Source organism: Acomys minous (genome assembly GCF_964271855.1).
Source record: "Acomys minous genome assembly, chromosome: 18".
In the NCBI taxonomy this organism is placed as follows: Eukaryota; Metazoa; Chordata; class Mammalia; order Rodentia; family Muridae; genus Acomys; species Acomys minous.
The window spans coordinates 43302146-43590503 of NC_140501.1; the positions used below are offsets into that span (position 1 = coordinate 43302146).

The window sequence follows — 288358 nt, forward strand, 5'->3', positions numbered from 1 at the left end:
GCCTCTGGTGCTTTTAAGGGGTTGTGCAGCTTGTAATTAAGAAGTAGGGCCTGGTTGAAGGAAGTTAGGTCACTGGGATTTGGGACATCAGCCTCCTCTCCATTCCTGCTTCCTGGCCACCATGAGAGGAAGCCTGCTGTCCTTGCTCTGGCCACGTGCTGCCTCGCCACAGGCTCTAAAGCTACAGGAACAACAGACCTTGGGCTGAAACCTCCAAAAGCGCAAATCAGAATTAACTTCCCTTTTTGTAAGCTGGTTTGTCTCAGGCATTGTCACAGCCACGAAAAGCTGACCAATGCAGTGACCGAGCTAAGAACCTACAGGTAGCTCAAAGAAGAGCTCAGAAAACGTATCAATGAAGAGGCAGATGGGTGGTCTTACAAATAGAAGCAAAGTCAACAGAGAAATAATCAATTCAATCCCATCATTTGAATAACAAGCATTATTTACATGGTATATATATTTTTTTGTAGGGGAATTTTAATTTGGAACATGGCTACTCTGGCAAGAGATCACAGACAAAGACCTTCTAGGTTTCTGCGCTCCAGATGAAATACAAACACATCTTTAATCCAGGAGACAGAGGCAAGCAGATCAAGGCCAGCCTGGTATAGAGCAAGTTTCAGGCAAAGAAAAGCTTAGGTCCAGGCATGGTGGTACATGCCTTCAATCCCAAATGAAGGTAAAGTTAGTTTGTAGAGGGAAGCACCCATGTTTGAAAGTGATGTCTAACTGGTGGCAGAAAAAAAATGACAAATCAGAGAAGATTTGATGGAAAAGGGTCTGCCCAGCTCTCAGGAGGAGAGAGGAAAGGGAAACTTCTTCCCTGGGCAATACAGAGAACGAGGATGGAGGAAGCCGTTTTCCAGGGACAGCTTTACAGAGGTTGAATGAGAGAACAAGCGAGACACAGGTGAAGACAGAACGAGCCAGAGAATGAGGAGGAGCCAGAAGATTAGAGCAGATTGCTGGAGTTAGTTTGAGGCCAAGCAGAGCAACGCAGAGGCCCAGAGAGAAGCCAGGCTAAATAAGTCAGCTGGGAGAGGAGTCTGAGCCAGAACAGCTGAGTTGAACCAGCCAGCAGACAAAGCTCAGTAAGGACAAGAAGGGTGAGCTTATTAAATAGCAAGTCTCAGAGGCTGGAAACACTCTAGGCCTAGGTTAGATTGTATGGAGGCTAGCCGCTTCCAGGACTAGGCCTAGGTTAGATTGTATGGAGGCTAGCCGCTTCCAGGACTAGGCCTACGTTAGCAGACAGGCAGTAAGTCTCCAAGACAGCAATTACCCCAGGAGAATAAAAGTTCCTTTTACAGTTTTTAATATACAGCTTTTCTACATATTATAGTACATATATAATTCTACACCTTATAGTATTAAAACAAAACAAAACAACAACAACAACAACAAAATAAAAAACGAGCTCAATGTGGTGGCACACACCTTTCCCAGCATTAGGGAGGCAGAGGCCGGTGGATGGATCTCTGTGATTTCAAGGGCAGCTTGATCTACAAAGCAAATTCCAGGAATACCAGGGCTATTATATATAGAGAAACCCTGTCTGAGGTTGCGGAACAGCTCAAAGACAAGGAAAAAACACAAATAACCTAGAAATTTTCAGTAGACAAGACACAAAATCGTTGTTTTGTCTATCTCAATATCTTTCATTATTTGTTCTAGAAAAGATGTTTACTTTTATTATATTTCACTTTGCAGAGAATACGTTTATGTACAGAAAAATAGTTATTCACGTAGAGTACGGATTGTCTTTCAACTTTTTAAAGTAACATTTGTAGCATAGTTACAGGTAAAATGTGAACAATATAGAACAGCTTCCCACAGTTCAATATGCATAAGAATCAATTGGAAAACCTTGATTAAATTCAGGTCTAGGGTAGTGCCGTAGTTAGGGTTCCCATTGCTGTGAGGAGACACCATGACCAAAGCAACTCTTATAGAGGAAAACATTTAACTGGAGCTGGCTTACAGTTTCAGAGGTTTAGTTCATTATCATCATGGTGGGAAGCGTGGCAGCGTGCCGGCTGACATGGTGGAGGAACTGAGAATTATACAACTTGATGGGTAGGCAGCAAGGAGGAGACTGGATGCATTTCACACTGGGAGTAGCTTAAGCATTTAAGACCTCAAAGCCTCACCTCCACAGTGATACACTTCCTCCAACAAGGTCACACCTCCTCCTCCAAGGCCACACCTCCTCCAACAAGGCCACACCTCCTCCAACAAGGCCACACCTCCTCCAACAAGGCCACACCTCCTCCAACAAGGCCACACCTCCTCCAACAAGGCCACACCTCCTCCAACAAGGCCACACCTCCTCCAACAAGGCCACACCTCCTAATGGTGTCACTTCCTATGGCCAAGCATTCCAATGCATGAATCTATGATCAAACCACCACAGATAGCGTGTGGGGGGAGTGGGGTGTGCTGCTTCCCTGGTAATCCCAGGCGATGCTCCTGAAGGTGGCCTACAGATCACACTTTAGCAAGAATATAGCCAGCACTAGAGCAGGCAAACAAACAAACAAACAAACAAAAAACAACCTTGTTGTGGTGAAAGCTTGGGGAAGCTGACACCTATCGGATCAGGTGAATTGAAATGTTGAAAGAACGTAGTGACAGAATCAGGATCATTTTCCAGCTCATAGCAAGCTACTTCGTCCTCTGGAGCTGAGGGGATGGGGCAGGAGCTGCAGTCTCTCTCTCCCAGACTGTTGATGATAGATTACTGTTGTCATTGTTGTTGTTCCACAAGAGTTTCCATGTTACAATCTCCCTAGAGCACCTCGGCTCTGCCTTCCTGTTGGATGAGTTGTTTCTATAGCATTTGCCCTGAATCATTGAGACAAAGAGCAGGCTTCTTGTGACAATCAATTCTGTGAATACAAATGAAAAAAAAAACCTAAAATCCTAGGCAAGCTAGGCATGGTGGCACACAACTTTATTCCCAGAGGAAGGCAGAAGGAACTTCATGAGTTCAAAGCCAACCTGGTCTATGAAGATCTAAACCAGCCACAGCTGCTTAATAAGATTGTCTCAAACAAACAAATTAGAGCAAAGCACCTGTCTTTGAAATTTGAGCCTAGTGGCACTCTTTTGCGTTATGTATATATGAACATTTAGGAGTTTATTGCCCTTCTCCTCCACTTATCCAAACGTGAACAATAAAGAATTTTTTTGTTTGTTTTTGTTGTTGTTGTTGTTGTTTTGGTTTTTTGAGACAGGGTCTCTCTGTGTTAGTCTTGGCTGTCCTGAACTCGATTTGTAGACCAGGCTAGCCTTGAACTCACAGCAATCTGCCTGCCTCCTAAGTGCTGGGATTAAAGGCATGTACCACCATGCCCAGCTCAAGAAACCATCTTTTTTTTTTTTCCTTAAAGAAACCAACTTTTATGGAACTCTAGAATAGCTCCATACAATGCTTTCTTTTAGTAGTGCAAAACATCCCTAAGGTCAACAGCAGGAAGACACAAACAAGCAGGCCAATGGACTTCACAAGTAGGTCTCTACAGGAAATTGCCAACTTTTAGAAAACCCTGACATATTAGGCACTGGAGGAAAGTGGTACCGGACAGAACAAGAGTCTGATTATATGAACACATATTTTATAAAGAGTTTAGGGAGGTATAATTTGAACACCATAAAACATACGTATCTTGTGTACGCTTGGATGGATCTCAGTAAACTTGCAGAGCTGGAGAGTCACAGCCTCAGTCCTGACTAAGCCAGTGTTCTAACATCTGTTGCTTCTCAGTCTCCCACTTGGCCTCAAGCTCCCATTTTGCCTTTTCAGGAACCTCCTGTAGGCTTTTGTTCGGTTTTCTCTGTTTTGTGCTTCAGAGGCTCTTTGATGTTGATGTGTTTTTCTAATCCATCCTTGTTATTGCTGAGTACAATGAGGCAGCATGACTGCATCACTTTCTCCGCCCACTCACCCGTTGATTGACATTTGGAGCATTGATGACTAACACTGGTATGGGCATTCATGCACAATTCTTTGCTTGATATGTATTATCTTTTCTCTTGACTTTCTATATAAAAGGAGAATTAGTGGACTCTAAATGTATGCCTAGTTTTCTTTTCTTTTCTTTTGTTTTTGAGATAGTATCTCGCTATGTAGCCTTTGGTGATCTAAAACTTACTATGTAGACCAGGCTGGTCGCAAACTCACAGAGATCAGCCTGTTTCTGCCTCTGCCTCCCAAGGCTGGCATTAAAGATGTGTACTTCATGACCTAGTTTTAAAAATTTTAGTAGCTTTCCAAAGAGACTGATCCAATTTTAAATTCACATCAGCTGCTTGTGTCGTATTCTCTCCAACACTTGGTGGCATTTGTTGTTGTTGTTGTTGTTGTTGTTGTTGTTTCTTCTTCTTTTACAAATTGGCGTGTACTGTTATCTCAATGTGCTTTTATGCACATTTCCCCAACTAATGAGATAAACATCTTCTCCCAACTTTGTTTTCACTTTGCTTTCACGAATCTGCTGGTGATTTATCTACTTCAATGCACTTCATTTATGTTCTTAATGACATATTTAAGGAGCTACTGTCTAACTCGAGTTCACCAAGGTTTTCCTCCGGTGAGGAAGGAAAATCTATGCTAGACGCCTCTGTCCTGGTTTGATTTCTGTTGTTATATTAAAATACCATGATCAAAAGAAAGCTGGGTAAGGAAGGGGTTTCTTCGGCGTGTCCTTCCACATCACAGTCCATCCTTAAGGGAGTCAAGACAGGAACTCAAGGCAGAAACCCGGAAGCCAGAACTGAAGTAGAGACCATGGAGGGGTAACGCTTACTGCCTTGATTCCAGCAACTTTTCATTGGACAATCCCGAACCACCTGTGCAGGAGTTACACCGCCCACAGTAGGCTGGGCCGTCCTCCATCAGTTAGCACTCACAGATGTGCCTACAGACTAATCTGAAGGAGGCGAGTCCTCAAATGAGGCTGTGTTTTCCCAGGTGTGTCTACTTTGTGTCACATTGACTGAAACGTATGCTAGATCTCATGTGTAGATCTGTGATACATTGTGGGTTCATATGTGTGTATAGTACTCATGGTAAATCTAAGAGAATGAAAAGAAAGAAAGAAGAAAGAAACAAAGAAAGAAAGAAAGAAAGAATGAAAGAAAGAAAGAAATATAAAAGGAAAACACGACCGCTCCTAATTCTGGTGAAGGAGGAGGTTTATTGTAGCTATTAGGGAGAGCACAGCCAGAGGCAGAGACATCTGGGAGAGTCCAGAGTGAACATGACCCTGAGCCATGTGAGAAGAGAAGGCGGGGAAGAGCCAGGGTACCAGGCGAGTACAAAGTAGACAGAAACAGCCAGTGACCAAAATGGTTGGATTACATAGAGAAGGGCAATGGGGGAGGGGGGGGAGGGAAGCGGCCCAGGCCCTGGGATGAAGAAGTTTAGGGTAGAGGGTGGGGCATGCCAGCCATACCCTGTAACAGGTAGAGACTGAGGGATGCTGGAGAACCTGGAGGTGGGTAGGTCTGCTTTGATACGTTAAATAGGCTGTCGGTTAGAAGTTTGTCCCTCGTATGAGATCTATCATCAAGTATGTTGTTCTTGTTATTACTATAAAAGTAGATGTCCATTTTTTTTTCCCAGAATATTTTCCTCCATGGTACCCATTTCAAAATTAACTGACCGCAAATACAGCAGTTATTTCTAGACGCTAGTCTTCACCATTGATTTACACACCAACCCTTTTGCCCAAACCACAGGCATTTGATTATTATAAAGCTTTGAAGTTGAGTGGTATACATCCTCTAACTTTATTATTCTTTTTTGAAAGTATTTTGGCAATTTTAACTACTTCAGCTTTTCATAGTAGGATGAAAATAGGAAAAGCATGTTCATTTTTTTTTCCTCCCCACTGTAGCCTTTATCTTATGGAAACAATTTGGTGTTTCTTCTATGTCATTATTTTTTTTAGTTCTGAATTTTCAGAATTCAGAATTTAATTTTATTTGCAGGGTTGTCCACAGTCTCAAGTATATACAATTGGCCTTAGGGTACAATAGTCTCTAAAAGGGGTACGTTTTCCTTCCTACTAGAGCTTAGACTTCAGAGCAGCAGGGATGCAAATCCTGCAAGGATCACTAACCAGGTAAATCATTAACCTCGCTGAGCTTCGCTTCTGTCCTGTACAGAAGGAGCCCACATCTGCCTCACAGCGTTGTCGCAACTATCAAATGTGACGTGCCGGGGCCATTAACAGGTTTCTCCTAACAACTTATGAATGAGCAAATCAATGCAGGAAAGAGTTAGTGCTTATTCAAACTAAGTCAGAGAATGAACTAGTGACACTCTGAGGCTGTGTGAGAGCAAAGAGCTCGCCTCCAACTTCCCATAGGCCATGTGGGATGTGAAAGCCATCTTTAGACTCAGCTGACCTCCCGCAAAAGATAGAAAGGGTGTTCATTACCCAGCTCTCAGGAGGCCTGGATAAGACTCTAGAATTTAGGGGTTAGCTTTTCTCCTTCTGGGGTTCTATTTAATGCCCTTGCAGCTTAGTACTTTATTTAGTCTTCTGATAAAGAAGTCACTTAGCCAACAAAATTACCGAATGCGCAATTAATTTGAATTTTCAGTAAACAAAGAACAGTTTTTAGTATAATAATGTCCTATGCAGCTGGGCACGGTGGCGCATACCTATAATCCCAGCCCTCAGGGAGGCAGAGGCAGGTGGGTTGGTGTGAGTTCAAGGCCAGCCTGGTCTACAGAGTGAGCCCAGGACAGCCAAGGCTACATAGAAAAACCCTGTCTTGAAAAAGAAAAAGAAAAAAGAATATCCTGAATATCCCGTGCAATATTTGGGACATACTTATATTTTAAAATTATACCAAATATTACATGGAATATAGCTATACTGAATATCAATCATTAAAATGTAATTGCCTGAACTGTATTTTACTCACATTTGTGTAAAGAACCCTGCATATTATAAACATAAGTAAAGCAAATAATAAATGTAGCAAAAAAAAAAAAGCCATCAATACTCTGGCAATATATTTCCAGTCTTTTATACTGTTACTAATTATATTGTATATGATATATAGTATAAAACCTTACCCATAATAGCATAATTATTGACTGAGCTGAAACAAGGCAAGACAAATGAATGTGTAAGAAGCACACAATATTCAGGCATTATTTGCTTCTCTATTATGATCTAACCATTTCCAGCAGGGAAGTGGTAAGAGGGAGAAGGAAGGTAAGGGCTGTCGTGGGTGCCTGCACTGGATCCAAGGACCCATGACTCTCACGGCCCTGCTGAAGCAGGAACACCAAGGTGGTGAGTGAAGAGGGTACCACACATGTGCAGGTGCCCACAGAGATCAGAAGAGGGGGCCAGGTCCCCTGGAACTGGAGTTATGGGCAGTGGGAGTGAGAACAGAGCCGGCTGAGTCCTCGGGTGCCCAGCGAAGAAAGTCACTGGCCTGTGATCTTCCCAGGGATAGAGTTAGGGGCATACAGTGGCAGGTTATATTGTAAACAAGAGCCAGGGGGCCCTACTGTGACTAGCTGAGACTGAACCTAAGGCCCTGCCAAGAAATACAATTAAAACTAGGCTGAAAACTGTCCGGGGGGGGGGGGGGGAGGAATCACTAAAGTTAGCACTGTCCAGAAGAGCAGACAAAGGTTTGCTTTACTTAACTGGCCTCTGCATTACCAGAGGACAGCAAATCCACCAAGAGACCATCAATTGTCTGCTCCTGCCCTGCCGGAGTATTTGGCAATACCCTTCCTTCCGGGTGCCCTTTGCCTTTAATCTGCAGGAAGCTAGGCGCCTCGCCCTGCAGCCAGGGTTCTCCTAGCCCCGCCCCTCCTCTACCCTACAGTCCTTCCTTCCCAGCTTCCTCTGCGGAGCCCTACCCATCCCCACTGTCCATCTAACGCTTCAGCTTCAGTTACTTGCAAAGGGCTGGCAGGTGCTCCTGGGCCGTTGGGTATGTGCGTTATGATCCTTCTGTCCCCGCCCCTCCCATCCCCTTCTTGCTTCTAATTGGACAACACAAATCTTCAAGACCCAGTGTAGATCATCAAGAAAGTACAGAGCACTGAGTGCTAGTAAAAAATGTAGCAAGAGTCTCCTTATAGACCACAGACTATGGAAATCACTATGGAGATTGCTCAGAAAACTAAATTGTATATAACCTAGCTATTCTAATCATATGCATATACCTGCGGGAATCTAATCAACATTATGCAGAGAAAATTGCATATCCATGTTCTCTGCAGCATGAGTCACAATAGCCAAGAGTCCAGCCAATAGATAAATGGATAAAGAAAATGTGGTAAATATATGCAAATGAATTTTTTATTATAAAAAGGATAAAATTGTGTTTTAGATCAGATCTTATCACAGAATGAAATTATTAGCAGAAAATATATATATAGATAGGACTAGAGGTCATGGTGCTAAGCAAAATAAGCCAGACTCAGAAAGACAAATAACACATTTTCAGTCAATGGTGATGGTGGTGAGAGAGAAAATAAAGAAAAATTCATTACAGTACCACTTCAGGACTCATGGACAATTTCACTTTTTGTTTCTAGTATCTGTCATTGTGCCTTTCCGAGGCTTGGCGCTCAGAAATGTGTGTCTGAATTGGACATAATCTCATTCGATTTTTTCCCAGCACCAATCAGAAATCATTGTATTGTTTCACTTACATAACTAAAAACAAAGTCTCAAAGAAGTTTCTAGGCCCAGGCTATTCTAACTACTAAAGTGGTATAAAGGGCTTTCTACTATATTGTGAGTATTAAATTAAATGGCTTTTTACTAATGAGGTTTCTCTAGCTGTGAGTTCTGTTTGAAGCAATTAAGCACTGGCCATACCCTTCAGAGTATACCTCAGCCAGTGACAACTGTTTCCGAACCTTCCCTTTGCATAAAGTTGAGTGGGTGTCATTAGTTGGGAAATAATTATATAGTGCATAACACTCAGCCCACAGGAGTCTCTGCTTTGTTTTGATTCTTTAATCAACCCTTTTACAGGAAGTTAGTTTTCACCCAGGTAACTGTTGCAAAATATTTATCCAGGTAAGAAAAACATTAGTCAGCCAATCAGAAGTCTTTCTGTGGTGAGACTTCATCTACCTCATTACCATTTACTGCCCTGGCCAGCTAAATTACCCTCTGGATGGAACACATCCTGTTTCCACTTGCTCAAACTCTCTGACTTGCCCTCGGCTTTCCAGAGCTGGCTGTGGTCTCTCCTAGGGCAACAGGTAACCAGGAGGCCTTTCTTTGCACACTGCCAGGAGGTTGGTCCTGCCCCTCACTTGGAGACATGTTTGGTCATTCGGAAAATAAACACTAGGGTGAGCAAGAACCTGGTCACCATGAAAGGAGGTGACGCCCACCTTGGTATACTAGCCAGTGTCCTGAGGCTCACACCTGTACACCCTCGCCTCCGCACACTCCTCTCCAGGAGAACTGCAGGCCAACCACAAACAGCAGACCACTTACGCCATCAGAATCTCTGATAAGCTAATTTTCTATCCATTGACACAACATAATGAGGCAAAGATGGGCTTGGTGTTCTAAATGGCTGTTTTTTAAGTACCTGCTCTGACTCTTTGTAGCTGTTCGACCTTGGGCAAGTTACTCAAGGAGCTTGTGTTGTTTGTAACGAAAGGATAATAATACTGTGTAGCTGAAACAAGACAGCGACGTGTTACCGCGTAGAGCACAGCTGTCTAGTACAGAACCAAACCCTAGTTTTTTCCCTCTTTTCTTCCTGTTCCTGAACACGCTAGATCAGTGGTCCTCAACCTGTGGGTTGTGACCCCTTTGGCGAACCTCTATTGCCAAAAATATTTACCTTACAATTCATAACAGTAGCAAAATTACAGTTATGAAGTAGCAACAAAAACAATTTTATGGTGGAGGCCACCACCACAGCATGAGGCACTGTATCAAAGGGTCACAGCATTGGGAAGGCTGAGAATTGCTGCTCTGGCTACAGACTCTATAAATCTACCCAGAGAAAGACAGCTAAACCACTGTGAAGGAGGCACCAGTACAAGCTGCAAATCCAGATTCTACCAAGGTCTAAGATGAGAATATATTTTATTTTTATTTTTATTATTTTCAGTGTGTGAGTGTACGTTTTTGAAAGGGTTTCATATTAGCCTCAGCTGGCACTGAGTAGACTATGTTGCAAAGAAATGACCTTGAACTCCTGAGTCTCCCGCCTCCGCCTCCCAAGTGCTAGAACTACACATGTGCCCACTGACTCAAATGACTATTAGGCATGCTCAGAGTATACACAAGAGACCATGCTCTAGGGAGGGGCCTCTGAGGATTAGTGTCAATACATGAGCCCCTAGTCCAGTGTTACTTGGTCCTAAAGTGTTCTTTTGTTTGCTTGTTTGTTTGTTTGTTTGTTTGAAATTCAGGAAATCAAGGCTCTCATTCGAAAGTTCCCAGCATTAAATGCGGTGTTAAATTAAAATTTGAAATACTTTACAAGTAAAACAACAACAACAACAACAAAACAAAACACATTTCAAGCTTATGAGATGGCTCTGTGGATAAAGGCTCTTGCTGCCAAGTCTGATGAAGCACGTTTGTTTTCTGAACCTACTTGGTTGAAAAAGAAGAGGGCCTATAACTCCTACAGGTTGCTCACCCACGTGTGCCCTGCCATGAGCTCAGCCAAATGCATGTGTGAGAGAACATGTAAGTAAATAAATGTAATTTTAAGAAAATCTATATTCAATTTGTAATCTCCGTACAAGGTAAAAAAATCAAATAGTGCCATGCATGGTGACGTAGTAGGCTACGCTTGAGCATGAGTGTAAATCCTGTGACTTCTGCGTTCTTTCCCATGCCCTGCAAGTCCACATGCAAGCCAGCTAGTGATGACCAGCTAGCTGACACTTAAGGAGCTCTGGTGAGCGGCTGCATTAGTCCCCTCACGCCCAGGCTCCTGCAGCACAAGTGCTTTGGTGATTCCTATCTCACAGATGACAGCGCTGTCCCAAGATCATCTCTTTGTTACCAGGTAGAGCTGACATCAGCTATCTGTGGTCCCTTGGTACCAGGCAACACCTAGCTGGGAAAATGAAGGGAGGGCAGCCCAAAGAGGAACTTGTCAACTTGAATGACACAGGGGTAGGGGTGAGGGGCAGGGGCGCAGTCCTTGTAGTTTAAGCTAGCTTTGAATTTTCTGTGTAGCTGAGAGTGACTTCGAACTCCTGATCCTCCTGCCTCCACCTCCCAAGTGCTGGAACTTTAGGCATGCCCATCTGACTCAGAGAATGTAGTGTGTGTGTGTGTGTGTGTGTGTGTGTGTGTGTGTGTGTGTGTGTGTAGGGCTATGAACCAAGAGACTATGTTCCATAAAGAGGGACCTCTGAGAGTATTACCAAAACATAGACATCTGGCCCGATGTTACTGAAGTTGAAGTTCTTTTAAGAAACAAGAAAGTGGACTGGAGAGTTTCGGAGGTTGAGAGCACTGGCTGCTCTTCCAACAGTCCTGAGTTCAATTCCCAGCAACCACATGGTGGCTCACAACCATCTATTATGAGATCTGGTACCTTCTTCTGACATACAGGCAGACATGGAGGCAGAACATTGTATACATAATAAATAAGTCTTTAAAAAAGAAAAAAAAAAGAAACAAGAAATTAAGGCTTTCATTCAAGAGTTTTATCTACATGAGTGCTTGGCATGGATTTCTAGGCATAAAGTATTGTGTCTGTCTGAAGTGGATCATTTCCTACTGACCATCTTTAGCTGCAGGCATTTTGGGCTGGGCAAGCTCTCAAGATGAGTGGCTTCCAATCTGCTCAGCCAATAAACAGAAGCCTACACTTAGGAAAATTGGGGTCAATATTTGTTATGGTCATATAGTCCTGCAGACTAACAGGATGTGGCCACAGGGGTAGTCACCAGAGTGTGACACACCTCCCACATGCATTGGGGGGCCACACCCTGGCCTGCCCACCCCCACTGTCTTGCCTGGAACACTTAGGTGAGGACAGAGAGTGGGTGGCAGCTGTGACTCCCACAAGGCTGAGGCTTGCAGTACTGTAGGCAGAGCCTACATCCTGATGAGGCTAGCATATACACTGGCAATAAACCATCAACAGTGTATTAAAACAACTAACACCATCCTGAACAGTTGTCTGCCCTAACGCCCACGTGTGCTGAGAGGTCTTGGCAGGGCTCTGCCTGAGCAAACTGGTCCAGTGTAATTATGGGGCCAGTTATACTGTGAAAGTCAAGTGTAACTCATGATTGAAAATTGAGAGAGAAAAAAGGGAAAAGGAAATGGAGGGAAGCCTAGTTGGATGTAAGGCTTATCATCCCAACATTTTAACTTTGCTGAAAGCAAGATTTTAGCTTTTCACAGGCCGACATGAAATAAAATACACTATGGCATAGTAATCTTTGGGCTTAGACAAATCTAGACTTCAATTCTAGAGTTTTTAAATATATTTTTGTATCCCACGTGCCTTATCCATCAAATATGGAAAAGAGTCTGCTTTCGGGGCTAAGTGAATGAACTGGGTCCTTTTTCATTTCTAAGCTACAAGAAACACTGATAAATATCCTATATTTAAAATATTTCAAATCAGGACTAACTCACAGCAAGTTACTGTAAAATTCTAAGTTGTGGGGTTTTTTTTTTCATATTTTCTACAGTGAACAACATAAGCCCATGTCTTATACTTGAAGGAATTTGACCTTTATGTTTCAAATAATAGTTATACATAAGCAGATAATTCAACAATGTTATTAGTACCCTAATTCATATTGTCAGCCTAAGAAAAGTGCTCATGAGAATCAACTTCATTATGACAGTTTATTTCACTCTGTCAGTGGGTCTCAATCTTCCTTATGCTAATACAATTCCTCCTGCTGTGATGACCCCCAACTATAAAACTATTTTGTGCTACTTTATAACTAATTTTCTTACTGTTATGAATCACAGTGTAAACACCTGATATGCAGGATATCTGACATACAACCCCGGCGAAAGGGATGTTCAACCCTCAAAGGGGTGGTGACTCACATGCTGGGAATGGCCGCTGCTCTAGGGGAGGAAGGGGGCCGCGTGTGATGCAGGCCCTGATGGTCTGAGTTTGATCCCTGGGACCAACATAGGGGAAGGAGACAAACAAGCCCTGTGAGCTTCACGTGTGCTACCATGGCACACACGCGTGTGCACACACACACACAGATGAGGAGGAGGGGAGAAGGGGTAGAGTAAATCAAAGGAAACATCTATAATAAGAACACACCTGCTTTGTATTTCCCAAAGATCACTCATCTGCTTTATTCAATTCCATCACCAGTTTGTGAATCAAGAAAACACTCATTTTACACACCCAACAAACAGAAATATAAAATGGCTGACTCGTTAAGATCGCACTGGCAGCCGGGTGTGGTGGCACATGCCTTTAATCCCAGCACTCGGGAGGCAGTGACGGGCGATCTCTGTCAGTTCGAGGCCAGCCTGGTGTACAAAGAGAGTCCTGGGACAGCCAGGGCTTTTACGCAGAAAAACCCTGTCTTGAAAAAGAAAAAAAAAAAGATTCACAATAGCTAAGTAAAAATCATAATGATATAGATGTTTAAATTCTTATCTTAAGTTCTTTCCCCCTCTACTCTGAAAGTAACCAAGATGGAAGCCTACTTACAACTTTGTTCTGAGGTCTGTAGATTTGCCCACCCAACATGTTATTAGGCATCTGGCTTTCTGAACAACTTGTTTCATAACCAACAACAGCCTTGAATTCTTCTTTTTCTTCCAATTTATGAGGCCATAACACCATTTCTTAAGGAAAATAAACTTGATAATCCATTGTGACAGCAAAAGCCAATGTATTCACGTTCATTGTATCCCAGCCTGGCAATTTGCCTGCGTCTTCTGGCATATTCCAATGAAATTACTATTCAACTTACAGTATCTGTCCTCACAGGCCCGAGTAAATTCCCCCGGCCCATTAATCTGTATTTTCATCTAGCCAAGATGTCAACTTGAAATCTTATTTTCCATTCTGCCTAAACTCACTAGTAACACAATCTGTGAAACAACACATCGAAAGGGAAATTGCTTCTAAGACATGTAGTCATAAACATGTGTCAAGTGGATCATGTGGCAGCTTTGTAAAAATGCAGTTCAGATAGAATTAGGAGATTTAACACCAAAGATCGATCTGTGTTTTTATTTTCAAACCAAGAAAATAAGATTCCCAGAACTCTGAATTTAAAGGGGATGGTTTTGAGATTTAACCAGATTCTTTTTCTGGCCCTTTCGGGTCACACATCCATTATATTCACATGCAGGGAACGACAGGGGATTAATCTGTATCCTGTGGAGCCTTCAGCCAAAGCACTTGATTAATCATAATTACTGGTTTTCATTGGATGCCTATTGTGTACCAAGAGTTTTGCACACTACTCAAGGAAACCTGAAACTACTGAACTGGTTTCATAGGTGCCTAAAATTGAGGTTTGGGGAACTTAATAAACTTACTTAGACCACACAGTAAGTAGAAACTCAGGATTTGAACTAAAAATGCATGCCCTTGACTGCCCAGATAGGAGTTTAATTTGGCCAGAACGTTCATCTTTTAAAATGGAGTTTAAAAGATTTAGGACTATAAACTGCATAGGATGTTGAGTAGCTCTTGGAATGATTCTATTTTTTGTGTGTTCAGTTCACTGATACTGTCTTCTCTCATTCTACCTAGCCCTGGATGACCTGGTGACCAACAGCAAACACAGTGCCCACTCTCATGGAGCTCACAGCTCAGAGGAGACACCAGTGCCCACTAAACAGTCACACAAGCAAAAGTGAAACCCAAGGATGCATACTTAATGCTAAGATGAAGACATATGATATTCAGAGGTCCCAATTTTTATATTTAATAATTAAAGCAATGATAGAAGGTACCAGGCAGCAGATATTGTTCTATGGAGTTTATTAAATGAGCAGAGAGGGGTAGAGAAAGCAAGCCACGTGGAGGTTTGTCCTTTTATACAGCCCTGGGCAGGGCCACACCCCCATGGCAGGTAAGCCATGACATCACAAGTAGGCAGACGGAAGCAGAATGCTAACACCAATAGTTACGATAAAGAAGTCACAGCAGAGAAAGTATGAGAGTCATAGCCTATGAGACACTCACTTTTGAACTTTAGTGTATAAGTTTGTTTTTTTGTTACTGTGATAAACACCACAACAAAAAGCAATTTGGTAAGGAAAGGAATTAATTACTGGGCTGGCACATCCCAATTACAGGCAATCTTGAAAGTGGTCCAGGCAAGAACTCAAGTAGGACAAAGGCAGAAAGAATGGAGTGTTGTCACTGTTTTGCTCAGCTTGTTTTCTTTTTTCTTTTTTTTTTTCTTTTCTTTCTTTCTTTCTTCTTGTGTTGTTGATGTTGTTTTTCGATACAGGGTTTCTCTTTGTAGCCTTGGCTGTCCTGGATTCAATTTATAGACCAGGCTGGCCTGGAACTGCCTTTGCCTCCCAAGTTCTGGGATTGAAGGCATGTGCTACCACCTCCGGCTTCAGCTGGTTTTCTTATACGACAAAGGACTACTTGCCCAGGAGTGACACTGCCCACATTGGGTGTGGCCACACACACACACACACACACACACACACACACACACACACACACACAGACTTGCCCAGAAGCCAAGCCCATGTAAGGCAATCCATCAGTTCAGGGTTCCCGCTTTCCCAGGTGACTCTAGTTTGTGTCAAGTTGAGAAAAAAAAAACAACAACAAAACAAAAAAAAAAACAAAACAAAACCTACCACCAAGGAAATAGCAAAGACAATAAGTAGGCGTCTCTAACCGAGTCTGGTGGTCAGTGGCTTCCAATGGTAACTAGTGCGCTCCCTGCCAACTTGACTTCATCACGATTCTCCTATAGCAAAAGACACCATCTCCATCCAAACCCAAGCATGTTTGAAGAGCATATCTGTTGACGGCTGGAATGAGGAAGATGACAGGCGAAATAGCATCGAGGATGACAAAGAGAATATTCACTGGAGGGGTAGGAACTGCCATGGTCATTTACAGTAGCAGTAGAGTGGAAGAGCTGTGTAGAGTTGTGTTCTAATAGCACCTCCCATTTTAGACCTAGAAACATAAGTGATGCTAAAAATGCCTAAGTGAAAATATACATATATACATACATATATGTGGAATTTGTCTGCCTTCTGTAATAATAGTAATTTTTTATTAAATCATTGTGACCACCATTTCTCTTGGTGCCCACTCTGTGTCCCCACACTTCGTAGCTGTTGAATAAGCCTGTAAGGTGGGCACCGTCAGCATCTCCGTTGCACCCGATGAGTGTCTCAGCGGCACGGTCAACATAATAATGCTGAGCCAGAATTCAAAACCATTCTATGTACAGCGGTGGGTTCCAGCTCAGGTGAGCATCTTCTACACTTCACTGCTCAAGGCCACCCTTTAGAAGAAGCACTGCTAATGTTCCATAGACGGGAATGCAAAGCCCTCGCTAAGACACAGAGCTCTAGAACAGGAACTCGTACCTTCGGTCTCTACTCTCCTCAAGCTGCCCCCCCCTCAAAACTCAAGAGCTCTGCTTTGAGAAGCCTGGAGGGAAAACAGAAAATTCCCACAGGTGCTGAGAAGAAAGGAAGGAGCCAAGACAAGAAAAAGAAAATGGGGGTGGGGCAGACAACGGTAACTAGATACACTACTTCCTGCTCAGAAGCCCCTGGAAGTATTGCTGATAGCCTGCTATGGTTGCCAGGTTTGGGGTCTGATGGGCAAAAGCTGAGCTGACGGTCCTTGTCCTTAAATGAGCACATTAGGGAGAAAGCCATGCCTCACAGAGCTGCACATCTGTCGCATGATCAGCTCAGAAAAAGAGTGGCAAATTTCCAGAGAGGCCAAAAAGGACTTGAGTTATGAGAAAGGACTTCATAAGTTGGGCGGTTGGTGGTAGCACACGCCTTTAATCCTAGCACTCAGGAGGCACAGGCAGGCTGATCTCTGTGCGTTTGAGGCCAGCCTGGTCTACAAATCAAGTTCCAGGGCAGCCAAGGCTACACAGAGAGACCCTGTCTCAAAAAAATAAATAAATAAATAAACAAAAAATAAAAACAAATAAACAAAGCCAACTTCATGACTCCTGGAAGGAAAACGGATAGGAGCGGGTATTGTACCCAGAATCCTTGTCTGTTCTGACTCTTCCACTTTTAAATACATTTGCTTATTTATCTTACTCCCTTCTGAACCAAGATGGGAGATATATTCATTTTTCTTACCTAAGAAAAATGAAGATAAAGACAAATTCTCTGACTACGATGTGGAGATAGATGGCCATCTGAACATCTGAATGACTCCTTGCAAAGCTCTGGTGAGAGCCCAGAGCTGAGGTCTGAACTGCAGTCAGGCAGCACCCCCACTCCCCCAGAACTCACCTCCTGGTGCTAGGGAGTAGCAGTATTCAAGAAATAGTAGTTTTTGGCTCTTAGTATTGACACGTTTAGTGAAGTGGCTTCCTTAACTAATGTAAAGAAATCACAAAAGGCGGGCTCTTTAGCAAGGAACCCTCTGGGCTGTACATCTCTGTGAACATATCCAGCACGTCAAAACAGACGTGTGAAACGAAATGTTTTACATATCTTCTCCCCTGGGGTATAGCACCCCATATGGCTGTGGGGTGGGGGAAGGACTTACCTGATAGGCTCAGGGGTTCCACTAGTGATGGGTGTGCATGATGGTGTGTGTTACCCCAATGCCATCAGACCATATCCTTAAACCTGGCTAAAGTGATCAATTTTGTGAGTATTTTATCTTTAAAACTTAAGAGTAAAGAGAATCTATGCTAAAATCCAACTAGCCAAGTGTGATTGTGTACACCTATGCAACCCCAGCACTGGAGATGCTGTGAAGCAAGTTCCACCCTGGCCTGCCCAGGCCAACCTTGTCTCAAACGTTTAAAACAAACCAAACAAAACTAACTAGAATCAGAGTCATGAGTAGGGCAACTGCTACCTTCCTCAGGGACGACCAGTTTTTAGTAAACTTTGGAAAGCATGGCAAATGGCCGAAAGAAGAAGAAGAAGATCTTCTAGAAGGCTCAACGTGAAGATGACGCAAGCTGTTTGCTGGAAGCCGAGTAACTCGGGTGAACCATGGCTGTTTCCTGACTGTTAAGGACCAGTTCTGCCATCCACGGGCTTATCCAGCGTCTCAGAGCAGTTGCAAGGCTCTTCCAGGCAATCGTGTTGAGTTAACAAGACTCAGCTTCTGTACCGTCTCAAACCCTAGAACACCCGGCTTCACAAAGAAAAATACAGCAGAAGCTACTGGGAGAGAGAGAAGGTTGTTTGTTGTTTGTTTTTGTTTTGTTTCTTTTTAATACATTGAGTTTTCATTGGAACAAGAAAATTCTAGAAAGAGGGTTGATTGTTAACTGATGGTGAGTGGGGTTTTTTTTTAGTGTACAACTGGGTCTTGTTTCATATGAATATACTTAACGTCAAATTGTACATTTGGGAATATTTAAACTATATGTTACCAGGACACAAAATAAAGATTGTTTAAAAATCTTAAAAGAAAAGACTATTAAAGAACTTGTGACCACTGAGGGAGGGGCTATATTTCATAAAACAGGTTGCTCTGGATACAAGGTCCATTTAGATCATAGCTCTGCAGACATGCGGCCTGGGTCTTTGGCTAGCAAGGCTCTGTCAGGCAGAAGTTTCTAAGAGACTCTTGACTCTTGGATCTTCCTTCCCACTCCATCTCCCCCTTAACTATTCAGAGCCCTAACTGGACATTTTCTTATTTTATATCGGCATACACCCATGAAAAACAAACAAAGCCCGCAGGACAGAGGGGGATTGTGAGGTCAAGGCCCATTTCGGAATGAAAACAAACAGCCAGGGAAGCATAAGAGACTAGGGTTGATTCGGACCAGCCCAGCTGTGGAAGTAAGCTTCAGACGCGCCAATTGTTTCCAGATCTCAACAGGCCAGGGGTGGAGAGAGCAACCGGTGCCCTTTATCAGAGCGAGTTCACACAGGGTGGAGTCGAAGTTAAGGGAATAGATGGGAAAAACACGAAGGCCTCTTTGCATTAAGCTGTCACTGAGAAAATCGAGTGTCATAAAACTGTTGGACGCTGATTAGACTGCGGTTCGGTTCAGAGCAGGGAAAGAAACGGATTCCCCGGACAGCGGCAGGGGAGCCTGGAAAGGATGACTTTAGTATGGTGCTGACAACCACACCTCCACCTCCCAACGGAGCTGAGCAGAAGGGCTGGGACAAAGGCATCACAGAGGTCACACACTTACCGAGTGGGTCATAGGCTGGCTCACGTATGGGATGGTCAGAAGGACCAGGGGAAACAGTTGAGAAGGTTCCTAGAGAGCCAAGCAGACGTGTAGAAGTGTGACTGCTTGCCACACTAATCCAGTGCTGATGCTGCCCACAATTCATGTTAGAAAAGCATCTTTTGCACTCCTCCAAAGGATGGGGGGCAGGGGAGGGGGGAAGAAACCTTATTTGTATCAGTCCTATTTTCTTCCTTTTATACTTCATTCCTTTAGCTGCCAAATTCTCTTTGTGACTTTTACAAGAGGATTATGATTAGCTGTGCTAAATAAAATTTAACTATACACCCTACATACTATCAAAAACGAGAGAGCAGCGGAAAGTGAACCCCACCCTACAAACAGGGTCTCAAATTCACTGAGCCTTGTTTTTACACCTGAAAACCATCTCTCATTAGCACGCACCCCACCCCACCCCACCCCACCCCACCCTCCATGATCTGTTTTTCTACAGTCTGACGGTTGTTTGCACCCCCTTTATTGGGAGGGTTGAGCTGGACGCCCTCCAAGTCCTCTTCAAGCCCCAGTTCCCTTGAGTCTGTGAGGGACTGTGGGATCAGAAGTTGTACAGGGTGTTCTGACAAGGAGCATGGGGCCAGGCAGGCTGAACTTTCACCCAGTGCTGGCCTTGGTGACTGAGAACAGCTGCCTCCTCCCTGTGACATCACCGGTACTGTGGGACACGGAGGGTATCAGGAAGGGGAGAGGGAACAGAGTGTTTGAGGTTTCATCTTTTATAAAAAAACAAAACAAAACAAAACAAAACAAACCAGTGTGCAAACACAACTTCAAGATGTTCCTGCCACTTACCCCTCCCTTCCCACTTCTGACATTGTCCCCTCAGGCCGTCCCACATAGAAACTGTAAGGATCGCCATCTCCCTGCTAGGGTGCAGATCTCCCAGTGGTGACAGTGTGAGGGTCGAGCAATTAAGCCCTGAAAAAAAAAATTGCTCTGAAGATCGCACAAAAGGATAGCTCACCTGCCAGAAAGGATTCACACTGCTCCCGGAGGCCTGGCCCCAAGGTGCGGGCTGCAGCACCTGTCACCCTAGGCTGGCATTTTGTCACACTAGGACAAAGGACTCTGGAGTCAAAGGGCAACTCTTATAAGCCACATGTCCAATATGAGGCTGAGGGGAATTCTTGGGAATTGTCGCTGCTGAGGATTGCCAACTGGCCTGCATCACGTCCCTTTTCCCCAACTTGGCTCCCTGATGAAGCATGCATCTGTTGAGGAAGGACCCACCATTGTCTTGTTCCTCTGCCTCAGAGCCCAGTTGATGTGAGCTTTTTAAAGCTAGTTTGATTTTTTCAGTTTGGGGTTTGGGGTTTGTTTTTGTTTGGGTTGGTTTTCAGAAACCGGGTCTTCTTATATACCCCAGGCTGGCCTTGAACACACAGTCCCCTTGGCTCTCCTGAGTGCTGGGATCACAGGTGAGCCTCTGTGCTGGCAAACATGAGGGCTCTAATGCTTCTTTCTACCATAAACTAGATAGCAACTTCTCAAGCTTCCTTTTTCTATCCTCTGCCTAATTCCAACCCTGCCTGAGGCTTCCTTGCAATACTGAGTGACTTTCAGGCCACTCTTGCCCAAGAGGCAGCTCCACCCACATGAAGGTGGGGAAACCACTGGCCTGGAGGTGTTGTGTGGTTCCAGAGCCACCTTTATCTCACTGAAAACCAGCTGTCCTTGCACCTGGGTTTTCTACAGATAGGTCAGTAAGCCACATACAGCATTGCCCATATGCTCTTCATAAAATCTTTTGAAAGCATGTTAGATGTGACAGGTTTTAGGAACCATTAGAGGCTGGGATCCCGGGTTTAGCATGCTGGCATTTGGAAGGCAGAAACACTGCTGAGGATCTGGCAGCTTCCTTCAATGACTTGTGATGAAGTTGTTGAAAGAACTTGAAACTTGATTGATAGAAATAAAAACAATAACTCTGAGAAATACATTAATTGGATCTATAAAGCCTGAATGTTAATGGTAATTTTTTTCCATTTATATGACGAGTAAATACACAAGCCATTCAAGAACGGCCTACATCTGTGCTTGATGCCTGATATATGAATTTGTGTTGTGTTTCTAGCACAAGTTGACTCTGAATAAATGAAATACAAACGACATAGGCTGCTGAATAGACAGTGCAAGTAACTAATTTATGACACAAATCTTTTCAAATCTCGTCCCATCATGCTTTTAGTCTCTAACACACCTTGGCTCTATCTCGGCAGCCTGCTGCCTGCGTATTTGCTTTTTCCTGTGCCTTTCTGTGATTCACAAACTGTACAAAGGCACACCTTTGGTTAAGGAGAAGTCAAAGGTAATTTGGCTTGTCAACAAATGTGGCCTTGATCTCATAAATACAGCACTCAATCTAAGTGGTACACTTTATAAAGGAAGAGAAGAATCATTAACACTTAACCAAGGTTGCTTATGCAATACCACCTAAGTGTGAGAAAAGGAGTCTGATCTCATACACGTTATATTGGGTTACGAATTAATGGCGCCCCTCAGAAGGACAACTGGACAAAGGCCCTTTACACTGAGATGGGCATAACCTATGAATTACTCTTCCAGAAAATTACCAATTAGGTACATGCATGTATGCCTACAAAACACTGAACAAGCAGCTGTTGGTTTGTGGTAGAAGAACAAAGAAAAGAAAGAACCAACCTAAGTAGTCACCAGGAGAGGATTGGCTTAATCAGCTGTGACATCTAAATATGAAGCAATGCTTTGCCACCATTTTTAAAGATGTCTATTTAGTGAATGTGTGTGAGGACAACTTATGGGAGTCGGTTCTCTTTTCCGTCACCGTATCAGCAGGGATCACACTCTGGTCATGAGGCTTGGCGGCAAGCACCTTTATCCACCAAGCAATTTTGCCAGTCCCCCATGCGGCCATTTTAAAAAAATGACGGCTACCTAGATGAAATTATACAGCTGTATATTAACTATTAAGTGAAAATGAAATAAAATACAAATTAGATGCAAATTATATTAAGTAATATGATAGTATTTGGTATTTTGGGAATGTATGATTTTTTTTATCAATTATATCTCAATAACGCTAAAGGGAACACCAAGTCTGTTTTATTAAAGGTGGATATACATGTTATAGGAAAAAAGTATTAAAAGATACCTTTGCTTAAATAACAAAATACCTACTTTTATAATGTTTTGTTTTGGTTTTTGGTTTTTTGGTTTTGTTTTGAGACTGGGTTTCTCTGTGTAGCCTTTGCTGTCCTGGACCAGGCTGGCCTTGAACTCACAGAGATCTGCCTGCCTCTGCCTCCCCAAGTGCTGGGATTATAAGTGTGAGTCACCATGCTCAGCTGCTAGAAGTTTTCTATTGTTTACATATACTCCATTTATAATTGTGAACAGTGCTGTGACAAATATCGACATACAAGTATCTCTGTGATATGTTCATCTGAAATACTTTGGGTAAATACCCAGGAGTTATATATTACTAGATCATATGGTAGATCTATTTTTAATATTTTTGAGAAAGCATATTGATTTCCACAGTGGCTGGACTGGTTTACATTCCCAGGAACAAGGAGTTCCATTTGTCTATATCTTCACCAGCATTTGTTGTTATTTGTTTTCTAAGTGATTGCCTTTCTGGCTAGGGTGACATGGAATCTCTGTGCAGCTTCGGCTTACATTTCTCTGATGACTAGTGAGGGCCATCCCTTTTTCTTACGTTTACTGGTCTCTTGTGTTTCCTTTCTTGAGAACTTGTTCGTTGTCCTTTTATTGAGTTGTCCTTGAGTCCACACAGGGATTAAACAGATTTCACAAGTTTATTCTGATACTAGAAAAATAAGCAAAACAGGTTTAAGTATATATCATGCACACATGAGAAGTGGGGAAAAAAATGGAGGTTGGTTTGAATGCAGAACTTAAGGAGTGTGCTATACTCTTTTTTTTTTTTTTTTGTATATGTTTTGCCATGATAACAGCTGAATTTCTTAATAAAAAATTTTAAGTAATTAAGAAAAATATAGGTATTTGGGAGGACAGTCCCCCAATTGGGAGGACAATCTCCCATGTGCATGGTCCCTTTTTACTATCTGCACTTCCAACAGCTAATAAACAGCGTGGGTCTGAGGACCCTAAGTGAGCTGCTGACTGTGTGAGTGCAGGGACTATGGCTCACTTACTGTTTTTCTTGGGTTGGGTTAGGTCAGCTTAGTGTTTTGAAATCAAGGTTCCTCATGTAACCCAGGCTGACCTTGAGAGCTCACTACTTAATCCTTGATGACAAATTCAAAGCACCTCTCCTGCCTCAGCTTTCCTAGTGCTGGGATGACAGATGTGCCCACCCCATCCCACCCCACGGCTCATTTGTTTTGAAGTTCCCTGGGGAGTGACTTAGGTTTTTGTCAAATTGTCTCTTCAGTGGTAAAGGTGAGGTGCTGTCCACAGTCTTAGTGGACATTCCTTAGGTGATGCTCCTGGGTCCAGACTCTTACTTGTTACTCTCAGCGTGGATTATCTCACCCTGTCTCCAAGGAAACCTAAGGAATATCAAGAGTATCGCTGTAATCACACCCATTTAACAGATGGAAAGGCTTACGTTACAAAGGCAGAGGAACCAGAGCTGTTTTCAGGATCCTTGGACTTAGGGGGCTGTGACAGAAGCAAGAAAGAGCAGATGAAAAGACAGGTTTGGTCCTTTTAGGAAATGCTTTAGCTGTGGTGACTAATGTCATCTCTTTCCCTCTAGGAAACTCTCCTAAGTGAATCACAAGCATTTACCTGGTTGAATGGAAACAAGGTAAGATGACTAATAGAATTTTAGCAGAGGCCTGGCCACACTTGAGGTGGGACATGTGGCAGCACCTCTCATATCCCCTGTGCCGGAAGTCACCAGGGAAAGGCTTTCAGTGGGGGTGCATTTTCTTTTCCTTCGGGATACAATGGCTTTATTGTTATTAGTAACAGACGTGGCCAGGCAATTACAGACTTAGCTGGGTAATCATGCCTCCATTTTAAGGCTTAATCGGATCTTCTCCACAGCCAAGGCCTCACACAGGCATTGTGGCAGTTCAGTTCTGTCTCTTGGCTTTTGATGACTGACATTCCTCTACAGTGGGACTTATCTTTGTTTGTGCACATATGTGTGCTCACATGTGTGTCATTTACTCTCCTGCGCATGTGTAGTGGGTTGCTCCAAAGCTCAGCCTCTGAAGAGGTCGAACTACCCTGCCTCCCACTTGTTTACCCGTTAACTACTCTGTTGGCCTAGAGTGGAGGCGGGGTCAAGAGGCTCAGGTCCTGCTTTAGGCTTGCTACAGCTTCCTCTGCAATGCCAAGGCTCCTGCTCACCTGTGAAAGTGGGGCAATCTCACAATACACGCTTAGCTGTCCCTTCGCCAACTGAGAGCTCCCTAAAGCAAAAATCCTATTAGCATAGCTGGGCATGGTGGCGCATGCCTTTAATCCCAGCACTTGAGAGGCAGAGGTAGGCAGATCGTTGTGAGTTCGAGGCCAGAAACGGGTCCACAGAACCTTCATCTAAGAACCAAATGGACTCCAGGTAGCATTAGCTGTCAGCTTGCATCCTGGCTACCTTTTTCTCTACCCACCATTGACGCGTCAGCACAAACATTTCCCTGGGGGGTTAATAGAACTTTATAGGGGCATGGCTTCGGACTTCCCTGATTTTCTTCTCACGGGATGAGGAAGCTGAATGTGACTGAAATCACAGTGCTGTGCTGGCTTCACCTTGGCAGAATGTGCCTGTCAACCACCCCCACCCATACTGAGAAACTGCCCGCTAACTGCACTGTCTCCATAGCCTCTTTCCTCAGTTCCCTTCTGAGGGGCTAGCTGAAAGAAATGCCATTTGTTATCAATGCTTGTGCTTTCCAGTCTTCCCAGGTGTGGAACAGGACATTCCAACATTCTGGGTGGGTGGGTTTGTTTTAACACGCATTAGAGCTCTCATGTACTTACACCTCTGGATATGTCTGTGAAAGAGTGTCTAGATTAGGTTAACAGAGGTGGTAAAAATCCCCTCTGCATGTGGCCAGCACTATTCCATGGGCTACATAAAGAGGAAAAGCCCCCACTGAACAATAGCACCATCCATTGCTACTTCCCCGGATGTTGTGACCAGCTGCCTCAAGTTCCTGCGGCCACAACAGCCCTGCCGTGATGAATTACCCTGAGGCTGTGAGCCTAAGTAAACCTTTCTTCCGGAAGTTGCTTTTGTCCAGTGTTTTGTCGTAGCCGTGAGAAGAGTAACTAACACAAGCAGTTTTGCTCCGATGGTTCAGAGAGCTCAGGAAGCGCTGAGTGTTTATTAAAAAGGCTTCGCAGAGCTGCAGGTGAAAGGCCAGATGGAAGAGGGCCGCACATCAGGGTAAGGGGAGCAGCCCACAGCTCCCACACCCCTCCGAGGCCCTCCCTGTGCTCTGCCATCCAGTGGCTCACTCAATGAAGTCCTTCAGGGATTCTAGAAAGGCTTTATTATAGTGATGCTGCGGTTGACGGCATCACTGGCTATTAGTAATCAACCCGACTTCTGGCCCTTCTTCCGTCCCTGGAGGTTGGGAACAGGGCCAAAAGTCCCCGTTCTCATCAGGCTTCGGTCTCTCTACTGACTGTTCTCCAACTACGAGCTACCGGGGACCCCTCCAACCCCAGGGTACTTGTTAGCAAACAGAAGGCGCTCTGATCACTATAGAGCTTCCAAGGTTGGAGAAGCTTGCCAAGATACGCTCTGCAATATCACACAGTTATACCTAGAAAAGCGCATAAAAAAGACACACACACAAAAGATGCTTTATTGAGTGTTGCTCAACCAATACACATATTATTGTTCAATGAAGGGTGTTGGCAATCACCGACCAATGGCATCGTTCAATATAGTGCTATATGTTCATATTCAGGGGCAAGTATAAAAACAGGTAGTGTATAGAGTTACAACAGTGCTTTTGATATGTTAAGTGTGGAGACAGTGAGGCAACAGAAGAGCATCACTCCATTTGTCATGGCGATTTTGTGTTTGTCTTTTTAAAAGTAGGGTCCTCATATGGGGGGGGGCTTAAACTGGAGACTCCCCTGTCAGCCTCCTGAATGTGGGAATAGATATTCTCCACCATACTCAGCTTCTGTTTGGACTTTTGAAGGGAACTTACAAATAGGCAGGTCGATGACAGATGGGTAGGTGGGCAGATAGAGAGATACAGATAAATATTGGAATACTAAGAGTGCAACTTAGAAAATGTGGGAACGGAGGAGTTACTTTTCACTGGACTTTTTACTGTGAGCAGGTCCTCTGTTTATAATTAAAACTAATCTTAAATGCCATAAATTAAAAATGAAAGGAGTAAAATTGTTCCCTAACGGGCAGAAAACAAAGAACAAGAAATAATAAATCTTCCTCAATAAGGTCATCTCTGTGGAGCTAAGAACACTGGGCTTGAAGTCCCAAAGTGGAAACTGCCTATCTGACCTCACGACTCTACCTAGTCACTGAAATAACAGAGTCAGGCAGAAGCCCCTTTGGGTCTCTTACAATAGCCACGTTCAGCGGGTGGCCCGGCAGAGGTAGAGGTGCCTACCTCCCCTCCAGAAAAGCCAGTGGTCCTTAAAAGCAGGGACTAGAATGGAGCAGACTTGAGTGATCCTGTGATGACAGTGGCTGTTCATAATGATTTATGAAGCCAGTCGTTGCTCATTCAAGTGAAAAGGTTTTTTATTTATTTATTTTTTTAATTTTATGTATTACATATACAGTGTCCTGCCTGCACGTATGCCTGCACAGATCTCATTATAGATGGTTGTGAGCCATCATGTGGTTGCTGGGAATTGAACTCTGGACCTCAGAGAGAGCAGATAGTACTCTCAACTGCTGAGCCATCTCTCCATCTCTCCAGCCCGTGGAGAGGTTTCTAACCAGCTGACAGAAGAGTGTGCTGGCTGGTTTTGCGTCAACTTGACCAAAGCTGGAGTCTTCAGAGAGGAAGGAGCCTCTGATCAGTTGAGATCAAACTGTAAGGCATTTCGTTAATTAGTGATCGATAGGGGAGGGCCCAGCCCCATTGTGTGTGGAGCTACCCCTGGGCTGATGGTCCCAAGTGCAATAAGAATGCAGACTAAGCAAGCCAGGAGAAGCAAGCAGTAAGCAGCACCCCTCCACAGCCTCTGCATCAGCTCCTGCTTTCAGGATCCTGCCGTTTGAGTTCCTGTCTTGACTTCTTCCTTCAGTAATGAATAACAACATAAAAGTGTAAGACAAACCATTTTCTCCCCAACTTGCTTTTCGGTCTTGGTGTTTCATCGCAGCAGCAATAGAAAGCCTAAGACAAAGGGTATCAACAAAAGAGCTCTTCCTAACTTCCCACCCACATAGGAAATTCTGCCCATACCAGAGCCTATTGAAACTCAGCTTGCAGCGCCTGCAAGACAGGACCAGAGTTGCATCAGCCAAATTGCTGTCCTTCCTCACTCTGAGGTGCTACTGCACATTGCCCTAACCTCTGGACCACCACTTCTTCCCCAACTCTTCCTTCGTTTCTCCCTTTCCTCCTCCTGAGCTCCAAGGAGCTAACTCCGCCATGCTGGGTGCAGTTAAGATAAGCAGTAAAGGCCTCATCCTCAATCTATGTCTCAGTATCCCCATTCGGAGATTCAAACATTGATTTTTTTTGTCCTTTCACTGCAGGGAAACTCCCAGTGCTGTCTGGGAGTCCACACCCAGCAGCCCCTGGAATAAGGGTGCTGGAGATGGTCCAAGATGCCCCCAAGGCAGTGCTGGTGGGGAGTTCAAGCCCTGGTCAGCGCTTTGGCTATGGGTAATGACCACCCAAATCTTCGGGTGTTGTAAGACTCACGACCTCTTCCATCCTCTGTGTTCCACTCAGCTGTTCCGATGGCAATCTTCCAGTGTTATGCCCACCACTACCAAGGCAAGAAGGCCTGGTCCAACTCCATCCTCAAGACCTCTGGTTTGTTAGGGATTGAAAGAGGCTTCCAGATTCCCTCTTATGTCACAAAGGGTCTCTTCGCACAGCCCTATAGAAGGCCTCAAGTGAGATTTCATCAGACACCTAAAGAGCAGGTTCCTTTGGGCTATCCCCCAACGGTGCTACCCAAAACTGCTCAGGTTCAGCTTGCCTTTTGAGGACCAGGGCTCGGTACCTAGACTAGGGTCTAACCTTCAGCCTTCAGCACAGGTGCCCCAATCCTTGCCTGGCCTGAGGTGGTCAGGAAACACAGTCAGGGGTCGCCAGGCCAGGTGGGGCTGCGTCCCCAGCCCCCAAGCATGCACAAACGCGGTGTCGCCCGAACCCTGTGCCCCGCAGCGTTCGATCTCAGGACCGAGACACCCTGGGCCAAGGTCCCCCTTGGCTCGGCGGCGGCGCGCGGCGCTGTAGCAGCGCCCGCCTCCCGCTTCCCTCCTCCTGCCTCGGTGGCCGCACAGGGTAGGTAGCTGGGGGAACCGGAAGGATGGCGAGGAAGTTGGAGAGGGTTTCCTGAGATGAGAGATTACTTCCGTCCGCGCGCTGGCCTCTCTCCGGAGCCGGCTGGCTGGGGCTCGGGGAGCGGGGTGCGCGGGGCTCTGCCGCGCCTTGCCACCTGCAGCGCCGGAGCAGGCCCCGGGGCCTTGCGGCAGCGGCTCACCAGGGCCATCCTTGCAGGTGGGAGTAGACAGCATCTTTCCAAGCGCCCAAGCCATGGTGGCCAAACAGCGGATCCGGATGGCTAACGAGAAGCACAGCAAAAATATCACCCAGAGGGGAAACGTAGCCAAAACCCTGGTAAGGCGGGGGCGGTGCCGGCCGGGCGGAGGTGGCAGGACCCGCGGGGCGGAGCGGGTGGAGCGGGCGGGCCAAGGGCTCAGTGCCAGGTCTCCCTGGCCCCTCCTCCGGGGTCCCGCAGACTAGGGGACACTGCGGGGCTCTGGGGGCGCAGACTGCTTTCTCGTGGGCGGAGAGGGCTCTGGTTGGTGGAGCCTCCCCACGAGAGAATGAGCCACTGTCCTTGAAATGGGTTAAAAGCTGCAGGGGCCAGTGAAGCCAGCTGGGCTGGGAGCCTAGTAGGTGAATGTGATGAATGAATGAATGCATGGATGGTTGAACGAATGACAGAACGCCACTTATCTTCAGCTTCCAGACTCCGCCCCAGGACTCTTCCCCACCCCTATACTAAGGTTTTCTTTCCACTTTTTGTGATGATCTGTCTGGCCTCCCTGTATGTATCGAACAGGCTTAAAAGTAGGGCGTAATTCCGACCCACATTTCTCTCCACCTCCTCTCTCTCCTGCAAAATGAGGCCTCCAGCCGTTACTGGGCTTAAGTTTACTGCCTATATCGGTACCCTATGGATTTAGGCTTATTATGATGCTGCAACTGTAGAAACCAGCTTATTGCCTGGGGTTCTTTGCTCCCAGAACTGCGGATTAAAGCTTTACCCCTGGAATCTTAAGTAAACTGTATACCTTAGATCCAGAGGTTTCCTTCAGTAAACCAAGTTGTCTGATACAGAAAATGTCAGGCCTGTGACTTTGAACCATCCCGAGCCTTGAGTGGGTTGTGTCCTTTCGAAGAGCTGGTTTGCAAAGGCGCCTGGAATCTATTATCCCATAAGATTAAGGGGAAGTCCAGCCGAAGCTTGGGGTTTGTCTGGAAACACAGACTTGATGAGGCAATGCCTTTTAGCCAAAGAAATTATGTTGGTTTGATTAACTGAGGGAAAAGCTGGGTGTGTAGTCATCACACCGGAATTCTTGCTAAACGAAGCAGTATTGTGGAAGAGAAGCTTCAGACTCAGAGCTTTATACACGGCCCCAGACTTAAGTAACCCTTAAAATTCATTCTTTTGGGGATTAGGCCATTTAGCTGTGATTAGAGGGTACAAAATGCCAGCCAGGGCACCATAGAATAAGAACGATATTTTTATGGAGATCTGTTTCCCCTATATGTTTTTACTGGGCAGGGGCAGGGAGCCACTGCCCAAGTGGACTTTAGAAGCAATTATGTTCCTAGGAGACAAGTTCTTCCTTTTCAAGGTGTCAGTCCTACTTGCTGACTGTAGTGGAAATATGTAGATGTGGTTCTTTCTAAGGAACTAAGGAATCAGAGTTCAGACTTTAAATGATCTCAGTTGACGGCTTCCACAAGGGCAAAGGGAACAACACAAGGACTCAGCCTCGTTAGACTTGAGAAAATGTTGGGAACCTAAAACAAAACTGTTGTCTTTAAAATAAGGGGGGAGGGGAGGGAAACAGAGCCTGGAGTGGTGGCACACGCCTTTCATCTCAGCACTCGGGAGGCAGAGGCAGGCAGCTCTCTGTGAGTTCGAGGCCAGCCTGGTCTACAAAGGGAGTCCAGACAGCCAGGCTATATACAGAGAAACCCTATCATGAGAAACAATAGATAAATAAATAATAGAAGAAATAAAAAGGAAATGGGAAAACACTATACAGTGGGTGTAACTAGTCGACTGCAGTTCAGCTCAACTTTCCCAGCTACGTTTACATTATATGTAATGTGTAGCATAAGTGCATTTAACCGGTTCTGCTGTTACCATGGATGGCCTTCCGCAGCAGTGCCTGGCGCCTGTGAAGACCTGGAATTGGCCAGACTAAATTTATAATGAGAGGTTTCTAAACCAAGCCCCAGTAAACGTTTATTTTCAGTTGTTTTGAAGGGTCTTTTGGTATTGTAAGTGGATCAGCATCAAAAAAAATTTTTTTTTCTCTCTGTAAACCCCAAGCCTTGTTTTCCTGATTACAAGTCAAGCACGGTTATACTTTGATAGAATTCACTTCGAAACGATGCCTAGTTCTGAGTAGACTTAAGTAAGTGGGAACAGATTTGCAAGTTCCAATTGAGAATTCAAGTTCCGAAGTCCAACCTCCGTCAGTCACTGTGTGCAGATGCTCCCATCCTTCATGATTAGCTAATGGCTTCTGGGTAAGCCAGTGTTCTCCTCCCAGATAGCAGATTGCTACAAGAAACAGAAATGGAAAGACTGCTTGGGGTGTTGGACAGTAGGAATCCCTCCCCAGTGAAAGGGGGATTTAAGTGGCAGAGTTCTGAGCTGCCCTGCAAGGATTTTATCAGAAAATAAAGACAGCCCCTCCCATGTTGGGGTCTCATGTTGAAGGTGAGCCTTGGTCTTTACGGACTCGCTGTCTTTTGTAGCAGTAGAATGGGGCTTATGTGAAATGTCCCAGTGGGGTTGTATTGGCACTCTTTAAAAAACAAGCAAACAAGCAAACAAAAACAAACAAGCAAAACAAACCCTCTCCGAAGGACTGTGCTGGCATTGTGATCAGCCATGTGCTCCAGAGCTCTGGCAGTCCACAGGTAACCTCCATTCCCTGGGGAATGCCTTCCAAACGAGCTCTGTGTTATATATGCCAGGCTATGCGATGGTGCTTTGTGTTTAACTGTACGCATAAAATACAGGACTCCATTTGGCATCCTTAGGAGCTCAGTGGTTCATATAGAGACTCCTGGATTCACTTATTGGCTTTTGCTGGGAATGGAGCTGGGATGAATCTCTTTCTAATGTGCCCCAAGTTGCAATAGTGCACACTTGACTTCTGAGGGAAACTAAAACCTAGTTTTGGGTGCTAAGGAGTGACACAGTACAGTTCTATTATGCAATTCTTTTGTTGTTGTTGTTTTGTTTTTTGTTTTTGTTTTTTAGGGTTTGTTGTTTGGGTTTGTTGTTTTGTTTTTTGTTTTTGTTTTTTAGGGTTGGTTGTTGTTGTTTGGGTTTTTTGTTGTTGTTTTGGTTTTTGTTTTGGTTTTTTAGGGTTGGTTGTTGTTGTTTGGGTTTTTGTTGTTGTTGTTGTTGTTGTTGTTGTTGTTGTTTTGTTCTTTTGTCTTTTGAGACAGGGTTTCTCTGTATATCCTTGGCTGTCTTGGACTCGATTTATAGACCAGGCTGGCCTCGAATTCACAGAGATCTGCCTGCCTCTGCCTCCCGAGTGCTGGGATTACAGGGGTGCATCACCATGTCCGGTCTTCTGTGCAATTCTTAAGGACTTACTTAGTTCTTTTCTGGTGAAAAGTAACAACCTGTGACTCCCTAGCACACATGTGGGTCAGAGCCAAAGAGTGAGCAGCTGTAATCTTGACTTAAAATTGACCTGATGTTGACACACTTATCTCTACTTCAGTATCTAGTAAGTGAAATATAGGGATGACCCACCCATTACTACCAATTATAAAGTATTACTAAAAGGACGGCTGAGCATGTAGCTCAGTTGGCAGACTGTTGGCCTAGCATGCAGACAGCCCTGGGTTTGATATCCTAGCACCACATAAAACAGGGAGTTGGGGTACGTACTGATATTCTCAACATTTGGGAGGTGTAAGGCAAGAAAGAAGTCAGATTATCATTGTCTTCATAAATTGAGAAGGTCATATCATCCTTAGCTACATGTCAAGTTCAAGGCCAGCCTGGGCTAGAAGAAAGCCTGCATCAGTCATCATCATCATCGTCGTCATCATCATCGTCATCATCGTCATTATCATCATCATCATCTTTGTAGACTCACATTTTACCTGACTTATAAAATAATATTTAATTAGACATGCATGCTCATTCATTCTTTAAGGAATATTTATTATCTTCCTTAAGTCTATGCCATACAGACTTATGCTATACAAATAAGTTGCTATATTTTGGTGTCTCAAAGAAACTCATTGCCAGCCCTTGTGGGGCCTGCAGTATAGTGGAAAGATTGACATTAAACATGCTCCCTGGGGAACCAATAATTCTAAACTATAAAAAAAAAAATGTCAAGAAAACACAAATGGCCATACAGATGACAAATGAGCCTGAGTAAGGTAGAGAAGGAAGGCTAAGAATGTAATAGGTGAGTTGAGACCTAACAAGTTATAGCCTACATCTATTTTTAAAAATGAGAAATTCCTAACTTTCTTTTTTTCAGCACTGGGGACTAAGGCCAGGCCTTTGTACACACTACCAAGTGCTCTACTGCTGAGCTATGTAACAAAATAGGGTTGTCCTATGTGGCCCATGCCAGCCTTAAATTTACTATGTAATCTCAAGCATACAAACTCCTTAGCCGTTTAATTGCTGAGATTCTAGGAATGTGCCATCATGCCCGGCAAATGGAGAATATGAATAAATATGGAATGGCAGTTATTAATAAATACATGTTTTGTAGTTTTAATACAGTGAACTTTTCGGGAAAGCAAATCGAAGAAAGATTGTACTGTTTTATTCAAAAGTTTACTAAAACTTGCACAACGTGCCAGGAAATTTCATCCTCAATGACAGACCCATTCGATTTCCTTTGAAGCATTAATGTGATGAACCTCCTAAATGTGTCACCGTCGGGTCAGCCCATACTTTACCGTGTTAAGTATATATTCAAATGTTCACAGCTTTTCATTGAAACCCACAGCTCGAGTTTGTGATCTGCTCTGATAGCAAACATTTGCAAACTGTCTTTTCTACCAGGGCACTTCCCTGCGTGCTCTTTAGCTTAAACTGAATGCAGCCTATCTTTTGCTCAAGTTATTGAGGAAGCAACCTTGCTTTTGTGCCCCGCCCCCACTCTTGGTTTGTCTTGAGAAATCACTGCTTTTTCTGGTGTCTTCCCTAAAGCCTAGTGTGTTCCATGCACTTATTTGGTTTTAAAGAGAATCTGCATTCAGGCCTCAAGGTGCTGTGAAGGGATATTCTTATTAAGCCCTTGATCTTGCTTTGAGAAAGCTCCAGGCATACCAGACTCTTCCTGCAGAGCCCGCTGTCCTGCTGGCCGGTGTGTGGAAGCTTTCTCTGAGTGCAAGCATCAGGAAGGCTTACCAGCTCTTTTAGAAAGTGTTGCTCCCCTCTCATCCACTCTCCAGAATGCTTCTCTAGCTACAAGGCTTTCCACTGTATGAACTCCCTCCATTTCCAATATTTTGATGGTTTGGGGGAAAGGTCTGTGCTTTCTGGTCCTTCTAGGAACTCACAGACACAAGAGTTCCTAGGGTCATGAAAGATTCTCAATCCCATCTCCTACTCAAAAGCAAACTTTGAACCTCAGGTTCTCAGTTAACAAAATAGGAATAATAATAGTCCTTGCACTGAGCGAGCCATTTGGGCTGGAGATAAGACACATGGACCACCTGGACTATGCTTTCAACAGATGGACACAGTTATTAATATCATTAGTTTAAAATCACTGGGCATGATGGCACATGCCTTTAATCCCAGCACTTGGGAGGCAGAGGCAGACGAATCTCCGTGAGTTCGAGGCCAGCCTGGTCTACAAAGAGAGTCCAGGACAGCCAGAGCTGTTACACAGAGAAACCTTGTCTTGAAAACACACACACACACACACACACACACACACACACACACACACACACACACACACAAGGCGCTGTGCATGTTTATATATTTAGACACCATTCACCCCAACAGTATTTCAGAACCACCAAATTCACTAATATTAATAAAGTACTAAGTGCCTTCTTTTACAGAGTTGAGGCCAGCCTTTTGTAATTGGCTTTGCTCAGCCACGTACCTACACACTAAGGGCTGCAACCGAGCATGTCATTCGGACACAGTAGGATTCTCAGCACACCAGTGCCCGGCAGCACCTGTCAATGTGTACTGATTCAGTGAACCTGACCTTAAACTTTTTATTCCCTTACAGAGGCCACAAGAAGAGAAATATCCTGTTGGGCCATGGCTGTTGGCACTGTTTGTTTTTGTTGTCTGTGGCTCAGGTATGGTATTTCCTTGAATTATAGCCCATGTTCTCTACTGCCCTTGAAAAACTGTGTTTCTGTCCATGACCTAAATACGCAGAGAAGTATTGATTTGGGGTTCAGGTTCATCGCTGCTTTAACCCTTAATCTTAATGGGTTTTTATTTCTCTTCTATTCCAAGTATGACCAGACAGAGTTGATACACTATCAAATCGTAGTCATAAAATGATTACAAGAAATTAAATGCTGTGAATAGAGCCTAAATAGGGCATTTGGAACAGAAAGTATAATAGCTGTCTGTTCAAGATAAACTCACATTCCAAAGACAGGGAAGGGCCGTACCACCCGAGAACATTCTACAGAAAACACAAACAGGAACAGGACCTTTGACCTAAGCTGTAGATATGGGTCTCTTGAGACCTCGGGGTGGCAAGTACAGAGAGCTGTGCTTAAACACTTGCAGATTCATATACACGTCTGTGCAAGGGACACAAGCCCAGGAAAAAAGCATGTAGTTCTCCTCGGATGCTGTTCCTGGAGCCTTGCCTGGGCTCCTGGTCCCCAGGTACTAAGTTTCTGCAATAGTGGTAGAGTTGTTTTCCCTTAGCCAGGTAGTGGTGGCGGCACACACCTTTAATCCCAGCACTTGGGAAGCAGAGGCAGGGAAGCTGTGAGTTCAAGGCCAGCCTGGTCTACAAGTGAGTCCAAGATAGCCAAGACTACACAGAGAAACCCTGTCTCGAAAACAAAACAAAACAAACAAACAACAAAAAAAAGAGTTGTTTTCCCAAGGGAACAGAAGCTCTTGGGGGGTGGGATGTTGGGGGTGGGATGTTGGGGGGTGGGATGTTGGGGGTGGGATGTTGGGGGGGTGGGATGTTGGGGGTGGGATGTTGGGGGTGGGATGTTGGGGGGGTGGGATGTTGGGGGGGTGGGATATTGGGGGTGGGATGTTGGGGGTGGGATGTTGGGGGTGGGATGTTGGGGGTAGGATGTTGGGGGTGGGATGTTGGGGGTAGGATGTTGGGGGTGGGATGTTGGGGGTAGGATGTTGGGGGGTGGGATGTTGGGGGGGTGGGATGTTGGGGGTGGGATGTTGGGGGTAGGATGTTGGGGGTAGGATGTTGGGGGGTGGGATGTTGGGGGGTGGGATGTTGGGGGGGTGGGATGTTGGGGGTGGGATGTTGGGGGTAGGATGTTGGGGGGTGGGATGTTGGGGGGTGGGATGTTGGGGGGGTGGGATGTTGGGGGTGGGATGTTGGGGGTGGGATGTTGGGGGGTGGGATGTTGGGGGTAGGATGTTGGGGGTAGGATGTTGGGGGGTGGGATGTTGGGGGTGGGATGTTGGGGGTGGGATGTTGGGGGTAGGATGTTGGGGGGTGGGATGTTGGGGGTGGGATGTTGGGGGTGGGATGTTGGGGGGTGGGATGTTGGGGGTGGGATGTTGGGGGTGGGATGTTGGGGGTAGGATGTTGGGGGGTGGGATGTTGGGGGTGGGATGTTGGGGGTGGGATGTTGGGGGTAGGATGTTGGGGGGTGGGATGTTGGGGGTGGGATGTTGGGGGGGTGGGATGTTGGGGGTGGGATGTTGGGGGTGGGATGTTGGGGGGGTGGGATGTTGGGGGGGTGGGATGTTGGGGGGGTGGGATGTTGGGGGTGGGATGTTGGGGGTGGGATGTTGGGGGTGGGATGTTGGGGGGGTGGGATGTTGGGGGTGGGATGTTGGGGGTGGGATGTTGGGGGTGGGATGTTGGGGGTGGGATGTTGGGGGTGGGGTGTTGGGGGTGGGATGTTGGGGGGGTGGGATGTTGGGGGGTGGGATATTGGGGGTGGGATGTTGGGGGTGGGATGTTGGGGGTGGGATGTTGGGGGGGTGGGATGTTGGGGGTGGGATGTTGGGGGTGGGATGTTGGGGGTGGGATGTTGGGGGGTGGGATGTTGGGGGTGGGATGGAGGAGTGTCTGAAGCACTTGTGGATATCGCTGCTTATGTTTGAAGCATTTTAAAGGGGACTCAATGTTTCAAAAAGAGAAAATTACCCACTTGAAATATAAAAATTCTAAGCCTTGTCAGAGTTTCTCTGGAGAGAGCTACCCAGTCTGTGAGTGCCCCCAGCACTGGTCAGAATGTATTCACCCAGCCCCTGACTGTTTCCAAGAATGGGATGCCTACCTCCCAAAGAAACAAAAACCCTGTTCCTGGCCAGCTGCCATGCAGTGCCAGTCCTTGCGTAGCTAAGGCAAGGAGGGTCGTCACTTTGAGGCCAGCTCTGGGCTACACAAAACGTCCTAGGCCAACCTTAGCTGCAGAGAGGAGAGACACTGCCTCAAAACCAAGAGCAACAATAACTCTATCCCCGCTCTCCACTGAGCCTGCGTGCCTGGTAGAACCTTCTCCAGACCAACCTCCCCTGGCTGATTCAACCCGGCCTCAAAAGACATGCATTCTAGGCTCTTCCAGCGGCTCCTAATGACTTTCTTCCAGCACAGCATTAGCAACTTTCAGAAGACAACCTAGAAGAGCCGCGACCAACAGGGGCAGTAGGGTGGCCACCACCCTTGGTTGTGTGACTCTGCCTCTGTTGCCTTGACCAGAGATTTCAGTTTAACCCTCATGCTTTTCAGTGGGGGCTCTGTCAGCCATCAGGCCCCATCCAATCTTTCTCCATATGTATCTCCTGCTGGCCTCAAAGTGCATCGGTGCACCTCTTTGGCGCCCCCAAAGAATTCGCTGTCCCCCAACACATGTTTCATTTTTACTCTGGTCCTCATCATGTTAGACTACCTCATCTCCTCCCGTACTGCCTGTTTCCTCCCACAAGAATGCTCAAAGGAGGCTGTGATGCTCTTCCACTGAGTCTGGAGAGCCTGCACAGTACTCAACACAGAGCAAGTGGTGCAGTGGGTGAGTGGGTGGTGCATGCGCGGATGGATGGCCAGGCACTGCCCACACTATAGGTAGATAACAGTCTACTTTTCCACTATAGGTAGATACCGGTTTAATTTTCGAGACCTAATATAAAGAAAGCCGCATGGTCTTAAAACTTTTTCTATTGGTGGTGCTCAGTTGTCTTTCCACAGCCACCAAGTTTACGGACAAACATAAGAGGTTTCTGACGTTACGATCTATTAACGCAATATAACCAGTGGCATTGCGTGATATAATCAACAGGTATCAATGGAAACGTTGCTCACAATTGCAAGAGATTGATCTGTTAATGCAGTACCTCCCTCTGCGTGTATATATTCATCTGGAATTCACAACCTTTGAAGTTCTGCCTAATTTTTCACCTAAAAATGAAGCAAAACAAACCGTTGTTTTAAGCGTGCCAGCCTACATTAAAGAGTTATCTGTGCTCTGATGCCAGCCTACATTAAAGAGTTGTTATCTGTGCTCTGGAGCTTTATGACAAGTATACACAGATGGATTTTGAACTTTGAGACTTTAATAATATAATTATCTGCTCCCAGCTTCACAGTCTCTGAACATATGTTATAGCTCCAAGTCACTGGTGAAAGGTCTCAGACTTGGAGAAAGCCATGGAACACAGTGAGACAGCCTCCTTCACCTTGACTGGGAAACCCCTGCACCTTGCAGCTTGGCTCTATGCTGGGTTTTGCAACGCAAACTCCTTAGGAGCTTGTGGGCACTTGGGGAGCCCTGGCAAGGAGGGGTCCTGGAGACAGCACCCCAGATTGACCACTTTGAGCTCAGCAGTTGTGGGCTGAAGAGGGGCCTTCCTGGAGTTCAGCTGAGCTTGGAAGTAAGAATTCAGACAGATGGGTTGCAGAAGGTGACCCTACAAGAAGGAAGAGGATGTGCCATAGGCACAGAGACATCCTACAAGCCCAGTCACACGACCTGTGACCTTGTTGCCCAGGTCCTAAGTGGATACATAGCTTTTTTTGGTTAGTTGGTTGGTTTGGGTTTTTGGGTTTTTTTGGTTTGGTTTTGGTTTTTCCAGACAGGGTTTCTCTGTGTAGCTTTGGCTGTCCTGGACTCACTTTGTAGACCAGGCTGGCCTCAAACTCACAGCAATCGACCTGCCTCGGCCTCGTGAGTGCTGGGATTAAAGGTGTGCGCAACCACCACCCAGCTTGTGAATACATAGCTAATGCATGTTTCTTTTTCTAGCATCAAAGTTTATAGTAAAGACATTGTAGCTCTCCAACATAGCTCATCTGGGTACAAGCCAGTAAAGAATTGTGGTCTGCCTTCTTTTTCTCAAGTCCATGTCTCTTACATCACATTCCTATGAGTCTCCTAGAGTCCAGTCTCAGGGACCAGAACTGTTGCCTAGGCGGGCTTTGCTGCCTTTTTCCAGGTCTGTCAGGTGCCTGGGATGTGGCATTGCATGATATATTCAACAGATATCAATGGAAACATCAATAGGGATGTGGCCCTATGCGGAAGGTCCTGGAGCTTTGGACCAAAATAGCTCAGACCACTTTTATACTCATCTATCTCCTCCCATCCTCTTATGTCTTTCTTTTTCCTTTTCTTTTTTAAATTTATTCTTTTGTTTTGTTTTGTTTTTTGAGACAGGGTTTCTCTGTGTAGCTTTGGCTGTCCTAGACTCACTTTGTAAACCAGGCTGGCCTCAAACTCACAGCGATCTGCCTGCCTCTGCCTCCCGAGTACTGGGATTAAAGGCATGCGCTGCCACGCCTGCCTCTTTAAAATAATAATAATAATAATAATTTGTTTAATTTTATTTTCTGTGCATTGGTATGGGGGCAAGGGTGTCAGATCCCTTGGAACTGGAATTACAGACAGTTGTGAGCTGCCATGTGGGTGCTGGGAATTGAACCCAGGTCCTTTGGAAGAGTGTTCTTAAACCACTGAGCCATCTCTCCAGCTTCGACCCTCTTGTTTCTTTGCATGGGTGGGGGGTGGGGGTGGGTATTGAAGATAAAAACCAAAGGCCTCCTTTGTGGTAGACATTTCCCTTCTGTGCTGCATAGCCAGCTCCTCCACTGTTCGATTGGCACCTCATTCGGTCTTTCTAGCTAGACCATTTTATTTCTCCTGTCAAGTAAGCTATGGGAGCCAAGGTGCAATACTTTGTCTGTTCCCTCTTAACGTGCTGCCATTTCCCCCAAAGCAGTGGGCTTCATCTCTTTTCAAGTCACAGCTAAAAATAGTACGCACATCACCTCCTCCCACCCCGCCACTTCTCCTTTTAACAGCTGTAGTATTGTTTTTATACTCTTCGGCCCAGGCTGCCCACTGTTCTCAACCCCAATTGTCACTCCTCCCAATTTGTCCTTGGTGCACTACCCTCCCATCTTTGGACTCGTCCCTTTCTCAACAGAACACGTCATGAAAAACACAATTGTTCCTTCAGATCTGTCCCCGTTGCTAGCTCTTCAGGATCGGTCATTTCATCTTGCAGAACCTTTCCAACTCTTGACTCCCCACCCCCACCCCCACCCCCTTAAGGGTCGCAGACTACCAGCCCCTCCCCCTCTCTTCTCTCCATTTGAAAGGATGTGATTTTTGCCAACTCTAGCCCTGTGTATTGCTCCTCTAACTTAGTGGGGAGCCTTCCTACAGGCCCTAGGATGCTAGAAACTCTCCTCCCTGGAGGGTCTGGCTAAAGTTCCAGTTCTAAAGTCCAGCACAGAAAAGACCTTCTCATCCCAAGGCTCTTACCTGCCATGCTCGTACAGTGTACACTGACACTTGCTGCGGGAGTCCCACACCTCTGCACAGTCACTCTGTCCTGTCCTCCTCCGTCTTCTGCCTCTTCTTTGAGCATCATAGACCCCCCCCCCAACCCTCCCACCCCCGGTGTAGGCAAAAGTTTTGTCCCACCAAGTTCCCAAGAGAGCTGTTTGCCATCTGTGAGCTTGTGTAGTGAGCTTCTCTTATTTTGTGTAACTTCGTGGAGACACTGAGGACAAGGTAACATCTCCTGTGAACAAAGATATTGTTCATCTATGCTAATGTCTTGAAAGTGTCGTTCTCTTATTTTATTAACCTACTTTCCTAGATGACGATTGGTTGAGTGAAGTGCCCTTTTTAGAAACAGTGTCAGGGTACTGATGGCAAATAAATATTTAGGTCAGGCTAGTAGTAAGAAACACACATTTTCTTTCTTTCTTTCTTTCTTTCTTTTTTTCCCCCCTCTCACTGTAGTCTCAGAGAGAATTAGAGCTGGCAGGAAGCTAGCATTTATACATGCTCACTTGCTGGTCCCACTTGCTCCATTATGTGGAAAAGCTGGTGAGCAAACCTATGGAAGTCCTGTACAGCTTTTCAGCATCCCTCCTGTGGTCTTCCTCATCCGGGGTATTAGCCCTTTCCGGAGGAGTCCTCTGCATCCAGAGGCTTAAACCCACATCCAGGAAATGCCATCCCCGCATTGAGAAGTCAGATGAAGCCATAGACCTCCTGTGGCTGCCTGAAGCCGCCAACATCTGAGGCCTGCCAAACCTGCTCTTGCCACACCCTCTAATAATTACCCGGAAGAGAGGCGAGTTCGGAGGTCACTTAAGTGCACCTGCCGAAGGAGCAATCTCCACTTTCTGTGACTACAAACAGGGTCTCAAGCAAGGGGCTTCACGACAACCCAGTAAGAGCCCTCAGATAGAAGGATTGTTGAGAATCTGCCAGATATGAGGGTTCAAAGCCTGGATTCTCTGGGAGTCTGATGAATGACGCTGGACAAGTTAGCTCTCTGTCTCTGTCTCTGCCTCTGCCTCTGTCTCTGTCTCTGTCTCTCTCTCTCTCTGTCTGTCTCCCTCCCTCCCTCCCTCCCTCTCTCCCTTTTCCCTCCCTCCTCTCTCTTTCTCTCTCTCTCTCTCCCCCCACCCCCACCCCACCCCGTGTTGTTTTCTTATTGAGAAAATGGACATAAGAGCTGGGCATGGAGGTGCTTGCCTATGATTCCAGAACCTAAGAGGTTGAGGCAGGAGAATCCTGAGTTTGAGGCTAGTCTGGACTAAGTAGCAAGACTCTGACTCGGGTGTGGGAGGGGGGCCAGTCTACCACTGGTGGTTCTGGGGATCTGGCCCATTACAAGCCCAAACCTGCCGCCACCCTTACAGATGCCAGCACCTCGTGGAAAGCATCAGCCCAGCTATGGAAATGCTTAGGCATACAAGTGCTCTCCTTGCCCCAGGCTGTGTATCTAATTGGCAGAGCCAGCCTCAACTTTCCATTCCTGGTTTATCAGAAAACCATCAGCTGGCATGCCTGCCTGCTTCTTGCCTCTGAGGATGAGCGAGTGGTTCTCGAGGCTAACACTGTTTCCCTATATGGTAGAACAGACGCACCATCCCTACCCAGGAGGAAGGAAGCACCACCATGTGGAGCAGCCTCAGAGAATAGTGGCTTATACTTCAAACTGAGCGTAGAAAACACAGTGTGTTTCATTTCCTTAAAGCCATGCTGATACACCCCGTTTTGGTGTAGTTTTCCTGGTGAGATTCAAAACAGTAGGAATCATGGAATCTTTTGAGACTACTGTTGCCCAACAGGGACATCTCTGGACCATTTCTTGCTTTGTTACATTGTGTTTAATTTCCTATCAAGCTTTATTTTTATTCATGTTATATACATTATATCTGAACTGTAAGACCTACTTCTCAATCAGATGCCTGCTCTTAGCCTGGGATTTGGAAGTCCTTGAACCTGCTGAACTGGCTGGATTTGTTTCTCTCTACTTAATCTCTTAGATACAGACCCATATCTGAAGCCTAAGGAATTCAAGTGCCCTGTGGGAGGTTGTGCCCCCTTTTGTCCTTTTTATCTCTGTTTCTTCAGGCAATGGGGCCTCTTTGCAGATAAGCATCTCCGAGAACAGTCGGTCTTGGGTTTCAAAATCGCCCCCTTTGGAGAATGGTTCACAGTCTTGGTTTTGGTTTTTTTTTTTTTTTTTTTATCTCAAGACTCAGAGTCAAGCATCCTCTGGAATGTCTGTGACTGTTCCCTGCAGAGATTACTGCCACACAGATACCCTGGCTGCTATCTCCTCAGGCCTCCTGAAGACGTGCAGCCTTGATCCTATTCCCCCAGACCACTGATGGATCCCACTGTGACCATTTGTGCATCAAACTGTAATCCCTAGGTTCCTCCTCTTCCCCTTCCTCCTCTTCCTCTTTGGTTGGTATTTTTATGTTGTGATGCTGAGGACTGAGCCAGGGCCTCTTCACATGCAGCGGGAAAACACTGTACCATTCGGCTGTTCTTCAAATAGCCTCAGCTAGTCTTAGTAGGTAGCAATTGACTAGAACATGTTGTGGTCACCAGAGCCAAACTCTTCTTTGTTACCTTTGGGCTCAAATGGTATTTACAGGACAACTGTGCTCAGTGCTTTCCACTTTCCCCCTTGACCAAATGCCTCCTAAACATTGTCTTAATATGCTATCTGCGCAGTTTTTTAAAATTTAGCCTCAGCATGTGCATTCTTCTGGCGGTCTCAGTGCTGTTTATCTCTCCCGAGCCCAGGCTGTGACACTGTACAGTGGCAGAGAGCAGCATCTGAGGTGTTCTCTTTGTGGCAATAGTGTATCCTGTTTCCTCCTCAGTTGGATCCTGTTCCAACTTCAGCTGGCATCAGTGGAGCCATTTAATCCCCGGCATCCTTTGCTTCCCTGCCAGAACCTCTTAAATACCAACCACACCCCGTTCCTTCCCAGGCTGTTTCTCCCTTGTGTATTCCTAATTTCATTTTATTTCTCCTCTCTGTCAAGCCTTAATATTCATTTCCTAATCAGAAATTGAGAGTTTTAAGGGTTCCCAAAGACTGCTCATTCTTCAGCTTCCCCATCAAAGGGACTTTGTAGTGGATAGGATTAACTAATGACTGTTTTTCCCCCATAATTTTCTGTATTGTATAAATTTGCCAATGAGTTTGTATTTTTATAATCAGAACGACTTCTGAGAACAAAACCCTGGATGAGTGCTTTTCAGCCCTTTTCCTTTGGGAGACTGAGGACTTCCGCTAAAGACTTAATAAAGAGCAGCTGTTTAATTGACATAGTGGTGTGGTTGTTACATGTGTTTGTGCTTTTGTACATGTATGTCAGGCAATGGGTAGGTTGCTACATATGTGTAACACATGTAACTTCTGTGTTTGTGTGTGGTATTTGTGGACCTATGTGTTTATATATGTATAGATGTATTGATGTGTAGGTTTCTATGTATTTATATTTACATACACACATATTATCTGTGTACATGTGTTTACTTGTGTATGTGTTTATTGAATGTATAGATTTACATATGTGTCTGTTTGTGTACATCTGTGGATTCCTATGTTTCCATGTGCTTGTTTCTCTCTAACTGTGCGTCCATGTGTATATTTGCTATATGGTCTTATATGTATGCTTATATATATGTTTAGGTTTCTATGTGTTTGTGAGTGAATGTAGGCATGTGTGTTTTGTGTGTGTATGTCTGTGTACATGGGTGTAAGGTGTGTGTTTGTGTGGGGGGGAGTAGGTGAGGAATGTGTCTGAGCATATGTATATGTGTTGTGTGTATGTATGTACATGTGTGTATACATATGTGTATCATTATGTCTGTGTGTATCTGTATGTATATGTGTCTGTATATGTGTGTGTGTATGTGTCTTATGTATTTATCTGTGTGTGTGTCGGCCTATTGCCCTGTATTGTTAGATATTCTGACTTTGGTACCTGTGGAAAGCAGCAACCGTCTTTGCTCATGGATCTGCCTCTAACTACAGAGCTAAAGCCTTTCAGCACAGAGCCTGCTCTGTTTATTTGGCACTATGCAGCCAGCCAGCTCCCTTGTTTCTGGGCGGGGACATTGCTTTTGTTTGTCACTTGACAGACTGTACTCTTCTCTCAGACTCTCCAGGGACTCTGCCTACAGGAGGTGGTTATGGGGACAGAGATAGCATGTCACAGGCAGGCCCTTTTTCAGGACAGCCTTTTTAGAACGGATGAGAAATGACTTTGGGATGTTCTTGGCAGGGCCTGAACTCTTCCCCTGTGCCCAGCCTCGAGGGTAAGATGGTCCACCTCTGTCCCTGAGTGGATGCCCTGGTAGACTGCATCTGCAGTAGAGCCACACCTCATCTTTTATGTTCAGAATGATATGGGGGAGGGAAGAGATTGAGTCTCTCGTGTGCCAGAAACACACGTGGAAGGACAAAGAATTTCTCCCCTTAGTGTCCTCTGCTGGACTCCCTGTGTGATGCTCATATGGGCACCAGCTTTGTGGTGACATGTCTTTTAGCCCAAGGCTCAGACACCAAAACAAGGTCCTTCTGCAAAAGCTGAGAGACCCCTCTGTGAAAGGCTGCTACTTTCCCAGAACTTTTCGGAACACAGGAGAAGGCCCGCACTTTGGAATGTGTCGGTTGCAAGGCAGCAAGTGGGCAGTTATCTCAGTTACTAAGAGTTCCAACACCAACCCAGCCTCTGCTGGAACCTGGTCCGCCACCTACTTCCCAACTGGGTGGCCTTGTCTGAGTAGCCGATGCCCTCACGGCTCCTGTCGTTCAAGAGGGTGGGGATGGTTCTGAGCTCGCTGTCCTCATTACAGCTCCTCCCGAGGACCGACACTCAACACAGAAAATGCTCAGTGGGGGCACGATGATGATTTTTTGTTTCTTCTTATTGTAATGAAGCCTCTGGCTCTTCTTCATACGGCCTCCCTCCCTCCGCCTCCCCAGTTAGGTTCTGACCACTACTGTAAATGCTTACACCTTTTTAGTAGCCCTGCTGGTACAGACAGGCTTGGTGGAAGAGAGAAACTCCGAGCTCCCAAACCACCAGCCCCATCTTGACCAGCTGCATCTAACGGGGAGATCTGGGGACAGAGGGAACCTATTCTGGAACGCATTATGACCCAACCCCCCCCCCCCACACACACACACAACACACATACGGTGTGAGAGCAGGAACTGTTGCTTATACCGCACTTGCCGTTTCCTGGGGACTCCTTGTAATGCCAAGCTCTGTGCATTTTTTTCCTCCTAACCACACAGCCCCTCCAAAAGGAGGCTATTCCGGCGCTTCTCCAGACCATAAAACTGCCACGTGTAGAGAAAGGCAGCCAGAATTTCATATCTAAAAAAATTGAGATGGCTGGTTTGGCTCTTCGAGACGCCAAACCCATGTGGTTCTGTGGTCTAAAGGTTAGTACCCTAGACTTGAGGACTTCGGACCCCATCTGCTTTCTATTGCCCCCACAGCCCCTCTCACATGATTTTCCTAAAAGCACTATAGAGCAAACGTTTGCTACCTTTAGGCCTTGCAGATGACTACATTGAAAAGAGTTCCTGTTAAAGCACCTTCTGGATTCTGCTGCCAGAGAACTGTTTTCTAAATATTCCAGATGTCTAACCATCCGCTCCCAAACAGATCTTTCCCCAGCCACAGGCTGCTCTTTCATTGGATCCTCAGCCACAGGCTGCTCTTTCATTGGTTCCCCAGCCACAGGCTGCTCTTTCATTGGTTCCCCAGCCACAGGCTGCTCTTTCATTGGTTCTCTAGTCACAGGTTGCTCTTTCATTGGATCCTCAGCCACAGGCTGCTCTTTCATTGGTTCCCCAGCCACAGGCTGCTCTTTCATTGGTTCTCTAGCCACGGGTTGCTCTTTCATTGGATCCCCAGCCGCAGGCTGCTCTTTGATTGGTTCCCCAGCCACAGGCTGCTCTTTCATCGGCTCACCAATGTTCTCACACTCCTCCCACTTTCCTGGAAGCTTGCTCCAGGATAGACTTGAATCTCTCATGTTTGCAGGTTGACAACATAAATACTGGCCTTTCCTGGAGACTGCCAGAACATTCTGGAAACTGCTTCCAGAGAATGCCACCCCAGAGACCATCATGAGGTGCATGAGAACCGGACAGCGCCAGAGGACCAAGATGGACAGTTGAAGGAGACATCTCAGCAGCCATCGGCTCTCATAAGGTGACCTGTGGCACTCTTGTCATGTGCCCCTGTGTAAGGTCTCTTTCTGGGAGGACATCCCAATCTATTTTTTGACATCTTCCTGCTCTAACCTAACTTTAGCATTTCTCTAGTCTTTCTTCTCTGGAACAGTGGAAAATGGCACCTCGCTTGTGTCTTTCTTTTTCTCTCCCTGAGAGCTTACAGGGTCAGCTTTGCTATGCCTTGTCTCTTGCTACTTCTGCTTGTCTTTCAGGGGACCCAAGCTTTTCTTTAACTGGCTTTTCCCCTCACCCATCTTTTTCTTAATAAAACATAAAGTTTGATTTCTATAGTTATCTTATCTCCCTAAATGATATTGAACTGGCCTGACTTGATCTCTTCTTAGCAACTCTCTTGATCTCTCTTACCATTAAGTATTTATCGGCATTAAAAGTGGCCTCGAGCCTCCCTATTGGAGCAGAGTCCCAGCTTCTGTCATTTTCCCATGACCCACACCCCAGAGACTCATGCTTTCTCATGGTTACAGCTACAGCTAGGCTGGGTCCATTTCTTAGCTGTTGTGAAGAGTAAAGCCATTAATATGTATGTGCCAGCACTTCTGGGGTATGTCGATTTCCATGTGCCCACCAGCAGTGGATAGATGTTTTCTTTCCCCCACGTTCTTACCAGCACTTGCGGCATTTATTATCATTGATTTTGTTTGTTTGTTTTTGTTTTTTCCTTGATGATGGCCATTCTGACTGGCGTGAGATAGACTCTCAAAGCAGTTTTGATTTGCATTGCTTTAATGGCTAATGATATTGATCACTTTTTGAAAAGCTTAAGAACTGTCTATTTGCCAGGTGTAGTGGCGCAGGCCTTTAATCCCAGTACTCGGGAAGCAGAGGCAGGCGGATTGATGTGCGTTTGAGGACACCCTGGTCTATAAAGCGAGTCCAGGACAGTCAAGGCTACACAGAGAGACCCTGCCTTGAAAAAAAAAAAAAAAAAGAAATTTCTATTCAGTTCATTGGCTGATTTATTCTTTGGGGGTAAGGTTTTTGTTGTTTTTCATTTGCTGATTGTTTTGGCCTTTGATTTTTTTTTCTAGCAGCTATGAAAGAATATTTCAACACATTCTCAGAAGATTGTCATACATTCATGTTTAGGATTGTCTGCTCCAAGGTATCAAAGACATTCTCTTTGAGTGTGTGGAGAAAGTAGGCCACATGGTAGGAGAGAACATGGATTTCAGACAGAATAGCCTGGGATAAAGCCTTGCAGCTGAGCTACAGGTTTTGGAAATCATGAGGGAGTCTCTGTGCAAGGGAAAGAATTTGCCAGGTGACTCTGGACAGGTGGGAAGGAGACAGAATCTGCAAGTCATGGCAGTCCTATTGAGAATTTAGCAAGAGTTTGTCTCTGGTTTGCTTTAAACTGGAGGTAATCCCATGCTGTCCTGCTTTTATTTAAAGCTAAAATCTGAGTGCCTTGTAGAAAAGGGATTGAAAAAGAGCCAGAGTGGAGCAGTTGGGTTGGAAGTCCTTGCAGAGTTCAGGAAAGATGATGGTGACTTGACCAGGGGAGAGGGGAGGGGTGGATGGAGAAGAATACATATCCCAAGGCTCTCACGTAAAGTTCACAGGTCATCATCAGTCAGTCATAAGGCCATGGATGATGCTAGAGTTCTGGGTTTACATGCAAGATGTAAGATGATGTCACCAATTTGATCAACAGGAAGACAGATGAGAAAGCCTGGCAGTAACTAGATGACAGACTGTCTGGGGATGGAGAGTCCCATTGTCAGCAGTCACCAGCTGAGTGGCCGTTATCACTGTGGGCCAGGACAGGTCACCTCATGAGAAAGAATAGAAACCAAGAAGAGGCAAATGACTAAGCCTGTGGAGGAATTCCAGTGCCCAAGCTCAGAGTGTGGTGGAGGAAGATAATAACCCCATAAAACTCTAGGAGAGGAAAGAGCCAAAGAGAAGAAATTAAGGGCCCAAGACATTCCAAAGGCCAAAGGAAGGAGCATTTTGGGAGGGAGAACCCAGCGGTAGGGAGGAGGGGCGTGGCCAAAGGAGGCTGAGGAACATCTTCGCACTAAGTGATGCAGGGGTCTCTTGTGATTTTAGTGGAGAGAGCAAAAGGTAGAGTGAGGGGGGCTGAGGTGGGAATCGAAGGTAAGGGCATGAGGAGAACGGCTGTGAGCAGCTCTTTAGACATGTGAGCCAGCTGCAGGGAGATAGAACATCAGACATACTGAAACTTGAGTTGGATAAGAGAGGGAAGGTGAAGACCCTTGAGCTGTGAGCATCTAAGGCAACGGTTCTCAACTTGTGTGTCGCAACCCCCTTCGGGAGTCCAGCCACCCTTTCACAGGGGTCACCTAAGACCATTGGAAAACACAGATGTTTACATTACAATACATAACAATAGCAAAATCACAGTTATGAAGTAGCAATGAAAGTAAGTTTATGGTTGGGGTCTCCACAACATGAGGAACTGCATCAAAGTGTCACAGCGTCAGGAAGGGTGAGAACCACTGCGCTAAGGTCTCTGAGGGTCAGAGTCCCAGACACCGACTGAAAGGGGCAGAGTCCACTCGCTCCAGCTGTCCTTGCTCCTGCAGACTTTCCTGAGCCTCTGTTTGCGACCCGCCCTGGACCTGGTGGCTGGCCTGGAATGCCCGCCTCCCTGCCCTTTCTTGGCATCTCTCTTCCCTCCTGTCTAGTCTGTCCTCAGCCCCTCTCCTGCAGCCCGTTCAGCTGTTTTCTCAGCTTTGTTCACCCACTGTTAAGTTATTAACTTGTCAGGGTCTAGGCTCTCTGCTTCCTTTTCCTCTTTGATCTCTCTGCTGGCTCCCTTCCTGTTTGCAGCATGGAAAGTCAGCATTTAGAGAGCCGGGGTCACTCTGCAGGGCAGTGTTGGCAGGCATGCGGAATTGCAAGCAAACTAATTGGCATAAAATGTAGAAAACTTCTTGAGGACATCAATACAACTGGAAAAGGAATAATAAACATCCCCGTCTCTCCACAGTCTTAGATGTGAACTTAAAATAGACTTCAGGCGGTCGTATCTCCAAAAGGGAGTTGCTCTGTAGACAAGTGAAAAGTCATTAACGGTATGCATGCTAACTCGGGGCTTCAGTTAGCTTCAGGTATGACTGCTTCTAAAGAGTACTTAAATAGGCACGTTGTTTTAATATGTCTTGCCCTCTGAGGCTTGTCAACTGTGTCTGCTTCCTTAGACTAACGGCTCTGAAGGAATAATTGAGTAGCTGTATCCTAGAACTTCTAAAGTCACAAAGTGACTTAGTATGAAGTGTGACCCACTAAGACACAGCACATCTCCTATTCAGTGACCCATGGCCCACCGGTCCTCAGATGAGATAAAGAGAAAGGTAACATGTTTTAGCGTTAACCACAGGCAGGTAGACCTTTACACATGCCACCGTATTTATTCCTGGGAATCCATGTCCATTATAACCAGACAAAGTAGAACTCAGAGCCGTGATTCCCTGAAGCTTACACGTTATCAGGGTACAGATCACACGTGAGTGCTACTTTCAGGGGCACGCGTGGGCAAGCAGCGGCCACTGTTCTAACAGTAATACGGGTTTAGTGTCTAATCTGAAAACTTGAAACCCCAAATGTTCCCAAATCTAAAGTTTCTGAGTTCTACCATGTTCTCATAAGTGGTAAGTTCTAATGTTTGACCTCATGTAATGAGTGGTCATGGACAAAATTAAGGTGCAGTGAAAATATTGTATAAAATGATCTTCTGGGGCCGAAGAGATGGCTCAGTGGTTAAGAACCCCTTAGCCCACTTGCCAGCACCCACATCAGGTACAGCCACCACCTGTCACTCCAGCTCCAAGGTTCAGATGGCCTCTTCTAGCCTCCAAGGGTACCAGCATACACATGGTGCACATACTGATGTGCAGGTACACACACATGTGCACACACACACACACACACACACACACACACACATGCACGCATGCACATACACACACATATGCATGCATACATGCACACACATTTTGTGTTTTTGGTTTGGGTTTCTTGTTTTTAAGGAATTATCAAGACACTTAAGTGCATACTAGGTATAAATGAAACATACATAACTTTAATGTTTAGACTTAGGTCTTATCCCTGTAGCTCATTGTGTATGTGTGAACAGCTGTAAATGAAAAACAAAAAAATCTGAAATCTGAACTGTGTCTGGTCCCGGCTGGCAGGTACGATGAAGCGCACTGTATTCTCAGTGTGTGAGGAGCCTTTACGTATGTTGTATCACTTCATCCCTTGACAGCGTTATTGTGCTGGTGCTTGCTTCTCAGAAGAAGGAACAGTCTGATGGGCACTGTTATTTGTCCACTCACAGTGGCTGTGATTCAACCCAGTTCCTTTCCTAGTCTAACCTTCTGCCTTTTGTAAAATCACTTTGCTTGACAAGACTGGGCTGACTCTCATCCCGGAACGTGACAGATGGGCATGTGGTTTTTTTTCCCTAATGTGACAGAATACCTGGCTCCCTCATGCCATTCCGACTGAGTTCAAATAGTGGCTGTTTGTTAAATCTCCACTTCCTGTCAGGCTTGCTGGGGAGGAGAGAAACACTAGGTGTTTTGTCAAGTCTCTAGGTTCTGGTAGGAAACTGTCCCATCAAGAGCCATCCAAGGACCCATTCGCCAAGAAAGCCTGTGAGCAGAGCCAGAATTAAGTATTGTAAGTTGCCGAAGTAACTCCTTCATATCCACACAATCCTAAGGTTAGTCCACGGCAGCAAAGTACCAGTGCTTGTGAGTGCAGTAATGCCAGAGATGGGACCAGAAGTAACAGCAAGGAGACAAAATGACAAGAAACTGGATCAACGTGTGCAGGTGGCCAAACGCTGCATCCACATAACAGTACCATAGCAAAGGATTATTAGCTACTGTTTTTCAATGTGATATGTACATACCCTTACTGAGTATTCGTGAAGAGATACTGTTACGTCACGATTAGTTCAGGAAATGCTGATGTATACAGTGTTTCTATAGAAAAGCTCCCCCACCCCCAGCAGAAAACCAAAAATGCACTAACAGGTTGTCTACTTTAAAATCCAGCCACCCAAGGATGATTTCTTTGGCCTTCCTCCTTGTCTCTGAGCACAGCCCCTGTACACATCACAATGCTGAGCGCCCCGACTGCAAAATCCTGAGATATGAAATTCTCTAAAATCTCAACTTTTTGATAGTGATGTGATGCCACAAGTGGAAAAAGTCAATGCCATGAAGCTTTGCTTCATGCACAAAATAAGTAAAAATGCTGCGCAATGTCCCCTTCAGGCTATCCGGTGTATATGAGATGGAAATGAACTCCACATTGAGGTTTTGCGGCCCATTCCTAAGAGATCTCACTGCATATGCAAATATTCCAAATTAAAAAAAAAAAACCACAGCAAAACAACCCTGAAATCTTCAACACTCTGGTCTGACGCATTCAGATTAGAGCTATTCAGCCTCCAGGTGCCTGGTCCCTTGAATGTGATAGCTACCCCAAATGATGGGAGCTCCGGAGAGCCCCATGTTCTGGTGGTCCCTTAGGAAGTGGAGTTTCCTGGGTATTTCCTGGGATGACTTTGTGCAGAAAAGACATGAAACTCTTGACAGTTCCATGTTTATTCTGTTTTTGTACAGTGATTAAATGACATGTTGCTTAACCGCCATCTAAAAAATAAAAAATATTAGAGTGCCTGCAATTCCTCTTCTGTTTATCATCATCTTCACCAGTGTTGAGAGCCACAGGATCACTGGGAAAGATGTGTTTTAAACACACACACACACACACACACACACACACAAAAACTTTCTTTTCCTTAGAAACAGGTTCAGTATTACTTAACCAGATACACCGAGTGCTCTAGGCTCCTACCCGGCTCCACATACCAACAGTGCAGCTAATTAAAGAGGGAACCCCACAGCTTGTTAGTTCTGCACACAATGAGAGACAGTGGGCTTCAGAGTCACAAGGAAGCTGAAAGACAGATGTGTTCAGGGTCATGGGCAGCCGAGGCCAGCCTTGAGTGTGTGCTCTGAACACCTGGCCTGCCCTCCCCCTCTGCCCCCCAGAACTGGCTGTTTCACAGGTCATGGCCATTTTGAAAAGGCAGACTCACTGACCTGCTTAATGCATGCAGTTTCTGCACGAAGGCCCACATCTCGCTCCCCAGCAGCCCCTCAACATAGACGGGCAAGGAGGCCAAGGCTATCTTCCATGCCTCAGAGATTTCTGGCTGCAGCTCCTGGTGGAATTAGCAGAAGGTATCTATTAATCTCAGAGGCATCCATCAACAGCTAGAGCTGGGCTGACTCTGAGTAGCCCTTTATTAGGAAGTATCTAATCGGCCTTGAGCCAGCCAGCGAGGGGCAGGGTCGGCGGAAGCAGGCTACCGGGGGCGATTGTGTTTCCAGCGTTAGGCTGTCTGGTTTCTGAGCTGTCTGCCTTCTTTCTTCTCCCAGCTATCTTCCAGATCATACAGAGCATAAGAATGGGCATGTGAGGGGGCAGGGATGTTGCCTGCTGCCGCCCTCCTGCTGGCTGGTAGAGGACCACGGAGGGAGGCCTTCAGCGGGTCTACAGGAAGCCACCAAGCCGCCAGCAATAGAAAGGAGGTCCCCTGTTGTGCCCTCCCACTCCGTGGTGGAGGTCAGACCAAATTGCCTTCTCACAGGACATCGCCGCGCATCTGTGTCCTCCAGCGGAAAGGACTCTGCTCTTCTGTCGGCCGACTGGAAGCCACGTGGGGGGGTCGGCAGCAGTGCTCTCTGTCTGGTTCCCCAGGTTTCACTGTGGTGTGCATGTGGCCCTCCGAGCGACCGTCCATTTCCATCCTGCCAATATTACAATCTCTTCGGTGTCAGGAATTGGTTTTACAAATAAACGTCTTCATTCAACCTTAATACCGTGTGCGCGTTGCAGAGCAAAACTGAAACAGCAGAAGGAAGGACTCGAGATTCCCGGCGGGTGAGAACTTGGTTCTGCAATAGGGAACCAGAGCTGGGCTTATTGGGTCCTCAGCAAGACTCTCCGCATCATTGCCTGAGGCGGGTTGTAGGCAACCCTGATGATCCTGCCTATGTCTCAGGCTTGACTTGTTTTTAAAAGTGTGTTCATATATATGTATATATACACGTGTATGTATGAGTTAGGATATGTATTTATCCCTTGTTTGGGTTTTTATTGTCCTTTTCTTTCTTCAGTGCAGAAAAGGTGCCCATTATGTGTGTTGACGTCTGATTAGCTGTTATCTCCCTGTAGTCTGCCTGGGAGCAGCGCAGACCCAGATGTCTCAGGCCTCTTTGGTGAAAACCACCCTACCCCGAGGCCCAGCAGCTGACTGCAGGGCCCTGGGGGGGTGGGGTGGGGGTGTAAGTGTCGACAGCACCGGGTGGGCAGCAGGCACTCCCTCCTCTGTATCCCAGCTGCCTCACAGCCTCGTACAGCTCAGGGTCACTGAAGGAAGTTACAGGAACAGCCCCTGAGATCTCAGGCAGGCAGGACTAAGAACAGATACACACAACTTTAAACACACTGTGGCTATTTAATTCCATCTTTGTATTGCTATTCTATTCTATTTTTCTTCCCCCCTCCTTTTTATTTTTAATTAATTAATTAATTTTTAGCCTGATGAGCAAGGGAAGTATCAAAAGGGAAGTATCAGGAGTGGTTAGTAAGACCTCATTAAATTAAGTGGCACATTTCAGACCAGAGCGCTTTCTCACTAGTCTCACCTGGACCTTTGGTGATGATATTCCTGAAAGCTACCCATCCTCCCACCTTCTGGGTTCCCAAAGGATCCCTCTCCCTTCCATCCTCCTTTCTCCCCCACCAAAAAGGCAACATAACTGTCTCCATATTAGCATCCCCCATGCATGGGCTATCACCCTGTGCTAGGGCCAGCAGCCTCACTGCCTACCAAGAGGTAGAAGGTGGCTTTACTTCGGATGCTGCCCTGCCCAGTCACCCTCCCCTTTGACCCCCAACTGTGAGTCTTTTTCTTTCTCTCCACTGCCTCCCCATTCCCCCTACCTAGCACACACCACAAAAGTTTGATACTAGGCCAGGGCATTGGGGCTCAGTCTTTAAGGAACTCAGTTTCCCTCTCTTTAATGCAGACTTTCCCATACTAGTCAAAGGGGATTGGATATCCTTATTTCATTGGGCAACTGAAACTTCTACAAAGGGCAGCTCCCGAGAAACCCAGCTCATCTCTGGGTGACAGAGATGGTGGCTGATCAGCTACTGTCCAGAAAACTACCCTGATTGATTTCTTCCCCAGTCTGTGCACATCGCCCACCAACTGGCAATTCAGTTCCCAGGTTGCCTCCTGGAAGTGTTTGTATGTAACAGTCACTCCGGTGACGGACTCTGTCAGTCCTCTGCAGAGAACTGCCACAAGCACTTGAAGATCACGACTGGTCCACACCACACAGCAGGGGATGTAGTCACATGACACCTAGTGAGACATAGCTGTCCAATGGGCAGTACCCCCCCCCATGAGTTTTACAAATGGTGCATACTCTCACCTTAGACAGTACACACTGATTTTTTCCCTACACTATTTAACTTCTGAAATGCCTGTTACATCTTTCACAACCGATTTTATAGTTCATAAATGGGATTAACCCACATCCTTAGACACTTTCAACTGTATGGGAAATTGGAGCCCTCGATGGGAGACAGATAAACTGGATTACACGGGTAAGAAAATTGGAACCCTACTTGGCAGCCCGATAAGCATCTAAGGGGCTGTTGCAGCCACATAAGGCCGGATGGTCAATCCAGTTATAGCAAATGTGCAAATCTTCATCTCAGGGCATTATGGTAAGCCAGATTTGAAAACGCGAGCAAGGTAGAAATAAGTAAGCAAGCATTCAGACCCAAACTGCCAGTCTTCCCCATCCCGAGAAAGAATGATGGGTATTCTTTGGGTTTCTCCCTGCTCCACCAAAGAAAGAGAATAGTACCTAAAGTTCAGGAAGTATCTACGAAACACACACACACACACACACACTGAATAGCCCGTTAGTAAGTACGGGACACTGGCAGGGCTCAAGCCACAGAATCACAGAGCTAGCCCAGGAATGGACCTTTGGGTCCTTGGTCCGTGCCCATCACTTCGTTCTCTGGGCCTCAGCGTGCTCAAGAGTGTGTTTAAAGATGCCCGGACATTCTCAGGGCTGCTGTGGGAAGCAAGCGACACAGTGTACGTCACATTGCTCTTTAAAAAACTGTAAACACTATACGAATTATATCCAGGGTTACTTACCTGTGATTACACGTTTAATCCATTGGCAATCCTATAATCATCTTGTAATAATTGCTAGGCAAGAGAGTCTTAGGGGGCCTGTACGGGGAAACTTTTGCTTTGCAGTCACTCTCCTGCCCCGTCTTAGGACAAAAGCTCTTAGCAGCCTGAGTCCCTAGAATGGGGACCGTGAAAGGCGCAACACCCTGACCCTTCAGATAGAGGAAGAGCCCACATTCGTACACACACGGCTTCATGTTTTCACGTGTTTTTGTCCGTTGTAGTACTCTATGAATGTGGAGTTTAGGCAAGTCTCAAAAATGACTCTAGGCTCAAGAAGACCAAGGCAGCTACGAGGTTACCCACTGTGCCGGCTTCTGCACAGCCTGAAGCTCCAGCTGGAGTCTTCCCTTTGTTCAGCAGCTGCCGGAAAACACGCAAGGGTCGGCCAGGAGCTGCACTGCTCCTGGGAGTCAGCTTCATTTGCAGACAGAGTCACCAGACCTGCATTTCAGAGGTCATCTCTCCATCTTTAGGTCCCAGGTTGGCCTGCATCCCTGATGGGGGACTGGGGCCTGGCTCTTGGGGACCTCAGGCCTCCACAGAAACCCACTCCTCATCTTCTAACATCATGGTTACTCCCTGTGGTTTGTTTGTGTTGGAAAAGCTCCTGCTTCTTTCCACACGGGACTCTTCCCCGGGGGCAGAGAGGGGAAAGTCGATGAGGTAATAAGCCAGCTTGAGCTTCGCTGCCAGTTTTGGCACAAGGGCACAGGAGGAAGCCAGTGCACAGCCTTCCCATGACAGCTAGGCATCTGAGAACCAGGCAGCTGAAAATAGTCTCCATATCTCCACGGCAAGGATGCTACCCTGGGCGGCATGTCCCTAGGGCCTCTTTCTGCCTGCCTCCACACCAGCATCACCACCCTGCCCATTGCGTCTCTACATCTTACAGGACTACTTATTTTTTGGCTTTCAAATGCAAACTGTGCCCAGACTTGTGGCTTTTTAATGCTGGTATCTTCTGAAGCTTCATCAAGCCTGGATCTGGCTACGGCACCTGTGAGCTGGCCAGAGCCTTCATCCCAAAGCGAAATAAATGGGTAGAGCCCCTTGAGCACAGAAGCCTGGTTTTTTTTTTTTTTTAGTTTCTGCTATGGAAACAGAGCAGTGCAGGGAGGGGCTGGTACAAATGCAGACGGTTACCTATCATGGTTATTTGTTTTGTTCACACAAGGGTGTGAGAGAAGTCCCAGTACAGCTGCCATCCACACGGATGACAGAGACAATGTCACAAAGGATAGCAGGAGTGCTGGGACATGCCACCACAGCTGTCGGCCTTGTCGGGCATAAGCCTGCTTGCTAAGCTGCACTCTTGTCAGTCTCCGTCTAGAACCCAGACAGAAAGACAGAGTTTGAAACAGTGACTTTAAAAATTCCATGGTGGCATGGATTGTAAACCAGCCCAGAGGGTGTGGACTTCAAGTTCAGGTGGGTTCGGAAGGAGAGGGCCTAAGAAATCATTGCAGGCCTTGGAGGGCCAAGGACCCTTCTCTGTCCTTTGATCTCGCATATCTGCAAAGAAGCACCTCTCCTACCTAATGGAGGGCAAGGACCAGATGACTTATGGGGACAACAAGGAGCTGAGCGGGAGGGGTGAGGCATATGGCAGTGCATATGATGTCCACGGCCCCGTGCCTGTTGCCAGGCAGATGTTCTAAGCTCAGACTTTTGTCAGATTGACCGGGCTTCAATTTCCTCTCTACCTCCTGCCCCCGCCCCGCCCCCCACTTCTTCTCTCTATGTCTCTGCTGCTTCTGTCTGTAGTCACAGGCTATGCATCAGGTGTCCCCGGGCCCTGGGCTGAGGCTGTGAACCAGTGAGGGTCCCTTCTTTCTCCTGCTCTGAGCAGCACAGAGACAAGCAGAGAGGAGCTGCGGGGGGGGGGGGGGGGGGGGGAGATGCTGTCATTTCTGGCAGCTGGCTTTCTGACAGCAGGCCTCACTTGAGACAGGGAGCCTGGACTTTATCCTGGCTGAGCCACTCCTGACCCCTGGATGTCTGACAGGCCGTTGACTGTGTGTTTCTGGTTTTCCCACGGGGAGATAGATTAGATCTATTTTTAATTTTAGGAGCAGAGGCACACACTGTGTAGAAATATGTGACCACAGGAGGGGAGGGAACCCACGCTTCCCTGCCTACTTTTTGCCCTCTCCTCTGCACCAGCCCTGCCCAAATTTGCTCATCCAATAAGCCTAGCAAGGACCCTACCTTTTGCCTTACTGCTAACATCCAGATGGGAGATGCCGTCACAGGCTCCCTGCTGACCAAGAAACACAGCAGAGAGGAAAGAGGAACCCACCAGCCAAGCAGGGCCAGTAACTGGAGATGCTATGAATAGGGATGGTGATCAGAGTGGACACGGAACAGGGACCTGAAATTGCTCTCCTGCTCCCTGGGTGTGGAGCCTAAGGAACTGACAGAGAGACCTGAGTGAGCTCCGTGGACAATTGAGTTCCTAGCAGCATTAGCCACAGCAGCCAAGCAGGGAGCTCCCAGGGGGAACAGCAGCCTCGAGGTAAACAGACAACAAAAGATTTGGCATATTCACAAGCAGAGCATTATTCAGTCTGAAATGGCCAGAAGATTCTGCAGCAAGGATAAGGCTGGAAGACGCTGTGCTATGTAAAATAAGACTATGTCAACTCTAATCTGACTCATAGAGCCAGAAGTGGGGGTGGTGGCCATTGGCTGGAGGGCGGGCTGGGAGTCCTTCGATAAAGCTGCAGTTAGGGGTGGTGAAACTGTTCAGGAAATAGATTGTGATGGCAGTTTTGTGGCAGTGTAAAGACATCGTCACAGATCTACCCACAGCAACATGGTTCAGATGGCAAACTTGGCCATGCAGATTTTTACCACAACTAAAAACAATAATTTTAAAGGCTGGGCTGTAGCTCGGTGGTAAATTTATCCAGGGTCTTCCATCAAACTTCATCTGTGAATAATGATGCAAATAATTTGTGGGATGGTACTAGGGATTGGACGTACGGTTGTGCATTGCTAAGCAATTGCTTTACTGCCGAGCCCCATCCTTTGGACTAATCATTAAAGAAGCATTGAGTAAGGACTGTAAAGAAGGTTCAGTGGTTAAGACCACTCACCGCTCTTGCAGAGGACCCAGGTTCAGTTCCCAGGACCCACACGGTGGTCCACAACCGCTTGTAACCCCAGACCTAGTATTCACTCAATGACACAGAACAGTCTTTACCTCTAGTTCTAGGGGATCTAACACCCCCTTCTGACCTCCATGGGCACCAGGCACCCACAAGGTGCACATACACACACACACAGGCAAAACACTCATGAACACAAATCTTTCAAACTGTTTCATAATAAAGCAGTCACTGAGACTATGTGCCAAATTGCCCACTGTTTGACAAGAGCTGAGGGGAGGTGACAAGGGGCTGCTAAGACTTTTGAGTCACTGACCTCTGCCTCCGGCTCTGGGCGAGAGTCAGTCACCTCGTTACCACCTTGGCCCTCTACACATGACCATCCTCTCAGGAGCATGCACACTTGCCCTGTGCACTACCCTGAACACACCTTCGTCGGCGCATGTCTTTGCAGTACCTAGCACATCTCCCGTGTTTTGATATGGACCTTGCTTATCTGACTCTTTTGTGACTCTCCTCCTAGAGCACTAACACAAGCAAAGAGTGTCTATTGTGTCCGCTGTCCTGCACGGCACCATGTCTGGCCTGTTACAGGTTGTTAAACTAACAGTGGAGGATAGACTGAGAACTAGATGGTTGATAGAGCTTGCCAAGGCTCCCCTTTACAGACAGAGACTAAATTCCCATCTGGTTATAGGTCCACCTCCCTGGGCTTGACTTCTTTTCCACTTCTCTCTCAAGAAAGATCCTTGTGTGAACATGATGTCTGGCTGAATGTAGAGTTTATAGATTTGACTCCAAATGGCAGGTAAAAAAAATATATCTGTGGCCATTTTCTGCCCTTTAGCTTAGCAATTTAGGTATCAGAAGAAGGACAGACAACTAGTGAGTCCAAAGAGGAAAAACTGAAGTTTTTAGAAAACGTATAACTCGGCCACGAACCAACAATTTGGTAGCAGTCAGGTCCAAGGGCCAGGACAGAGTTAGTAATGTTAGTGAAGGGCTCTTGAGTTGCAAACGGAGCTTAATTTAAGGCCCCAGCAATGCAAGCAAACAGGCCCATGTGCTCTGCCAGTCGAGCAAAGAACAAAATTAGTCATTGGCAATGAGGGCGTGCTTGTGCCAGCAGGACACAGTGAGTAAGGCCAGGGACCCTCAGGCAAACATCCAAGATGAGCTGCCTTCTCCAGGCTTGCTCTGGGCCCTCTCTATCTGGTCAGCAGAGAGACCGACGGTTTCCAGGCACAAACTCTGATGAACCTAACACCTAAAAACACTCATATTAGCAGCTTGCTTTGCCAGGTCTAAAATTAGACCATTCTTAAATCAGGATAAAGCATTAAACCAAAAAGGCCAGCATTGAATAAGACTGTCTATGAAACCTTGGGATAGCAATTACATCTGTGGTTGATTTTTGTTTGCTTTTTTTTGGGGGGGGGGGCAAAGATAGCAATCCTCATTAAATGCATCACTATTAGAATGCTACCACTGATTCTGGGATGGAGCTATCTCCATGATGGAATGAATATCAAAGGCCAATGCTTTCTAAGCTCTAGGCTGAACTGGCTTGTAAGCTATGAAATCAGTTTAACACTCCATAATGAGAAATTAATTCAAAACTGAAATGGAGCAAACTTAAATAGAAAACATTTCAGTATGTCTCACATAGCAAAGGTCGCACTTTTCCCTAAGCCTCTTGATCAGGTGTGTGTGTGATTTTTTTTTTTGTTTTGTTTTTTGTTTTTTTTTTTTGTGTGTGTGTGTGTGTGGTAGTGGTAGTGGGTGTTTGTGTGTGCATGCCACATTGCAGTATGAATGATGTATCTTACTATGAGTTATTTTTCTCTTTAAATAATTTATTCAGATTACATCTCAATTGCTATCCCCTCACTTGTATCTTCCTATTCCCCTTCCCTCCCTCGTTCATCCTATTCCCCTCCCCTAGGCCTGTGATAGAAGGGAACCTCCTCCCTCACCATGTGATCACAGCACATCATATATACTCACTTATAATTGGACACTAGCCCAACAGGGATGTTCTCTGAGAGTCTTCACTCAGCAAGGGATTGGGATAGATGCTGGAACTTCCTATTGGGACTCCAGGTGAGAGAGGTATGGGAGAATGGGGAAATGAAAAAACCTAGAGGGTACTGGAACCCTACAAGAAGACCATCAAGGTTGGCGGATCTGGACGGGAGTTGGGGGTCTGCTCGAACTACTGTAGTAACCAAGGATAATGCTTGCAGTAAACCTAGACCCCCCCCCCCCATTCATATCTAACCAATGAACAGCACATTCTCCACAGTTGTGTGGAGAGTGGAGACTGACTCTGACATGAACTATAGTGCCCCCTATTTGACCACTTCCCCTTGGTGGGGAGGCCTGGTGGCACTCAAAGAAAGGGGAAGCAGGCTACCAGGATGAGACCTACAACATACCCAAATATATGGGAATCATTGAAAGCAGTGCTAAGAGGAAAATTCATAGCACTAAGTGCTTTCATAAAGAAATTGGAAACAGGAGCCGGGCGTGGTGGCGCACGCCTTTAGTCCCAGCACTCGGGAGGCAGAGGCAGGTGGATCACTGTGAGTTCGAGGCCAGCCTGGTCTACAAAGTGAGTCCAGGACAGCCAAGGCTACACAGAGAGACCCTGTCTCGAAAAACCAAAAAAAAAAAAAAAGAAAAAAGAAAAAAAGAAATTGGAAACATCTCATAAAGGCAACTTAACAACATTTCTGGAAGCCCTGGGGGGGGGGGCGGGAGGAGCAGAAACACCCAAGAGGAGTAGATACCTGGAAATAATCAAACTCAGGGTAGAAATCAATAAATTACAAACAAAGAGAACAATTCAAAGAATCAACAAAACCAAGAGCTGGTTCTTTGAAAAAAAAAATCAACAAGATAGACAAACCATTGGCCAAACTAATAGGCAGAGAGACACTATCTAAATCAACAAAATCAGAAATGAAAAGGGAGACATAACAACAGACACGGAAGAAATACAAAGAATCATTAGGTCCTACTTCAAAGGCTTCTTTGCTACAAAATTTGAAAATCTAAAGGAAATGGACAATTTTCTTGATTGATTCCACTTGCCAAAGTTGAATCAAGCTCAGATAAACAAATTAAATAGTCCTATTTCTCCTACAGAAATAGAAACAGTCATTAAAAGTCTCCCAACCAAAAAAAAAAAAAAAAAGGCCAGGGCCAGCTGGTTTCAGCGCAGAATTCTACTGTACCTTCAACAAAGATACCAAGGATACTGATAATCTTCAAGCTACTTCACAAAATAGAAACAGGTGGAACATTACCAAATTCATTCTGTGAGGCCACAGTCACTTTGATACCTAGACCTCACCAAGACCCAACAAAGAAAGAGAATGTCAGACCAATTTCTCTTATGAACATTGATGCAAAAGTACTCAGTAAAATACTCACAAACCAAATCCAAGAGCACAACAAAGCTATCATTCACCATGACCAAGTAGGCTTCATCCCAGGCATGCAGGGATGGTTCAATATACAGAAATTCATCAATGTAATCATCATATGAACAAACTGAAAGGAAAAAAAAAACATATGATCATCTCCTTAGATGCCAAAAAAGCATTTGACAAAATCCAACACCTGTGAGTTATTTTAAAAAATTGGAAGTTTCTATCCTAGTCCATTTTTCATATAGTACTTAATATTCCTCGATTTTTCATATAGCATTGGTTTTTCCTCATATCCAGCCAATGCATAAGCATTCCTTAATTCTCTAATTTATGAAATGCCTGTGGTATAGAAGGTACTGAGCTGGGTCCTAGGACGATAAAACTGAATAAAAGACAGTGATCGTCCTGGGGCCTGGCAGGATCCAGGTGGTTTATTGTGACTGTTTCACGTGAGGAGAGCAGAGGACCGGGTGGGAAAGTCTAAGGAGACAGAGCCACCCCTGAAGTGTGATGAACAAGAAAAAGATGGAGAAGGCAAGTGAAGGAAGCCATGTTCGCAACCTGACCTGTGTGGACAGGCACATTGCCGAGACTGTCACCTCCAGTTCACCAGGTGTCCAGCAACCTGCAGCAAAGTGGAGAGAGAGAGAGAGAGAGAGAGAGAGAGAGAGAGAGAGAGAGAGAGAAAACCAGCTTGGTTCTCAACTCCTGCTCTTGAGTGCCTAAGCCCAATAGAAGCCAATCAACCCAGTCATGTAGTCTACATGGGCAGAGGGTGGCAGAGATGCAAATGGATGGTAGAAGGGGCCTTGTTGACAATAAAATCCCTGCCTCCCAGACACTTCTTGCATTGGCTGGAGGCACGTAATCAAACACCCACAGTAACACAACTCACACAGGAAGAAGGAAATTCCTGGAAGTCTCTGGAAGAGGGAGGGTGGACGAATTGATTTCTGGGGAAACGGGGCCAGGGAAGCTTAGAGGAGGGCTGTGAGTGTGGAGATGGACAGAGCATTCTCTCCCCAGCATCCTCTCTCCTTTGGAGAGCTGCCTCCATAGTCCTGGGAGGACCTCAGAGCGGTGCCTTGTTCTCCACTGCAGGTCGACACATGTGAGTGCACCCTATTCCCTGGCCCCAGTTTCCAGAGTCCTTCCTGGGCATCTTCTCCTCCTGAGAACTGTTTATGGCCTCTCAATACAGGGCACTGAATGGATGCTATTTATTGGCCGCTGTAGAGTAGAGGCTCTTCTGCCTGGCATTTGCTTTACATTCTGGGCTACTTTGTATTTGGATCTTGTGTTATCTTTCTGTCACAAGACCTAAGATGACCACCTTGACAAGAGACGAGGCCTCCTCGTGCATGACTCATGGTTCTGCGGTTCCTAGTGCACGATTCATTGGCCCTGCTGCTTTATGTCTGGGGGTAAGACAAGCTCATTATGATTGGAGTAGGCAGCCGAGCTAAACTATCCACTGGGTGGCCTGGAAGCCAAAACACTAGGTTCTTACAATCTTGTTCAAGAATATAGCTTCGATGACATGAACGCCTTCCAGTAGGCACCACCTCTTAAAGGCTCAACTGATAGTTTAACCAGGGGACCAAGCCTCAAATATATGGGGCTTTGGGAGACACTCAAAGTTGAAACTACAGTTGGCATTTACTGTGCCCGGTGTTAATATGGGTTTCCTTCTGAGTGAGTCTGAGTCTCTGTCCATGCAGAGGAAAGCACAGGTGCAGTATGGTGGAGATTAAAAAAAAAAAAGTGCTTGGCATACTAAGGACCTACTGGATGTGCATCCTGCCTACAGCCCAAGATACCTGGGAAAGAAGAAACATCACTAGGCTAAACAGCAACAATGGACTTGGAACAGATCATGAAAACCTTGGGCCAGGTGGTGACCGTACAGGAATGTGTTAAGAATTAGAACAGGGAGTGACACACACATATAAACCTCAGAAAGTTGGACCCGAGAGCTTTGTGAGCACAGGATGGAAGGGAGCAAACCCTGAAGGAAGGGATGGGACAGAAACTTGTGGGAAACACATGGGCACCAGAACTCAGCTGGCCATAGCAAAGGACATACAAGAGTTGCCTGGACCTAAGAGGCCCTGGATGAAGAAGGAGTCCACAATGAAAGTATCAAGGCCTGGTTTGGGGGGAGGGGTTAGGTGTGTGGGGCATGGAGAGCATCTCCCCCTTCCCAGTGATCCTCCTGTGAGAGCACTTGCAGCTCCTCCATTCCTCTAGGAAGTTATGGGCTACACAGTGAACTCCGTCCAGAGCCAGCCCAAAGGGAGGTACCACGATGAAGTTTTATGAACGTATCCCATAGGCTCTAAGGATTTCCTAAGCAAACATTTCACAGTCATGACTCATGTGCAATCTAATTATCCCTCACCTCTGTGGGGATGGGTTCCAGGAGCCCCGCTCCTGTAGGTACCAAAGCCCATAGCCGCTCAAGTCTCTTACATAAAATGGTGGTGTGTTTACACGTGATTTCTTCACATCTTCTTGCATGTGCTGAAGGACATCTAGACTGCTTATCATACCTAGCACAATGAAAATACCATTCCATTGTTATGCTTCGCTGTTTATGAGATACGGACCAAGGAAAGACTACACATGTGCAATATGAGTGCAATGCTTTCACAAAAGACATTCTATCTCTGTGTGTCTGTGGATGAGGAAGCCATAGTTGCTGAGGGCTGAAGGCACAGTTTTCTGTACTGTAAATCTCTTTTCACGTAGGCTCTGAATTACCCTTTTTTTTAAAAATTACCTTTTAATAGGCTTGTAAATATTTTCACCAATGAATAACTCTTTTGTTTAGAAGGCCTGTAATTCAGGTTTCTTCGGTCATGAAGTTTACAGTAACTCCCTAAATTGGAGACCGGTGGTCCTCTGATCCTTGGAATTTAAGAAAGTAGTCAGCCAAGGTTCTAGAACAGATACCAGGGAAGACTCAAGAAAAGAACATGGTCACACTGTTTCAAAGTACATTACAATCTGGGAGGAGGGGAGAGAGACTCACAGTTACAACCGCTGCTTGTGGAATGTTTGTGAAGATTACCATGACAACACTCTGAAAGTGCTTAGCACGAGAGTCCGCACACAAGCTTCACAGCTCAGCATCTCTGGATTGTCACCATGTAACCTCCTTGCCTGTTATCTGTCTACTCTGTGGATGACTCATGATTACTCACCAGGCCAGTAACTTGGTAATCTTTCTCCCAGAATGTGTCCCCTGGGTCCCCAGATTTGTGCCACCATCTACTTTCTCTTTTTAGGGTTCAACTTGTGTTTGCTTCCAACATTATCACTAGTTTGTTTGTTTGTTTTAATAAATGTGTCCTAATGTGAAATGGTAATAGAGAGCAGGTCCCCTTCTGCCTTTGGAGAGTTTTCAGGTTTTGAGCCTACTGCTTGTCCCATCAGCTTCTCCAGTGAGTTCTCACCTCACCTCCTACATCTCCAGAGGCTTTCTTCAGTGAGCCCTGTCTTAAAACCCACCTTTTTTGGCTGCTCTTGGGTCACTGTTTATTCAATCCAACTGGTCAGGCTGCCACTGTGTGGTGTGTCCTCTATGAAGATGCACAGGGGAAGCTAACAGATGTTCAGATAGCAAACTCACAGATCTACTCATTTTACCATGTTAATACAGGGACGTGTGTGTATGTGTGTGTGTGTGTGTGTGTGTGTGTGTGTGTGTGTGTGTGTGTGTGTGTATTTCTTCTGTGTCAAGCATTCTAGGGAGGGAGCAGAACTGGGAGCTGGAGAGATGGAGGACCCGCAGTCTCCAAGGAGGCGAACCACACACTGGGTCCTTCCACAGAGCAGTGCTGGCTGGTATACCCTGGACCACAGGGAGCTCCCTAAGGAAAAGGTTGGGTGAGTTGAGCCCAGTAAGGATTAGAAGAGCAGACAAATGTCTGGCCCAGCAGGGGAGAACGGTCCTCCAATTGCCCATGCCGCAGAGTATGAGGGTCCATGTGAGGGGTGCTGGGGAGAGAAGGAGACTGTGGGGATGAGGGGGTTTGGGTTGTATGTAAGAGCAATAGCAAGCTGTAAAGAAATTTTAAACCAGAAGGGATAGCATCAGATGGATCTTATTTTCTTCTTTCCCTGGCTATTTGGAAGCTACAGGGCTAGCAGCCATTGTGGGCCTGGGAATATATTAGGCGTCTCATGTTCCCTTCCACTGCCCCAGTGTCTTGGTTTTAATGACTTGTGCTGTGCTCTGGATGTCTTTGTGAACCCTGGTGTGTGTGTGTGTGTGTGTGTGTGTGTGTGTGTGTGTGTGTGTGTGTACTATATATATATATACATGTGTACATATATACACATATACATACACGCCACCTGGCCTGCCATATTAACACAGGACTTCTACTGATGAGTCTGAACACCTGCAGGCTGCAGGCTATGTCAGTGCTCTTAGCAGCCCCCAGGGCCTGCTGCCTGCCCTGCTGTTGGATGCCTGCAGTGATCAATTTTGGTCACAAGACCCTGTTCCCAGCCCCAGCAGTGCTATTTCACACTCTTCCTCCTGCATGGAGCTCTGCCCTCCCTCCTGCTCCTCAGTCCAGCTGGCTGCTGTGACCTTCTTGGCTCCAGACCTCTCCACTGCGTTCCACCACACTTACAGTTGTTTGCGTTCCTGTCTTCTTCCAGGCAGCAGAAACTATCTGATGATAGTCAGAGCCACGTGGACTGTACAGTAGTTACACAGAGAAGGACTCTGTGTGTGTATGTTTGTGTGTGTGTGTGTGGTGTGTAGTATGTGTGTGTGTATGTTTGTGTGTGTGTGGTGTGTAGTATGTGTGTGTATGTGTGTGTGATATGTGGTATGTGCGGTATATGTTGTGTGTGCGGTATGTGTATGTGCATGTATGTATGTGTGTGATATGTGGTATATGTGTGGTATGTGTGTGCATGTGTGGTGTGTGTGTGTGTGGTTGTGTGTAGGGGTGGAGGGTGGGGGGTGTTGTGTGTGTTGTGGGGAGGTGGTATATGTATGTAGGTGTGTTGTTTGTGGTATGTATGAAGAGAGAGCATGTGTATGTGTGTTCGTATATGTTCATGTGTGTATGTGTGTGTGTATGAAGACATATTCATATGTGTGTGGAGGCCAGAGTTCAACTTCATGTGTTGTTCCTCAGAAGCTGTCTACCTTGTTTCGTGAGAGAAAGTCTCTCCCTGGGATCTGGGGCTCACTAATTCAGTTAGGCTGGCTGATGTCGGGGCTCCCCCTCTGTCTCTACCTCCCCAGTGCTAGGGTTACAGGGGTGCATCACCACCAACGTGCCCAGATTTTTGCATGGGTGATGGGGATTGACTTCAGATCATCGGGCTTGCTTGCTTGATGCGCTCTTTCCCATGGGAGCCATCTCCTCGGCCCCCAAAAGAACTCTTTAGGGACAGCTGAGGAAGGACGGACCACATGGCGTTATGATGGTTACTTTCATGTGTCAACTTGACTGAAAGCATGTCATTCCTTGGCATGTCTCTGAGGATGTTTCTAGAAAGAGCTCAGCATCCGAACTGATAAAATAAATAACACCATCCAACTCACTGAGGGTCTGACTAGAACACAGAGGCCATGGAAGGAAACATTCGCTCTGTCCTTGAGGGGCACATCCGCCTTCCCCCACCCTTAGACACTGGTTCTTAGGGCTGGGGACTCATCAGGAATCACCTGACCAACTTTCCTTGTTCTCCAAATAGAAGACGGTGGAGAATCCTGACATTCCTAATTGTGTGGCCCATTTCCACCATAAAGCTCCTCTTAGGTATCTGTGACCCTCTATTGGGTCTGTTTCTCTGAAGTCTTAATACAGACATAAGACCCTGCTGATCTGTTCCATACACATCAGCCATGGCCCTGCTTAGACACCTGCAGTCCATGGCCCTACCTGGCCACTAGCCGTCCCCCCTACTGTCCCTACGACAGTTCCTCTGGGGCCCCCCTTCTATCTTGGCACCACCCCAGGGCAGCATCCATTGGCCCTCCCCTAGCCAAACTGAGGAAAACAGTTGGAATCTGTCGTTTGATAACAGGGACAGAAGAGGCTTAAGTCTAGGAGGGAGCCACAAACCCTTCACTGACTCTGATGAAGACACTTAGTAAATATTTGTGGAGCAAAGGCCTGAAGGTACTAAAATGTTTATACTTAAGATGCAAACAGACTCTGGAAGCAGTTTCTTGTAAGACTATAAAGCTCCAGGTCAGGAATTCCAGATGGCTGACGTTAGCTGCTTAGCCGACTCCAGAAGGCTAAGGTCTTATCACAGATAAGGCCTGTGCGCCTTGCCTGGAATTATCTGGACTCTGCCACCCTTGCCTCTCCCAGGAGCAAAGGAGGGCGTCTTAGTGCTCTGCTGCTGTGAAGAGACACCATGGCCACAACAAGTCTTATAAAAGAAAGCATTTCATTGGGAGCTGGCTGACGGTGTCAGAGGTTTACTACTCTATTGTCACAGTGGCGGGGAACATGGTGGAACACAGGGAGACTTGAGGCTGGAGGCGTAGCCGAGAGTCCTACATGCAGAGCTAGGGCAGCAGGAAGAGAAAGAAGCTGGCCTTGCTCAGGCTTTTGAAACCTCCAAGCCCACTCCCTGTGATGCACTTCCTCCAACAAGGCCACAGCGCTCCCATTCCTTCTCAGGGAGTGCCACTCCCTGATGACTAAGCATTCAAATATTTGAGCCCAGGAGAGCCATTCTTTTTGTTTTGTTTTGTTTTGTTTTGTTTTGTTTTTTTGAGACAGGGTTTCTCTGTAGCCTTGGCTGTCCTGGACTCACTTTGTAGACCAGGCCAGCCTCAAACTCACAAAAAAATTTGCCTGCCTCTGCCTCCCAGAGTGTTGGGATTACAGGCATGCATCGCCACACCCGGCTATTAACCACCACAGGGTGGAGAGGGAGATGTTTGCAGTGGGAAGGCTCCACTAAAGCTCATGTGGCTTGCAAGCCTAGAATGGGTTCTTATTCCTATGACCACCTCCCAGCCACAATGGAGCGCTCCTAGAAAACAGAGAGGGGTAGCACTCTGCATGAACCCAGCTTTAACAGTCAGACTTGCTGCTGTCAATCAAGGAAAAATCTTCAGGGAAGGGCAAGGGAGGTAGGGTGGAGGTGGAGGGGTGGGGAGTGGGGGGCTCAGGGGCTCAGGGTGGCAATCACACCCAGACTTTTCCTTTTCTTGTAGCATATTTTATATTCTCTTTTCTTTTTCATTTTTTTTTTCTTTTGGATTTTCAAGACAGGGTTTCTCTGTGTAACAGAGCCCTGGCTGTCCTGGATCCACTTTGTAGACCAGGCTGGCCTCAAACTCACATAAACCCGGAAGAAAATGCCAGTGTTATGGTGTACTCTTAGAATCCCACCACTAGAAAGGAGGACAGAGAAGATCCTGGGGATATCTGGATAGCTTGGCTTCATCAGTGAGCACCAGGTTCAAGGAGAGACCCTACCTCAAAGGTCAAGATGGACAGTTACTGGGTGTCTTAGCTTGGGTTTCATTGCTGTGAAGAGACACTATGACAAGGCAATTCTTGTAAAGAAAAACGTTTAACTGAGGCTGGCTTACAGCTTCAGAGGATTAGTCCATTATCATCATGGTGGGAAGCATGGCGGCGTGCAGGCAGACATGGTGCTGGAGAAGGAGCTGAGAGTTCTACATCTTGATCTGAAAGGCAGCAGGAGGAGACTGTGTGCCACACTGGGTGAAGCTTGAGCATAGGAGACCTCAAAGCCCCGCCCCCACAGTGACACACTTCCTCCTACAAGGCCACACCTCCTAATAGTGCTACTCACTGTGGCCAAGCATTCAAACACATGAGTCTATGGGGGCCCTACCTATTCAAACCACCACACTGAAGTTGACCTCTCCGGTTACCATAACCATGTACACACATGTATATGCATGGCACACATGCACAAACACACACACACACACACACACACACACAATTACCAATAAACACGTGGGACACTTATTTTTGGGAGGCACAGATATTTAAAATAAATACAATTATTTTCTTCAGAAAACCTTCGGCCGGTAGTTCCCCACATACAAAGCAGGCAGAGATGTAAAACTTTGGGTCTGAACTGCTGTGCTTCCCTGCAGACATACTACAGAAACGGGCAACTCTAGTTTAATTGTTCCTTTTTCTCATTTCCAATTCAATGCACAGCCTCGAAGACAGGCAGGCAAATGTCTTCAGCTAAGCTGATGGTAACTAAGGTATTCCTGAAGTTGTCTCAACCTGACTTCTTGTCAACAAAGACAAAGAAGCAAATTCAGAGCTGAGACCTGCTTAAATCTTCAAGTCAGACGGCAACACACCTGTTGCAGTTTCTGAACCTACTGATTTTTCTGGCGGCAAATCCGGCCTGGGATGAGGCAGCACGGTCAGCTGCTCTCCTTAGCTGCATAGCTCTCTTCTGCATCTGAGGGACACTGTGACACTAACTTTGCACATTGACTTGGCTTCCCAGGGACCTTCCCACCATGCTTCCTGTTGCAGGTTCAGAACAGGGCCCTGCCTCATGTGCCTCCTCCTCCTCATGACCACCTGTGACCTTCAAAATGACAGAGGCTAAGGATGCTCAAGACTGATCAGACAGAGAGGCTCATCACCAACTTTGGAACTCACTGCAGATGGGGGAAAGAAAAAAAGAAATCTTGGTTTCATTCATCTCTGCCAGTGTCTATTTCAGCAGCACACATCACCACCACATCCCAGTAGTCTCTGGAAGCAACATAGCTATTTTCAGATCTGTTACGGTTATGTCAGGTGGTTGAAAATGTCATTAAACCCATTACTTCTTCAAAATTACAGTCATTATTGAAGCCTGCTCCTAGACCTTGTTATTTAGAGTGTTAATAAACAAGCATTCCTAAAACCATAGAATTTTTTTTTTTTTTTTGGTTTTTGGTTTTTGGAGATAGGGTTTCCTTTTGTAGCCTTGGCTGTCTTGAACTCACTTTGTAGACCAGGCTGGCCTCGAACTCACAGCGATCTGCCTGCCTCTGCTTCCTGAGTACTGGGATTAAAGGCATGGGCTACCACACCCAGCGACTCTTTCTTAAAGCATTGTACTAACTGTATTTCAAAACAAAAGTTCTCTTCTGGCCCTGTGTATCATCCTTTTAACTAGAAATTTTCAAGACGGGTTCTGTGGGTATCATAGACACCAGGGGGTCACACACACACACACACACACACACACACACACACACACACACACGACTAAGAAACATGGCTAAGAAATCTAAGTAAGTCTTGGATTTTGTGCAGGAAAAATTTCTGTTTTAGATTCCCGGAATTAAAAAAGAGAGAGACTTGGTAAAGGCTCTTTGAATATTTTCTTATTTCCCTTTTCCTGCCATCCGTCCATCCGTTCATTCAACCGAAACTTAGTACCTACCTAAAAACTGACAGAGCATGGCACACCAAGGCAGCGTGCCCTAAGACAGTTGCTGACTGTCAGCAGAGAGGATGGGGCCTCAGTTCTGGAAAATTAAGGAAAACTCAAATTCAGCTAGCTGCTCGCTGCTTTGAAATGCACAGACATCCCTTCCCTAAGGTATAAATTCTATCAGAATAATTAATGGCTTCCCCCCAAGGGTTCTCATCACTTTGTGACTCCTAACCCATTCTGTCAAAATCCTCCACATCCCCCTCCTCCCTGATGTCCTCCCAGGGGAAGTCAATCCCTTCTGCCCTCCCCCACGCTCACACTCTCCCCTGCAGATTTTTGCTCTGTCACTTCTGATTTTCATTCCTCACTGGAGTCTGACTTGCCTCTGGGATCTTGAGCCTTCTGGGTTGTGTGGGGAGGAGGAACAGCCCCACTTCAACCCAGAACCTAGCTTATCCACTCAGGGCGCTGCCTCCTCAATTTCTTTAGCAAATATTTCCTCCATGGACAGGTACGCAGCTCCCGGGAGCAAAATTGTACTCTTTTCTCCAACACCTAACCCATGACTTTCCACTTATGTCTCCCACCTAATGGGAACATGATTTCAAAACCTTGCTCTCGCTCTCCCAAACTCTGCCCCCAACAGGCTGTTTCCTTCTCAGACCAGCTCTACCAAATTTCTCCTGGCTCACGTGTGCAGGCCTGTGCTCAGGGCGCCTCGCCCCATTTCCACCCTGCCACTGACGTACCCCCTTCTGCTTAGTTCCTCTGTTATCTTTCCACTCAGACCAAGTGGCCCTTCTTGCCGAAGCTTTTCTATCATTCTCAACATCTCAAACGACACCCAGGCACAAATGACCCCATCTCCCCAGGTCCCACCGTCTCACCCCAACAGTTATCTCATGTCAGCGACAAGAAGCTGTTTGAAGGCAGATGCCAAGTCATACCCATATTTGTGACCCAAGTACCTAAAAGGCTATACTGAGCTAAGAGAAGGCAGTGGAGGAATGCGCAAATGAGTGGGAGTCTCTCCTCCCCTCAATGCTTCTCTTTAATCAGTGGTAGTTTGGGGCTGGCTTGACGTGATCATGGGTAAGTGACACCATGCTTCTGAAGAGTCATCGTCCCTTTTCTGAAGGCAGAGGAAGTGGGGGAGCTCGAGGCTCCTTGGTAGCTCTCCTACTCCCAGCCATGTTATCCTGTGGTGTGACTGTGGGTGTCCTTGTGTGTGTGTTGGCCCAGAAGAGCCTTCCAAACAAATCACACTCTGTCCCAGGTACCCACTCAGCACCAGGCTCCATTTCTCTCCATGGGAACTGGGAGAGTTCCTGAATCTGTGATGCCCTGGCTCATCCAAGCTCATCCTGTCTTTTGCCCAGCCAGGTACCAACCCTAGAGCTCAGTCTCTAGGCCATTAGCTTTGGGAACAGAGTTACCTGCAGGCAGAGGCCCCAAGGGGAACCTCAAGGTATGGCTTTGGTTTAGGAACCAAAAGCCGTTGCCTTCAAATGTTTCCGTTGTGTGAATCTTGTCTCTCTTCTGCTTTCCCTAAGCGCCCTCCCAGCCTTGCCTTTCCGAGCATCCAGCAGACCCCTCCTTCTAGCTCATATAGGACAGGCATCTTAGGAGGACCACTCATCTGTGCACCTGGAAGCCTATGTGCGTTTGCACCCAGTGGCGTGGTCCTGCTGGCTCTGAGCAGTCGCTGGTTCCCCATGCGGGTTGTGGTTCCGGTGTCTTCTTGCCCCTCCCAGGAGCTACCAGTTTTTATATCTATGATGCACAAATGTGCAAAACGCCTTCTACCTTCCCATTTGCCCCACTTCCTTTCTCTGTTTTCCCACTTCTTTTAGCTGGGCCCTTAACATGCTGGTTTCTGCTCTGCCCTCTCACCACCTTTGACCCCACCACCTCATCGACCATACCCTCGTCAGTTAGGTTTCTGCTTTAATGTATCTAAACTCACCATTCCGCAAGTTACCCAGCAACCCTTGAGGACACTTCCTACTGTTCTCTCGTGTTCATTCCAATGCTAGCCACACACTCCTTTTGGACTCTTTTGGCTTGCCTCTCTAAACATGAAAATTCTTCCTTGGTCCCCTTTACTGGTTCCAGTCTTAGTCTCCCCCCCCCCCCCCGGGCTGTACTTGTTCTGAGCCCTGCATCCTCCCTAAATATTTCCTACTATCCACAACCATCCCTCAGAGAACAGAGAAAGGACCCTTGTTCACTGGGGACCCTGTAGTTTACAAGCCACAGAGAGCCTAATTGAAACCAGTTAAGAGAGAAAGCTATATGCAGGGTGGGAATGGGGCTTCAGGGCCTACTGGTGACTGAGGGACAGACTCACGGGCTCAGCCCAGCTGTCTTTCAGCTGCAGCTACTGTAGATCTACCTAATGACTCCCACAGATAGGGGAAGAAGACGAAGAGGAGGAGGAGGAGGAAGAGGAGGAGGAAGAGGAGGTGAAGGATTTTATTCGGGGGAGGGACACACAGTTACTGTGGCTGAAGTTCATTCTGATAGGAACCAAGCTGGGTCCCTCCAACCCATGCTAACCACGGACAGTTCTGTTCTCACTTGAGAGCTCCCTCAAAAGAAAGAGGGAGAACAAAAGACCCCCCTCCCCCCCTCCCCCCCCAGAGCCAGCAAGAGCAGGTATGATACTCCTTTTCTAAACAGGTATGCAGTGAGGCTTTCTCTCTGAAGCTGTGCCTCTTCCTTCCTTACACACCCACTTCTTACACAAACACACCCTACACATTTCAGTGTGCTTGTCCTTTATAGAGCCCTGTAATGATCCCCAGTGCATTTGGCCACTGGGCTGGGATGAGGTCTTTGTTTTTACCCTGTTTGGTACTCAAAAACCACCAGACTATCCCCAGTGCAGCACGGTGCAGGTGTTTAATTGGCACGTCAGGTTCATGAATGAGTCAATATGTCGTGGCATTGCCAACAGAAATGTTTAATCCTCCTGCACTGTTTTTCTGTCAAGCATCTATATGGGGTTGGAAAGCGCAGATGGTATGTTTATACCGAGGCCACATCAGACAGGGCAACGGGGAGTGATTTGACTTTGATGATCATCTGTGGGTCTTCTGATTCTTGAATTTACTCTTGTTTCTCTTTGGTGTGCCTCAGAGGATCCAGTTGCATGGGCTCCTGCTGGCCAGGTGACTTAAAAAGCCTCCTAAGAGCCTGAGGCAGGATCCTGCATATTGCTGTTTGCTGGAAAGGATGGACTTCCATGCTAGCCCCAACCTGATTCCACATGACCTCTCTTCCGGGCATCAACCAAGGGGATGGGCAGAACGGCAGCTCTGGGCCAGCTACAGACACTCCCCCCCACCCCCATAGGCTCTATTTTTCAAATATAGCTGCCTGTTTCGGAGGAGTGGCCAAAAAGTGACTAAGCACCCCAGATTTTGGCATGGGACAAATGTGATTTGCGCCATCTAAATTGTGTCTTTGTAACTCACTCGGTAGCAAATGATTTCTCTCTTCTGGTGTGAAGAATCCTATCTGGAAAATGCTTAGGACATGGTAAGAGCACACGGTGTGTAGTAAGAAATGGATCCCGCATTCCTTTTCCCCGGAGGAGCCTGTGGGTCTCAAGCTGGGCCCCGTTCAGCCATTCCAAATCTGCAACTGCTTAGACCAATGGCGCAAAACAGAATCCAGCAGTCACGGCACTAGGACCTAGGACCTATGCTTTTCTTCTTTAGGAAGCCAAATCATACGCACTGTTACATGATCTAGCCACACAATTTTAAGAGCCAGCTGTAAGGGCTGATGAGATGGTTCAGTGGGTAAAGGCCCTTGCTGCCCAGGCTGATGACCTAAGCAATAACCCCTACTCCCACAGAGGAGAAGGGAACCAACACCCACAGCTCTTCTCTGACTACCACATGTAGGAATGGCGTGCACCTCACCTCAAATGAATTTTTTTCTTTTCTTTCCTTTTTTTTTGGTTTTTGTTTTGTTTTGGTTTTTGAGACAGAATTTCTCTGGGTAGCCTTCTCTGTCCTGGACTCACTTTGTGGACCAGGCTGGCCTCAAACTCACAGCAATCCATCTGCCTCTGCCTCCCGGGTGCTGGGATTGAAGGCGTGTGCCACCACTGCCCATCAAATGAATTCTTAAACTATTTTAATAAAAAAGGAATTAGCCACTATAATCCGGCTTTAAAGACGATCTCAAGCGCCTACCTGCCCCAGGTACGGTCTGGATGAGTGGTACCTAAGTGTGGCTGATGATGGAGTCCACCACAGGGACTCAGCAAGAGTGGAGGGTTGTGGTGGCTGGACTGTCGGGCCTGGACCCAAGGTCCTAGGTTCTCATGACCTGGCAGCAGGCTGGGCACTGTCACAGGGAATTAGACTCAAGATGCCTTCGGCTTGGAACCAAGACCCTCCTATCAGGATGAATGCTACTCAGTCACCTTTTAAAAAACATGTCCGAAAACCGTATCTGGCCACTGGACTTGAGATGACCCAAGGGTCAACAGGCTTGACCTCTGATTGCAGCACGCGCCCTGTCAGTGGTGGTTCTTAGAGTGAACCACACAGTATGACTTTAGCCAGCCACTTCTCACTGCAGAATGTTTTCCTAAACTATTAGAAAAAAAAAATTCATCCCCTCCACATAGGGAGGAGGCAAGTGTTTTGATTAACTATGCCAACAATTATTCTTCCCATGGTTATTTAATAGTTTCTTCAAAGTCAAATGCAAGAGTCATTTTTTTTCAAGGGCTGGGCCATGTTAGCTCAGTTGGTAGCATGCTTACCTAGCATGCAGAAAGGCCTGGGTTTGATCCTCAACCAGGTGTGGTGGCACATGTCTATGACCTTAGCCCTCAGGAGGCAGAGGCAGAACCACCAGAAGTTCAAGGTCATCTTTATCTACTTAGTAAGTTTGAGGCCAGTCTGAGTACACGAGACCTGGTCTGTCTGTCTTTCTTGTCTGTCATGCTCTCTCATGTGTGTGCATGCTCACACATCTTTTTATGGATGGGAGGGGGGTTTCCAGGGTGGGGTTAGTAGGTAAAGTGACTATTGAGCAAGCCTGAGGTCCTGAGTTCAGATCCCAAGCACTTTTGCAGTTAGGGCTGCAGAAGAGGAAGGAGACAGACCCATCCCTGAGCTTGCTGGCCAGCCAATCTAACCAACTGGTAAGCTCCAAGTTCAGTGAGGGATCTTTTGTTACAATATGAGGTGGGGAGTGATAGGAAGAGAAAAAGGTATTGACCCCTGGCTTCCACATGTACTCACATGCACACATGTACACACCTACCAACAGGCACATGCAGATTATCTTCTAAATGTATTCATCTATTTCCAATGTCACTCTAATGTGCTCAATTTGCACGATATAATCCATTAATTCATATTTCTTTGAAACCACCTTACATGTTTATGCACTAGTTAACAGACTAAAAATATGTCTAAATTAATATCAGAAATGTGTTTTTTGCTTCTTTATGATCGGTTTAAGATGGGGCTAAGAGGACAAGGACTATGCTTCCTCAGGCACTGGGGGCCTCGGGTTCGTAAGGCTAACCATCTTTCAACTGGTTTGAGTGGAGGGGACAGACCCCCCAAGCACTGTCTATGGGAAGGGTCCTATGAACCCCCCTGGAAATGACAAGCCAACACCTCCCCTCCCCTGATATTCACAGTGGTGGCTCTGGGTACAATGTCTGCAAAGACACTCTTACTGGGAGCGAGGGAAACAATTGTGGGCCCCAGTCATCAGCAACCATGAAGTCCTGCAGGATAGGCTTTGCGAAGAGCTCTCTGCCCTGACAGCAGAGATGTGCTGTCTGATGCAGGTGATCCCAGCCTGTGGACATCGTCATGTGACAGTGCCATCTATAGAGTTCAAGCCAGAGAATGGTACAATTGAGTTTAAAAATAAAAACCACACACACACACTTTTAAGTAAATTTACAATTCACAGGGGCTCTTTGGTCCCAGGTTAAACGCGTCTGGTAGATGCCAATGCTTCCCTTTGGAAAAAGATCTCTGGCACTTTGTTCTCCAAAGTTTCAAGCTGCTACCACCAGTTTTCCTGCCCAGGGCCTCCCATAGAACAGTGTTTAGGAGACTGCGCTTCTTGGGACTTAAACAGCTATCCAGACAGACTGGAGCACACTCCTAGCTCCTGAGGCCTGAGGGCTGTTGCTTGGAGGGGGGAACTTTCCTGATCCAGGACAGCTGGGGAGGCCTTTCTACTTTGGTCACGCAGGATGGCTCGTGATTTACCTCCATGGTCACTAGGTCTTCCGTTTGCAGACAGGGAAGAAGGCCCTAGGATCACTGAAAATGATTTTCTTCTGGGCCAGCTTGGCAGAATTCAAATCCCTCAGCACTCACCTCTAATGAAACCCAAGTCTCAAATGACCCTAACTCCGAGGAAGGTGCAAGAAAGAACTAGGCAGTGGGGCCTAAGGCTACTACTGCTCTATCCAGGTTTGCCTGAGCCTTTCCAGTGTTTAGAACTGAAAGCTACTTTCTGGGAAGAGCTGAGCAAACGAGGTGGCCGGGCACTCAGAAAGCTGCCACGGCAGCAGCTGAGCACTTAGGAAGACTGTCTTCATTGAAATAAACATTGTCCCTGGAAATTCGGAGAATGTGTGACATAAGGATGTAGCACACACATCTACAACCAGTCTTGGTCCCTGGGTCAGCTACAGGAAGTGTGTGTGTGTGTGTGTGTGTGTGTGTGTGTGTGTGTATGTTGGGGAGGGATAGGGCCATCTTACCATGCATTTAACAGTACCCATTTAGCAGTAACTTTTTTTTTTAAAGGAATGTCTTGTTATATAGCATGGGATGACTTTGAACTCAAGATATTCCTGCTCCAGCTGGAACTACAGGCATACATCCCCACACCCATTAACAAAGAGTCCTTAAAGAATATCTAGCCGGCTACAGGAGCCCAGCACTGGGGGAGGCAGAGGCAGGTGGATATCTTGAGTTTGAGGCCAGCCTGGTCTACAAAGTGAGTCCAGGACAGCCAAGGCTAGACAGAGAAATCATGTTTTGGAAAACAAACAAAAAAAGATTATTATCCATCATTGGGTGGTGGTGCACCCCTCTAATGCCAGCACTCGGGAGGGAGGCAGAGGTAGGAGGATCTCTGTGAGTTTGCAGCCAGTCATGGATGGCTTTGTTTAACAGAGAAACTCTGTCTTGAAGAGCCAAAGACAAACAAACAAGCAAGCAAGCAAACAAAGGCTGAGCAAGCCAAGGGGAGTAAGTCGGTAAGCAGCACTCCTCCATGGCCTCTGCATCAGCGCCTGCCTAAAAAAATTATCTATCATCTCTCTATGGATACACACACATGCAGAAATTGCTGACAATAGTGTCCCTGGCAGGTAGAAAGTACTCATATTCTGAAACTACTACAGCGTCTAAAACCCTGGTGCCCACAGTGTCCATCAGAAAGGCCTGATTTGAGCTAAAGTTTAGGCAAGCTATGGGTCTTAAAGGAGCTCTCACCCAAGCAATCCTTTTAAAAATGGGAAAGTGAGGCTGGGCATGGTGGCACACGCCTTTAATCCCAGCACTTGGAAGGCAGAGGTAGGTGGACTGCTGTGAGTTCAAGGCCAGCCTGGTCTACAAAGAAAATTGCAGGGCAGCCAAGGATACACAGCGAAACCTGCCTCAAAAAAACCAAACCCAAGACCACAACAAAAATGGCAAAGTGGGTCTGCAGCTCCTATCCCCTCCAAAGATCAAATATCTGGTTTACACAGTGCCCAGGCAGGATCAGAGCGGGGACCCTACCACACAGTCTGCTCCCCAGCTCTGTGAGTGGGCAGTTAGCGCTCCATTTTCAGGCTATTTTACCTTAGAGGCTATTTCATTTGCTTCTCTTTCTAATCTTACTGCTGTTATGTAAAAGCAGTTCTCAGACAAGGCCCAATAGCTTCATGTGATACTTCATGCAGCCTAAGGGGCAGTAGTAGTAGTGCCTGCATTGAAATTCCTTTCTAATTATGGTTATAATTAACTTTCATACATTTCTTGAGCAAATTTAAACCTGATTCTGGCATTCTGTATTCATCACAAAATGAAAAAGTAAAATGTCGCTTTTAAAGGATGCAAAACTCAAAAAGCACAGCTCCTGAATTCTAAAACATTGTTAATTTGAAACAGAAAGCAAACACTCATTAAAATCAGGTAAAATCTGTCTCTCCTGCACCGTGCAACAGTCTGTCCTGCTGAGGGTCTGTCACGAACACCAAGCGCTCATACAACACTGCATTCCGATTTGGAATTTATTCCTGTCCCATGGAAACGTGATGTGTGATACAACCAATTATACAGTAACCTACAGGCCAAGGAGGCCTAGTGAAGTTTCGAAGCAAGTAGTAAAATGTCCTTAAAAATCACCTTTAAAAATGTTTAGATAAGCCGGGTGTGGTGGTGTACACCTTTAATCCCAGCACTTGGGAGGCAGAGGCAGGTGGATCCCTGTGAGTTTGAGGCCAGCCTGGTCTACAAAGTGAGCCCAGGACAACCGAGGCTACACAGAGAAACCCTGTCTTGAAAAAGCCAAAAAAAAAAAAAAAGTTTATAGATAGCAGCCAGTAGAGCAGAGCAGGGAGACTGTCCCAACTTTACAAAGGTGAGAGAAGGGCATGAAAACATCTTTGGGTTTTTGTGATTATTATTTCACATATAATAGTCAAGACACCACAATTTTGTGGGAGTTTCGAATTAGTAGTATTTAATGAAACAAAGCTGGAGACTTCAAATTCTGCACAATTACATTAGAAAGGCCACTGTCTGGTTTCCTTTAGAAGAGGGGTGCAGTTACTACTTAAGCACCCTTTAACGTCAGTGATGTAGCCCCGAGAATGATGGAGGCGTTCAGGTACCTGTCAGTCCCCAGATCTCTCTACGGCCAATGCCGGCAGCTTACAGTGAGCAGCCCGACGCTTTACCCTTCCAGTTGGTAAACCATTCTTCTCAGTGAGCCCTGATGTGTGTCATGTTCCCTGACTCTCTCCACCCCCTGCTCCTTTACCTTAGAGAATCCAGGACTCAGGTTAAGCCTCAGAGAATGAGTGCGACCCAATTCCTGTCGGGTTAAAGAGCTGTGGCTGAGGTCCTGGGGCTGGGGACAAAGCCCAGCCCACCCTGTTGTCTCAAGGACCCTGCTAACTCCATTTACAGGACCACTCAGAAGGGACTTAAGTACCAGGTCCTACCTATCTCAAGCCTAATAACAATTATTCAACCCCCAGAACCCTGTCTAAAAACACAGGAGCAGAGCTCTCAATGTGGAAGCCAACTTGTCACTTCTACCTTTGATCCTGACTGCAAATACACACAGGATCTAGCCCTCTCTCCCCCCAACCCCCACGGATAGCCACAGACCATTAAGCTCTACAGAAGCCCTTAGAATTTTAAGTAGGGGAACTGAGGGGTGAGGTGACTTTGTCACAACGAATGCAATGGCTCTAAGCATCCAATTTCTCTCACTTGTACAGTCAAGCCGCTGGTCCTTGATTTTACTGGCCAAGCTGCTGTTTGTCTAATGGCAGTTAGTATTAACACGGGCGCGTGGAGACACTTGTTTATCAACATTTTATATGCTTTATTGAAAGGTGACGAGTACAACAGTGAAATCCAGTGATAACTGTGTAGAGAACATGCACAGAAGCGTATGCATCCAACTATACAGCTGATACGCAGAAACCCCTATCTCCCTAGCAACTGACCGTTTCCTCCAAGTGGTCAACCAGCTCAACCGAGATCTGTTCATCAGTGAGCTGGGAGTTGACTTTGCAAGATTCAGCAGCTAGATTTCACATTACACAAAGTAACTAACTGTGCCAAATTCTTAAAATTTTCTTCAGGTGTGGTTTTTGCCATGAAGCAGTTTCTAAGTAGTTCTCTCTTTGAAGGGCAGGCCACACCTTTTCAGACAGCCAATGTAACATCTAAATCCCAATCTGTACAACCTAAACAGTAGTTACGGTCCTCTATTGTACAAATTCGTTACACTACATACACAAATATACAATAAGCAAAACAACCTTCATAATAAGATAGCCTAGGTCCCAGCTACCTGTCACCGTTTTGCCACTAATAGCTTTGTGTCTTCTGATGTTTCAGAAAAGAGGGACAGTACTACCGTGGTTTATAAACTTTGGTGACAGTTGTCGGTTTGTAAAATGACTGCATCCCCCCCGCCCCACTCACTGCAGTCTTGTTTCTGGCCTCTCAAGTTCCTTGAAGGGAAAAAAGAGGAGACCGAAAATCCTGGCACAGCCCACCTTCTGAGCCCCGAGTAGGCAAGCCCCCAGGGCTCTCAGAAGCAGGGTGGGCGGCTGGGAAGGGTTGAAAAGGCACACAGCTCCTCGGCATCAATTAAACCATTCCTCAGACATCTGCCGAGCTGCACAGGGCGCATTCCATGCTCATTCTCTGGTTAACCTTTAATTCACTCAACTAGTACATTTCTTCAAGCCAAAAGCATATGAGTGCTTAATACTGGGGGAAAAAAAGCGAGAATGGCATGTGTGTGAGTCTCACGGCTCTTTCGTAGACAGCAATGAAATGAGTGACTGTGGAGGCGGTTTCTCGCTAGCACATCTCTTCTTCGGTCTGTTCAGTTCAGACAGCAGCAGCCAGTTCTGTCGGGAGGGGCATAGCAGGCTATGCGGTTGATCCTGAGCCCTGGGACGCTGGCTGTGCAGGGGGCTGTGTGGTCCCCTGTGGCTGCGTGGTGGCAGGAGGGGAGCCAGTCTGCAGCTGGGCCTGAAACTGGGCAAGCTGCTCCGGACTGGCCAGTGTCTTCAAGAGATTATTCTCCTGCTCCAGCTGGGAGTTTTTCTCTATTAGTTCTTTGATCTGCTCCTTCAGAACCTCCACCTCCTCTCTAACTGCATACATCAAATGGCTTTTCACCAGATCCTGAAAGCAAGAGGCAAAGAAAGGTAAATTTAGCTCACTAGGTCCTGGGCTCTGGCTTTCTGAACTGTCCTTCTTAGCTCTCCCTAACCAATGGCTGTACTCCGCGCCTCCAGACAGCATTAAAGCACACTTGTGGAAATCTGCGCATAACCACAACGGTGCCATACTTAAAAGTTTAATGTGATCGAGCTTTTCAAAAGTCTCTAGACTTTCTCTGCAGACATATTAGGCAAGGACGATGCCTACAGTCCAGTTTTCCCATTCAAGATGGCAAACACGTTCAGGCCCTGTGTTCCCATCCAGCCCGAGGCCTAGTGGCTGCTTCCCCGCCCCCAGGCCCTCCCATCCTAGGGAGCGCCTCCTCCCTCCCTCCCTCCCTCCACACCGGCTGCAGCCAGTTCCTACAGAGCGTGTTGCCGCATTTTCTTCCCTCCACCTCTACTCTCCCCCCCCTCCTCCAGTGATTAAGCTGACATCACAGAAACCTGGGCAGACGTCGTAGCCAATGAGAGCCCGAGTTATTTATAGATCTGAATTAAAGGTTCAGAGTTTGCCTAGCAACAGTGGGCAGAGAATCCCGTGAGAAGAGCCACAGGCGCTGCTCCAATAACAAAGAACGACCAAGGCGGAAATAAAAAATAGGAGAAATCCAGGCGCAGGCCGAAAAAACGAAACTTTTCTCCCATTCTCCTTCTCTGCAGCCGAGGTAGAGGTTCTGATATGGTCTAGAGACCCCTTCCTCTGCTCCCTTCAGCCGGGACCCCCAACTCCCTCTCAGCTCCCCAGTAAAATCTTAGGGTTCCTAGTAAAGCCACATCACTGAAAGCGCTCCTAGGACGAGTATTGAGGAAGCCGGGCCGCTGCTGACTCCTTATCCCGACATTACGTGAAATGGGTCCAGAGGAGGACCCAGGACCTGGGGCCCATCTCCCTCGGTGGCAGGCGTTGGGGTATGTGGCTTCTCTCCACGCTGCCAGGGCACAGCGGGCAAGCGCTGGCATTTCTGACCTATGCAGCAGAGCAATCAGTACCATCTGGATTTAGCTAAGGGATGCACTAGGTCCTTCCGAGACATCTCGGGTTTTGTGCTGTGCCCACATTGAGTACAACTAATTTTTCATCAGTACATACCATAGCTTGCTCGATTTTGTTGTCGATAGCTACCACACTTGCACCAGAGCTGGAAGAGAGGATAAAAAAAAAGAGATCATCGATAAACGGAATTGATCTTTAGTATCCAGGATAAGGATAGATCTCTGAACTCAAATGACGTTACTACAAACATGTTTTGAGTATTTTTAACACTACAAAATGCCTCATATTCCAGAAAATACCAGCCATTTCTCGAATATCCAGGCATTTCCCTTTTTCAGTGAGCCACAAAGGACTAAATTACATAATGGGAGAAAGCCTGTTTTCGAGCCAGATCTCCGAAAATAAGGACCCTCTGACCATTTCAGAAAGCAACATCTATGTCACAGTAACCCTCGGCATGGACAAAGGAATTCGCATGGCTATCTTGTACCTGCATTACCACAAGTCAGTTTACTCCGAGTCCATGTAAGCCAACTATCCCAGCTGACATTTACCTATTGTCAAGTCTCACAGAAGCGTTTTCAGTTCCCAGCAAAGACGACAAGAAAGAAATTGAAAAATGTCTCAGTTGGTAAACTCCTAGATCCATCGCCACTGCTCTACACCATTGGGATTTCATGCAATTGCAGCCAAAAAAAAAAAAAAAAAGCCTCGTGGAAAAAAAGCGAGAGGGAGGGAGCTCCAGCAGCAGCTCGGTTGAAACTAGATAAAGCCTCCTAGCTGTCCGCAGCCCGGGGCGTGTGAGAACGGCAGCGCTGGCTGGTGTGACTCGGCTTCGGCGGCGGCTCGGTCCGACCTGGCTGCCGGCTCCACTCCTCTAGAGGAGGCCGCCCGGCCCCAGCGCCACATATAGGCGGGGAGGCGCCGCGCCGATTGGCCGCGCCATAGGCCCGCCCCGCGCGCTCCCGGGCTGCGGTCCCTCCCGGTGCCCGCGGCGGCGGGGAGGGGGCGGGGGCTGGGCGCCACCTCCTCCGGGCCCGCGTCAGGGTCCCCGAAAGCACCCGGTGCCCGCAAGCTTACGTCTAAGGGAGTCAGACCCCGTCTCCAGAGCAGCCAGTCCCCGCGGCGGCGCTGAACCCGGCAGGCTTGCTATTTGCAACCAGACCCGGCCGAGCTACTGGGCATGCCCAGTCCCACCAAGACTCAGTCAGGAACGCCAGCGTCTCGATTTCAATTATTGGGTTCTTACAAGAAGCAGTAACAGGAGGCTGTTTTGTGCAAGGATAATAACCCTGCTACAGGAATTCTTTTTTCATGTTAATTAATTCAAAGGGATATTACATTTGCTTTTTCGGTGGGCGATAGCTTCATATAAAGTTTATCGCTTACGTGTAGAAAACAGCATTGCATTTTCCTCTCCAGGCAAATAAAAGAGTCAAAGGAATCCACAAGATGAAATGCAAGGAACCTTCTCCAGATGCCCCTAAAGTTGTAAGCCTTAAAATCAAAGTACCCTAACTGCATCAGTAATTATGTCTTCTATTTACAGCTAGAAAAAGTCAACCTACAGGTTCAATCCCAAACAGATCTATTTTCAGCTAGTCCCTGAGGCAAAGGGTTTTTGAAGTGAGCTGGCAATTCTGCCAAGACTCAATCCCCAGTCTTCTTAAATCAGAGGTACTGGAATACTGTCAAGGACGTTTCCCAAAAAAGCACACAATTCCTTATATGTAGCCACTGCGCATTTGCAGTGTGTCCAGAACCAGTAAAAATGTCGACAGAATCTGATGGTAGCTAAAAAAAGTTCACCAGTCAAGAGACCTGCAGTCTCAGCTCTGCTACACCTTGTTGTCACAGCAAACAGCTTAAAGCCGTTGTAATAGCTTAACCCGGGGCAAAATTATCTCTAATAATTTAAATATCTGTAAAGGTACATCAACGAGGACTGCAATTTAACATAGTATAAAACTAAAGCCAGAAGTTTGATTATTACATGTTACATACAGTTTGCCTGAAGAAATTTTAACCTCTACAATACTGCCCTCTAATGGCAGAATACTATAAAAACAGGAAATCACTACTACCAAACTGCCTGTAAAAACAAAAAACAACAACAAAAAACCCTCTCTACTCCATAGGCAAATGGTATTCATCACAAATAATTCCAAAATAAAAACTGACTATGAAACATAAATACATACTCTACACTCATATGCAAAGTGAACCCTTCATCTCTCAAGATGAGGCTCCTCCCTTGAGGAACATCCTTTCCTAAACCTGCCATCAGAGCCTCTTAGACAATCTTGGAAACTGAGTCACTTAAACACCAAATATAATTAAACACAGCACAAGAAGAGTAATTCTCTTCTGTGTCAAAATGGGTGTGGCTACAAAACAATATGCTTTTTATTATGTTTCCTGTTGGGCTTTGCCTCTGAATAAAATGTTAGCGTATTGTAGTTTATGATGTGAGTTGTTTGAAGGCGCCATTTTCAGTAAAAGGGAACACAGTAAGTGAAGCCGAACAGTCAGGATAGCCCATGAAACAAGCACAGGGTCCCTACGTCCATGAGTGCTAAGCGTGGTGATGACTAGGTTCTTTGTAGCTTCTGAACTTTGAAAGTTAAAATTATAGCTCTATCAATCTGTATCTTTTAAAATATTCTACCCGATCACCAACGCCAGGGGAAAGGCTATTACACAAAGATAAGACTGTAAATGCAAAGGAGCGAAAAACAGAAAGGAAATCCTCTGAGGCCAAATAAAGAAATGAAGTTAAGATTCCCGTCTGGAATATAACAGGATCACGGGATTTTATTCATGTTGACCTTCAACATAAATGGAAGACCCACACTGGGGCCAGTGCCTATCATTTCAGCTGAAGCAAACACCAACAACCAGTCTATCTAATCCACAGCCCTACTGAGCGCCATTTGGATCTCTAGTACAGTCCACTTTAAATAATTAGCAAGAAGGCTGTGTGTGTGTGTGTGTGTGTGTGTGTGTGTGTGTGTGTGTGTGTACACACTTCTGGAAAACTGACTGGCTGGACCAAAGGCCAAAGAATACCACCCACCCACCCCCACCCCTACCAAAAAACAAAAACAAAGAAACCGCCGAGTCTTTTCAGCTCTTATGCACATGTGCTAGATTCCCTTAAAACTGGATTTTATACAAAAGGAGGAATATATAACTTGAAAACAAAGGCAAAGTAAACATAAGTTGTCTTCTTGGGCTAAACCTTTGGATCAGAAGTACCCTTAAATGTTCTTCCATTTATCAGGCAAGTATCTTGTGAGTCTACTGCCATGTCTGAGACTGTGACAGGCCTGCCAAGACAGTACAAAGGAAATGTAGCAGCTCTTCAGGAGAGACCCCCAAAGGCATCGCCGGGCCTCTAAACACAGGAAAGGTACAGACACTTGAAATTTGCTACTGTGGTCTGCAGAGTCTTTGAATGGGTTCCGCTTCCACCGCCTCTGGCTGTTGGTACCAAACGTGGGCAGGGCCTGTGAGGTCCCAGGTGACCAGCTGAGGCAGAGACCCACTCAGAACAACCTCTTTCCCCATTCAGACTCCTGGTGACGCTACAGGAACTGCCAGGGAAGCAGGCAAGGTGTGCACCTTGTAAAATTGCTCGCCTACGGACCCCCAGTCACCTCATTTCCCCAGGTTCCTAGGAACCAGAAGTAGAACAGCATATGTAAGAAAACCATAGATTACACAGCCAAAGAAGATGTGATTAAACACATACACAGAGACAGACTTGGAGAAGGGGACAGAAGCGAAGGTACCACTTGGCCATAGCAGACAACATCCTGTCACAGCACCACAGTTTAACTTAAATAGTTCAGGCAGCCAAAGACAAATGCAGCATGGTCTCACAGCTGAAGAAGGTGACATCACCGAAGTAGAGGGCCGAACAGTGGTTACCAAGGTGAGGGTGATGGACGAACAAGAGGTGAATGGAAGGATGCTAGTCAAAGGATATACAATCTCAGAGAGGAAGATAAGTCAAGACCCACTGACTAGCGTGGCAGCTTCAGTTAACGAGGATAAGGAGTTCCCTTTAAAGAAGCAAAGAGCGGGCGCTGAGAACGTGGGAAATAATGCATGCTAGCAGCCACCTGAAACTAGCCCACATTATTATGTGAATATAGAAATATATGAAAACAGTGTTAAACAGTACCGTGTGCCATCTTACCTTAAAGCAGAATATTGCAAGAAACAGAAATGCACAAGTCTGACGAGATGAGCAAATGCCTGCAACAGTAACAGAAAACAAACAAAACACCGAAACAAACCACCCAAGTTCACCATCACAAAACACATGAAGACAGGGATGGAGGAGCACAGCCAAAGGGCCAGAGAGAAAAGGCAAGTCACAGACAGAAAGGCAACATCAGCGAAAATGGTTTCGTACAGTTAGCGCAAGACCACAGAGACAAAGGTCTTTACAGTTCTGAGAGAAAAGGCCTTCAGTGACTGGAGTCCCCACGTGGCCAAATTATCTCTTTCAGCGCAAAGCTAGAATAACATTTTTAGATATTTTATACAATATGGCGGAGACTGAAATCAAGAAAAACAGTGGGCGGGAGATACCACAGCCAGAGCCAAAGGTCAGACCCCGGGAAAGGGGATTGACAGGCCAGAAGGCTGCGACCTCAAGAAAGCCGCCCTCCCTCCCTCCCCCCCTCCCCTGAGGCAGGCCCACACAGCAGCTGCTTGGTGCCTGGGTGGCCTGCTGGTGGAGGGGCAGGAGCAGAAGTAGGGCAAATACCCCAGGCTTGCAGAGTTGGGCAGCTGCGGCTCTGTAGGTACACGCTAACTCCCATGGAGCCAGCCACACACCTCCCCCAATCTCCACGGCCATTATGTTAGAGACTAAAAAACAAAAAACAAACAAACAAACATGACATTTACTGAGAAGGTGGTAGGCTATTCCTTGTGTGTGAATAGCTTAAAAGAACTAAATTGCAGCTACCTTTATCACAAATTAATCATATAATAACTCAAAATTGAAAAATCAAAAAGAGCAAAAGAAATCTCACGGAGAAATATGGAGGTAAAGAAAAGAAACATTAAAGTACCTGCACCCAAGAAACAGATGCGGGATGTTAAGGGGGAAATGGTAATTATTTTCACATTCATATTCAGCCTGGATTTAAAATGAAATCTTGTATTGAGGTAAAAGGGAAGAACACAAACACAGGGACACCGAACACAGGCGTACTGACTCCCTACCAACAAAGCATCCGTGAAAAGTACCCAAGCCTTGACCCGGCCTCGGCCAAACAACAGGACAGCAGCAGCAAGGAATCATGGCGGATCTTGACTGGTGAGGGCTACGGAAGTGAAAACATCTAAATCTGGAACAGCGAATGCTTAGAAGGACACTGGCACACCGTGGAGTGGGCGTGCACCCATGCGTGTGTGTACCTGTATGTCTCTGTGTGTATGTGAATCTATGTGCGTGCCTGTATGTCTGTGCATGTGAATGTGTGTCTGTACATGTGTGAATGTGCGTGTGTGCCTGTATGTCTGTGTGTGTGTGTGAATGTGTGTGTGCCTGTATGTCTCTGTGTGTGTGTGAATCTATGTGTGCCTGTATGCCTGTGCATGTGAATGTGTGTGTGTGTGTGTCTGTATATGTGTGAATGTGTGTGTGTGCTTGTGTGTCTCTGTGTGTGTGAATGTGTGTGTGCCTGTGTGTGCGCGCGCATATGCTCTTTGTTCCTATGGAAAGCTGTCTAAAAGCAAGCCTAACATCAGTTACTCACCATGCCCGGCATTTGATAAAAAGCAGCAGATATACAAACAGGAAGATCTGACTCACAATACAAGAAAAATCATTTAAAATACCTATGTGTGGCAAAGGTGGCAGAACCTGCAGACAGGACAGTTGAGTGAAGGGTTCTTTGTATGTTCAAAGGTAGGCAAAGGAATTAGCGTAGTAAAGACAGGTATAAAAACCCAAAGAAAACTCAGATTAAGTTAAAATGAAAACTACAATATTTGAGAAGAAAAATACACTAGATGGGGAGACAGCAGAAGTGTTAGTGCTGCATCAACAACAGACACTGTGCAAAGTGCGCCACAGAGAAAAGGCGGTTAGGATACAGAGAGAGGAGGGAGGGAAGCAGTGGCCACAGCAGGAGGAGCTCAGAGTAGGGGGGGACAATGTCACTAATGCCAAAAAGGAGAACTGTGGTAGAAAATAATGGTTCCTTTCCCCTAACTTTATTACAACAATAACCCACCCATCTGAAGAGTGCCCACATAAACCCCCAGGCAAGAAAGGGCCACAGGGAACAACCCAGTCACACAGAGGGACAGCAGCCTCCTGCTTGCCTTCTACTTGGAAACAATACCAGGCAGCACATAGTCCCAGCAGTATATTTATGTCATGAAAGAAAAAGTCAGAAATAGATCAATATATAATGGCAAATTGATTTTTCACACCAACGTAAAAATTCTGAGAAGAAATGGTAACTTTTCAATAAAGTCTCCTATGATCCTGGGCCAACTGGATGAAGTCAGAATTAAAGAGCAGAAAAAGAAAAAAAAAACCCACCTGAACAATTCCTCATACAGATGAAACATTGGCCACAAACACACCATACTGTAAATGTAAAACCCTGAACTAGAAACCTTCTATAAGAAAATCATGGAGAAATCATATACTCCTTGGGTTAGCAAATACTTCCTAGACATGACTCTAAAATCACAATCCATGAAGGAAAAAGAAAGTCAGCAACGAGGCTGCTATGGATTCAGAGTTTAGTCTCTGGAGTTAGTCCTAAAAGAATATTGGAAGCAACTTAAAAGGTTAACAGGTATCAGGAACTCAGAACTCAGCAGCCAGTAAAGAAATGGGCAAACACCAAAGACATGCATTTATATTATATAATATCATATTATATTAGCTTATACTTATTATAAACAAATGGAAAAATACTAAGCACCATCAATTACAACAAAAACTCAAACCAAAGCTGTGAGATACCATTATACAACACACCCGTATAAAAACAACATAAGGCTGGAGGCAGAGGCAGGCGGATCACTGTGAGTTTGAGGCCAGCCTGGTCTACAAAGTGAGTCCAGGACAGCCAAGGCTACCCAGAGAAACCCTGTCTCGAAAAACCAAATGAATAAATAAATAGAAATAAAAACCAAACCTCAGTCTTTGACCTGAAAGCACCGGCACCAGTCAGGCAGGCAATGGACCATTACTGACAGTGGGAATGTATAATGGCGCAACTGCCTTTGAACACACATCCCACCAAAGCCAGTGATCCCAGCTCAGATTACGAATTCAAATCCGTGCACGCTCAGAGGGGCTTTATCATAAGCACTGTAACTGTCACTCAACTGCAAGACAGATAACCACGTCCCAGCTAATCTAACGAGGTTCACTCATCAGTAAAGAGACATGAGCTACCACTAACAGCATTGAGTGAATCTCAGGACGCAGTGAGTCCAAGAGGCCAAATGGGAAAGGCTGCAAAGCACAGGGTCCTGTTTATACGCCATCCCAGGGAAGGCAAAACAGCAGGGATGGAAGACAGCTCCAAAGCTGCAGGAGCTTTGAGGGAGGGGAGCGAAGGTGGTAAGAGGACTCCATTCAAAGGACCCCCTAAAAGTTGGAGCACCCTCAAAGCCTCGAGGTAATAGTATTCAAAGGGTTAACTGCCTCCACCTTCCTTCCCCCACCCATGCTTCGTGAGAAGGATCATTCCAAAGCCAAGTTTCCTCATAAATATCTCTCTGCTAAATGGTGGCAGATTATGAAAAATCAGGAGCCACAGATGAAAATGGCACCCCAGATTTAGAAGCGAAATGACATTCCATAAGAAACATCTGAAGCGAAAAGTTGTCCTGATTACGGTTCTATTTCAAGGATTTCATGTACATCTCCTATCAAAAATGAACACTAGTTCTTCTTTGCTTTTTATGCAGCCGTGGAAATAGATGATTTGAGCTTCTCTTACACCTTAAAAATAGCCACTTCAACCTAACATTTCATGATAAATTCCTGAGGGTAACAGTGGGAAGCAGCAAAGATGAGGCAGTGGGGACCAGATCAGGCCATGTAAAGAACCTGCAGGGGCCGTGACAGTCAGTCCCGTGGTGTGGTGACCTTAAGATGGACAAATTCAACAGAACAGTTTTATTTACAAAGGTGAAGATAAACTCGAGGGTGGTACCCAGCCTCCGACTGTCACGGCAGTATGGACTCAGGTGAGTCAGTGCATCGGGAAGGTGGCACAGTGTCACCCTCGAGTGTTCAGTGAACTTTCCTGCTTTGACAAAGGACATGCGCCTGTGCGATTGCCTCTCTGGGCACTGGCTGTGGAGCTTCACCTGAGGGTTACTCTATGAGGCAGCCAAAATTTTAGAGGGAAAACCAGCTTTAGGGACCATTTGCTTTTGATAGACTTATTCTGTAGGTTTAGAAATGGAGGCTAAAGGCATTGTGTGTCCAGACTTAGCCATGCACCTGGAAGATGGGCACAGAAGCGGCTTCTCAGCATATTATGCGTTAGAAGTGTAGACCAAAAGTCCAGAGGCATGGACAGAGATCTAAAGCAATAGGCACCAGAGCTGGCGTGGCAGAGAGCGCAGAAGATGGAGGGCCACTGTCCAGCTCAGGAGAACCTCAGCAGTCACCCAGACCCATCCTCCTTACAGGAGACTGGCAACCCACCCCACAGCCCAAATGTGGCACCTAAGCCTCCAGGTGCCAGGGTGTCCAGTCTGGAGAGGTGGCTGACCCTCCCAGCCTTCCGCTTGGATGCAGGGCGTGCTGGTCACAGATTTCAGTCAGTCCCACTGGCAGCATGCTCAGCAGTCTGTGCAGGTGCTCTCCCAGCACTGGGACAAAGTCCTGGCAGCAAGCAAGCCTCACCACAGCTGCAGGCTGGCGCATTACAGTGCAGCCATGCCCAAGAAAGATGTTCAAAGGGTGATGTCATGGGTCTTCCTTTGGAGAGAACTGTGAGAAAGGTCTGGGGGAGTTCAAGAGGCCCAGAGGGAATGATACTTTGTAACTAAGGTGGGCAGGCTGTGTCGGCTCCCCGTGAGACCTGAGCACTCCTGTGGATCCTGGTGCACAGCAGAGTCTCCTCCACTCTCCTTAAGCGTCGTCTGTATGCGATCCTGACCTTGTTATCATCTCCACTGGTGACAATTTAGTAAGGGACAGGGGACAACAGCAATGGCCATGAAGAGGGAGCTCACTTTCAACGCTCACACTCCCTGTCGGTGCTGGCGGGGTGATTCAGCAGTCAGGTCGCTCACCACCACACAATGCAGGCCTGACCATGTGAGGACGAAAGGAGAGAACTCACTCTGTAAAGCTGACCTCTGATTTCCACACATGCACACACTCACTCACATATCACACTCACACACACTCTCACACACACACACACACACATACACACACACACACACAATGATTTTGAAAATAAAATGTGCTAACTTGTTTTTTTTGTTTTTTGTTTTTTTAAAGGACTAATATAATACATTTTGACTAGCAGAATACAAACTAAAATTTTTTAAAATTCTCTTTGGGCACTCTTTCATTTATTTATTCATCCTTTTTAAACAAGAACTGTAAAAGGCCAGGAAGTAAAGTTATAAAGATGAATGAGTCAGAGTCCCCACTTCAGTGACTCCAGAGGGAATGTGTTTGTGTGTGTGTGTGTGTGTGTGTGTGTGTATGTGTGAGTGCGTGTGGTCTCATAGGAATACAAATACAAGATGAGAAGCTAAGGGGCATCTCTGAGAGCGGAAGATCCCCTCTGGACCTTGAAAAACAAGGAATTTACGTAGTACAAGAGGGAGAACATCTGTAAGAGGGGAAAAATGCCTGGGTTGCAAAGCGGCCATGCCAAGCCTCTATGCCACTCAGGAGCTGAGAGGGGAGCCGCACAGTAGAAAGATGGAGGCTGTTGGGGAGGTGTAAGAGAGGTAGCAAGACAGACGGGGGGGGGGGGGGGGGAGAGGGGGGGTTGAAGCAGGCTGGGGCTAGGCAGGCTAAAGGGAGCCGGGGATTCCTGGCAGCTGTGGTGTGTATTTCAGTAAGGTCACTGATGCACAAGACTCCAGGAGAAGAAGTAGAAACGAAGAGAGACTACAAAGGGAGGGGCCATCAACGACTCTCTGATCCCAGGGTGTGGAAATATGTGGGAGGTGATGTCGTTGTTAACTGATCAGATGCTACAGCTGGTGAAAGAAGCTGGTTTTGGAAAACGATGGCGATTGGCTGGAGCCAGCAGCCACTGGGAAATAAGGCCTGCAACTCAGGAGAGAGTAGGCCTAAGAAACATGTTTGAAGCTGTCAGGTGGCAAAAATACCTCTATGGGTGAAATCACCTCAGGGCTGTACATGAGAAACAGACAGCAGAGCTGAGTCGAGTAGCATGAGGGCAGCCATTTGTCAGACACCCAAGCCTTCTGGGGGTCTGACAGAGGTGGCGAGGTATGATCCTGGCATAGGACAGTAGCCTTTTGAACAAGGAGACCAAAGTGACAGAGATGACCCGACAGTGGAGGGCAAGGAAGAAAGAGACAAGTCAAATTTACAATGCCTAGTGGCCCAAAGGTTCTTCAGGAAGCCCCCAAATGTGTCCTGTGAGAGAGCCCCTAACAAGTGAATGGCCAGTCCGTCAGGCAGGGGCAGGCAGACACACCGTCCCAATCAACACTGCAGAGAATGTTGTGGCATGGCACAGGCATGCCCCGCCCCCGCCTCCCCTGCCACCTGCATGCTAGCTGGCACTACCTGAGGAGAAGACGGAGGAAAGAGCCAAACAGGGCCCACGGGGCCCAGGATCCAGATGGTTTCGAGGGGTGCTTTGCTGTAGCCCCCTTCTAAAGAGAGGATTTTGCAACGGAAAGAACTGAGTCGTTGCTTTTTGAAAACACTAATTGACAATTAAAATGGCCAAAACCTATTGAGCAGTGATGGAAACGGTCTGACAGGCTGGTAAAGAAGCCTGCCACCACTGAGAAAGAGCCATTCAACAGGCCCAATCAGCAGGAGTTCTCAGAAGAAATCGGACCATGAATGACCTGAGACAAAGTAAACACCCCCCGGGGGTGATACAGAACTGTGCAGCAGAAACCACTGGCTGAGGGGGCCAGAAAACACATCATGGAGCTCCCTGGGGGCTCAGCCTGGCCTTGTCTACGGGACCTGTGCCCCAAGAAAACAAGTGTGACCCACTGTGATGGGACTACAAGGTCACCAAGGGCTTCCTGGAAGTGCTAGAGGACACGTCAAGAGGGACAGGGCAGACAGGTCCTCCTTGCTCTGTCCCAAACATCTGGACACAAGCACAGCCTGAGAGCTGTGTGCATCCATGATGCTAAGAAGTTTTATGCTTCTGTGAGTGTCTTAAGGGGCAAAATAGGGCTGTTAAAATAAGGAACAGAATCAGAAGCCTTACAGAAGTAAACAGACTTGAAGCGGCCTGATTCTACTGCCAAGGGGAGGGGCTCCCCAAAGACAGTGTGTGGTTATCATCAGACTATCTGCCGCACAGTCGTGCCCCCCAGATGCTGAGGCCTCTCAGTAGACTGGTTCTACACACATCACCTCATCCCCACAACTCAACAGGAACAAAAAACGGGCAGAACTCTGCTGATGGGACTCACACTGCCCCGGGGTTGAAAAGTAACCCTGACCAACAGGTACAAACGGTGGTGTGTGACTCAGCACTGGGGAGACACAGCGTGGAGCTGGGATAATCCAGATCAGAGGACAGGGTTTAGTCTTCAAGGAAGAACTCTCTCAGAGCACACAGTCTGGAAAGGAGTGAGTCTACCATAGAAGACTTTTCACACAGAACAGCTAAGGACAAAGGCTGCTCATGCTCAGGGACGCCGCAACAGAGCCATCGTGAGAATGGGCAGGAACCAATGCATGGTACACAGGCTTCCTCTTGCTCTTTGAGCTGGATAATCCAAGGACTGCCTCTTCTTCTAATAGAGGGATGTGCGGCTGGCATCACAAGCTACTTAGGGATTCCTGTGTGCTCTTAACAGCAATGGGTATTACAGACCTCCGATGCGGCACGGTCTGGTACTTTGTATCTCATCAATTGCTTGTCCCCCCTGAGATCTTTACTGTTCTCTGTGCACATGCTCACATATACCAAGTGCTGCTGTGTAGCCTTGCCTCCAAAATTATGCCAGATTGGCCAATAACATACCTATACCAGGGCTGGGCAGAAAAGAGGTAGGCAGAGGTATGGTTCGCAGGCTTGGAGGAGAGAAGATCACGGAAGAGGAGGAGGAGAGAGAGAGGCAAGAGAGGAAGGAGAAGCAGAGCTGCCATGGCCTTGAGGACTGAGAGATGGAGAGTGGCAGCCCAGATGGAGAGCATGTGCAAGCAAGTCATTAGGAGAGTTTTCGATGTAAGTAGCCCAGGTTGGAATGACTAAAGCAAACGGCATGGGGCTGGGAGCTGGGAGACAACAAGGTAGCTCAGGAGGTTTCTATCTGCCTTCCCCAGTGCTTTAAGGCGACTAAAAGTCTAAAGGGGTCTGTCTAAAGAGAGGAAAATAAGAAGGGAAAGAATACAATGTCAGATTCATACAGTGGTGAATACTCCTAGAAATGAAATGCACCTGTTTATCTGAGAAAAGTACAATGTTGTAAGGTAAAGCATAACTTTAGCTGCACTTAGAAATTTAAACATTTATATCAGAGATCTTTTAAGCAGACATGGCAGCCAACACACACCTTTAACCTCAGTACTCAGGAGGCTGAAACAGGAGGGTGGCCATTACAAGTTGAAACCAGCCTGGGCAACATAGTGAATTCAAGGCCAGCCTAAGATGCATGCCGAGGGGGTGGGGGGCGGGGCGGGGAGGGAGAGAGGGGGCAGAGGGAGGGAGAGAGGTCACTTAGCAATATTTTATTCCTCTCTCATCTAAATTAATCTGAACCCTAACTGTAAAACAAAACTAAAGTTGATCATCTGCTCCACCGTCTAAGCAGAAGAGCCGAGCTGCAGTGCTGTGCTGGCTGCACCAGGCTCTGAGTTTAACGTGGACGTGAACATCCTAAGCCTTGGAGCTGGGGCAGTGCAAAACACAATCAAATTACTGCTGAATCTTACCAAGAGGAGAATGTCCTCTTGGGATGGCATTCTGTCACAGCCACTCTGACGTGTGGCTTTTGATTAGAGGACACCAGGAATTTTACACGAACATACCCGAGGCCACATAAAAAATCTCTTCAGCATGGGGGCTGAAAGTGCCAAGAGTTTTAGAAACGCTGTCAGGGCCTTTTCTTTCCCAACACATGCCAAGGTAGTGTGCAGCACAAGTCCACCCACACTTAAAAGCAAGCTCTGCCACACGGGAGTCCCTGCCAGGGCCCACTGCCGCCTCCGCAGCCTCACCTCAGCCTGCTGGCTTGGAGCCCCACTTGCCTCTGTACAATCTCAGGACCACCTGCCGCCTCAGCCTCATTACAATACCCCTGGCATTTCATTCTCCCCTTTTGTGTGTTTTTTATACCAACCACCGGAGCCTGCAGCCATACTGAGCTGGTGCTGGCTTTTTGTTTGCCCAGTGCTCTGGTTACAAAGCTTCTCTCGAGAGTGGCTGGTCTCTACTCAGTTTTGTGCCTCTGCTGCCTTGTTTTTATAGTGTGAACAGTAACACCCAACAGACTACAGCACCAAGACAGGAACACAGGGATCATCTCCCCGAACCACATAGGTGTAAGTGAGCGTTCTCCTTACCCTAAAGCCTTTGTCATGAGCTCCCGCCTTCCCCACGCACAAGACCTTGGCAGACTTGGCAGGAAGTTCTGTTCCCTTAACTCAGAGACGCAGTCTCTTGTCTAATGAGACTCGGTGTGGAGGGCTATGGCAGGGTTACAGCCGACTTGGTGGTTCTCAACCTTGGCTGAACTGTGGAATCAAGCAGGACGCTTTTATGGAACACAGATGCTCATGCCTGCCTCTCATTTGCCAATTTCAGGGACTGGTGTGGAGTCGGTTTCCCAGGTAATTTCAATGTGGAGCCAGGCCAAACAGCCTCCAGCTGCAGCTCCAGGCTGGTAGGTAAGCCAGCTGTATATAGTGAAGGGCTCTACCCACAGGAGCCACCTGGGGCTCTGAAAATCAAAAAGGCCCTATGCACAGCACTTCTCTGAACCCCCAAGTCCCGTTGAGGCATTGGTGAGGCAGTCGCCTCTGTCCTGAGAGTCAGCAGTGGGCAGCATCTCATGTTGCTACTCTGTGATCAGAGGGCTCTGCCAGGACCCATCTTGAGAAGCAACGGTTAGCAGGACCTCCCTGGGGCCCAAGAAGAAAAGCAATCACAAGTCAGGGACCCTGAATTCAAGTCGCACAGCAGAAGTGACAGCCTGGGAGGGCAGCTGTGGCGATGGGAGGGCTTGGCACAGGCGGTGATGTCTCCAGGGAAAGGCAGCCTCACCATCCTTGTATGAGAGCAGAAAGGACCGACGGACAACAGCCCCTGGGGCTGGACAGTCCTGTGCCTGAGGGAGGCAGGCAGTTCACCCCTGAACCGCCCACCTGATGCACAGGCACAGCTGAGTGATTAGGAGCTAAGAATGCTGCTTTAACCTTCGAGACTTACAAAGGCAGGTCTGTCTGCGTGCAGATTCTGATGCCTTGCTTGTCTCCCCCATTCCCTTCACACTTGGGAGACACGTCACAGCTACAACTTGCCACAACAGGGGGTAGGAACTGGGGCGGGGGGGGGGTGTCCTGCCCTGCCCAGCCCCAATACAACAAAGCAAAGGGAGACTGGCAGAGGCCCCCCACAAGCAGAGGAGGGAAGTTTCAAAAGTGAAGGCAGTCCTGATGGGTGTTACACGCCCAGTGCAGGCTCTGCACCAGCATGACTCAGGAAAGAAAAAATCCTCGCGGTTACCTGAGCCTCTTCCACCCACTGCACGCACCTGCAAGCCTCCAATTTCCAACCCTTGTCTCCACACGAACGCTAACCCTTCTCCCCACCGCACAGGGCTCCCTTTACTGATTCTGGTACAAAAGCTTCACTGTGTTACTTTTTAGTCTAATTTTGCTTCTGCGTTTTCTCACTGTTAGGCGATCTTAGTTTTCTAGCCTGTTTGTTTTTTCCCCTTCACAGGGTCTTCTCTTCTCCCCCCTTCCCGCCTCCCTTTCTTTACTGCACTACTTTTTCACTCACGGTCATCATCGATCCGGTTACCCTGGGCAATTTCTGCCTTCGCAGGCCCGTCTATGTTGGTTTTGTGCCCTTCTGTTCTATAGCCATTGGTAATGATTCGCGGCTTGTAATCGCTCCCCAGAACACCCTATCTTGCTTGGTTTGGTGCGATGACTGCAGCCTGTTTGCTCCTCTCTGGGTGGCTCTGGGGACTCACTCTCAAGAGTAAACTGATCGTAGGAAGAGCCCCAAACAACACGGAACGTTATCCGCACCAGCAGATGTACAAACCACACAACAGGAGCTCACACGGCGCCAAGAGGCACAGAAACGCGAGTCCTCTAAGGCAGCTAACCTCCGACTCCAGAGGCGCAGAAATGGGTGAAATGCATGAGGTCGGAGATCTCTAGACTTTACTTGTAAAAATGAGGAATAAATGAGATGAATCAAGTAAAGCAATCATTCCAGTACCTAGAGAGGAAAGCCAGCAACACAGATGGCAGAACAAACGAGAAAAAAACAGCAGTGTATGGAGTTAAAAAGTCAGCAACATGAAACAATTTCAGCTAAATAACAGGCATTCTGAAGGACAGAAAAAGAAATGGTGGAATGAAAAGCTCAATGAATCCAATAAAAACCAATCGAAAAGGGTCGTCAGATCTGGAGGAGGAGTACGGGCGTCACGCATTCATCAACAACGAAGACGGACACAAGTGCAAGGTCCGAGAACCCTGATGAGGCCAGGAGGTCGCCTCCGAGACTCCATGGCACAGAGCCGCAAGCTGGGAGACAGACAAACCATAGCAGACGTCCAGACAATAAAATTAAAGGCATTTCTGAAATCTGCAAAAAGAAATGTGCATCCCAGCCGAGAGCAATTTAGAATCCTAAATAGACATGACCAAAGATGTGCCTCTCTGCCACACATTACTCAAGATGCCAAATGCACAAAATTAGGAAACAGTGTTAAAAACACTAAAGGACCCAGAAAGACAGACATGGCATATACTTACTTATAACTGGACACTACTAGTCCAACAGGAATGTCCCCTGAAAGTCACTTAGCAGGAGATTGGGATAGATGCTGGGACTTCCTATTGGGACTCCAGGTGAGAGAGGTGTAGGAGAATGGGGCAATAGAAGGATCCAGAGGGTCCTAGAAACCTACAGGAAGACCATCAAGGCTGGCGGATCTGGACCCAGGGGTGTCTGCACAAACGACTTTACCAACCAAGGACAATGCATGCAGTAACCCTAGATCCCCCTATCCAGATCTAACCAACAGACAGCACATTCTCCACGGTTGTGTGGAGAGCAGGAACTGACTATGACATGAACTCTGGTGCCCCCTATTTGACCACTTCCCCTTGGTGGGGAGGCCTTGTGGCACTCAGAGGAAGGGGAAGCAGGCTATCTGGATGAGACCGGATAGGCTGTGATCATATGGTGGGGGAGGAGGTCCCCTTCTGTCACAGACCTAGGGGAGGGGAATAGGGTGAAAGAGGTAGGGAGGGGGGAATGGGAAGATATAAGTGAGGGGTAACAATTGACATGTAATCTGAATAAATTACTTAGAATTTTTTTTTAAAACACTGAAGGAAAAAAAAATCACATCAACTCGGGAAAACAAAACGTTAAAACTCAGGAAAGTATGAAGCTGTGCTTTCAAGTTCTGAAAACAAATAAGTTTCAGAGAAAATTGTTGTAGCTTTTAAAATTGATGGAGAAATAATGTCATTCCGAGACAGGCATAAACTAAGGCAGTTCAAGACCACCAGACCAGTACTACAGAAGACAGTTAAGGAACATTATAGAGAGAGGAGGAAGCCCCCCCCCCCGTGTGTGTGTGTGTTACATGCACATGAGTCTACAGATAAACATGCATGCCTGTGTACATACATGCCTGTGTACATGCAAAGACAAGAGCATAAGAGCGAGCATCCTCCCATCTTGCTGCTTTGAGCAAGGTCTTCCAGTGAACTGAAAGTTCACCATTTTGGCTAGAGTGGCTGGCCAGTGAACTCCCAAGAATCACCTGTCTCTGCACCTAATGCAGGGATTACAGGCAAACACAGCCATACTTGGCTTTTTGTGCTGGGGCAATTCGGAAAGGCAGTCTTAACCAAGAGAACACAAGAAAGAACAAGCGTTATAAACTTTTGTTTATAACATTTAATAACACACTTAATGTGACTAGGGGAGGAAGAGAAGAAGATTTAACACTCCAGCCAACCAGAGAAACAATGAAATTATAGGAACTAGCAAACCTCTCCCCATAACATTCCTAAATTGTAATTGAAAAATGGAACTTAGGAGACTGGACACAATCCAACTACTTGCTGTCTCACAGGAAAGGCATTCGTGGACAAAGAGTCAAAGGATGGAGTCAGTTTGCCAAGCAAACGGAGGCCTAAGCAAATAATTCAGTGTAGCTATCTGGATACTTTAAAAACTAAGCTTCTGGACAAAACGAGAAGCAAAGGAGGCGACTTCACTAGTGGAGAAGAAGGGCAGTCGGTCGCGACACAGCAGTCACAGCCGTCTTCAACACCCCACTCTCATCAATAGGCCACCGGACTAAAGGCCAATGACCAGATTCAATCTCAGCTACAGCGTACATGTACTTAGCGGAACGTTCCACCCAAGGGCTTCTGTAATGTAGAAAGGGAAAAAATGTTACCAAGCTGGTTCTCTGAAACCACCGCTATTCCGCTATCAAGCCCAGTTAAGGACACACAGACACAGGAGAGAGAGAGAGAGAGAGAGAGAGAGACAGACAGACAGACAGACAGACAGACAGACAGACACAGAGAGAGGAGGGGGGGGAGGGGCCACCACCACCTCCATCAACAACTATATACCAATAATCTGGATGAATAATGACACACAGAACTCAGTAAAGTGCCTGTAAACCAATTTCCCTAAACAGTAATATCATGCATGCCACGACCAGGGTGATTTCACTCTGGGGATGCAAAGACCCACACATGCAAATCAATGAAGGACAACAACCGGCCACTTCCTCAGTGGGAAGGACAGCGCTTTGTCCCTTCTGGAGAGGACACTTATTCCGGTTATAGATTCGCCTTTCCTGCACGGAATGCTTCCGTCAGACCACCATCTGTGGACGTACAGAATGCCTTAACCTCGTGGTATTCCACACAGTACTGCTTCTAGCCAAGGAACTCATTCCACAATCAGAAGTGCGACAGTGACCCATGGTCTCGGAATCCACGGGCCTGACTGGATTCCCCACTATCCTGGTGCAGCTGGCCTGACAGAAAGATGAACGGCCCTTAGAAGACAAAGTTATAGCACCAATTAGGTGGGGGCAGGTACAACTAACTAATTTTTGACAAAGTTGTCAAAAAGCATATATTGAAGAAAGGATAGAGTTTTTAACAGAAGATTTTACTTCCGGGAAAACCAGATGTCCACAAGTAAAAGAAGTAAATCAGTATCTCTAACCCCATGCAAAACATCAATTCAAAAATCAATAAATGACGTCAATGTGTGACTTGAAACTCTTGATTCTGTTAGACAAAAACAGAGAACATACTTCAGGATGCAAGACCATGCCAGGACTTTCCAAAATTTGCTTAGTGGAATTGTATGAAGTTAAAAGATTTCTACACAGCAAAGGGCACGATCACAAAATTGGTTTTCGCTGATGTTTTCTGTTCCTGGCAAAAACGTAATTTTACTTGACATTCTTTTTCTCCACCTCACCTGGCAAGTCCTGCCACCACCCGACACAGCCTTTCACAGCAAAGCTTCTAGATCAACACAGGCAGACACAGGGAAAACCCCACGCATTCGCACAGCCTGGTTCTCTGCAAGCCCTACAGTGACTGTGGGCAACCTACACCACACGCCTCCAGTCTGAAGCCTGGGACCCACAGCCTGTAACGAGCTGCCCCCACCCCAACTTCTGTATCAGACATTCAACAACAATGCATCTTTTTTTTTTTTTAATCCTTCATAAAAACAAGAGGTAAGTGGATCTTTTTTTTTTTTTTTTTTTTTGGTTTTTGAGACAGGGTCTCTCTGTGTAGCCTTGGCTGTCCTGGACTCACTTTGTAGACCAGGCTGGCCTGGAACTCACAGTGATCCGCCTGCCTCTGCCTCCCAAGTGCTGGGATTAAAGGCATGCGCCACCACGCCCGGCTGGTAAGTGGATCTTAAGCTATTTTAAGATAACAAAAACACTTAGGTTGTAGGCTAATTCATTGAGCCCTCTTAATAAGATACTAACATTTTTTGGAAGCAAACGTTCAGATGTCCTCTTTCGGATGAGCCGCATCTTCAGATAGCACGTTCTAAACACAGCTATGCTCCTGCATCTGATCTTTCCGAGTTCAGAGTATATAGTTCCACCAAGTTCTGCATTAAGGCCTTGGGGTTTTAGGATAAGTCTAAAAGGGTAACTATATTATATATAATCTACTACGCCAGTGGGACCATTACTTCAAAGCACATAATATCTGGCCAAAAGGAAAAATGTATACATTTTATAGCTACAAGATAGGAAAGCTACTCATATATTCCAAGCACTTACCTACCACATCTACACAGCTAGCCACGACAACGTTAAGAAAGTTCTGTTACTGGGGAGAGCTGAGAAAGAGGCTCAAGTGTCTACGGTCCGGCATCCACTCAGGCAAAACTTAGCTCATCTGTTCTTGATAACTACTGCAGCCATGATGTACAATCCACACCAGAGCCAGGGTTTGGACACTACAGGGGCCCAGGAGAGCACGGGATTGCCTTGAATCAGTACTGTAGCTACTGCTCTCTCTGCACTCTTGTAAAAGAACAAACCATTAGTGAACACCAGTGTGAAAATGAGCCACCAAGTGCACTGGCCCAGGAGACAGAAGACTTAACCAGTGCTGTGTCACCAGAAACAAAAACGGCTTTGAACAGCTGATGGCTGGTCAGCCAAGGCCAGCATGAGCCACACCCCTGTGCTCAAGAGCATTTCCTCCATATAAACTATTTACAGTCTAGAGGCTGGAAGAGTATAGGAAGGATCCCACAACATTGCTTTAGATTAGGCCTTACACCTAACGGTGCTTCTCCACAGACCATGGTGTGTCACTTCGCCACGTGCCCTGTGATGAAGAAAACTCAAGGTTTCATAGCCCTATCATCCCCCCCTTCAAACAACCGATGTCACAAAACCCTTGAGAAAAGGCAGGGTTGGCCTGCCACCATGTGCTACGTAATTTTGCAGAAAGCAGTCTTGTTCTACCACACCAGAAACCAGCGCCTGATGTGATGCACTGCACCATCAATAGGAACACAAATGCAGATTAAAACAAAAACAACAACAAAAGCAAGCTGGTGTCAGGCAGTGTTTAAACCCACAGGTCTTCACCCTCACCAGGGCCTGCCTAGTCTTTCAATCCCACTTATACTTACTGTTCCATATTAGGCCTTAGTCTATCTAGTCCCTGGTATCTAGAGGGGTCCCTTGTAACAGCTAAGCTACCTTTCACTGCTTAAGACACCCCGAAAGCATGGAATGAGGTTTAGAAAGCATTCCATTATAAAGGTTAAAGTTTAAAGTTCTGATAGAGAAACTGTTTAACATTTAACCACATAGAAAAACTTGAGATTTTTTTTGTAGAACCAAGAGGCGGCTGCTGTTCACTGAAGCCAAGGGAATCTGCAGACATACAACGCTGCCACCTTGTGGAACACATTCAAAATTACAACCTCTGAGTTAAATTTGTTTCTCAAGACAGGGTGTTCTCCTGGAGCTCACTCTGTAGACCAGGCCGGCCTGGAACTCAGAGAACCGCCTGCCTCTGCCTCTGCCTCCAGAGTGCTGCGGTGAAAGGTGTGCACCACCGCCGCCCAGCTTGGGCTACATTTGTAATATACTAAATAAAAAAAAAAAGTAGTCAAGATGACATGTATTTCGGACATTAACTATTAGTGAAGAAGCTCACTAGCATTCTTCAAATGTATTGTTATTAACGTTTTATTTAGTGAAATCATTTGCAGTCAAAAGTAAAATGTCCCTTTAAACGTAAGCACGACTGCTACTGCAGATTGTGAGCTCCAGTGAATTTGGTAACTCCATCCTCTCTGACAGTTACAACAGCCACCACTCGTGCTTAAACAGAACAATGGTAACTTCATCGGCCACCAACAGCCCACAGGGCCAATGCTAGACTACGAGACTTGTACAGGATCTTTACTAGTCATAATTAGACGGCAACTAGTCCAAACCCTCCCAAGAATCTAGTCATTATTTCTTGATACCAAATCATCACAAAAGAGCTGGGTCTAAAATAATAACATTAAAACACAGAAGAACCACTGACATTTTCAGAGTACCTTGTTGAAGTAATGAGTTCTTTAGAAAACAGGAAATGACGAAGCCTCCTTTAATGAGGGGGGTTAGCAGCGGCTCCTGTGAGAACACGAGCTACCAGATTACAGAAACGAGGCTGACACCACATCAAGTCATGCGAACTGGACGGAGGTCAAGTGGCTGAATGAGGCTCAGTATGACCCAGAGCTCCCAATGGGTCTGTACCAGGCTCTTCCTCATGTCCTTTAACAGCCTGCAAGTCCGCCTTAGGGAGAAAGGAATCTTACATCCCTAATGGCTCTGACAGGCCCTTAGACAGAGCCAATGTACTTCCTGTTTCCAAGGCTGTTTCCTGTTACCACACCTAGATAGGATAGGCAGCTATGGAGCATTTGTTCAAACCATTTTGAAAAGCTAAGAAATTCCATCTTGTGGCGAATATTTTTTTCCCTTTCTGTCGGTGATCATTTTCAAGTATTTTTCTTCACTCTGTTTCTTTACCACAAAACTTGTAGGCATGGTATGAAGAGAGATTACGTTTTCCCCTGCTCTACAATACCATCTAAAGGAAGTTCTTTAAATTATCAAACTCTGGCCATCTCCTTATCTCATGCCTGGAGAAAAGCTCTTCTCTCTCCCTGGGAGTCAGCACTTCTCACCCTGTGAGTCAGCATTTCTCACCATGAGTCAGCATTTCTCACCCTCCCTCAGCCGCTCTTCCCCTTACCCAGGCGTGTACTCAAACATCTGAGCACCAGCTCCTAAGAACCCTAAGTTACCCTCTGAAGACCTTAAGCACTTCAGAACCAGTCCACATGGATTTTTAGCCACAGTGAAGGAGAGGCAGGAAATTCTGTTTTGAGCCATGCACTTTTGGTCTACTTATACCATTCCAGCTCCTTTCCAAGTAAGTTACACATTTCATCGTGCGGCTTTGTGAAGAGTTTGCGTTTACAGCCCAAAGCCTGCAACTACAGGGAGATTGCCTTTGAAACATAGAAAGCACAGGACAAAACTTTATCAGGGACCATGAGTATGCAAATGACTTCTTCTGACACTCCTTTTCTTTAAACTAAGATGCCCAGTCTACTAAGTGACTGTAGGAGAACTCTGGGAACCAGTAATATCTTGGGCTCCACAGCAGCCCGGCAGTGCGTAGAGCTTTCGAGAGCAGCGTGGCCCGGCTCTGAGCCCCACTGTGCCAACTGGGCATCACGGTCCACGCTCCGTTACCATCCCAAGCTTCTAGCTCCGGTTAAACGACAGAACCCATCCCCCCTCCAGCTTCTCTTGAGTTTCTCCTTCCCTGCAACAAGACACACATTCCTCTGTGTAAGTATTTTAGTCAGTTGTACTCCGAGATTTAAAACACCCAAAAGGAAAAGATTTCGGTTTAAAAAATATAGACATGTGTGCATCGTTCTCTATACTGTATACTTTGGATGTATTGATACAAAATGTCAAAGGTTATTTATATATATAATATATATAAATATATATATAATATATATTATATATATTAACCACAAACATCTGACATGTACATCCAAGATAATTTTTTTACTCTTCATCCAATGTCATGGTTAGATGTTTGCTAGAGACTTTTAGAATTTCTTGTATATTCCAAATGTCCCATTAAGTCAATTCTCATTAAATCTTTAATGAACGTTACTTTAAAATTTTACTTTAATTCATCCACTAACTGTTTATCAAACATACTTTATTGTTCTGTTTTTAAAGACAGGGTTTCTCTATGTGGCCTTGGCTGTCCTGGACTCACTTCGTAGAGCAGGCTGGCCTTGAACTCAAATGGATCCACTTGCCTCTGCCTCCTGCGTGTAGGGGGATTACAGGCATGCGCACAAGCACGCCCGGCTCAAGCATGCTTTATATACACTACAAAGCTCAGAATGCGGAGCAGAGACTAGGAACCTGTCTAAGTAGACCCCGTGAGCAGCGGTTTCCTGACCTGTAGCCTCACTTCTGAAAAAAGGATAAAGACATTTGCCTTCTCTCCCTCGTGAGTTACGAGTGGTCCGGGTGAGAAAACACATGTGAAATTACTTGTATAACATTAAGACCGTCAATGCCAGTGATCAGGAGTCATGTTACAAAACAGGAAGGTGCAAAAGCTAGTTAGGGTAAGTTTCACACCACTCACTGTCCTGTGTGTTTAAAATAATTTTCAATCAACCCTTCACCTTAAGGGAGGGAGATATATGTGAATCACAAGCTCTAGCAGTTACAACAAAAGTGACTTTTTAATATTGTGGGAGCAGTGAGGGGACTCGGTGGGCAAGGACACTTGCCACCAACCCTTACAAGTTGAGCCCAAGTCCCAGAGCCAAGATGGTAGAAAGAGTAGACTGACTTCCGACCTCTACATGTGAGCTATGGACCCCCATAAATAAGTAATAAAAAACCATCACAGCCAGTTTTTTAAGTATTAAATCCTAGCTGTATATTAAAAATAACAACTGAAATATAAATCACTTTAATATTTAATGAAACAGCTTTTTCCGTCTGTCTTTATGTTACTGAGCGGCCATTTTCCCATTGGAAACCAGACACAGTGTAAGACGTATCCGTATGTAATGTAAGCTGTATGTTTTACTCAAGCTGATGCTATTTTGTTGCTGTTGTTTTTAAGTCAAGGTCTCATATGGGATGTCCTTGAACTCAACATATAGCTTAAGAGGACCTTAAACTACTGACTCTCCTGCCTCGACTTCCTGTCGGCTGGGATGACAATCGCCATGCCTATCCCGATGGATTCTTAATCTGAAGAATTAAGATAAACTACTTTTAGAAGTATAGGTTAGAAATACAGGACCAGGTATGTATGCTCGGCAACATCCAATCCGCTTAAGCGACAGAGACAGCACTCTGTCTATTACCAGCCCTTGCTATCTCCAGGGAGCTGGTTCTAGCATACCCCACCCTGTAACCCCCTATATAGTATGCACATACTCTAAAGTGTACAACCTCCCATATACGTTAAGCCAACTCTGGATTACACAGAGCACACAGTACACTGAAGCAACACGTGAGTGACTGGGAGAGAGTCACTTGGGGAAGAGTGACAGGAGTCTGTGCCTGCAGCGCTGACACCAGCTGCTTCCTGCAGAGACAGTTTTGATGGAGACTGGTTGAATCCAAGGAACCCACACGCATACAGAAGTTCACCCATTGATGTATACAGTTATTAAGTTATTAATAGAACCAGCCACCGCGGAACAGTATTCACAAAAAGCATGACCCCCTCCAAACAACTGGTCAAGCACCCTGAAGCATCTATTCTTAAAACGTAGTAAGAATGGCTAATATCATTATCCAAATACGGATGAACTAATACTTCCTGACAAAAAAAGGCTCACTATAAACCTTTTATGTAAACTCAGCACTTGTATATGAATTTCTCAAAAAAAATAGTTAATAAAAGAAAGAAGAAACAAACTTTAAATCATTTCCAGTGTTAATTGAAGAATGGTTTCACGTGGGGTATCAAGTTTAAGGACTAACCATGCTAGTCAACTTGATTTCTTTTCCTTTTCTTCTTCTTTTTAGATAGAGGCTCACTCTGGGTGTGAGGGCGCACTAGGGAGGCAGAGGCAGGTGGAGCTTTGTAAATTTGAAGCCAGTCTGGCCTACATAGCAAGGAGGCCTAGACAGTGAGAGACCCTGTCTTTAACAACAACAACAAAAAAAGGAAAGGTGGGAGAGAGGGTCTTACTTCCTGGCCTCACTGGCTGGGAACTCTGGAGAACAAGCTGTCCTCAGTTCCTTTATCCCCCTGCCCCTGCTGCCAAGGTGCTGCGACCACTCACTGGCTTGGACCATCATGCTAGGGTTTAAAAAAGCATCTCATACAATTTATCTGTCAATCGCAGCAAAAGATTCCTCTTGTCACAATCACCACACAGTCCTCCAAGTAACTTAAAAGAAGCTTTTTAAGATTTCCTAACTAAAAAAAATAAAACAAAATGGCTGAACTGGACCCAATGCCAACCTCCAAGATGGGCAGAAGCCAACTGCCTTACCAGGTTAAAAACCAGTGTGGGGGAGGGGACCGCCAATTCCTCCCTTATTAGAGCCGCAGTCAGTACTCACAACGGTTTTATCACTAGATCACAGTGAAGGTTTCATGTGTAGACACAATGGTGGCCGTCCTCCAAGCCTGCCTCTGGCCCCCACTCCCCCTACCCAGGCCCAACTGACACTCCTAGGGGGACCAACAAGTAGTTTAGATAAAAGTTCTCAAGTTCCATCTGTCCCTCAAGGCAGTTTCTACTTAAAGGGGAAGCGACCTAATTTATTTATGATGACCCACTATTACAGAAAGAATAAAAATGCTGTGATACGTGATACAGTGATCTGGCGCATTTCAAGGGTTTAAAAGACACAGGAGATTGACACGGGGTTTCCTGAAGTTACAACCATTACGACCTCTGCTGACCTTATCAACCCAACCCAAGACCTCGGAGAGTTCAGTGCGGTTCCCCCCGGCGGTCAAACATGGTGTATGGTGAAAACTAGCAATAAACAACAATAAGAGGACTCGGGAATGGAAGGAAGACTTGAAGAGAGAAAGGATAGCAGGGAAAGAGGAAGGAGTGAAAAGGGAGGAGGAGGGAGAGAAGGGAAGGAAGGAGGAGGGGAAAGTAAGGAGGGAGAAAGGAGGGAGGAGGGGAGGGAGGAGACAGGGAGGAAGGAGAGAAGAAAGAGAAGCTAGAAAGGGAAGAAGGGAGCAGGGGAGGAAGGAGGAGGTAAGAAGGGAGGAGGGGGGAACAGAAGAGGAGAGGAGAGGAAGATGGAGATGGGGAGAGTTGAGGAGGAGGAGGAGAGGAAAAGGGAGGAGGGGGGAGAGAAAAGGACCCAGTGCCCCAACTGAGCAGGTGATGACCTCTGCCCCCAAACATAGACCATACAGTCACTAAAAATTAATATTCTAACAAAACTTGAGGGCAAAACAGATTTAGGGTTTTCGAAACTCAACTGCAACATGACCACGGCTGCGACAGGCAAGAAGGAGTTATGTATCTCCGACTTCCCACCTCAGCAGTGACAGAAACTGTGCACAACCTGTAAAGCCATACGCAGAACATGTCCAGGACTGAAGCTACATCATAAGCATTAGAAAACAGAAGCCTTAGTTCTACATCAGTCAACAAAATAGACATTTGCAACATAGTATATGCAGTTACCTACTTAAGTTGACTTTCCTTTCATTGATTTGTATCTAAAAATTGTCAATATGTAAAAATAATGATCATGTGTTCTCATTTTACCTTTATATTTTAAGTGTGTGTGTGTGTGTGTGTGTGTGTGTGTGTGTGTGCGCGCGCGCGCAGGTACACTCTTCCTCTGTTGTGTCATGGGAAGGTGAGACATCACCATTACATGTCTCCCACCATTCCCTACCCTTCTCCTGAGACAGGGTCACTGGGGCCTGGAGCCCACCATTTTGGATCTGGCAGTCTCCACCGTCCCCTCCTCCAGTACTAAGGTTTCAGGTGGGCGCTGCCTCTCCCAGCTGTCTCCCCTAGCTTTCACGTGGGTGCTGGAGGCCGCAAGCCCCGGACCTGGAGCTGGATGCTGTTTTCACTTTGTACCTCCATGCTTCACATGGTGCCTGGAAGTCAGAAGGCTTGAAGAGGAGGAAAAAGGAGAGCGCGGAGAATTCAAGAAGAATCAATGCTATGTTCTTTAAGAAATACATATGGTGTTTATTTTGTATTTTTTAGATAGAAAAACCAAGGCATTAAAAAGACTAGTAGAGTAAAATTCCAAGGCACAAAGGAATAATTTTTGAGCCAGGCTTGAAAAACTGGTAGCCTGATGGGTTGTTGAATTTTTTTCATGACATTTTTAGTGTATAGCAATTCTTTACACAATGAGAATAAGCTAATCTGAGGTAGGAGAATGTGAGAGTTTGAGGCCAGCCTAGAGTGTAGAAGGAGACGCTGAAGACAGGAAGAAGGAAGGAGACAGCCCACCAGAGCACCGGAACTGCCAGTGCCTGGGAGGAGGAGGGTGTCTGCAACCAGCAATTACCAAGGCCGCTACATGCCCATGCCTGCTTGGTCCTTTAGATGTTCTTACCCTGAGAAGGTTAGTTAATCTGCAACAGGTAACGGACTTTATGAAGGAAAGCTCCCAACAGCTTCAGGAAGTTTCTCAAACTGACTAGATTCACTAGGCTTCTCCCTACCAGAGTATACAATAAAAGCTGAAGACACCTCCCCCCACAACCCCCGACATCGTGGCCCGCCTCCCCCAGAAGAGCGAACCTGAGCATCAAAGAAGACTCTCAGTCAGGCAAAGCTGCAAAGACTCTGAGACCAGATCAGCTGCCTGGAAGAAGCAGAAACCTGCTCAGCTGCCCGGAAGCGGTTTAGATAGACTGAGGCACCCGGAAAGGAGATTCTCCAACCTGTTGAGTTACCTGCAGGCTATGCGGTGTGCTCCAGGTTCCCAGCTCTGTAAGCTGTCACTCATGCTGGGTGGGCTTTAGTGACTCAGCTGTCCTTGAGTCACTTCTGCCCCTGTAAGTGACCCCTCACTCATATTCCTGTAAGTGACCCCTCACTCATATTCCTGTAAGTGACCCCTCACTCATATTCCTGTAAGTGACTCCTCACCCATATTCCTGTAAGTGACCCCTCTAAAACTCACTGGTTAACCAACTTCAATTCTGGTGGTATCCATACTGTGGCTTTCTATCAGGGTGGGTGAGTGGATGTGTGAGTGTGCGTGTGCGTGGGTAGCCTCTCCCCAGCAAAAGTTTTGTCACACAGCCATAAATAAACCTCTCAAATGGAAGCATCAAATCAGTTGCTGCTATGGCTAGAGCTCTTAGAACGCTAATCCTAGGCAGAGAGCAGGTCAATGCTAGGTGTGGTGGCACTCACCTACGCTCTCAGCACCCTGGAGGCTAAGGCTGGAAGACAGTGAGTTTGAGGTTAGCCTAGGCCACACAGTGAGACTCTGCTCCACCCTACCCCGCCCCTAAAAACAGAAAAAGACATAAAAACAAATGGTAGGATCCAAGGAGTCACCAACTGCTAACAGGCCTGAGGAGGGAAGAAGAAAGCAAGAGCGCACACAAGCCTGGGAGAGGGCCCAGAGATGGGAGGAGCAGGAAAAAAGCGTGGACTGCAAGGGAGGAGACCTGCAGGAAGTGAGGAGTCAAGACTGCCAAGGTAAGGGCATCAAAGGACTAAGAATAAACTGTTATGGACAGATGACTGTGGAAGCAACGACACACACACACACACACACACACACACACACACACACCTACTCACCCTTGATAAGGGGCCCTGACAGACCCAAGTATGGATACCCCCAAAATCAAATTTGGTCAATCAATGAGTTTCAGTAGGGTCACTTACAGGAATATGAGTGAGGGGTCACTTACAGGAATATAGGTGAGGGGTCACTTACAGGAATATAGGTGAGGGGTCACTTACAGGAATATGGGTGAGGGGTCACTCATGGGAGCAGCAGTGACTCACAGACACAGCCCAGAAAATGAAGGAAGGCAAGAGGTGACACGTTCTTAGTAAAGAAAGCCCAGAGGGTGACACGAGAGGAATTAATTGGCTGCTTCTAATTCCATGTGCAGGGTTAGTTCTTCCATACATCTAGGATACGTCTTCATTCATTCAGTCACCCTCTCATCCGAACAGGCACGGGCATCTACTCCGCTCAGAAACGACACTGGGTGCCATCTTTGCCTCACACTCCCAGGGCCCTCTGCTCACAATGGACACTGCAAACGCTTGCAGCCTTGGTCTATAAGGCCTGTAGATGATGTGCAATCCATGAATATTTCTAATAACCAACGAGTAGGTTTATATTACTTATATCCTCTTAGAAAGCCCAATAGAGCGCAGTACGAGATGGGGGCTGACATGAAGGGTGGTGGGGGACCAGGGAGCCCAGCCCGGTGTTAGAAGCACTGTTCCCTGAGCCCCTCTGCCAACTCTCCTGTCTTACTTACTTTGCCGTCCTATGTGCACTACTATCTAGCTTGTTATCCAAACTGAAAAAACATCAACCCTGTTTGTTCGAATCCTGTATCTCACTCACACTCCTTGTCAGTGTGAAATTTATTTGTGTTGGCTAGTTCAGGGCCAGCCTGGTCTACAAAGTGAGTCCAGCACAGCCAAGGCCACACAGAGAAACCCTGTCTCAAAAAACGAACACAAACAAACAACAACAAAGAAATTGAATTCCAAAACAATAAAATACCTGGTATAACTTTAGACACAGCTTTCCCCCATTCTACCCATGTACTCAATACCGGGCACACTGGACACCCAGTTAGTAACAAGCAGTACGCTGACACTCTCGTAATGTTTGCATATAGAATAACATTATAAATGTGTGAAGAAACATAATATATCAAACATCATGCAGCAAAGCCTGAAGTTTAAAAAAAAGCTAGAAAAGCTAAGGTATTTTACATAAATCATACGCTAATGTACTGATGTTTGCTTAGCCTGAGAATCTGCGATCACTTCCACAAACCAACATATGTGGAAGGACCCAGAAATCTGCTTAAAATGGGAAGTGGGAAGAGGCAGCACTGCCAAATTAACTCAAGAAGCCTGGGACAGGCTGCTCAACCCCAGTTTTAATCCAGTAGTCTTTGTCCTAATGATCACTTGGCATATTTTAAACCAAGAATGCTATGTGGGAAACTAGCACGATCAGTGTTACAAAGAGATCAGCAAAGTTCCTTGGACGACTGTGAAGCCAGAGCTCCAAGCACAGGCCAACCGTGAACAGTCACTGCAGTCAGAGCAGCCAAGCACCCAAACTGCAGAGAGCAGCCACTAGATGAGAAGGCCCGCAGCAAATAATAAGTCCATCTGGCTTTTTTTCTGAATAAGTCCTCAGGAAAAAAACCAGATGTACACGAAAGGGTAATTATTCCTCAGAACAGTAGATGGCGCCAACACACCATGTCCTATCAGACTGGCTCAAATATCCTACAATGAATTTTTATATGTACAACCCAGGTTACCTAATTATTTTATGTATGTAATATTTCATAATTTGTATGACACTGCTTGTACTATTCTCAATATATAGGCATTTCATACTTTCAGCTATTTTTTTAAAAAAATGCATTGCTTTAATACAAAATAAAACTAGGAAATGTTGATAAATAAGAAATAAACTCCTGCAAAGCTTGGAGTTTTTGCTTTTTTTTTTTTTTTAAGACTAGAGCAAAATGACCCCTATGCATGAAAAGGCCATAGTGAGACCATTGCTTGTTAACCTAAATTTTGATTTTAAAATGTAATAAAGTAAAACGTAAGTAAAAAAAAAGAGGCTATGAACATAGTAAAGAAAATAAAACCAATAGAATATGAATGCACTGAAATCTGCTTAGCCTCAATGTCTGAAACGATTTCCAGAGTCAATTATAGAAACGCTGAAATCTTCTTTTAAGCCCAAGTACCTCAATAAGAGTTTCACTTCTATATGAGACTATGCAGAACATGATTTGAGCCACAAACTAGGTGACACAGTCCATTGTCCCCTTCCCCAACTGACCCATCCTGAGGGCTTCCAAACTGGACGCCAGTATGGCCTCTGAACGGAGTGGTGGGTGGTCTGTCAAATGGTCTGCAGCAGGAGCTGTGCCTAAGCGTTTATTTCTTGTTATGTTAGTCTAGGAAGGATATTGGGTCTGGGGAAGGCAGCTAATGACAAAAATGGCTAAAGCTATATCTAATAATCATGGTAAACAGGATAAAATATTTATAGCATAAGATAACTATACACAATTCTCAAGTTAATCCAATTGTAGGCTGTTGCTTCCCCACAGAATAACAGCACGCTGAAAGTACTGGGTGAGGGTTTCCTCGTGTGGAACATTAAGTCAGCAGAGGGGCTGCCTGCCATGGGGCATCTGACCTGAAATTACGGAAAACGCCTGTTTGTGTCTTGATAATTACATACATCAACAGGGAGTTTGCTCTCAAAGTCAAATTCTATATAGCAGAAGAAGACGGCTGTATAGTGACGAGGCTGCGTGGCTGTGCCCTCTGCGTGGCTGTGCTCTATCTACAGTAGAGGGAACAGCTGATGCCACTCGCTACTTGCGTGGACTTCACAAGCCAACAGACAGAAAATATGATTCTAAAAGAACAGGAACAGACCACCTTGTTTGTCATCAAGAAAAAACATGGTACACCTTTTCTGAAGAAGAAAAAAAAACAAAACAAAAGAACCTAACATTGCTCATCTCTCCTCCCCCATCTCCATTCCTGTTTAAACCTTTAGCTCTCAATATTCTTTCTCATAGAAGCCATCTGAAACCCCACTGGTTGGTAATCTGATTTAAAATGTTTCTTTTTTTAAAAGGGGAGTTTGAACAGAAGTATCCTAAATTAGGAAACGCTGCTCCCAGAAGGACATGGAGTTATTAAATGAAAGTCTGCGGGCCCAGGCAGATATTACCCTCCCCAAGAGTTGCTGCTAAGTCAGGTCCCAGAGGCACCCAGAACAACCCGGGCTGTTGGCACTGCTTAGCTACCCACCACAGCTGGACAGAAACAGCCTTCGGCAGAACGAAGCACCACACACTGGGGTTTCAGAACACAAGGGAGTCAATCTTAACTGCCCGGAAAAGTCCCCGCTGAGGAGCTTTCTGGTGCGGGGAGGTGCTAGGCTGGCTGCTGGGAGAGAAAAGGTATCAGTCCCCCATAATTCCACACTCAGGCTACAGCAGTGACCTGTCAGGGAAGATGTATCCAGTGGTGGAGCAGTGGCAAGACTGTATATTAGGTACCCAACTGCTCTCCTGATGGGCTCTGACGCCTGTTCCACAGGAGGGAATTCATACCTGACACTATAGACCTAGGGAAATAACAGAATAAGAAGAACCTATTGATGTTTTTTGTTTTGTTGTCTTTCCAAATGGTCGCTTTACCAAACTGCCTTCTAAATGTTTATATCTGCAGGCTGGTGCTGCTCCCAACCTTGGTCAGAGAAGCTTCTATTGCAGGGGGTAGAAACGAATGCATGGACTGTTCAAAGTGCTGATAACAGGCAACTGGGAGTGCGCGCTGCCGTAAATGGGACATCTGTACCCCACCGCGGATCAGAGAACACTGCGGAAGAGAGGGCGAAAAGGTTGTAAGGACCAGAGGACGGCGGAGTGTCTCCAGACATGACATGGCTGCTTTACATGCAAATTCACAGCACCAGCGGTCACCTGCACATGATGCCAGTTTGGAAGGCTAGAGCGAAGTGGGAGGGGCTCCTGAGGCCCCGCCCCCAGCTGAGGAGCTACAGATAGCAGTGAGAGCCCGCTGAGGGAAGAGTCACTTTCTCTAGGAGCATGGTCATTGGTAGGAACCCCATTCTCCAGTGGATCACCCACACTTAGGCACACACCACAGATAGCGCTAGTTGGATTCAATGGTTTTTTAAAATGTATGCTAATTAATTAAAAATTATGAAAGTAAGGCATGAAATTCAGAGGGCAGTGTGATGGAGGGATGGTGGGGAGACTTGGAGGGAGGTAGTGAGGTGAATATGATCTGGAAACATTGATATGAGCTAGATACACACACACACACACACACACACACACACACAACACACACACACATATACACACACACACACACATACACACACACACACACACAACACACACACACATATACACACACACACACCACACACACACACACACACACACACACACACACACACACACTTTAAGAAAGCTTCAAACAACTTTCCATATGCAGCAGAGGTGGCCATCCTTAGATTAAAAGCCACTCTGTCCTGGCAGGACAGCCAGCACCCACGTGCATACAGAAAGTTGAAGTTTCTTCAGTCTTTCTCTGTGCAGCATTTCTACCAGTAACCCGCAAACGTTCCGGAGATGACTGAGTGGTTTTCTTAGTTAAAAACAAACAGAGCCTCAAAGCCATATGTAGTAAATATTAGATTTCTGATTGCTTTTCCTAAGAGACATTTCAAAGGCATGCCGCTGATTCAGAAAGAATAGCTAATGAGGGTAACCTTCAAAGCCGGCGTTAGGGACCTGAGTATTTCTAGAGCTACAGTGGAATAGATGGGCACGGAATGAAATCTTCCTGCCATCTGATGCCTGCTGCAGGAACATCCAAAACATCTCATTAAGAAAAGTAAGCAAGAGCAGGCAAGGTCAAGGACTCCACAAGACGATCTACAGAGTCAACAAACTGGGCCCTCAGGGGCTCACAGTGCCAGAACCACCAACCAAAGGGTACACATGGGCTGGGGCTGGGCCTGGACCCCTGCACATTGGTAGCAGATGCACAGCTTGGTCTTCACATGGACCCCTCGAACAACTGGAGTGGGGCCCTCTCTTACTCTGATTCTGGCTGGGCTGCCTTGTCTGGTCTCAGGGGGAGAGGATGTGCCTAGTCCTGCAGCGACTTAATGTGCCAGGGCAGGTGGGTACCCATGGGGGACTGCCCCCTTCTCCAATAAGAAGGAAAGGGAGAATGGGGAGAAGAGGGGTGTGTGTGTGTGTGTGTGTGTGTGTGTGTGTGTGTGTGTGTGTGTGTGTAGGGGGAACTAGGGGAAGGAAGGGTTGCAATTAAGATGTAAAGTGAGCAAATAAATAAATCTTTAAAAAAGAAAAGTAAGCAAACCCAATTACAAAGATATGAGTTAGAAGGAAATAATTTATATAGAGGAAAATCTTAATTTTTATATAGATAATGCCAGATTTATAGAATTATTAAGTATAATTTTTAAATTACAAACAATAGTTCATGTAAACTGTGAGGAGTAGAAAAGGTAGTAACGGGAGCTGGAGAGATGGCTCAGTGGATAAGAGCATTGTCTGCCCTTCCAGGGGTCCTAAGTTCAATTCCCAGCAACCACATGGTGGCTCACAACCTTCTATACAGGAATCTAGTGCCCCCTTCTGGCCTGCAGGTGTATATGCAGATAGAGCGTTCATATATAAAATAAATAAAATCTTTAAAAGAAAAGGTAGTAACTAGCATTAAAATATAAGGGGTTTGATTTTGATCTTTCTTTGAAAGTTGGTTTTAGGATAATTTCAAAGTTTTAAAGTAGATAATACAAATGGCATGAATTAAAAGAACATCAATATAACACAGATCTCTCAAACCAGAAAATGAATAAACCAATAGGTAAGTAAGCAAAATAAATAAATAAATAAACAAATAAATAAATAAAACAATAAATCCTGAATTTATAACAATAAAGCAAGAATTCAGAAGTGGGCAACACAAAAGAGCAGGGCAAATGGAAAGCAAGCAGGTGGCGTTCAGAGCAATAGTCACACAGTGGACCAAACCCACCAGGAAAGGGACTCAACCGCCACTGTCCAGACTCCACTGCGCAGCACTGTCTGTAAGACTAACCAAACTTCAAGGGCATGGAACTGAAGTGTGGAAAGGTGGTACTAACCATGTTAACCTGGAAAGGTTGTACGGCCTTCAGAGAGGTAAGACAGACCCAGGAAATGGGCTAGGAAAAGAGACCAGGTTCACTGTACCACGAGAACCCTAAGCTTGCAGGCACTGGGACTATATAATGTAGGCGCAAAGGAGGACTAGGTTAAACTGGTTCCATTATTACTGTTAAGTCATTCAGACCACATTAACTGTAATATTAAAGATTTAACAAAGTAACTTAAAGCTTGAGTTAATGCACACGCAAAGAAATATCAACCTCAAATTAAACAATGCAAGCCCTTTGCGGGCACCTGGCAAACACTGTTGCATAAAGGCCTCCTGAGCTAAATCATAAAGCTAAACACACTTCAAAGAATGAGCTCAAAAGATAAGTTGAGGGCTGAAGAAATGGCTCAGCAGAGATGTTCTTGCAGAGGACCTGGGTTCAGTTCCCAGCAGCCAGGTGGCAGCTCATGACTGCCTGTAACTTCAGTTCTGGGGAGGATTCTAGCCTCCCCAGGCACCCGGCACATACACGCATATATATGTATATACAGGTAAAACATGTATACACATAAAATAATAATAAGTCTATAAAAAAAAACTAAAAGAAATACTTTAAAAAAGGCAAGTTTGCAGCTGGGAGTGGTGGCACATGCCTTTAATCCCAACTTTAGGGAGGCAGAGGTAGGTAGGTCTGTGTGAGTTCGAGGTCAGTCTGATCCACATAGCAAATTCCAGGCCAGCCAGGGCTACATTAACAAAATGGTAAACATATTAGAAAATCATATTTATATTTCTAAGTATCTGTGGGTAAAACCACATTACAAATATGCAAGCTTAAAACATTTATATTAAAAATTCAGACTTATACATTATGTAATGACTTAAAAGAAATTCTGTAGCCCTTTAAGCACACCCTAAGAAAGAAAACTTGAAGCCTAATGGACTAAAATTTCAACTTAATCTTCTAGAAAAGAAATGAGAACAAAATGAAGAGTGAAGGAGATAAGAAATACTTTTAAAAATGAGATAAAAAATTTTCAAGTCAAATTTGGCTTCTTGAAAACACTGATAACAAGACAGCAGTTAGCAGAGGCTGACAGAAAAGGACACATAGCCACGATATACTGTGTATGTCCAGAACATCTCAAGGGGGGCCTGGGAGTATCTGCACTGAAAGGAGTGGTAAGCGTTTGCCAAGAGAGCTATGCTTACCCTGACCTGAACATTACCCAGTGTGCAGCCACCTGTACCGAGCATCTTTTGGTACCACACAGACAAGTATAATTTTATGTGCCAATTGGAAATTTGGAGACTAGTAAAGGAAGAAAGGCAGGTTTCCCCAAACATCTGAGAAGCAAAAATAAATGCCATGGGAAATATTCCTATGGAAAGCAAAATATAGATGATTATATAAACCGTAGAACACACAGGACCTTCAGTGGGGAGGCTACAGGCCAGCCCTGTTAAACTGCCAAAGAAAAATGACACTGTTATAAAAAACCTTCCAGAGATTTTACACACATATAAAAACTTGTTTTAACCTAAAACTTATTTTAAGAAGCTAGTAAAACCTTAAACAAATAATAATAATAAAAGCACAGTTTAAGAAAACCATAAACTGGCTCCCTCTTTTAAAAACCAAACAAACAAACAAACAAGACCCAGGGGCCAAGTGAGACTGGGTCAGTGGGTACCTGATGACCTGACCTGAGCTTGATGCCCAGAACCCACATAAAGGTGACAGGGGAACTGATTCCTGCCTGTTGCTCTCAGGCCTCCACGAGTGCGCCAAAGCGGGAGCGCTCCATCCCAAGCCTCATACACAATAGTGGGGGAAAAATAGTAAAACTTGTAGGGAATAAAATGCTACGACTGGGCTGGATTTATAGCAACATTATTAGGGTGGCTCTACATTATGAACTCTATACATTTTTATCAGATCTACAAAAGAAACAGATGACAAAAGGAACACAACACTTCAAGAAATAAAAAGGTAAGCCCAAGTATAGTGGTGCCCGCCTGTAACCCTTGATTTCAGGAAGCTGAAGAAGGGTTGCTGTGATGTAAGACCACCTAGGGAGAAGCCTTCTGAGGAGACTGAAGCCAGGCTGGTGAGGAGGCTGGGAAGACACTTCTCACCATGCCTGATGACCTGGGTTTGACTCTGGGACCCACATGGTGAAGGAGAGAGCAGACTTCCACCAATTGCTCTCCGACCTCCACATGTGCCCCATGGTGCATGTGTGCTCACACACTAAAAATGAAGATGATGATCATCATCATCATCATCACCATCTTTAAAAAAAATCAAACAGTAACTAATAATAGCAATAATAAAATTCAATATAATCTTAAGAATAAGCATTAAAGAACGGGGTGGGGGGGGAAGATGGTAGTTACCAAAAAACCACAGAGCACATTCTTCATAAAGATCAAATATCAGAAGTACTTGTTTCAAAGCTTGTAAGAATACACCCACTATCGTTGTCCCTTTCAGTTTTGATATGGCATGTGTCTTTTCATCAGAATGCTATGCAAGTCAGGCTCACAGAACAAACAAGAACAGAAAGAACGAACGACGCACGGGAAAACAAAGCTCCCTCTCAGATCCCCCGAAGCCCATAATTGGAAACAAACTGATATGCAAATGTTTATTATAATCAATAAGAAGGCACAACAAGGGGACGGCTGCACTCTATAAACAGCAGCACCCAGTGGCGCTGGGCTTTGGAGGGGTCCAGTCTACAAAAGAAGGGAGGGCGTGTTGGGACGTGAATAATAGACATGCGCAACTTTACTAACCTCTGTTAAAGACAACCAAATAAATGGTGAATGAACTGAGTCAAACTCACAAATCCCAAAATTAACCCAGAAATTCAGCAGTTTTCCATCAAAGTTTCTTCAAGATGCTTTTATGAAGCATCATATTTACAGGGAGGGCCGTCGAGATGACTCACTGGGTAAAGGTGCTTGCCACAAAACCTCAACACCTGAGTTCGATCCTAAGACTTGTAGAGAGAATTAAATACCAAAAATTGTTCTCTGAGCTCCACAAGTGCACTGTGGCGTAAGCACACATGAACATGTCGCGCACGCCCTCTCCCCCATACATGCAAAGATCACAGTGGCCAAGGCCTCAAGGAAAAAGGCGGACTCAATCTCCTAGGTAGTGAAACTCTTAACAAGCAATACGATACTAAAAACAGAGTGAAGAAATCAAGTAACGTATGGATGAATTTATGATGATGGCAGCAGCAGGTTGAATGCATTGTCCTCCCGTTAAAGATACAGTGACACTGAACAGAGATTTGCCCCACATCCCAGAGATCATTTCAGGCATAAAGAACTCCTAAAACCAGCAAGGGGGGTGGGGGTAGGGGAAGACCCAATGGTAAAGGGCCTTTTACAAAATGACACCTGCCTCACCTGTTCATCTACCTGTTCTTTATCTCACTGATGGCACGGAATCTAACTTAAAACCAAGTGAAGTTAGCATTCGGTCACCCACCAACATAGCTAAAACCAGAAGAAACACTGCCAAGAGGGTTTACACTTTAAAGAACCACCAAACACCTATACACACTTGGTAGACAAAAGTAGGCACAACTACTTTAAAAGCTGGCAATATCTAGCAAAGACAAACACACATTAAATGTCTATCAAGAAAACAAACAAAAAAAAATCATAAAATATAATGCATTCATACAATGTAGTACATAGTTGTGAAAATAACCAAACATTTACTCAGCTCAGTAACAAGGAGGAATCTCACAAGCACAACATTCAGCAAGAGAAAACAGAGAGAAGAACGCGCTCCACAGTAGACAAGCTCACGAACGCGTCAAAGCGGACAATCCGTAAGAAATAAGAAAGGGACTTTCACAGGACAAACACGAGTGATTAGTACGCATCTATAAAAATGACCTCAACCACAAAACCACACACGTCTAATATTACATGCTCCTCTTTGACAAAACTGAAGTTAGCTGGATGATGCCAAATGTTGGCAAAAATAGCAGTTGATGGGTTGTTTAATGTTTTACTGGTGAGTGGCAGATCAGGACAGTCTATGGCTATCACCGTGCTGCAAAGCTGAGAGTGTCTCTCCCGCCATCCTCTACTCTGCTCTGCTGCAAACGCTGCAGTTATAAACGTGTTCACAGGAGCACTGTACATCTAGGAAAGAAAAGACCTAGGAACACATCACTCCGAAAAGCCGACAGGAGAAAAATGGACACCCGTGCACTCCTACATTAAAGTCTGTGTATTCAGAGATGGCATGGGGGCACAAAGACACGAGTGAAAACTGCACAAGATATCTCGTGTAATCCTGCTCTTACGAAGCTCAACCACAAGCCAATGGAAGCAGCACACTGTCTAGGAACAAGCACAGATAGCTCAGCTGCTCTGGGTTCTCCTTGGTTATGAAACAGAGTCTAAACCCTCCCCACCCACCCAGAAGGAAGCAGAAGACTGTGCTACAGGAATGCAACGTTTGCGAAGTCACTGTCACGGTTTAGCCAGGGAAAAAGCCACAGGTGGAACAGATGAGAACGTTAGCATGACCTGGCCACTACACTCAAGAACTTCCTGTGGCCATGGGTATACTCTCAAGGACTGCACAAGATTAGACCCCCTCAACATGTCATCATGAGTCGGGGAGGAAGCCATGAGGCCCCACCCCCTCCCTGAAGGACTATTGGAGGAGGGGGTGTCATTTTCTTCAGTGGAAGACCATGGGTGATGTCCTTGTTTACTTCCCATACATGCTTGGGCCAAACTCACTAATTAAACTCTGTGGGACAGACACACATAAAGACACCACAGAAGTAGAAGGGGCCTTGCTAAAAGGAGAGTTTTAGCAGGAGGGGGTGGGAAGATGGCTGGGTGGTGAGAAATGACCAGAACTGATTATAGAAACCTCAGAAAGTGCCCAATGGTGAACAAAGAAGGTAAACAAAGAAAATAAACAAGGCAGAGATGCACAGGAGGAACTGTGGGAAAGGGTGACACTGAGCACAGAACGGTGAAGCCCACTGCGGTACAAATAAATACTCAGTGAGTATAGTACCTTTATCAAAGCCAGACGTTTACAAGTATTGCTAAATAAGAGATTATGGGGGGGGGCGGCAGGAGGAGTGGACCATGCTCTATGGAAATGCTCTTTTCCAAAGTATGACAGTATGATGTATCTCCCCTCATTTTGCCTTTATATGTAGCAAGAGATCCGCGGGCTTATACACCTGTGTCACAATGAACTTCTAGTTGACATTACTTTTTTGGAAGACACTGTTGCAACCTCTCTTTCCCCGTCACCATCTTCAACAAGGCGCCCCATGACTGGGACGAAGTGAACACAGGCTGCCGAGCATGTGTCTTCCGTGAGTAATCCTGAAAATGCAAATCAGCGCCTTTCCACCTGGTAACTTGAGCTGCTGGTCTTCCTAGCCCATTTAACGCCAGAGATGTATCCTTAGCGGACACTAAAGATGGGAGATATTTTCACACGGCCTTCATTCTACATCTCTTACCTGAGAACACCTTTTCCTCTGAGTAACTAAATTCTCTTTTTTTCAGAATCCAGTAACAGTAAAAATGACCAGCTAATGGTTTATAATACGTTGGCTTATTTAATTCTTTACTAAGGCTCCCTGCCAAACCACTGTGTACAGAAGTCTAAGAGGCTGTTTCTCACCTCCCAAGGGTGGACCTTAAGTAGTCCCATTCCAGGACCATGGGACAAAAGTCAATCCATTTATATAGCCGTGTAGAGGAATTTATTTATTACTTATTTATTTTAGTTTTTTTGAGACAGGGTTTCTCTGTGTATCCTTGGCTATCCTGGATTCACTTTGTAGACCAGGCTGGCCTCAAACTCACAGCGATCTGCCTGTCTCTGCCTCCTGAGTTCTGGACTTAAAGGTGTGCATCACCATGTCTGGCTGTGTAAAGGAATTTTAATTCAGAGTGTGGCTGCTCTGACAAGAGATCACGTCCAAAGACTTTCAGGATCTGTGCAATCTGGCTTTAATCCAGGAGGCATAGGCAAACAGAGCTGAGCTCAAGGCCAGCCTGGTATAGAGCAAGTATCAGGTAAAGAAAAGCTTAGGTCCAGGTGTGGTTGTATATGCCTTTAATCCCAAACAACGAAGATAAAGTTAGTTTGTAGACGGAAGCACCCATGTTTGTAAGTTTTGTTTGAGTGGCGGGAAAAGTGATGGATCAGCAGAAAATTTGACAGACTAAGATACGCCCAGTTCTCCTGAGAACAGAGAGGAAAGGGAAGCTACTTACGGACAAGGCAGAGAGGGAGAGGAGGCAGTTACACCGGGACAGTAATAGAGAGACAGGCTGCAGAGAGAGAATAAACTAGACACAGGTGAAGACAGAAATGGGCCCAGAATGAGAAGAAGCCAGAAGATTAGATCAGATTGCTGAGTCAGTATGAGGCCGAGCAGAGCAATTCAGAGGTCAAGAAAGCAGGCAGATTAAAAAGTCAGCTGGGAGAGGAGTTTGAGCCACAACCGCTGAGTTGAACCAGCCAGCTAGAGATCAGTAAGAACAAGAGAGGGTGAGCATCTTCAGTAGTAAATCTCAGAGGCTGAAACATTCTAGGCCTAGGTTAGACTGTACGGGGGCTAGAAGCTTCCAGGGCTAGGCCTAAGTTAGCAGACAGAGGCAGTAAGTCTCCAAGGCAACAAACGAAACAGGCGAGTAAGAGTTTGGTTTACAGAGATGCCGTCAAATTTCTCAAGAAACCACAACAAAGAAATGACAAGTCAAAAATCCATCAGGTAGGACATTACTCGGACAGGCAAGAAAACAGACAGGAGTTGAGTTACTTGATCAAGCTCATGTTGTTCGCATATCATGGCACCAGTATGCAAATTTAGCCCGGCTCCAGAGCCCTTGCTACTGCAGGCAGGCCAGCTCCTTGAGCCAGTCCAGTCCTTCCTCCACTCAGGGGATTTCTGGCCTATACTTAAAAACCTCTTTTCAAATCTCTATAGATTAACTTCTGTAAGGTTATGTTCACAGTAACACGCTAGACACATAAAATAAAGACCACAAAAACACTTCCCCTGGGTCCCTGAAGCACGGGGCTTACCAAGGGTATTCGGGATCTGCCTCATTGATCATTGCAACTAATCACAGTCATAAGAAAGTGAGAAAAAAGTCGGGTGTGGTGGCACATGCCTGTAATCCCAGCACTCAGGGAGGCCGAGGCAGGCGGATCGCTGTGAGTTCAAGGCTAGCCTGGTTTACAAAGCGAGTCCAGGACAGCCAAGGCTACACAGGGAAACCCTGTCTCAAAAAAACAAATAAAAAGGCAAGTGAGAAACAAAGGAACTTGAGGCTAGACAGGCAGGCATGGCTCACACGGCATAAGCAAGCTGTGGCTAAAGTCAGCCCCAGGACCCTGGAGTGTGAAGGCGGAGATCTGGACAAGCCTTAAAATGCAAATTTACATAATCGATACTTTTCAAAAGTTATATAGCCATAGTATGACGGTTGCTATTTCTTAAGCTTTAACATCTAATGGGCAGACAATCCCAAGATACGAATTAAATCAGAGAATGTAAAGAGAAGTTTCTAGACACCGATTCTGCAATCTAGAAACCTAGTTATCCTGGTAGGAAAAAAGAAAAATAAATGGTCTCCACCCAAACTACAGGAAGTCATATGCAAATGCCTTGGGGTTTTCACACACCTGTCGTTGCTAATAGGTTTGCAAATTATCCTGATGTCCAAGACTTCATCAGTTTGAGAAAAGAAGGGGCGAATATATAATCTACAATATAAAAATCTCTCAGTATTTCCAGCTCTAATGCAGAGGAAACACAAGCTTTTGCCATAGAGATGTCTTAGGTCTAAGACAAAGGTGGGGCAGACAGATGACACAGGAACAGAGCTGGCATCTGATCAAGTGGGTCGTGCGTATCCCATCACTGTCACCTGACCCTCTCCTTCCTGCTGCTTGAACTCCACTCTGCTCGAATGCAAGTCCTTGGTGCATCTACTTGTTACTAGAAATACTCTGAGTCACTTCACCATTGAAAACACTTCACTGCTGTCCTTACAGGATTAGAAACATCGAGTGTATCCTAACAGAGCTGATATTCTAACAGAGACAGTGTTTCAAGTCAACCATGTCAAGCATGCAGGTTAACAGCCTTGGCTTCAGGTAGGAACCCCAGTGAGGGTAAAACAGAGGCCCCTGCAGGTGTTCCCTGCGAGTGCTTCCAAACACTTGGGGAAAACCTGGCTGAGAGAGGGTAGACACTGGAACCTGATACTGTCCAGCCATATAAAACCGTTTGCTGGTGAAAAGTCTTCTTCGGGAGGAAATCACATTATCTTTCTCACCCATCACCTAGTTTTGGAGGTTTCAGAAGTCCCTACTCGGAAGCCTTCAGTGAACCAATAAAAAATAATCTGAAATGAAACATCTCCCCAATGATAAGGTCTGTCATTTGAGATCATGTTTTCCAAATATTAAAACTCGGTCGTTTCAGCATCCAGAGACTCGATAGTCACCATCTTTGTATGGTTTTGGTTAAAATGTGCTTTTCTAATGATATTGTTTGTTTTATCCAACCCATGTAATTAAACAAGGAAATCATATGGTCTTTGCTAAATAATCGCAGAAAACTTCAGTGACCTCACTTAGACTGATGAGAAACCACTGTGTACTGGCTTAAATAACTTTATTTCAAAACAGCCTTCATAGCTGTTATTGGATAATTAGACTTTTTGATGAACTTCAGTTTGATTCAAAAGGCACTTCATGGACTGACAACTACGTATTAGGTCCCATGCTAGACCCTATGTGGCTATCCACAGAACCGCAAAAATATGCCTTGTCCTGCGGGGGCTTAGGGGGACCTTTTATTCTACCATGTAACAATGGAGCTGGGGAGATGCACAAGGAAGAGAGGACCTGAGTTCAAATCTCCAACATCCGGTAAAAAAAAAACTGAGCCCAGGGATAAGCCCTTTGACCTCCAGCATCCAGAGAAAAAGCTGGGCAAGGGGGTGGGCATCTGTGATCCCCGTGACAGAAGCAGAGGCCAATGGCTGGCCTATCAGCAATCCTCGCGAGAGGCCATCTCAAAACACTAAGTAGGGGGCTACTAAAAAATGACATATGACAGTCCACTGCCTCTACATGCATGTACACAGACGTGCATGTTCACAAACATGCAAATGTATGCACACACGCATGCAGGTAATAACAGCAACAAACATTTCTCTACTGCTGAACAGTGTCTTAAGTCCTTTGAAGTATATTGACTTATTTAGTCCTCACAATAGCCCAGAGGTGAGTATTCTTACTGTCCTCAATTTAGAAAATCACCTCTTCAATCTCTCCAATCTCCAGAGAGATGGGATAAGCGGCTGAAGGCCCAGCACTGGTAAGAGGGTGGTATGATGGGACAGTAGGTGGGCACTTGTTAAAAGTGCAACGCAAGCACGTATCATGTTTTCAAAGGAAGACGCCATCTCATTGGGCAGAGTCCGCAAGACGGTCCCTAAATGGGAGGTGAGCAAGGAGTCGGGGGAGTTGGGGCGGAGGGGGGGCCAGGAGCTGTGCTGAGGTGGTGTGTTAGGCAGGAGCTAGAGGGACACTAGGGAGCCAATGGCACTGTCTAACCTGGTATTTTAGTAAGAATGATGTTATGCAGGGAAGAAGGAAAGTGTGCTTGGAGCCTGGAAGGTTCTCTCGCTAATAATCAAGTAGCTCCACTGTCTGTATTATTGCGGGTGGGGGGTGGGGGGAATAGGGAGGAAGCTGAGAACACAAAAGCAAAACCATCAAAACCAGTTACAAAACTGGGGGACTGTGCACTACCCACCATATCCCAGTGCTGGGGCTCAGGAACAAGCACGCTGGAGGTGATCAGGATGCTAAGCAGGGTGGGGGGGGGGGTGGGAGGTTGAGGGGTGAGGGGTGTAACTAGAAAACCAGAGCAATCACACACAGCAGACTTGTCTTCGTGGGGAGCTCAGGGCACCAGGAGGGACACAAGAGCTGGGGATATCTGTGCAGCGCAAAGGGAGGTGACAAAAGGGAACGGTACTAAGGGAAGGATCTTTACATCCTATACAAGAGTGTGTGGGGACAGGTAAATAGTCAAGAAAAACTGCCCAGCTGAGGGAGGAAAGGCCAAGCTCAGAGAGAACTGGCCCGGATGAAATAAAACATTAGAATGAATGAAACCGAAACTAGATTCTTTTCTATTGAACTTAAATGCCTTATAGGAAATTACATTTCTCAAATTTACAAAGCTCAATAATTGGACGCCAACTAAAAGTATCCAGGTACTACAGAACTTTAAACCTCTTCATTCTGGAGATGGGTGGGTGTCCTGTGCCCCCCAAAAGATGTACCTATGATATAAACGAAAAACACAGTGCCCTATCATGTCAATTCCACTTAATACAAGGTCAAGTGCTGCCTATCAAAACAGAACAACAGCACAGAACAAAAACCAATGAATCACAAGACTCTGTCCCCCAGGTGTGCCACCCCCCCCCCCGTCACCCAGGTGTGCCACCCCCCAGTCTCCCTGTGCGCACGCGGTCTCCCAAACTTCACCTCTGTCCTCAGAGAGCCATGTGAGTCAGCATAAGGGACGCTTAGCACCAGGGATCACATTGGTCCTGTGACAGCAGAGAGCAGAGGCCTGTCCCTGTGCCTAGGGGGTGAGGTAAATACATGAAGTTGTCACAACAACGCATACCAGAACCTACGTCAAACACTTTCAGCTCACCTAGGCACAGAAGTTACAACAGAACTTGGAAAGATTCAGTGTCTGACGCTTAGAAAATGTAGCGTGAGGTCGGGAAGAGCTGACAAAATACTTTCCTTTCTGTTTCGGCATTGTAAATGACCCGATCTTCTGCCCTTCAGATGAAAGACAGGCATATGAGGGTCTTTCTAAATTCATCAAAGCATTTATATAGTTCAAATTCAGTTAACTTCACAGCAGAGTTCAAAGACAGCTGACAAGAAGCCTCCGAGATTAACACATAAACTGCCTAGGTTGAGCTAAGTGGGGTCGAGAGCCATGGCAAGCTCGTGGCTGCAGTGTTTCTATTTGGAAAGCTGTAATTTTTCCATGGAGTAAAGCTCACAGCTATCTTTAATTATGCTGTGGATGGTCACAATGTAAGCATAGCTGAAAGTGGCGAGGTGAATGAGTCGGTACAACCGTGTCACCAGGACAACAGAAGTCACTTTCCAACATAACTCCCAGCTCCTATGATTTGTTTATAATCTCCAACAGGGTAGCCAGAAGGATCTTAAGAAACAAAACACACAAACAGAAGAACATGGCAGGATGGTGCCGCCACTCCTAGCTCTATGCAAAGTCCTCTGCGTGGTCCCAGCAAGGCGCTGGAGCCCTACCTGTGTACAGCCCTGCAGCCTGTGGCCTCTGCAATGTTGGCTCAACCACTGGCCCTCTGCTTCCTTCTGAGTCCTGATCAAGTTCCCTTCCTTCCTACTACAAAGCCTTTGTCTCTCCTGCCAGAGTAAGGGGCAGAGACAGACACACAGCCCCCAGCTTCTGATAGAATTCTAATGAGTGAAGTATCTCTTCAAAACCAACGAGCAACTACATAAAACTCCACGAGACCCCATGTCCTAGGCATGAGGTGACAAAAGAGAAATGGTGGCAAGACATGACAAAGAATGCAGAAAAGCAAATTAGTAGGTCATGTTCACTGAGCAAGGTTCTCTAAAATTTTGAAGCAACGTCAGAGACCCAATATAAACTAAGGCAATGGTACTTTGACCTCTCCATCAGCTTAGCACAGTTATCAGAAAACAAAACAGCAACAGAAAGAATGGTCCACGGAAACTGACACCCATGGGAAGAGATGCTGGTACAGTCTGAAAGGAACCTGTGTGATATGTACAATCTTCATAAAATGACCACATCCGTAAGATACGATTGTCTTCTGTCCAGCAGACCCACTTCTGGGAATTCACCTAAGGAAGCAATCCTGAGGGCCTGGGCACACTCCTGCACAAACGTGAGGGCTCGTGTGTCACAAGCCGTAGGGGAGGGAGTGGAAAATGGAACCAACACTTGGCAATAGAGAAGGCAACTCTGGAGCATCCATATGTTTTTATATGGTGAGTGAAAATGTTTCTGAAGAGCTGGCGATATAACACGAAGACAGTTTTTAAGGCTAAAAAAAGAAAAAAAAAATCTGCAAAGTTGTATGTGCCAAGTGTACTTTTAAACATCTCCAAACAACACGAACAGAATCTTTGCCTACTGTTCTGCCTTTCTACAGCTGAGCTCACATCAACGTCGTGAAGATGGCGCCCAGTTGATTTAACAATAACACTTGTATTTGGGAAGAGAAAGGGAAGCTAGGAACGTTTATTAAACACCCACTGGTCCTTTGTTTTTATTGTTGTTGGTACACTAAGGTTAGAGTTAAATCTGATTTCTTTCTAACATCTAACACATACCCAGCATAGTAGCGGTCCAACGCGACTATATGCAAACACTCACCCACTCACAGAGCCAGTTTTCTAAGCAAAAACACACACAGATGCTTTTTTTAAACAGTCGAAAAAAAGCCTGCCAAGTCAAAAATCTTTTGTGTGAAGTATAGTTGATTATTATTAAAGGCAAGTGCAGACTCCTATAAGTGCCTTTGGGGGGGTGGGGGGAGTTCAAGACAGGGTTTCTGTGTAAACCAGACCAGGCTCGAACTCAGAGATCCGCCTGCCTCTGCTTCCCCTAGTGCTGGGATTACAGATGTGCGTCACTGCATCCAGTGAGCAGCTTTAAGTGCCTTTTTTAAAAAAGCCTTTTGAAATGTAAAGATTGCTTCACAGCTGACACAGGTTCTAATTTAAACGCTGAGAACAGATGAGATGTGACTGACTGAAGAGCTCGGAAGGAAATCTGAATAAAGAGGAATCGCCCTGGCTATGGCTCTCAGCAGCAGCCTCCACCCCCAGCAAGCTCCTCAGGCTCCCTGGGAATCACATTTCTTCTCGCTGCATTAATTATCACCATTAAGATGACAGCTCCCAAACCAAAGCCTTCATTTCAGATTCTTACGTCAAAACTCGGGGCTCAAATCTGAATGTCCACCATCTCCATTTAGATGTTACGAATTCAATGCGTTCGAGGTGGATTTAGTGTTCCCTCTAGAAACACGTTCTTCCTGTGTCCCCCAATGTCTGTGAAACAAAACCACTCCCCACAAAGAAAACCCACTCATTCTTGACTTATCCCGTTCACGTCCTCTCCATCCATCGGTGAGTCTTAGGAATCCATGGTAACCTGCAATTAGCCCTGGCTACTTCTCTCCTTAAACCCTGTCCAAGCTCAAGACCCGGAACCTGCCCTCTAGCTGATCTGGCTTCCAGCCCTAACCCTCCCTCATCGGCCCTCCTCAGGAGCCATCTTTGATAGCAATGGCTTTCTCAGAAAGGCCTTCCCGTTCTCCAGAGCAGCTAGGTTAAACAGAGATGGGCCATGTGGTACTCCCTGGCCTTGCAGTGGTGGGTTCTGCCCTTTGTGAGGCGGGCTGCAGTGCATGGAAAACCAACCCCTTCACTTGCCCTAGGCTGGCTCAGTGGACAGGATCTAACGTGGGACTGGCAGTTCGATAGGCCCCACTCTGCAAACCTCAAGCACGGACCTATTTATGTTGTCAAATGTGTACACGTGATTTTGTGTCTACCAACTAAAACCTCAGGTAGAAATGCTTGCCATGCGTCTTTTAGTCACTGCAAGGAACTAGCACATAGAGAACTCTGTTTTGATACAGGAAGTAGGTCTTCACATGTCAAAAACCTAGAGGGAAAAGCCCATCAGAGACACACTGAGGCCGTCTCCTAAGCCTGGCTGCTCTCCATCACCTAAGCCTGGCTGCTTGTCCATCTCCCAAGCCTGGCTCCTTGTCCATCTCCCAAGCCTGGCTCCTTGTCCATCTCCCAAGCCTGGCTCCTTGTCCATCCCCTAAGCCTGGCTGCTTGTCCATCTCCCAAGCCTGGCTGCTGGCTGGCTCTTTCTCATTTTGTTCCTGAATTTGTACAAACCTCTGGAAACCATAATGAACAGAAGAGCTACCAGGAGACTCAACTCCAGTTTCCTGAGTCAGCCAGTGCAGGGAACCAATCTCGTCTCTCACCTCTTCTACCCGCTTTTTTACTAGAGAAGGCCTTCGTGGGAGAGACTGCAAAGCATCTGCAGGAACAACTGCAGAGGTCAACTAAAAAGCAGCTTTGCTAGAGAACGCCTGGAGGGGCCTGGAGTAAGCTCCCAGCACAGTGGCCGGGAAGTCCAACAAGGACCAGGATGAAAGGACACAACTAGACTACTCGAAAGGTCCATGACTCTGAAATTCAGAGCACTTGAGGGACGTCCGAGTTATGACCCATTCTATTGGCCTGACAGGCAGTTCCATGGCTAGCACTCTAGACTCCGAACACGATCTGACCACAGGAGAAAAAGCATAAATTATTCATTGAAGACTGTTAGAAACAACCAGGAGCGAGAGGGAGTGAGAGTGAGTACAAGAATGAATAAATATTTGTATCAACTCAGAATACCAAGATACGCCCCAAATGAGCCAAAGATTTACACAGAAAAAAAAAAAAGATAATTTCCTTGTATCATCAAAAGTAGGTTTTCCTGACTCTGAACTCCAATCATGATGGAAATCTTTGATAAATTTTACTATATATATATCCACATAACCTCTGCATGACCAAAACACAGCACCCACTATAAAATAAGGTAACAGAAAACTGTCAAATAGGGAGAAATATTTACCACTTTTCATATCATATATAAAGGTCCAACATCAACAAAAACTCCTGGCAATACACAAATAAAATATGCACATAAAGATAACATTGCCATCCACTAAGGAACATGCAAGTTAGAACTACTCTAAGTACAGTTTTCAGGCAACGGCACGAAGACAACGCAGTAAGAAAACCGACTCTCATGCATTGCTAGTTTCAGTAAATTACGACTCTCAGGCTGGGTGGTGGTAGCAGTGGCTCACGCCTTCAGTCCCGGCACTCAGAAGGTAGAGGCAGAAAATGCTCTATGATGTGAGTTCCACGGCAGCCAGGGCTATGCAAAGAAACCCTGTCTCAGAGAGGGGTCGGGGTGGGTAGGGGGGAAAGAATGTTGACCGAGTCTACTGGGAATTTGACTTGTGAAAACGCATATGCAGTTAGGAAATGGCATGTGGGATGGTCACTCATTACAGAACTATTTTTAGCAACAAAAGAAATGGCCTAAATATGAGAGGGTTAGAAACCAATATGGTTCCATGCAGTACTGACAACTGTTAGGAGACAGGAAGAGCCTGCTGTGGCGGTGCACGCCAAGGTCCAGCCCGGGGCAGCAGCAGGAGCGCCACTGCAACTTCCAGGCCAGCCTGAGCTGCACGACGAAAGCTAATTAAGCAGCTAAGGAACTGTACGTGAAGAACAGGAAGTGGGCAAAATGGTGCATAGTGTGGGGTGCTACAGTGTGAGTAAATTTGTTAAATAAAAGCCTAAGGACATAAATTGCTAATTTCTTGACTACGTACAGAACACATCCACGGGAACACACAGCAGCAGGCAAAGGGTTTTTTTTTTTTTTTTTTAAATGAACCGCTGAAGCAGAAATTGAGGCCAATTCTAACAATGTAGGGGGCAGGGGAAGCCCCATTTTACTCAAGTTTCTAAATGTTTTAGCCAGAATGGTATGTCCCTAAAGTGGTATGTTACTTGGTCTGCAGAATTCTGGCATTTATACTGCTTTTAAGCAGGGTGTGGTGGTGCACGCCTTTAACCTGAGCACTGTGGAGGCAGAGGCAGGTGGATTCACTCTGAGTTCCAGGCGAGCCTGGTCTACAAAGAGTTTTCCAGGACAGCCAGAGCTACACAGAGAAAACTCTTGTTTTTAAAAACCAACCCCTCCAAAACAAATAAACAAAACATTAAAAACAAAACCAGTTTTACGATGGACATCATTAGGGTGCCTGGGAATCTTGGTGGGCACTAGACTAGGCCAGCATCTCCTCCCAGCTCTCTACACGATCTTTCTTCACTCTAGCTGTCTGATTTTCAAAGGTCTCTTAGCATCCAAAGTAGAAGTTCCCAAGGACTCTCATAAGTGTGCAGCTGGGAGGGCAACAAGAACTGTTTACATGGCAGCTCAGTGATGACAAAGCAGGCCACCTCACAGTAAACACAGCCAGGCCATTTCTAAGGTATTACATCACGAAAAGCAAATGTCACAAGTGAAATACTACTTGATTTCTACTTGTGGAAAATCTCTTTTTCCCCCTATTTTTAAAATTAATTCATTCATATTACATCTCAATTATTATCCTATCCCTTGTATTCTCCCATTACTCCCTCCCTGTCTCGAAAAACCAAAAAAAAAAAAAAAAAAAAAAGATTCCACTAAGGAAAGATCTGACCACGGCACAGCTTCCTCCCTCCAAGCCAGGTTCTTAGGACGCCAGGCTTTCCCATGACCATTCTCTGAGCCTCTTTTATGTTTTAGATTTAACAACACTATTGTCAACAGGAGCATCTCCAAGCAGGACACAAAACACCTCAACTCAGCCTGAAGGGGGCTAGGGACAGTAACCTGTCCCTGAGTCTGCGCTGGCTTGTCACACCCTCTTCTACCAGCCCCTCCTGATCTCTTAGCTCCACCATGACAATCATGTTAGAAAAAGCAACTGGCGATGGCAGCTGTCAGATCCAGCTCACCCTCCCTGACCTAGGATGGAGTGTACACACATGTGCACCCACAAGCATCTGACAGACTGCCTGTATATGTACGGATTTGGCCTATTCTATGCCTTGATTTCCACTGTTTACCTGTGCTCAATAAACCTGGAGTTCAGGAAAAGTTAAGAAGCATCATCATTGATCTATGAAACCCAAGCACCTTACTTCCAGCCTAATGCTGCAAATGGAGCGTGTATCAATGACACGTTAAAAAAAAAAAAGTTAAAACTCTGTATGTGGTGGCATACATTTGTCCTCTCAGCACCAAAACAAGAAAAAAAAAAAGAACAAAACAAAGCAAAAAACAAACAAACAAAAAACAACAAAAACAAAAAAGGTTGAGGCAGAATAATCTTAAGTTTGAGGGCAGCCTGGGCCATGAAGTGGGGCCACGTCTTATAAGACAAAACACAAGAAAAAGTAACAAAACTGCCTGTATAAAATAATCGGCTCTGTCAAAATGGAGACAACTGGGTTTTATATTAATTCACAAACAGTTCTTCTCAGTAGATTCCAGGCATCCACTCACAAAGGACAAAACTAAAAACATGTTGCCTTATTTCATTTTTATTTAGAGGTTTTACTATAGACCCTAGCAAGGGCTTGCTTCAATATTTACCTAGTATTGTTTAATTCAGAAAAAGCTACCTGACCTTGCTTTTTGTTTGTTTGTTTGAATTCTGGCATTAAGATGATAGTAAAAATTAGGGACTGGTAGGGCTGGAATTTATTTTTATATGCAAATCATCTTGATTTCAAAGGACTACATGAGAGAAAACTCCCAAAATCTGAATTATTCCCTTACCCAGTTATCTATAATAGAGTGATGTATTTGGTGCAGTAAAAAAAAAAAAAAAAAAAAAAAAAACTAGAATTTGGTGTTTGAAGTTTGGAGAGTCAGACAAATCCTTTCCCATCTCAGCATTTTGAGTGATCCAACCTTCTGCTCTTCAGATGAAACAGGAATACGGGCCTATTCTTAAATTTACCAAATTATTTCCCATCAACAGTTAAAGTTCAGTTAACTTCCCAGGGATATTGACAATAAGCCTCAAAGATTAGCAGGAAAACTCTGTTTAACCAGTGAGGTGAGAGAGAAACACTAACAGGCTCATGGCTGCAGTGTTTCTATTTGGTAAGCTTTATTTTTCCAAGGAAAACTTTTAAAAAGGAAAAATAGATAATGCTGCACTACTAATACGCCAACGGGCGCTGCACACTTGCCATCACCCAGACTGAGGAGGTCATGTCCAAGCTGTCTCCCCAGCGGCCTCACCAGGGTGTAGGACCTCCAGCCGCCACTATCTGGTAACCTGTGATGCATAAATATAAAAAGTTTCAAGCCTCATGGCTGGTGGACACCTGACAGAGTTAGTGTTCATGAAGACGCAGCCTCCCAATGCTTGTAGGGACACAGGGTTAGGATCACTAGTGCCAGGACCACAAATGGAAGAGGAACCCATCAGACCCAAGTTCCATGCTATCAGCTCATGAGAGCAACAAGAAAGCCAAACCATCAGGAAGCCTGTACGAAACACACATCTGCCCATTAATGAAATGATACTCGGTCCTAAACCAATTCTTCAGACACTAAGAGTATCACTATCAACAAGACCTAAAAATTAAAGGCCAAGGACGCAGACAAACGGGTCTAAAGCTGCACAACACTCAATGCAGCTCATTTAACATTTTCAAATGCTTGCTAAATACTACTAACAACTCGGAAAGACTCGCTGTTTAAATTATTATTATTTTTTTAAAAGAAAACGTACTATTGAAACTAAAATGCAATGACTTATCAGTCCAATAAGTTCTGGCACCTGTGAGGCACTGAAGATGGGATATAAATAAGGTAGAGGTCTGGATGAGGCTGGCAGCCTGTAATCACCACTCAGGGGCTAAGGCAGGCGGCAGGCACACTGCCTGAATGAAATAAAAGGGTGAGAGGAATACGACCTATTTCCTGCATAGCTCGGCTTCTGGCATTTGCTACATTGTTTACAACATAAATAAAGATGGTATATATGTAGGTGACACACAGACAACAAGTTTTACTGAAGATATAAACTCAGTAACAAGTTCCCTTTATATGTACATTGTATTGTAGACTTTCTACTTTAACCAAACAGTAAGTCTCTGATAAGTTCAGAGAGCTATTGCTGAAAGTTACCCAGAGGCTCCCTGAGCCACATGCAAGTTACTGCACAGAGAAGCCAAAGTGAGTGAGGCCTGTGCCACAGCCCAGGACCCCAGCAGCGTGGTTCACACACACGGCTCTGCACACACGCACAGGAAGACCTTCAAACAGAGGGATCCTTGGGACATTTTAAGTAAGAGGATGGAGCTGAAATTACCTCTCCCTTCTTCCTTCCCTCCCTCTTCCCCCTCTTTCTCTCTCCCTCCCCATCTCTGTCTGTCTGTCTCTCCCCCCCCCCACCCCCACCCCACCGTTCACCAATCACTTAGTGTAAATACTTGAAAAGACTGTGTGACTTAAAAGACAGGCTAGGGGCTGGAGAGAAGGCTTGGCAGTTAAATGCATTGGCTGCTTTTTCAGAGGACCCGGTTTACTGCCAGTGCCCATCTGGCAGCTCACAACTATCTACATCTCCAGTTCCAGGCACCAATGGACCTAATAAAATCAAATTATAAAATAAAAGCCAGGCTTTAAGGTTTTCCTCTCACGCAGCATACATCTTAACAGTATGCTGAATCCACTCTCTCTGAAAGGAAACTGTTTCACCAGCTCGGAAGGGCACCAGCTCCTGTAAGACCTTATTTAAAAGGAGCTTTAAAGACAGAGGTTTCAGGAGACCCACAGCCACACGTCAGGCAGAGCTTGGGGAATCCTGTGGAAGGACTGAAGGGAGTCAGGAGGGTCAAGGACACCACAAGAAAACCTACAAAATCAACTAACCTGAGTCCATAGGGGCTCAGAGAGACTGAACCAAAAAGCATGCGTGGGACAGACTTAGGCCCCCTACACATATGTAACAGATGTGCAGGCTTGTTCTCACGTGGGTCTCTTAACAACTGGAACAGGGGCTGTCTCTGACTCTGTTGCCTCCTTTGGATCCCTTTCCCTAACTGGACTGCCTTGTCTAGCCTCAACAGATGTGCCCAGTCCTACTGCAACTTGGTATGCCAAGGCAAGATGACACCCACGGGAGGCCTCCCCCTTTTCTGAGGAGAAAGGAAGGGGAGAATGGAGAGAGGGGAAGGGAAAAGAAGGGGCTGGGAGGAGAGGAGCAGGGAGAGGCTTCAAGCAGGATGGAAATAAATAAATGAATTTTTAAAAAGGTAAGATACTTTGAAACATCTGCATCAATTAGTAATTTGTATTAAACATGTAAAGAACAATTTAAAAATCCATTTGCATACTGAATTAGTTGAAATTAGAATTTCTATTATTTTTTTTTAAAAACTCTTATTACCCTTTTATTTCTTTAAAGAAAAAAATGTTTTTAACCTTATTTATGTGAAGGTCAGAGGACAACTTCCAGGAACCGGCTCTCTCCTTCCACCATGTGTACTCTAGGCACCTAACTCAGGTTGCCTGGCTTACTGGCAGTCGCCTTTACCCACTGTGCTGTCTCCCCAGGATACAAGTTTATTTCTTAAATTGATGGAAGTTCACAATTTTCAAGTGGGATATAGGGAAAACTGAAGTCAGAGCAGAGAAATCCACTCAACATGAAAGCTGAGGCACACGCCGGGTGACAGCAAACTCAGGAGGCCATAGAGCAATGAGCAGCCTCCTAGGACTGTTCATTCGTGAACTGGAATTTACAAAAGCCGTAAGATGTGCTATACCAAGCTCACCTTGCAACCACTCATAAAACTTGTAATTAAAGCATGTTATATACAGATGAGTGTTCAGAAAATCAATCATTCTGTGTTTTGTACCGAGATGTCAGAGTGACATGAGAAAGACCCTCACATCTGCACACACATCATGAGTGGTGAGCATAAAAAAATAAACAAAACTAAACTCTCGAGTCACAGGAAGGGATTGCTACTAGTCTCGGTTATTAGTTCATCTGAGAAATGGCAACTGAGCAGTGTTTAAAAACTCGGTCACCACTACAGGACTGTTATTAACATCATTTGAGACGCTGATGGAAAACAAGGCTGATAGTATTAGAGTCGCATTAACAGGTAAGCACTGACAGAATATAGAGCTGGTAAACTTCAAATTCGGGGAAGCGCCCACTTGAGATGTCTCCATAACAAGTACGCAGGATAAAGTTCCTGCTTTATGATTCAAAATTTTAGGAAACATTAGTACGCGATTTTGTACAGAAATTCTCTAACTTTAGCAAGAGAGGGAAAAAAAAAACCATAAAGGTTGTCAAACAAGCTGGAGAGGATCAGGGTCCTATTAACCAATTTTACAGATTGTCTTTTCCCAAAATAACCTCGCCAGTGCTTGAGCACAAGAAGCCTGGGAAAGTACTATAGACTTCAACCTACACTGTGCTCTGCAGAGGCGCCACCTAGACACTGCCATTAATTACTTAAAATAGCCTGCGCTCCAGATCTATTTTGGCATTATTCAGTTGCCGGGGGAGGGGGGGGGCGGGACAGGGGGCACTAAACTCACAATTGTCACAAAACTGTTCCACTCAATAAGACAACTCAAGCAAGAAAAACAAAGAAGAGCTACAATGTAGACGTCTCAAAACCATGACTCACAGCTAATGAGTATTGTTAAACGATTGTAAAAAGCTGAAATGATATTTATTCCAAAGATTAGAAGTGAGACTAGCAAGAGAGTTTATCAGTTTCCTAGGAAAGAGGTCCTCCCACAGGCCCCAAGGTTTGTTTTTTTTTTTTTTTAGTTTAAGAATTCTACAATTGTAACAACAGGTGACTCCTCACTCCTCTCTACTGCAACAAGCTTAAGGCCTCCCTCTCTCTCTTCCTCCCTCGCCCCCCCCTAGACACACACACACACACACACACACACACACACGGCTGGAGCAGGGCAGTGAAGCGCACAAGCAATACTGGCAGCATTTCTAAATCAAAAGCACTGTGGGAAGTCATGGAGGGATCCAGGCAAGTTTGTGGAATTCACCGGCTCACCCTAAAATGCACAAGGCCTTAGCACATTCTAGGGGTACAACCACCCCAGCCTGGAGTGCACACACTGCAGGCAAACCTAGTTTGGACACTTTCCTTTCCATTAGAAACAAGTCTACTTTTTCAGCTTTAGAAAACATGGAAGATGGAAAAATGAAAAATGTCAATCCCTTCAAGTTGCCAAAAGTCTTGAAAAAGAAAACCCCCACATTACTTCTTTTACCACTAACTAGAAAAAAGGGGGGGGGGCTTCGGGGACGGAGTCACAGTTCTAGTTAATCCCATTTTAAAAGAAAAATCTTTCAAGCTGGAGAGATGACCATATGGTTTAAGAGTACCGACCTGCTGCTCTTACAGAGAAGCCAGGCACAGTTCCCGGCACCCATAAGGGGCAGCAGCAGCTCACAACCACCTGTTACTCCAGGCCCAAGGGATCTGAAGCCCTCTTCTGACTCCACAGTAACTCCATGCACATGGAGCACAGACAGACAAGCACACATACAGAACACAGCACACACATGCACAAAAAATATACTTTTAAACTATCTTCAAGGTAAGTGTATTTAGACATAAACAAGAGGTAAGGATAAGGCAGACAATATCCTGGGCCTCAGGAGCTCAGGCGATACACAGAACAGTATGCACTTTTCTCTTTTTTGTCTTTGCAAGACAAGGTTTCTCTGTGTAGCCCTGGCCGTCCTGGACTCACTTTGTAGACTAGGCTGGCCTTGAACTCAAAAAGATCTATCTGCCTCTGCCTCCTGAGTGCTGGGATTAAAGGGATGCGCCACCACGCCCAGCCACTAAAGGTATTTCTGAAGGGAAGGAATTTAACTGAATTCTAAAAGGGGAAGTAGAGGTCCCCAGTCAACAGAAACCCCCTGTGACAGAAAGGGAGTAAGAGATCGGATCTGGCGAAGCACAGCCTATGGCAGCTGGGAGGACAAATCATACGGCTTGCTATTGTTTGTACAAAAATAAGTAATTTTTTTTTTTTTGAAAGGGCTTTAAGCATGAGACAGGCATGAGGAGGAAAGGCCATGGTCAGAGCTGAGGCGAGGGGAGGGGGAGATGCGGAGCGCACAGGTATGAAGATGACTGGGGGGGGGGGGGTGATGAGTCACTGGAGGAGAAAACAAGTTTCAACAACGGGTGCAGCCCCGGCTGTCCTGGACTCACTTTGTTGACCAGGCTGACCTTGAACTCAAAAAGATCTGTCTGCCTCTGCCTCCTGAGTGCTGGGATTAGAGGGGTGCGTCACCATGCAGCCCTGGACAACTGGATGGAATACAGCAGAAAAGTAAGAACTATAAGAAAGGAACCTGGCCACTGACCTCACTTCTCATAAATCAGTTCAAAACAAGACCACAGACTTCCAACGTAAAGCTCAAAAACTGTTCGACTTTACTGACAGCAATGCAAGGACCCGTGAATTTGAAAATTGGTTTTTTTGTTGTTACTGTTGTTTTTTAAGTAAAAACTACCAAACTCATGGTGCACTTAAAAAAAAAAAGTTGGCAAGGCACAGCTCTTTAAAATTAAACATTTTCTCTTCTACCAGGCACTGTTGAGTGAATAAAAAGGCAAGCCAGAGAATGGGAGAAGTATTTGCCATGCGATAAGGAGCCAGTGTTGGACTGTGCCTCTTCCAAGTCGCTAAGGAAAATGGCTTTTAAGCGGTTAACTGTTGTAGGTATCACACCCGAGAGACAGAACAAGACTATCACAGAGACTCCAACATGGAGTAGGGAACTGCAGACTAAAACGACGAAATGCCCCTGCATGCCGATGTGAGCAGACAGGACCAAACACTGGCACTGCCAGAAGCCAGTGATGATGTCAAGTGACAGAACTGGTGGTCACAGCTGACAAGAATGCAAAATGAAGCGGCCACTTTACAAGACAGTGACAGTCTGTGCTACAGAGTGGAGCTAAGAATGGGTGCTTCCCCCACTGAGGCCTGGGTCCACATAAAGAGAGCAGTGCATGGATGGATATTCATGAGGTTTTATTCATAGCCCCAAACGGTGCAACCAAGATGCCATTCAACACATAAACAAGCTATAGCAAATATGTATTATGGAAAGGAGCTGACCCGCCCAAGAGAACATTCAGCTGCCTAGTGGCAATGAAAGCAAGTCAGTCTGTCTTTCTGTGACACTTAAGACATGCAAAACTAGATGGTAAGGCCATGATGAGTGGGTACCAGAGGTCACAGTGAGAAGTAGGAAGAACATGTATTTTCAATTTTGTCACAAAATGAATTTATGGGTCACACAGTCGGTGTAAAAAAACTACTCCACCAACTGCCATGACTATGCCACCCGATTCAAGACAGTAGTGGAGCAATGTCAGCAGGAGGGCTTAGTAGCTACAATGAGATGAGGTGGACTCCAAGCAAAAAGAGCGAAGGGCTACATGCTACCTTTCTTCCTCTTCCTTTGTTTGGATATTATCTTCTCCTGAGTGAAGGGTTTGAAGAAGTGGATGGCTCAGCAGAAGCAGGCCATTGGTTTGGGTGAGAGACCACGTAAGCACAGTGAGCTCTGTGCACACTCATGGCTGGGTGGGATAACAACGTCAACTAGAAAGAGAGCAAGTGAAGATACAGAAGCCAACAGTGCATGTCAGCAAGCACAAGTGTTCAACACAAGGCTGTGGCAGTGCAAGGTCAAGCGAAGAGCGGGTCCCTTTCTCCTGGGTTTGGCAACAAGGGAGACCTCAATGACTTTGACCACGGTCATCACAGCAGTGCAGAAAGTGACAGCCAGGCTGGAACCTACTGAAGAGGAAACAAAATCTGAAAGACAGTGATGATTCAAACACGCCATTCTGGGCACGTGAAGGGCAGGGGCTGGAGATGTGCTGTGCAGGGGGAGGTCACACCAGCTTTCTTTTCTTAAGATGACACTGTGAGGTGAGCTGCTCGGCACCATCATTTGGCCCCAATAGCGATGGAGCCAGTCGGCCACAGACTCAACAAGAAAGAATCCTTCCTATGAAAAGTTGCTTTTCTCCAAGGCAAGAGGCACTTGTCAGAGCTGGCCCTGCACAGTTCTCAATCATTTTCTAAATCTGTTAGGCTACATAAACTCCTTATTAAGAGCTGACGTATGGCAGTATGGTGTATTCAGTGAGGCTGGAGAGCTGGCTCAGTGGTGCTCTTACAAAGAACTCAAGTTCAGTACTCAGCACCCACATCGGGCAGCTGACAACTGCCTACACCTCCAGCTCCGAGTCCTCTTCTGGGACCCTACACTCTTGTCCATGAACCCCCATATAAATATAAACACACAAACTCTCTCTCTCTCTCTCTCTCTCTCTCACCCCTCTAAAATGAAAACAGTACTTTTTAGAAGATACTCATAGCAATGAACTATTGAGGATACCCTGATAATAGAGGAAAGAGAAAATATCAAAGCCCCAAATCCCTTAACAAGACTCAAGAGTCAGGAAAGACCAGATAAATCCAAGTGGCAATGAAGGGACTAACTAGGAGAGACAAACTCTGGTGAAGCACTTTGGAGGCGACCTTGCTCCTACACCATCATTAACAGCAGGAACACCTACAGGTTCTTATGGTAAAGAACACACAACTACCCGTCTGAAGACCACAGCAGAGTTACCAGGGTGAAGGTGGAGGCAGGGGGCCTTCCCAGAGGCCAACCAGCCTGGGCATAATCCATACAGCGGACATAGCTCGCTTTCAACTTCCAACAGAAAGTCTCTGACGTGCTTAAAAGGTTTTGTCAAAAGACTAGATACATTAAACCAGAGTCATTGGGAACGGCAGGTATTTCTCAAAAAGGCACGTGAGCAGTGACTGCTGTGAAATATTTTTAAGAGATTGAAAGTAAGTAAGAACTCAAAATTTTGTATCTAGCAAAACTATCCTTGGAATGTGAAACAAGACTGACAGACAAGAAGAGGTGGAGGGAAACGGTCACAGAGATGTGCCTGGGAATGGTAAAAATTCCTGGAAAAGGAGAAGGATACGGACCTCCACAGAGAAAGGAAAGCTTAGAGACAGTAGGAAAATGTAAAAGCTGATTTTACAATTCTCAGCTGATCTGTGTCTTTTCAACACGGTGACTCACCAAGTGAGTGAAGGACGGCGGGAGGACTAGGATGACCCAGGCAGGATAAGGCCCCTGCAGGGCTCATGAAGTGAACTAGTTACCTGAAGGTGGGTTTGCCATAAACGGATACTGTAAACTCCAAGAGTAAAATAATAAACCTTACAGTGTTAAGACTAGGAGAAAAGTAACATGGAATTGCATTTTTTAAAAAAATGCTTAATTACTACCAAGTGGGGGGTGTAGCGGAGTAATGATGAAAACACATAAAAGAAAAGCTATATACAGGTAGCTAAGAAGCCAACAATTTCAGCCACCATTTCAGGTGCTAACAGTGTAAATAAACTCCTCAGAGGACAAATGCTGTCAGGAAGACAAGTATGAAGATCCACATATGTGTTGGCTATGAGAAATCGTGTTCGTGTACCAAAGCACATACAGATTAGGAAGAGACTGGTAAGAGACAGGCATGGTGGTACATACTTGTAGCGCCAGCACTGAGGAGGAGTGGCAGGTCCATCTGGAGTTCAAGGCTAGGCTGGGACTACAGAGAGAGCCACTATACGGAAAGGGGGTGGGGTGGGGTGGGGGTCGTACTGGCACAGTAACTCAGAGGGTAAAAAGCCTTCACTAGGCAAGCTGGATGTGGTGCTGGGCATCTCTAAAGTCTGGCACTGCCATAGTGAGATGGCAGGTGAAAACAGAATTGTCCAGGACATCAAGAGCCAGCTAGCTAGCGGGAAGCATGCAGCTCTGCAGAAAGAAGAGGAAGGACCCAGCGCAACAAGGCGAAAGGAGAGACCTGATGCTGGAACACTATCCTAGGGCTTCCAAACACGCCCATGACAGGTGCCTACATTCATGAACATACATCACACACACAGCAGTAACTTTCGTTTTAGAGAGAAAAAGATATACGATGCTATCACTAACAACGAGAAACTGGAAGGCACGGATACTGGCAGAGAGCTTGCTGATCATACATGAAGCCCTGAGTTTGTACATCAATACCATATACCAGGTATGATGCTTAGAATCCCAGCCCCTGGGAGAGGCACACAAATGACAAGTTCAAGGCCATCTATGGCTACATACTCAGTTTAAGGCCAGCAATCCTAATACAGAAGAAACTTTAGGGGCTGGAGAGTTGGCTACTCGCCGCTCTTCCAGAAGACCCTAGTTTGGTTCCTAGCATCCAAGTCAGGTGGCTCACAACTGCCGTTAGCTCCAGGGCACCTGCGTTCTCATCCACAATTCCCCCACCCCACCCCCACTCTCACATGCACATAAATAAAAAAATTGTTTTTGAAAGAGAAAAAAATCTAAAAAAGCGTTATTCATTTCAGACAAAGTAGGTGTAAAAACAGGAAAAATAGTCAAGATCTAAGTAAGAATTAATGATTAAAAGGGTCAATACTGTAAGCTGTAAACACCTGTAGTATACATGTGCCTGACAAAAACATGAGACTATGAAGCAAATATTAGGAAAACTAAGCAAATCCACTGTCACAGTAAAAGACTTCTATGAGTGAGTGACATATCAGGGGAGACTAAGGGTGTGACCTAACAGCACGGACAATCAGCAGGCCTAACTGGTAGCTACAGGTGACCACATCCAACAAGCCAGATTCACCTCCTGAAGCTCACATGGCACACTCACCCAGACGACCCACGTTCTAAGCAATGAGACACCCAACAGCAAATGCAAAACCACTCAAATGATGTTTCAGACAACAAAGGAAATTAAACTGAAATTCAGTAACACTTACCAATTACTTCCCATCAACTGAAGCTCCTCAAATCCTCGACAATTATTAAATTCACCTAAGTCCAAAGTAAGTGGTCTCAAGAGAAGCAAAGCATTTCAGAATAGGGGCTGGCAGAAACAATGCAGGAAGGACGTCAAGACAAACCTAGTGAGCCAAGCACGGTTTGATCCCCAGAACCCACCCAGAGGTGGACAGAGAAAACCAACTCCACAAAGTCCTTCTCTGAACACAAACCAGTATAAACAAACTTTTCAAAAATATTTCAAACTAGAAAATGAAAACATAATTCATCAAGATCTGAGGATCACTGCAGCAAAAATAATACCTGAAGGGAAATACATGGTGCTCAAGTGCAGCACGTGTGAAAAAAGACTCAATAATCTAAACACTCTTCTCTGGAAAAGCAGATACAGAACAGGAACAGAAAGAAACCTAGAGGAAAAAGCAGGTAAAATTGTGTGATCAGAAACCAAACAACCTAAAACCAAGAAAATACAGGAAAAAGCAACAAAGGCAAATTCAATTCTTTGATCAAAGAACTGACTACTGGTCACAGTAACCAATAAAGGGAAAGATGACAAAATACACCATTAACACACTTGAGAGAAAGAAATCTTAAGCTCCCACAAACACTAAAAGGACAGCAAGCATGAAGAACTGTCCCCAAACTTGGCAACTTACATCAATTCCTTAAAATGCACAGACCTTATTAAAGAAACAAAGATAGTGTTCTTAACCTTCCCAAACACAGGCAAGCACAAGATACTGACCACTGCACTTCTGAACCCAATTCAAGTATTTGACCAACAATGTTCGCTAACAGCCCTTGGTTTGGCTCATGTGCATGTATGGCGTGCCTGCATAGAAACATATATAGTCTCTTCAGAAAGATGAAACAGGTGAAGATTGCCAAGCATTAAAATATATCTAAAACAATGGTACACAAGGAGTGAATTTACCCATTCACTTCTATCAACAATGATGTAAGGATCCTTGACAAAAGAAATCCAATCACCCATGTATGTGACTATAATCCATGACAAATGAGATTTATCTGATGTACGCAAGGCTAGCTCAACTCAGAAACCAATGAATAGAACTAATGGAATCAAGCAAAAGCATAGAAGATATAATCATAGCAACCAACGGTCTTTTAAACATCTGTTTTTTAAGATGTGTGTGTGTGTGTGTGTGTGTGTGTGTGAGAGAGAGAGAGAGAGAGAGAGAGAGAGAGAGATTGGCGTGTAGGTCCAATGAGTGTGTGTGTGGCTCTAGAGACTGTAAGACAGCGCCTAGAACCCTATGCTGTAGAGGCAGTTCTAAGCTACCCAATGTGGGTGCTTGGATCAAACTTGGGTCCTCTGGAAGAGTAGCAAGTGTTTGCAACCACTGAGCCATCTCCCCAGCCCCTTCAAAAAATGCTTCTTACACATGTCAGAGAGTCAACATCAATTCAGCATCTAAAGCACTAAGTAAAACTGGAAGGGGGGGGCGGGGGGACTTCAATCTCATGAAGAATGCCTACAAAACTCTAACCTCACAATGCCTTCCCCTAATGCTGAAAAGACAAGAACACGCCTTCTCCTGCTTACCCAGTATCAGATGGGTAAGTTCTAGTGAGTACAGAAAGTACAGGAAAAAAAGGTAGATTCACAGAGAAATAAATCGCAACTATCTTTGTCCCTAGATACCACTCCACATGTTGAAAATCTCTGGGGGGTGGGGTGGGACACAGAACTTAACTCTAAGTCACTACAGCAAGGCCGCAGGACATGAGGTTAATACATGACAATAAAGCCAGCTGCTTCGAGCAGTGAGTCACTGGAAAGGAAATAAAAAACACGTCACTTCACACTAAAACAAAAATGGGTGGTACACAACTATTAAGACACTCACTCAAGAGGATAAGGCAGAGGCCTGAGCCTGAGGCTAGCCTAGGCTACACAACAAGACCTTGTTTCGGTTTAAAAATGGGGATTAAATCTTACAAAATATTATCTCATAAAGAATCTATTTAGGCAAAAGACTAAAGTGCTGATAAAAAAAAATGAAGATGAAGACACGTCCCATCTTCATGGATGTGTAGCCTGAACCTTCTGAGGACCTGAGCTCATATTAAGTTGACATTAGAGTCATTAACAGCCAATCAAATTCTCAGCAGGTTTGGTAGACAGAGACAAAGAGAGCTGAAAGATTAAGAGGAATAGAAAAGAGCATGAAGCCACTGAAGCCGAGTGAGGCCTAGCACTGCCGTGGCTTCAAGCCTTCCCAATGTTCCAGTTCTGAGAGGGAAATGGTAGCAGTGCAGCATCAGGATGGGGCACCAAGCCAAGGGGGAGACACCAACAGTGGAGTAAAGGCAGCTCTGCAAAAGGCAGCTCAAGAGGACTAAGTCTTCACATTTTTGCCCCACTTCTCAAAAGAAAATAAACATGCAGCCTACACCTTTCACAAAAACTCAAGGCAAAGCAAATCAATTAAATATTTGTAAAATGCCACACTTTGGCAGCAAGGGCTGGGGGTGGGGGAGGGTAAGGGATGGCACAGGATGGGACTACACAACAAAGAGTGAAAAAAAAAATCAATGTGAACAGGTTTAGAATACATTTTTACAAACACTAACAACTTTCACAGGGAAAGCTATCAGGATGCTTAAAATAAGTAAAATAGAAACACGTCTCTGAAAAGAACACTGTCAGAGACTGAAGACAAGCCTGTGGGGTAAAATAAATACACTCCTCTGAAAAGAACAGACAGGGACTGAAGACAAGAATGGGGGATAAGTTTTGCCAAACACACATCTGATAAGGGACTGGTATCCAAAATGCACCATGAACTTGTCAAAAAGCAATTAACTGACTTTCAAGCACGCAAAGACCCTTAGCATACCTAAAGAAGCTAATGATAACCTTATGATAAGGATCTTGAGTTCAAACCAGGAGATATGACCACACCTGTATTAGAACAGCCCAAACCAGACACCACCTAATTCTGGCAAGAATTTGGTAGGGATGCCAAATAGGACAGGCAAGGGGTCTAAATTCCTAAGATGCCTTCAGGGACAGTTGGGCCCATGCCCCAGCTTGAAAATTATCAGCATGGAGGAAAATAAAATCCTTCCTGGGGTAGGGGGATAACTCAGTCAGCAATGCATCAGCCTTCGGAACAGTTTGGCAGCTTTGTGTGTAACAGAGCTGAGCAGAGGCTTACCATAAGACCCAGCCGCGTGAGCAAAGGAGCCCAGGAGACTCCTCGGGCAGTGACACTGTTCTGCTGCTTTGGGGAATCTGTGACAGCGAGTAATCCGACACAGGACACAGCCTGAATAGTAATGCAGACTGTTAACAAGGTACCAAAGTCTATGCATCAATTCAGGTGCGCCACACTAACGGAAGATGGGCCGAGAACTACAGGAGAGGAGATGGCCACGTCACTACCTGGTGTCCTTTCCCATACTCCCACAGCTGCTCTTCAAGGCCTGTGACTGCACACTCAGTCAGCTCATCTGTCTGTAGGCCTGATACTGCAGTTCTAGGTGAAAACGATCTGCTCTCATCTGGCCAAGATTTTTGATAAGCAAAGACAGAATACAGTTCTTTATACTAACAAACTATTTACAGTTGTGCCTCATTTGCCCATTGACAGGATGCTCTCAGGCAGCTTTTCTAAGCTGAGCTGCTTGGCATATACAAATGGCCGTATCTCCAGCTTTCTCACCAATTAGCAGAACTGCTGGACAGGCACAAGCCAAGCACATAAGGAGGATGTCCACTATAGCTATGTAAACAGCGTTCTGATTTTCTCCAAAATCCTACTTCCCCTAAAGTAGGATAGCCAGCCTTCCTCCACACCATGGACCCAACGCTAGGAGTAAAAACTACATATATGTGAGCATGTCTTGTTGCTGCCCCTAAGTACCAGTGTATCCGCTCATCTAGAGATGCTCATTAACACATGGGAAGATGTGGGTGGGAATACACACATCCTGTGTCCCTTTATAAAACACACGGGTATCTGTGGGGCTGGGCATCCAGTCGCACTCCTGAGACCAGTGAGCTCCTCATGTCTTCCTGGAGGGTCAGGTCTGTATTCTAGTGAAAAACTAAGTATTCTGACTGGCAACTAAAGTCCTGCTAAGCTCCAACAATGCTGCTTTATAAAGCGTCTGTGCTTTACTTCACTAGGCAGCACAGGGCTGTGTCTGCTTTAGAGCTCTGGCTTCCACATCTACTTCTTCACCGTCTTCCGTGGGTTGGTGCAATTCCCAAACTGCTCCAATGAAGCTCTGCTTCTCGTTTCTACATCTGTTACTAAATACAAGTTCATCTTCTCAATGCCAGTCACGTAACCATAGTTTGGCTGTGAAAGGCCTGATGACCCTTAAATCTGCAAGGACACCCTGGAAAAGTAACATTTCATATTACACAGGTCATTTAACAGGCAATTCAGTCATTTTGTGTCAGAACTAAGCAAACAAACCAAAAATATCTTAACTGGAGCTTATTCTGTATCTGATGTTCTGAATACCTTGACTTTATTCTTATACTAAATTATGGGCCTTGTACAGTCTTTTAACCACTGACCTGATTCTTACAAAGAAAATAAAATTTTCGTGCACCACTGTTAGTTATCTGCTTAGACCCACCTCAGCATAATTAAATTAAGTGTGTGTGCATACATATATATATATACACACACATATATATTATGTATACATATATACATATATGTGTGTGTGTGTGTGTGTGTGATATAGGATCCCATGGACAAGGAAGGTCAGGCTTTAACAGCCAGACACACCTGTGCTGTGCTGGGTTAATATTATAGACAAGAAACAACAAAAACCTAAGAAAATGACTTATATAAGCTTTAAGAGTCTCAAAGAGATGCTTTATGAATCGGGGTACAAGGGTGCTTGATCTAGTAGAAAGAGGGCTCAGAACCAACACGGGAACAACACTAGACATCTTGAAGACTGTAATATATGAAACGCATCCAACCTGTTTTGTCACCCAGAAGTAGGGCCGGTAAGATGATAGTTCTACCCTGGCTGTGGCTTTGTCTTCCACGTTTATTATTTATGAGTAGCGTGGAATTAAATGCTACACTGCTTCTATGTATAAATCAAGACGTATGTACAGGGGTAATAAAATGATTAATTTGAAGGTCAAGTTCAAAAAGCACGCAGGAGCAAATTCTGGGTCAAGTTCTATCCCAAACTCGGAACCAGCTAGGTCTTGAACTGATTTACATCAGTGATTAATTTTTTTTTTTTACACCAAGGGTAGGACAAATTTAACAATCCTTGTAAGTAGAAGCAAACTGTTGGCAAGCTGAGTTCTTACAAAACAACTCAAATGTGACTTAAGTTCATGCTGTTTTCTATAGTACTTCTCTCATGAGTCAATGACACTGGTCACCTTAAGAAACAATTCTAACCTGTTTTTCTAGATGGATTTTCTCTTGGATATTCTAAGTATTATAATAACATTCAAAATTTTTAACCTACTTAACTGTCCTTAAGGAATATAATAGTGTAACTTTCTCCTTTCAATTTCTTTTACATACTAGATAATACTTCTTAATCTTCGAAATACAGGATTCCTACTACTTTAAGTGAATTGTTACAACAATTTATCAAAGCAAAATAAAGATTTAGTTATTTCCTAAATCCTAGGTGTGAATCAATAGAAACAGTAAGACACAGGCAAAGTGAAGCCAGGCAGTAACTGAGGCACACCCACATTTCCGTGCCAGGTACGGTGCTTTCATGGTCCTCACATGAGGCAAAGGACTACACTGAAGGCCAGGAACAGTGATGCACACCTGTAATATAGACTCAGGAAGCTGAGGCAGGAGGATCACAAATTGAGCACAGCCTGTGCTACATAGGAAGACTGTCTCCAATAAAATCCACTAAATTAAACATGCCTCACAAACACTAAGAGGAATGGCAGAATGCCAGAATGCCTTGGTACCTTGTAGTATTAGAGATGACTTGTACATTAAAAGAAAAGACACTAACAGTGTCTCTGGACCTGTTTTTAAATAAGTCCTAACCATGTAAAAAGCAAATCTGTGTCTTGTCTATTTCTGTACTATCTGGAAAAGTTCCCAGGAAGATCACCTTCCTACTTCTTTACCTCTCTGTGGAGAAGTCAGCCTGTTGGGGATTATGTCGTCAGCAGACACGTCACTGAGCGCACGCTCACCGGTCCTCTGCCTGCACCATGCCTTACCTCTTGTGCAGAGAATCCCTTTCATCAGAAAGTCTGAAAGCTCCGAGGCACACTTCAAAGTTCTGCAGAATTTTTACTGTAATCATCTAACTTGCCTTAGATGTATATATTAGTGGAAAAAATCCAGGCCACCTGTGTGATTACTTTGGAGCATGAATTTTTCACGTTTAGAACCCAATTAATATGAAATTCTTTTTTAAGATAATAAAGATAACTGGATGGAGGTGGGGGAAACGTTGCTGAGGACATCCCAAGCAGGGAGATTCTGCTAATTCGAGCAGAGGAAAATGAGATGTATAAACATTTGCAGTAAGTTTAAAGGTCAGCCTTTCATAGTCATTGGCTTGTTACTTTTCATAGAAAGGAACTATCCAAAGACTCTGTCCTCCGCCTCAAAAAAAAAGTCCAACCTTTATTTCCTCACATACACGCACACGCGCACACGCACACACACAATCAAAACATATTTATACTACAGCTAAGTTCATCAGTGGTGGTGAAGGCGGAGTCCATGCTTGACTCCTGAAGTTAATGGTAAGCAATCACATTTGCACTTTGCAATGTTTTATTTGAAGGCTAGTGACAGTGTAGGGGAAACTCACGCAAAGGCAGCATGTAAAACTCTTGTTATTATCTGTGCACACGTTTTCAAATTTCTGGTGCATATAGAAAAGCTTGTGTAGAGAAGACACAGCCTTCCACTGAAGCCGGGCTAGGACCCTTTCCACAGCTTAACTCTAACGTTGGGAACTCAGCCCTTTAAGAGGAATACAACTCGTCTTTTCCAAACTTACCCAATGGACAAACCAAAAGCCTTGGCTTCATTTCCCCCTGCCCCAGTGTAGTAGCCATTTCAAAATAAAATTTCCATTTATAATGCTCATTTTTTTCATGGTAGCCAAGTCCCCGGGCTCTTAAGCCTCAAGCTTTAGATCTTGTGTGGGACTCCATCTTACACGATTTTAACATGTCGAGTCCACTTTCTAAACTTCTGACTGTTCCAGCAGCTGCTGTAGGGACATGAGTGCACACGGTGATGAAGACAAAATCACCCTCATGTCTGGGACAGTTAAAAGCAATGGGCTCTGAAGTCACGATCTGTTATTTGTTCAATCTGAACAGTAAACAGAAAACACTTCTCTTGGTAACAACCTGGGTAGTTCTCCAATCAACTAGTATTTCCAATGGTTTCGGTTTTGAGCAGAGTGACTAGTTATGTATGCTAATTTGTAAGGGGTTATATTTTGATCAATCTTTATCTCAAAAATTTGTCCAAATTGTTCCTGATATTTACTATACTGACTCTATAATTTTAATAATTAGAGGAAATTTTCTAAAAAAAAAAAAAGATAGAAAACAATATACTCAGAAACACTTAGCAGAAGACACATTAAAGTACACTTTAAAATACAGTTGCAATTTTCACTCTCTACTCCTGAAACAAAAATAAACCATTTATCAGTAAGTGCATTTTTTTCCATGGAGAAAATATTTATTAGTTTTCAAATGATCACATAATACAAATATTACACAATTAATCATTCTAGAAAAAAATCACTTATTCATAAGTAAACATGGAAAAGATATAAGATTGCATATTGTGACACGAAATTGTTCTTTAAAAATCTGAAAAGAAAATGCATCAAAATTAAACTTTAAACAAATCAGTTCACAGTAATACATAGAGTTTCACTTTGCAGTAGCTTGCTGTGCATGAGGTAATGGAGATGCTCTTACATTTCTTTTGCATACTTTAAGGAACAGAGCTGAAATTAATTAAAGTTTGAGATTCCAAGCTTAAATCACTCTCCATCACTCTTCGGTGCTGAGACAAAGGCTAGTGAGCTCAGGCCATAAAATGGTTTGCACCGAGGGTTAAAGAATGAACTGGGATGTCTAGGTGAATCTCACTTTCAGTTCTGAGCTTCCTAAAAGATTAGGTAATTGGTTTTTTGTTATATGTATTTATAAACTATCTTATTAAGTCAGGAACACAATTTGCAGCTCAAAATTATCTTTAACATTTACTTTTAAGCATTATACTTTTAAAAACTGCTTTATAAGTAAGAACTATTTCTTATAGCCAAGAAAGACTGCAAGGCCGTCCTATCTAGCAGGTAAGAGATCTTCACTTTGAGAGGCTAACATTTCAGATCGCTTCTATTAGCATTCTGTAACTTCTCTTAAGACTTAGTCCAAATTAAAAGGAACTGGCAGCATCAGCTGAGTTGGTTTTCCTTAACAGCGTTGACTGGCCAGTTACTAGATAAGCAAAGAGAGAAACAGACACTCTGACAGCTGCTGCCAACTAACTGGGAACTCACTCACACAGACAGGTCCGTTCTGACTCTCCGGGGTCTCGGCTCTGTACCAGCGGCTTTGCACCACTCACATGGCAGAGTGAAACAGGCATTTACTGCCTGGAAACGCAGGCCAGACTCCGCTGGTCCCCGAGGCAGCTCTAGGACTTTCTGGACTTGATAAACTACAGTGAGACTAAGGCTCGGGACCAGCGCGAGGTGAACTGAGCCGGCATCCTAACGCTAGAGAGCTCCTGAAGAGCTGGCTTCGCCCTGTGTTTGCTCGTCCCCTGTAGCACTGGCTAACAAGACAGGAGGTAGGCAGCGGGCCTCATCCAGCCTTGTGAAATTTTCACACTACTTTCTAAAGTGGGGGTTGCCTACTTGATTAAAATGACTTTCAGTCCCACAAATCTTTTAAGTAAAGCACATACAGAGAGCTGCTTTGAAAGACAAGACTCTCTATTTCAGTCTTCAGAATAAGAAATGTTTTCGTGGCCATGTAAAACTCCAATAGGAAAAGATTACGTCATTATCTGAGCCTTTCCATTTTCAGACCAAAAATAAACCAGAGTAAATCTTAAAGTTTGTAAGTAACAAGAGCAGGTGGCTGGCTCATCCTTGTGTCTTCTAGACATACTGCCTGGATCCGTTCACCACTGCCTTCCAGGTGCAGGTGCTGGCATGTGTGACAGGCCATCCATGGGGCTCTGCTAGGAGGGTTCCTTTTGCTGAGGAGGGATGATGTTTTACCAGTTGAAAGAGATCTGGGCAATTAAAGAACAAATAAACCGGTCTCCCATTATCAAGACACCCGGAGTCACAGAAGGAAGCCACCAAGGAAACAGTGAAAACTGGCCAAAGCACCAACCTCACATCTGCCCACTGTAGATGGTGACACCTGCCTGGACTCACACCCTACCCTTGGCATCAAAGGAACTAACAAAGAACCATCTTAACGCCCTAGGAACATTCTAGTGAGAGGCTCTTTTGTCACAAATTACATTCCTAGGGACTAGAAAACTACTTTTTTGAGTATATTAAATATAGCTTTCAGGGCCATTAAGTCTCCTGAAATGCATACTCATTCTTATTTATTTTATGAGAGAATGAAGCCTACACTTGACAGTAAAGCCACACAGTACTACTGTTCCATCTCCTAAGAGACTGAGTGTGAAGGCCTAACGCGTAAGGTAGGGAAAAGACCAAAAAGTCGTCACTAACAGGGCACCGCGACACCTGGACAACTGTATAAATTTATAGACCTCAGGTGTCTGGCCTACCCAAAGACGAAGCACAGAAACTTCAATTTCTGGACTCTACTAGCTCTGTCAACTCCACTGCTAGAATAAAGGCCAAAGCGGGAAATGACCGCCTTCCCTCAATTCCTGTGAACTACACAGGCATGGACCAAATTGTGTGTGTGTGCCCCAGATTAGCCACTGCATTAATTATCTGGAGAGAAAATTAAATTGATTTGAGGTTTGTTTTCTGAACGGGCACCAGATAGTACTCTCAGGAAACACACGTCTGCAGTCCCACCTGGCTCTTGTAAGAAGCCAAGGGGCTCACCAACAGAGTAAAATGGGTAACGGAAGGACACTGCACTCCATAGATAAACCCAAGGAAAGAATGGAAAGCACCCACTTGTTTATTATCCTTTCCCACTCTCTCCAGAAGCTGGAAATTCTGTCTCCAAGGGTTCAGTGGACAAAGTGGAGCCCTGACGTCAAAAGCTCTCCGTGGTCGTGGCTGTATCTGTGGCTCTAGGATCACGCCTTGCACCTCTGGGAGGAGAGAAGCACTGAAATAGAGCTGAATATAGATTTAAGAAAAAACTCTTATTAAAAAAAATTACATACTCTGGTCATTTGAGTTTGTAATGGCTTATCCTCAGGACAAAAAGGAGTTATCTTGGGCAAACTTTCTTAAGTACCATCTTAATTTGAATTATAGAAATCTGTTACCGGGTAAGTACTAAGAAGGGACCTGTACTGGTCTAAGCCATAACATACTCTGTGACAAACCTCTCTCAACCTCAAATAGAAGATTGAAGGGGGGAAAAATCATAAATTATGATGGGAAACAAGATCACAGTTGTCCTGCAGGGACAGGGAGAAGGCATTCAACATGAGATACATCACAAGACCCAGTTATTTCTCCTATCAAAGAGAAGAAGATGGACTGGAAAGGAGAAACAGAATAATCATAGTGACAGAACAGCATGCTTCAGGAATGTCTACAAGGCTCAATGTAAGGCTCAACTTAATGGTTTAAATTCCAGTGATTTAGAGAGAACTGATCCACATTATAGGCCAATATTATGGCAAAAAAAGGTTAGGCTTGAGTTTTATCAAAGCTCTGACTAATGTCAATGGAAAAGGTTTCTTCAAGCATTCATCCTTGAAACTGGAGGGCAGGCTAATGTTCAGAGGTAATAGATAGTCCAGTTTTTTAAAAGCACGGTCCTTTTGTTTGGAGTCAGGAAGAACCAGGAATATTCATTAATGCCCACAATGTAGAAATTAAAACAGCAAGCATACCAAACAATAGGTGATGCTAAGGATGCAGGGAGATCACTTTTCTACAGGACAGAGGTTTAAAAGCACAAAGCCTCTGGTCAAGGGAAAGCTGAAAAGGAGAAGCAGAGAGGCAAGTATGCATTTAAAGTTACAGGGGTTAACAGCAGTGCCTCACAGGAAATGCTAATTACTTCTGTGGTACAGAGTGGCACATTCCTGTTAAATCTGAAGAGCCTCCTCTAACGATGGAGGCACTGCGTGTCTCTGCTCTATGATCAGTCAAGTCATGGTGTCCTACTTCTGGGACATGTTAAATTTTGGGTAAATGAAGGGGCAAATGCTACCGAGTTATCTTCCTCTCACACCGACTGGTTATCACAAGGTTTCCTTACCTGTTAGTGGAACGAGGGCTGCGCTCTCCTGTTCTCTACCAAACAACCAACAAAGGTTATAGTCTCAGCATTAAGGAGGGAGCAACCAACCAGTTAGTGTCTACTGCCTTCACTTCCTTCTGGCTCTGGCAGCCAGTTTGGAAACATACCAAAGCTGAAAAGGAATGGTTACTCCATTATCTAACAACATTTAGACTCAATTTTGAAAAGCCTAAAGATGACAAGAAAGCTGAACCCTTCTACTTAGAAACATATCCAACTCTGCACAAATGAGAGAGAAAAAAATTTGCCTAAGAAAAGGAAATCTGTAATGAAATTTAACCATCCAACCTATAATTTCCAAAAATTAAAAGAAAATCGAAAGTAATAGAGGAGGCGAATTGTCAAGTAATAAAGACAGAATAAACATCTACAGAGTGCTTTGTGAGGCAAAATGGCAGCACCTGGTCCTCACCTACAGTTCCCAACAGACTATAGTGGATCAGTGTGCTGTCCGGTGTTACTACATTAAGCAGGTGGACCGGGAATGATGAAAGAAGCAGTTAGAACCAGACTATCTCAAGGAACACAGTCTAGTCCTCAGAACTAAAGAAAATGGACAGACCCCCTCCCCTAGCTGGAGCTCTTATTGCTAACTAACCTACCATGAGAACAGCATAACCACAGCGCGTCAGCGTTGCCTCATACCGTCTCCTACTCTACAGTGCAAGTGCTACAGCAGTGCTGCAACTGGCCAGCAGGAACCCTCTCATCTTCTCCAATTTTGTTGGCAAACCCTTCCTTTTGTGATATTTCAATATAAACCACTGGCAATTGTTTAAGAATTCTATACTAAGCAAAATTTAATAATCAAGGTAGGTTTAAAAATCTACTCAAGCCAGGCACAGTGGCCCACATCTGTAATCCCAGAACTCGGCAGGCGGATCTCCGTGTGTTCGAGGCCAGCCTGGTCTACAAAACAAGTCCAGGACAGACAAGTCTCAGAAAAACCCTGTCTTTAAAAAAAAAAAAGCTTTCCCCCAATTTCCCCCTAATTGATCAATCCTAACACAGGGTTGGGCAAAAACTGGAAAAAAAGTGAACAGCATTTTGAACAAATACACATGACAGTGTTTTTTAAGTTCAGCTTAACATTAAGTTGAGTTCACAGCCTCAGCAGGAGCTCTAAGCTACCCACTTCCAAACCTGTGGTTTATTTTTCGCACCTTCCAGAATTCATGTTAAAAAGAGCCATCTTTGCTTGAAGACAACAAAAATCACACAAGGAAAACCCTAAGATTTTTACGTTAAGTTAAAAAGCAAGTTCAAGTTAGCCCAAGAAGTCTGTGAACTTCCCAAAGTCACATTTCTTTCCGAATCTTTCTTCATTTTGCCCTTAGTATCCGCACCATGCTCTTCTCAGTGGTGAATAAACACACAGATTTTGTCAAGTAAAAACTACTTTAAAAATCACTAAAGAGAGATGGAATTCTTTTTACTAGAAGTTAAAATTTTTGTTGGATTTGATTGTATATAGAAAAATGCACAATTTGAAATTGAGGTCGTATGTGAGGAGCACCAGTGACAGTGCATCAGGACACAGGAGACTGCCTCATGCCGGGCTCCCCAAAGCACTCCTCCATGAGATGTTTTAAATGGGGAAAACTACATATACTATAAGACTAAAATTTAAGCACGAGAGAGTAAATTTCAAACCAAAGGTAACAAAATCTGCAGTGCTGTGATGTCACACAGCAAGGATGTGAGTGGTCTCTCCGGCAGGTCAGTGAAGTCACCAACGTTCTCTGTAACTCTACATTTCTAAAGATATGGCCAGAAAGTCCAGCTATGTTCAAATCAAAAACGAATGCTAAGTGTTATTTATGTATGCTTTGCATTACATGCATTACACATACCACCGAGAAAAAGCTCTTTGGAAACATCTGTCAAGAGGCTACTTGTAAACTCTGTCCTCAGAACTGTATCATTAAATGAGGATATACGGCTTATTGGTTTTAAGCACTTCTGTCATCAAAGAAAAAGAGAAAGCTATGTCTGTTTTGAAACAGTGCGTCTGTTGTTGTTTTTGAGGCAGGGCCTTACGCAGCCCAGGATAACTTCTGCATCCCTAGTGCTAGTACCACAGTCTGCAGCAGTCCAGGACGTGGCTCTCTTAAAGACCTGTGTCATTCCTGACCTAGGTAAACCACTGCTTACAAGTGTGCAGATTTATGCAGTAGGACATTACAAATGACTTGGTAACCTCCACAGCATCTGTTTCATACCTACCTTCCATCACTGATTCTTACTGGTTCAAAAGAACTTCTACTTAAGAAATGAACTTCCCACAGACTCCTCTGTGCAGAACAGTCCCCGTTGGTCATCAGAAGAAAACATTTCTTTTTCTTTTCTTTTTTCTAACAAAAGCAGAATCTTTGTCTCTCCAGGCCCTAGAAGAGTGTGTGGTACTCTGAATAGATAATTCAGAAAATGGTTTCCAAATGAAACACACTGGTCAAGAAACAGTAAGGAAGGGAGAATTGTGTTTCCTGGCTAACATACAGGTAGACACCCCACAGTTCAACTTTAATTCTTAAGGCAACAACTTTAAACAAGGTATCAGAATTCAGGCAGGAGGTGACATCAGACCAGGCTACCTACTAAGTGCCAAGCCAGTTGTGGCTACTTAGGCAGACCCCCATCTCAAAACAAACCACCCACCAGACAATAAAACCCCAACAGCTAAAAAAAAATCCATTAAAATATGTTTTCTCATCCTTTTGAAAAAGGTAACATTCAAAGTGTTACTGGGACTGAACTCACACCACTAGATTTAAATGTCCAGTTTTGTTAAAGGGAAAACAATAGGGGGCTGGAGAGATGGCTCAGCGGTTAAGAGCACCGTCTGCTCTTCCAAAGGTCCTGAGTTCAATTCTCAGCAACCACATGGTGGCTCATAACCAACAGTAATGTGATCTGATGCCCTCTTCTGGCCTGCTGGCTCACATCAGGCAGAATACTGTATAAATAATAAGTCATGTTTAAAAAAAGGAAAACAATAGATAAGTAACCAAATATGTCTTCATATCCACTAAGGCATAGGATAAAGTAACACAGATAAAACTATAGACAATCAAAAAGCTGTCACAGAATATATCTGGTAACTTCTACCAGCTAGCTGTAACAAAGGATAAAGGGAAACCTCAAAAGAAAGACAAAACACAAAATTCCTTAAATCTGACTCTTTTGAATGAAAAGGAATTGTCTATTTGACCTGCCCACATTACTGGAAGTAATCTTAAGCCTCACGGTACTCAACTGTGATTTTTACAATTACCCCAACTTTGCCCTCTCCAATAACTCTGATGCCTGCTTGTTTTCAGAGTATAAATTATTGGCTTTGTTCTTCAGCTAGTCAGGAGACTCTGAAAAATGTTACTTTCAGATAAAATACCTCTTCTGCTATATTTTTTCCCTAAGATCCCGAGTTGTACATTATATGAATATACTCAGAAAAAAAGTGAAAAAAGACAACAGGTAATATTCATATTTCATTAACTACATCAATTCCTTTAGTATCTTTATCCATTACGGCAAAGATTGCCATCAGTCAACACCATCAGCACCAACAGATTAAAACTAAAACCGAGAAAGCCCTGATGCAACAAGGATGTCAAAGAAAGACACACGAGTACAAGTAACAATACTTAATGCCATCAGTCTCATGTCATCACCTCCACGACACAAAGAAAGAAAATCAACACCCACTTATCAACAATGGTCTGAGACCAGTCCAGCAGTGGAGCATACAGAGAGTATGCACCTCCTGATCCAGGCACTGGGCAGAGCACACTAGCTCCCTTGCCCCATCCGATCATGAGAAAACAGCAGGTGAGCAGAAAGTGGAAGGCCACTGAGCGAGCTGCTGCTATGTGTCAAGGTCAGTGAGACCCGGCAGGGAATTGCCAAGTACAGTGTGGGAATCTAGACGGGACCCTAAAAGGATCAGAGTAAACACGATGTCAAAGCTCAAGCCAGCTCACAGATGGGTACTCATTTCCTAATTTCTCCAGTTGTATAGGAATGCCAAGGAAAGCTGGGTGGTAGTTTCTGGAAAGACTGTGTACTACTCACCCCTACTGTTTCAAAACAAAAGGCTAAAATTTAAAAAAACAAAATATCTGGAATCAAGTTTCTGTAACCATGCAATACTCATTGAAAAGAAATATAAATCAAAATTTTTTTTCAGATTTAGAACAGTTTAATGTGCTGTTTCTTCAAAAAGTAATCCTAATGAAAATAACAGCAGTGTGTCACTGTGAATGCCAAAAGTCCACATTAGCCAACGAAAAGAAACTAAGGCCACCTGTCTGTCTACTGCTCACCAAGATAGACTGCTACACAACACTCAGACTGCAATGCCCCCACAAACTAAAACTGTCCAGCCAGATTTTCTGTACAGATTTCTTAAAATCCTAGTGGCTTACTAATTATTCAAAGCTTTCATCATTGTTTCAACTTTTCAAACATTTTGAGAACAAAATTTTCATTAATGTCTAAGAAGGAAAATACTGAATATGGTGAAAATATTATTATCATCATTAAACTGACAACTCTAGAAATACAACTTAAGCCAGATGTGGTAGAGGACATCTTGAACACCAGCCCTCAGGAATCACAAGCCCAACCTCTGTGAGTTCAAGGCCAGCCAGGGAGGGCTACATAATGAAATGTTGTATGAAAGAAAAGACAGAAGAGAGGTTGGGGTGGGGCAGGGGGCGGGAGAAGAAGTGGTTTCCTCCCATTTATCTTAGTACTGGGAGTTTAGGGGCAGGAAAATTAGGTATTCAAGACCAGCCTTGGCTACATGAGACCCTGTCTGAAAAGCAAAAACAAAAACAAATACAGACAAATTTGAGTTCACACTACACTTGATTTCAATCCTTCAAAGTGCCTATGCTATAAGTTTTCTTTGTGTTTATCAAGCCAGAGATCTAAACCTCCGCTATATAGACTATGGTGCTAGACAGATGGCTCAGCAGTTAAGAGCACTGTCTGCTCCTCCAGAGGACCAGGTTTCAGTCCCCAGCACCACATGGCGGCTCACAACTGTCTGTAACTCCAGTTCCACAGGATCCAATACCATCTTCTATATCCCCTCGCCCTAGGCACAAGCATTGTGCACAGTCATACATGCAGGTGAAACATAAGTAAGATTTAGATGCGAGCGAGCACAGGACTGGGGCAACAGCTCTATGCTTCAGGGTGATCCCTTTCTTCCAATCAGCTCCCAGCTCCTGTGTCAGGAAGTTACAGTCCATTTTAACTCCAGTACCAGGGGATTCAGGTCTCCTCTGGCCACCTCAGGGATATGCACTCAAATACACATGTGCACACAAGTGCGTGCACACATAATTAAGTAATAATAATAAGTAGTGCTTTTTTTAAATGAAATGAAATTAATCTGGCATCCTTCACACATTTTGGAAGTCACTGACTGCATATCATTCAGAAGTAATACCAGATTGTGGTATTTCTAAAAAGTAAAAGTAAACATTTTTTAAAATCCATTCTGTCCTCAAATTTTAAGTTCAGCTAATACTTTAAAACCTGAGTTTACTTTAAGTTTTACGGCAGACTAGAAGAGTCAAAAGTCCCCTCCATATTTAGTATCACTGTCTATACATCTTCCATGAAAAAATTTTCACCTTAAAAAAAAAAAAACTCAGGCTACAAAGGACTTGAATTTTTACGTCAAATTTTGAGATTTTTAAACCATGAATGGTGGCTCAATCTATAATCCCCCATTCCAAAGGATGCATCAGGAGGGTCACTGCAGGAGGACAGCCTGGGCTACATCTATTACCCCCCATACACACCCAAGTCAGAAGGCTGCATCAGGAGTCACTGCAGGAGGACAGCCTGGGCTACATCTATAAACCGCCCCTCCCCCAATCACTCCCAGTCAGAAGGCTGCATCAGGAGAGTCATTACAGGAAGACAGCCTGGGCTACACAGCAAGTGCTCCTGAGCTACGGAAGCAAGTACTATGGCTAGGCTACAGAGCAAGAACCTGCCTCAAAACAACAACATACCTCTCTTGTATTCCATTTCTCAAATGAACACATAAGAAACTGACGGGCAGGTTCAATATACTTCTTTCCTTAGTCAACGCCACCAAGATTTAACCCTGCAGCAACAGATAACTGATGAAATGCCTTGTATGTCTGTGGAAATTGAAATATTTATACTAGCTAGCTCCTTGTAACCTAATTTGGATTTTCCTCAAGAATACACTAGCACACAGAGTCCACCCCTAATAACTGCGAACCATTTACAAGGTAGGGACAGGCAAATGAACCGAGGGCACGCCGACACGGCATGCTCCCAAGCATCTGGCAAAAACCTATTTGATGCACTCTCACATGGAAATAATCACACTTTTATTTCTAATATGAATGTACAACTTAGGAAAAGCAAGATTAAAAAACGCTAACATTATGGTAAGGTAGTAACTGTAGACAGAAAAAGGCTGAAGGGGATATAAAAAGGATTCAGCAAAAACGCCTGGACTCTAGAACTTTCCTTTTCCCATGTGACAAACTAATATTACAAAAACACCCATTCTGAAAGTTCATAGAGAACTTCATGATCCAGTTCAATCAATCTATGAATCTAAACATCCCAATCCTGACTCACTGTCTTATTAAACCAAACCAACTAGTCGCCTTCATTCTGTGAGATGGTTTACCACCCCATACAGGGCTGGGAACAGAACAGATGCTCCTCAGGGCACCGTGCCCATCTAAAACCACCCATACAAAGTTGCAGATCGCTTCATCTGGAAAATGATTCTGCTGTGGTATACTGTCACATGGAGTTTAAACTGTCACATGACACTGTATTTCCCTAAGTCCCCTTCACCCCCATTAGAAAAAAAATAGATGGCCTGTTTGTAACTACTTTTGCACTTGTGAACTTTTCCCAAGTACTTATCAGATGTAGGACATTGCTCACAGAATGGAATTCAGAAAAAGATTAACCCCTGATTTCTCCACTGAATGGAATGAGGTATTGTTTGTTTTCAATGGAATGAAGGCGCTCAATATATACCAGTCTTAGTAGAACTGAGAAAGAAGCCGTTCTGAAGGTGAGCTCTTCTGTAGAACCCCCGTGATCACAAGGACCCAGCACCCTTGTTCAGGAGGCTGTGCTCTGTAGAAATCGTAGCCTGGTAGGCAAGCGTGCTTCTTTAACTTACAGTGCCACAAAGGAACCTTCTAACTTGGCACATATGATCACCCACCATGTACACAGCTACAAGGACTTGAGCTGGGTGTATTACACACCTATCTCCTTTCATCTTCCCAAACAGTAAGTACCAGGGTATCCTTTAGTCCCAAAGAACAGGTAAGAAAACTGGACTGAGAAAGCTCAACTCACTCACAAAAGCCATGCAATTAGGAGGTAGAAGAAACAAGGTTAGAGACCAGGTCTGATGCCAAAACTGATCTTCAGTACAATCTACCTCATTAGATGCTGAAAGCACTAACAGCTTTGCCCCATCAACTGATGTGAATGCGGAAGCTGTCACGCACACTGCATGTGGAACAACAACTGAGCACAGACTTCATCTGGAGACATCGCAGTCTACGCTGCTCAAACGCTTGAGGCCCTCTGGGCTTTCCCCTCTATGGCCTTAGTTAGTACTTCTGCCAACACCAGGTATGGATGAAGCACCTGGTATTTCTGAGATAAATACATCTCTATGGAGAGAACTGGCAAGAGCTTTTGAGACTGACAGACAACTGCTTAAACTAGCTGTTACCATTTGTACTTCCCGCAGGTAGGCAATGAGGGGAACGCACCCTGGATAAAGAACTGTACCAAGTTTTTCCACAACTACCAACCATCGCACCTGCTTCTTTCCTTTCCACCCTCTGTAATGGCGTATCGCCTTTCTGGCTTTGTTCATCTCCTAGTCATGTGCTGAACCTCTAACTCAGACTCAGTACTCATGGTATTTAGACTCAGTACTAATGGTATTTAAGCTCCATACTCAAAAGCTCAAATATAGCAGCACAGTTTGGCTCGGTTACACCAGACTCTACTCTTGAAGCTTTTGTTTTTACATATTGGATCTATTTATAATAAGCCACTGTAAAGCCTCATGGGCTTAGACTCTGAGTACAACCAGAAAAATAACCAACATGCTAAGGAAAAATATCCCAAAATGGGCCTTAACTTCCACAAAAATCAACTCTTCAAAATGTTCTCCTTCTGCAGCTGCTAGGCTGGTCTAGAAGCAGGCCACTTGCAGGTGTAAACTGAGGGGCTTTCAGCAGCAGCTGAACCCTCCCACTAGTGACAGTGGGGATGGGGGCATTGCCCCAGTGATGATGTAAGCATCACCATCATACCCTCCAAAACTCCAGCTGGCACTTCCAACAGCTCCAATGTTCATCCATCAAAAAATAAAATTTACCTTCCAACATAAAGGAGCAAAATGATAAATTCCATTTTCCAATTGCATATTAGTACATTTGTGGTCCAGTAACAAACATAGGACATGAATACAACCTGCAACAACTCAAAACTAAAGATCTGAGTCATAAATAGGCTATTATGATTCAACTAATTAGAACAAGGTTTCTGCTTTTATTTTATTTTTTGGTTTTTTGAGACAGGATTTCTCTGTGTAGCCTTGGCTGTCCTGGCCTCGCTGATCTCTAACTCAGCAATCCTCCTGCCTCTGCCTCCCAAGTGTTGTGAATTTAAGGCCAGCCTGGTCTACCCAGTGAGTTCCAAGATAATCTTTTAATCATCATCATCATCATCATCATCATCATCATCTTTTAAGAAAGAAAGAAAACAAAGTGTCTCCAGTTATTCTTCTGATTTGTGACTGGTGCTAAACCTCAAAGCTTAGTGCTAGGCAATAAGTTTGGAAACGTTAGCCACAGCGAAAGGAATGCAAAGACTGTCCTCCTCTCTGTGTCCACGGCCTCCCAGAGGAGAAGCTAAAGGTCTACAGTGTGGGGTAGTGCTTTTTATCACGATAGGACATGAAAGCTGGCAAAAGTGCTAGTGACACAAAAGTGCACACCCTACTTCACAGAGTATGTGGAGGATCTCCACGAAGGGAGACAGCGGTCAAGACTGCAGCTTGGGTGTGTGCGGGAGACAGGGGAGAGAAATGGGTCAGACGGAAAAGCGGCTGCAGCATCAGGCTGAGGCTCCACAGTTTACTAACGGGAAGACAAGCCCCATGCTGGAGTCTAAGGAAACGCAGGCGGAGACGATGGGACACCTGTTACAAGTGTTAGAGCGGAGCTTTGCATCACTGGGGGCTCATCATACCTCGGCTGGGGACCTGAGCACCAAGACTATGTCAACTCCTGTCCTTCAGCACACTGAAGAAACCCACAACATGACACTCAAGGCGCACTGTTCACTTAGCAGCATGTTTCACATTGTATTTACTAGGCAAGTTTCATCAAATACCATCTTTTTAAAGTAAGCCTACACGTGATAAAAAAAAAAAAACCTATGTATAACTGTCAAAAAACAACAAAATTATTTAGAGCGAGCAATCAAGAAAATGAACCTAATGTCAAACATAAAGCTTCCTTTTAAAGCAAAGTTAGCTGGAGTCTTCATTTCTGTAAAAGATTAAAGCGTAAGACAATATCTGAAATATTTTTACTAGTCATCCTTTTCAACACAGCAAATCACAGGGGGTAAACGAGCCCTTTATTCTATCAAAATATCTTTATTATTCAGTATATCTATTGTGATAACAGAAAACGGACTCAGCCCCAGTGCCTCCCAACATATTTAAGATTGACTTGTGGAGGCAGAACATTCTGGTTCTTATCACATGCTCCACAAGTGTGATAGTTCAACTTGAGATTCAGAATGACCATGAAATAAAATCATTAGGCATGAAGGCGTTTCTAAGATGGCCTGGGGTAAAGGGCACCCCATAAGGTTGGGGTCCCAGTGACTAGAAAGGAGAAAGTGCACCTTCTCATGGCCCACCCCAAGGTTGAAGGAAAGTTACTTTGTTGTAGCCATGAGAAGGGAGAGGTAAAGTGCGAAATCTGGAAGCAGAATTCCCTATTTAACCCCAAATCCCAGTTCAAGGTAGGTAGGCGACCTTGAATAAAAGGCTTAAGAACTAAACTAACTCCTCTGTGCTCAGAACCAAGCCATGACTGGTGTCACCAGGGCCTGAACTGCACACACACAGCACACAGCAAAAACCATTTACTACAAAACAGGACAGAGCCTCAAGAGAGCGCAATCTAACTGAGTTAAAAAAAAAACAAGTTAAAAGCCATATGAAAGTAGCCTGATTCTATTAGTACTGAGATATACTGTAACCACACGGTAATTTTAATGGTAACTATCATTTCGACTGTATGTGTATACTTTCAAATCACTCCTAACTACTCAATACGCTATTGATTAGTACGTACGTGTACACACACTAAGAAAGCCTAATGACAAAGAAATAAGTAATAACTAAATAACCAGAATGAGCCATGAGAGAATTAACTCATCAACAATGAACAATTTTGAGTTCGTAAGTCATCATCAAAGAACACTCAGGCATGCACACAGAAGTCCCCAAACTGAGCAGTCAGATGTTACTGCAGAAATGATGTGAGGGCCCTGGAAAAAAAGCAAGCCGTTATTTCACCTGTCTTATCCATATAAAGCTGAGTTGCTCTGCTCTGTGGCTCCATGGATGAGCAAAGCCACACGCGCTCCATGACCTAACGTTGATCCTCTATGAAACCAAGTCACAGGAAGTCTCCGCAGTCAACACAAAATGGTTCTATAACAGGCATCCAGGCTGTCATAGGTTCACAGAGGCGAAGGGGAAGTCTGTAAACTAGCCTCTGGCGATCCCGACATTACATCATTTTCCCTTCTGGTGATGGTGGTGCTCCTGCTCCTCCTACTGCTCCTGCTACTATTCCCTTGAAGATAAAGGCCTCATCTCTGGATGCTTCTTGACTCCTATAGAGCACACACGGTCACTAAAGCATATGGTTAATTCAGAGCACTGCCAGTCCTCTGACACATCCCTACTTTCCTATTCTGAATAACAGGTAACTAATGATGACCATAAGTAAAACAGATCACAGAAATTGTACACAAATGTTTGCTAAACTAGCTAAGGGGGGGGGATGAGGGGGCGTCCTCAACAGAAGCAAGCTCAAAGCCTGCTTTGAACAGCTGAGACTGCAGAGAAGATTGCCAAGAGAATACCTAGGAATTTTAGAACCATTTTATGGAAAATATCGATGCCAGTCAAAGGCGGGAAAAATAGTGACCATTTCAATTAGGAAATGAAAATAGGGTTTTTTTTGTTGTCATTTCATTCAAGTTAGAGAATTTTTAATGGCATAAGCTTAAGTGAATACAAAATAAGCAAAACACAATGCTTATTTAAGGGGGGGAACCCATCTAACTCACAAGCAGCAAAAAAGTAAACTAAGTCTCAATCATATCATTGATCAAGGGGGGAAAAACTGATGTCACACGATAACCTCTAAGAAATTTAATTCTATTCTCTAAAAAGATACATTTGACTTGCCTGTTCTTACACCAGAATAGATTCTCTTCATTAAATAGACTTTTACCATCTCCATAAACACTGAAATAGGTTTTGGACACTCATAGATCCCAGACACCCCTCCTCACAAAGGTTAAAATTTTACCAGATAACCACAAAGTTAATAAATTCTAACAAATACTATAAACAAAAGCAACAAGGTGCCTTTAATTAGTTTTAACAGCCAACCTAAATTTAGGTTGGTATGCCAAGGCCTCCCAAGGTGTCAGCAGCTTGGCCGGGGTACTAGTACATACCTGTCATCCTGGGCTCCGGAGACTGAAGCAGGACCACCACAAACTCAGGCCAGCCTGTGCTAGGTAGCTAGTTCCAGATTGGCCCAGGCTACATAGCAAGATATTGTCTCAAAACAAGAAAAAAGAAGCAGCAAACTTTAAGGGCGTGTTGGGGAGGTGACACTGGGCATGTTTATGTTCAAGAAAGCATGTGCAAATGCCCAGAGGAAGAAGAGCAGATGAGAGGTGAGGAAGGTTCTGAGAGGCCATCATGTGTCATTAGGACTTGGAGGAAGCAGGGGAGCGGAAGCCTGGGGGCACAGCTCCTCAGTGGCTGAGCATCTGCCTGGCATGCCTAAGGCCCTAGGCCCTATGCCCAGCACCGAAAGAAGAGAAAGTTTACTTTTCCTTTTTATCTGCTTCTTGTCTGCCAAGAACAGCGATCCCTTGCCACATGCCCCCGACACCAAGATCATGGGGCCAAGGAACCAAGGACAGAATCTTCTGAAACTGTGAGCCAAAATAAATCTTTCCTGGGGGAACGGGAGCCAGCTTGGAGGCCAGGAGTAAGCAAGGACAAAGGAATTACCTTATACCAGATGGGAAGGCTTTAAGGGCATCTGGGCAAGCGAGTTACATAAAAGATCGCCACATTAAGAATACCATTCAGACTGCAACGAAGTACCAGAGAAGGCTCTGTGAAAAGGCTACTACACTCTGCACGTTTTAAGTGAAGGCTGTTTTATGTTAGACTAAAATTGTGCCAACTGAGAAGGGATGGGAGATAAGGACCAATTCTACATTGACAGAGCCAATGTGGGGGAAAAAAACAGATAAAGAATGTGACTCTTGGTGTCTAAAGTGATGAAGTTACCTCATCAAAATGAGGACAACTACAGAGGACAACCTGAGGAGGCCTGAATATTTGGGTGTTAGGTGGGCACCATGCTCAGCAGGCATGGCTGCTCAGGCCTCTGATCCTAGCACCTGGGAGGCTGAGGCGGGAGGATGGCCTACACCGCAAGAATTTACCTCAAAAAAATAAGACCGAGAACTTGGTGACAATCAGACCGGCTAGAAAAGCTGACAGTGGTAGTCTGACAGAGGATAATCTCAGCGAGACCAATACAAAATGGCAAGAAAATGGGGGGGGGGGGTGCAAAACAGAAACAAAGAAGGATGTCACAGCTGGCCAGAGTGAGAGAGCTACGTCAGCCAGGTGAAGGCATTAAACAAGACTTTCTGGGCAAGGTGGCTGGGAAAGAAGAAATGACAGCAAGAAAAGGAATTTCTGTTTGTGAGATCATAATCCATTTTTTACAATACAGATCAAGGTGCTTTATTTTTTTTTCTTTTCCTGTATCTTCCTTCTAATCAGTCATTAAAGGATATTTTGAAACCATGTGTGGGAGGCCTTACCAGGAATCGCAGCATTTGGAAGGCTGAGTTAAGAGGCTAGTCTCTGCTATATAAAGGGCATGTACCTCAAAGAACAAAAACAAAGACTAAGCAAGCACATCCTCTGCTATGCCAACCCAGCCCTGAGTGCGAATCAAAGCTAAGGACAAAGCTCTGACATCAGCTCCAGACCATGTCTTTTCAGTTTCGTGTTTTAAATTTTAATTTCTAAGCAAGAAGTCATACCTATTCTTTTGCTATGAAAGTGAAATTTTAAGGCCTTATCTCAAATAAAAAATAGGAAAGGTATAAAGGTGTCCGAAAAGTAGACCATGAAAAGACAGTAAGAAGACAAATCTGGAGGCTAGGGAGCTGACGGTTGAGTGCCAAATGACTTAGCAAACCGTAAAAACAATCAGATTTGGCAAACAGTAGCCAACAATAAACCCAATTTAAACTTCGCAAAGCCTCAAAGGCCCAGGAGCTGCTGCACCACAGGCACTGTGGGAAAGGATGCTTGCCGAAGGCAGGGTTAGCCGGCTCCTCACGCCTATGGCCACGCCGACAGTCTGAGAGGGGGCCTGAAAAGCACAAGACTGAGGGAGTGAAGCACAGCAAAGGGCAAGAGGGGAACGGAACTGGCTAAAGGAACACATGGGCTGGGGGAATCTATGACCCCCAAGACTTCCGCTCCTCACCTCCCTCTCCACTCTCTGGAGCCCCTGTGGACAAGCGTTTCCGTCTGGGCATAAACCAGAAGAGCCTTCTTATAAGGAGCCAGCCAACCCAAGGGAGGTACAGAGACATCAAGATCCCCAGTCAAACAGCTCACTCAGGTTACTGTCCAGTGAGGCCAATGGCTGACAAGCTCAGTTGAGAATCTGTAGCCTGAATTTCCATCGACTACTCTTACAACGGCCAACCATTTAAAGGAAGGGCACATAACATGGAAAGATAAAAAAAAAAAAAGAAAAGAAAAAGGGAAAGGGAAAACGAAGGAAAGAAACCAAAACTTGGAGAAAACAGACTGCACAGAAAGAAGACTTTTAAAGAGCTAAGCATGATGACACGTACTGTGATCTCAAGACTCCAGAAGCCGGTGTGGAGAACGGCAAGTTCAAGGCCAGCCTGGACCACACAGAGAAAAACCTTGTCTCATAAAACAAATCAACACGGTGCCCAGGGCTAAGAGAAAACACTGTTACATTAAACTGGAGCAATACACAGCTAAAGAGCAGCAAAGATCAACAAAAAAAAAAAGCTCTTGGGAATTACATGTAAGAAAAACTCAGCAGAGATGGAGCAAATGGAAACGAAGGAAAAGTAGAAGATAGCCAGTGAGGCCCATTATGCAAATAAGTGTGAAAAGAAGTAACTCACTGGCCGAGCCTTTGCCAAGCCTACTCAAGGACGTGGGTTCAAACTCAGCACCCCAGACTCTCCAGGCTAAAATGGCACATACCAAAGACTCATGAATAAAAAACACCAGACACACATACAATCAGTGTGAGACTTAAAACACTGAAGCAAACTTTAAAAGGCTTTCATAGACTTTAAAAATGAAGAGAGCGGAAGGGAGGAGAAGAAAAAGCAGACAGGTCACATTCAACTGTAAAAAACCAAAATGGCTACAGATTTCTCAAAAGCAATATGGAAGCTAGGAAGAAGTGTCAATAAAGGTGTAAGGGGACACAATTTTTACAACCTGGTACCCTTTACCTAATCAAGGGATCAACTGAGTGTAAAGGTAAGCTGATGCCATTTAATAACAGCAAGTAAATCAAGAACGAAGCGAGCACTGGCTGTGGAAACTGAAGCTGTGGCACTGGGAGGAAAGGATGGGTATCCAAGAGCAACAGAGGAGCAGGAGGCCTAAGCAGAGGCCACCGGAACAGAGACCAGAGTGACACCAGACTCGCTGGAGAAAGGTCAGCTAACACCCGGAGGTTCGTGCTGCGAGGTGGGGCTACTGAGAATCACTGATAAACAGAGAGCAGACTACACGCAGGGTGTGGTGAGGACTGAAACCGCGGCCACCTGACCCTCAAGCAAAGTTCCACACTAAGAGGAACCCCAGGGAGACGCTCTGAGGAGCTCTGTAGTCCTCTTTCACTCAAGCGCCAAGCACACAAGCAAGGAACCCCCAGCGAGAGCCGAGGAAGGACTCTAAGAGGTGGAGATGAAAACTCACACAGCTTGGGGGCTGGAGAGGTAACCCTGGACAAAACAGAGTGCTGCTTAAGGCACTCCTACAGGAGGACCCACCCCTTCATACACCAAACAGCTGAGGGCCTGAGGGCGGAGCAAGGCAGCCACAGGACACTGCACTGTGGATAGAAAAGGGATCTTTTACAAGGCTTAGGAGGAAGGACTATTCAAGAGTGACAGACTATTGGGAGAAAGGAGCACTGAAAAGAGGGCAACAAGCAGCCAGGTCCATTTCATCCAAGACATTTAAAACAGAAAGGCAGGTGTTGGTGGCACACGCCTTTAATTCCAGCCCTTGGGAGGCAGAGGAAGGCAGATCTCTCTGAGTTCGAGGTCAGCCTGGTCTACCAAGTGAGTCCAGGACAGCCAAGGCTACACAGAGAAACCTTGTCTCGAAAACAAAACAAAACCGAACACACACACACACACACACACACACACACACACACACACACACACACACGATTGTTTTATTTAATAAACTCTTAGGAGCACAAAGAGTTCTTTCATTAATTCATTTAATTTACAGAACAATTCTTTGAGAAATACTATTTGCCTTCATTGTTTTCAAATGAGGAAACAGAGGCAGAAGCAAATGAAATAGCCTGAGGACAGAGAAAAAGACAATGCTGGGCAGTCTGCCTTCCAAGCTGCTCGTCACAGGCTCGTCAAAGAGGAGTCATCTGTGAGAAGTTAAAGGGATTCTAAGGAAACATGTGAAGGAGGGAAGCAGGAAGTATAGACTTTGACTTTTTAAATAGTGAGTATAAAAAATAAATACTTCATGTTGGATGTGATGGCGCACCCCTCTGACCCCACAGCACTCGGGAGGCTGAGGCAGGCTGATCTCTGTGAGTTTAAAGTCAGCCAAGGCCAAAACAAAACCCTTTTTAAAGGTATTTGGTATTTTACATTACTATAACTGATACAGCCTACCATTCTCAGTAAGTAAGTAAACTAAGTATTGTTCCCTTTTTTTTTTTTTTTTTTTTTTTTGGTAAGAAAAACACTGATTTCCAGGCTGGGGACATGACTTGCTCACCCACCTTCCAAGATGGGAAGTGCTTGCTACGTAACACGTGAGCCTGAGTTCAAATGCCGAACCCACATAAAAGCCGGAGGCAGAGGTTTCTAATCTCAGCACTGGGGAAGTGGAGACAGGTGTGTCCCTGAAGCTTGGTGGCAAGCCAGCCCAGCCAACAGTGAGCTCCAACTCTGTGAGACTCTATCTCAAAAATGAAAGTGGACCTGACTGAGGAAGACGCTTGACGTTCACCTCTGGCCTCCATAATCACATGCACACATGCAGCACAAAAATAAATATGGGGGGAAAACCCACTCATTTCTGTGTTACTACAAAACAGATTTCGGAGGCTTACACCATGCCCTCTTAAGAAGCAGGGAGCTAGCAAAGTCATACTGCTCACTTTAATTCATTACATGAATTACATACAGCACCTGCTTTTCTAGTGGTATGCTTAAGATGACAGGTGGTATGAGCTGTGTCATGAAAGGAAAAACAGAAAAAGATCTGCTAAGTTTGTTTAAAAAAAAAATTGCCCCCTCCCTTGTGGGAAAAACTGGTAAACATAATTATCACCAAATATACAGTACTTAAGTAGAGACAGCAAAATGTGCTAAGGAAACACCCCCTGGGGAAGAACAATCTTTCAGAGGGAACATCTGAGCTCTGCCTAGAAACAAGAGACTAGAATTTCACTAATAGTGTGCTAAGGAGCACAGAACACTGTGGCAGAACAACTGTGCCTTCCCGTTCCTGTGAAGGTTAGTTCACATCAAAGCCTAAGACATCAAGATCTTTATAATAAAGCGATCTTTAAAGAAACAAGTCACAGAATCTTAATACCTCCACCCACATTTGTAATGTTTAGTCTTCATGTTTAGTTTTACAGCTGAGAGAGAGCGCTTCGCATGTACCTAAGCATTCAAATCTAAAGGGCTACAGTACTGTGGCAATATAGACCCCAGGACAGTCTCTCTTCTTCAGCCATCGGACATTTTTATGCTAACACACTTCCTGGGTCATAAAATGAAATGAGGGCACAACCCTTCCTTCCACAGGAGATCAATGGTGACAAAGCCTGGAAGATGCAAGTGACAGGGAGGCTGGCATGGAGAAAGGAAAAGCAGTGGTTCAGGCTGCTCCCCTTTTTTCTTTCATAGGCATTTCCCGATTACCCCTCAAGGGAAAATGTAAATGATTAAAAAATAAACAAACAAACTACAGTGAGAGAAAATACAATCTGCAACAAAACACAATTAGAATGGTGCTCCCAGGCTGGTCCTGCATGTGCCTCAGCAGCAAGACTTAGCTCTCAGAGTACTTGAAGGAGGCCTGGCAAACAGTGTCTCCAATCTTGATGACTCGACTTTGATGACAACTAACACAAGTTTATGATAAACTAAGTTCAAACAGTCTGAGGACAACCTACGTTGGTCATTGAAGACAAATGCTTCCTATTTCTTCTTGTGCCTTCCTAGAACATAGCCCTCTGTCACTGGCTCCTGACTCTACCTCAGTTACTATCTATCTATATGGAAAATGGATCAGCAGTATCTCAACGGGAACTCATTCTACAGATAAAACACCAGCGTGTGGCATTCCTCCGGCCTGACTGGGTGGACAGCAGCTCTTTCCAAGGCCAGCCATCCTCCCTACCGACTGGAGGAAAACAAAGTCCCCGCTGGAGCCTGCACAGGTTTGTAATCAGTGTGTGGTTTTCAATGCCCCGTGTCACCTGGCTTGCACTTCTCTTAAGTTAGCATCTGTATTATATACTTATTTTAACAGGAGCTTCACTCAGTTCACACCCTTTTGATTTAGGAGACAAAAAATTAGAGGAGTAAACAATTCCTTAAATTAAAATTACAGGTAAGGATCAGAATGATAAAGGTGAAGTTAAAGGTTGAACAATAATTATGACTGGACTATTACAGAAACTACCTCTTAGAATTCTAGCTTGTGAAGTCGTTTTGTACAACGATAAGCACATTTACTAACAAAATTTAAGTATATAACTAAAAAACAAAAAACTGAAAAAGTATTTTTACCTGTTTCAATTAGCATAGCCTTTCTATCTTTTTAATGACTGAGGGAAAAAAAAAATCAAGAAAACTTTTCTGAAACATTTGGCCTTGTTTTCTGTTTATACAATTCTCTTGCTACATTCTTAATTTTCCAAAGTAAACCCACAAATATACAGAATATAAATGCTTCAATTGGAATGGAGAAAGTTCAATGTCAAAAATCTCCAACAGACTCTAAAATAACTTAACTATCTTAAATGCTTTTTCAAAACTTCACAGTGAAAAAGAAGTCTTTTTACAACTACTATTCTTCTGATCACTGTTTGTAAACACTGGCAAACTTGCACCAAAAGAAAAAAAAATCCCTTAAAAAAAGAAAACTAAAACAATGCAGAAATGTAATTCACAGGTTTTCCTAGCAGTCTGAGTCACTAAGTGCAATAAGCATATCATTTCTAATATAATTGAAAAAACGTGGGCTTAATGCTGACTTTTCAGACTTTCTGTACTCTAGCAAGAGAAGAAACAGGTGGAACAGATTAGCCTGTACAGCACCAGCCCTCAAGACTGATTTCACTCCCCCCCCCCCATTACAGATGGTTGTGAGCCACCATGTGGTTGCTAGAAATTGAACTCAGGACCTCTGGAAGAGCGAGCAAACAGCGCTCTTAACCTCTGAGCCATCTCTCCAGCCCCGGACTTTACTCTTCAAAATGGCTACCTTCATCTACTACCAAAAGAAAAAAATGTTCAGCATTGAATACTACCAAGGATAAATCTTGCTATTTTCCCCTTGAAGAATACGCTCCGAGACTCGTTATTCCTCTTCTGTCTGGATAAAGTAACCATTAAACTAAGTTTACAAAGGGCTGGTTGCTAGCAGTATGAGGGCAACCTATATCGCCCAGATTAGGTCATCTTTCCCACAGTGCCTCAGGAGGACAAGCAGGTAACAGGATCTCTCACAGCCCGAGATCAAACATACTAGGACAGAAAAGGGCTGCACTGCAAGAACGAACAGGGGGAGCCACAACCCCTCCCACCCCCCCCCAAGAAGTCATCACCAAGATTTTAGTAGCTCAGAAGAAGAGCTTAACTATTTCGTGGGGTGACAAAGTGTAAGCTGCTCTTCATAAATAATCTTCTCAAAAGCACTTTGTAAATAGTAAGTCTGCCAGGAAGCCCCAAGCCTATTTGTGATACACACTTACACTTTATAACTATCGTGAACATTATTCTCCTAGCCTGTCCTACTCCCCTCCCCGCCCCCATCACTGTTACACTCCTACTCTGGAAAACTTACCAATATGCACTTTTCACAGGCAAACGAAAAGGTGCAATGCTCTGACTAACCAGACCCACACAGACTGCTAATAAGAGAGATGAACTTTGAACTGCTCCGTGTCTGCAGAAGCACGTGGCCTTACCTCTCGTCCTCGCCATCCACCAGGGGTGTTGTCAGCGGTAGCACCTTCAAGGGGAAGAGAGAGGCAGAGGCTGCTAGGCTGCTGCAGCTGCTCCCATCTGAGACTGCTGACACTCCCCCACTGTCGCCACTGGTAGTCTGAGGTAAGCCGACCAAGGAGGGCTCCGCTGGGCGCCTGGCATCTTCCATTTGGCTTCCGATTGCCTGAGCTAATGATTGTGTAGAGAACTGAGTAGAACTTAGCGGTATCTGTTGTGCCAGAGGCAAATTTATGTTAGTGGCTATCAAGGGAGATTGACTAACACTTTGAACCAAACTGCCATTTTGGGTGGCTGGGGGCTGTGCTATATTCTGTGGTGGGACTAAGTTTGTTGGGGCAGAAGGCATTCCAGAAGGACCAGCGGAACTGACCTGATTTGTAACGGAAAGACTACTAGCAGAGGGCAAAGGACTACCTGCAGGCAACTGCTGGGTAACAACTCCTTGGGCCACCGGTTCTACGCCCTGCGCCGGGGGAGGCGCAGTTAACAAGGTGCTCTGGGGCGCAATAACCAATTGCTGAGGAAGGCTTGCAGCACTAGTTTGAACTCCCTGATGAATAATCCCACTTGGAGCAGGTAGAACTACTTGTGAAGACGGAGGAGCACCTTGCTGAATAACTGAAGGTGTAACTTGGGCAGAGGGCGGCTGTCCTGCAGCGGGCACGTTTGCTTGCTGACCAATAGTTGCCATTGGACCGCCAGTTGGGACGGCGGACACTGCCGTTTGAGCCTGGCCAATGGGCTGCCCAGGGGCCCCTGCAGGTTGTGCTTGTACCGCTGCGGGCTGCCCTGGCAGCTGGATGCCCTGTGGCTGAACCACAGGAATCACTGATGCTCCGGCTCCCATGCCTGCAGAACTGGACTGCCCAGAGGACATCGCTGCTTGAAGGATTGGCTGCTGCTGGACGTACTCGGAAGTAGGATTTTGCATCACTGGCTGGCCGTGGCCTGGGGCTATCTGTGTAGGGACCATTGGCTGCTGCTGCTGCCCGTATTGTAACTGCTGCGGGGGTGCCCCTGGAAGAGGAGTCTGCACTGGAGGAGCTGTCTGAGGATACGGCAGTTGGGGTTGAGCCAAACTGGAAATGGAAGGCTGTTGACCCACGGCTGACGTCGCGCCAACCACGTTGACAGGTGACGGCTGGATGTCAGTCCCTGCACTCATGGGGGCTTGCAGAGGTACAGGCTGAAGACCCTGCTTCTGCTGAAAGCTCAAATCTTGAGGCTGTAATTGTACTTGTGACATCTGTGACTGAGAAACACTCTGCGGTATACTAACTGCTGCAATACTCTGCGGACCAGGGCTACTGAAGTCTATCTGCTGGAGGGCCACACCTTGAAGACCCGGAGGTGCTGGTGGCAGCGGCTGCGGCGGCGGCTGCTGCTGCGGCTGCATCACAGTAGGGGCGCCCATCTCTCCACTTCCCACACTCTCTGTGTAGTGACTCAGAGTGCTGACACTACTGCTCACTGAACTCCCACTAGTGCTCTCCCTCTCCGACGACACTTCCGTGGGGGTTTGCTTCACAGTCTCCACGGCCTTGTTTATGGCCACGCCTTCCATAGCCGGCAAGGCGTTTTCTTTTTCATAGAACTCAGTGCAAGTCCATCTACCTTTTTTAAAAGGCTCAGAAGTGGAGTCTAACTTCACAACTCTGAACCTTGACGTGTTAACTGTTGGTGGTTGCTGTGGCTGCTGCGGCTGCTGCTGCTGCTGCTGCTGCTGGTTTGAAACCGCTCCCACAGTGATACCTGCAGCTGCATTAAGGACACTGTTAGCAACAGGAGAGGAAGAAACTGTACCATTGCCCATGCCACTTAAGACATTCACATTAACACCACTGCTAACTGCAGCCCCAACACTCACACTCGCAGCATTATGAGCACTGCTCGTACTTAGAGTGGCACCACTACCATGCACGCCGCTTGTCGTGCTGGGGCTGAAACTACCCACGGTAGCAATGTTAACATTATTTGCTGCGTTCGTGCCAGTGACAGAAGTTAAACCTATGCTGCCTGGAGTACTTGGAGCACGGATGTTAGTCATCGCTGATGCAGGTGCGCCACCAGATGATACAGCAGAAGTTGGCGCAACTGGCACGCCACCATCGGAACTTCCAGTAGTTGAGAGTTTTCTGGACAGTGGGCTCGAGGGCGGCCCTCCGGGAATGGATGCACTGGCCACAGCAGCATGGGATGAATGGTGTCCATGGTGAAGGTGGTGCCCGTGATGGACGTGATGGTGGTGATGGAGGTGGTGCGGATGGGCACTCCCATTGATCACAACATTCTGTTGTGCAAGGTGAGGCAAAAGAGGTTGAGGAAGGTGGGGCTGGTTAGGAGAGACTGCCCCGGGCGTCTCAGCTTCCTGGAAGTTATTCAGAGTCTCTTCTGAGGAGCTGCGTTCCGGCTCACCTAAGTCAGTGGCCCTGGAAAGAGAGACGTCAAGGATCTCGGAAGAAGAGAGATCTTCCGTGTGCGACTCATCCAGATCGTCGTAGCTCTCGGTATCCTCTGCTACGCTGTTGTTAGAGCTGATGCTGGCAGAGATCTGAGCTGGGGTAACGCTAGTTATCTGGAAGCCACTTTTCTTTTTCATCTGAGTTCCGCCCTGCGCAAGAGGCTGTGCCTGCAGCTGAGCCTGCGAGAGGAGGTTCAGGCTTTGTGGAGGCGGAGGCTGTGGTCCCTGTGTGGAAGATGCAGCAGGAGGCGGCGGCTGGAGCAGCGAAGGAGGAGGAAAATCCTCAGAAGATGGAGCAGCACCACTGACGCCGGTACCTGCTGCATTGAGAGGAGAGGCGCTGCCACCACTGCTGCCCCTTCGAGGGAACATTGCTGGGTGCGCCATCTTCCTAGCACTAATGTCGGCGGCAGCAGCGGCCGCCGCCGCGGTGGAGTCCGGCGGCTGGTGCATTGTGCTGGGTACCGGGGAAGGGGGGGGCGGAGGAGGAGAGTGCAATTTCCTTCTGCACCGTAATCTTTGTATGGAGAAGCCTGAGAGGCGAACAGGACCTGAAGCTCCGCCCGACGCGATTCCTCCTCCTCCTCCTCTGCCGAAGGCTCCGGCTGCTCCTTCCTTCCTTCGAGGGCTAGCTTCGGGAAGGGAGGATGAACCGGGTGAACCAGGTGGCTGGGGAACCGAAGGGGGGACCCCTTCAGTCCTTCGCCATTCACTTTCCCCTCCAGTCACACACCCCCCTTTATATTCCGCTTCACGTGGGGTGCGGGGCGGGAGGGAGGGGAGCCCAGGAGGGGGCGGGGGAGACGAGGAGAAGCGAGAAATGCCCACCTTCTTTGGCCAACTCCGGAGCCAGCTCAGCCCCCTCCTCCCGCGGCGACGGCCGCTGCAAAGCCCCGCCGCTCGCCCTGCACCGAGGCAGCGCGGAGCGAGCGGTCGCCCGGCCCTCGCCAACCCCGGCGCCGCGGCCGCCGGCGAGCCCCAAGCTCAGAGTCGCTCCAACCTCCCCTGCCGGCGCGGCCGGCCCCGCTCGGGCCTCCCCCCGCGGCCCGCGGCCCCTCTCAAACCCCCTGGGCTTGCGACGGCTGCTCCGGGAGAAAAGGCTGGCCGCGGCTGGGGCCCGGGCGGCGCGGCTCTGAGCGGGGCGGCGGCAGCGGCGGCGGGGCGCCCGGTACGGTGAGCCCAGCAACGAGGCGCGGGCGGGCGCGCAGAGACGCCGGGTCCTCGCGGAGCGCGGCCGGGGCGCGGTGGCGGCGGCAGCGGGAGCCCAGGGACCGCTCCATCACTGGCAGCCATGGAGCCCGAGCATTTTCCTCCCTCGGGGCAGGCGCTCGGCTCCGCACACGTCCTCGGGGAGGAAGGGCGCCGGCGCCCGGGCTGCTCCGGCGGGCGGCGGGACGTACGCGGGAGCGGAGGGGCGAGCTCGCGTCCTCTTCTCAGCCAGCCGGCTGGCTCGGCACCGCGCTGCTCCCGCGACCGGGAGGGAGGGGGCCTCGGGCGGCGGTGGCTCCTTTCGCGGCGGCGGCCAGACGGGGCTGGTGCAGCGACTGCAGCCGACGCCGTTCAAAGAAATGAGAGGTGGGGTTGGTCGGTGGCGGCGCGGGGCGGGGGAGTGGGAGGGCGTCGGGCGAGGAGGGGGCTGTGGTGGTTGTTACTAGTGCTCTTCTCTGGCAGCTCCGTATCCCCTGGTCTCTCGCGGCATCCAGGGAGGAGGGACCAGCGCCCCAGCGCGAGAGGAGGAGGGTCGAGCCGAGCGCCGACTGCGAAGGAGGAGGAGGAGGAGGAGAAGAAGGCGGCGGGGCGGGGGAGGGGTCGCGGTGGAGAGGAGGGAAGATGGCGTCTGCGCGTGCGCGCCGGCGCTGCAGACATAAAGCCGGGTCTGACTCGGGGGAGGCGGCCCGGTCTTCGGTCTCGGCCGAGCTCTGGGCTCTGTCTCCACGGAAATTGCCGAAGGCCGGCGGAGCCGCCGACGCCTGAGGGCGGTGGGGGTGGGGCACTTGGGCGCGCGAGCGAATCCGGGTCGCGTGGAGAGCCCGGGGTGGGGCGCGGAGGGGGCCACGCCGCGCGCGCTCCCGCGCTCAGGCTAGGCGTGTCCGCTGTTGTCTCCCACGCGGACCCCGGCGAGGCCGGTGAGGAGCGCTAGGTCTCGGGCGTGCGCGCCCCGGGGCGGTGTCCTCCGGCCTGCGGAATGGGTAATGAGGCTTTTCTCCTCGGCAACTGCATCACGAGTTGCAGTTCCCAGGAGCCCTGCGCTGCTGCCACGACATGAGTCAGGCTTTCTTCCTCGGCTCGTGGCGGAGTCCTCCTCCTCCTCCTCCTCCTCCTTTTCCTCCTCCTCTTCCTCCTCCTCCTTTTCCTCCCCCTTTTCCTTCTCTTCCAAGCCGCACCTGGGCTGCCCCTCGACCCGCACCGCCCTCTCCCTTTCCGGGGATGCCCAGGCTGCGGCTCCGCCGGAGGCTGGTGTCTCCCCACACCTTTTGTGCAGAGTGGTGGTGGCTGCCACGCGGTCTCTCGCCCTTCGACGGGCAGAGGCGAGGCTCATAGCACCAGGCACAGCTGTTTGCGGGGAATCTCCCAAGCCCCTTCAGGGGAAGGCTCTTTGAAAAGGGAGTGGTCCTCGCGGTCCCTCCTTACCTGGAGGGAAGAAGAAGGGCGGCCCTTCCAGCTAACTAACCCAACAGGTGGAGCTTCCTTCCAACCATTCTTTGTCTTTGTGTCCATACTTGGCTCCTATAGAGGTAAAAAGTCAGGGCTGGGTCTTAGTGGAATTTAAAGGAATTTAGTGATGAATGCCTTATAGGGCTACAAAAGAAAATGAACCAGCTAAAATTCCTTTTTTTAAAAAAACGAAAACTGCATTTCATGGCTGTGAAGTAGACAGGTTCCCTTGGAGGCAGTTTTCTGTTAGGTGCGTCCGAAGTGTCCGTGTGGAAACCTCTATAAATGTTGCTTTGCTTCTAACCAAGAAAGTACATCTCATCCAGGAGTTTTTTGGTTTTTTAGGCAGAGGTGAAAGGGTTGTTGTTGTGATAGACCCCAGACTCAGGAAGTCACCAATTTAATTTCTGGAGGTTGTTAACACCAAACAAACAAGGAAAAGGGGGAAAAAAACAACCTGTATTTAGTTTTCTTTGAGCTTGGCACCCCACGTTCTAGACTTCAAAAGTTTGAATGTCACCGATACTGTTGAAGAGAAATGCCTCCTTGGCATCCTTTATCTGACCTGAACATGCTACTTTACTTCATACATACTTCATACATGTCGTAGGTCTCCCTCAAAAAAAAAAAAAGATAAGATTCACATTTGGATATTTTTTATAATGAGACAGGGACTCATTATAGAGCCAGGGTAACCTTAAACTCTCTGTACCCCTGCCTTGTTTTCGTGAGTGCTATAATTACAAGCTTTCACCACGCCCACTCGCTAATATAAAGAGCTCTGTACTAAATGCAAAGTATGTGCTCACAAATTCTGAAAGTAATATACAATGATAAATCAATTTGAAAAAAACAAAACAAAACAACTGCTTTGTGTCTTATATCCAGTATGTGAATGTCTGTTTTCAGACAACTGAGGTCATTGAAGTATTTTACTAAAATAATAATTTCACTGAGGAGATAGAGGCAGGGGAACCTTGAGTTCCAGGGCAGCCTGGGCTACACAGGGACACTGTGTCTCTAAAAAATTTAAAAAAATTAAAAAAAAACTTTTGTAGTGCACTATTGGGAAGTCACCTGTGTCCGTGGCCATAACCCCATCAGCTTTTGTTGCAAGTGACTCACCAGTTTCTGAAATGCGTATTGGACATGCTTTTTCAGCAGTTTTTTTTTAAATAGAAAATAGAAGCTGCCCTAATGGATTAAAACTGCAAAAGGATATAGACTGGCAGAAAGACGTCTCTTCGGACTGTAATGAGGAGAATGTCCCTGACATCTCAAAATGTTGCCTCATGTCAAAGTTTTAAATGGCAAATGGCAGTATGTCACCCCGTGGCCAACAGAAAGCCTACTTGTATTTTGATGAAATAGCTAAAAAGTAAAAGTACAGGAAAGCCTTGTAGGAAGGGTTTTTATCAGATGCAGTGCTCATTCTGACACCCCAGCTGAGAGCACGGTTGTGATTGGCTGTGGGGCTGGGGGGGGGGGGGCGGGGATTCCTTTCAAAGAAAGGTTGTTTTTTTTTTTAATTAAATACCTTTAGCTGGTCGCCTTAATCCCAGCAGAGGCGGGGGATCTCAAGGCCAGCATGGTCTACTTCATGATTCCAGGCCAGCCAAGGCTATATAGTGAGACCTTGATATTCCAATATCTGTTACACACTTAGGAAATAAGTGTGAGGGGAAAAAAATTAATGTTTTAAATCAGGAGCAGAGATGGTATCTCACGCAATATAATCCCAGTACTCAGGAGACCAAGGCAGGAGTCCCTACATTTATGAACAGCCTAGACTACACAGGGAATTCCAGTACAGCCTGGGCTGTAGTGTAAGACATGCCCCCCAAAAAAATGTTAATTTAGTTTTGTTGTTGGTTTTCTTTTTCTTTTTTTCCTTTTAAGTCTTTAATCATGGGATGATGATGTAGCTCTATGGTAGAACACTTCTGTTAAATATAAAAAGCCAGGATTCAGTCCCCAGCACCACAGATAGAAAGATTAAAAACAAAGCTTTAATCAAAAAGCCCTCCAGACCTCACCAATAACAACAGCTTATACTTATCCCTAACCACGCTGTTGTTCTGTTTGCTCCCCTCAGTGCCCACAACTGTGTAAAGGTAGGAGCTTGAATGGTCCTCGTCTGACAAATGAGGAAAGTGAGGGTCAGAGAAGTTGTGGTCTTACAGCTTGGCTTGTCACCAGGCCAAGATGAAACCCTGGCCGTCTGCTCCCCTGTCATACATCTCACCAACACACAATTCAGGATCCCGTCCCCCCAAGCACCCAGGTTAAACTTCTACTGAAGACACGGGTTTGAATTTTCCTAACTAGACATCCCCAAAGAATTAATAAGTACTGTTTTTATGTTGTGCAGGAGACAGTCCAGGAGAGGATGTATGCTGTAGGGACCTACTATGGCTATATAGGAATTGGGCATAAATGAGCAGAACACTAATTTGATTAAGTCACATGGTCCTTTACTGATCAAAAGAGATGCCAAATGCTTGGAAGAAAGGCTTAATCATACATAAGTAAAGCATTTTCTGTATAGGACAAGGTAAATGCTTTCCTATTAGAGCAGTTAGCATTCTGATAGATGCTCATAAGAGCCTGTAGAAGAAACCATAAGCCTCTCTTCCTAACATGTTCTTTTAAAGGACCCGTTTATATCTGTTCATCTCTTTAGCTATAAAAAGAAACACCAGGAGGGGCATAGAGGTGCATGCCTCTTTGATCCCAGCATTAGGGGGCAGAGGCAGACAGATTTCTCTGAGTTCAAGGCCAACCTGACCTACAAATCAAGTCCAGGACAGCCAATGCTACATAGAGAAACCCTGCCTTGAAAAAAAAAAAAAAGAAACAAACAAACAAACATGAATCATACTTGCTTGTATGATGATGCTAATAAGACTCAACCCACTATGAGCACCAAGTTAGATCCAAGCACCACAAATAGTCCAAAGCAACCATTACAGTAATCATCTTCCCAAACGCCAAAGTGCATCATCACTATCAGCTTACAAGAATTGAGACCTTGCTAGGTATGGAGGCGCACACCTTTGATCTCAGCACTTGGAAGGCAGAGGTATGCGGCCTGGTCTACATAGCGAGCTTCAGAACAGCCAGAGCCCCACAGTGAGACCCTGCCTCCAGAAAGGGGTGAGAAAGGTGGAAGAAGACGCTATATCCCTTAGGAATTATCTTTTGGTCACTCATTTTCTCCTCTGCTCTAACAACTTTCGGGGGGGGGGGGGGAAATGATAAGATGGTTTTTAGTAACATTCAAATTGCCATTTGCATATAATTTTGTTGAAGAAAAAAAAAATCAGTGTTAAGGACCAGAATAATTTGGTTGGTTGGTTGGTTGGTTTTGGTTTTTTGAGACAGGATTACTCTGTATAGCCTTGGCTGTCCTGGACTCACTTTGTAGACCAGGCTGGCCCCAAACTCATAGCAATCCACCTGCCTCTGCCTACCGACTGCTGGGATTAAAGGCGTGCGCCACCACGCCCGGCTGTTTTTAGTCTAAATGCTATTAAAAACTAAAGTAAGTCTTAAAGCAAACATAGTGGTTCATACCTGTACAGACAGAGCCTAGTGTTCTGAAGACTGGGGCAGGAGTATCTCTAAGAGTTTGGGAGCTGGCTATAAAACTCCAGGCCAGCCAAGGTGACAGAATAAGGCCATGCCTCAAAAACAAAAACAGGGTGGGCAAGACAGCAACATAGTTCAGAGGGTTAGAGCACCTGCTGCAAGCCTAAGGACCTGATTCAGTCTCTGGAATTCACATGATGGAAAGAGAGAACCAATTTCTGCAAGTTGTCCTCTGACTTACACACACACACACACACACACACACACACACACACACACAGTGTGCTGCCACCCCCCATAAATAAAAGGTCTTTGAAATATCTTAAATACATGCAAGTTAAACTGCAGTCAGAAACATACAATAACATGCTGTTACTATCACAGACCAGACACCTATAGGTAACTTCTATTTCACATACAGGTGATTTTTACTGTTCTATATGAACGATAAACTAGAATTCATAAACAGAAAGTGCTCAAATTTCTGAAGAAATTGCAAGATTTAGGAGCAAACACTCAACAAGATTATTATATGTAACATAAAGATACCTATCAAGCACAAGAAAATTAACTGTAAGGCTGACTCCACCTCTTCCCTGAGTTAAATATAAAGTCAATTACAAAGAGGACAGCAAAGCCTTCCATCAAATTGGAGAGGAAATCCAGGTGCCTCTGGTACCATGTGACAATTCCAAGCCTGTCATGTGTCTTCAAAGAGCTGCTCAGCCCTGTAACTGAGATGCAGAGGGCTAGGTTACAGTGAGCTCAGCGTGTATTTCAGGGGAAGAAGGCACAGCACTCTCTGCGGCCCCCAGCGTTGATCCCAGCTGACTGATGAACACACACAGAGTTTTGAAATAGTTCTAATACAAAACATCCTGAGAAAGGAGCGCAGTGTGCTTTGTTCTTTCAGGGATAGCAGAGAAACCTGATACGTGCTAGCAACTGTGCCAATATAATGTATCATCTGAACTTTACAACTAGGCTGTTTTGGGTGTCTCTGAAAAACACTGGGTTTGGAAATTACGGCATCAGAAAACAGGCTCATCGTTGAAATTTGGATCAGGGTATCTAATACTGTTGGGTTGACTTGATCTCTGCAAAGTTCTCTATGTCCAATAGCTTGCTGACTCCCCCCCACCCCCACCCCCTTTTTTTTAGCGTAACAACATCCAAAAAGCATTTCTTTTAGAGGGAGAGGTCAGTGAAAATGCACATATTTTGGAGTTGAGTCTATGTCTGCTGATTGCTATGCACCTGCTCAGGGGTGGCATTTGCTGTGGAGCCTCTGCTTTGGTGAATTTCCTTACATCCCCATTTTCAGGCATGTGGAATCCGTATGCATCATCTGGTCACGTGAGCTTGGGGACACTTTCTGAGGCACCTCTTTAGTGATCTTTGTCACCACTCACAAGACGCCCACAAGGATCAGAGAAAGTACAGATGCAGTGCTTCACGACAGAAGTTTGACTTAGTTAATTCGTCTAAAACATTTACAACCTGTTTGCTGTTCAGAAGTCTCACTTTGTAGTGTCTTACCCAGTGAAGTTTCTGCTGTTAATTTTCTTTTTTTTTTTTTTCCTCAAGTGAACTTTTTAGTATCCTTAGCAGGTAAAGGCACCTGCCACCAAGCCTGATGATCTGAGTTCAGTCCCAAAACCTATATGATGGAGTTAGACAGCTGACTTCCACAAGTTATCCTGTGACGGCCGTACCATGGAGGGATTTGAGCATAGCACACATGTACCAATGCACACACACAAATGTAAATTTTGAAGGAAAAAAATTTTTTTTTGGTTTTTCAAGACAGTTTCTCTGTGTAGCCTTGGCTGCCCTGGACTCGCTTTGTAGACCAGGCTGGCCTCGAACTCACAGCGATCCGCCTGCCTCTGCCTCCCGAGTGCTGGCATTAAAGGTTGAAGGAAATGTTTTAAGCCACTTTGTATTATATCTAAGTAAAGTTAGAATAAAGAAACTACCTTGCTGATTATGACAGATGAATTTTCAAAATTAAGTAGCTGTGGTAGCACATGAATTTCACCCAGCACTCAGGAGGCAGAGGCAGGAGGATCTCCATGGATGAGAGTGGCCAACTTAGCCAACATAGCAGGTTCCAAGCCAGAGCAAAACACTGTCTCAAACACACTGCACACATGCACACAGGTGCATGACGTTTTAATATTCATGTTTTCCTTTTTGCAGTGGGTTTCTGGTATATAGCTCGGGCTATCTGACATCTCGATCCCCTGCCTTAGCCTCTGGAGTTCTGGGATTACAGGAGTACAACCACCATGCTCTGTTACAGATTATTTTTTAACGAAAACAATTCTGTAGCCAAGTATAATTTTAATGGATGCATGTCAATTGACTGAAATACGACTTTCTTCTTATTAGTCTATGTAACATAAAATAGTTGTAAATTTCTAGAAAATTCTAACAAATAAGGAGAATCTGGTCCCCTAGCCTCCTGAATCTGTAGAACAGCCAGGGGAAGCAAATCACTGTTTCCACACAGCTCCACATTACTATATAGTCAAAAAAGAGGAACCCGTGGCCCTGTTGTCATGACTCTGTTCTCATAACTTATTAATTCAGCAATCATCTCATAAAGTACCTGTACTGAATTAGTAGCTCCTGTGACACCTATCCACTAACATGCTTTCAAATAGCTTAGAATTCAGTGGTTCTCAGCCTGTGGGTCCAGACACCCTGCATATCAGATATTTAACATTGCGATTTTTTTTGTTTTGTTTTGGTTTGGTTTGTTTTTTTTGTTTTTTGGGTTTTTTGTTGTTGTTGTTGTTGTTGTTTGTTTGTTTGTTTTTTGTTTTTTTGGTTTTTTTTTTTTTGGTTTTTTGAGACAGGGTTATTCTGTGTTAGCCTTGGCTGTCCTGGACTTGCTTTGTAGACCAGGCTGGTCTCAAACTCACAGAGACCTGCCTGCCTCTGCCTCCCTAGTGCTGGAATTAAAGGCATGCACCGCAACACCCAGCTTACATTATGATTTCTAACACCAGAAAAATTACAATTTTGAAGTAGCAATGAAAATAGTTTGTTGTTATTTCTGGCATGAGGAACTGTATTAAAGGGGGAACACAGTGTTAGTAAGCTTGAGAACTGCTAGCTTAAGTGCAGTCCTTTGGATGTTAAGTTTTTTAAGATTTTAGGAGAGACCATGGTTCAATCCTCCTCCCCTTTCTTTCCTTCCCATTCACTGTTGTACCCGCCACTCCCCTCTCTGTAATCTGCCTCATTCTACCTCCAAATGTGAAATTACAGCCATCTTTGTGTTGACAAAACCCCAGAACAGTTAATGTTTTATTTTCTGCCTTGTGCTAATTATGCCACTGCAGTCAACTACTAATGCTGTTTGCCAGCATGCTCGTCCTAGGTACATGATGGGCTGCGATCAATGAATGGTACATATATTACTTGTATTTCATGACTGGTACTGCCATAGAAGCTTGGAGCTAAAAACCAAAAGACATCTATTAACTATAAAGAGAAGAACAGTAAACATCTCACAAATACATGCTGACAGCAGTGGCTGAATTCATCTGAGTCAGTTTGGGGCAACTTTTCACTTTATGAGGTAACACAAAGTAAGTTGAATTAGCCCAGTAACATAACAATCTGTGTGCTGCTGTATTGATAAAGACTAGAATATGGGGAACGTAGGATTTGATCTCTTTAGAAAACTTAGGACTAGGACTGATAAAATTAAGTCCATTTTTTACATCATTGATTCAGTGGCTGCTGGCTGGTTTGGAGTGTGTGGGTTCTTTGCTGGTTGGTTTGCTTGCTTTCTGACTGTTACTTTTCAGGGTCAGGCTCTTCCCTGTGCAGTTCAGGAAGACCTTGAACTCACTTTGTAACCCGCACTGGCCTCAGACCAAAGGCGATTCTCCTGTTGCAGCCCTCTGAGTGGCAACTGTACAGGCATATACCACCAAGCTTGGCTTTGGTTCTTTAGAAGACAGAATCACCTGTGGCGTTTCATTTTAATATGTGCAGGGGAGGCAGAAGAGGTGGAGCCTTCCTGACCACCCCCAAAATCTGCACAAACTTACTAAAAACAGAAAACAGCAGGAGACTGATTTGGTTCAAGTTGCACCAAAGACAGTTTCCCTCTTAGGAGTTCATCAGAGTCTTCCAAGTCATTGCAAACCCTCTTGAGTTGCTAATTGCTAACAGGCACAATAACAGGTCTCTGGAAATTGGATATAATTAGGTTTAATGTGAAATGATCACAGTACTGTTCAAGACCCCTGATACCAAGACCTCATTGGTGCATAGGTCTGCTAGGGTCAGAGTCTGGTAGAAATAGAAAAGCTATCATGGCACTTCAGTAAGACACAACATTTTGAGCAAGCACACGGGTTTGTAAGCTGTCTCAATGTGCTGTATCACTTTTACTCTTTGTTTCTTTCTTGATGGCAGAAACTTGGGAGGAGAAAGCCCAAAAGGAAGATTCTGTTTGTGATGTAACGAAGTTTAACTATTATAAAACCAGGAAAGGACACAGCACTTGGTAGGAAGCTGGGACTCTGACAGCACAGCCAAGGACACACACAGCCAAGGCTGTTGAATGTCATGGTAGCACTCAGCCTTGCAGAGAATAAAATAGCATCCTTTTTATATTGGCAATCACCAACCTTATTCCATGACAAAGCATTATTTATGCAATGAGAGAATAGTCCATAAGGATAAAGTGTGGTGTGTTTACAGGCTACCGTAAATTATCAGCTGTACTTTTAAAGTACCGGACTAAAGTTTTCTTTCCTCCATTCTCCACAGGGGTAGGGGGCCATCTAACATGTCCAGACCTACTTGCCCTGTTAAGGAAACCCCTGTGACATTGACTGGGTTAGCCAGGGCAGCCCAGAGCCGCAGATTAGAGCATATGAACAAACTGAGCTGCATCTTGATCCGCAGTTTGGATGCAGCCATGTCCTAGTTTGCTTTCTACTGCTGTGCAGCAGTTAACAAAAACCCAACCGGGGAGGAAGGGGACTTGTTTGCTTACATTTCTGTATCGTAATCCATCCGTGCTGGAACTTAGGGCAAGCACTCCAGCAGGAGCCTGCAGAACTTAGGTGGAGACCGAGGAGGAATGCTCCCCATAGCTTGCTCAACTTGCTTTCTTATAGCACTCAGGACCAGCAGCCTAGGGTACCACCACTCACGGTGGGTCAAGCCCTTCAAATGTTAATCAAGAAAATGCCCAGACTTGCCCACAGAATAATATGATGGCGACAGGTCCCCACCTGGGATTCCCTCTTCTCAGATATGTCTAGGTTTGTGTCAACTTTACAAACTAACCAGCACGGACAGCCACTTCATTCTCCAAGTGTGAGTTCCCCATGGGCAGTTCACACCAACCACACTGAAACTCTCACTCAACGCAGTGGGGTCCACCAGCCCCACATCACATGCTGTGTGTGTACAAAAGATGTGCGATCATTCCAAGTATGGTCTAGACCAAAAGCAAAGAGCTTACGTAAGCGAGGTCCTTGAGTGAGAATTACATTCATTAAATTTAATTCAGATTCCACGATAGTTTAGCCCTATTTTAGGGAAATTCCACAAATGTTCTCTTCTAATAGTGAAGTTAACAAAGACCTAATTGCTGCTGGGCCTGAGGCTTCTCTGCCATCAAACTTTTACTTGACAACATGGAGCTCATTTTTCATGTGGAACTGAACACCCTGCTTGTTCCTACATAGTCCTTTGGAGATCGTTGTAGAACTAGAGCCATACGCTTCACTAGGCTGTGCTTACACTCCTCTGCAACCAGCAGACACCTAGAATAACGGCAATTAACGTTAAGGTGACAGGATCCGTCATGGAACAAGTACTGCGTTCCAGGAAACTGAGGAAACAGCCCCCAGTGCCCAGTGCCGCCTTAGGAGAAGTACTTCAGAACACACTCCCCTGCAGATGGGTGGGAAATGGCTAGAAGTGGGTATCAGAGGAAGGAAGCATACTCATGGCCAGGCAAACCCCTTTAAAAGTTAAAAGTCACTGCCAGTACTCAGGAGGCAGAGGCAGGTGGATCGCTGTGCGTTTGAGGCCAGCCTAGTCTATAAAGAGAGTCCAGGACAGCCAAGGCTACACAGGAAAACCCTGTATCAAAAAACAAAAACAAACAAAAAAGGTTAAAGGTCACAGACTTGACTAATTGTTCTTGTCGTCTTAATTTGGGGAACACAGCCATGCCTTCATAAACTAAAAATAAAGCCTAGGCATACCTGGACTCCTAAACATAATCTTACATCACTTCCGTGGAGGCCCAAGCTGGTTTCCTAACTATGCCCAGTGCCTGCTGGTCACTGGAAGTAGCTACCATTTGGTGATTTACATGACAGATGTAGTCACAACTACTTAAATTTAAAATTGTTCATCAGAATTTATAAGCAGAGCCGGGAGTGGTGGTGCACACCTTTAATCCCAGCACTCGAGAGGCAGAGGTAGGCAGTCAGGTCTTTGAGTTTGAGGCCAGAGTCCAGGGCAGTCCTCCTGCCTCAGCCTCTCCAGAAATTAGATTGTAGACATGAACCACCACACCCATTTTTGACTTTTTTAATTGCTCATGTAACTCATTATTTTTAATTTATCTTGTGTTGAAAATGAATTTATTTATGTTTATGTATTTCATTTTAATTACCAATAATTACCATTATCTTCCTAAACCACAAGTTTTTGTATAATACCCAAATAAAGGTATTTTGTAATTTCTTTGGTAATTGTTCTCTTGAGCCTGGGAATTCTGTATGAGACTTCGTGTGTTCATTTGAGACACCAGAGTTCTGTTTTACAGGTAAAGACTTTAAAGTCGACACTAACCGAATGTCAGGCTCAACATTTTGTATATAACATGAGACATAAAAATCATAAACTCTTCAAATTACTATTCCATTTATGATTTTCCACTTTCTTAATTTATATCCTTTCCCTATCTGGAAGCTTTCTAAATGCAAACTGTCATTGTCTGTAACTCATGTTGAACCTAGAGTTCCACGTTTTCATACCACTCTGTTAATTTTTCATATATGTCTAAGCCTTTCTCAGGGTATTGCGAGATAACTCCCCTTGACTTCCTTGTGCATCAGGACTTATTAATTTCTAGACACTTCACTTCTAGTACTTAGCATCTCCTGTGAGGCTATAGAAACTCCATTTCATGCTGGGCGTCCAGCTTGGACCCACTAGCCATTTGTCTCTGACTCCACCCCTGGAACATAAGCTCCCAGCACCCCTGACTCACTGACCCCCACTCAAAAATGTACAGACGCAACCATCTTCTTTTGTTATAATATGACTTACTGCCTTTTTTTACTTCCATGAACTGCTTATGCCAACATTCAAGGATATATATATTGAGGTCACCTTAACTACCTAATCTTGGTAGAGCAAAACAGTTATTTGTTTGCTTGTATAGATGCTTAAAGTCTTCTTGTTGTTTTCACCTTTAAAAATCCTTCCCTCGCCCCCCCCCTTCTTATGGCAATCTCAAATTTGGCTCAGAGATTGTCCAGATAGCAGTATCAATAAAGTTAGTACATTGTAATCCCAAATTGAGTCTGTGGTCTTCTCCTGGGGGCTATGAACTCCATTATAGTACCAGATTTTAAATTTAAAATAGACATTAGCTATGATAGAACATGCCTATAATCCAGCACTCAGGAGGCTGACGTAAGGGCATTTCTAGGAGTTAAGAGGCTAGCCTTGGGGCTGGAGGGATGGTTCAGAGGTTAAGAGCACTGCCTGCTCTTTCAGAGGTCCCGAGTTCAATTCCCAGCAACCATATGGTGGCTTGCAACCATCTGTAATGTGATCAGGTGTACATGCAGGCAGAGTACGGTATACATAAAAATAAATAAATCTTTAAAAAAGAAAAAGAGGCTAGCCAGTGCTATGTAATGGATTCCAAACCAGCTAAGGCTACATGACAAGACACTGTCTCAAAAATAATAAATGAATGAATAAATAAATAACTGAAGAAATACTTGTTTCATGAACGTTTGTAGAGTGCACTAAGGTTGATTGGCTACCGATCAGCGAATCCTGTGGGGGGAGAATGTCTGCTTAGCACAAATAGATTAGTGATAATGATGAAATGACCAAGGAAGAGAAACCCCAACCATGCTGACACGACCCATGATTCCATCATTAAACTAAGAAAGCAAACAGAAATATCTAAAATGATTGTGTCACTGAAAGTCGTGACACTACAGGAAAACATGAAATCATGAACAATATTAATCACCAACTCCCTAAACGCTCCCTTGAGAAGTGCGTTTTACTGTTCCCACTGTATAAATAGACAGAGAAACCCCACGGTTGAGGGGCAGGGGTGACCACCCGTGGACTGGGGTTCAGCTTCTGCCTGAGTCTGTGGTCCAGCACAGCAGCCATCCACTGTCTCATCTTGTTCATTCCAGCCGTAACCTGGGCCTACTACCCATCTCCCACCACACACGGACATCTCCAGGGGGTGACTGGGAAATAGGAGAGAGCTCTGACAAAAGCGTTGGGGCCTGGGGGTCAGCTTCCTGCAGATACAACGTGCTTTGCTGGAGGTTCATTTTCTCTCTATCTTTAAGAATAATAACCTTTCAGGTTACAGGAAGCACAGTTGCCTAAACACTGGACATGGGCTGTGTGGCACTACTTAACTTTTTCTGAATCTTCACTGCTGATGATACAGGGGCTCTCGGGTGCCAGAAACTACACTGTGTATTAAAAATACTGTGTTACTGTAATGTCTGAGTATCTCTGTATATTCTCTCTAGACACCATTGAGAAAGCTGGGGATTTCTATTTAACAAAACTATCTACTTAATATGATATAATGCTGTACAATGACAATTAGTATTTAATTTTGTGTTTGTTTTTTTGTTTTGTTTTGTTTTGTGACAAGGTCTCTCTGTGTTAGCCTTGGCTGTCCTGAACTCCCTTTGTAGACCAGGCTGACCTTGAACTCACAGCGACCCACCTGCCTCTGCCTCCCAACTGCTGGGATTACAGGCATGCACCACCACACCCGGCTTTGGTTTTGTTTTTTGAGACAGGGTTTCTCTGCATAGCCTTAGCTGTCCTGGACTTACTTTGTAGACCAGGCTGGCCTCGAACTCACAGTGGTCCGCCTGCCTCTGCCTCCTGAGCGCTGGGATTAAAGGCGTGTGTCACCACGCCCAGCTAGTATTTAATTATTTTATATTACATTCCTGCTGACAACCACTTTTCATCATTTCACAAATGTATCAAAGTAACCTCTTTGGTCTTGTCCCAGCAAGCTGGGTGGTAAAGGAATACTGCCTGTGCATAGTTTCTGACTTCCCATTTGTGCTTTCTTCCGCGTGACCAGGAGGGTTTGAGAATTGGTGACTGGGATTGTCCTTCTTCCAGCTTCAGTGCTTAGATTAGCTCTCCTCCCTTTTTTGCTTTTCTGTTTGATCTTTACATTTTTTTTCCCCTTGGTTTTTCAAGACAGGGTTTCTCTGTGCAGGTTTGGCTGTCCTGGACTCACTTTGTAGACCAGGCTGGCCTCGAATTCACCAGCCTCTTTGCCTCCTGAGTGCTGGTATTAAAGGTATGCATCACCATGCCCTGCTCATTATTTTTATGATAAGCATGTATGATGATTCCAAAGAATACTTTTAGAACACAAATGTATGCAATTTAAAGTTAAATTAAAGGATGCATATATACATACATACATACTTATATATATGTATGTACATACATATGTGTGTGTGTGTAGTTAGTATCCCAACTAAGTAAACCCTTGCGTTTTTATTTAGATAAAAAGTTGTACTAATCCATAATATTGGCAAGCATCACTCCAGGTAGTAAGATTATAAGTTATTGGGCATAATATCTAAGTATTTTTCATGTTTTCTACAATGGGTTACATATTGTCTTTTCCCAGACCTGGGCCAGAGCCAAAAGCCAGAAGAGAAGCCAAGGGGCAATTTTGCTGATCAGCTTCCTGCCACTGAGGGCTGTCTAGCCATGAGAAGGCTTTCCCCGATTGCCCAACCTGAAGAGAGAGTTGGTGAATTGCCAGCAGCTGGTGGGACTGTGAGGCCCTGGGGCTTGGGTGTGCATGGTAAGATGAGCAATCCAAAGATTCCCAATTCCGAAGGTGAGGCTTATGCTCTGAGGCTATGATGACAAGTAGCTATCTCATGCATCTCATAGAAACTACATCTGGACGAGCCAGCGGCTGACCGGCTCCTGTCCATGTTGTCCATTTCACTCTTCCTCTTGAAGTTCAATTCCCTGCGCTAGGACAGTTGAGCACGTTCAGATATTTTTTGGTTTGGTTTGATTTTTGAGGCAGGGTTTTTCTGTGAAGCCCCACCTGTCATGGCACTCGCTCTGCGGAGATCCACCTGTCTCTGCCTCCCACGTGCTGGGATTTAAAGGCATGCACCACCAACACCCAGCTAAATTCAGATCTTTTAACTTATACTAATAGTGTAATATTTCACAGCCTCCCTTTGCTCACTGTTCCGCAGTATTAAGGACCTAATAATAATGATCCTCCACTGGCTCATGAAAATGTTATGAAGACTAAGAATATGTCTCCTGTTCATTTTGCCGTTTAGATGTGGCTCTTTGCCATTAAATTATGTTGCCTTTCTAGAAAGACATGTGCAGGTGTACACATGTCTGCGTGTGTGTGTGTGTGTGTGTGTGTGTGTGTGTGTGTGTGTGTGAGAGAGAGAGAGAGAGAGAGAGAGAGAGAGAGAGAGAGAGAGAGAGAGAGATGGCCTTCTTATCGTAACTTTTCCTCTGGATTTAGTTATCCACTGCTCTTCTTTCTGGGAAATGAGACAGAAGTGGACTCCTGTCACCCTTCAAGGCTTGTTTCACCTTTCTCTCATGTGAACACAAGAAGGCATAGCTAAGAAACACGATGGTTGTGATCACAACTGGTCCATAAGATGAACTCCTTGACCGAATACTAGTGTGTCACCTCATAAAACAATGTTTATAATTGCTTTTCTAGGACAGAGGCCCAAGCCATTGTAAGAAAAGTGAAGGGCACTCAGGTTTTCTCACTGAAGGGAACCCTGAAACAATAACCTGAGTGGTTTTTCCCTCGAGGTACATTTCCTTATACAGAAAAATGTGGTGTCATTTCACATGGCAAATGAATATACATAAAGGATATTTACTAGGAGCTGTTTTCATAAGAGCTAACAGCTAGGGTTCAGTTTCTGTCCATCAAACCATATTCTGCGCCTCCCCCCCCCCCATCTTGCCTCTGGCTTGCCACAAGCTTTTGGACCAATAGACCACACACCTGATTAAAGCTGAGGTAGTGCAATTCCATCACTCTGGCATGACCTTCTCGGTCTTGAAGTCCAAACAGGTGAGCAGTTTCCTTTGGTACAACTTAGGACTTCACACAACAAATGTGAGTAACTTGAAAAATATTTATGTCTGAGGGTGAAGGGTTAAGGGTGGATTGATCCTCTTTGAACTCAACACATCTCGTGTTTGCACAACACTCATGCTGTCACTGGTGTGTGCTTTGATGAGAGAACATGAAGTCCACTCTCACCACTAGAACAGGACTCAGAAAAACCAGAACCACAGGCAGAATTAGGCCTGAACTCTAATTCAACATTCTTCCTGGAAGAATTTACTCACCACCACAAACCCTCACACCAACGAGCAGAGCATGGAGGTGGGTCATTCTCTACAGACTGCTCCGGCTCACGGTGGGGACAGTGGAGCTCTTCGCTTTGCACTGAATGGAAGAACCAGCAGCCACCCCCATCCCACATTTTAATTTGGTGAAATCACTGGTACTTTGCCCTTTAGAAACATTTAGACAACTGATTAAATCATGTTTATTGCTCAAATATATGGAGAGTCCGGCATGTTTGGTTAAGCCTTGGCTATGACATCATTTAGGATTGCTGGACTACCTACCAGCTGTTGGCAGCAAGCCATTCACTATGGAGATGCTTGTTGGTACTTATACATGCCAGACTTTGGCATCTTCTTTCAAAGGAAGAGTAACAGTTTCTCGTTAGACATAAATGATGGGTCTCTTTATGACCAAAAAGGTCAATAAGAAGCTCAGTTTGAAACCAGACTTTTTCCCACTGTGAATGAGAGTCCAATTATTTTCTCATGTAAGCTTTGACATCGCTTTTCTCTTTTTGGACATTTTTGTATCTCATTTTTTGGACAGTTGTCTATTGCCTTCAAGGCATTCACAGAGAATTTAATCCTTGGCAGTGAAAAGAAAGAATCCCAAAGGGTCAAATCAGTAGGGAAGGGAGAAAGACTAGACAAGTGAGGGGTTTAATTCAAACTGAAAATCCTTTAGCCAGGCCAAAGATTTGTAATTATCAAAGAAATGTAGCATTTGTGTTGTAAAAACAGCAAAAGCACCACCTTGCAGGAAGCAGGTTTTTCTCCTCTAAACCTAAAAATGTGACATAAATCCTGCAGTGGATTTTGGTGGTTTTGTTGGTGTCGGTGTTGTTGGTGGTTTGTTTTTCTGAGACTGCATCTTGCTCTGTCACCCAGCCTTGCCAGGAACTCTTGACAAGACTCCTGCCTCAGACTCCTCAGTGCTGGGGTTACAGGCTTGAACTACCACTTACAGCAACTTCTTGAAAAGGAATATTACCTTTATCTTTGGAAGTCCTTTGCTGCCTTATGGCAGGATTATTTTTACTCCTAGAGATGTGCTGACATGATTGAGCGCAAATTTGCATTTTTGATTCAGGATTAAGCTGGAATTGTTTGTTCTCTCCGTGGCTGTCTTTGGAACTGAAAATATATTCTCAATGGATCTCATCCCAAGCCTTATTTTGCCTTTATCCCCAGTCATTTCCTTTCCTTAGATGTATCAGTTGATTTTTGGGTTGCCAGCAGCAGTACCTGGTAGACTTAGGCAAAGACACTTATGGGGCAAATTGCAAGAAGTGCAAAAGATTGAAAAGAGAGGGCCGAAGGACCAACATTGGGAAGGCAGAGGAGGAAGTTCACTTAGGCCTCCATACCATGAAAACCATACCAATGGCCCCATATAGAATAAATAGGTGCAGAAGGCATCACGTGACTGTTAACTAAAGCCAACTCCTCTTTCCTTGGCTAGAGAGAAGGATGGCTACCCAAATAGCAGCCCAGCAAATGACAGCCAGATGAGGATGCTACCATTGAAAGAGGCTGGGCTGGGTGCTGGGAAATACGGTGAATAAATAAGAAGTCAGGACCAGTGAAATGGCGCAGAGGGTAAAGGGACCTGCCTTACCACAGGCCGGGTGGCCTGTGTGTGCTCCCCAAAGTGATGTGAAGGTCGGAGGAGAACCATCTCAATAAAGTTGTCTTCTGGCTCCATTTGTGTCCACAAATACCACCACCCCCGTCTATGTCTCTCTCTGTCTCTGTCTATCTATCTATCTATCTTTCTGTGTGTGTGTGTGTGTGTGTGTGTGTGTGTGTGTGTGTAACAATAATAATAAAAGGAAACAGTAGTAAATTTGAGAGGGAGTGGGGGATGCACAGGAGGGGTTGGAAGACACTAGGCATGCATGTAGTGAATATACATACATATAGGCAGAACATTCATACATATCAAATAAGAAATCTTTTTTTTTTTGAAAATGTGTAGACCGGTTAATATACAAAACTCAACTATATAGTGCTTACAAGAAACAAAATGTACAGATACAAATTAGTCAAAATTAACATGACAGAAAGTGATTATCATGCAAATAATTAAGGAATTATTCTGAGGATATAAATTATAACTGGCCAACAAAGGCGAAACGAACACAAACACGTAATTCACATGATTTTTTTTTCCAGTTTTTCGAGACAGGGTCTCTATGTGTTAGCCTTGGCTGTCCTGGACTCGCTTTGTAGACCAGGCTAGCCTCAAATTCACAATGATCGATCTGCCTGCATCTGCCTCCCAAGTGCTGGGATTAAAGGCATGCACCACCACGCCCAGCCAAACATGTGATTTCTTTCAAGGGGAAGTACTTAAAAGACTAAGTGAAGTTTGGGGATTACAAGTTCAAGGCCAGCCTGGTCTACATAGTAAGTCCCTGTTTCAAAGCATAAATAGCAACCAAAAAAACTATGTTAAAGTAAACTCTTTGCCTTGCTGTGAATTTGAAAGAAAAGATGAATGCCACCTCCAGAATCAGCTTTGTTAGTTCATTGAAAACACTATCTTCTGGTTAGCTTGTGCATACCACAAGCCATGTACTCTTTGGCCTCTAATGTGCTAGACTGTTCAGGGGCTGCCCCACTGTTCCATGTCCACTCGTGTGTGAGCTTCAATGACAAAGTAATTCTATTTTATATTGCCCCAAATTGCCATTCTTTTTCTTTTCTTTCTTTCTTTCTTTCTTTTTTTTTTTTTTTTTTTTTTTTGCTTTTTCCAGACAGGGTTTCTTTATGTAGCCCTGGCTGTCCTGGAATTACTCTGTAGAACAGGCTGACCTCAAACTCACAGAGATCCCCCCTGCCTCTGCCTCTGCCTCTGCCTCTGCAGTGCTGGGATTAAAGGCATGCTCCACGATTACCGAACCCCAAATTACAGTCTTTAATCATCAGATTATGTGACTTGAAAACCAGATTTTCACGTTATAATTAGTTTTATTTAATTATGAATTAATTTTGGAAAAATTGTTTAATGAAAATATTTTTTGTCTGAGCAAATAAATCAACTGAAAGTAAAACATTTCTTTTTTTTTGTTTCACTTTCTATATAATATACCTGCATGGACTTCATCCATTTCTTTTCCAGCATTTTCAGATGGAATGCAATTTCTGTTCACCTACTTGAGGTAACAGACCTTCTCCTGTAAGGCTCGGGAGCATGAATCCAGGTCTGAGGAAAGGCAGGCAACTTCCCAAATTCAGCTTGTTAGGCAGTGTGCTTTTAATTGTCCCTTCCACTTTTGTTGTCTGTGTTCATTATTCCGCGTGCATCTTTCCCTTCCTGAAAGCAGGGAAGCAGTCTTCCTTGTTTACCTTTGGGGATGCTATGTTTAAAGTCCAAACTCATGTAATATGAATATATATATCCAAAAGCACATTGAAAATGAGGAATGTTAAGCCAGAAATAATTTTTTGAGATTCAGTAAAAAACAGTTTACTAAACTACTAAAACCAGTAGTTGGATGAGAAGAAAAACATAGAAAAAGCAAAGTAGAGAAATATTAAACCTATTTTCCGGGCATGGTGGTGCATGCCTTTAATCCCAGCACTTGGGAGGCAGAGGCAGGTGGATCTCTGTAAGTTTGAGGCCAGCCTGGTCTACAAAGTGAGTCCAGGGGAGTGGCCATCGTGCATTCTTAAGTCTTTCATAGAAAACAGGGAAGCTGTTCTGAACAAAGCCTGGCACTGCCGTTCTGTGCATGGTCCAATACAAGGTGGTGTTCTGTACCGCTCGGACACCTGAGGTGAACTGATGAGGTGCATCCATCTCCACCCAAATCTGCTTCTCTTCACCCTCTTCTGTGTGGAAGTCCACAGGCTATTTATAGGAGGTTTGTCTTCTTCTCACGTCTTTTGATTTTTATTTATTTTTATAATTTTTCTAATTGCTTTTCATACTGCATAGAGCTTAAAGAGCTTAGTTTTGATATAGCAGACATAATATCCATTGCTGAGGTTGCCATTGGAGAACTGATCAGCTTTTCAATGTGTCACCAAACGGTGCCGTCGTGCTTGAAGTCTCTGAGTACTGGACCTACAGAAGGTGCTAGCGTCAGGCGGAATTTTTGAACTCTGAAGATTCATATCCAGTATTATTTTTGTTCTTTAAGATTTTCATATATTAATTACTGAAGTGACCCAGGAGTACAGATCCTAGATAAGAAAAATCAGATTCCCAGTTCAACACGTCCAACTGTGCGGAGATGCTATTTTCCACTTTATACAGTGACAATGGATGCCCTCATTCTCTTACTGGAATTATAACTGGTTTTTGTTTGTTCCTTGCTTTTGTTTTTGTTTTTGTTTTTGTTTTAGATAGAGACTCATTATATAGCCCAAGCTGACCTTAACCTCCAGATTCTCCCTCTGCCCTCTGGGTGCTGGGATACTGGCTTGCACCACCATGGCCTGCTTTCCTTGTGTTTATCATGTTTTTGTTGAAATTTGGGATGGTTTTTCTTTTTCTTTCTTTTTCTCAGCCAGAAGTTTCTTGGTCCTGACAGAGCAAGGAGAGGATGCAAGCACAAACACCAAGCTGCAGAGAGAAGACCAGAGAGCCTTTTATTTTAATCACTGGTATCCAGTGTGTCCCAGCAGGGCCTGGGAACTTGGTCTATTGGTGGCATTTGGATTTGACCTTCTTATTTTAAGAACAGTCCCAACCTGCAGTTGGCAACATTTCATTAGCAACATGCCCTTGTCTACTCTCCAAGACTTTTTTTTACTGTGAGATTTGAGAAGCCAAATTGGTCTTAATTATCAAGGTGAACAATAAACAAGAAAGTAGCTGGAAATAAAGTACTGGCTGGTGGCAGTGGCAGCGGCGCACGCCTTTAATCCAGCATTTGGGAGGCAGAGGCAGGCAGATCTATGTGACTTCGAGGCTTGCCTGGTCTACAAAAACAAGTGCAGGACAGCCAGCGCTGTTAACACAGAGAAACCCTGTCACAAAAGAAAGAAAGAAAGAAAGAAAGAAAGAAAGAAAGAAAGAAAGAAAGAAAGAAAGAAAGAAAGAAGAAAAAAGAACTGTCCTGGGTTAATACAGTCTATAAGAAATTATGAGCTGGGCGTGGTGGCACACACCTTTAATCTCAGCACTTTTTCAAGGCAAGCAGGTCTAGGACAGGCAGGGATGTTACACAGAGAAACTCTGTCATGAAAAACCTAAAAAAAAAGAAAAAGAAAAGAAAGAAAGAAAGAAAGAAAGAAAGAAAAGAAATTATGTAAAATGGAGAATGAGCTGATGAGCTGTGCTCTGGTCCTTGCTGAAGATGTATCCAAAGCAATAGCATTTGATTTGGTAAGGAGAGTACACTATCAAGTCCTAGCAAGTGTAACTACAGTGTTAGAAATTGTTTGTACATGTAAATCTCTTTTGCTTTAGCAGTCTTTAAAGCCAAAGGGAAAGAGGCAAGCCCAAGGTGTGCCTAGAAGGTTCACGGCTCTCTTACTCAAGCACAGCAGGGGTCAGAAGAATTTTCTGTTATTGGAGAGGGGCCAATTTCTTTATTTTGTACTAAAATGTTCTCATCTTTTCTCTTACTGTTGATATCTAAAAAAAAAAAAAATTCAGCTCAAATGGTACAATTCTCCATCAATTATTTACCGTATGAGGAGACTTTCCAAACGTATAAACATACAGCTCACAACAATGACTTTAGGGTGTGCAAAGTATCAACAAATACCAACCAAATACTGATGGCCAAGAGAATGAACGAGGTCACGGTAACGAATCTGCACACATCCCTGGAGGGTCTAACTGGATTCATGTAAAGACTCTATCAACTTTTAACCTCTGAAAGAATATCTACGTCTTGAGTTTCAATCTATGGATGGAAATATTGGACAGTTTACTATAACCTGTTTCACTTCCATTGCCGTCCCAACCCAAACATGTGTCAGTAGGAAAGCCAACAACTGAGTAGGCAATGCTGGAGACACAGGCATACTTCAGAAAGTCTCAGGCCTGCCTGGACCAAGTGTAGTTGGTCTGGTAGAAGTATAAGACGTGAGGTTAGAACAGCCTGGAGAGAGATTACAAAGGCTTATTATCATCAGGCTGGTAATGAAAGGAACTCTGGGGAAACTAAAGAAAGAAACTGAAGTGTGTCGGGCGTAATGCTTAGCTTCCCTTGCACTGTTCTGTTCACTCTCATCAAGCAGGGCTGCTGACCAGTAACTATGAAAAGTGTCATCATCCCCTTTTCAGAATTCAGGGAGCTTGACTAACCTGCCCAAGGTTACACAGGTCATAAGTGGCAAAGCCAATATCAGAATAATGTCACTGTGACTCAATAAAGTAAGTTCCTAGGCAGCTAGGAGTTTGGGTTTTATCTTACTAGTCTGGGAATTTTTGTTTGCTTGTTTGTTTTTCTTGATTTTTATTTTTGTCAAAATTTAGTATGAAAGAAAGGCCAAACAATCAAGCAAAGTATATCCTCTCCATCTCTGTTATTGTTTTCAGCCCAAAGACAAACATTTTTACCTTTTAAATCATCATTATTATCACCATCTCCAAGTCTTGATTTCTTATTATTTGTTTGTTTTTCAAGACAGGGTTTCTCTGTGTAGCCTTAGCTGTCCTGGACTCGCTTTTGTAGACCAGGCTGGCCTCGAACTCATAGCGGTGTGCCTGCCTCTGCCTCCTGAGTGCTGGGATTAAAGGCATGCACCACCACACCCAGCCAAGTCTTGATTTCTTGATTTTACAGTAGTTCACATGATCCATGCTGCTTGTGGTTTTTTATTTTGTTTTGTTTTTGTTAACTTGACACAAATTCAGGTCGTCTGGGAAGAGGGACCATCAGCTGAGAAAATGCATCTATCAGCTTGGCCTGTAGCAAGTGCATAGGGCATTTTCTTGGTTCGTGATTGATGTGGAAGGGTTCGGCTCTCTATGGGTGGTGCCATCCCCTGAGCATCTGGTCCTGAGTTGCATAAGAAAGCAAACCAGGCAAGCCATGGAGAGCAAGCCAATAAAGAGCATTCCTCCATGGTCTGCACTTCAGTTCCTGCCTTCAGTTCCTGCCTTGGCTTCCCTGATGATGGACTAAAACTTATAAGCTGAAATAAACCCTTTTCTCCCCAAGTTGCTTTTGGCCATTGTTTTATCATAACAACAGAAAGCAAACTAGAGCATCATCTTTTTCCATAACAAATGATAATGATTTAGGTCTCCTTTTCTATTTGTCTGCACCATGATCAGCATCTTTCACATAAATATTAATTCTGTTAAATAATATTTACATTATCTTGACAGGTGAATACCCCTTACTGGGCCAGGTAGTAACTAATCAATAGTATTACCTTTTCTGGAATAGCTTTTTACTTTTCTTGGATTTAATTATTTTCTTGCCTTTTTAAAACATTGGCTTCAACATTGCCCAAGAGACAACATATCTCTTACTATATGTCTTAGTCAGTGTTCTATTGTTGTGAAGAGATGCCGCAAACTCAGCAACTCCTATAAAGGAAAACATTTAACTGGGGGCCTTGCTTACAGTGTCAAAAACTTGACCCATTTATTTATTTATTTATTTATTTATTATGTATACAGTGCTCTGTCTGCATGTACACCTGCACACCAGAAGAGGGAGCTAGATCTCATGATAGATGGTTGTGAGCCACCATGCGGTTGCTGGGAATTGAACTCAGGATCTCTGGAAGAGCAGACGGTGCTCTTAACCGCTGAGCCATCTCTCCAGCCCCTGAATTGTTCTGTATCCATCCAAGTATCTTTCCTCAAAAGCCTGTGTGCTTTAGTATGGGATGTTTGAAAGGCTGGCCAGGAGGTCAGGGAGTGGGCTGGGCCTTGCTGTTGGACATCAGCTTTAGTGCTGGACTTTGCTGCTCATTTTCGTAGGGGAGTGTGAAATCTAATTTTATGTGCTATAAAGGAGTCCATTTGTTTGTCTTTACACCATTGTGTTTGTCTTTACATTCATTGTGGTGAATGTATTTTGTACATGCAGTTGCCGTGTTCAATAGGTAGAAGCAAATTACATACACACATATATCCACAAATAAAGAGGTAAGTAGGCTCCCCAGAGAAAAGGAGTTCTGCCTCTAAATAACAAGTTCTGCCTCAGTTTCCAGTCTGTTGGCTTGCCCTACAAATTTCAGGCATCATCTCTTTCCAGACCCCATCTCTAGCTTCCTCATTAGTCATAGAGGCTTCAGACTTCTCAGCCCTCACAATTATATGAGGCAATGTCTCTCTCTCTCTTTCTCTCTCTCTCTCTCTCTCTCTCTCTCTCTCTCTCTCTCTCTCTCTCTCTCTCTCCCTCCCTCCCTCTCCCTCCCTCCCTCCCTCTCTTTCTTTCCCTCTCCCCCTTCTCTCCCTCTCCCTCTTCTCTCTCCTTCTCTCTCTCCTTCCCTCCCTCCCTCCCTCCCTCCCTCCCTCCTCCCAGATCTGTAGAGATCCCTGTCAAACACAGGGAGGCTCTGTTTTCTCTATTATTTAGGCCTTGCCTCTTCTGCTGCCCAGATTTCTCTACAAAGATTCTCTTGGTCTCCTCACTGAATGTGCAGCCTGCAACTAATAAGGGAGTGGCCAGAGTTTGACTGTCTCCGGGTTTCATTGAGGTGCCCCTCTGATTCTCTCTGGGCAGAGAATAAGAAACTCTTTTCTTAAAAGCTATAACCTTCATACTGAAAAAAAAAAAAAAAAGGTAAATCACCACCTGAATTTGAGTCCATTAACATCTAACCTGACACTTAAAATTTCTTGGATATCTATTTTGAGTATTTATCATCAATTTTTAAGTTGGCACACAAAGCCCTGTGTTTCATTATAGCAATTTCATACATACTTTGTTCTTTTTGGTCCTCTTCACCACGCTCCTCTCCCAGGTCCTTGTGCCCAGGATTGGATGTGCTCCCCACCCCACCCCACCCCACCCCACCCCACCCCACCCCACCCCACCCCACCTCATCCCATCCCACCCCAAAAGAGTTCCCAATAGAAGAAGGCTGTTCTTACTAAGGCCTGTACATGTCACAAGCCAGGGGAAGAGAGGTGGGGTATTTGTCAACCTTGCATTTGCCTTCCTATGAGGAAGTAACACTAGGTTTTAACCACCCACCTTCTAAAGTATCCTGAAATACTTGAGGCTGGCGCATACTTCTGGAGGCTCAAGGTCAAGTCACTACACTTAGTGATGGCCTTCTTGCTGTCAGCTATAGACTGCAAGAGACAAAGAGGGAGATTATTGAGATGGGTGTGTGTATGTGTATGTGTGTGTGTGTGTGTGTGTGTGTGTGTGTGTTGGTTAATCTTGGTTGTCATTTTGATGACATCTGGAATTAACTAAAACCCAAGCAACAAAGGATACTTGTGAGGGGAATTTTTTTTCTTTTCTTATTTTAATCACTTGAAGTAGAAAGACCTAAATTTAATCTGGATCTTTTCAAGTGGGAAGATACGCTTTTAATACAGATATTTTGAAGTGGGACAACCTACCTTTAAATTAGGCCACACCCTCTGGAAGCCTGTATAAGAACATGGAAGAAGGGAGCTTGTTCTCTTTGCCTGCTTGCTCTCCCTCTCACTGCCAAGCCCTTCCCTGGCGTTAGCGCCTACTTCTTCAGGATGCTGCTGTCTGCTGAGACACCGAGCCTTGTAGACTGCTGGATTGTTAGGCCTTCAGTTTCTAGACAGCCACTGTGGCCTAGCTGGACCACAGGCTGTAAGGCATTCTAGTAAATCCCCTGCCCACCTCTCTCTCAGAGAGAGACTTATAAGTTCTGTTCCTCTAGAGGACGCTGATTGAAACCACATAGTTATTTATAAAATACAACCTGCTGAGTCTGTTTACTATTGGTCATGTGTACATGTTAAGGGCTGTCAGCTTGAGATTAGATAGCCTGTCAGGAGCCTTGTCCCTGGGGAAGGCTTAGTGTTCTCAGCTGCTACTGGTTCCTGTAATTCTTTGTCTAGAGGTGGCACTTTATGAGATTTCTGGCATGTCGGTTGGTGTCATTATTTTTTGGATTATTTTAAGAAGCCGTATTGTTGGAATTTTGTGGATGCACGTTCTCTGTCATATATAAAAGGCACTGCCTCACAGCGGATGTTCTGCCCTCTCTTGCAAGTTGACCTTTGAGCCTTGGGTGTAGGAGTTGGCTTATAAATGGGCACCTCATGGTCAGTTGTAATCTGCATTTTGACCAATCATGGCTCTCTGTAATGTTCTCCTTCTGCTGCAAAAAGAAACTTCTTTGATAAGGGGTAGAAAATCGCCGGGCGTGGTGGCGCACGCCTTTAATTCCAGCACTCAGGAGGCAGAGGCAGGCGGGTCGCTGTGAGTTTGAGGCCAGCCTGGTCTACAAAGTGAGTCCAGGACAGCCAGGGAAGTTACACAAAGAAACCCTATCTTGGGGGAAGGGATGGAAGTTCTGGGTGGCATTCTGTGCATATCCCAACTGTAATAAGAGGCAAAACGAGAGTATTAGGACCTACTTGAGAGCAAAGGTGCGTTCCCATCAGCACTACCTTCATCATCACATGATGCTCATCATCATCGCTATTGAATCAGGCACCTTTATGAGATGCTCACGCTGTGTTCCCCAATGATAGAATCATCCAGGATGACGTGACCTAACTCATCACGAATGATGACCGTGTCCCCTCTCACACAAATAATAACACACCCTTGGCTCAAGAACTTATAGTCCAAAAGAATTAATTGCAAGAGAACATTCTGACAACATACAAAGGGTTTGGGTTTTTTGTTTTTTTTTTTTAAAAGTAAATAGACCAATTTAGCAACTTTTCTTACCTGTTATAAGCAACTGTTAGGGGGAAGGAAGGAATGGATACATTTAAGGTTCTTCTTGAAATAAGAAAACCATCACTCCTCAAACAATTTTTAACTCCTCAAATACAGTTCTGCAACTGGATTGACTGATAATCTTTGACGTAAGTAGCTAAATAACTCTTTGTAAGAGTTAACAATGCGTCCCTCTTTCTTTCTACTTCCTCTCTCTCTCTCTCTCTCTCTGGGGTAGCCCTTCCCCCTTTTCTTCTCCCCCCCATGCTCATTTAATAAACTCCTCTACAACATAAAAAAAAAAAAAAAAAGAGTTAACAATGCCCAGGCTATAGATCAGTGGTAGAGTGCTGGCCTAAAAGGCTTTGGGTTCAGTTCCCAGTGTTGTAATAATAATAACAATGGCTATAATAAAGTATTTCAGGGTGCTCACTTTAAAAGAGTGTTTGTTTGCATGGATATGAAATAATAAGTCTGAATCAATGTCTTTTTTCACTGCAATTAATAAGTCCTTAATGAGATTATAAATAGCAAAAATAAATACAATTTCTTATTTGAAAGTCAGTCGTCTATTTTGGTGCAAACGCTACTAGATCTAATTATGTATTACACTATTTTTCTAAAATATTGCTGCCCTCTCCCGCAGATACATACTGTACCACAAATAGAACGGGGGATGTCATTTCCTAGAATTAAAACAGGAAAATCTACAAAGTATGGAGCATTTGTTCTGTCAGGTTTTTTTTTTCCCACACTGAGCAAAATAGAGATTTATATCTTAAGGATTTTTCTACAAAGTTTAAAATACCTTCAAACCAGATAACACTGTTGGATAGAGCTATTCATTTGAGTCTCTTGTTGTCGCAGGATTTTTTAATAGGCAAAACTTTGAGAATAGGTATAGTAATAGAGACTTTGCCTAGTGTGTACAACCCCCAGAGGGTCAAAATAAATAGATAGATAGAAATCTAATAGGTAGATAGGTAGATAGATAGATAGATAGATAGATAGATAGATAGATAGATAGATAGAAAGAATACACCTTGTTTTCAGGGACATCTTTGTTAATGCATTTGCTTTCCCTCCCCCTCCCCTCCTTTCTTCCTTCCCCTTCTTGCCCTACCTCTCCCGTTCCCTTCTTTCATGACTTTTTTTTTTCTTTTCAAAACAGGGTCTCTAAACATAGCTTAAGCTGATCTTGAATTAACCATGTAGCCCAGACAAGCTTAAAACTCACAATGATCCTCCTGCCTCAGCCTCCCAAGTGCTGGGATTTTAGGAATGTGCCCGTATCCAGGCTGGGTGACTGTAGTTCTTTCCTGAACTCTAGAAGTCCTCTGGCACATTCCATCTATATAGACAGAGCAGAGACTTTCATTAATCAAATGATGAATTTTCTCAGTTTCATATTTTGCACATATGTATTTGGTTTTTTATTTTTTTTAAATAAATCTCTCATTTTTTAAATAATATAATGATATGATTTCCCCTTTCTTCTCCTCTCTCCAAACCTTCCCATATACTTCTCCTTGCTCTTTTCCAAACTCATGGCCTATTTTTATTAATCATTGTTACATGTATCTACATATGCATCTCTAAGTAGATAAATACAACCTGCTCAGTCTGTATAACGTTACTTGTATGCATGTTCTTATAAGCAATTGGTATGCTCTTCCCTGGGGAAGGCTATTTCTCCCCCTATCAGTGTTGTTTAGTTACCTGTTGTCTTAGTTATGGATACTATTGCTGTGATGAAACACCATAACCAAAGCAAGTTGAGGAGAAAAGGGTTTATTTGGTTCATATATTCCAAGTCACAGTGCATTCAGGAAAGCCAAGCCAAGAACTCAAACTGGACAAGAACCTGGAGGCAGGAGCTATTGCAGAAGCCATGGAAGGGTGCTGTTTGCTGGCTTGTTCCCATGGCTTGCTCAGCCTCCTATAGCACCCAGGACCACCAGCCCAGAGATAGCTCCACCCACCATGGGTTGGGTCCTCTGCCATCAATCACTAATTAAGAAAAACACTTTACAGGCCTGCCTGCAACCTGATCTTCTGGAAACCTTTTCTCAACTAAGGTTCCCTCCTCCTAGATGACTTCAGCTTGTGTCAAGTTGACATATAAAACTAGCCAGAACACCTGTAGTTCTTTGTTTAGGGCTGAGGCCATTGGAGCTTTCTTCTGTGCATGTTAACATGTCTTGCTGCTGTCCTTGTTCAGTTCGTGTTTAAGTAGTCATGTTGTTGAGACTGTGGGTGTAGCTTCTGATATTACTAGGAGGCACAACCTCACAGCAAACTCCCTGATACTCTGATTCTTACAGTCTTTCCACCCCCTCTGCCACAGTGTTTTCCAAGCCGTAGGTTCAGGAGTGTTGTGTAGATATATACATTGGGACTGAGCTCCACAACTACATTTTGTTTGGTTGTGGTTGTGGTTTTTGGGCAATGGTCTGCATCTGTTGCAAAGGGACTCCTCCTTGATGAGCGTTGAGGACTATAGTTATCTTCATTTAAAAGGACAAGTACTGAGAATGTTGTTGTTTGGTGTCCAGTGGGTGGCCTGGGTTCCACACGTGGCAGGTTGGTCCAAGTGCTGCTTGCATCTGGATGAGAACAGATGGACCTGAACGTCAAAGGTCCAGTTCCTCTCTCAGAGGAGGCTTAGAGCACCCAGGGTGAGGCCCCAGTACCAGACCAGGCTGTGGAACGAGTTTTCCACTGAGTGTTACAGTTAGAATGAGATGGCTGGCATCAGGCAGCAGTGCAGCCCTGGGAGCTCCACAATCCCATGATGATACCAAAAGTTTTATGGCTCCTTGGTTAAGCTGCTGTACTAAGCATGATAGAGGATGTGGGCAGATAGATGCCCGTAACCGACTGGAAGGCAGGTCCAGTGAGACTCAGGCCCAGCACCACCGGTGGTCAGCACCAAGCTTGTGGCGATAGAGCTGGATTCAATGGCTGCCAAGGAGTTCCACCATCGGTGCCTGACAGGCAGTCAAACCCCAGGCATCCAGCAGTGATTCTCCCCCAGAAATTATGAGGCCCAAACAGTCATGTGGAGGAATGGTAAGCCTTTATTTTTGTGAATCAGAGATTTATAAACCTTGGGTATTGGGGAGGGAGGGGTTAGAGGGTGAATGTGTCTGATTTACTAGGGCTAGAGGTACCAGGATACGTTATTTACATGCAGTGGTACAGTACCTCATTAACATGTAGTAGCTAAGGGTCCTATCACAGCAAGAAGAACACAGTACTTAATTATCCTATGGGTGGGGGAAAATCTTCTAGGTACGAATAAAGGCCTTCACATAGGTGGGGTATTTCTAGGAATCCCTAATTGCTCACTGAACAGGTTCTATCAGGAAAAGGTAAGGCCTGTAATCTTCCCTGAGGGCCATGTGATGCTCCTTAGGGGACCTGGGGAGTCCCAAGATCAGGCAAAGAGAGAACCACGCCTAGAAAGGGAGTCCATCCCTGTATACTGAGCTCAGAGGCTATCCGGAAGCACCAGATTAAAGGCATGTGCTGCCACGCCCGGCCGATGGTTTGTATTTTTTGTTGTTTGTTTTGGTGTGTGTGTGTGTGTGTGTGTGTGTGTGTGTGTGTGTGTGTGTGTGTGTAGACAATGACAGGAAAATACAGAACCCTTTATGGAGAAAGAGTGGAGAATGGAAATCTATCTTCTGAGAGCAGCAGAGTGCCTCCCCTCATGGCTGCACAAGTCCACCCCTCCGTGTCTGTAAGGGAACTGTTGTCCCTAAGGATGGCAGTGCCACTCTTTGGTAATGTCTTAGGGTTTCTGTTTCTGCAATGAAACACCATGACCAAAGGGTGGGTTGAAGGAGGAAAGGGTTTATTTGGCTTAGCCTTCCACAGCACTCACTGTTCACCATGGGAGGAATTTGGGACAGGAGCTCAAAGACGGTAGCATAAGAACCTGGAGGCAGAAGTCAATGTAGAGGCCACAGAGGGATGCTGCTTGCTAGCTTGCTTTCCTTGCCTTGCTCAGCTTGCTTTCTTACAGAACCACCAGCCTAGGGATGGAACCACCCACCATGGGCTGAGCCCCGCTCCGTTGATCGCTAAGTGAGACAATGCCTTACAGCTGGATCTAATCGAGACATTTTCTCAATTGAGGTCTCCTAACTCTAGCTTGTGTCAAGTTGACATAAAACTATCCTAGACAAGTAATGCCTCCAAACCTATGAAAGTTTTACCTAGCCTAGAACGGTGGTGGAAGAAATGCCAGCAACACAGAGCCTGCAGATAGTGCTGCATGCTGTGTACTGTGAGCTGACGTACGCCTTAGCAGCTCAATAAAAAAAAGTGTTAAAGTAAAAATCCCAAAGAATAAACAGTTTGAAAATACTTTATTTAAACTCCTTATACTGATTTAAGCTGCACCTTTCAGAAATTATAGCTGTCATAAACCTCTTTACGGTAGCTTTGTATCTTGACGGAGATGAACCACAGCACTGGAATGAGTAATTGCTTAAACCACGTGAAACTCCTGGCTTTCTGGTTTCCTTCTGTAGAAGCCCTTTCTCTGACCCACTTTTCCCCTATGTTGTTCCAAACCCCTTTCCCTAGCTTTGTGGGGAGCCATTTCACCTAAAGGTACCCCACACACACCATGCATACACATGCACAAAATAAGCCTCATTTTTTTTTTTTTTGTTAATCTGTCCACGGTCGATTAAATCCAGTGCTCTGGTCCCTGCGTGTACAGACACAGACACAGAAAACAAAAAAGCTTCTCCGATTAACAGTATCCTCGTAGCTCCTCCACAGTCCTATCATCCTCCCATATTCACGTGAGGAAACTGAGCCTTGCTGATGTTCAGAAAATTTCCCATCGTCACACAGTAGTTGCATCGCAAAGACAGACTTCACAGTTTGGATTCCGAGCGCCTGAAAAAGGGATCAATACAGCGTCTTGTCCTGCCATGCCGAGCCGGGATGCCAGTGTCCTGGAATAGCCAGGCAGTTGATGCTACTTCCCTTTTCTCCCTGAATGCTTAGAAGTATCAGCTTAGTTCAGGATGACTCAGGAAAGGGTTTTGGAGGAAGTCAATATAAAGGTAGGAGCCAGCCAAGTATTGCGCACATACAGACTATAGTACTGTGATCAGTTGTCAATATGAGAAGGAAAAGGAAAGAAATGTTCATGCACATAAGAATAATCACACAGCTGCCCTGAAGTCCAGGGATCCCCTGAAAGACTGGACCAAAGATACTCAACTTTTTTCTGATCTTACCCTCCCCAGTCTTTGCCTCCAGGAAACTCTCTGGAATGGATCTTAAAAAAAAAAAAAAAGAATGCTATTTTCAGAACTGTTATTTGTTATGTTAAAAACCATTAATCTTTTCATATTCACTTAGCTTATACAAGGGTTGATAGTGATGAAGATTCTAATAAGAATTTCCAGCCTTTTGGCACTATGAAACGACTTTGTCAGCTACAAAAAGTTGGTAGGCCACGTTCATAGCTATTCTGAGGCACACCTACCTATAGCTTAATTATTAGTCAAAATAGCCTAGATTATAGGCAATCAGTTATCTAGCCTACCACGAAAGTATCTCTGTACCGTGGTCTATCTGAGTTCAGAGTAAACAAATGGCCACCAAAGATGGCGGCTGCTGCATCATCTCCCAGATGCTGTGTCTGACTTGCCTCTTCTCTTAGCTCTCGCTTCTTTCCTTCTTGACAGATAAAAACACCAGCCTGGAGAGACACCAGGGAACATTACATACTTGATTAATCTTGAATATGGAGGAAACACTACAGACAAATAAGGTTACCAGGATTCAGCCAGCTGCCTACAGAACAAGGCTGCCAGTGCTGCAGTGAAGGAAGAACCGGGGTGTGTCTGAGATTGAGCAGTAGCTTTCATGGCCCCAGGGGCTGCTCTGCAAATGTAGCTAATCATCTGCCTGGGGCAGTCAAGTTGATGCTTGTGACCTTTCCTTTGGCTGTCGTTTCCTCTGCAGTTCCCTCAATTCCTATTGTCCAGAGGATGACAATGGAATTGTTACCTTGAGTTGGGAGGCCAAGCATGTAAAGCAGGTTAACACATCATGTGCTACTCAAGTGGGACTCACTGATAAAATTATGATTAGATAGCATATGCATAAAGCTTATCCCTGCTCTCACTTAGAGTTACTGACATACTCACACACCTTTATCCAACTGACTCTGGTGCCCAAACACTGTCTAATAGACAATGTGGAATAAGTCACCCCCAAATGAAGGGCAATAGAGTGAGGTGACAGAGATGCTAAGTGAGTTGCTAAACTTTTCCAAGTGAGTTCACTGGGAGAGATCTCCGATGTTACCTAGAATATAGAATCAGTACATAGCTATGGATAGGTCTTAAAATTGAACTTGAAATACTCAACACCTGGTGACTGTCTAAAAACACTTTGGTGTCATCGCGAACTGAACCGACTCTGTTACGAGGACTGGGAGCCATCAAGCAGTCATTGTGCCCGCAGGAGAGGCCCACACTGTTGGCCTTCTAGAGTTTCTCTTCCAGGAGCCAGCAAACAATCCCTCCCTGAGCTGGCCTCTCAAGTTCAAAGGAGATGGGAAGTGTGAGGCGGCGAGTCAGGGAGTGCTCTGGCAGACGCAGAGGGGAACCTGAAACTCATCCAACAGATATGGGTCAATGTAGACTGTGCTTAAAAGACAAACCCAGGCCTGGAGAGCCTCAGGTTTCAGAAGTACCAAAGCACCTTGTCTCTAGCAGTCCACTGTTCCGACAGCACTTGAAAGTTTTCTTCTAGTGGTACCTTTCTTCGCCAGGAAAACGACATCTGAGTGAGTAATAATCATCTACTAAGTAGGGCCTGGTGATCATTGTGATTGTCAAGGGCTGAGTGTTCCCCTCTCTGGAGATTTGTAGCCCATGGATCTTACCCTAAAGCATCTGCTGTGTCATACAGTGCTTGTTGTATTGGGCCATTTTGAGGGTGGGGTATATCCCTCTGTTGGTGGTGTGCATGGGAAGAGAACACAGAGAAGAATAGCAGCAGGATGCTTCTGGAGTGCAGGTGAGAAGAAGAAAGGGAAGAATCCTATGTATGAAGAAGAGATGATCAACTAAGCCAACAACAGCATCAGACAGAACATCCACCGGATTTGGTTGTCAACTGCACACTTATGAAGTGAGGGGGACAAGGCATGCAACTTGAGATGGTTATTATGTGGTGGGACCACATTCGAAAGGAGAGACTGTCGAGAATATGGGGCCTGAGGCATAAGACAAAGAGCACTAGCTACTAACTGGATATATGCTGATGTTGAGGTTCTGTGGGACTTGGATGGATACAGGATTAGCATCCTCAGGTTTAACGGATAAGGGACCCCTAAAATAGCCAATAGGGTCTGAAGTAGAGAACCCAAATAATCATATAATGAAAGAACATAAATCTTTAAAAATTATCAACACTTAAGTCCCATGATGCTGTGGATTCAGGTCTCAGCATTGGCCAAGTAAGAAAGACATTCAAAACCAAGGATAAGGTGAACTAACACCCAACAGGCTTAGAAATGAATGGTGACTGGCAAGAGCTATCTCAGTGGTGTGAGGAAGATAGAACCATAGGGTATGGCTTAAGGAATGAATGGTGGGTGAAAACGTGTGGGAAGGGAGCAGTCTTCTTCTCTTCTAGGGCTCTGAAGTAAAGGAGAAAGGGAAGTGGAGAGGGTCATGCCATGTGCCAAATAGCCAAGAAGAGATCTAGTGACATTATTCATGGGAGGTAAAGGACTCCAGGATGGGAAGAGAATGAGGTACTAGACAGCAGGAGGTCATCGGGAATCAGGCTGTGATCATAGACTTGTAAGAAGGATGGATGATGCTATGAGGCCCAAGATCTAAGGAAGAGGATGGGCAGAGATCAAAAGACATGGCTGTGAAAGCATATCCAAGTGTTGGCTTCTCTCTCTCAAAAAGGAAGAAAACAGTCACTGAAGTTTTACCCTTTCAAGAGGTCAGGGATGGGACGACAGCTTGAAGAGAGAGAGGCAGGTGTGTCTTGTGTTGCTTCTCCTCCACAACAGTGTTTCTGGAGTTCTTGGGTTTTGTGCTGAGAAGTTTTACACAGTAGCTGTCTGTCCTTCATCACTATCACCACTGGATGAGGTGGTCATGAGCATTGGGCTAAGTAAGAAGTACCAAATTGAGATACCCTGTGCCGATTACCTGCCCCCCCCCAACTCTGCCTGCTTTCCCAGAGGCCAGCAGGCACCAGGGCCACTGTGAAAGCCTCTGTCCCCCAAGATCCTGCTGGCTAACCCACTGGAAAGCACATCCAATAGGGATAAATTGTACCCTATACCCTGTGCCCCATTCCTGCCCCATAACTCTACCTGCCTTACTCTAGACCTGCCAGACCCAGGGACACCATGTAAGCCCCTCCCCCGCCCAAGTTCCTACCGCCAACTCCCCGGAAAGCATACTCCGACAACAGTAAATTGCATCCCATACCCTGTGCTGCATTTCCTGCCCCACAACTCTACCTGCACCCATGGAGGCCTGCAGTCACCAGGGTCAAACAGGAAAGACCCTGCCATAAGCCCTTGCCAGCCATGTTCCCTTAAAGCACACCCATCAGCTTTAAACTGCACTCCTCCCAGCCCATTTTCTAGCCCACAACACGGGCTGCTTTCCTGGTGATGCCAGCACCACATACCCCAGGTCACACTGGTACTAGGGACCCGAGAAACAAGGGTAGCACCCAGGACCCCAGAGACCATGCAGGTCACAAAAACCCCAGGGTCGACACCCCATTGGACCTGAAGACTCACTAGATTCCAGAACTCCAGGCTACTCAGGCCAGAAGACAGAGGAGAAATAGAAACCAAGGGGGAAACATCCAAAACACACCCATCCAACAAAGATAAAATCAGAAAGCAGCATTTAAACCTATAATAACTGCAAAACCCAGATGGTTAAAGGCCACCATAAAAACATAATCAACAGCAGCCAAGGCAATATGGCACCACTAGAGCCCAGTTATCCTACTACAACAAGCACTGGATTTCCTAACTCAGTTGAAGCATAAGAAAATGACCTTAAATACAATCTTATGAAGATGATAGAGACCTTTAAAAGGAAATGCATAAACCCCTTAAAGAAACACAGAAAAATACAATCAAACAAGTGAAAGAAATGAATAAAACCGTTCAAGACCTGAAAATGAAAATAGAAGCAATAAAGAAAGCAAAAACATAGGGAATCCTGAATATGGAAAACCTAGGTAAGCATCACTAATAGAATACAAGACATGGAAGAGAGAATGGAAAAAATTAATAATCAAAGAAAATATTAAATCTAAAAATATCCTGACACAAAACAACCAGGAAATCTGGGACACAATGAAAAGATCAAACACAAGAATAACAGGAGTAGAAGAAAGAGAAGATTCCCAGCTCAGCCAGGTTTGGTGGCATATTCCTTTAATCCTAGCACTTGAGAGGCAAAGGCAGGCAGATCTCTGTGAGTTCAGGGCCAGCCTGGTCTACAAAACAAGTTCCAGGACAACTGGGCTACACACAGAGAAACTCTGTCTCAAAATACAAAACAAATAAACAACAACAACAAATCCCAGCTCAAAGGTCCAGAAAATATTCTCAACAAAATCAAAGAAGAAAATTTCCCTGACCTAAAGAAGGACATGACTATAAACATACAAGAAGCTTACAGAACACCAAATAGTTTAGATCAGAAAAGAAAATTGTCCTGCCACATAATAATCAAAATACTAAATGTACAGAAAAAAGAAAGAATATTAAAAACTTTGCAGTCTCTAAGAGATAGCAGATGCCAGCCAAGACTTCTATATCCAGCAAAACTTTGAATCACCACAAAGGGAAAAAATAAGATATTCCATGACAAAACTAAATTTAAACAATATTGATCTACAAATCCAGCCCTACAGAAGATACTAGAAGGAAACTCTAGCTCAAGTTGGTTAATTATGCTCAAGAAAATACAGGAAATAATCACACCAACAAAACTCAAAAAAGGGAAGCATACACACACACACACACACACACACACACACACACACACTACCAACATCAAAGTAACAGGAATTAACAATCATTGTTCATTAATATCTCTCAACATCAATGGTCTCACTTCTCCCAATAAAAAGACACAGGTTAACAGAATGGAGGCAAAAACATGACCCATCATTCTGTTGCATACAAGAAACACATCTCAGTAACAAAGATAGACATTACCTCAGAACAAAGGGCTAGAAAAAGATTTTCTAAACAAATAGAACCAAGAAGCAAGCGGAAGTAGCCATTTTAATATCTATAAAATAAAGTTTTAACCAAAATTAATCAAAAGAGATGGAGGAGGATATTTCATACTCATCAAATGAAAAATTTCACAAAGATATTGTTCCATTTCTGAATATCTATGCCCCAAATACAAGGGCACTCACATTCATAAAACGATCATTAATAAAGCTTAAATCACACATCGAATCCACATATTAATAGTGGAACACTTCAATATCTCACTGTCACCAATGGACACGTCATCCAGATAGAAACTAAACAGAGAAATAATTAAACTAACAGATAATATGAATCAAATGCACCAAATAGATAACTACAGAACATTTCACTGAGACATAAAAGAATATACCTTCTTCTCAGCAGCTCAAGAACCTTCTTCAAGATTGACCATATATTTGGACACAAAGCAAGTCTCAACAAATACAAAGAAATTGAAATAAACCCTGTATCTTATCAGACCCCCATGTACTAAAGCTGGAATTCAACAACAACAGAAAGCCTACAAGACCATGGAAATGGCATAGCTCTCTACTCAATGACCACTGGGTCAAGGAAGAAATGAAGAAATAAATTACAGACTCTTTAGAATTCAATGAAAATAAATGCACACCCACTCAAACTTATGGGACACAGTGAAAGCAGTCCTAAGAGAATGTATATAGCACTAAGTGCCTTCATAAAGAAACTGGAAAGATCTCATACTAGCTACTTGACAGCACACCTGAAAGTGCTCGAACAAAAAGAAGTAAACACACCCAAGAGGAGTAGATGGCAGGAAATAGTCAAACTCAGGGTTGAAATTAATAAATTAGAAACAAAGAGAACAATACAAGGAATCAACAAAACCAAGGGTTGGTTCTTTGGGAAAATTAACAAGATGGATAAATCTTTAGCCAAACTAACTAAAAGGCAGAGAGAATATCCAAATTAACAAAACCAGAAATGAAAAGGGGGCCATAACAACAGACACAGAGGAGATCCAAAGAATGAGTGGGTTTTACTCAAAAAGCCTGTACTCCACAAAATTGCAAAATCTAAACAAAATGGATTATTTTCTTGATTGATACCACTTACCAAAGTTAAATCAAGATTAGGTAAATAATTTAAATGGGCCTATAACTCCTAAGGAAATAAAAGCAGTCATTAAAAGTTTCCCAACCAAAAAAAAAGCCCAAGGGTAGATTATTTTGGTGCAGATCTACCAGGTTTTCAAATAAGAGTTATACCAATATTCCTCAATTTATTTCACAAAATAGAAACAGAAGGAACACCGCCAAATTCATTTTATGCATCTAATGAGATGATCATGTAACTTTTTTCTTTCAGTTTATTTATATGGTGGTTTACATTGATTACACTCTTCAGAATGGCCATCCTCTAGTCACCTTGTACCTAAACCACACAAAGATCCAATTTAAAAAAAGAGAGAATTTTAGACCAATCTCCTTTATAAACACTGATGTAAAAATACTCAATATAATACTCACAAATTGAATCCAAGAACAGTAAAAAACATCATTTACCCTGATCAAGTAGGCTTCATCCCAAGGATGAAAAGTGACTCAACATATGAACATCTATCAATGTAATCCATCATATAAACAAACTGAAAGGAAAAAAAATCATATAGTCATCTCATTGATGGAGAAAAAGCCTTTGACAAAAATCCAACATCCATTCATGATAAAAGTTATAGAGAGATCAGGAATACAAGACACATGCTAAGCATAATGAGGCAAATACAGCAAACTGATAGCCAGAATCAAATTAAATGGAGATAAACTTAAATCAATTCCACTAAAATCAGATACAAAACTACCTACTCTCTATATCTGTTCAATATAGTACTTGAAGTTTTAGCTGGAGAAATAAGACAACTGATGCAGATAAAGGGGATACAAATTGGAAAGGAAGATGTCAAAGTATCACTATTTGCAAATGATATCATAGTATACATAAGTAACCCTCAAAATTCTACCAGGGAACTCTTATAGCTAATAAACATCTTCAGCAAAGTGGCTGGATACAAAATCAACTAAACAAACAAATGAACAAAAAACAGCAGTCCTCCTAGACACAAATGATAAACAGGATGAGAAAATATTAGAGAAACCACACCCTTCAAAATAGCCACAAATAATATAAAATATCTCAGCGTAACTCCAACCAAGCAAATGAAAGACCCATATGACAAGAACTTCAAGTCTTTGAAGAAAGAAATTGAAGATGTCAGAAGACAGTTCATGAATCAGTAGGCTTAACATAGTAAAAATGGCCATCTTACCAAAAGCAATCTACAGATTCAGTGCAGTTCCCATCAAAATGCCAACACCATTCTTTACAGACCTGGAAAGAACAATCCTCAACTTCGTATGGAAAAAAAAAAAAACAGAATAGCTGGAACAATCCTGTGCAGTGAGAGGACTTCTGGAGGTACCACCATCCCTGACTTCAACCTGCACCACAGAGAACTAGTAATAAAAACTCCATGGTATTGGCATAAAACAGACAAGTTAATCAAAGGAATTGAACTGAAGACCCAGAAGTAAACCCACACACTTCTAAACACTTGATTTTTGACAAAGAAGCCAAAATCATGCAGCAGAACAAAGAAAGCATCTTCAACAAATGGTGATGGTCTAACCGGATGTCAAAGAATGCAAATAGGTCCATATTTTCTCACCCTGCACAAAACTCCAGTCCAAGTGGATCAAAGACCTCAACATAAAATCAGATACACAAAATCTGATAGAAAAGAAAGTGGGGAGTGATCTTGAACTCATTGGGACAGAACTCTACTTCTTGAACAGCGCACCAACGGCTCAGGCACTAAGATCAACAATTAATAAATGGGACCTCATGAAATGGGAATGCTTTCGTAAGGTATAGGACACATCATCTAAAGGACAAAAAGGTAGCCTACAGAATGGGGAAAGATATTCACCAACCCTACGTATGACAGAGTGCTGGTATCCAAAATATATAAAAAACTCAAAAAAACTAGACATCAACAAATCAAATAGCCCAATTAAACATGGGGTACAGATCTAAACAGAGAATTCTCAACAGAGGAATCTCTAATGGCTTAGAAGCATTTAAATAAATGTTCAACATCTTTAGTCATCAGGGAAACGCAAATAAAAACAACTCTGAGATCCCGTCGTACACCCATAAGAATGGCCAAGATCAAATTTCAAACGCTGGCGAGGGTGTGGAGCAAGGGGAACACTCCGCCATTGCTGGTGGGAGTGCAAGCTTGTACAACCATTTTGGAAATCAACTTAGCGCTTTCTTATGAAATTGATATTTCTACTTCAAACCCCAGCTATACCACTCCTGATCATATACCCAAAAGGACATGATACGTCCTCATTTATAAGTGGATACTTATCAATAAGTAAAGGATAGCCATGCTTTAATCCACAGACCCAGAGAAGCTAAGTAACAAGGAGGGCCTGAGTGGGAAATGCTTAAATCTCACTGAGAAGGGGGATATAGAACAGACATGGGGATGGGTGGAGGGAAATCAGGGGATATGGAGGGGACCAGGAGGGATCAAGTGGGAGGAAGGCAGAAGGAGAGAGTAAGGGGACAGAAAACTGGAATCAGTGGGGATGGGGGCACATCTCTGGGATGAGCTAGAAACCTAGGACGATGGAAACTCCCAGGAATCTATGAGGGTGACCTAGCTAAGACTCCTAGCAATGGGGATATAGAGCCTGAAATGGCCACTTCCTGAAACCAGAAAAGACTTCCAATGGAGGGACTGGGACATCAATCCAGTCACAAAATCTTAGACCTGTAGCTTCTTCTGCCAACAAGATGTGCAGGGATAAAGATAAAGCAGAAATTCAAGAAGGGGCCAACCAATGAGTAGCCCAGCTTGAGCCCTATGCTATGAGAGAGAGAGAGAGAGAGAGAGAGAGAGAGAGAGAGAGAGAGAGAGAGAGAGAGAGAGCACACCCTTGATACTATTAATGATATTCTTCTGTACTTCCAGACAGGGACCTAACCTAACTGGCCTCTGAAAGGCTTCACCTGGCAACTGATGGAAACAAATGCAGAGACCCACAGCCAAACGTTAGAATTCCATGGACGAAGGGGATGAAAGATTGAAGAAGACAGAGAGGTCAAGGACACCACAAGAAAACACACAGAACAAACTAACCTCACTCCATAGGGGCCCACAGAGACTGAACTACCAACCAGAGAACGTACTTGGGATGGACCTAAGCCCTCTGCACAGTTGTAACAGTGGTCCAGCTTAGTCTTCCTGTGGGACTCCTAACAGCAGGAGCAGAAACAGTATCTGACTCTGTTGCCAGACTTGGGATCTTTTCCCCCAAACTGGGCTACCTTGTCAAAACACAACAGAAGAAGATGTGCCTAGTCCTGCTACAGCTTGATATGCCAAACTGTGTTGCTATCCGTGGGAGGCCTTCCTTTTTGTGAGCCTTTTCTGAGGAGAAAGGGAGGATGGCAGGATGGTGGGGAAGTGAGGTAAGAGGGAGGGTCTGGAAGGAGAGAAGGGAGGGAAACTGTGATGCTGTGTAAATAAAATAAAATAATATAAATATAAATAAAAAAGAAGTATCAAGTCTAGTGGGGTCCTCACTCAATACTTGTCAAATGAATGGGCTCCATAGACTACAGTCTCCAACTTGTTTCGCGTGCATGATGCCTTCCTTCAACAGAATTTTTGCTAATGAACCTGTTCTCCTGTACTCCTGGATCAGCCATAAGCTCCTTAAAGATGTCACAATAATGAAAAGCACACACACACACACCAAAAAAACAAAAAACAAACAAACAAAGAAAAACAACCATGGCTGAACAAGGGAATGCCAGGGCTACTTTATTTACTCCAAACAGAAAAGCTGACTGATTGGGAAATGAGATTTAATTGGACAAAAGCACTTACAGCTCCCTCACCGACACTTCCAACAAGGACCTCCCTGCATGCAGGAGCCTTGCAGTTGATGTGTGCTCAGTGTCAGTTTTACTGTGAATAATATCTGGATGAAAAGTCCTGCCAAAACATTTCACTGAAGGATTTATGATAGACTTTCCAAGGCTCTAGCTGAAGGGCGGCAGCTGATGTCAGAGAGAGAGAGAGAGAGAGAGAGAGAGAGAGAGAGAGAGAGAGAGAGTGTTGGCATCCACTAGTTCATCCTGCTGAATAAAAAGTAATCAATTATATCTTTGGGAACACTGCACATTCTTCATAGTTCTAAGGTAAAATCCAATGTGTGTTCTCATCATTGTGCTGGCTCCAAAGAGAATTATACAAATAATAAAATGCCACGACACGCACAAAGAGGGCATCAGACTCCAAGTTCCTGTAGACATTTGGATTTCCCAATGTTCATTTCAGAGAACTGGCCCAATGTTTGGCACACGACGTGGGCTTAAATTTTCATGTCGAGTTGAGTTGAACTGCATCAGCATTACAGGTGGCTTTATTATTATTGTTGTTGTTTTCTCCTAGAGCAGAGCACAGAACTGTCACAGGAGGATGCTGTGCGCATGAACACTCGTAATTCATTATTGAGGTTCTGAATGAGTTATTAATCCTGGAGACAAATCCATAGCCAAAGTTGTCTGTCATTGCAATGGGAGGAGAATGGATAGGACCCCACATAGGCAATCTTTCTACACTGTCACCTCCGCCTTTCCCTCTTTAAGACTTGGATTTTGCAGCTCTCCCATGCTGTGGCTCTAATTCTCATCCTATCCCGGACTTTACTGTTTGACCTCAAGATGAGTCACTTAATCTCAGTTAGTGCTTAAGTTTCCCCTTCAGCGAGGGCCAAAGGGGCCTGGCTGTGCAGCTAGCAAATAATCGGGCCTAAAAACTGGATCTGTTATCCAGAGCCATCCATCATTTCTGTAAGGTCAACGGAAATGAATCACAGACACAAAGCCCAAACGGGCTTCTCCAACCCCTACCAAATTAGACCTTTGGGATGGCTAAGTCAGTGTAGAGTGCAATGAAGGAGAAAAGACAGGGAGTTGGTGATGGTTACCCTAAACTCAAAGGGGGAGAATCTTTGACAACAGAGGCAGGGGGCTGGGTAAAGAAGCCTGGCTAGAATGGCTGTAAATAGCTTGCCCCCTTGGAAAGAACACTCCAGCCTCTGTTTTTTATAGATAAACACTAAAGACAGCATTGTGAGCTCTCCAGCCTTCGGCACTTAAAAATCAAGTGAACCGTCATGCAAGTTGGTAGAATAAATTCAATATGATACACACACACACACACACACACACACACACACACACACACACACACACATATATATATATATATATATATATATATTATAAGAGCTACAGGAGTGATGTGAAAGAGGGCTGTGCAGCGGGCCTCAGCGATTGGTGAGTGGTGAAGGCTGAGGAACAGAAGCCAGGCTGGGCTTCCCTTACCCAGGGTCCTTGCACCCTAAGTCTGTTTTTCTCAGGGAGGAAAAAGATCTACAGAGATGAAGGCCCACATCTCTTTGAGAAAAATCTAGAAAGATCTTGGGCAGATAACTCACCTTCGCTACAACAGAATTTAGAGAGGACCACAGAGTATGGTTCATTGCCATGGCTGTGGCCGCAGCCCCGATGATGGGGACACAGGACAGGAAACCTTCCAGATACTGCATTGCCTAACCAATGTTTAGAATTGGGGCTCCTGCAAATTAGGATTTGTCCCCATCGCCTTCCTGGAAATGCTTGTATGCAGGGCTCTCCAGGCACCAGAGGAATGCCGTTGAGCCTGCATCACTTTGCAGTTTGTTTGCTCACAGCACCACCTGGGTAGCAGCAGTAATTGATGGGCACTTCAATCACACATAAAAGCCGCTAACGTTTTATGTGCAACACTGTAAATCCTATCTGTGGCACCCAAAGTGACTGATGAGACAGCTCCTCAGCACAGCAGAGTATCTCAAGATTTTTGCATGTAACAGTCGTTTACAAATACCTTTTGTCTTGTGATGGTGTTTATAAGCTCCATGAGCCATAATAGGATTCAATAAATATGCAAGATGATAAAACACTAAAAATTACAAAGAGCAGTTTGCACATGCTTAGGAGAGAAAGGGGTGATTTCTCAATGCTTAAAGGGAAAAAAAGTTGAAAGCAACAATAGAGTCTTTAAAGAACAATCCAGGGGCAGGGCAGGTAGTTTAATCAGTAAAGCACTTACCGCACACGTGTGAGGACCTGTGTTTCACCCCCAGGACCCATATGAAAAAGCCAAACATGATGGCCCACTCTTCAGTCCTAGCACCCATACGAAGACAGTCATATCCCTGGGACTTGCCATCCCGCCAGTATATCCCGATCAGTGAACCCAGACCAGAGAAAGACTTTGTTGCCAAAGCAAAACAAAAAGAGAGGATGGAAGCAGAGGAGAGCTCAGTACGTCCTCTGGACACCCATGCATACACACACACACATACACACACACACACACACACACACACACACACACACACACACACACACACACACACATTCAGTTAGACAGACACATACACACACAAAGACATACTCATACACACAATACTGTAGTGCAAACACTAACAAACTAAACCCAGGGAGCTGTAGTGAGCACTGAGGAAAGCCATGGTGGTCTCTGGCGGTGGTTCAGATCTTGTAATTAGTTATCAGACTGAGACTTACTCCATTTGTTTGTCAAGGTCCACACGAGTGCAGACTTTGGCTTTAGGTTCAAGTGCAATGGTTCGATCCTTCCACTTACTGTTTGGCAATTGAGACGGGATCAGCCTTTGCTTTTCCATTTGCTTCTCCACTGGAGCTGTTCAAGGGAAGGCAATCAGTTCCTGCCACCCCCACGTCATGAGGTGAACGAGCAGACGACGGTGATGACTCCTTTGTGGATCAGCATGGTCAGATGCTGATAATCCCTTAACTTCCCCTGATGTTTGTGTTCCCTCCGCTTTCTCCATTTGGGGAGTACTGGCTGGCATATCCTTTTGGTACCAGTGCCTGGATTTTACGAAGCTGTTTCTCCCTTATCTTCAAGACAGAGAGGTCAATGCATATGGAGGACTCTATCTACTGGGCTAGAGGTCTAGTTTGAGCCAATCACAAAGCAGTGCTCGCCCTCCATCCCCCAGCCCGCCCTCTCTTCTTACGGGGGTTGACAGCTGCTAGATGGTTTGCCAGCTCTGTTCCATGAAACAGAAGCCAAACTGAAGTAACCGTGTCCAGAGAGAGAGAGAGAGAGAGAGAGAAGAGAAGAGAAGAGAAGAGAAGAGAAGAGAAGAGAAGAGAAAAGAAAAGAAGAGAGGGAGGGGGAAGAGAGAGGGGGAAAGCAGGGGCAGAGAAAGACTGTTTGGACTCAAATTCTACTTGGAATTAAAAATGTTCTAATGTAATTCTTGTTATTTTTTTCCTTCAGTTACTTACAAAGTTTTCAAACCCAAAGGAAAGTAAGAAGAATGGTAAATGAACGTGTGTATTTCTTCTACATTCATCAGTTGTTAGCAAACTGATACATAAACATTATCTCTATGTGCCTTCTGTCACTGTTCCTCTCTCTATCTACCTATCTGTTCTCTATCTGCTACTATCCATCTGCCCGTCGGCCTATATGCCTGTTTCTCTATTTATCCTCCCCGTTTTCTTTTGCCACTATGCAACACCAGTAGTAATATTGTTGTTAAGAAAATTAAAATGAATTCAATAAGTAGCTCATTTTACAATTTTCTCCATTTTCCTTAAAATGTCTCTTAATTTAATTTTTTCCAATTTCCTTAAACTGTCTTTTAATTTAGTTTTTTTTTTTCCCCTTGAGTCATCAGTCAAATTTCATTACTACATTGGTGGGTTTGTTTGTTTGCTGTTGGTTTGTCTCTTAACTTACAGCAGTGTCTTGAATTTCTTTTTTTTTTTTTAATAGCATTCTGTGCTTGCTAGGTTTAGGTCAACTTGACACAAGCTAGAGCCATCAGAGAGGAGGAAGCCTCAATTGAGAAATGTCTCCATAAGATGTAAGGATGTAAGGGAAATGTCTTTACTAGTGATCAATGTGGGAGGGCCCAGCCCACTGTAGTGCCATCCCTGGGCTGGTGGTCCTGGGTTCTATAAGAAAGCAGGCTGAGTAAGCAGTGAGGAGCAAGCCAGTAAGCAGCATGCCTCATGGCCTCTGCATCAGCTCCTGCCTCCAGGTTCTTGCCTTCCTTGAGTTCCTGTTCTCACTTCATCCAGCGATGAATGTGTAAGCCAAACCCTATTCTGCCCAGATTGCTATTGGTGCTTCATCACAGCAATGATAACCCTAAGACACATCGTATTCTAGTTCATATTTTAGAACCCGGACTAGTTGTCTTAAGAAATTTACTGCATCCTGAGTTTTTCTGATTACCTACTCAAGATTAGAGCCTTAATTTTAGCCAAAAAAAAAAAAAAATCTTCCTAGGTGGCATATTCTATTCAGTACTCTACCTTGCCTCTCTCTCTCTCTCTCTCTCTCTCTCTCTCTCTCTCTCTCTCTCTCTCTCATTTTTATAGTGCTATGTAATGGAAATCACTTCTGTCAACCTATAATGAATGATGTTTCCCATATTTACAATTTCTATAAAATCATTTACATAAAATTTAAATAACATATATCAATTTCCCCCATAACCTATTTAATCAGTCTTCTAAGGCTAGCTATTAAAGTTGTTTAGTGGCTGTTCTACTATAAGCTTTCCTCAGTGAAAATCCCAGGCGTGCGTTGTTTCATACATTTGCAGCTCTATATGGGGACCGAGTCCTAGAACTGGGAGTGCTGAGTCAAGGGGAAATATATATGTAGTTTTGTTAGCTATTGCTAAGCTCCCTTCCATAGAAAACTGGAAAAATGTCTTGACACACAGTGTTCTCCCTTACAGGAAGTTCAGTCTCACTTTACATTCTACACAGGTTCTCCCTAATGTCCTCGGGGAACTGTCTGCTTCTCATGTGTCACCTGTCAGTGTGTTCGTAGAGACGCTCGGTGAGCTCTAAGCAAACGAGCGAACGCATCTGTGAATGGACAAGCTATTCCTTTATGACATCAGCATTCATGCTTTTGTCAGGAAACTGACAGTAAGAATGCTTTTCAAGGCCACTGCACAAGTTAGCGTAGAGCACATAATGGGCTGACAAATGGGCAGGCAATAGAGCAAGTCAAGGTATGATGTTACTTCCGTTTCTGAAATAAAACCAAAACAGTTTGGTTAGCACCAAGAGCATGCCAAGGAAGGCAGATACCAAGTGTTAGGCTCTGCTGCTTCGCTTGTTCTGTTTATTTAATCAGTCGTCAAATAATAAAGAAATCCTTGGGCTAGAGCAGTGGACCTATAACCCAGGCACTCAAAGGCTAAGACATAAAGTGGTGGACCCAAGGCCAGGCAAGGCTACCAAGCAAAACCCAGGCCAGGCTGGGCCACATAATGAGAACTTTTCCTCCCAATACCAAACCAAAACAGAGGTTCCAGGACTCAAGTTTGCAATGTAGATACGTCTGTGGGCATAACGAGACAGACAATTACAAGAAACGGCCCTGTGTAATAAATATCCAGTGGATAGCGTATTAGTTTTAATCAATGAAAGTGACAAGGAGGAAAACCAGCTACCACTCTGGGTGTGGATGGGCAGAAGTTCAGATCAGAGAGGGCCACAGGGAAAACAGGGCAGCTGACAGTGCAGTTGAGCAACGGTCACTGAACCAGGGTGGCTGCAATGGTGTAGTCATACAGGTGAGCATTATATTATTACACAGTATTATATTATTATATATAATATAATATATAACATGTATATTATATAATTATATATTATATTATATTATATTATATTATATTATATTATATTATATTATATTATATTATATACACTGCTTACTTTGGGTTTGCAGTTTTTGAGGCCAAATTCAAAGGAGTCCCTGCTAAGAAAAACTCTGGATCACCACTCTGATGGTTTTGGTATGAACAAAAGTCTGCATGCTTTCCCATCACCCTCGTTTCTTTTTAGTTTTTCTTCTTGTTTGTTTGTTTGTTTTATTTTGTTTTTTGAGACCAGGTTTCTCTGTTACACAGATCCCCGGCTGTCCTGGACTCTCTTTATAGAGCAGGCTGGCCTCGAACTCACAGAGATCCACCTGCCTCTGCCTCTGCCTTCTGAGTGCTGACATCAAAAATGTGGGCCACCACGCCCGGCTCCCTCCTTTGGAGCGGTTCTTCCCCACCTTGTACGACCCTGGTGAGTCTGTGAAAATAGTCACAGCCTCGTGGCCGAAGGGCAGAGCAGAACTAACGCCAGTGATTGTGCAGAGGTGAGAGCTCTCTATCCCAGCGGGGACAATCAGTCCCCATCAGCTGTGCAGGCAGGCACAGAAGAAAGAAGTCCCTCCTTCCTGGACCTGCTGGGTGCGAGTGTGTGGGTGAGGAGCAGGCAGCGGTGGAACCACCCACCTCATGAGGATAGCCCAGGTGTAGGATGAAGCTGAGCTGAGCAAGGCTGAGTGGGATGCTGGCGGGACAGACAGCCTTCCGATCATCCTTTGAGCTGGCGTTGTGCACCCATGACTCTTCCTAGACTTGCCAACTTTCTGGAAACCAGATAATTCCCCCTCTGTTTCTGCTAGCTTGAAATTGCTTTCTCACACTTTTGTCTAAAAGAAGCTTGAACAATATGGGAAACTTAGACTTCGCTCCACAGATCAAAGTTTCCCAATGTTGTTTCCTTTGATCACCGATCCCAGAAGTCCTTTTTTTTTTTTAAGTTGCAAAAAAAAAAAAAATCAAGTTTGAGAATACTGCCTTCCAGAACCTCTTTTGTAGGAATATTACTGTAGTAACATGTTAAACACTAGAAGGTTCTCCTTGCTTGGAAGCCCTCCGTTTGTCCTTCCACATCCATTGGGTATCCCAGTGCTCTGAATCAACAGACACCTCATCTTTGACCCTTGCATGAGCAAAGGAAGCATCCTGGGGTCAGGATGGTTAAACAGTGTGTTTATTCTTGCATGGTATCCAGCCCAGTCATTGTGGGCTGATTCTGCCTCTCCTCCCAGGGCACAGCTGCTGCTGGGCATCATCTTCCAGGCAGACTCGCCCCTGACATCCTGAGTGGTTGATGGCTCCCTGCTGCTGCTGCTGCTGCTGCTGCTGCTGCTGCTGCTGCTGCTATTGCTGCTGCTGTTGCAGCTGGGACAAGTCCAGAACCGTCTCACTTTTCCTTTGTGGTTCCCTCAAACCCTGCCTGTCATTTACTAAGCCGCTCTGAGATTGGTTGTTTGAGTGGGTTATTTTGCCTTCCTGGGCCCGTTTGAGATCATATTCCCAATTAATCCATTATCTCCTAAAGCCACTAAACCTGTAACTTCTTTTTAATGGGAAAAACACCTATCAACCTGCTATTGAACAGAAAAGTTTGACCGCATGTTTTCTAGAGCCTTGAACGGGCAGTGTCTTTGGTTCAAGATTACAGAAGGGGCCTGGTAGTGGTGGCGCACGCCTTTAATCCCAGCACTCAGGAGACAGAGGCAGGTAGATCTCTGAGTTCAAGGCCAGCCTGGTTTATAGAGTAGTTTCCAGAACAGCCAGAGCTACGCAGAGAAACCCTGTCTATAACCAAACAAACAGACTCTAGAAGAATAAAAGCAGTGGAACATTTGTCATCCTTTCTGAGCCTGTAACATTCTTCTACAAGCACCCGGGGCTTCTATCAGACCAGCATGTTAGGCCTCAGTTTGGCTGTCCCTATGGATAAAGGGTAGGCAAGGCTAAACTCTTGCATGGGGAAGTCAATTTTCTTGTTTGAGATCTTCTCACAAAGCTAACACCTTTTGTCAAATACATGCTGTTCTACAAAAAGACTATACCTCTTTTGTCCCACAGATTTGTAAATTAACCCATACTCCTACTCGCATACATGCACACACACACACACACACACACACGATGCACGCACACACTTCCACACATACACTCATTATGTTGCCCAGACTCACCTTTAAACTCTAGGGCTCCAGTGACCCTCACACCTCAGCCTACTAGGACTACAGGCTCCCAACACAGTACGTAGCTGTCCTTTCATACGAAGTTCAGATCCTGTCCTCGTAGAAGGCAAGGGTGATTTCTCAGGTTTCTGAAGGACTGGACCCAGTGATCCACTGAGGCAGCACACGTGTAGTCTAAAAGCACGGTCGTCTTATCTGTGACTATCCTAGGACTATCCTAGGACTGGCTAACCCTGAACACTTCTATCTTAGAGCCTTAACAGACGTATAAGCATCGTCATGGAATGAGTTATGCCCTCCTCAGGACCACACAATGTGACCTTATATGGAAATGAGGTCATTGCAAATGACACTAGCTCAGATGAGTTCATCCTAGAGCAATGTCAATGGCTCATCCAATAAGACGAATGTCTTAAAAAGTGGACCTTGGGCTGGAAAGAGTAAAAATAAATACCATGTGAAGATTGCCACAAGCCAGTGAGCTTCAAAGACAGTTATCAAAGCACCAGAAAGCCATAGGCCCGAGGCTCTCTCCTGGCCTCAGAAGGACAACCCTGCCAACATCCTAGCCCAGCTTCCAAAGCTACCAGGCAGTTTTCTGGGGGCACAAGCCAGAAGGAACCAAATCTCAGGGCTTCATAGGGGGGGATACCCACCTATGATCTACCACCTGTGCCTGACGGCATTTCTGACAACTTAATTCTCTCCTCTGGGCCTCCATGTTCCCCTCTGTAGTGTGGAGATAAAAATCTACCTTGGAAAGTTGTTGTAAGGATTAAAGGAGATACATTAAGCTATTAGGCACAGTGCCCGGCACAGTTAGTATATTTAATAAATGCTAGGTCTTGTCTTTGTAATCCTGCTGCTGTGCAAACAAGGTCAGACCTAGAAATGCAAAGTACTTGTCTGAATTCATCCAGCGAAGTGGCAGCAAGTTAAACAAAAACCAAGAGGCAGGCCTCCAATTTTATTTTATTTTATTTTATTTTTTGGCATTGGTTCCTCTATTTCCTGTCTTATCTTGCTTGTGGAAGAGAACAGTGAGCAGGGTAGCCCTGACTGAATGGCACCTGATGTATGCACTTTATTTTCTTAGCTGCAGCTGGGGAGTTGAATTGAACGAGTAGGGCCTTTGTGGAATTTGTTTTGCATCCACGGATACCTGAAGTGAGTTGTATCTTGAAGTAAACTATACTGCTTATTTTGTGCCACGTTAAATAAATTATTCTTATTCTTATTCTTATTCTTATTCTTCCTCCTCCTCCTCCTCCTCCTCCTCCTTCTTTTCTCTCTCTCTCTCTCTCTCTCTCTCTCTCTCTCTCTCTCTCTCTCTCTCAAAGATGGCATGAATCGGGGCTGGGCATGGTGGCACACGCCTTTAATCCCAGCACTTTGGAGGCAGAGGTAGACGGATCTCTGTGAGTTCAAGGCCAGCCTGGTCTATAAAAGAGAGTCCAGGATAGCCAGGACTGTTACACTACTGCGGGGAGAAAAAAAAAAAAAAGATGGCATAAATCATAACACATACTCATGCAGTGGACTAGAAAGGATAAATGAATGAGCAAAATGTAAAAGAATAGGCTCACAGACCATCACTAATCTGCACGTTGTGTGCACAAACACCGCCTGGACAAATGGCTACCAAATGATGCTTGGATTCATTTTAAACGTCAGATCCTCCGAAACACGGTCTTCACCTTGTGTCGCTCTTCTGGCTTCAACATTCTTCCCTTTCCTGTGAGTCTGACTGGACTGGCTTCTCCACAGAGCGATGCTTATTCTGACACAACTCAAGATGGATGGTGTCTCATAAATTAGGATGTCCTCCCATCACTGGTGATCAATGCCGGTTGTTTTTATGCATCAACATGTTCAGAAATCGATTACGAGCCCGGCAAGCAGGAAGCTTGGTGCCGTGCTGGGAGAGAGCGGAGGAACCTATTCAAATGCTACAGGAGGCTCATGAATCTATCGCTGGAAGACGTAGGTTGCTCAGTGAAAGCGACGAGAAGAAAGGGGCTGTGAAAAGGGTGATTAAATTCTATGAGCTCACCAGATTTTTCTGGTCTCTTCCATCGTGCCATGACAACTTGCACGAAGAAATTTTCCTTTCTTTCATTTCTTTCTGAGTTGTAACGGATAGCGAAGTACCTGCCCCTAAAACAGACACTTGGAAGCCTTCATTTCTAAGGCTGTTGGGAAGTTAAAGAAAAATCAACATTGACCTGTCAGCTTTAATTTTTTTTTTCTTCTTATTTTTGTAGACCTAAAACTTCTCTCTACATACTATTTTGAAGCCACAAAAGGGGAGGCAGAGGGTGGGGTGGGGTGGGGTAGAAAAAGAGAGAAGCATTTGGAGAAGATCCCCACAGTTGATAATTAGCCTGTGTTGTGGCCAGCTTCCCCCAGGGACAATTAGACCTCCTCAGAGGCCAATAGAGAAAGGGCAAGCCTGGACGCTTTTTTTTTTTTTTTTAATTGGCTGCTGGCTGCAAAGCACCTGCCTACGGGTCTAAGCTTCCGCAGTGCGGTATCATCTGGTCCCCTTTTGTTTTCCCATAACCACGTGGCACAGAGTATTGTCAGCAAGCAAATATTCCGGGCCCCGCCCCTGTGCGTGTGTCCGCCTTCGGTCTCACAGTCAGTACTGATGGCCCCGCCCCTCAGCATTCCTTGGACTAGGAGACACGGGGAGGGTCTGGGTGTCAGAGGGGAAAAGAAGAAAGGGTGCTCGCTGTGGTTCTTCCCCTGCAGAAGCTTCAGGCTGTACGTCCGCACCCTTCAAGGTTCCCTGAGCCCGTGGAAATCAGAGTCACTTCTGTTTCCCACTGTGTTTGTGGAGAACGGGGTCCAGAGCTCTTAAAGGTCTTCAGCTTCTTAGTAAAGAGTTTGGGGGTTTCTTTTGCTTTATTTGTTCGGGATGTTTGTTTTAGTTTTAGCTGAAATAACTGCAGTCATGGCCTTAGCGATTGCTAGTGTGCGAGATCGGATGAGGTGGGATTAACGAGGGTGTATTAGCCCGGTGTAACTCTCAAGGATCTAGTTTCTGAAGAATTAAGAACAAATTATTTCATATGGATCTTTGTAATAACCGAGCGTGTTAACATAAATGATTTGCCTCTGCAATTATATTTTTGATCTCAGTTATATTGGGCCTCTAAAACTTGGCAGCACACTTTCCCTAACCTCGAGTAACTTAATTTCTTTGATGGAATAGAATTAACCCAGCTACGGTAGGAATTGGAATTGCTAGCGATCAGGAAAATGAGGAGGCCATTTTCTTTGCTCTATGTCAGTAGTGTGTCGGCCTAGCGCACACTCAACCCAGAAAAGCATAAACCTGGTATGGTGGCTCACACTTGCATAATCAGTACTTGGGGTGGGAGGGGGCGTTGGAGGTGGGCGCTACCTAGAAAGTTTGAGGCTGGTCTGAGATACACAAGACCCTGCATCAATACGCATACACTCAAAACAAGCAAGCAAACAATGAAAATATGAGGATAAAAACTTGTATAGTGGCAAAAAAAAAAAAAAGCAAATAGGATATACACACTGTCATAGATACCACGTATATACATGGACATTGTTGGAAATATCTTGGAGATATTGGAAGTATTATTGGAAAACAGTTTGACTTGTTCATTTATTCATTCTATTTTGAATTCACTCTCTTTCTTTCTGCTGTGCATTTATTGGAAACATTCAGGGGTCGGGGAGAGTGTGACAGAGGTTATACAACGGGTTATACTCAATGGCCAGTTTGAGCAGCTTTTTCAGTTGTAGCCACAGCAGTATTCCTCACTGCTCTGCAGTGTTTGCTCATCACATACATGCAGAAACACCTGTCAAGTCCCCTACGTTCTCGCGGGGGGTGGGGATGGGGGTGGGGATGCCCAGACTTCCCAGTTCCTAGTCACAACTTATTTCCTTGACAATGGTTCCACTTGGCTCCCTTGGCAGCCTTCCAACTCTATCTTTGGCTTCACTTCTTAGATTCACTTCCTACTTCCTGTTTGTAGGGTAGCCTGATTTGTAGGTGCTTTGAATAGTAAATTCCTGTTTAGTCTAGCCAAGCCCTGGGGTCTTGGCAACTCTGCTTGAGTTGGGTTTTCACCGCTACCTTTCTTCCTATTAAATAGCCACACAGTGAGAGTTCACTGTGCCTGAGGGATGAAAACTAATAAAGATATGTTTCCTTCCTTCCTTCCTTCCTTCCAAGACAGAATATCTTGATTTAGTTTTCCGAGGTCGGTGTTTACACCGTACACGGGCATGCTTGTATTATAGTGACTGGGAGAGATGCTTTTCCCCAGCGGAAGGAACCCAAATAATTCGGCAGGGCCTCACCATGAAGAAGACTACCAGCCTAAAGAGGCTTCCACTGAGTTTTGTTTTGTTTTGTTTTGTTTTTAAATCTGTTTAAATGACCAACTCCCAGAATCTTAAGGGCCTGGACCAGTGAATTAGCTGTCATTTCTTACAGAGAATCAGGAGCAAGCACGTTTCCTAACCCAGGGAGAGCTTAGACAGAATGCATTCAACTTCCCAATGCATCTTCCAAACAGCTCACTACTACTACACTATAGTCCAGTTGCAAATGGAGGGGAAAGGCGTTCCTCGAACCCTAGGGAGGGACTTAGTCTTGAACACCTCGTGTGACCCCTGAGAGGCCTGGCCACCTGCGCATTTCCGTAAGAGTCTAAGTACAGATTTGCGAGGTGAAGCAGCTCAGTACAGTAGGTCTGAGGTATGCTACCTGTGTCAGTCACCAAGCAGGTGACAAGTCCGCACAGGGATCCTGGAAAGGTGAAGTAAGCCTCTCAGTCTGGATCCTTCCTCCTCTAACCACGGTCCACGACCAGCAACTAGAGTCTCCTTAGAAATGCAGCTTTCCAGGCCCCCCTCTTATCCAGTGGGAATCACTGCCCACACTGAGCTAGACTCCCACGCGCGCCCCACCCTGCCAGCACTCTATTTGAGAGATAGACAAAGAATTGCTTACTTTGGCATTTTCCCCCCTCTCTACTTTCAATTGCATTCAACGGTAGAAACTGAATCTAAAAACTATGACAAATGAGATTTGTCTGGGAGCATAGGTGTGGGGGAGGGGCGGGGCGGAGGAGCTACTAAAGATCACGTGAGAGTTTTACTTCTTGACCCCAGGATATAGCTTTGATTAATGCCTCTGCATCAGGGCCTTGCATTGCATCACAAAGGGCCTGCGTTTGTACTTAAGAGATGGGGACAGATGTGGCTGGGTGATTAGGTGCTTCTGCCTAAGGCTCAGGAAAGTCCCCTGTGCCCAGAAGTCACAGGTAGGACGGGAACGCCTATTTTGTTCTCCGTGTGCTTCAAACAATCCATAGACTACGCTGCTTCCTGGTGCAACGTGTGGCTTAGGGTTCAGCATCTTCTTTCTAAAAGTATTTTTGAAGATAAATATCAACAGTTGCATGTGGGCTGCATCATGGAGGTGATTTATGTCCTTCGCGCGTTTCCACGTACTGCGGCGGACTGAGCGGAGACAGGAGTCCCTGGACGGCCACGGGTGCTCATTTGCGAACCAGGGCAGCTCAAAGCTTTTAAATCCCAATTAGGCTGCTCAAACAGACTGAGATGCCACAAATGCAACCTAGTGGGTTTTCCCCCCATAGGAAGTCAAAGGAGTGGAAAATATTTCAAGCGATTTGGCATGCTCGGATAACTCCTTTGTGCAAATTCCTGCACTAACAATTCACAATTAAAGTGAAAGTGAGTAAAAATAGAAGGGCCGCTCGCTTCCACGCTGACTGTGCGAGGTTGACCCCGATGGATGGAGGTGCTCTACATCTGGCCCATCAACAATGACAGGTCACCAAAAGGGCCCCGAGTTTCTGTGTAGCATACGTGTTAGAGGCAGGTCGCTGTTCCAACACTCATAGCAATCACTAGCTAAGACAGAAAACATGTTTAAAATAAGCATGTCACCAGCTGAGAGACACACCCACAGTCTAGGATACAGTGATGAATGTATTTTCTGTGAGAAACGTTATTTTCTGGGTGCATTAAAAACACCCCAATTTTTAGAATCACTCCCTCCCCAGTTTAGCCTTAACTATTTGGTGTCTGGGATTGGGAATTGTTGCTAGTTTCATTAGAAAACATGTTCTGGGGCTGGAAAGATGGCTCAGTGGTTAAGAGCACTGACTGATCTTCCAGAGGTCCTGAGTTCCATTCCCAGCAACTACATGGTGGTTCACAAACTATCTATAATGTGATCTAATGTGCACTGTATACATAATAAATAAGTAAATCTTTTTTTAAAAAAAAAAAGAAAATATGTTCTGTAAGATGGAAAAAGTCATTATACAACAAAACATACTTATTTCTGTGCTTGGTGCCACGAAGTATCTCTGTTATTTTCTTCCCTTTACTCTATATAGAAGTCTTCAGAGTTGCTCTGCGGGTATCATTATGATGTCACTGTGACATGATTCTTTAAAACATTGCTGAGATGCCACCAGATAGTTATAGTTTTCCCCCTGGCAATTTATAAACTCTATGATTAATATGTAGAGTGTTTGTCATTTGATTACTAAAAATATCCACCAGAGGAATTTTTCTGGGATTGAATCACTGCATACGCTAAACAATTCAAGTGGATCTGGGCTACTTGGCAGAGGAGACAGCCTGTGAGTGGAAATGATCAGTTAATGAACTGAAATTGCAAACTAAACAGAGGCCACATGCCCCTCTGCCTGGATCTAGGGGACTTTTTACACGGGGCGAGCACGAAAAAAAAATAAAGAGAAGCCTGATTCTGAATATGAAGGACATGGAACGGCCTGCAACTGCTTTCAGTAAAGGACATATGTCAGGGCATTTAGGCAAGGTGGCTGTGTGAGTTCGCCTCCTCAGAAAGAGTGCTGTGACTCTAGCTGGAGGGGAGCTCCTCCAGAACGAGTTTCCTGGATAAGACACTGTAGGCATTTGCATAAACCAGCGTGAAAAGGTGGAAGAAGAAAACAAACTGATGGAATGGAGAGACCCATGAGGAGTGCATCTGTGCTTTGAGTATAGGTGGGCGGTAGTTCCAGTCACTAAATTGGTGATCATAAAAGGAGTGAGCGTCAGCTAGACATGGCCATGCGTGATGTGCACGTAGAATCTGAGACTGGAGTTAGTGTGATCTTGACAACTTAGTTGGATTGAAATCTACCTAGGTGTGCTTACAAGGACCTTCCCAAAGATGCTTGACATATTGGAGCAATGGGACAAGGAGTGGACTTGCTTTGTTTATGAGCAGCACTACCCACTAAGGTGGGAAACCAGATGGAAGACAAATGGGAAAAAAAAAAAAAGAGTCTGCATGCTTCCTAATAGTCATGGGTTAAACGTCTTGGATGAACCAAACTCTTTATACTATACAGCCCGAATAAATAGAGCCAGCCAACCATGGACCAAACCCTTTGAAAACCGTGAGCCAAAACAAACAATTGCTGCCTTAAATTACTTTTCTCAAGAAATCTTGTGCACCACAGTAAAAACTTGACTTATGCAGGGAAAGCTGAGACCAAGGATCCAGAGATGTATAAGCATGGCAACAAACTGCCAGAGCCTGTTGATGCACAAGAGAGTCCTTGAATTATTCAACTCTCCACCATAATAAATACATATGATAAACTTAACTTAAAATGAGCCTGGAGAGATAACTCAGTGATTAAGAGAACTGACTGTTCTTGCAGAGGATCAAGTTTGATTCTCAGTACCCATAGGGCGGCTCACAACCACTTGTAACATGAGTTTCAGGAGATCTGATGCCCTCTTTCTGACTCTGTGGGCATCAGACCCTACTGCATTCAGCCAGCACAGTAAACCGTGGCGGGAATCTACGGAAGAAGAGGCTGGCCCCCTTATAGCAGCAGAAAGAAAAGAGAGAGGACAGAGGATTCAGGGTCCTAATACCGCCCCCTAAAGATGCCACCACCTTCCAATACTGCCGCAGGCTGGCATGCCATCCTCTAATACGTGGGCCTTTGTGGACCACTGAGCAACTATAGCATTGCTCCAGTGAGAAACTTGCATAAAAAGGCAGAGAAGCAATTACGTGGGCCTGAGAAGAGACAGAAGGAGAAAGAGGTTGGAGGAAATGTGACGACAGTGGGAGAGTTTAAGTCAGCCTGCAGAACTGTCCGCCTTAGAGAGATGGGAAGCAGCCTAAATTCTTGGAAGAACTGGGCTTAACCTAAAGAAAGTGAGCTAGGATCATTTTTATTTCATTTTCCAGCACTAGGGACCATTGTACACAAGAGACAAACACTCTACCACTTAACTACACTACCAGCTCATAAGCTGAGTTTTAAAAGAGGGGTGGGTCAAGAAGTCATAATCTGTAGGTAGGTTTTGAGGTTTTTATCTATCATAGAGCTGAAGTCCTCACAGACCAAAAGAGAAACTATGGAATGAGACATGGTACTAATTCAAGCTGCTTTGAGCCATGCAGGAATAGAGAGTGTGGTGACGATGTAGATGGTTCAGTAGCATGTTTACCCAGACTAACCGTACACCTACTGGGGAGACAAAACACAACGGGGAAGCCTCAGTTCTGGGAACAGTTTGGAGAGGTGGAACGGAGTCAGGATGACTCGGGTGTTGGAGTCGTCTGCAGAAGGAGACATCAGTTCTCATGACAGCCACCACCCGACAAGCGCTCTTCATGTGGCTTCTCATCCATTGTCTCCTTGGAGCCTCAAAACAACATCCCGAGTATCGTTTAAAAATGAGGTACGTGAGTCAGGGACCCCTGGACTGCCCAAATCCAGCAGAGTGGCAAGGCACAGTAGGACCCCACATTTTTGGAATCTCAATGCCTTTCTTCTGAAATTTCCATGGCCACAGAATTCCCTGCGTCAGAGACATCTGCTCAGGAGCAGCAAGCAGGTCCTCACCCATAGGCCTGTCTTAGTCTGTTTTCTGTTGCCATCACAAAACTACCCAAGACTTATGTGGGACTCTGCTGGATAAGGTTGAAGTCTGACGTCTCCAGATAGCTGTTTCGCCCTCGATCTATGAAGGTCTAAGCAGGGTTCTCACCGCACCTGATCTGGTAATCCCAGATTTTGTAAGGAACATCACATAGCCCTTAGGGAAGATTATAAGTCTGACCCTTTTCCCATTTTAAGGGGACAGTCCTTAAGACATATGTTTCATGGAACATAACTACACCAAAGCAGGGCTAAAATGGGAACAGACTCAAGGTGCATAGAGAAAAATCAGGCCTGAGTCAATCAAGTCGCCAGGTTCGGAGGCAGGGGACATGACATTTGATGCTCTGCAGTGGACTGTGGGGTGAGGAAGGGAAACTGATCAGAGTAAGGAACAAAAGGCCCCCTTCCAGGACTTGCACAAGCTGGTACCTTAGTAAGCGAGGCGGGGAGATGTGAGACAGCGCTGGTGATCACCAGCAATATTGAGCAGGGAAAGAATATAGCAAATCTCTCTAAGCTAAAACCACCCATCTTAAAGTGATGTTCCTTAAGAGATGGGTTGCTAAAAGAGAGGTAAAACAACAGGGTGGTCTAAGGGGAGGCGGGTAAAATATCTCATCCTGATGAGAAGTTCATTAAGATCAGGAAGAAAACAACACAATAGCTTCAGGAAGTCCCTGAAACTGACAAAATTCATTAGGCCCTTCCCTCTCCCAAGCATATATGCGCTGGAAGGACTGCTGAGAGACAGTCTAGGATAAGCAACTGAGCCAACCAGAAGAGGCTCAGACCACCTGAGGTGCCTGGAACAGAGCCCCTCCTACCGGTTAAGCTGCTTTGAGGTTGTGTAATGCTCTCAAGCTTTTCCTAAGCTGCCATCAGGCTTCCTAAGATGTCACCCATGGTGAGGTGAGCCTTTGGGGATGCAGCTGTCTTTGAATCATTTTTTGCTCTTGAAGTACCCTCTCATCCATATTTCTGTAATTCAACGTGGCTCATCACGCTGAACTTTGGTGGTATTTATACTTTGGTCTGGTGTCAGTTCTCCATCGGGGGCGAGTAGACGTTTCTCCACACCTTCCCAGGGATAGAGTCACACAACAGGACGCAAGCTGGGAGTGTCTACCAAGGGGATCTGAGTGTTTATCTGGGAATGATGGAAATTACACATATATGGAGTCAGGATCACGCATATGCCAGGGAAGACAGAGCAGAGGAGAGGAGATGAGCAGTAAATTAAGCATCAAAACTCAGGGGAGATGGCTCAGCTCTAGAGAGAGTGAAGTATGAATCTTCCTTTGAGGCAGGAAGGAGAGTGGGATGGAAAAAGACATGATTAAACTCGGTGATGGGAAGGAAAGAGATTGAGAAGGAAGGTTCAGAGCAAGCAGCCTGCTCATTTGTGCCTAGAGGGGCTCTGTTACTACTGCAGTGTGACACAAAGGGAAAGTGAGAAAAAGCAAGCCAGAGAATCAGGGTATGAAAATAACCAAACCAAACCAACCAAACAAACAAAACCAACCCACCACGTTGGGTAGTAAACAGAACAAGGCACTGAGGAGACAAAGAAGTCAGATAGCAGTTGTGGGGGTGGGGACACATAGTAGGGCAGGCTGTATAATTAGTGAGATGACCTACCTGCAAGGAAGGACACCGTGAGGTGTTGTTCTACAGATGGTGGCATCTAGCTCCTCTGTTGGTTTCACACATGAAGAAACTGGATTAGAGCAGTCACGGGTGCTTCTCAAGACTACGGCTGCATCACCAGGATTTGAACACAGATCTCCCAGCCTCCAGCCCTCGACTTCTGCTTCACCTGCCTGGGATGAGAGTAAGTAAAAAGATTTGACATAAAGGTGGCCGTAATAGTGTTTCTTCTCCGCCTGGCGGTGATGGCGCATGCCTTTAATCCCAGCACTTGAGAGGCAGAGGCAGGTGGATGGATCGCTGTGAGTTCAAGGCCAGCCTGGTCTATAAAAACGAGTCCAGGACAGTCAAGACTACACAGAGAAACTCTGTCTTGGGGGGGGGGAGTGTTTCTTCTCTATTTTATTTTACTTTTAAGCTTTTTCACAACAGGGTCTCACAGAGTAGCTCTGGCTCTCTTGGAACTCACTATGTAGACATAGAGATCCACCTGCCTCTGCCTCCCAGGTGCCAGGACTAAAGGTGTGCACCACTACAGCCAGCTTTGTCTCTCTTTTACCTCCTGTTTTGAGACACAGGAAAGTAAAATCGTCTGTATTTTCTGTCTTCATGGGGCAACTCTTGAATCATTTCCCTCCTGGTTGTATTCAGCTGTCCAGAGAACAGATGTCCAGACAATGATGTGAGGTGAAAGGGTAAAGAGAGCCGGGCGTGGTGGCGCACACCTTTAATCCCAGCACTCGGGAGGCAGAGGCAGGCGGATCGCTGTGAGTTCGAGGCCAGCCTGGTCTACAAAGAGAGTTCCAGGACAGCCAGAGCTACACAGAGAAACCCTGTCTCAAAAGACAAAAAACAAACAAACAAAAAAGCAAAAAACAGAAAAACCAAACAAAAACAAAAACAAAAAAAACAGGCAAAGAGGATGGCAGAAGTGGAGGAGGGATGGACCCAGAGGCAGAATCATCACAAGAGCTTCAAGTATTAAAAAGGCAATTCCAAGAAAACACCAACTCATAATTACGCCATGGGACTAAATAATGGTACCTTGGAAAAGAAAAGCCACATGGAAGAGACCAGGCTTGTCTACTTGCAGAACGTCATCTGCAAGAGCGGTGGGCCTTGCCGGAGCCACCTGAGGAAACGGGAGTAAGTTCAAGACAGTGATGTCTGTGGGAATGGTTCAAGGAAATGCATTATTTTTATATAGTGAGTTTCCTGTTGCTAAAGCATTTCAGGTGTAGTCTGGACAATGATTTGTCAAGGCTGCTACCATATGAACCCAAATCACAGTTTCCCCTGGACCAGCTTTCCCCAGTTTGTAATACAAGGCTTCAAGGGATGGGTGGGGGCAGAGTGACAGCTGTGGTTTACATGCACAGAGTTGGCATATTTTGGAGGGGAACAAAAATATAGACACCATTATAATTACAATTTATTATTACTTTTCATGGTATACAATTCATTATGAATGTCATCAAAGTTTAAGAATCTTTGACATCAAAAGGTAGATACTCAAAGTAAACTTATCGTGTGGTATTTTGTTTTGTTTGTTTTGATGAGATGGGCTTCGTATGTATCCCACGCTGGTCTCGAATTCACAGCAGTCCCCCTGTCTCAGCTTCCTAAGTGTGACAGTTTTTAAGGCTTTTTGGATTTTTGTTTGTTTGTTTGTAAGAGTGCAAGCGATCTTTTTGCTCAGAAAGTCTAGGAACCACTAACTTTCTCCAGTCCTTGGGCAGCATGTGTTTTTACGGCTCTAGGAGCTCTGAGGGCCAGAGCTGGTGTGGGGGAGGTGGGTGGAGAGGGAACCCAAACTCCAGCAGTTGGTGAGCATATGCGCACAACTCGTGTCTCTCTAGCAGAAACACGGCATAGAAGTTCTCCGAGCTGCCACATGCAGAGCAGAGTAACCAGCTGTAACCCATCAGAGGCATGCCTGGAGACCCGTCGTTTCCCAGTTCCGTAAACGGACATATCTGTGGTGCCTAACAGCAAGGGTAGGATTTTGTCACTGTATATATTTTAAGCAGCCATCCAGTTTTTGTCATTTCCAAATATCTAAATATTGTTTATACATACACACATACACACACACACACACACACACACACACACACACTTTAGTTTCGGCTATCTGGCCCATCTTCTTTGCAAACTCATTTACTAACGAAATTCTTTTAATGAAAAAGGAAGCACGAGAGCAGGGACTGCAGTGTGAAACAACAAGATTAACTTTAGCAAGAAGCCCGTTTGCGGAGGAAGCCTGGGAGCATTGCCTGCCTGGACTTCATCTAGTGAGCAGAGCATGTACCATACAAATAGGAGAAGGCTAGGCCTTTAATACCAGCAAAATCCAGAGATGGAGGCAGGCAGATCTCAGTGATTTCAGGGCTAGCCTGGTCTACAGAGCATGATCCAGGCCACCCAGACCTACACAGTAAGACCATGTCTCAAAAAACTAGAAACAAGGGCTGGAGAGATGGCTCAGTGGTTAAGAGCACTGCCTGCTCTCCCAAAGGACCCAGGTTCAATTCCCAGCACCCACATGGCAGCTCACAACTGTCTGTAACTACAAGATCTGATACTTGCACACTAATGCACATAGATTAAAATAAAAAAAAAAACAACTAGAAAGAGCAAGAACAAAAAACAAACAGGAGAGGCTGTGTAGATAGACTATAAAGGGATGTAACCTTGTGGCCCGACACTTGGCCCTCCCCCCCTCACCTCACCAGCCTATTCATAGTCTCAGGAACATTTTCCTTTCTTAATAAACCATCTCCACTTCCGTTTCTAACCATGTGCCCCTGATGTAATTCTCTGTCATGGAACACAGGATCCTGGACTAAGGGGCAGAACTCCAGCTGCAGCAGGTTTTCCCTTCTCCCTTTCTCACCGTTGTGTATCCTGCTCAAAGCCTGAGTCTGCTTTCTCTCTCAGAAGCCCTCCTGCTATACAGCTGCTCATGACCACCATTACTGAACATGCTTGCTTTCTCAGACCCGACCTCAAAAGCCTTTCTCTCTTCCCCTTTTCCATCTCCCTCCTCTTGACAGATGCTGAGATTTATAGCCTGCCTGGCGTGGTGCTTTTTTTTTTTTTTAACTAATAAAATTGTCCCGGAGCATCTTCCTGAGTCCATTTTTCCCACAAAAATTCCTTTATTAATGACACAAAGAAACCCAGGTTTTCTAGGATCGTCACCATCAAAAACATTTATACGAGACAGGGGATCATTTTATTTTGCCCAAGTAAAGTAGGTGGTTCCCCCCCCCTCCCAAGATCTATTGTTTTTTGTTTACTATTATGGTACGGTGACACCGTGACACACACACATTTTGGATTCCGTCTGTGGCTCCCATCTCATAACTCTGACCTACTTAGTCTAACATTATGTCCCAAGACTTTCCTCATCCCAGAAGGTCGTGGAGAGAGGATTGCTGCACAGAGAGGACACTCAGTCTGTGATCAGTCAAGAGGACAGATACGGGGCGGTGGGACACAGAGAGGACCCTGGAGGGTGGAGAAGGATGGAGAGTGCATCTTCTTCCTCCTCTTCTTGGGTATCTCTGTCTGTACTTCATAAAGTACGCAATAACAAACCAGCAATGTGTTTCCCTGGGTTCTGTGAGTATCTCAAAAAGTTAATAACTCAAGGGAAGAGTTGAGTTGCAGGTAGCCTAGGTACAGGCAGGAGGACAGTGTCAGCACTGACTACTGGGGAAGGTGCAGCTGTCGCCGGCTGCACAATGGCATGTTTGGTGCTGGGAAGGGCTGGTCATATTTTCTGAGGTCAAAGGAGCCTTTTTTTTTAATTGATGGTTATGTGAGGGAGAGAAAAAACAAAGCAGTCCCTAATACACCCTGTGGGAGAATTGGGATGAAAAAAAATTGTTTTTGATTTTTCGGGACAGGGTCTCTCTGTGTTAGCCTTGGCTGTACTGGACTCGCTTTGTAGACCAAGCTGGCCTCGAACTCGATTCGCCTGCCTCTGCTGGGATTAAGGCGTGCGCCAACACACCCAGCTGAAATGATTTTTTTAAAAATCCATGTTTCCTTCCTTCAAACATTTCAGTCTTCATTGTTCAAAAACACTTAGTGAAAGAAACTGGCAGGATCTGCTCCCCCAAGGAATACCAAGGAGCACGCACCATTTTTCTTCTGGGCTTGAAACTTCCTGCTTCGGTGGGTTTTTGTTCTTGCGGCGGACCACCCCCACCAACGCTCTGCGCTTGGCAAGCTATTCCTCAAGCCTCAGCAGGGGGTTCCCGTGTAGCGCCATCTTTGATCATATCATCTTGTGATGATTGGAAAGAAAAAAAAAAAAGACCATGACCATCGTAAACACCATGACATCACCAAGCCACTGATCCTACGTCACCCATCTCTGCACATTTCTTACTCCCGAAAGAAAATAACCCACCGTCTGCTGACACCACACAGTGAGCTGGGTTCTCTGAGGCAAGCAGACAGACATCTGTATTTCTGGTTGTGCTTGGTTTTCGTCGGCTTCATGGGAAGGGGATACCTTTTTTCATGGGTTTCCTCCAATAATGTATAATAATATATAAAAATCAAAAGATTCCTCGGCACGAATGTCCGTGTGAGCCTAGCTCCTGGAGCGGCGCCTTAGAGCTTCACTGAGGTCCAAATCCAGAAGGCCACTGTTGAGTTCTCTTCGGAATGACTGAGCTATCCGTTTACCTCTGAGTATACTTACAGCTCGTGACGGGTGTCCGGAGTTTGATTATGGATTCTCTGGCTGTTATCTTTCTGACGCATCGTACCACCTCAAACAGTGGTGTAAAAAGTCCTGGACGGTGAATACCTTCTGTGGTGCGTGACACTTTACTTTCTCTCACATTGAAATAAGAATCGCGTGACCCGTTCAATCCACTTAATAAACCCCTGCTTCATTTCAAAAAGAGCTAAACTGTTTAACCCCAAGTAATATACAAGGCTAAGAGTTGTTGTTGTTGTTGTTGTTGTTTTGTAATAACTAATGACAAAAGATGGAAATTTTGCCTCCTCGTTCTAGAAGGGAGCTCCAAGGGCCTTAGGCGTCTGTCTCTCAGTGTGTGGGCTATAAGCCAGGGGCATTGGCTAGGCTACTGGGATCTTAGAAGCAGCAGCAAGGAGAGCCCCAGTTCTACCTACTGAGTCCGAATCTGCACGGCAAAGGGAGAGAACCAACACGCTGCTAGCGTTCCCTAGCCTGCACCACCCCCGAGGGGCATTGGTTCCTCTGACTCCCGAGTAGGAGCTCCAGAGATGAGCTACAGCCTAGAGCATCCGGAGATGAGTGCAGATAGATGGTGACAACTTCTGAGAAGAAAAATATGATTGACAAGTGCCTTTTTTTTTTTTTTTTGAGACAGGGTTTCTCTTGTAGTCCTGGCTGCCCTGGACTTGCCTTGTAGACCAGGCTGGCCTCGAACTCACAAAGATCCACCTCCCTCTGCTTCCCGAGTGCTGGGATTAAAGTCCTGTGCCACCAACACTGCATATTTTATCCCAGCCCGAGTCACCGTGGTTCTGTCTTATAGGGGGCTCTACTTGACAAAAAGTATTCTGTTGGGTCATTTTTCTCAAACTGTGGGTTTTCTTAAGGCCTGGTGGTGCTCTTTTTTCTGGCAATATTGTATTTTAATCTCAATGACCTCCTAGTACATCCAACGCAGTGCGTGTACTTCAGCGAGGGTGCTGTAGGAGCAAAAACTTCAATTCGAACAGACGAAATGCTGAGAAGGTAGTTCCCCAATCCACGTTCAGTGGAATCTCCTGCCACGCTCTAGTAAGCAGATCCCACCCAGTGTGCACCAACTTGCAAAAAACCCATACAGCAAAGTGCTTTTTTCTCTGCTGTAGTCAACCAGCAGTCGGCTATCCCTTTAATGTACCATCCAAATGCCCTGGGATACTAATGCCATTGCCTGTGCAGGTGGGTTTTACTGCATGGTAAAAAGTGAAATGTTCTGTGAGTTCAAGGCCAGCCTGGTCTACAAAGCAACTCTAGGACAGCTAAGGCTAACACAGAGAGACCCTGTCTCAAGAAAAACAAAAAGAAGAAGAAGAAGAAGAAGAAGAAGAAGAAGAAGAAGAAGAAGAAGAAGAAGAAGAAGAAGAAGAAATGTTGCTGAGATGGAAAACAGCCTTTAAAATCTTAATCGTCGTGAACCAGCACTTCTCAGCCTTCCTAACGCTGCGACCCTTTAATACAATTCCTCGTGTTGTGGTGACCCCCAACCCTAAAACTAATTTTGTTGTTATTTCATAACTGTAGTTTTGCTACTGTTATGAATTGTAATGCAAATTGCTGATATGCAGGATATCTGAGATGTGACCTCTCTGGGTTAGTGACCCACAGGCTGAGGACCACTGTCTTGAAAATTATGCTTAGGCAAATGGGTATTAGAGATACTGAAATCACATTAGCACAACTGAGTCAGAAAAAAAGGAATAAGAAAACCAGACATTAGATGGCTTTTGAAATTTAGTTTCAATGAAATTATCCTTCTCTATCACATTAAAGTAGTCAATTTGAATATTTTGGTTTTATAGCTTTATTTTTATTTCATTTTTTCAGCTTTTTAACTATGTAATAACTATAAGCATGAGTTTATGTCTTATTTTATGACTTTACATGTTAAGTAATAATAAAATAATTCAGTAATAAATGTTTATGACCATTATTTCTCTTAAAAGGGAAGGTCCATTAAAAATATTTTTTTTAGTTAGGGATTTAGCTTAGTGGTAGAGAGCTTGACTAGCAAGCGCAAGGCCCTGGGTTCAGTCTTCAGCTAAAAAAAAAAAAAAAGCGAGAGATGTGCACCACCAAAAAAAAATTTTTTTTAAGCCATAAAGGATTTTAATGATTTTCATTTTTCACTAGTTCTCATTATGCAAAGTTAAGTGTTCTAATAAAAATAGTGAATGAAACTGGAAAAAAGAGAATGACAGCAGGGCCTGGTGGCACGTGCCCATAATCTCAGCACTTGGAAGGCAAAGGCAGGCAGATCACTGTGAGTTCGAGGCCAGACTGGTCTACAAAGTGAGTCCAGGACAGCCAGGGCTACAGAAAAACCCTGTTTTGAAAAAAAAAAAAAGCATGACTGTGAAGAAACTTGGCCTTCTCTAAAATAGTAAAATGTAATTAGTTCAATGACATTGTTAAAAATAAGGAAAACAAGTTATAAAATGAAAGAAGTGTCCAGTATTTAAAGTTGAGAAACATCCCTTTAAGGGGGCTGCCCGTCTGATCCCTCCCACTCGGGAACTTAGCACTGAGAGCGAAAAGTTAGGTTGGTTTTTACCAAATTTGTGTATCTACCTTTAGTCTTGCTTGAAGAAAGTATTTAATGGTGTGTCTTATTAAGACAACAAATCGGCAGAGCTGGAGAGATGGCTCAGAGTTTAAAAGCACTGACTGCTCTTCCAAAGGTCCTGAGTTCAGTTCCCAGCAACCACAGGGTGGCTCACAACCATCCGTAATGTGATCTGACGCCCTCTTCTGGTCTGCAGGTGTACATGCAGGCAGAGCACGGTATACATAATAATAAATAAATAAATCTTTTAAAAAAAGATAACAAATTGCATTGGCTAAAACATCTGAACTCACACCACAAAAATAAGAACCGTTAGCTCATTTATACTCTATCTCCTTCCAAAAAGGATTTGAGTAGTTTTAAATTATAAAGAAACATTGCAGGATGAAAAAAAAAAAGTCAAACATGGAAGAAGTAAGGCTAAGAAAGCTACGGGAGTCCAAGAGGGCCCGAGTGAGGCTGGACACAAATATCCACCCTGAGGTCCTCCTGGCCCTTGCGAACCTTGCTGGTTCTACTCGTCCATATATCCCTCGCACCTTCTAGAGCCTGACAAATTACGCATATTCAAAAAAGGAATGAATGAAATGATTCACAAAAATGGATCACAATGGGAAGAATGGAGATTATAATTCACAAAGCATCACGGAGAAAAGTGAGAGTGAACACGCTGCTTCATCTCAAGTTCTTTCTCCTGAGAGAGCACTACAAGTTTACAGTTTCTCTCATAGTTCAGGTGTAAGCATATTTCACATCTCCAGTGCAAACAGCTGAAAATAAAACCATCAATATTTATATCTCTTTTAAGGAGAGATCAATACTAAGTTTAAATTACTCCCCAAATGTACCTTTTAATAGCTAACAACACAGGAAAAAATAATTACACTTCCTCCGATCTTCCATTATTCACGCTGAAATCTGAGGAGCCTTGTAATTCAACTGAAGAAGATTGCAAACAGCTTGCACCTAATTTGGGCACAGTCCTGGTTAGTGTTCACTGACAACTTGACACAATCTAAGTCCCCCAGGAAGAGAGAGCCTCAGCTGAAGAGTTGTGTAAATCAGACTGTCCTGTGGACAAATCTGCAGGACATTTTCTAAGACTGTTGGTTGATATAGGAGAGGCCAGCCTACTGCAGATGATCCCATCCTGAGGCAGGCTGTCCTGGGTTGTATCAGAAAGATACCTGAGCAAGCCAGAGAGCAAGCCTGAGTGAGCAGTGTTCGCGCATGGCTTCTGCTTTAGTTCTTGCCTTAAGTTATTGTTCTGACCTCTCTCAGTGATGGAGTGTGACCTGTGTCCTGGTCTGAATGAGAACGGCTCCATAGGTTCATATGTTTGAATGCTTGGTCCCCAGTCGGTGGAACTGTTTGGGAAGGATTAGGAGGCGTGGCTTTGTTGGAAGAGGTGTGTCACTGGGGACATCTTCCGGGTTTCAAAAGATGTGTGATATTCTTGGTGTGCCTGCTTTGCCTCCAGATTTTGGATCAAGATGTGAGCCCTCGGTTCTTTGCTCCATCTTCATGGACCCTTAAGTCTTTGAAACCCTAAGTCCAATTAAAGATTTTATTTTATAAGTTGCCTTGGTCATGTTATTTTGTCTGAGCAATAGAAAGGTGACTAAGATACACAGCAGGAGAGCAAACTGGGACAGCACCGTTGTCAGGTATTTGCCTATTGGTGTGAATTCATCTTGAAAGCAATGCATCGGCCATGGATTACATAGATGAAACCTATTTCCTTCCCCCATGTGATAAGCATAGGTTCCCTACCACATAACTCTTAACTTCACAGCCTTTAGTCCCGTATATCTTTCCCCCGCAATGTAGATAGCACCAACCCATTCCCAGGATAATTTTCTATGCCACCGGTAATCAGCTGTTCAGAGAATAACACAGCAAAATGCTTACAGAGCATGTACAAAAACCTCTCCATCCCTCCATGAGGCTTATCAGGGGCTGTCAATTATAATAATCGGCCAAGGGTTATCAGGGGATAACAACAAGGTAACAGAAGGATTGGTATATGGATACTTGAGGAAAGCTTTACTTCCGTGCATGAGCTGCTCATTTGGCTTGGGATGGTTGGAAATCATCTACCTGTGGTGGTTAATTTTATGTGCCAGGTTGCCTGGACCATGATGCCCAGATAGATGAGCAAACATTATTCTTAGTATTTTAGTGAGATTAATAATTAGGTTCAGTGAGGCAGATTACTTTCCATGATGGGGCAGAGAGCTCACCCAACCGGGAAAAGGTCTGTATAGAAGAAAGACTGACAATTCTCAAGTGATTGGGAATTCTCTAGCCTGGTGGGCTTTGCACTCTAAGTGCTTTCTCCTGGCTTTCCAGTCTAGTGGCTCACCATTCACAATTTGGATCTAATATTTCCTATAATCCCCAGGAGACAATTTCTTAAAATATGTCAGGTAAATGTATGCATACATGCATTGCCTTAATTAGGGTAGATATTACTGTCATGAAACGCTATGACCAAAGCAATTTGGGGAGGAAGGGTTTCTTTGACTTATGGTTTTACATCACTCTAACTCACCAAAGGAAATCAGGGCAGTGTTGTTTTAATTGAAAATCCCGGATTGTTCTATTTTACCAGTAAAGACTCAGAGCCAGATGCTGTAGTAGCTAGCTCTCTGCTAGCTCAGGGAAGCAGAGAAAACACCCAGCTGAACTTCCTACTCAGCTCACATTCCAATGGAGAAGGCTCAAAGACTCACTAGGTCAGCTGAAAGCCCAGGAGGAAAAGGCCAAAAAATCCAAGGCCAAACGCTTGCTAGCTCAAGGCCCAAAAAGCCAAAGGCCAAGGAGCTGAGGAGCTCAAGAGCTAGAGAGCTAAGAGCCAAAGAGCTAAAAGCTAAAGAGCTAAAGCTAAAATCCCAAGAGCAAAGCCAAAGAGCTAACACTGCCCAAGAGCCCACCTACTTCTACAGGCTGTCTTAAATACCCCTCAACTCAAAGTCCCTCCTACTCTTTAATCCCTGTCAGCTGGTTTCTTGCTCTGCCTCTTGACCTGGGGTTAACTTTATTAAATCCTATATACAGATAGCTCTTGGATTAAAGGTGTGTGTAAGGCTTGTTGAACCACACCCTAACCACACCTATTTACAATAAACAGAAAACTCTTGGGTTAAAGGATGTGTGTTAGGGCTCAACCATGCCAAACAATTATAGTTCACAATCTGGGGGATCACATTGGAATCAAATATCCTGCAACAGGACAGTAACTCAAACAGGGCAGGAACCTGGAGACAAGAGCTAATGCAGAAGCCATGGAGGGGTGCTTCTCACTGGTTTCCTAGTCATGGCTTGTTTGGCCTGCTTTATTATAGCACCCAGGACCACCAACCCAGGGATGGCACCATCCACAGTGGTTTGGACTCTCCCCGATCAATCACTAATTAAGAAAATGCCCTACAGCTGGATCTTATGGAGGCATTTTCTCAACTGAGGCTCTTTTCCAATGACTCTAGCTTGTGTCAAGTTGACATAAATCTAGGTGGCATATACATACATACATACATACATACATACATACATACATACATTTAAGTTTCTCTGGACTCTGACCAACATACCATCTTTCCCATCTCTTAAATTTAGTTACAAAGATGGGGCCAACTCAGAAAAAAAGGACAAATACATGAACTGACAGGAAAGAAAAGCAGATAAAATTATATTTCCTATCTATTTCAGAATCTTTTTGCTTAAACTTGGGTTTCTACTACCTGAAAGTAGTCTCAATACAGATTCAGTGACAAAAGATATCTGAACTGAGCATATTAATTCATAACAAATGCCACACAGCAATTTCTATGTAAAAAATGAACCCAAAAGCCTGGAGTAGTGGTGCACACCTGTGATTCCAGCACTCAGGGAGGCAGAGGGAGGCAGATCTCTGTGAGTATGAGGCTAGCCTGGTCTACAAAGTGAGTCCTGGACAGATAAAGCTACACAGAGAAACCCTGTCTCAAACAAACAAACAAACAAACAAAAGAGTCTCAAGCCACTATAGTGGGTCTTGTCTACATGTGACTTATAATAACATTTTGTTACATGGCACCACATTCTAAACATTCAAAAGGAATAGTCCTGCTTGCTGTATTCGACCCTGGAGTTTATCTGGGAGTGGCTTTGTTCTATAGGAAGTGATGCTGTCAAATCTACTAGCTACACATATTACTAAATAACCAGAACGCCGAAGCCCGTTACCTTCATTCCTCCAGCATCGCCAGCTAGAATGTCAGTTCCCAAAAGCTTTCCAAAGTTACAATAAAAAGCTCAGGATCTAGTTCACATTGTGGGTTATGGGGTAAAGTGTAATTATTTTCCCTTAATTATTTAGCTCCTTGTTTAGTGTTACAATGAGATCTTGCTTTTCCCTGCGGTGTGGTTGACTTGACATTAGAATGGATCTGTCTTCCCCATTGTTGCTTGACCTGCTTAATCTGAACAAACTGCCAGCTCAATATTCTAACCGCTGGTGTTCAGTAACGATGCAGACACTCTTGACATTGGTCAGTTTTGCAGCAACATTTGCTTTAGAGAGAGCTTGGCTTTCCCATAGGATGAAGAAAAAAAAAATAAAAGGCTTCAAATTGCTTATGACTATTATTTAGAAGCAAATCTTCAAAGACAGCAAAGCAAAGGTACCGGAAGTATTCTGTTTTCCTATGGGGAAGGGGAAAGAGAGGTGCATCATATGGTTATATTCAATGAGAACAGAGCTGAACTTTGGAAAGCGTCTTTATTCCAATTTAATATTTCTTGTTCTTTACACACATTAGAATGCAATTACTTCAGACTTATTTAGTCTGCTATAAAAGAAATTAATTTTACCAAAACACAACACATGAGTGGGTAAATAAAGTGTCTTGCCAGCCCTCCTGCATTGTAAACATTTGAAGTCCAATACTCAGCTGTCAGATAGTGTTTTCCACATTGTGACGTATTGTTCCATAACAAAACTTTATGAGAAGTCTAGGGGTAGTAGCTTTAATACCAAGCCTCTAAGATTCATCTTGGATGTTTTAAAATCTGAATTACACAGGCACATCTTTCTTTCCAATCTGAAATCCACACAGCCCTAGTTTTCTACAAGAGTATGCATGGAGGCATTTGGGAAATGTGTATCTGTGCAGACAATACAACAGGAGCTGGGAGCAGAAAATGGTCACACCACTTGAAGTTAATACAGCCTGTGCTGTAGCAAACCCATCACCATTTTGTTCCTAGCTGGCCTCCCTAACTCTCTCATTGGCCAGATGGTTTAGTTCTTCGTTAGGTAAAGTCCCTCTCCCAATTAGAACACCAGTGGTTTCTAGCAACAATGGTCCATATGACTTAGTGTCCTTTTAACCCCAACTCATTAAGGATTAAGTGTATGCCAGACACAGGCAACTTGGCCACTGACAGTTTTCTTACTTCATTGCCAAGTGATTGATAACTTTGGCTCTTCGTGAATTAAACCAGTGTGCCTAAGATGTCAAGATGCACATTGTCATGAGCTTTTCAGTTCAAACTCAAAGACTAAGCAATTTTGTATTATGAGAACAGGGTGACAGCATCTCATAGCTGGAGGAACTGCAATTGGACCAGAAACATCATCAACATCTGAGTTCCATCTCGAGGCAGATAGTTTGCATGCAGCCCACAAAGGAATCAGTAAAATAACATCCAAGATTCATTACTGTGGAGAGCTTCCTGCCTAGATTAGACTGGTGACAACGAAAGAGTCGATGGGTCACATTTAAGAATTCTGCTAGCTCAGCAGAGAGGACTCTTTCAAACCATCATGGGTGGCCAAGTGACTGCTGGGTCAAAGCCAGCAATGTGGAGTGGCCCTGCATAACAGAGAGGAGAGATAGAAAAACTGAGCTAAAGGAAGTCCTCAGGAGCCAGAAGATAATTCTTGTTGTTTAATTAAACTGTAGACATCTCAGAGACCTGACTATCTTGGTGATATATCTTATTTTTCAGGTACCCTTTGTATGATATTTAGACTCTTCTCCACAGAGTCCCCAGGCATCCAGATGGTATATCTTTTCTACCCCAAGGGAAATTACCCAGCGTTCTACAGACACTCTCAGACCTCCAAGGGTGGTGGGCACATGCCATTTTTGTTCCCCTCCTATTTCAGAGGATTTCTTTCTGTGCCCCTTTGCCAAGGCCATCAAGAGCTAAGCTTTTAAAGGTCACTTGGTCATCATGGGTCTGTACTTTCCCTGGATAATTTTGGAGAAGCAGAAAGCCAATGGTGTCACCGGCAAAACCTTGGTTTGATGTTGTCCGCATGACTGCAGGCTCTGAATCCAGAATGGCGGGCTGCCGTGACCGGCAGAGCCTGAGGATTCTTTCCATCTTCTAGGAACTAGAACGCAGCTTGGCTATGGGGAGAAGACTTCGATCTTTTTAGCGCTTCACCCTTGTTCATGGGTGATTGGAGACAATGCTAGGCCAGCTAAGGTGAAGAAGAAGGAGCCATAGAGCTTTCTTTTCTCCTCTGAATTGAAATACACTCCACGGTTCATCCTAGTTTGCCCTCTTAAATACTCTGACCTAAAGCACCTTGGAGGAGAGTTTACCCCATCTTAGACGTTACAGCCAGTCATTGAGGAAAACCAAGGCAGGAACTCACAGGAGGACTGAAGCAGAGACCATAGAGGGATGTGCTCCTGGCTTCATCAGCATCAGCCCGCTTTCTTACAGAACCTAGGACCACCTGCCCACAGGTGGTATCACACACAGTGAGCTGGGCCCACTACACCAATAGTTAATCAAGAAAATGCCCCCGCAGACTTGCCTACGGGGCTGAGTAGGCAACTCCTCAGGTAGGGTTCCCTTTCCTAGTTTGTATCAAGCTAACAAGAATCCTGAAGCAAAATACTCCTCTGTGGATTGCTCTGTGCCCTTCCCTTTAGCCCATCCTCACAGAATGCGGTATAAATGAAGAAGGTGACCTGTTAGCTACTAAAAGACTCAGCTATCTCAAGTAATATTTCCCGTGGGTGTGCCTCAGAATTTCCGTACTTTAAATATCAAAATAAACCTTTTGGAAGAGAGGAAGACAAAATTCTTGAGAGAGAGAGAGAGAGAGAGAGAGAGAGAGAGAGAGAGAGTATGTGTGTGTGTGCCCATATGTAAACATGTGAAAACCTCACTGTGAAGTTCAAACATGTGACCCAGAAGTGAAATAATTCACTCATGCATTATCCAGTGACACTTTGCCAGGGTTAGTAAATCTCTCATAAAGGTCTGCGGTGTTCCTGGCTGAGAGGTGAACCTACTGCAGCATCCATCAGCCAATCAATAAATGGCCAATGAAAATGTGATGTATATATACAGCAGACTGCTATTCAGCTTTAAATAGATAGATGTCTACCATTTACAGCAACATGGATGAATCTGGAAGACATTATGTGAAGTGAATAAAGCAGGCACTGGGAGAAAAGCACTATGTTTATGATCTCATTTAGCTGGAGAGTCTAATAAAGTTGAATTTATGGAAGTAGAGGTTAGACAGTGGTCGCCAAAGCCCAGAATAGTAGTGGGTGGGGAGGGATGGAAGAGGGAGTGTTGTTGATCAACATATAAGCCACAGATAGGAGGAATTGGCAATGCACCCCATGGTCCACATAACGGAGAGTGGATTTCAAGGGTCTCACCATAAAAACTGTGGTAGCTCAGGGACAAGGGGTGCTGCTCAGTTTCACTTAAACCATCTACGCTGCAAACACAAATCAAACATCACATGCCCCACAAGTGTACAGGTCTAACTTGTTGGGAGGATGTCTCGGTGAGGAGGAACACTTACTTGAGAGCCTTAAGTTAGATCCCAGTACCCACATTAGAAAAAACAACAGCAACAAAAAAGCTGGGCGAAGCTGTGGGTACCAGTAACCCAGCATTGAGGGAAGATCACCAGTGAGTTCCTGGTTTGGAGAAAGATTCTGTCTTAAGAGACTAAGAGACAGAGTGGTGATGGAAGACATTCTATGTCTTTCTCTCAGGCCTTTACATGTTTACATGTGGGTACACACACACACACACACACACACACACACACACACACCACCACCACCACCACCACCACCACCACCACCACCACTGCCACCACCAAGACCCCTTAGCACACATACATAAATTATTTTTGTTCTAATTCTATTTTATGACTTGGGGAAGTTTCACACAGCTGGGAAAGATCAGAACAATGGCAGTGTTGCATGAGAGGAAATTTAGAGCTCCTGTCAACCATGTGTTTTTAAAAGCAGAAAGTGAGATTCAATCCACTTTTCTTGTGTGTATGTATGAGTGTATGTGCAGCCCTGTTTCTGTGTGTGTGTGTATGTGTGTGTGTGTGTGTATGTGTGTATGTATGTGTGTGTGTGTGTGTGTGTGTGTGTGTGTGTGTGTAAGCTAGAGGTCAACCTTAAATGTCATTCTTGAGAATCATCTTCATTTTTGTTTGTTTGTTTGTTTGTTTGTTTTCGAGGGAAGGCCTCTCATTGATTTGAGACTTGTAGAACAGGTTGACTAGCCATTGATTCTGACTAGGCAGGTCTGTCGTCTCTGGCTCTCCAGTGCTGGGGATATAAGTGTGCACCACCATGCCCCGACTTTTACATGTGTGCTGCAGAGCCCACCTGTGACCTCATGCTTGCAAGGAAAACGCACTAAGCTGTCTCCCTAGGTCCCCTCTATCTTTAAGCAACCTGTACAGACATTTTAAGTTTGAGGTAGTGTGGCCTCAGAACCCAGGCCTATAATTCCTTGTGATAAACTTTCTTATTTTATGATTTGGCAAGGTTTAGCATGGCTGGATGGGGGCAGGATCTTATATAAACCCATACACAGAGACGGAGCAGACACAGTGGTGCACACGGAGCCATAGACAGTAAGAAGGGTGAGAGGCAAAGACAGAGCCTACAATGGCTCCATTAAAGCCCAGATTATTTTTATAACAGCAACAGACTGTGCGCCTGCTGATGATGGAGCTAGAGACAGGGAGCCAGTAGCATGCACCCTCAAGATACAGCCCTGAGGAAGTGGGAAATGAAGACAGTGTGTGGGAAAGAATATCAACATGGGGCCCCCAGAAAAAGTCAGACTCCGGGGAACCATTTGGATGCCGGACAAAGAGATGCTAAAGGTGCCTGAACAAGACTCAGAGTAGCTGAGAGCCATTTTCATTCCACATTTTGGTCCAGGATAGGCCCCATAGTTATCATAGAGTCTTAGAGTGAAAATGTTGGGTCCAAGTTAGAGACCGATTGAACTTGGGTAAGATCCCACCCTGAATTTTGTTTTTGTCCTTTGAGACGGAAGTCTTGTTGTGTAGCCCAGGCTTATCTTGAACCCACAATCCTCCTCCCTCAGCCCCACCCTCCACCCTCACCAGGTATTGAGATTACAAGTGTTTGCCATTGTCTTAGTTTAGGTTTCCATTGCTGTGCAGAGACACCATGACCAAGGCAACTCTTATAAAGGAAAACATTTGATGGGGGGATGGCTTACAAGTCAGGGGTTCAGCCCGTTAGCATGGCGGCATGCAGGCAGACATGGTGCTAGAGGAGCCAAGAGTTCTACGTGTTCATCTGAAGGCACTACCATCCCTGGCTTAGGCAGGAAACCTTTTAAAAAGTGTTATTACAATAGCTAAACACTTAACCAAAACAAACAAACAAACAAACAAACAAAGGCTGAGAAATGTATAGCAAAACACAAACATGGCCAGCCAGGCATGGTGGCACATACCTGTAACCCCAGCACTCAAGAGGCAGAGGCAGTTGGATTTCTATGAGTTCGAGGCCAGCCTGGTCTACAAAGTAAGTCTAGGACAGCCAAGGCTACACAGAGAAACTCTGTCTCAAAAAACCAAGAAAGCCAAAACTGAAACAAACAAACATACAAAAATTCACAAACATCAAGTCCTTAAATCTAGAAGCCTGTCCATAGCCAATGATGTCAAATGTATGCCGGGAAGGCCTAGCATATTTTTCTCTATTATGACTTATTTTGTAACTAAAATGTTCTGAACTAAGTTACATCTTATCATTCAAGTTTGCTTTCTCAGTGTTTCATTAAACATCTGTCTCACTGGCTGTTGCTTTTTAGCCAGCTTTGCTAGCTCCTCCCTTCTTTCAAGCCTCCAAGTGCTGGTCTTTCAGAGGTAGGGATGGAGATGGCCCACCTTATGACTTTATACATGTTTAATGTCTCCACACATCTTCTTCCAGCCTTCTTTTCCTTCCAAACATCCAGCTGTGTATTCAGTAGTCCAGTAAGGACGGCAAGGAGGCCCTGCAGATGTGCTATGCTCTAACAAGCACTCTTGGTCCCATGGCCATTTCCGTCTCTTTTCCCAAACCCACTCTCAGTGTCCTCCTCCTCCACAAGTGGCCCCACTGTTCACCCACTTGGTATCATCCTGCAAAGTCTTTCTTGAAAGTTCTTTTTCCTCTCACATTCATAGTCCCCTTGTCCTCAGATGGCCAGTTTTAACTTTAAATGATGTTTATTACCATGATCAGTTTCAACCCTTCCATCTCAGCTCAAGTTCCCACCAGCTTTGAACTGCGCTGGACCATTTAGGGTCTCAGAGTACTGTAGATAGTTTAAAAAAAATTTTTTTTTTCCTCTACACGTAGGCAACCACCAGGTACAGTCTGTTACCTCTGTTTCCCAAAGCTTCCAGTGATGGGGTTTTTTTGTTTGTTTGTTTTTCTGAGAGAGTTTTAACCTTCATGCCATTCAACCTCAGCTCTGCCTGTGGTCTACACACCTCCACCTGGCAGGCCAGCTACTGAACTGCTCTCTTTGTTTTGTTTTTGTTTTTGTTTTTTGAGACGGGGGTTTCTCTGTGTAGCCCTGGCTGTTCTGGACTCATTTTGTAGACCGGGCTGCCCTTGAACTCACAGAGATCTGCCTGCCTCTGCTTTCCTGAGTGCTGGTAGTACGGGCGTGTGCCACCACACCAGGCTGCACTTCTCTTTTCAATGGACTCTTAATATTTTAAATGTGACAAGCTTAAGAAAAGGGACTGCCAATGAATTCGCGCTCTTCACTCAAAAGCAAGAAATGGAAACTAACACAGTAGTTCGTTATGATATGCATATTCTTTCCTGATGCTCACTGAAGTGACCTGATTTAACATAAATGTCTGTGTTTATTAGCCTGACCTGCTTTATACAGAAGAAAGTCAGTTTGGCGATTGATCTGTTCCCAGTGTCTGTCTCAGCCCCAATTGCCTTGCAGACACTTTCTAGGCTCCACCTGACCAATGGCTGCAGCAGCCACAGCAGAACAGAAAGGAGATGTCTGGTGGACGGCTTCCCACTCACTTCCCAAAGCTGTCAGGTGGGAGGTGGAGGTGGGCTTCCTAGACAGCAGAGAAAATTAAGTCTCAGGACCCTAACGGGCTTGTGTGGCTCTCCTTCATTGCTGGAGTCATTGGCCACTGGTCCTCAGGAACAAGGGAGCAGAAGTGATGAACATCGGATTCAGTGGTCCGTGAGCACGAACGGAAATGACCTTCTGTGATCAGCATCAGGGAGGCAGATCAATTTTATTTGGGGTGAACAAGGCTTATATAGAACTTTGGGGAGTGGGTAGAGATATCCAGGGTGGGCAAACATCCTTGGCTGAAGGGCTAAGGTCCTGAGATGCCTCATTTACATGGCGAGGCATTCCAGGCATCCCAGGTGCTTGCTGAACAGGTTCTTAACAGGAGAAAAGGGAGCTGGACCTGTAATTTCCCTAAGGACTACATGACGTTTCTCAGGTAGAGGGTGTGGGGACCAGGATCCCCGGGCAGAGAAGAGGAAGCCTCATTGACAAAGAGAGTCCTGCATTTTGCACCCAGCTTAGGGCTTTCTGGTCATGGCAGACTGCAGTCTTAGCAGCAGGGTTTTCCCAACAGGCTTGCCTGTTAAAGAGTATCCAGGCACCGATTGGAAACCAGCTATTACGCACACGCCATCTGAAACTCCCCTGGAGTCAAACGTGGCAAAAGTTTGTGTGACAGGATCAATAACATGTTGGCACATCTGAAAGAACCCAACTTTTAAAACTATTGATAATATAAAATGGCACAGCCATAGCCACTGGAAATGACAAGTCACGAAGCCAGCACAGCTGTTTGACACAGTTCCAGCAAAGCTATCATTCTCTCTCTCACTTTTGGGTTTTAGTCTAAAGATAGGGGGTCATACACGGTACACCCCTGGAGGAATAAAACTCAGTTAAAAAAAAAAAAAAGAAAGACGTTGACTAAAATAAACTTTTCCTACTTTATAGTGTAGATAATGAAGTTAGGGATTAGTATTTGCTGTTCAGAAAAGGACTGGGTCAGATATTTCCTATTGTCTGGGGTGTCTTCAGATTGCCAATGCTGCCAGCCTAAAACCAGGTTGTCATATAATAAATGTGTTTGCTTTGGAGGAGACATTCTTTAAGTTAGAGTTACGGGGGCTGATAATAAAAAACAAAATCTGCCCTATTTGCATTTTCTAATTGTGAGTGAACTTGCAACCTTGGACATGTAATGAAAAATCAAACACATAATCACTGGTCTGTCTTTGTTCTGTGAAGCCTGCATAAATAACGCCGTGGTCTGATTGCTCGTCAGCGAGTGCTGCAGAAGCACCCTGATTGCTAGTCAGTTAGAGCTGTGAGATTCCCCTTAACTCCCTCCCTCCCCGCTGTGGGAGTCCCCCCCACCCGCAGAAAGAAATAGTTTGCCAACAGCCACTATAGAGAAAAACTGAACTACTTATGATTATTATAGAAACTGATATGACAGAATTGTGACGACATAAGGAAGTTAGCAGATGTGTAACCCTTTACCCCTCAGAGGGGAAAGGACCTTCAAGAGGAGCTCCAAGCAGGGAGGCAATACAAATTACATTCTTCTGAGTGATTATCATATCTAGGTTTTTTTAAAATTAAGAATTAACTTCATGGGGGCTGGAGGGATGGCTCAGAGGTTAAGAGCACTGGCTGCTCCTCCAGAGGTCCTGAGTTCAGTTCCCAGCAACCACATGGTGGCTCACAACCATCTGTAATGAGATCTGGCGCCCTCTACTGACCTGCAAGCTAATAAAATAAATCTTTAAAAAAAAAAAAAAAGAATTAACTTCATACATTTAAAAATACGATGTGATTTATTTTCTTGTTTTAAACAAGTATTCATTTTTGTGCCTGACTTTGTGTTTGGCATCCTGTGGTTTGTTTGTTTGGAGACAGGGTCTCTTAATGTAGTCCCGGCTGTCCTGGACTTCACTATAGGCTGGCCTGGAACTCACAGAGAGCCTCCTGAGTGGTGGTATTAAAGGATGTGCGCCTGACCTGGTTATTTCATCTTGAGTCGGGGACTCGCTGTGTAGTTCGGGATAATCTATAATTCACTGTGTAAGCCAGGCTGGATTCCCCCACCTCAGGCACACAAGTGCTGGGATTCGAAGACTGGGGGATTAGAGAAGTGTGCCACTGCTCATATGGCTGTATTCTCTCTCTCTCTCTCTCTCTCTCTCTCTCTCTCTCTCTCTCTCTCTCTCTCTGTCCTAGAGATCAACTCCAGGGCCTCCCTTCTTTCTAGTCTCCATTTTGAGGTAGGCTAACACTAAGTTGCACAGGTGTTGGGTCCCATCCCGCAGGAAAAGTCGAATCAGGGTTCACCTGAAAGAGGGAGTGGAGATTGAAAGTAGGATACAGAGACGCAGGCGGATCGCTGTGAGTTCGAGCCCAGCCTGGTCTACAAAGTGAGTCCAGGACAGCCAAGGCTTCACAGAGAGACCCTGTCTTGAAAAAAAAAAAAAAAAAAAAGGATACAGAGACGCAAGAAATAACGAATCAAGTCAGGAAATTTCTGATCAAGATTCACTTTAAAGCCGACTTAGCAGGAACATATATAGAGCAAGGTCAATAGGATCTATTTTAATCTCACTCACCCTAGCCCCCAGGCAAGAATACAATAGCCTAAATCGCTCCCTGTAGAACTTCCTAGTTCTCTGAGTAGTTCCCTGTAAGAACTTCCTTGATCCTCTGGGTGGTTCCAAGTTGGGATTGCTCTACTTCTTTCAAAGGTAAATATTCCAAGCATAGCCTAGAACACAAGACCTCATGAGGTAAAGGTCACTAACTTGAAGGTCACAGCATACAGCCTAAGCACAGGATGTCTGACACGCAGAATTTGGCATGGCTTCCCACAGACAGGTTGGCCTTGGACTTACTATGTGGCCCAAGCATTGCTACCCTCTTGTCTTACTCTTCCCAGTAGGTGTGACTTACACCGCTAGGCCCAGCGTTATAAGCTTCATGCCTTGCAAAGCCTGCTGTCTGCCATGACATCCAGATGGTCACGTGATCTCCTCCTCTGCTAGGTCTTACAGAAGTCACATATGCAAAACAGGTGGGGAGAAACACTGTGCATGGGAAAATCTAGAAAGCTAGATTTAGACCACATGTCCCTTCTTATATCAGCCAGACCCATCGTACCCAGTTATCACCAAGGACGTAGAAGATCACAGCCATAACAAGAGTCCTGCCTTAACTCTAAGTTGGGGTTCAACTGTTGGGACAAGCCATGAACTGGTGAGACCAGCAGATAAGACCCTGGTATGATTAAAAAACAGGGGAGCCATCCGCGGTAGAAGCTACCCTAAGAGAAGCAGCCACTGGACTCTGCCATACACTTTTATTCTCAAGGGAAAGAGATGTGTTAAGTGTTGCAGAGTGTTTGCCACTGGCTTTTGTTTTTGTTTCATGGGCAAAATACACATGCAATCACTTGCCCCTCATAGAAGAGTCATCTGAGTCCATTCAAAGAAAGGCCACATCCCAGAGGTTCTAAGAAGGTCACTGCCCAAAGGACATGCATAGGTTAAGGTGACCTTGACCCAGGAGAGTACAGCATACAAGAAACTAGATTCAAAGAAGGCCAGAATTCAAGGAGTATGCTTGTGCCAGGACTGTGGGGCGTGGCAGGCCCGGAGGCTGTAGGGTACCGGTGTACCCATGGCACTTCTGAAATTGTGCTGTGTGCCTCCCCACCCCTTGCCTGCAAGCCTTGCATGGTGGCCCTGCTCTGTCCGCTATGTCCCTACTCAAGATTATTTCATCTCAAATCAGATCACTGGGCAGGTCCCAGCAAAGGGAAGGGTGGAGGAGCTGGGCAGCCCTCGGCCCCGCCTACCACCTTTTCCTCTCTCTGTGTTTACTTTTTCAAAGTTGCTTCCCAAATGAATCTGATGGCTTTCCCAGATGCCTGGCAACCAGACAAGGCTGCAAGCACTGGGAGAGTTCGAGTGAATTCTCTACGCACATTGGAAAGGTTAGACCTAACAACAGGAAGTTAGGGAATGAGGAGGGAAACTGAAAAGCCCTAGCTGCTTTGGGACGATGGAAGGCTAGGATTCTCCAGTCTTTTGCGTCTTTCCCACTGTAAAAGAGAATACTACAGGCTCTTTCAAGATGGCCTCCAGAGAGCAGGGGACTGTGGTGGAAAAGCTGGGAGGGACAGACAGCAGAGTCCTCCCAGCAGACTTAAGAGTCAGCCTGCTTGTAGAAAAATGATTCAACAAAGCACACTGCCCTCAGGCACAGCCAGGCTCATGTACCCCGGTTAAAGCAACCCATAACGTGGCACAATATGGCTCCAAGATTCTTCCGCCCAGCGCACAGGCTCCTCCTGCCGGCTTCTTGGCTTTTTCTGGTACACACAAGCTCCTGCTGTCTTCACAGGCCCTGCCCTCCATTGCTGCCCTGGGTTTTCCTCTGTGCAGTGGCACATCCAAGGAAAAGTAGGCACCGACGAGTCAGACGGATTGTTTAGATGGTGGCATCTGGATCCCGGTTGCACGTGAGAATTATCTGGGGTGCTTGGTAAAGACAGACGTGGGAAGGCTGGGTGCGGGGGGAGGGGGGGGCGGGATTTCTGAGTTGGTAAAGCACAGAACTTGGGTTTGATCCCCAATATGCACTTGAAAGCCCAGGGGAACCCCAGAATCGAGGAGGTGGAGACAAGGGGGAACCCCAGCATTGGAGAGGTAGAGACAAGCAGATCCCTGGGGCTCACAGAACAGCCAGGCTAGAGAACACCAAATAACACAAGTTTAAAAATAAAATATTGTTATGTCTGAGTAGCAAAGCGCTCTTGTGGGACTCCTAAGAGTGGGGGTGGGGGCTGCTCCTCACTCTTCTGCCTCAGTGGTGGGACTCTTTTCCTCCTACTGGGTTGCCTAGTCAGACTTAATGTGAGACTATGCCTGGTCTTATTGTGGCTTGTTATGCCATGTTTGGTTGGTGTCCCTGGGAGACCTGCACTTTTCTGAGGGGAGGCAGAGCATGTGGGGTGTGTGTGTGTGTGTGTGTGTGTGTGTGTGTGTGTGTGTGTGTGTGTTGGGGAGGGGAGGGAGGGGAAACCGTGGTCAGGATATAATATATGAGAGAAGAATAAAATAAAAATAAAAATAAACAAAAGAAAACAAAACAAAAGCCATGACACCCGTGACTACTGTGACTATCTCTTACAATTCAGACCTCAAATTGGAACTCTGGCCCTTGTTAGGAGCTGATGCAGGGGCTGGAGAGATGGCTCCGAGGCTAAGAGCACTTGCTGCTCTCCTGCAATACCTTGGTTCAAGTCCCTGCACCCACCCACATAGTGACTCACAGCATCTTTTACACCAGTTCCAGAGCGGACTGATGTTCTTGCTTAGCCTCTATGGGCACCAGGCATTTGTGTAGTCAATATGCACACATGCAGGAAAAACATGCGCATAAAATAGATTATTGTAAAAACAAGGAAAAACGCTGATGCAAATCATCAGTGTCAGTGTATGCCCTGTGCCCACCTCCCTACCCCCTCACCCCGAGTTTAAACAGTGATTTCAAAACCTTTTCCTTCAATGCTAACTCTTTAGGAGCTCCCAAATTCTGAGCCGCTTTTGGGAAAGCTATTTATTTATTTATAATCTGCCTAGACTTCAACTTGAATTAATTAAATAAAAATTCCAGGGGTAGGCCCAGGCACCACTTTGAAATGTTTAGTTAAACTGGGAAGCAATGAGTTAAATATAATAATCTTCCCCATGTGGTGGGATCTGGGGGGGGGGGGAGAGTGGGGGGGAAGGGACTTGAAAGTTAGGACACCTCCTAAGCCAGGCACAAGAACAGAGGTTGGCTAGAGCCTGGCTGGTGGTATTAACAACTCTAAAGATAGAACATGTCAGCCAAAACGGGACATCTGTGTGGAGCAGAGAAAAGTGAGGGGTCAGAGAGGAAGGGCTCGCTAAGTGGGGTGTGTGTGTGTGTGTGAGACACCTCACAGGAACAGCCCGTTCCCTCTGTTTGGCAGGTTTATCCCCAAAGGGGAAAGGAAGGCACAAGCTTCAGAAGGCAGACACCCTTTGACATTAGCGTCTATCCCGGCCATCCCTGGCCAGGCTGTGAGCTCCAGCTGCCTTCTCAGTGTCATTCGTCTTCCTATTTAGTTTCCTACTGAGAGAGAACGTGTCAGTCAAGGTGACACAAGTGTCCACTCGGTTTAAGAGTTCTTGTTTCTCACTGCAAATTAATAAGTTGTCGTTTTGGTTTCTGTGGCAGTCTCTTTGGGAGCTTAAGGGAGAGACTGAGCCAATCTAGTGCGCCTTGGTAAAGTCTAGTTCCCAAGCTCTCAAATCTATTTGGTCACGGCGTCACCCCTTCTAGACTTCCAGGACTTAGTAGGAAGCCCTTCTCCATGGGGCAGGGAACCTGCAGGTAGTGGTCAGGGTTCTATTCTGCAAGCTCCTAGCTTATAGCTAAAGTTTAAGGTGGACAGTCTATGTCAGGCAGTGCTGATTGCACCCCTTTAATCCCAGCACTGGGGAGGCAGAGGCAGGTAGATCTCTGAGTTCGAGACCAGCCAGCCTGGTCTACAGAGTGTGTTCCAGGACAGCCAGGCATACACAGAGAAAGCCTGTCCCAAACAAACAAACAAACAAACAAACAAACAAGAATGACTATCTGCGTCATTGCTAACATCTGTGTCAATGACACTACTCTCTCTGCACCATGTCCAAGCATTGGAGAAGAGTTCCCAGAGCCCCTGTGGGGCTTCTCTTCAAGACATGGGGCCTTCGGAGTGCAGGGGTCCTGGAAAGAGATTGCGATGTCTGGATTAGAAGAGAACAGTGGGTTTGAGACTAACCTTTTGCCAATCAGTACAGGAAGTATTTTCAGTATTTTAAGGACACAGTAGACGCAGGCCGCGCTTTTTCACAGCAGCTCTTGTTTTAGGTAGCAAGTATTAGAAATACCGTGAAGAGGTGTATGTTCGGCCAGGCAGATCTCTGTAAGTTCAGGGCCAGCCTGGTCTACAGAGTGAGTTCCAGAACAGCCAAGGCTACACAGAGAAACCTTGTCTCGGAAAACAAAAACAGACGAAAACAACGAGAGAGAGAGAGAGAGAGAGAGAGAGAGAGAGAGAGAGAGAGAGAGATATGTTAGAGGTTGCTCTGCCTCTCAAAACCATTTATATAATGTCAGTGGTACATGAATTATTTTATAGCATCTGGGAATACATGGTTAGGATAGGGGTTACCCGCTAATGTCTAAACAATCGGTAGGTAACTGTCACCTTACCTAAAACAATGTAAACCAGCCACTAGAGCCAAAACATTTGTTCCAACTTACTATTTTGATGTCATCTTCCAGGCACCACAAAAAGCGCTTGACTGAAGAAGAACAGAAAGAATTTCACTACCCAGAAGGAAAAATCTATTATCTCTTGTGCATCCCCAGTGAAAACGTCATGTGAACTCCAGCAGCTGGCAGGCCCCTCCTGCCAGCTGGTTCAACGGGCCGAAGTGAGATTGTTAATAAACATTCTAATGAAAGGAAGCGGTTGGGTAGTAATTAACATATGCCATTAGTATCTGTCCCTTTGGCCAGACATGGCACACAGGCGGAAACCCTACATACAAATGAGCGTCTGCCAGGATTGTATAGTGGAGGGAGGAGGACAGTGCTCCTGTGAGTTGCTGGTGGTGTCAGTGGCTTTTGGGCAGAAGGCCAGTTAGCAATTCAGGGAAGACTTTTGTGTCCACAACAGGGTCTCATGTAGCCCAGACTGGCCTCAAAATCCCTATGCAGGGGAGGACAACTTTGACCTCCTCTGTCTGCCTTCACATCCCAAGCGCTGACACCACACAGTGCACCACTGTATTCTGCTTATGAAGTCCTAGGCATCGAACCCATGGCTTCCCTTCCTGGAGACAAGCACTCGTTATCCATAAAGCTCCACCCGAGGCTGTACTCCTTGGTTGGTTTTGTTTTGTTTTGTTTTTTGTTTTGAGGGGAGGGGGGGTTTTAGGTAGGATTTCTCCGTGTAGCCCTGATTGTCCTAGATTTGCTTTGTAAACCAGGCTGGCCTCAAACTCACAGAGATCCACCTGCCTCTGCCTCCCCAAGTGCTGGGATTAAAGGGGTGGGCCACTGTGCCCGGCTGTACTCTTTGGCTTCTAAAACATCATTTCCCAATGTTCCTAGGGATGGAGAGGAGGCCACAGTCTCATATGTCCTCTGCAAGCCACATTTTTCAAGCTTTTCCTTTCTGTAACATTGTAGCTCTTTCTCAATTGCTCAGAAAATGCTCTGTCCTACAGCACAGTGGGGAGCGAGATGCAGACACAGAGGCTTCTGTGGTACCTTCTCGCCAGTGGGAAACCTAGGCCCAGAAAGACAAACAGATTTCCTAAACCTCTTGCCTGGCATGCTGTCTCTCAAACTATTCACTTCCCAGGGTCACGCCGTGGCATCACTTGCTTCTTTCTACCGTACACCGTGACTTGAGTGACTGATCTCGTATGACTTTGATGAGAAAGAAGCTATCACATTGGCTCTTCCCCATGTGGTTCACGCGGATTTAGGAAGAAGCGGCTCACTTCAGAGAAACCAGAAGCCCTGACATTGTCTGTGACACACCATGAGAAGTCACAAACAGCTGGGAAACCTTGCAAGAGCGAGAGAGAAAGAAAAGACCCGGAAATCAAAGAAATAACAGCAAAATACAAGAGGACAAGAAAGCAGATGCTACATGTTTTGCAGGTAGAAGGCTCCAAAAATGTCTCATGTGTAATTTAATAAATACTTTCCTGGTGGTAATTTGAGGGACTGCCTTTAGGTTAAAGTTGGTTGGCCTTTCTTTTGTAGCTGAAGAAAGAAGAGAAGTATAGAGAAATTAGTTCAACCTATTTATCAAAAAGCTCAAGCCTTGCTCAAGCTCTTCGGAAAACACAACATGCTAGTTTTCGGTGTGTGACATCTGCCTATTAAACAGACCCATGCACATCCTTATTTGTGTCTCCTCACTAGCAGGCAGCTCAGCTCCCTGCCATCATTGAGGTATAAGCATAGTTGCTCCATTGGGTGATAGACGAAAGCAGTTTCTATGGAGACCCTATGGGTGGAGAGCTGGGGAGATGGCTGAGCTGGTGAAGGCACTAGCTGTATAAGCTGAAGGCCTGAGTTCCATCTCTTGTGTCTGCTGGTCTATAATGTGCAGGGCAGCCCAGAAACAAGAGGGACTCTGCCTTGGCAAGGTGGAAGGCAAGACTGACTCTCAAATTTTATTTCTTCTTCTTCTTCTTCTTCTTCTTCTTCTTCTTCTTCTTCTTCTTCTTCTTCTTCTTCTTCTTCTTCTTCTTCTTCTCCTTCTTCTTCTTCTCCTTCTTCATCTTCTCCTCCTCCTCCTCCTCTTCCTCCTCCTCCTCTTCTTCCTCTTCCTCTTCCTCTTCCTCCTTCTAATTTTTGGCTTTTCTAGACAGGGTTTCTATGTGTAGCTTTGGCTGCCCTAGACTCACTTTATAGACCAGGCTGGCCTCAAACTCACAATGATCCACCTGCCTCTGCCTCCCAAGCCACCACGCTCAGTTTATTGCTTCTTTACATACACTTATTCACATCTTTCTCTCCTCCTTGCAGGTTAGTTGATATTAATTGATTACTTTTAAAGAGAATTTTGTGGATGGAGACATAACTGCTGCTGTACTTGCCATTTGGTCGGATTCCATGACAAGCTTAGCATCTAAAAGGTAATAGTTTTTGGTTTAGAAGACGGGCAAAAGGGGGATTTTTTTAAATGAAAGGAGTGAAAATTTCACTTCTACTGTAAGTTTATGGAGATAATTATGTCTTATGCTAGACCAGAAAACACAAATAAAAGTGTATATAATGATCCTGGACATTGTATGGTATGTTCAATGCTCTGGCTTAACAGAAATTGGGAGGTAAAGCCAGTTCTATACATATCTTAGCATGACAACTGGTGTCATAAAACACCATGAACAAAAGCAGCTTGGGAAGGAAAAGGTTAATTTGGCTTCTGCTTCCACAGCACTGTTTACAGAAGGTGACCAGGACAGGAACTCAAGCAGGGCAGGTGCCAGGAGGCAGGAGCTGATGTAGAGGCCATGGAAGGGTGCTGCTTACTGGCTTGCTCCTCATAGCTTGCTCAGCCTGCTTTCTTATAGAATCCAAGGCCACTTGCTCAGGGATGGGCACCACCTACAATGGGCTGAGCCCTCCCCAATCAGTCACTAATAAAGAAAATGTCCTAGAGATTTGCCTACAGCCTGATCTTATGGAGGCATTTTCACAATTAAGAGTCCCATCTAGCCGGGCATGGTGGCGCACGCCATTAATCCCAGCACTTGGGAGGCAGAGGCAGGCGGATCGCTGTGAGTTCAAGGCCAGCCTGGTCTACAAAGCGAGTCCAGGACAGCCAAGGCTACACAGAGAAACCCTGTCTCGAAACCCCCCCCAAAAAAGAAAAAAAGAGTCCCACCTTTCAGATGACTATAGCTGGTGGCAGGTTGACATAAAAGGAGCCAGAACAATTCTACACACACACACACACACACACACACACACACATCAAATAACAACAGCCAAAAAAAAAAAATCTCAAGTTGAGTATAAACGATTTCAGGTCAATGGATGCAGAGTAATAGGGACGATGAATGCAGACATTACCATTTCCTCATTTAGAAGCTATGGCGACAGTCGTGAGTGTGCAAGGGTCGTGCCAGGTATAGGGTTCATGTGGTGTTAGAGATGGCACACACATTGCCTCTGCTCATTTTCTGCTGCTGAATAACCGAATGCCACAGGGCTAGGTAATTTATCAAGAACAGAGTTGTAGGACCCCTAGACACAAGGACCTCCAGGAGCATAGTGTCAACATCTGTGTAGCACCTGGTGAGGGCCTCCTTGCTGGTGTGCGACTCTGCAGAGTTCTAATGCGGCCCGGGACATCACGCTGTGAGACAGAGCAGGCTTGCTGCTTCTTCTCGTTTTACTTTTAATAACATCATTAATTCAATCATGGGCCTCCCCCCCTCATGACATCATCTCAGCCTAATTGCCTCCCACGTGCCTACCATCAAATAGTCCTCATATGTGACTGTCAAAAATGCCTGCAAGTTGTGCACAGAGCTTCCCTAAGATGTCAACTGGGTCGTGATAGGCTTTTCAGTGGCCCAGCTGCTTGAGTCATCCCTCCTCCTGAAAGTAACCCCTCACCCATTGGGTCACCAAGCTGGAGTTTGATACAATCATTACTTTGGGCTGACCTTGTGCTAGAAGGTTTTGTGTCAACATGACACAAATTGAAGCCATTTGAGAGGAGGGAACCTTAGTTAAGAAAATGGCTCCACAAAATGGGACTGTAGGCAAACCTGCAGAGCATTTTCTTAATTAGTTATTGATGGAAGAGGCCCCAGCCCATTGTGGGTGGGGCTACCCGTGGGCTGGTGGTAGTCCTGGGGTCTATAAGAAAGAAGTCTGAACAAGACATGTGGAATAAACCAGTAAGCAGTGGCAGATCTGGGCCCAGGGGTTCTGCTCGATCTATGGCACCAACCAAGGACAATATGTGCAGTCATCATCAAACCCCTACCCAGACCTAGCCAAGGGACAGAATATTCTCCACAGTTAAGTGGAGATGGGGACTGACTTTCACATGAACTCTGGTGCCCCTTATTTGGCCATGTCCCCTTGATGGGGAGGCCCGATGGTACTCAGGAGGAGGATAGCAGACTACCAAGAAGAGACTTGATACCCTAGCATCATATTCAAGGGGAGGAGGTCCCTATCAGTCACAGTCATAGGGGAGGGGTGAAAGCGGGAGGGAGGGAGGAATAGGAGGATGCATGGGATGGGATAGCAATTAAGATGTAATAGGAATGATTTTCTTTTTTCTTTTTTTTTTTCTTTTTTTTTTTTTTTTTTGGTTTTTCGAGACAGAGTCTCTCTGTGTAGCCTTGGCTGTCCTGGACTCACTTTGTAGACCAGGCTGGCCTCGAACTCACAGCGATCCGCCTGCCTCTGCCTCCCAAGTGCTGGGATTAAAGGCGTGCGCCACCACGCCCGGCCCTATTTTTTCAATTAAAAAAAACCAAACCAGTAAGCAGTAACCTCCCCATACCCCCACCCCCACCCACCCTATCCACCCATGGCCTCCAGGTTTTGGCCCTGTTCAAGTTCCTGTCCTGACATATCTCAACAATAAACAGCAATATGTAAGTGTAAGACAAATACACCCTTTCCTCCCCAAGTTGCTTTTGGTTTTGCTGTTTCATCACAGTAATAATGACCCTAATGAAGACAATCATATTTTCCCTTTCTGGGTTGAACAGGATTTATGTATGGAATCTCCTCAAGAAAAGTCTGTCACATGACACCTGTGGACATGTGTTTATCTGTGTCTACTAATGTAGTAGTTCAAAACCCAGAACACGAGCTGGGCGTGGTGGCGCACGCCTTTAATCCCAGCACTCGGGAGGCAGAGGCAGGCGGATCGCTGTGAGTTCGAGGCCAGCCTGGTCTACAAAGTGAGTCCAGGACAGCCAAGGCTACACAGAGAAACCCTGTCTCGAAAAACCAAAAAAAAAAAAAAAAACCCAGAACAATTCACACACACACACACACACACACACACACACACACACACACACACACTGTTGTATAACAGTTTCTTCCCAGATTAAAACCTTCCATCCTGCAGGAAGCTCCTTAAGCAAGAAGGTAAACAGCTGAAAATAGCTTCAGGAAGTCCCTCAAACTGACCAGGTTTACTAGACCTCTCCCTGCCTGAGTATCTAATACAGAGCCCCCCCACCCCCTGCGCCCCTCCTGCCTCAGAAGAGTAAACCTGAGCTTCAAAGAAGATTCTCAGACAAACAAAGTTGCAAAGACTCTGAAACCAGACCAGCTGCCTAGAAGAGGTTTTAGACTTGAGGCAGCCAGAAAATCATTCTCCAACCTGCTGAGCTGACTGCAGGCTATGCAGTGTGCTCCAGGTTCCTGGCTCTGTAAGCAGCCCCCCATGCTGGGTAGACTTTGGTGACTAAACTGTCCTTGAGTCAGTTCTGCTCCTGTAAGTAACCCTTCACCTGTGCTCCTGTAAGTAACCCCTCACCCATGGTTTTGTAAGTAACCTCTCACTCATCCTCCTGTAAGTAACCCTTCACCCATGGTTTTATAAGTAACCTCTCACTCATCCTCCTGTAAGTAACCCCTCACCCATGGTTTTATAAGTAGCCTCTCACTCATCCTCCTGTAAGTAACCCCTCACCCATGGTTTTGTAAGTAACCTCTCACTCATCTTCCTGTAAGTAACCCCTCACCCATGGTTTTATAAATAACCTCTCACTCATCCTCCTGTAAGTAACCCCTCACCCATGGTTTTATAAGTAGCCTCTCACTCATCCTCCTGTAAGTAACCCCTCACCCATGGTTTTGTAAGTAACCTCTCACTCATCTTCCTGTAAGTAACCCCTCACCCATGGTTTTGTAAGTAACCTCTCACTCATCTTCCTGTAAGTAACCCCTCACCCATGCATGCTTCTGTGGGTAACCCCTCACCTGTGCTCCTGTAAGTAGCCCATGAAAACTCAGTGGTTCACCAGCTTGGATTCACTGGCCATTGTCTGCATTCTTCTTACTTCCTGGTTGGTTTTTCTCCCCTGTGTACAGCAAAACTCATTCTTTAGGTTGGGTTTTTATAGAATGTGACAAATGCACAGGGGTGTTTCCGTAACAGCACACAGTCCCACAACCCTCTGTGCTCCCCTTTGTAGTCATTTCTTTTCCTACTGTATTAGGTTCTTTTCTGTTGCTATGGTGAAATACCATGACAAAAGCAGCGCAAAAGGGAAAGGGTTTATTTTGGTTCACAGTTTGAGAGAGGTATAGTCCACCATGGCACGCAGGGGGTTGGGGAGGAGGAGCGTAGTGCAAGAGGCAGGAGCAGGAAGCTAACTGAGCACATGATACCCACACTCAGGAAGCAGAAAGAGAACAGCAAATGGGACCAACCGACCCTTAGTGACACCTTTCACCCAGCAAGCCTCTACCTTCTATGGGTCCCATATTCTTCCTAAACATCACCAACAGCTGGAGACCAAGAATTCACGTAGGCATCTCTGGAGAACACTTCATAATCAAAGCACAACAGCTGCTCCTCTTACCCCAGCAACTATGCTTCTTCCACTACGCAAAGGCATTCGAAGCTCACCCGTGTTCTCATGCCTTGATAGCCTGCTCCTTTGTGTTGCTCAGTGCTGATTCCACTGTGTGCTGATGTCTTTGTTCACCCATTCAGCAGGAGGAGGACTTGACTTCTGAACTGTTTTGCCTTTAGGGTGCTTCTGAGTACAAAAAAGTGTGTGTTTGTGTGTGTGTGTGAAAGCAGGAGGTTTCAGCTCACCCTGGGTACACATCTGAGAGTCATGGTGCTTTGCATGGTAAGTAGGTATGCTGTCCCCCAGAGTGAGGGTGCCAGTTTTAGCACCCCCACTCCTTAGCAACAAGGTATTAGGGTTCATGCTATTCTAAACGATGCATGCTGACATCACGGTATAGTTTCAATCTCTGTGTCTCTAAAGACAGACAGCGCTGATTGTCTTCCATAGTTTTATTTTTATTTATCTATTTTATTTTTTATGTTTTTTATTTTATTTTATTTTATTTTATTTTATTTTATTTTATTGCCTGCGTGCATATATGTGCACCACATGCATGCCTAGTGCCTGCAAGGCCAGAAGAGGGCATCAGACCCTCTGGGACTGTAATTAGAAACAGTTGTGCGCTGCTATGTGGATGCTGAGAACTGACCCTCTGGAAGATGGAAAGTGTTCTTTAACCACCCCACCACTGGTTTTTATATTCTTAAAAGAAAATGTTTTTAGACTTACTTCTCTGGGTTTTTGTTTGTTGGGTTGGTTGGTTTGTTGTTGTTTTTCTCTGTGTATGAGTGCTTGCCTCTTGTATGTATGTATGCCCTTGAAGGTCAGAAGAGGGCATCAGATCCCTTGGAACTGGGGTTACAGATGGTTTTAAACCTTCATGTAGGTGGTAGAAATTGAACCCTGGCATCCTTTCCGAGGCTCAAGGAATGTCACCAAAAAGGAGGAGAAAATAACATAAAAGCTGAGAATGAAGAGATGAGCAACAGAAACACCTCTTTGGGGTGTGACATCGCTATTTCACTCATGAACTGGCTGCAGGTGTGGTTATCTGCATAAGACCTGTACAAGATTGGGCCTGTCAACACTTTATCACAGATGGAGGGGCCCAGGAGGCCTCACCCTTCCCTGAGGAACTGTTGGCAATCAACGACTCTCTGGGGCAGAGGGCTTTTTCTTCAATGATGCAGTCATTGATTCTCTGTGTCATCCATGCTTGGGCAAGAGCTCCAATTAAGCTCAGTGGGTCACACAGAAAACACAGCCATAAAAGCAGGACAGGGACTTGTTAGGTTTCAGTGGGAGAAGGAAGGGAATAGGGTGAAGACAGCTAAAATCTTTTATACAAACCTATATAACCGAACATATTTCTGTAGGAAATTTATAGACTATATCATTTAAACTATAGGAATTTTAAAAGGATTTGGTGAAGGCAAAATAACTATTACTCTGTTCTCATTAGTATTTTTAGCTGAGACCATGTGATGGACTAAATTGTCCTCATTTTCACCTTATGTGACAGGTAAATAGGAGAGGTGTCTGGTCCCATTTGGGATATATTTTTGTCATTGAATTCTTCCCATCAAATTTAATTTTATTAAAGCTTCTCTTATAAACCCCCATACATCCACACAACCTTCCGCATGTAAACTGTATTATACCCCAATGTCCTAAAAACAGAAAATGAATTACACCAATGCCATTAATCTTTCCAATGGGAAGCTTCCTGCTCCATTTCCCAGAATACCAGTGTCAACTCTTGGCTAAGTTTTAGTAAAGTGTAACGTGTGCCTGTTTTAGATCAAATGAAACCTAAGTTAGAATATCTCCTTGGTGGTCAGGAAGTTGGCCTTGCATACGCACCAGCTTCGTATGGTACCTAGAGATGGCTGATCTTTTCATGTATCTGATGAAATTTCCCCAAAGGGAAACCTGAGAGTCAGCCATGAGTCCCAGTACACATTATGGGTTCTTCAGTTAAAAAAAAAAAAAAAGGCTAAAACGCCTTTAAGAACAATCATCTTGGCATTTCTTGCTTGATTTGGATGCAGAACCTGAGAGAATCTTCAAGCAATGAATGGTGGCCCACCGTGGAGGGAAGTGGTGGCCTTAGGTTTCTAGTTCTCTTTTGCTTTTGCTTCTGTTGTTAGTTTCTTTCCTTTGGTTTGTTTTGGTCTTCTGAGATTTTGTTTTGGTACAGGGGCTCCAAGTCCAGGGGTTTGCCCTTGATAGCCAAGCACTTTCCCACTGGGCTCTATCCTCGACCCACATCTCCACTCCTGAACACAGCCTGTGGCTGCTGTCCCTTCGTCACTGGGGTCAGTTCCAAGATGCACAGGAGAAGCTACACTCTGGGACTTGTGAGCCAAATTACCAAGATAGGCTTCAGATCCAATTGGAGAATTCCTCTCCTAATTCTCTTTCCCACCGAAGCATATCTAAGCTATTTTAGCCAATTTGCTGCAGAAGAAGCTAGCTCCAGGTTCCCACGATGGAGTACAGCCCCGGGACCGCAGGAGTGGCCTCCTGAGAGCCTGAGCCAGCAGCCTCCAGCCCCAACATGAGGGCTTAATTCCAGGAATGTAGTGGATTCCTTATTTAGCCCCGCGTTACTGACCGTCAGCAGCGATGAGTGCTGGGGGCTCCTGCTCCACGTCCACGGCAGTGCCGTGACCAATGGGAACCGGACTAAGGGAAGAGGAGACCAGCTTGAATTCAGCAGCGAGTCCCAGGACCAACCACACAGCCAACAAACAATTTCAGACCGTGATGCGCTCATGATGCTATGCTACAAGAGCCTAACACTACACAGGAGACGGTGTGGATCGTGGTCTGCTTTTATTGGGCATCATCTTTTCAAGCTGAAGCTTAAAAAAAAAAAAAAAAATCAAGCCCTAAGGCAGAGGAAGTTAAAACAAATAAAAACCCCGAGAGATCAAAGAATCTATTGTCTTAGTTACTTGTCTGTTGCTATGATGAAATACCCTAACAAAAGACACTTGAGGATTTGTTGTGGTTTACAGTTCCAGCGGGCATATGGTCTGTTGGTGGGGGCGGGGCGTGTCAGAAGCATAGACGCTAGCCTATCACATTACACTGACAGTCAGGGAGCAGAAACAGAAAAGAAGGACAGGCAGCTCTAAAGGCCCCAAACCCAGCCCCAGTGGTGTACTCCCTCCAGCAACGCTCCACTTCTGGAAAGTTCCACAGCTTTCCCAGACAGCATCACCAGCCAGGGACAACGCGGTCAAACACATCTGCCTCCCTGGGACATTTGACATTCAAACTCCATAGCAAAGATGCTTTAAATTCTTCAAGAAATGTTTAATCAAGAGGGCCGGAGATACAGTTCAATGGTGCAACACGCACCTAGCATCCACGAGTCTCTTGGTTCCATCTTTAGTCCCGCCAGAAGCAAGGAATAAAAGCTCAGTGAGCCAGGGGAAAAGAAGTTGTAAGTATCTAAATGGCTCACGTTAACTGGAGATCGGTAGACACCGTGAACGGTCAGTGAACGAGCACATCATAAATAATAACCTTAAAAAATAATAATAACCTTAACGTAGGAAATTCTTGTACATCCTTGCACTTAAATTCAAAGTATGACAGTGCATATAGTAATGAGCCTTCTTTGTTCATCTCCATCTCGCAACCACTCAGCTCTTCTCAGCTCAGAAAGATTGGAGGACCGTTCATTTTTGCTGGAGTGACAAGTATGTGGCTTATGGTTCAGTTGGTTTGGTTTGTAAGGGCAGTAGTCCAAGAGCAAATCCCAGCAGAGTGAAAAAAAATTGTCAAGGAAGTCTTTAAGAATGTCTGATGTACGCCAGGTGGTAATAGCGCACCCCTTTAATACCAGCACTCGCGAGGCAGAGGCGGGCAGATCTCTGAGTTCGAGGCCAGCCTGGTCTACAGAGTGAGTTCCAGGACAGCCAGGGCTACAGGGGCTACAAAGAAGTCTTCTGTGTTCACGCGCTCTCTAACCCTATCAGCATCAGCCTCAGACACGAAGAACAAGGGAAGAGCAGAGAGCTGTCCTTGCTTGAGAGGGAAACCGCTGGGGCTGAGAAGAGGGCATGCCCCTCCCGCCTTCTCTGGGGCTTCCATGAGCTGTGTGAAGCCTCTCGACTGTGAAGGCCTTCCTCCAAGTGTTGGAACTTGACATCTGCATTGACCTCACTTGCCCAGTCACCTGGCCCTAATTATAAGGCCACATGTGACAAGGACTCTTTTGGGCACTGATGAAAACTATCAATTTAGAGTAGATCTGTCTAAACCACTATTACTATTTCCTTCTGACAGACTTTCAGCCATCTTTATTGACATTTCGGGCTCCAAGAGTATAGAAACAATCAGATGCTACATTTTGAGCAATGACTAGCAAATCCCCGCTTCCATAGAGACAAGGGAGCGATTGTTCCCTTAGTGTCTGGCATCTTGTATTTCTTATTTCATATTATTGTTGTTGTTATTTTGGTTTTTCCAGACAGGGTTTCTCTGTGTAGCCTTGGCTGTCCTGAACTCACTTTGTAGACCAGGCTGGCCTCGAACTCACAGCGATCCACCTGCCTCAGCCTGCCGAGTGCTGGGATTAAAGGCATGAGCCATCACCGGCCACCTTTGTTTGTTTTTTGAGACAGGGTTTCTCTGTGTAGCCTCTGGCTGTCCTGGAACTCACTCTGTAGATGACGCTGGCCTTGAACGCAGAGATCTGCCTGCCTCTGCTCCCCAGTGCTGGGGTTAAAGGTGTGCACCATTACCGCCCAGCTAATTTCAATTATTTTAAGCAACATCATAAAATAAAATTATTAACACTTGGATTCTCATCTTAGAGGTTATCTTTAACTTGGCGGGGAGACACATAATGGGTGTGGAGGCACAAAGCTGTAACTGCAGGCAGGAAGATCTGAGTTTGAGAACAATCTGGGCAGCATGGTGAGATGAGACGCTGCATAAGTAAATAAGTAAATTAATCAAGTAAGGAGGGAAAGGAAATGGTATTTTATTTGGGAAAGAGTATAAATATGCCTTTATAGATGAGTATTTAAAGTGTCATATGTACCATCCAGCCTGGTTCCTGAGTTCCTGTTGTACTGTCTCCCATTTATAACCACGAGTAATTCAGAATAATTTAAGTAGTAAATGTATATGACTTAAGCACTTGGCTGTCATGCCAGCAAACAAATGTCACAGTGACTCAAACCTCACTGTTCCTTTAGATCAATTCTCAGCTGGCAGAGCTCTTCTCCCCTACGCTAGGATTTTATTTTATCATACCTTTGTAACTTCTACAATAGAACTTGAAAGATCCTGCCAAAGCTACACTGCATATCGTTAAGGGTCAGATATTTCTATGATATTTGGTTTTTAAAAGCCACCCTTTGTTCGTTGGAAACTACCGCTCTTGTCTGCTTTTAAGAAGTTAATTCAATTGGTTTCTTACTACAGGAGATTTGCTCCATACCCCACCTCACACTCACCAATATTTCTCCATCTTTCTTCATTTTCCTACTTACAGTTATTGGAGCAAAAATCAATATTTAGTTGACATTACAGTGAACACAGTGTTGCCAACTGAGCTCTACAACAAACCATGATTGCTTTTCTGAGTTTGGACACTGTCCTGGTTAGTTTTATGTCAACTTGACACAAGCTAAGAGTTATTTGGGAAGAGGAAAGCTCCATTGAGGAAATGCCCCCGCCAGATCAGCCTAGACAAGCTGTTGGGGCCAGTTTCTTGATTGATGATTGATATAGGAGGGTCTAGCTCATGGTGGGCGGAGCTACCCCCTGGGCAGGTGGTCCTGGGTGTCATAGAAAGCAAACTGAACAAGCCATGGAGAGCAAGTTAGTAAGCAGCATCCCTCCATGGCCTCTGCTTCAGCTCCTGCCTCCAGGTTCCTGTCTTGAGTTCCCGCTGAGACGTCACTCAACAATGAAGCCTGACCTGAGAGCTGTAAAGAGAAATAGTCTCCCCAAGTTGTTTTTGGTGTTGATGTTTTATCACTGCAATAGAAACCCCCAGCTAAGACAGACAGCCACTTGTTTCGCTTGCCGCACTCTTTGCAGAGCCAGTTGGAATAGTATCCCCGTGTGATGAGAGCTTGATGCATTTATGACCAACACGTCTCCACACCAAGGAGGGGCTGCATCCCAACAGTTTCATTCATCTTCTGGAAGATTTACAACCTGGAATCTCTTCCCCGCCGGGCGAGGAGAGGAAGCTCTCTGGATGGGTGGAGTGGCAGTGTCATCGGTTCTGTGTAAGATGACTTCCAGGCACCCGCTGTTGTCGTCAGCTTCAGCCCCCAAGAGGTCACTTGTGTTCCAAAGTCCCCAGTGGGCTCTGGAGGTGAAAGAACTTGCTCCACAGCTTCACCCGCTGTGACTGAGGAGTCAGCCTCCCTGAATATGCTTGGTAACCTCCCCAAAACCATCCCAGCAGGCCTGCAAAAATTCTGTTGCCAATGCTATCCGGGTTATTTTACTTGTGTATCCTTTTGTGGAATTCACATACCACCCTTAAAAAAAAAATCCTTCTGAACTGGAGTTTCAGTTTTAAACCGAAACATTCTCAAAGTTTTCCTTAATCAGAATTATCTAAACTATTATTTGTCTTTGTTGAGTCCTGACTTACATATTTTAACTCATTCTAATCAATAATATGAATGAAATTATGCTTAGCTTTCATGAGCTATTCTATGGTGCATTAATATATGTTAAAAACAAAACAAAACAAATAAATTCAGTGTTGTACCGGTGGTTGTTATCGGGTCTATCTAGGCCTGCAAAGCAGGCCCAATGCAGGAGGAAGGTCCAGGCAGCTGAACCGCTCTTATTTTTGGTCTAGTGAATGGCAGCATTGAGACATTCTTTGGGTCTCTTGACTTCCTTCTCAGATTGACCATGAAGCCATGTTAACTCAACCCAGGGTTCTGCCATGAGATCACCCACCCCCTACTTGCAGACCTTGCTTGAATCTAACGGCTGAGATACTCCCCACTTGAGCTCCAAATAGGGAGACACACTGGTGGAAAAATAGAGAGCTTGGTATTCAGTCCTGCTCCTCTGGCCAGAGCGGCTACTCGGGAAATAGGCAAACTTTCCACAGTGAGTTCCAGAAGTCTGCTCCATCCACAGTGAGTCGGGAAGGGCACCAGGGAAGTGCGTGCTCTCTCCTTTACTGAGGAAGGTGGATGGGACCTCCAAGTCACAGCCCTTGCACAGTTTTCCTATCAGAAAGCTGTGCTGTTTGTAGGAGACAGAACCCATTTGTAAACACAGTTTGTTCCAAATGCATCATTTAAATAGAAATGGCCCCGCGCCAGCATTACCTCAAGCATAGGAATTCTCACATCGTTTGTCCTCACCAACAAATTCCACAGGACCAAATTTAGCTGGGTGAGACCAGCATGATGCTGAAAATATACCCCCTGCTGTTTTATTTGGTTTTGTTTAATAAGAGAGGAACAGATGCTGAACCACAAAGAAAGGTTACATTTTGAAATGACAGAGGTTAGTATTTAAAGCCATAGTAACAGACACAAATCTGAAGTAATAAAATCATTGAAATTGAGTATTGGATTTTTACAGGACTTCACTGATGTGATCTATTCTGCAGTACATATTTTCATGTAATACACATTTTAATTTATATCATGTATCAACCAAACTTCAGATAGTATTGTTTAACATTATAAAACAGAAACCTTACAAAGTACCCTTTACTTCATTCATATCTTTGTGTTGTTTTTATGCATTGGGTTTAATATGTGTTACTACTATGTCCTTTGAAATAAATTTTTCATGTACTTGCTATTGATGACTTTTTTGATCATTTGCATAGATCTTTTCTGAGGTTATATCTTACCTGAAAGTTTTCATTAATACTTTTTTTTTTTTTTTGGTTTTGGTTTTGGTTTTTCGAGACAGGGTTCCTCTGTGTAGTCTTGGCTGTCCTGGACTCACTTTGTTGAGCAAGCAAACGTGGACTGAAAACTTTGAAACCATGAGCCAAAATAAATATCTCTTCATTAAACTCTATCATGGTGGCAAAAAAGAGAAAAAGAAAGGAGGGAGGGAGGGAGGGTGGGTGGAAAGCTGGGAGGGAGGGAGAGAGGAAGGGAGGGAGAGAGGAAGGGAGGGAGGGAGGGAGGGAAGAGTGTGTTTCACAGTTCTTTTGGACAAGAAATCTGCTCTCAGTGCAGCTGTTCCTGGGGGAGTCTCTTCTCCAGCTGCTTTTTTTTTGTTTTGGTTTGGTTTTTCGAGACAGGGTTTCTCTGTGTAGCCTTAGCCGTCCTGGACTCACTTTGTTGACCAGACTGGCCTCGAACTCACAGCGATCCTCCTGCCTCTGTCTCCCAAGTGCTGGGATTAAAGGCGTGCACCACCACGCCCGGCTCTCCAGCTGCTTTTAAGATTTCCTTTAATGTTGGCTTTCAACACTTGGCTGTGCTTTTCTTAAGTTTCACTGTGCTAGTTGATCCCTTGCATGATCTTCATCAAAGTTGAAGGATTTCCACTGATTATTTCTTGAAGCATCTTCTCTCCCTTCTCCCACACCGTTTTCTTCTTCCTTAAACACTGGCATGCAGTCTGCTCACCTTGGCATGTGGAGCCCACTGCGCTCCAACACCCTCATGGTTCCTTTTAGGCCTCCCACCTGCCTCTTTTCCAGCAGTTGCTTTGTTACTTTGTCTCCAGCCTCACTTATCTTTTCTTTATGGGATATGATTAGCTACTTACTCAGCATTTTTTGTTTCCGATACTGGAGCTGTCATCTTTATGCGTTAGGTGCTTCTTTTTATACTAGTCATTTCTCTCTTCATTATGTTCCTGATTTCCCCCACTTTCTTATATATAAGGTGAATACTAAGTAGTTACTTTAATGCTATTGTCTGCTAATTTATCATTTCTGTAATTTCTTTTCCTCCACAGTGTGGGGTCCAGGATTAGAACTCAGATCATCAGGCTTAGCCACAAGCACCTTTACCTCCCAAACCATCTCACCAGCCCTGCATGACAATTTTTTTTTTTTTTTTTTTTTACTAAATGCCTCCTGACATCAAGATTCTACATTGTATTTTGTTTTGTTGTATTCCTTTAAATATTGTTGGGCTTTGTTCTGGTACAGAATTAACTTCCTGGACGTCAGTGTGTCCTTTCAAGGCTCAGTATTAAATTTCATTATGGTGAGTGAAGACTAGTCTTTGGTTCAGAAATCATTTGGCTGTTTACCTATAATGAACTAAATAAGGAGAGTTTCCTTTCTGGGGCATCTAGGTCCTTCTCCTCCAGCTGGTGAAAATATAAAGTATCTGAGGGCCCCGTGAGCATAGATCAGGATTGAGCCGAAGAGCTCTTTCTGCAGATCCTCCCCTCCCTCTCTCCCTCCTCCCTCCCTCTTCCCTCCCTCACGCCCTCCCCCCCACCCCCTACCCCAGCTCCTTGATTCTGGTAGCTTCCTCAGGCTTAGCTGATTGTCTGCTCCTGCCCTGATCCCATTCTGATGAGAGCTTGCCTCTCTTCCCTGGGCTCCAGCCTGGAAGGTGCTTTCAGGCCACAGGCTGGGGCTGTTGCAGGGCTCACCTTTCCTTCCTTCGCCTGCATCTTGTTTCTGTGCTGCCTGCTGCTGCGTAACATCGGAGAGCTGCTGGTGCATATGTTTTATCCAGACTTTTAGCTGTTAAAGGCAGAAGGTTAAATTCATTCCCTGTCTATCCACCAAACCCAGACACAGAAGTATTCTGATCCCCTACAATGAATGCTTGTGGTTGGGGGAAAAAAAAATGACTTGAAAGAAATTTAGTAGCTTCCAAACTCTTTCACCAGATCATCTCCAGGCCATGAAATGTGGTTGCTTCGATCATTTTTACATATTTAGGGCTGTTGTACAATCTTCCTTCCCTCCTTATATGTCTTTACACTCACAAGCATAGAGTCCTTTTTCTTTCTTATATTAACCAGGAATTGGCCACAAGAAGTGTGTAATAATGTATAAAACCTAATTTACATACACCATAAGTGTGGTGTGGATTTTAAAAATGGACATATATAGCTAGTTGCCAAGTGTTCGTTTCTATTTCTATTGGTGTGATAAAAAAAAAATTCTGATATAAAAGCACCGTTGGGATGAGAGATAGCTCAATAATTAAGAGCACTGGCTGGTCTTCCAGAGGACCTGGGTTCAATTCCCAGCACCCACATGGCATCTCACAACTATCTGGTACACATAAAAATAAATAAAAATCAACTGATTGTCCTGTGCCAAATGGTCAACCCTGAAAACACACATACAAGTAACATTATATGGACTAAAAAGGTATATTTAGAAATATAAGGCGTATACACACATACACAATTAGTAAAAAAAAGAGGCCATGAATTTGAAGGCAAGTGAAAGGGGTATAGGGGAAAGTTGGGAGAGAGAAATGTTGTCATTAGATTATAATTACAAAACTTTTTTTGTTGTTTGTTTTTTCGAGACAGGGTTCCTCTGTGTAGCCTTGGCTATCCTGGACTTGCATTGTAGACCAGGCTGGCCTTGAACTCACAGAGATCCACCTGCCTCTGGCTGCCGAGTGCTGGGATTAAAGGTGTGCGCCACCACTGCCTGGCATTTTTTTTTTAAACAACTTAAGGGAAGTTCATTTTCACTTACAATTCCAGGTTAGGGTTTGTCACTGTGGGGAAGTCAAGGCAGGAGCTTTATGCAGTTTCGCACATCACGTCAGAAACAGAAGGAAAGGACACAGACATATGCTCGCCTGCTTGCTCCAGCTTAACACTACCTCTTTACTCTTATGGTTCTTAGACCCCCTGATTGGGATGTGCTGCGGCCCATCATGGGCTGAGTCTTCCCACATTAGTTAACTTACTAAGACAATCCCCCACGGGCACGTCCATGGGCACGCCCACAGGCCAAGCCAATGTAGATATTCCCTTCATGAGACTCTATTCGCAGGTGACTCTAGGTTGGTTGAACTTGACCATGAAAGCTATCATCACAGCCAGAGATGGATTTTGCCTGCTCTGGATTCCTTTCCCCTGTTCCTGGACAATATGGGCTGGGTGTTCTTGAGAAATGCTTTAACTTAAAAACTTGACACATGTCAGGCATGTTGGTGCACACCTTTAATCCCAGCACTCAGGAGGCAGAGGCAGGCAGATCGCTGTGAGTTCGAGGCCAGCCTGGTCTACAAAGTGAGTCCAGGACAGCCAAGGCTACACAGAGAAACCCTGTCTCGAAAAAACAACAACAACAACACACACACACAAAAAAACTGGACACATGATTCAGAGTTGCAGTTTCAAGAATGGCTGGCCAGGACTCCCTAGTGTTTCTCTCCTGGGCTGTTTCTCTTTTCTGCTGGGTGAAAGTGAGGCTGGAGATCTGCATTGCAGCTGCAGAGCAGAGTGCAGACACATGAAGGCAGCACAGGAAATGTGAGGACAGGAGACGGCAAGACATTGCACGACTGCATGACTTCACCTCTTAGATTCAGCTGCCTAGATTTGCCAAGATTTCCCAAGAGCCTGTAATCTTCCAGTTTTGCTTAAATCTGTTCAAATTGGGTTTCTGTCACTGGTGGGCTTAGAAAATCTTTTTACGTTTGAAAAAGTACAGGTGAATGTAAGGGCAAAGTGCCTATCGGGACAAGTGGTAAGAACACTGTTTCTTCTCTCCCTGGGGCTGCCGCTCTGTGCAAGGAAGAAACAGGTGGGGACAAGCCAAGCGGAGCCTTCGGGTAGGTACCAGGCGAAACCCAAGTCTGAGTATGGGTTTGCTAATGCTAGACAGCCTCACCTGCAGATTCCCATCACTTCCAGGTGCTGCCAAAAGTTCCTGAATGCGAATTAGAAAATTGACAGAGCTACTTCATGCTGACTCAAATTTCCCTTCTTGTATCCTGATAGCACGACCTCTCAGGGTCCCAGAACACTGTAGATGAGGCTGAATGGCCTTCTGCACCTCCTTTGGAAGTTTCTGGAAGTTTGGAAGTTTCAATCTATTCCTCTGGGGTATCAGTTCTG

The 288358-nt window shown here is 45.1% G+C and overlaps 2 protein-coding genes and 1 long non-coding RNA gene across 11 annotated transcripts; 2 read left to right on the forward strand and 1 right to left on the reverse strand.

The window, feature by feature from the left end:
- Positions 1-28837: 28837 nt before the first annotated feature.
- Positions 28838-53901, forward strand: SERP2 (stress associated endoplasmic reticulum protein family member 2). The gene is given in 5 exon segments (XM_084767681.1): positions 28838-29166; positions 46821-46889; positions 46892-46949; positions 46952-46991; positions 53461-53901. Coding segments are annotated over 5 exon segments (672 nt in total). The 5' UTR covers positions 28838-29082; the 3' UTR covers positions 53882-53901.
- A 27972-nt stretch (positions 53902-81873) lies between these two features.
- Positions 81874-181772, reverse strand: TSC22D1 (TSC22 domain family member 1). 9 transcript variants are annotated; one of them, XR_014776378.1, is made up of 4 exons: positions 181642-181772; positions 178313-181445; positions 160659-160819; positions 157909-158544 (listed from the first exon to the last, which is right to left on the reverse strand). XR_014776378.1 is itself a non-coding variant. In XM_084767096.1 (3 exons), exons 1-3 carry the CDS (start codon positions 181264-181266, stop codon positions 82962-82964), a joined length of 3261 nt encoding a protein of 1086 aa, XP_084623222.1. In that variant the 5' UTR covers positions 181267-181412; the 3' UTR covers positions 81874-82961. The 9 variants fall into 9 exon arrangements, 8 of the variants coding, with proteins under 8 accessions (XP_084623222.1, XP_084623229.1, XP_084623228.1 ...); XM_084767096.1 differs by lacking the exons at positions 157909-158544; positions 160659-160819; positions 181642-181772 and adding exons at positions 81874-83219; positions 84351-84399 and having other exon boundaries at positions 178313-181412; XM_084767103.1 differs by lacking the exons at positions 157909-158544; positions 160659-160819; positions 178313-181445; positions 181642-181772 and adding exons at positions 81874-83219; positions 84351-84399; positions 109875-109898.
- On the forward strand, positions 171384-174830 carry LOC311588960. The gene is made up of 2 exons (XR_014776381.1): positions 171384-173499; positions 173888-174830. It is a non-coding gene; the product is annotated as an uncharacterized lncRNA (long non-coding RNA).
- Positions 181773-288358: the final 106586 nt, after the last annotated feature.

What these genes read in the sequence shown, in the direction of transcription:
- TSC22D1 (XM_084767096.1), bottom strand. Translation starts at nt 181,266, where the DNA reads ATGCACCAGCCGCCGGACTCCACCGCGGCGGCGGCCGCTGCTGCCGCC. An exon ending in GTGGATGGCGAGGACGAGAG is followed by an intron (nt 84,400 to 178,312) that starts GTAAGGCCACGT and finishes CCTCTCTTCCAG; the next exon opens with CTCTGGTGCAAGTGTGGTAG. An exon ending in ACAAAATCGAGCAAGCTATG is followed by an intron (nt 83,220 to 84,350) that starts GTATGTACTGAT and finishes TCTTGCTTTCAG; the next exon opens with GATCTGGTGAAAAGCCATTT.